The sequence below is a fragment of the Carcharodon carcharias genome, chromosome 6 (assembly GCF_017639515.1).
Source record: "Carcharodon carcharias isolate sCarCar2 chromosome 6, sCarCar2.pri, whole genome shotgun sequence".
NCBI lineage: Eukaryota > Metazoa > Chordata > Chondrichthyes > Lamniformes > Lamnidae > Carcharodon > Carcharodon carcharias.
In genome coordinates this window covers 122,950,119-123,155,836 of record NC_054472.1, presented here as the reverse complement: position 1 = coordinate 123,155,836, position 205,718 = coordinate 122,950,119, and the positions used below count along the sequence as shown (strand labels likewise).

The 205,718-nt window shown below is 41.3% G+C and overlaps 2 protein-coding genes across 5 annotated transcripts; one reads left to right on the top strand and one right to left on the bottom strand.

The window, feature by feature from the left end:
• Window positions 1-20,994: 20,994 nt before the first annotated feature.
• lpin2 (lipin 2) lies at window positions 20,995-122,928 on the top strand. Of its 4 annotated transcripts, XM_041189574.1 has the most exons (21): window positions 20,995-21,144; window positions 53,655-53,843; window positions 61,098-61,130; window positions 62,876-62,971; window positions 76,733-77,040; window positions 79,010-79,117; window positions 81,440-81,563; window positions 82,980-83,343; window positions 85,942-86,041; window positions 86,217-86,404; window positions 88,859-88,952; window positions 90,209-90,278; window positions 91,841-91,930; window positions 92,931-92,995; window positions 96,630-96,774; window positions 101,078-101,226; window positions 107,185-107,271; window positions 110,112-110,264; window positions 112,004-112,118; window positions 113,398-113,501; window positions 121,158-122,928. In XM_041189574.1, the coding sequence occupies exons 2-21, from the start codon at window positions 53,664-53,666 to the stop codon at window positions 121,300-121,302; spliced, it is 2,718 nt and encodes a 905-aa protein (XP_041045508.1). In that variant the 5' UTR covers window positions 20,995-21,144; window positions 53,655-53,663; the 3' UTR covers window positions 121,303-122,928. The 4 variants fall into 4 exon arrangements, with proteins under 4 accessions (XP_041045508.1, XP_041045509.1, XP_041045510.1 ...); XM_041189575.1 differs by lacking the exon at window positions 61,098-61,130; XM_041189576.1 differs by lacking the exons at window positions 20,995-21,144; window positions 53,655-53,843 and adding an exon at window positions 58,832-58,913.
• Window positions 122,929-127,319: 4,391 nt separating this feature from the next.
• Window positions 127,320-198,206, bottom strand: LOC121279018 (EMILIN-2-like). The gene is made up of 8 exons (XM_041189768.1): window positions 197,611-198,206; window positions 197,001-197,126; window positions 189,855-190,021; window positions 170,285-172,225; window positions 150,590-150,790; window positions 138,121-138,156; window positions 133,196-133,327; window positions 127,320-130,682 (listed from the first exon to the last, which is right to left on the bottom strand). Exons 1-8 carry the CDS (start codon window positions 197,778-197,780, stop codon window positions 130,351-130,353), a joined length of 3,105 nt encoding a protein of 1,034 aa, XP_041045702.1. The 5' UTR covers window positions 197,781-198,206; the 3' UTR covers window positions 127,320-130,350.
• Window positions 198,207-205,718: the final 7,512 nt, after the last annotated feature.

The following is a 205,718-nucleotide window of genomic DNA, read 5'->3' as shown; positions in this document are numbered from 1 at the left end:
GTTTCTTTTAACAAATGCAAATTTACGCTTTACCTCCTACCCTCCTGATGTTTACCTAATTAACATTTCAAAACTACTATACAACAAAGCACCCAGACTAGCTGGCTTTAATCCAATTAAGATACATACAGACACACACATGGACACAGACCACATTAGAACGCTACTTTAAAAAATAACTTCCAATAACATTATTATATCTTCTTGACACTGCAATACTCCAGTTGAAGCCGAACAAATGCTTTGTACAAGTTGAACATACACCTTCTTCCTTTTGAACTCTATGCTCTGACTGATAAAGCCCAAGGTGCCCTATGTTTATTAACCACTCTCTCAACCTGCCCTGCCACCTTCAATGGTTTATGCATTTATACACTGAGGTCCCTCTGCTCCTGCAGCCCATTTAGATTTGTACCCTTAATTTTACATTGTCCGTCTGCATCCTTCCTACCAAAGTGAATCACTTCACACTTCTTTGCATTAAATTTCATCTTCCACTTGTCTGCTCACTATCTGCCTAACTCTTCTTGACTGTCTGGTGGTCAACTCTCTCCCTGCATACTCCTGAGCTGAGGGGTGATCACATTTATAAACATGCTACCCAGAAAGCTCTCAACCTCAGATGTGCCACAGTGATGCCAACTGCTGCTTAATCTCCGAAACCCAGAGTTTGAGCTGCTGCAGCTGATGACACTCCTTGCACATATGGTTATTCAGGATTAGGAAATCTCCTGGAGTTCCCAAAGGGAACAAGATGTGCACTACAGGGGTCAGAGCTGCCCTGCCATTCTGCCATCTATTAGATAATAAAACTTGCCATTTGAAAATATAAAGGCTCGCTGGCTACTCACTTCTCTTCTTTTGCTATCATTTAAATATAGGGGGATTTATTGAAATGCTTTACTTGACCCTTCTAAAGAAAAAATAAATTTCCCAGCCACTTAGACTAACTTCTTGACTTTGGAGAAAGGGAAACAAAGCTACAGTGCTCACTAGCCAACCAACCCATGGCCTTCCTGTAATATCAGTTTGATTTTTTTTTCTCTCTCACTTAAGTGATCCTGACCTACTTCACACTCCTCCCAGGCTGCTTCACAATGATCCCGACCTGCTTCACCATTTTCCCACACTACTTCACAGTGATCCTAATCTGCCGCACACTCCTCCTGGTCTGCTTCACAATGATCCTGACCTGCTGCACACTGACCTGTTGCTCCCAATCATTGAATGTCATGGGGAGGTGGTTAGGCTCTCTTGTTGGAAACTGCTATTGCCTGGCACTTGTGTGATGTGAATGTTATTTGCTACTTATCAGCCGAAGCCTGGATGTTGTCCAGGTTTTACTGCATGCAGGCATGGACTGCCTCAGTATCTAAGAAGTTGCAAATGGTATTGAACATTGTGCAATGGAGGCAAGGTCATTGAAGAAGGAGCTGAAGATGGTTGGGCCTAGGGCACTACCCCAAGGAATTTTTGCAGCAAAGTTTGAGAGATATCAAGGACAGCGTTGCTACTGTGTTTACCTACAATAAGTAGCTGTAAGGACGCTTCAAAACTAACTGGTTGGACTTAACTATGGAAGTTGTTGCTGTGTGTCAATCACTGATCTGTATGTTTTATTGCCATTTTTAGCCTGTTGATTTTGTGACGTTTCAAGGATGTGAAAAGTCTATATAAATGTTGGTTCTTTCTTTCAGAAAACATCCAGTTCATGCTAAGACAAACTGCATTACTTTTGAGACTAATTTCTCATTGTTCACTTGTCCAAATGGTTTGGGAAATTTCCTGTTTGGAGATGGAATCAATTCATTTAACTGGTAGCATGTTAATTTTAACACTGTAGTAAATTATACAGATTCTGTTAGGAGACAGAAAATAAAATACAACAAAATAATTAGGCTGACAGTGGGGAGAGGTAATTTTAACATTTGCCACCAGGTGAAAAATCAGTGATTTATGAATCAGTCCATTTAACACTCAGCCTAATTTAAGCCCAGACCAATTTACCCCAGACCATCTGTACCCACCCCAATTTGCTGTTTCATTAAAATCAATGGAGAAGATGATTAGCTGGGCTGTCAAACAAGCAACTTGTCTGCCACCATTTCACTATGCTCTGAGCTTTAACCAGTTCAAGGAACTGGCTGGTTCAGTTAGATAATATTTTTCAATGTACCTTGTGAATAAGAAGTCTGAATAAGCATTCTACTCAATCACTCCTCATAGGTCACTGGCCGGTTTTTGTAATAGGAGTATTGTTTACAATGGGCTTCTGCAGGGCTCAGTAATATGACCCTTGTTTTTTGTGGTCTATATCAATGAAATAGCCTTAAATGGAAGGACATGAATTGAAAGTTTGCAGGTGATACAAAAGTTGGTTATGTGGCTGACGGTCAGGAACATAGAGTAATGGTTTAATGTTACGTTAATGAGACCATGATGATATTAATGATGTAATTGTGACATCAGGAATCAGATGACCAAGAGGTTCCAAGAGAGCTAGGCAAAGAATAGCCTGTGTCTTGAAAAAACATGCTCATACCCTGAGATCTTTGTAAGTAGATCTTAATAAATTGTTTCAAGTTAAACTATACCAATTATCTCAAGTCTGTCATAAGGAAGTGGGAGAAAAGCCTCATCAAGGTATGGCAAGACAAGAAGACATGGTAACAGTAAAACCTCACCAAAGCTTGATGACAATGTGAAACATGGTGATGGCACTGGAGGCCACAGTCTAAAGAAACCAAGGCCGCAGACCAGTAACCCACAACGGACAAATGGTGAACAGGTCGACTTCACAGCGACAAAGATCAAAACCAAAAATTACCGCGGTGAGGGAACAGTGAGGCACGGACAATATCAACAGCTACTGAACAGCCACTACCCCTTCCAGAGTCTTTCCAACACATCAAGTGTCTGCAGCAATTCAATGATGGGAGCTCTGGAAGGGATATTTTGAAAGGTGGTGAATGGCTTCGGACTTACAAGGGGAAACTCAGAAATACCTGTACACTCTTACTTCAATGGGGGCGATAGCTGATGAATTCCTGGCATGACAAGGTGTCGAGGAGACGTTGGCATCGCATGCCGAGGTTATGGGGGCCTTCAATAAGTACTTCAGTCCTAAGAGGAATTTAATTATAGAAAGAGCAAAATTCAACTAGAGGAGCCAAAGGCTAGGTGAATCTATTGATTCCTTCATTAATGAGTGGCTAGTACATGCTGTTACGGAGTCTTAAAACACAAAATTGATTCAAGACCACATTGTGGTTGGCATGCTCAATGATACACTGTCTGATCTGATACAGTCCAAAGAGGATTTGACCTTAGGGAAGGCCGTAAAGATCACGAGGCAGGCGGAGTTGCAACTCCAGAATTGGGGTGTAATTCGGGGAAGCATCCAGCTAGTACGCAGAGCCAAGGTCAGGAGTCCCACTCACTGAAAAGCCCTCAAAAAATCCCAACAAACCATCGAAGAGGCAGGGAGAACTTTTCCACCTATGCTGAAATGCTCCAGATACGTCACCAACAGAAAACACTGCCGTGAAGACTGCCCAGCAGGGAGGAACCAAATTCTCTCTCTGTGGCAATACCAGTCATTTTAAGCAGTTTTGCAAATCTAAAACATCTTTCAAGGGAAGAAAGCTAGAACATTTTCACAACCATTTTAAGGTCCACGGAATAGGCGATACAACTTTCCAACCTGATGATTTCTTAGGAAAAATCAAAGAAGCCAATAAAAAGTTTTGGTCTGTGGAGTGGGAAGTCCAAGGATACAGAATAGAATTTAAAATGGACACTAGGGCAGAAGTCTCTGTCTAGTCGGATAGATCGGACTGGTTTCAGAGCTAGAGTAGAGAAGTAAAAATCCTACCTTCTGACTTAAAGCTAAAGGCTTGGAGGCACAGTTCTCCAAGTGGAGAGTCAGTTCACCACAACACTTGGGCATGAACAAAAATAAATTAATGAAATCCTTTATATCTTTTTAAAATTTATTCATGGGACATGGGTGCCACTGGCTATGCTAGCATTTATTGTCCATCCATAATTGCCCTTAAAAAGTGGCAGTGAACTGCCTTCTTGAACCACTGCAATCCATGTGGTGTAGGTACACGCACAGTGCTGTTAGGGAGGGAGTTCTAGGATTTTGATTATCTTACAGAACCAACCAATTTCTCTGCTTAGCAGGTCAGTATGTTTAGGGCTTGGTCTTACACAGAAACTCAACAAGATATCAGTAGAGGACAGCAAAGTAATACTTAAGGTGTAATTTCCCAAGTTAGTTAGATCCCGACAGTCTTCAAAACAGCAGCAGCACTTGAAGTTCATTCATTATGCAGTGAGTCACTCTTTATTGTAGAAACACCATCCACTGAATCACAGGAAGAGACTGCAGATCTCTCAATTCTTTTTGCAGATGGGCTAGAAGACAAGGAAATAGAGGCACAGAAAAAGACAGTGACCATCCACTAGAGGAGTTTCTAGATCTTGGTTGGCTCTTTCCTGACAAAGTTCATCAGAATGAAGTCCTTGTAGAAGATGATCCATTGGAAGAAGAAATCCTAGATCTTGCTAGATTCTTTGACTCCACAGCGAAGGCAGCTGAAATCTCTAAGATAAAAACAAACTACTGATGCTGGAAATCTGAAATAAAAGCAGAAAATGCTGGAAAAACTCAGCAGGTTTGACAGCATCTGAGAGAGAAACAGAGTTAACATTTCGAGTCCGTTTCTCTTCGAAGAAGAGTCATACGGACTCATAACGTTAAATTTGTTTCTCTCTCCACAGATGCTGTCAGACCTGCTGAGTGTTCCCAGCATTTTCTGTTTTTATTTCAGCTGAAATCTCGGTTGTATTTATTGATGAGTCTCAGCTATTCATTGAAGGTGATCCTGAAGAGCTGAATTTGTCTACTTATCCTACTGAACCCAACAATGAGGGGCATCAACAATTGCTGGCCGATCACAGTACGCTAACCGGGGAGAAAGAAATGCTTAATTCCAAGTTGGATCAAACCACAGAGCTTATTAAGCTGCAGCCCACACTTGAATCTCATCAGCAAGTCCTGCTTACACTCAAATCATCTTTCAGTGAAGAAGCCAAGGCCCAAACTACAGAGCTTCCACAGCTGAGGAGTCCTGTACATGAATTTCATCTAGATCCTGGTCTGGAGATTTATTCCATTGTTGAAGATGGTGTACTCCTACCTTCTTATTCTGACACTGTCATCTCATTGCTTGTAGTGGAGTAGCCTCACACTGAAACTAGCATGGAAATAATGCCTACAGAAATTGCAAAATCTACCATAAGAGTAGTCAGGAAGCCATCTTTTCTTCAGAGTGTTCTTCATTCTTCTTATCTTCCAGACTTATGCAAATAAGACCATAAGACCTAGGAGCAGAAATTAGGCCATTCGGCCCATCAAGTCTGCTCCACCATTTAATCATGGCTGATAAGTTTCTCAAACCCATTCTCCTGCCTTCTCCCCATAACCTTTGGTCCCCTTACCAATCAAGAACCTATCTATCTTGGTCTTAAATACACTCAATGACCTGGCCTCCACAGCCTTCTGTGGCAATGAATTCCATTGATTCACCACTCTCTGGCTAAAGAAGATTCTCCTCATCTCTGTTCTAAAAGGTCTTCCCTTTACTCTGAGGCTGTGCCCTCAGGTCCTAGTCTCTCTTACTAATGGAAACATCTTCCCCACATCCACTCTATCTAGGCCTTTCAGTATTCTGTAAGTTTCAATCAGGTCCCCCCTCATCCTTCTAAACTCCATCGAGTATAGACCCAGAGTCCTCAAACGTTCCTCATATGTTAAGCCTTTCATTCCTGGGATCATTCTTGTGAACCTCCTATGGACCTTCTGCAGGGCCAGCACATCCTTCCTGAGATACGGGGCCCAAAATTGCTCACAATATTCTAAATGTGGTCTGACCAGAGCCTTATAAAGCCTCAGCAGCACATCCCTGCTTTTATATTCTAGTCCTCTTGAAATAAATGCCAACATTGCATTTGCCTTCCTAACTACCGACTTAACCTGCAAGTTAACCTGAAGAGAATCCTGGACTAGGAATTCCAAGTCCCTTTGCACTCCAGATTTCTGAATTCTCTCCCCATTTAGAAAATAGTCAATGCCTCTATTCTTCCTACCAAAGTGCATGACCTCACACTTCCCCACATTGTATTCCATCTGCCACTTATTTGCCCATTCTCCTAACCTGTCCAAATCCTTCTGCAGCCTCCCCGCCTCCTCAATACTACCTGTCCCTCCACCTATCTTTGTAAAATCTGCAAACTTAGCCAGGATGCCCTCAGTTCCTTCATCTAGATCATTAATGTATAAAGTGAAAAGTTATGGTCCCAACACGGACCCCTGCGAAACTCCACTATCACTGGCCGCCATCCTGAGAAGGACCCCCTTATCCCCACTCTCTGCCTCCTGCCAGGCGGCCAATCTTCTATCCATGCTAGTACCTTGCCTCTAACACCATGGGCTCTTATCTTACTGAGCAGTCTCCTGTGCGCCACCTTGTCAAAGTTCTGGAAGTCCAAGTAGATAACATCCATTGGCTCTCCTTTGTCTAACCTGCTCGTTACCTCCTCAAAGAATTCTAACAGATTTATCAGGCATGACCTCCCCTTGATGAAGACATGTTGACTTTGCCCTATTTTACCATGCACTTCCAAGTATTCTGAAATCTCATCCTTAATAATGGACTCTAAAATCCTACCAACGACCGAGATCAGGCTAATCAGCCTGTAATTTCCCGTCTTTTGCCTCACTCCCTTCTTAAACAGGGGGGTTACATTAACGATTTTCCAGTCCTCTGGGACCCTCCCTGACTCGAGTAATTCCTGAAAGATCACCACTAATGCCTAAATCTCAGGTCTTGAATACTTCTTTCATCGTCAATGCAACATTAAATGTTACAGCTGTGAAATTCTTCACTGAAGTTGAAAATGCTTTATATTTCCAGGCTTATCCCCAGTGTGTAAAGTGGAAGCAGAAGATTGCAGAAAGAAAGTCAGTTTATTCTTTTCCTATTCAAGATGTTGCAATCATCCTTGTGCTGAAGTTTTCTCTCTTGAATCAGCTTTTCATTGAATGGATTTCACAACCTTCACAGTCAATTCATCATATTGGTCACAGTCCAGTTACTAGCAGTCATTGGGAGCTGTTATCCCACTCCACCAATGTGTTTGCTTTCTAGGGAGAAGACAAGGAGACACATATGTCCACAATGTCCTCCAAGAGCTGAGAACAATGTTGGAGATTGAATACTTGGGTGACAGTGACTTGGTATGGGTGGAAAGGGTGGTAGGACTTGGATAGAAACTGTAAACAGTACAGGAGGTTTAGAGACATTGGGAAATGTAATGTAAATAGTTTAACAAAAGAACGTAACAGTTGAAATTATACATTTAGGTCTGAATTACAATTTTAGGTCTCAAGCTACAGTTCTATGCCTTTAATTGTTTTAGCCTTTTAACTTCAAGTGCCTTAAAGAGAAACAGTCACTTCCTTTTAAAGTATGTAACAGACCTATACATTACAGAACCTAAATACAGAATTGAAGTAATCAGTTTTGTAGTTCTGTAGTTCTTGTGACTTTTATTTCTTATGAACATGTATTGAATATCACAAAATCACACAGTGCAGAAGAGGCCCTTCGGCCCATCGAGTCTGCACCAACACGTGAGAAACACCTAATCTACCTACTTAATTCCATTTACCAGCACTTAGCCCATAGCCTTGAATGTTATGACATGCCAAGTGCTCATCCAGGTACTTTTTAAAGGATGTGAGGCAACCCACCTCCACCACCCTCCCAGGCAGCGCATTCCAGACTGACACCACCCTCTGGGTAAAAAAAGTTTTTCCTCACATCCCCCTAAACCTCCTGCCCCTCACCTTGAACTTATGTCCCCTCATGACTGACCCTTCAACTAAGGGGAACAGCTGCTCCCTATCCACCCTGTCCATGCCCCTCAATCTTGTACACCTCGATCAGGTCGCCCCTCAGTCTTCTCTGATCCAACAAAAACAACCCAAGTCTATCCAGCCTCTTTTCATAACTTAAATGTTTCATCCCAGGCAACATCCTGGTAAATCTCCTCTGCACCCCCTCCAGTGCAATCACATCCTTCCTATAATGTGGTGACCAGAAGTGCACACAGTACTCCAGCTATGGCCTCACCAAGATTCTATACAACTCCAACATGATCTCCCTACTTTTGTAATGGTTGAATATGTCATTCTGTAATCTGTATCTTGCTACCTCATAACACGCCAATCATCTCTATGCACTGATTTTATATATACTATAGTAACTTTGTAATTGTTGTATTAGTTTAAGATTGTGTACCTCTTGGACTCTTTATGTTTTTAAGTAACTTGCTCTAGGCATCAGCAGTCACTAGGAAATCACATATAGGCGTCTAAACTCTCCAGAATACCTAAGATGTATCAATGGCATTTTGAGATATGGAGACCAAAGTATTAATCATTACAAAGTAACACTACACATTCTCTTAGCTCCAATAAGCAGACACACAAATTAACTGTGGTGCCTCATTATCTTAGTGGAAAACTATAAGCTTAATAAAATAACACAGAAGAAGTGTAATGAGAAGGACACTTCCACAAGTGGCTAACATCTTAGGGAACCAGTCAGGAGTTAATGGGAAGTGATATCAGTAAGGTGACCCTCAACCTTAAGAGACCAACTGGACACTAACCATACACCACTTAACCAATCAAAAACTGATTATACATTGCCTAGACCAATCAAAACTCAGGGATACTACTGACCATGCACAGAGGTAATGGCAACAGAACAAGAGACAGTGCCACAATCAACTGGAAGCTGAGAGCCGGTGTTCCAGAGTGAACAGATTGTTTCCACTGCCTTTACCAGATATTGCATTTTTGTATTTATTGCAATTAACTTAAAAAATTCTGTGATACTTGTGACAACATACTCATACCCATAGTGGTCTGTAGCTAGTTGGAACTGTAGGTTCCTTTTAGATCAGCTCCCGACTCAGTCTAACAATGTAATTGACTTAAGTCTTATAATTAAAGTTAGAGTGAACCCCAGATCTCACATGGGGACCAAATGTAATATTTCCAAGTTTGCTGATGACACAAAACCAGGTGGGAATGTGAGTTGTGAGGCGGATGCAGGGAGGCGCCAAGGGGATGTAGAAAGTGAGTGGGCAAGAACATGGCAGATGAAATATAATGTTAAGTCATCCACTTTGTTAGGTAAAACAGAAACACAAAGTATTTTTAAATGGTGAGAGATTGGAAAGTTTTGATGTCTAGAGAGACCTGGGTGTCCTTGTTCATGAGTCACTGAAAGCTAGCATGCAGGTTCAGCAAGCGATTAGAAAGGCAAATGTTATGTTAGCCTTTATCGCAAGAGGATAAGAGTCCAGGAGTAAAGATGTCTTGCTGCAACTGTACAGAGCCTTGGTGAGACCACACCTGAGGTATTGTGTACAGTTTTGTTCCCATTATCTAAGGAAGGATATGCGGCGAGATTGAGAGACTGGGCCTGTATTCGCTAGGGTTTAGAAGAACGGGTGGCAATCTCATTGAAACATACAAAATTCTTCCAGGGCTTGACAAGGTAGATGCAGGAAGAATGTTTTCCCTGGCTGGATGGTCTGGAACCAAGGACATAGTCACAGAATAAAAAGTAGGCCACTTACAACTAAGATGAAAAGGAATTTTTTCACTCAAGAGGGTAAATCTTTGGAATTCTCTACGCTCTATGCTAGAGGGCTGTGGAGGCTTAGTTATTGAGTATGTTTAAGACAGAGGTTGATAGATTTCTAGATGGTAAAGACATCAAGAGACATGGAGATAGTGCAGGGAAATGGCACTGATGTAGAAGATCAGCCATGATCTAACTGAATGGCGCAGTAGGCTCGAGGGTCTGAATGGTCTACTCCTGCTCCTATTTCCTATGTTCCTAAGAGTATAAAAAACTAGTTAGAGTACTGCGTACAGTTCTGGTCACTGCATTACAGGAAGAATGTGATTACAGTAGAGAGGGTATGGAAGGGATTTGCGAGGATTTTGCCAGGAATAGAGAATTTTAGCTATGAGAAAAGATCAGATATGCTGAGGTTGTTTTCTTTGGAACAAAGGAGGCTGAGGGGAGATTGACTGAGGTGTACAAAATTATAAGGGGATGAGATCAGAAGTTCCCAAACTTTATTTATTGCGCACCCCTTTCTAAATCCACATATAGGTTTAATATGTTAACCCCTTCAATGCCCAAACCTTATACAAAATGTATGAATTATAATACACATATACAACTAAAACAATGCCTTAATAGTATTTTTCACCATCAATATGTTGGATGAAGTTGTTTGTTGTAGCATGGGCGCATAATGTTTGGAGTGATAGTGGGAGTTATAAGCTATTCAGTATATTGGACTCTGAAGCCTAATGGCAATATTTTGTGCATTCTGTAGTTGGTTGAATAATATTTTTGTTAAACCTCTGCTCCCCCCTAACCCCACAACAACATCCAAAGCATTTCTTTAAATTCTTTCAGTTTTTTGAATTGTTGACAATGGACTATGCCTCGGAGCACTTCCTAACTGTCTGCTATCACTGTACACCATGCTGCAGAGACAGATAAAGATGAAAGTGGCAGTCATTCATGCCACTCCCTTACAACAGCTCAAAAGGAGGCCATACACAAATCCACATAGTTTATAGAAAACAAGGAATGCAATAGTTTTAATACAGAACTCTGGAAGACCCCACAGTATCATTCTCTACAGTCTGAAAAGTATCGATTCACCAGCGCACTCTGGTTCCTATTCCTTGGTTGAGAGGTTCCCACACTTGACTTATTGCATCCCCTTTCCCACTCTCCAGCTGCCCATGTACTCCTGTCAGCATACAGGTTTAATATTTTAATCCCTTAATACCCAAGCGTTGTACAAAATATACAAATTATAATCCACACATACAACTCAAACAGCAGTATTAATGTAACGGATGAAGTTGTTTGTTTGAGCACAAGCAAATTCTGTTTGGAATGATAATTGATGGCTTTGAGTTATAAGTTGTTCAGTAAATTAGATTCTGAAGGTTATCAGGATAGATGGGAATGTTGAATTAGAAATACAAACAGCTATGATCTTATTGAATAGCGGAGCAGGCTCAAGGCACCAAATGGCCTACTTCTGCTTCTTTTTTGTATGTTCATGTGAAGTATAATGGCAAATTTTTTATGCACACTGCAGTTAGCTGAACTACAATTTTGTTAACCCTCTGCAACTGCCACTTCTCAGCACCCCCCACCCCCGGCTATCCCTACTATTAAGCTTCTTTTAATTATAGTTTTTCAAAACGTTGTCACAAGTACTCCAGGCTGTGGGGACAGGTAAAGATGAAAATGGCAGCTGTACATGCCAGTCCCTTTGGCTTATAGAATGTTAAAGCATAGAAGGAGTTCATACACAAATCTACATTGTGCATATAAAATGAAGAATCACAATGGCCCCAATGCCAAACCCTTGGAGACCCACAGCATTGTTGTTCTCCCTAGCCAGAAAAGACATCTGTGCACCACCACACTCTAGCTCCAAAACATTAGTCAATTATCTATCCAAGTTACTGCCATCCCTTCAATCACAAGTGCTTCTATTTTCTCTTATGTGGTATGTTATTAATTACTTTATGAAAGTGCAAACCCATGACCACTACCGTCTAGAAGGATAAGGGCAGCAGATAGAAGGGAACACCACCACCAGGAAGTTGCCCTCCAAGTCACTCACCATCCTGACTTGGAAATATATCATCGTTCCCTCACTGTCCCTGGTCAAAATCCTGGAACTACCTCCCTAACAACACTGTGGGTGTACTTACATCATATGGACTGCAGCAGTTCAAGAAGGTAGCTCACCACCACCTTCTCAAGCGCCACTAGGGATGGGCAATAAGTGCTGGCCCAGCCAGTGAAGCCCACATCCCATGAATGGATAAAAAAAAATTCATTAATCCTCACTGTTAATTGATCAAAGAATTTAATGGCACTATTCTGGCTGTCCCTTATTAACCCATGCTTCTCCAAGTACTGATTTCAATCCCTTTCCCAGCCACTCACTCAAACAGAAACAGCTGTATGAATCCACTTATTCTATCTGATACTGAGTTGTGATTTAAATCCCATATCCTAACCACCACCAACATGCCCTATTTCCACCTGTGCAGCATTTTTGCTGCCATTCTGTCATTGAAATCCTTATCCATTCTTTGTCATCTCTAAGCTTGATTATTCCAAAATCCTCCCCAAATACCCACTTGTCAACCATGGCAACCTGTATCCTATTGTGCACCAAGTCCCATCCATCCATCATTGACTTACACTACAAAAACAAAAATACCTGGAAAAACTCAGCAGGTCTGACATCATTGAGTCCAAATGACTCTTCATTAGAACTAAGGAAAAACAGAAAAGAGGTGAAATATAAGCTGGTTTAAGAGGTGGGGGGGGTGGGGGGGGGGGGCGGTGGGACAGGTAGAGCTGGATAGAGGGCCAGTGTTAGGTGGAGATTGCCAAAAGATATCATAGACAAAAAGACAAACAGGTGTTGACGGTGGTGATATTAGCTAAGAGATGTGCTAATGGTGACATTAAGGGTAGAAAGCAGGACGAGCAAGGTACAGATAGCCCTACTGGGGGTGGGGGGAAGGGATCGAAATAGGCTAAAAGGTAATGATAAAACAATGGATGGAAATACATTTAAAAATAATGGAAATAAGTGGGAAAAGAAAAAATACATATAAATTATTGGAAAAAGGGGGATTGGAAAGGGGGTGGGGATGGAGGAGAGAGTTCATAATCTAAAGTTGTTGAACTTAATATTCAGTCCGGAAGGCTGTTAAGTGCCTAGTCGGAAGATGAGGTGCTGTTCCTCCAGTTTGCATTGAGCTTCACTGGAACATTGCAGCAGGCCAAGGACGGACATGTGGGCATGAGAGCAGGTTGGTGTGTTGAAATGGTAAGCAACAGGGTCGTTTGGGTCATGCTTACGGACAAATTGAAGGTGCTCTGCAAAGCGGTCACCCAGTCTGCATTTGGTCTCTCCAATGTAGAGGAAACTGCAATGGGAGCAGCGAATGCAGTAGACTAAATTGAGGGAAGAGCAAGTGAAATGATGCTTCACTTGAAAGGAGTGTTTAGGTCCTTGGACGGTGAGGAGGAGGGAAGTAAAGGGGCAGGTGTTGCACCTTCTGCAGTTGCATGGGAAGGTGCCGTGGGAGGGGGATGAGGTGTAGGGGGTGATGGAGGAGTGGACCAGGGTGTTCCGGAGGGACGATCCCTGCGGAATGCCGCCAGGGGGCGGGGATGAAGGGAAGATGTGTTTGGTGGTGGCATCATACTGGAGTTGGTGGAAATGGTGGAGGATGATCCTTTGAACGTGGAGGCTGGTGGGGTGATAAGTGAGGACAAGGGAGATCCTATCATGGTTCTGGGAGAGAGAGGAAAGCGTGAGAGCAGATGTGTGGGAGATGGGCCGGACACGGTTGAGGGCCCTGTCAACTACGGGTGGAAAACCTCGGTTAAGGAAGAAGGAAGACATTTCAGAGGAACTGTTTTTGAAAGTAGCATCATCAGAACAGATGTGACGGAGGCAAAGGAACTGAGAGAATGGGATGGAGTCCTTACAGAAAGCGGTGTGAGAGGAGCTGTACTCAAGGTAGCTATGGGAGTCGGTAGGCTTGTGATTAATATTGGTGGACAGTCTATCACCAGAACTTGAGACAGAGAGGTCAAGGAATGGAAGGGAAGTGTCAGAGATGAACCATGTGAAAATGATGGAGGGGTGGAAATTGGGAGCAAAATTAATAAATTTTTCCAGATCCAGACGAGAGCATGAAGCAGCACCAAAGCAGTCATCGATGTACCAGAGAAAGAGTTGTGGGAGGGGGCCGGAGTAGGACTGGAACAAGGAATGTTCCACACACCCCATAAAGAGACAGGCATAACTGGGGCCCAAGTGGGTACCCATAGCCACACCTTTTATTTGGAGAAAGTGGGAGGAGTTTAAGGAGAAATTGTTCAGCGAGGGAACAAGTTCAGCCAGATGGAGGAGTGTAGTGGTGGATGGGGATTGTTCGGGCCTCTGTTCAAGGAAGAAGCGGAGACCCCTCAGACCATCCTGGTGGGGGATGGAGGTGTAGAGGGATTGGACGTCCATGGTGAAGAGGAGCCGGTTGGGGCCAGGGAACTGAGAATTTTTGAAATGATGTAGGGTGTCAGAGGAATCACGGATGTAGATGGGAAGAGACTGGACAAGGGGAGAGAGAATGGTATCAGGATAGCAAGAAATGAGTTCCATGGGGCAAGAACAGGCTGACACGATCGGTCTGCCGGGACAGTCCTGTTTGTGGATTTGGGTACGAGGTAGAAGCAGGCTGTACGAGTTTGGGAGACTATGAGGTTGGAAGCTGTGGAAGGAAGATCTCCAGAGCAGATGAGGTCAGAGACAACCCTCGAAACAATGGCTTGCTGTTTAGTGGTGGGGTCATGGTCCAGGGGGAGGTAGGAGGAAGTGTCTGCGAATTGACGCTCAGCCTCTGAGAAGTAGAGGTCAGTGCGCCAGACAATAACAGAACCACCCTTATCAGCAGGTTTGATGACAGTGTCAGAGTTGGACCTGAGAGAACAGAGTGCAGCAAGTTCAGAGAGAGACAGGTTAGAGTGGGTGAGAGGAGCAGAGAAATTGAGACGACTGATGTCACACCAGCGGTTCTCAATGAAAAGATCAAGATCATTGAAGAATCCAGAGGGAGGGGTCCAGGTGGAGGGAGAATATTGGAGGTGGGTAAAAGGATCCATTGAACGGGGAGAGGACTCCTGCCCAAAGAAGTGAGCACGGAGACGAAGGCGGCAGAAGAAGAGTTCATCTCTGACACTTCCCTTCCCTTCCTTGATCTCTCTGTCTCAATTTCTGGTGATAGACTGTCCACCAATATTCATTACAAGCCTACCAACTCCCACAGCTACCTTGACTACAGCTCCTCACACCCTGCTTCCTGTAAGGACTCCATCCCATTCTCTCAGTTCCTTCACCTCCGTTGCATCTGTTCTGATGATGCCATTTTCAAAAACAGTTCCTCTGACATGTCTTCCTTCTTCCTTAACCGAGGTTTTCCACCCACGGTGGTTGACAGGGCCCTCAACCGTGTCCAGCCCACCTCCCGCACATCCGCCCTCACACATTCCTCTCCCTCCCAGAACCATGATAGGATCCCCCTTATCCTCACTTATCACCCCACCAGCCTCCACATTCAAAGGATCATCCTCCGCCATTTCCGCCAACAAATGATGCCACCACCAAACACATCTTCCCTTCACCCCCCCAGCAGCATTCCGCAGGGATCGTTTTCTCCGGGACACATTGGTTCACTCCTCCATCACCCCCTACACCTCAACCCCTTCCCACGGCACCTTCCCATGCAACTGCAGAAGGTGCAACACCTGCCCCTTTATGTCCCCACTCCTCACCGACCAAGGGCCTAAACACTTCTTTCAAGTGAAGTAGCATTTCACTTGCACTTCCCTCAATTTAGTCTACTGCATTCGCTGCTCCCAATGCGGTTTCCTCTACATTGGAGAGACCAAACGCAGACTGGATGACCACTTTGCGGAACACCTTCGGTCTGTCCGCAAGCATGACCCAGACCTCCCTGTCGCTTGTCATTTCAACACACCACCGTGCTCTCATGCCCACATGTCCGTCCTTGGCCTGCTGCAATGTTCCAATGAAGCTCAATGCAAACTGGAGGAACAGCAACTCATCTTCCAACTAGGCACTTAACAGCCTTCCAGACTGAATATTGAGTTCAACAACTTTAGATCATGAACTCTCTCCTCCATCCCCACCCCCTTTCCGATCCCCTTTTCCCGATAATTTATATATATTTTTCTTTTCCCATTTATTTCCATTATTTTTAAATGTATTTCCATCCATTGTTTTTTCTCTAACTTTCAGCCTATTTCGATCCCTTCCCCCCACCCCACCCCCAGTAGGGCTATCTGTACCTTGCTCGTCCTGCTTTCTACCCTTAATGTCACCAATAGCACATCTCTTAGTTAATATCACCACCCTCAATACCTCTTTATCCTTTTGTCTATGACATCTTTTGGCAATCTCCACCTAACACTGGCTGTCTATCTAGCTCTACCTGTCCCCCCCACCCCCCCCCGCCCCACCCCCCCCAAACCCCAACCCCCCCACACCCTCCCCCCCCAACCCCCACACCCCCCATCCCCCCCACACCCCCCACCCTCCTGCCCCCACCCCCCCACCCTCCCCCCCACCCCCCCCACCACACCCCCAACCCCCCCACCCCCTCCCCCCAACCCCCACACCCCCCATCCCCCCACCCCACCCCCCATACCCCACCCCCCAACCCCCCCCAACCCCACCCCAACCCCCACCCCACCCCCCCCACCCCAACCCACCCCCCCCCCCCACCACCCCCACCCCCCCCGCCCACCACCAGCACCCTCCCCAACCCCCAACCCCAACAAACCAGCTTATATTTCACCTCTTCTCTATCTTTCCTTAGTTCTGATGAAGAGTCATTCGGACTCGAAACGTTAACTGTATTCTTCTCCGCAGACGCTGTCAGACCTGCTGAGTTTTTCCAGGTATTTTTGTTTTTGTTTTAGATTTCCAGCATCCTCAGTTTTTTGCTTTTATTGACTTACACTAGTCTGTGTCACAGCATGTTAAAATTTTAACTGCTCATTCTTACCAAATTCCACTATGGCCTTGCTGCACCATATCACAACTGTGCCACCCAAGCCATATTTTCCTTCTGCAGCATCCTTCACTCCTCCAATTCTGATATTTTTAAAATTCAACTCTTTCCTCTTACCTACTAATGGTGGATCTTTTGCTGGCTTTGGCTCTGTTCTCCCTTTAATGTCCTCTGCATGTCCGCCAGTCTTAACTCTTTTACATGGCTTCTCAAAACCCATCCTTTTGCCCAGCATTTTGTTATCCTTTACTAACCTCTCCCTTAATGTCTCAGTCCCGTTCCCTGCTAATTTCCAGTTGTGATATCTCTTGGGAAATTGTTTTTTATGTTAAAGATGCTATATGAATTCAAGCTTTTGTCTGAATCTGATATTCAAGTTATTGTGTTGCATCTGCACATAAATCAATTGAACTTTATTTCATCAAGACAATACCCCTTTAAATATTGGTATCATCATGAACACGTTCATGTAATTGTAAATTATACATTTCGTTAATGAGTGTTAAATGATGTGTAGATTTTCTGATTTGGTGATAGAGAGTTTGATTTTTTAAATATATGAAAGTTCTGTATTTCTTACCTGATCAGTGATGTTTTCAGCAGAATCTCCTGCTCCACATCGTATGGTATCAGGGAGCCACCAGCCTTGCCTGTTCCTCCTGGCTCCTTTGTGCTGATCAGTGTTGGCAGGATTCTGGAAGAGTCAGGCTCCCCTTTCCACAGGGGTGGAAGACACGGTCCTCCTTCCCTGGAGGGGTCAGCCTAAAGACATAGGGGTTTCCTGGATCATGGTGATGTCAGTGGGCTGGACAAGCTGACACTCAAGCTCCCCCAAACCCCTCAGTCCATCGTCAGTTGAGAGTCCTGCAGCCTCAGGAAACTGCCAGCAGTTGGTGTGCTGTCTCATTTCTCCAGGCAACAGGTCAGGTAAGTGCTTGTGATGGTTTCTTTTTCCCAGATGGTGCAATATTCCAGGTAACCTTGTTGGTTCCAAACAGTTTAGAAGAGGACTAGTCCTCCATGGAGAACTCTGACACGCACTAGAAAGCTCAAAGAATGGATTTAGGAGTTGCTGTTGACCTAATGGCACAGGGGCCTGTCCCCCGGGACAAACCCATCAGCCTGTCCCCCGGGACAAACCCATCAGCCTTTCTCTGGCCATGCTGTGTGCCCTTGCATTTGGAAAAATGAACAAGCAAAGCAAATATTTACCAGGGTGTCCTAAAATGTTTCTGTTTACACACGCATACAATAAAAAGTTAATTAATTAAAAGAAAAGGGGAAAGAATGGTTAATCATTTGCATGAGATCTTAAATCCAGCATTAGACAATTTAAATCCACATACCACCCAGAGATGTCTTGTATACACTCAGGGCGTACACGGGGTGTGGGCATCCCTGTGCTAGGCAGTCAGATTGCTACAAAGCTATTTGAATGAGGTCATCTCACAGACTTGGTAAGAATGCCTCTGTTAAAAAAGAGCCTATATAACGCTTTTCACGACCACTGGACATCTCAAAGCACTTTACAGCCAATGGAATACCATGTGAAGTGTGAAATGCAGCAGCTAATTCGTACTCAGCAAAATTCCACAAACAGCAATGCGATAATGATCAGACAATGTGTTTTTTGTGATTTTCATTGAGGGATAAATATTTTAGCCAGGACACTGGGGATAACCCCTGCTCTTCTTCGAAATGGTGCCATGGGATCTTTTACATCCAGCTATGTTTGCTGCCAATGCCATGCATGCACAGTTGTATGTACGGCCACCATCTTTACAGGGGGCAATGTGAAGTAGGATGCATGCGCGGTCATCACTGGCCCTGGAATTGCAAATATTACAATGCCAGTAGCATCAGGTTTGCCATTTTAACAATGTCTTCATTCCACAGCTCACTCCAAACCTCACAGACAAGGCCGGAAAGAGTAAGTGGCAAATGGGACCCACTCCGTCAGAGCATCCTCACTGTCAACCCCCAATTAAAATGACACATCACACTGGTGTCTTTTTAGAAATTTATTAAAAGATGTAATGTTGAAAGAAACGACTGGGGAGAGAAAGAGAAAGCAGGAGAGGCAGAGAAAGGAAAAAGGCCATGAACGGGTGCCCGCCCACCATGGGGCTCAGGAAGCGTGGAATTGCTTGAAATCTCAGACCAGCCATTTAATTAGTTTAGAGGAACAATCCACCTGGTTACATTATGTTTTTTTCTGCTATAAATCATTTTGGGGATACATGGACAATGAATTAAGATTTATTATTAAAAGCTTGAAGACTGCTGAAAAGAAGCTGTCACCGTTCATGAGGGTGAATTTGTGTCTCCTGCAACTGATATCATTGGATCCTGTGCATGTGCTGACAAGGGTGCTGTCTTGCATTGGTGGGAGTTACAGTGTTTACATCCATCTGAGAAGGCAGAGACGTCTCGGTTTAACACCTCATCGGAAAGACAGCACCTCTGAGAGTACAGCACTCCCTCAGGATTGACCGAAGTGTCAATCTTGACTTTTGCGCTTAAGCCCTGGAGAGGGACTTGAATCCAGAGCCCTGTGATTCAGAAGCACCAGGACAACTCTAAATAAACTATTGTAATCAGTACAATGCTATACGAAACAGAGTGCTACATAGAAAAAAATTAACCATACCCTCAGGTTATGCACTAGAGATGGTATTACTGGCCTTCAAGCCAGGAATTGACAGAGAACACTAATAAACAGAAAACACCATATTTCTCAAGGCTCAAAACTGTTGGAAATTATTGAATATTTAAATATTGCACAACAGTAGCCATATAACAGCAGGCAGACATATCTTTAAACCATCTGCTCCAAAATAATAGAAGTTCCAAAACTTTAGCAGTTCCCAAGAGAATCTTCATGGAGCCCTGTGAGCCCTTATCTAGTGGCACAGCAAAAGAGGTAAGCTGCAAGAACACAATAAGTTCTGATGAAAGGTCATCGACCTGAAACATTAACTCTGTTTCTCTCTTCACAGAAGCTGCCTGGCCTGTTGGGTACTTCCAGCTTTTCCTGTTATTATTTATAACACGAGGAACTAATCTGGTTGTTGAAGGAATTGTAGGTATGAACACAGATCGCCAATTAATTAGATTTAAATCCCGAGCAGGATGAGCATTCTAGGTGTAACTCTTAATACAGTGATGGATTCACATACATCCCCTGAGAAAGCAGTCTTGACAGGGGAGTACATTTATGTGGATGCTTACTATCATAGAATTGTTATGATGCAGAAGGAGGCTATCTGGCCCACTGTATCTGTACTGGCTCTCCTGTGGGCGACTCACCCAGAACCATTCCCCAATCTTCTGCCCATCTCCTTCCACATTCTTCCTTAGACTAATTCAATTTTGAATGCTTCAATTTAACCTGCCTCCACCACTCAGGCAGTTTTTTCAAAACCTAGCCACTCGCTGCATAAAAAAGTTTCTCCTCATGTCACTTTTGCTTCTTTTACTAATTAAATCTGTGCCCTCATGCTCAATCCTTTCACGAATGGGAACATTTTCCCCTATCTACTCTGTCCAGACCTCTCATAATTTTGAATACCTCTACAAAATCTCCTCTCAGCCTTCTTTCCTCCAAGGAAAACAGTCCTAACTTCTCCAATCTATCTTCATAACTGAAGTTCCTCTTCCCTGGAACCATTCTTGTGAATCTTTTCTGCACCCTCTCTAATGCCTTCACGTCTTTCCTAAAGTCACAATGCTCTAGTTGAGGCCAAACTAGTAACTTATACAACAAATTCAACATAACCTCCTTGCTATTCCTCCCACCTATCTTATGTATTGTGTTCGTTATTGAGAGGGTGGATAAGGATATGTGGGTTCAACGGTGCCAAGTAACACGCCTCACTCTTGCTGATTTTTAGTTACAGAACTTGTTGACAACAGTTGTGCCGTTTTATATTGGATACTTTTGTTAAGAGAGGAAAAAAATAGACCTTCTCTTGCACACATTGAACGAATCATTCTCGATCCCCATCCTTTTCCTGAAGCTGTGAAAAGTCGAGTACAACACTGTACTCAGCTGGACTGAAAACTGCAGCTGGAAGAGCAGAGACACACTCATCCCTCCCCCGGCCGTCAGGCTGCAGCGAGCGCATTCAGCCAGCCGGGCCCGCGCGCACAAGGAGGTCGAGCGCGGATAGGGCGCGCGCCGAGGGTCACGTGGGCAGACGGAATTGGAAGGCGAACAGGAAACAGAAGGTTCCACAACCAATGCATCATTTTCACTTGCGTTCGAGTGGCAGCTCCGACCCCTGAATAAAGCCAACAAGAGCAGAGAAGTTTTAGCTACCACAGCAAAGGTAAGCCGAATGTTCCCTAAACTCATGCCATTCCCACTGCTGGGCTAAAGGTTCCCATCACTCTCGCTTTTTCGGATCAGCAGCGCCGCTCACCACTTTTTATCTTAATTTTGCTTTGAATTCACTTCACTTTAGCCTTTTCATCGTGTCTTTTTTTAACGAAGGTGTGGGTTGTGTTAGTTGGCTGTCTTTCTTCTCCCTCCCCTCCTTTCCATGAGCTGTTGCCGGGTGCCACCTCACTCATTCAGAATCAGCCTTTCGGATGCATGCACGCACCAGTCTATCTGTAACAGGAGTATTCAGTGAATGTATGTTCGCTGATACTGGTTATTACTTTCTTTTGCCGGTCAGTATTTGTGCGTTATTAAGATGGCACCTACTCGGTGTATGGTTCGGTATTCAAAAAACGCAGTGATGGTTTTATCACATTTAAGTTATGGCTTCAGTTTTCAAATCAACGTTTGTATCTTCATTGGTGCGTTTACGTAGCCTATCTTGATAGTTATATAATTAAGCAGATTTTGTTAAAACATGGCAGTAGTCTTACAGATGACACATGCCTTGATCGTTTTGAATACACTGCGAATATATTTTTTTGATTGAACCAAGCAGTTAAATGGCCGTAAATAGAATATTTGGGGTTGTGATACTTGCAAGTAGGCAGAGAAACGTTTTCTGACTTGATTCCCTTATTGTATAAGCAGTTCGTCCAATTTTAACATTCCTTTTTTTTCGCGTATATATACAAAATTCTCATAATTGACTTTTTCCTACCCTTTATTAAGAAAGAACCATTTGTTAATACTGTATTAGTGACCTCAGTTGGAACCACAACAGGCCATTAGAGTTGATCTTGTGTGCATGTGTGTGTGGCTAGACTGGCTAAGGGGTGGAAGCAGCAGGATTCCGAGTATCGATTGCTATTTAGCAATCCAGGTGGAAGCACTTGTTTACAGATGCTAGGTAGGGCAGCCTCAGTGAAAGCCCACAAGTAGAAAGACTTTCAGTACAGTACTTGCTACCCACCTAAGGCATTTAATATCTGCTTGAGGTAACAGAGACTGTTAGCTTTGCTGTTGGCCATGGAATAATATCAGTATGCCCTGCTGTCTTCAGGAGAGGAGGAAAAAATGTGTTGCTGAGGAGCTCCTTTCAATATTGTATGAGCCAAAACTTACCTTGGGAGTTAGTAAACAAGTATAATTATATTAAGGATTGATGCAAACGGGACTTGGTGTTTTATATGTGAAGGGCCCCCAACACAGCACAAATCAAAAGTGTGAAATATTGTATGAATTGTTGATCTACACCTTATCTGTTTTATTCTGTTCTATAAGTTTGTTTTAATATCATGTGAACTTGCTGTGTTTGCAATTATGAACAGTACTTCAACTGTATAACAAAAGCAGAATTACCTGGAAAAACTCAGCCGGTCTGGCAGCATCGGCGCAGAAGAAAAGAGTTGACGTTTCAAGTCCTCATGACCCTTGCTGCTTTTGTGTGTCACAATGATATGTGCTGCAAACGAAGTAAGTGACTTGGTGAGCAGCTTTACAAAAGGCATCAGGCATTGATTGGGTTGCTGATGTTCTGCAGGTGTTGATAACTGATCAGTTTGATGTGGAGTTTGTTCTTTATTTCTAGTTTTGCATCTTAATTAGGGTTAGTGGCCCTCTAGTGGCCCATGTAAAATTAAGCCTAAAGAATTCCCAGGCAGCTCATCCTGGGACCTTGTTTTTTTTTGGCATTGATTGCAGTCATGCTTCAAGTGATTTCCAACTGGAAAGTTTTTTTTTAAATCTCTTGCCATTGTCTGAAACTGAAATACTATTAGTTTAGCTATTTAGTTGTCAGATCCTGGACATTTGATATTGATGCATAATCATTTTTGCTTCACATGATTACAAAATGTGTGGTATTGCTAGGAAATCTTTTTTTTTTAGGGCATCCACCATTCTCTTGTTTTCTCTCACGTAAAATGTCATGGTGTTTTTGTGGTTAAGGTTATCATCTGTCTAAATAGTGTGTAGACTTCCTCAGTATTTAATGCGGAACATGGAGACAAAGCAGTTACCCTCAGATAAAGCTCTTGGATTGTGTGAACATAGGTGAGTATGTGCAGAGACTTTAGGTGACTAGTTATATTTTGAATTTTCAGGAGAGGAGCAGCCCCTAGACATCCCTTCTAGGGCACGTAATTTCTTGTTTTAAATTTTACTTTTAAAGTACTATTTGATCAATGTGCATACCTCCCTGGGAAAAGAGTGGCGAGTTCATGATGCCCATCATTTTAATACACACATTCCAGGGTAAGAGATATACTGAGTTGCAAATCTCCAGATCTTGCAGGTCGATTTACATGGTTCCCAGGGTTTACTTCATAGAAGCAGAATCTTGCCCTTAGCCTTCAGCTTATTTTTAAGAGCTTGTTGGATTTGTGCATTAATTGATCATTAAATATCACTTGCAATAGAACTCATAATTAGCAGCATAAACACCCTTTGAGACATGGTCACTGTTAAGGAATGCCAAACAAACCCTCCACCCCAGAAAGAGAACAGTTTAAACAGTTAGGCCTTATTCCTGCATGCAATGAAGTCATCTTGAAGATTTAAACTCCCAAACTTTTTAAAATGTTCTCTCTCTCATCTTTCTTTCCTTCTCCAGCTCTGTTTGTGTATCTGATTTGGCATTGAATTCACTCTCCATCTTTTGTGTGTCTTTCTCAATTCTTACATCTTATTGGTTATGGAGATAGACTGTTTGGATCTTAGTGAACACAGACTGATTTCCCCCATTTCCCTCACCATGCATTTATCAGCTCACTTTCAGCAAGTTACATTATTTGAATAGAAACATGCAAGAAAAAGGCTAATGGCATACACTGCGAGGTGTTATGAAAACTAGTTGTGAACTTGGTCCGCATAGCATTTAAACAGGAATATAATTTTTTTTGCTTTGTTGCAGGACCATATAGGAATTGAATATGTGGTCCCTTTTAAAAATACTGAATTCACATCCTCCAAGCACAAATTAGGTTTTTTCTTTACAAGGGTTGATGTTAGAAGTGCTGGCAAGGATGTAGAAAGAAATTAGTTTGGGGAATTGTATGCTGGCTTTGAAATCTGGGAAGTAGTACGTGTAGCTAGCTGAAATTGCTGAAGTTTTCAATACATTCTTAGGTGTTGTTAGATTAAATACATTCAAAATTTGCATTATACTTTTCAAGGCCAGTAATTATTGCCCCTGGATTGTGCCTAAACAGTTTAGGAACAAGAACAGTACTAGCAAATCTGACTCCTTCAAGCTGTATGAATAGACAGTAAAGTTTTCCAAACTTGGATGAATAAGAGCTATGTTCATTGTACCTAGCACTGGATCTTGCCTCGTTTCCTCAGTGGATTAGAGGCAATAAGTAATGTTGCCTATTTCCAGTTTAATGGGACCACCAACCTTGTTTGTAGTGTTGGGCATTTAATCCTTTCCACGCAAACACCCTTTACAGTAGGCATCACTGGATAGCAACCGAGCTTGAATCCTGACTGAATTTCTCTTTCATTGAACAAGATTGTTTGAGATTACCTAAGAAAGCACAGTTCAATTCAGAGGAGTCAAACAGTTATCTTAGTTTACTACATTTGAGAGTAATAAATTGTCAAATGTAGTGCTGCTACAAACGATTATGTTGAATGAGGACAGAATCAGATTTGTCTTTGCTGTTTAGCCTGCCAAATTTCATAAACTGGCAAACAGAGAAAGGACTTCAGGCAAGCTACCAAAATTTGACGAGAACCCATTGAGATATTTTATTGGGTTTGTTTTAAACACATTGCAATTGATATTTAATAATTGTTCACCCACCTATAAATCAGCTCACTTTGACATTACTGTTCACCTCAGTAGCCCTATATTAAATACATTACATGGTGTGGCACAGCTGACCTTGCCAGTAATGCTGCAATATGTCTCAAAAGAGGAAGAATCTTCTAATGTTCCTATTCTGATTGCTGTCTGGTGACTCTTGCTGGAAAATCATTGTGCATTGTGTATAATCATTGAACCTTGAAGATAGAATTGAGCTTGGCTTGACTCAGATTTTAGCCTCTCATTAATGCTTTGAATCTTGCTATTTGAGGCTCAACATTTGAAGGATGGTCATTCGGGATTCTTTTGATACCTTACAAGATGGAAATTCCACTCTGTACCCAAGCACTACTTCTCTAATTAAATTAAGAGACTTAATTGGTTTTTAACTGAAATCTATTTATACTTTCATAATACTAAATTTTGGAAAGACGCATTCCAGTTTGACATTAGAATTTGCCCGTGTTAAATCCTGCCACTTGCTGTCGTTGACATATTTGCATTTTGAAGAAAATTATTTCTGCATTTAGAAATTGGATCCAATTTGACATGTTTGGCTGCTTAATTTTGCAAAAGTTCATCAACTTAAAGGATGTAGAGTTTACAGTTCCACTTATCTCACATCTCAGTTCCAGAGTGGAGAAATATCATTTTTCTATTCAAGACTGCATTATTATTGTATTTTCATGTAATAAGTGACTATACTTAAAAAGCACACATTGGCTCTGAAGTACTTTGGGGCATCCGGAGTTAGTTAAATACACTAGTATATTAAATAAGTTCTATAAAAGCAGATTTTTAAAAATACAAGAGAATTTGCCATCTGTTTACTGCAGACATTTAACTGAAGATTGCAGCACATGCTTAAAATTAGTATTGTGATAATTTTCTTATTTTTTGGAGTGTACTGGCATCCAGTGTATCTCCCAGTTGAAGGCTTGATGTACAGTGTTTACATTTTGAAGTACATATTTTATCATAGTTAACTACCATGCCAACTGTGCATGCCAAGCTTTGTTATCTGGAAAATATGTAGCCAAGTTCTCAAACAGAATAGCACTGAATATTATCCTTTGCTGCTTGCAAAGGTCTTTAGGTTACATGGCTGTATAAAAGATCAGCTTATTCTAGTCAGTGATTAGTTACGAGCAGAGATATATTTTACCTGGAGTTTTTAAGGCTTTCCAGTATGAAATGCTGCACTTTAACGTACCATAAACGAGGCGAAACCTTTACTTGGGAAGTACCATGATCAATAACCTTCAAATGTCATTTATGTACTTTACAAACTGTTAATTACTGATTTAGTTTAATTTAGACTGATCATCAATGGCCAATTGCATGTGCAATTGCCAAAATAGCACAATGAAGTGCAATTAAAAGAATCAAAACAAGAAATGAAATCCACCATAATAGGCTGTATTGTTGTGTTTCCAAATAACTTTTGCGTGTTTTTGTTCATTGTCCAAACAGGTTTTTTGGAGTTAAATTGCACTTTTATAGGATGTGTTTAGATTGTTGGGATAGCAGCCATAATTGAACTCTTAACAAAAACAAAAATTGCTGGAAAAACTCAGGTCTGACAGCATCTGTGGAGAGGATAACAGAGTTAACATTTCGAGTCTGTATGACTCTTCATCAGAACTAAAGAGAAATAGAAATATGGTGAAGTATAAGCTGTTTAAGAGGGGTGGGCCAGTGATAGGTGGAGGCAAAGGAAAGAGTGCCAAAGATGTCATAAACAAAAGGTCAAAGGGGTGTTGACAGTGGTGTATTAGCAAAAGGATGTGCTAATGGTGACATTAAGAGTAGAAAGTAGGACGAGCAAATGACAGATGGCCCAGGGTGGTGGGGAGGGGGGGGAGGGATCAAAATAGGCTAAAAGGTGGAGATAAAACAATGGATGGAAATAAATTTTAAGTATAATAGAAATAGGTGGGAAAAGAAAAAATATATTATTATTAGACAAAAGGGGATCAAAAAGGTTTGAGGATGGAAGAGAGAGTCCATGATCTGAAGTTGTTGAACTCAGTGCCTAATGTCCGGAAGGCTGTACAGTGCCTAATGTCCGGAAGATGAGGTGCTGTTCTTCCCATTTGTGTTGAGCTTCACTGGAACATGGCAGCAGGCCAAGGATGGACATGTGGGCATGAGAGCAGGGTGGTGTGTTGAAATGTCAAGTGACAGGGAGGTCTGGGTCATGCTTGCGGAGAGACTGAAGGTCTTCCGCAAAGCGGTCACTCAGTCTGCGTTTGGTCTCTCCAATGTAGAGGAAACCGTATTGGGAGCAGCGAATGCAGTAGACTAAATTGAGTGAAGTGCTGCTTCATTTGAAAGGAGTGTCTGGGCCCTTGGATGTTGAGGAGGGGGGAAGTAAAGGGGCAGGTGTTGCACCTTCTGCGGTTGCATGGGAAGGTGCTGTGGAAGGGGGTTGAGGTGTAGGGGATGATGGAGGAGTGGACCAGGGTGTCCCAGAGGAACTCTGAACTCTGTTGTATTAACCAATTTTCAATACTCCATCTATGAAACACCAGCATTGATGAAGGACAACCAGCAGAATTTGGCTTGTACTAACAAAGGACCCCAGCTGCTTTGGTCTCTGTCTGCGCGTGCATGATTTCTACTGGATGATTTGCAGATGGGTAATTTTTGGTACTAGAAAAGAGGCTGCAGCCGCCATGCCAGGAGCCACAAAAGCATCCAGTGTGTGGTTGTTTCACATTTTAAAAAAAGTGAAAGTTAATTTAGATTTTTTTATCATCACTTCCATTCTGCCTGCTCCTATAATTTTGGAGCAATCTATAGGTGGCTGGGACTCCATTGTTCTAATTTGCCTTTTAAAACAATTAAAAAATATATTAAACCTCTTGAGATTTAAGTATGTCATTATATCTGGAAATTTGTTGCAATATTTTAACTATTGTCATTTCCTGATTCTTTCGAAGCAATATCAAGAAAAAAAATTGAGGTTTTGATAGGATCAACCATAAGTTTATCTTGAGTTCCTGAGTAAGATGGGGTACCATATGGTTGCAGGATTTTTTTTAAACTACCTTATTTATCAAGAATTAAATTATTACTGCTGATCTGGATCTATTTTTGCTCCTTTTTTAATTTTGAGCTCTTGACAAATATTAAGTACTGCATCACATTGAATCTAAGATTGAAAACTATGACTCAGTCTGGCTCTAGCTCTGCTTCATATTTTATGCCCAGTCTGCAACAGATTTGTGAACTACATAGTTCTTACTGTTTGGTATCAAAGGCATATATAGGAAATAAATGAATGTATTTAAGCTGAAGGTACTCATGGCCATTTTAAAGTGCAATGTTTAACAGAATTTGTATTCTGTAAAGCTTTATAATATATTGAATTGAGACCTAAACTTAAGTGCCTTAACTCATTCTACTTTGGTATTTGTCAGAATTTTATCTGTTTATATGGCATTTCAAAAATATTGTTGTGTGGCTGAAAAAAGAGGCATGTTGTTGAAGTTTTTTTTATCTTGTGCTCATTTGGACAGAAGCATGAATATGAAATCTCAAAGGGTACGTCAACTTATACTGCAAAAAGAACATGTCCATGCATTGCACCTCCTTCAACTAAACAAAAGCTTGATGAACAACCATTCCCTGATTCATTCCCCATGACAGTGCCTTGACCAATCAGAGTCGATCTGCCTGGTTTGAATTTAAACAAAAGTTTGGCAGTTAACTCTTCCCTGGTGCATTCTCATGGCAGCGCCTCTATGAATAAGAGTCCAATTGCCAACCAATCAGCATCTTCTCATGCATTTTAAATAGCTGTCCCCTTTGAAATTTAACATTCTTGCATCTGTCCTAATGAGTGCAAGACAGAGTTTCTAAGACATGTATCTCTCTTTCAGCAATGCACAAGTTCTGTACGATCAAGTGACTATTTAAATACTATTGTGCAGGCTGAGTTGTACATCCTGGGCAGGACCTTGGTTTAAAATACCATTATTTTGCTCCTGGATAAGATAAAGTCAGTTTTGCTTGCCAGCTGTAAGTGACCTGCTATCTAACATGATGGATGACGCAAAAATGGTTTTGCACCAACACAAATAAGATAAAGATAAGTTATTGTTGTTGACATCTTTTGATGATCTGCTTCTATCACTGCTTGTTTGTCCCTACAACCACACCCCCCTCCACTTCTCTCTCTCTCTCTCTCCGCCCCCCCACACACACACCTTAAACCAGCTTATATTTCAACTCTTTCTTGGACTCGAACTCAAGTTCTGTTGAAGGGTCATGAGGACTCGAAACGTCAACTCTTTTCTTCTCCGCCGATGCTGCCAGACCTGCTGAGTTTTTCCAGGTAATTCTGTTTTTGTTTTATATCACAAATAAGATAAAATTGTCTATCCCTTTCCATATCCTATGACCTAGGTGTGACCTTCTACACGTCAAAAGAGGTAACATGAAAAATAATAAGCTTAGAAATTGTTTTCTGTGATCAATAGGCTTTGTGATAATTTTCCATCGTACATCAAGCGCATCTTGTTGCTTTAGGCTGTATATAGGTTTAATAAATTAAAGGCAAAATACTACGGATGGTGGAAATCTGAAACAAAAACGGAATGCTGGAAAAAGTCAGCAGGTCTAGCAGCATCTGTGGAGAGAGGAACAGAGTTAATGTTTCGAGCCTGTATGACCCTTCTTGAATAAATGCCATGTTCCCAGATGACTTTCCCCCATATATCTATACATGGTGCATTTCGTCTGTTAGGCTAAATATGAACTGAGTTCAATAATAGTGCAGAATGCATATCACAATGTTACAATCACTTAATAGAATTAGACCTTTTTACAGAGTATGTACTATGTTTAAGCGATAAAATTAACTTTTGACTTGCTGCCGCTTATTTTAATTGTAATAGCATTACAATCTGCTTTCACTAAAGAATTGTAAGGATACAATATTGCAAGTTCAGTAAAGGCTATATGCATGCAAATGGATTTTATCCTCTGACTCATGTTGCTCATTAAATTGGAGTATATGTCTTAAGACCATAAGATGTAGGAGCAGAAGTAGGCCATTCAGTCCATTGAGTTTGCTCTCCCATTCAATGAAATCATGGCTGATCTGATAATCCTCACCTCCACTTTACGACCCAGCCTCTACAGCCCTCTGGCAGTAAAGAATTCCATAGATTGACTCCCCTCAGAGAGAAGAAATTCCTCTTAATCTCTGTTTTAAATGGGTGTGCCCCCTTACTCTCTGATTATGCCCTCTGGTCCTAGACTCTCCCATGGAAAGCAACCTCTCAGCATTCACCCTATCACGCCCCCTAAGGATCTTGTGTTTCAATAAGGTCACCTCTCATTCTTCTAAACTCCAATGAGTACAGGCCCACCCTACTGGGCCTCTCCTCATAAGAAAGTCCCTTCATACCCGGGATCAACCAAGTGAATCTTCTCTGGACTGCCTCCAATGCCAGTATATCTTTCCTCAGATAAGGGAACCGAAATTGTTCACAGTATTCTAGTTGTGGTCTAACAAGTGCCTTGTATAGTTTTAGCAAGACTTCCCAATTTTTATATTCCATTCCCTTTTGAAATAAAGGCCAACATTCCATTTGCACTCCCTATTACTTGTTGAACTTGTATGTTAGCTTTTTGTGATTCATGCTCAAGACTCCCAAATCCCTCCATGCTGCAGCCTTCTGTAGTGTTTCTCCATTTAACTAACACCCTGTTCCTCTCTTTCTGCCAAAATGGATAACCTCACATTTTCACACATTATATTCCATCTGCCAAGTTTTTGCTCACTCACTTACCCTGTCTATACTCCTCTAGACTCCTTGTCATCATCACTTGCCTTCCCACCTATTTTTGTGTCATCGGCAAACTTGGCGATAGCATATTCACTTCCCTCATACAAGTCATTAATATACGTTGTAAATAATTGAGGCCCCAGCACTGATCCCTGTGGATCCACCAGTTACAGGTTGCCACCCTGAAAATGCTCCATTTATCCCAACCTTGTCTTCTATTAGTTAGCCAATCCACTATTCATGCTAAAATACTAACCCCCCGCCCCATCCCACTCCCCAAACACCATGGGCTCTTATGTTATTAAGTGACCTTGTGTGGTACCTTATTGAACACCTTTTCGAAATCCAAATATATTACATCTACTGGTTCCCCTTTATCTACCCTGCTTGTTAACCTCCTCAAAGAATTCTCAAATTTGTCAGGCATGACTTCCCCTTCATGAAGCATTATTGCCTCTGCTTGATTAAATTACGTATTTCTAAATGCTCTGCTATTACATCCTTTATAATAGACTCGAACATTTTCCCAATAACACGTTAAGCTAACGGGCCTATAGTTACCCGTTTTTAGCCCCCTTTTTTTTGAATAAGGGTGTTACATTTGCTGTTCTCCAATCCCCTGGGACTCTTCCAGAATCTAAGGATTCTTGGAAGGTTACTACCAGTGCATCCATTATCTCTGTAGCTACTCCCTTTAATATCCTAGGATGCAACCCATTAGGTCCAGGGGACTTATTGGCCTTTAGCCCCATTAGTTACCCTAGTGATAGTTATTTTATTTATTTCCTCCCCTTTTTTTGTCCCTTGATTATTTAGTATTTTTGGAATGCTATTAGTATCTTCTGCCATGATGCAAAGTATTTATTCAACTCGTCTGCCATTTCCTGGTTCCCCCTTATTATTTCCCCAGCCTTATCCTATAAGGGGCCTATGTTCACTTTGGCCTCTTTCTTTTTATGTATTTAAAGAAGCTCTTAATGTCCTGTTTGATATTATTTGCTAGTTTACCCTCAAAGCTTATTTTCTCCCTCCTTTTATTCTTTTTTGGTCATGTTTTGTTGATTTTTAAAACTTTCCCAATTCTCTGGCTTACCACTGATCTTTGCCACGTTGCTTGTTTTTTCTTTCAACATGATACTGTCCTTAACTTCCTTGGTTAACGATGGTTGGTTTATCCTCTTCCTAGGACCCTGCTTCCTCACCGGGGTATATCTTTGTTGAGAGTCATGAGCTATTTTATTAAATGTGTGCTATTGTTCATCAACAGCCTTTTCTGATAAACTCCCCTCCCAGAACACTCCGGCCAACTCTGCCCTCATTCCATTGTAATTACCTTTACTTAGCACAGTTGTTTCCAACTTGTTTCTCACTCCCTATCTGAATGCTAAATTCTACCATATTGTGGTCATTGTTTCCTAGGGGATCTTTTACTCTGAGATCACTTATTAAATCTGGCTCATCATACATTACCAGATCCAAAATAGCCTGATTCCTGGTTGGATCCACAACATATTGTTCTAAGAAACTGTCCCGAATATACCCTATGAATTCTTGCTTGTGTTTACCTCTGCCAATTTGATTTTCCCAATCTACGTGAAGATTTAAGTCACCTGTGATTAATGTACTGCCTTTTTACATGCCCTCATTATCTCCTGATTTATTCTGTCCTACAGTATAGCTACTGTCAGGGCCCTATAGACTAGCCCCACCAGTGTCGTCTTCCCCTTGTTATCTCTTATCTCCGCCCAAGTGGATCCTACATCTTCCAAGATCCTTCCTTGCTATCGTACTTATTCCATCTCGTAATAACAAAGCTACCCCACCACCCTTTGGTCTTGCCTGTCCTTTTGAAAAGTCACATACCCCTGAGTATTTAGTTCCCAGCTTTGATCTCCTTGTAACCATATCTCTCTATTGTCTATAAGATCATACCCTTTAACCTCTATTTGTGCCGTTAATTCATTTATTTTGTTCCGAATGCTACGTGCATTAAGTAAAGGGCTATTAATTTTACTGTAACCTGATTCTGGTTGCTGCCTCTCCTGCCTCAAATTGTCTTTTTCCTTATGACTGTCCATTTGTCTTTTTTTCATTTTTCTGTTGCTCCTCGCCCCCACCCCCAACCCACACCTGCCACCAACCCTTCCCTTTCATATGGTAGATAATGTGACCAAGAAGGGGGTTGAGTAATGCAGGCCACATTTTTCAATGATGGCTGCATTGTAGGCCCTTCGAAGGGTCATACGGACTCAAAACGTCAACTATATTCCTCTCCGCAGATGCTGTCAGACCTGCTGAGTTTTTCCAGGTATTTTTGTTTTTGTTCTAGATTTCCAGCATCCGTAGTATTTTGCTTTTATCTTATCGAATTAATGATGGTGGGGAGAAGCAGGAAAAAAGTTTGTGAATATTTAGCAAGATGGGTGAAGACACAATTGATTAAAACCAGGGCTAGTTTTTTCCCCTACTTTTCCTGAACAAAAGAAAAATTGCCATCTGTCGTGACCCATGCTTCTCAAGTTTATGTGCATGAGTGAACCTACTGTAGACAATAAAGGAATGGAGATGGATTAAGTACGTTCTTGAAACCACTGGTTTTTAAAAAAAGTGTTAACTTTGCTTTAGGATTTCTGTAGTTCTAAGTTACCTACACAGAAGTACAAAGTGAAGTTGAGGTACGAGTAGAAGCTAGATCTCTCAGAAGCCTCATCTGTAACTCCTTTACCCTCCCCTTGCCTTTTAAAAGGTCCATGTGAATGAGCAGTAGTTTCTGGTTTAATGTATTTTTCCCAAGCCATTTTTGGCTTGTACTTATACAATCAAGTTTAAAATGCGAAATGACAGTTGTGTAAGTGATTCAGAAAAAACTATGATGTCTAACTCTCACTGCTTTTGAATAATAATGAAATGATGTTGACTTGGGTATGATTAAGCTTATATATCTCTCACGTGATCCATTTTCGTACAGTTGGCAACCAGTGAATTAGGAGTGGTCACTGTTTTTGCAGGAAAACATGACGTCTATTTTTTTGTGCACCAAAGACTTGAATGTATTGAAGAATGACTGCCCAATGCACTGGGGGAACTTCCTTTTTTAAATCATGTCTTGGATCTTCTACATTCACTTGAACAGGCAACTGATTCCTCTATTTAATACTCATTCAAAAAAACAGTGGCCTGTGTTTTACTTTGATGACAGCGAAACTGTCAACATTCACTGTTATTGCTCCAGTGAAACTGACAGCAACTTTGGGCGTCCCCACCTGTGCAAAATAACATGGAAACTCCAAAGTTTCTGTACTCCAGAGGGTGTGGTGCTGAGGAACCCAGAGTACAATTCTGAAGCAACCAGTGAATTGGTGAAAACTTCCTCTTTAATGCTGTTAGTTTTGCTAGAAAGACATTTGAAAAACTTATAGGTTTTGTTGAATGAGGTGTAACTGAATTTAAGTGTAGTAAGTTTAAAATTACTTCTAAGTGTCCTCACTGGCCCTGAAAAGCTGATTTATACTTGTAGAATGTTTAGTTTCTCCATTATAAATTATTTTAAAGGTCTGAAATTTTACAAATTTTATTCATCCTTATTTTGGTTTTTATCTTAATCCAATCCTTTATTTTGATATCTGCAAATATAAAATAACACTAAAGAGATGCATTGATTTAATTTCCTAGTTTGCTGTCTGTGAGCATACTTGTGTGTGGCCACTTGCCTTGCTTGCAGACTGGGTGCCTGGAGATAACCTTGACATGGTCCCAGATTTAAACTGCCATTGGGAAAGGGGATCCCTGTGCCACAGAGCTCACTTTCAGCACCTCTGAAGTCACAGGCCAGCACCACTCACTGCAAAACCCAATCCAACAACTCCAATAATGTAGCACTCCCTCAGTAAAGTTCCAGCTAGAACAGGTGCCCGAGTATGGCAGCAGAGCTTGAGCTAATATTTCTGACTCTAAGATTGGTGAACCAAATTGATACTCATTCATTTAGTTAAGCCTGTCCAATCCAACCTTGGTCTTAATTTTTCTTGGCAGATACTTTCCAACAGTGATTATGCTGCATGGAGTATTAAACTGTGAATTGTTTACTTCATTTTAAGAATGTGTGTACTAATGCTTCAGACAACTTTTCTTTGATACTATTTCCTTTTTTTTCTTAATCTCTCTTTTTCCAATCAATGTTTAAAAAAAAACTTTACTACGGTTTTCTAAATTCTTCATAAGATTCTGTGACAAAGTAAGGCTTTCTAACGGCATGGAAGCAGGTCATTCAGCCTGTCAAGTCCGTGCGGCTTTCTGCAAGAGCAACTTAACATCAACAATGGTTCCTTAGTGGCATTTGTTTTACTGCTTTGTAAAAAACATGTGACTTAATCTAATTATTAATGAGTTCTTGTAAATTTTTGTGACTTAATCTAATTATTAATGAGCTCTTGTCAATTTCCTACGTCAGAAGTATATTCTTGCTAATGAAAATATGTTTGTTATTATCAATTCAAAGCCTGAGCAGCCTTTGACCATAAAGCTTTATCTTTCTGATGAGAGGTTGGGACAGATTTGCAGTTTCTATTGGTTAGTGAACTCCTGTTTTACTTTTCAAGCTGGCAACTAAACAAAAATTGATCAGTCAATGTACTTTGTAATAGCGCGTCTGGTAAACTTCGATTCCTTGAATGTTGGCTGTTTTCCTGTGAGCACTGACTATTGGAAAACATTTAAAATAAACTAGGGTTTTGAAGTTTTATGGAGGGGAAATACTCTTTTTTAAAATGTATTCATACAAAGAGGATTTTGATTCTTCAGGAGAAATTAGCAGTGAAAGTGAAGATAACAGCTTTGGAAAATCCTGGCTCTGGGTGAGTTTGTGAAGCTTGTGTAACTACTAAACAGTGTTTAGTGGGGAAGGGGGGAGGATCTGTGACCTTTTTTCTTTCATAACTTAATGTCCTTGCTGTTTGGTTTATTTTTAAAAGCTCGGGAAGTCTTTGTGGCATACATTGGAGTATAGAATGACACAATGTACATGAGCACAGCCTGAGAATTTTAAAATAGCTATATTATGATATACATTGGTGCAGTTACGTAACACAGGAAATAGACCGTTCAGTTCCTCAAGCCAGTTCTGCCTTAAATCAGATCATGGTTGATCAGTACCTCCACCCTATTTTCCTGTGTTTACTCCATGTCCCTTGATGCTCTTTTTCAACAGAATCTGAATTCCAGTCTTGTAAGTTTTATTTGACCTAGTATCCTTTCAGGGAAAGAGTTGTACATCTTACTAGGATTGGCATGAAAAAGTGCTTCCTGATCTGATTTTAGGATTATGCTCCTTCTGCATTCTTTCTCCTGTATTTACTCTATCTATTTCCTTTATCATTTTTGAACACCTGCAATTAGCTCACTCCTCAGCCATCTAAACTTGGGAATTTATTCCAAATTTGTGTCCAACAGTCATATTTTAACCTTTAAATCCCTGATGTAATTCTGGTAAACCTCTTCTGTACCACCTTTCCTCTTCTAAACCAACTTCGATGTTCAAAACTGAATGTAGTACTCCAGATGGGGTAAAAGACTCTGTACAACTGAAGAATTACTCCCACCACCATCCCCTCCTGACATACCTTTTGCCTTTGTGATTACTTTTTGTAGCTGTGCGCTAGTTTCTAGCAATTTGTGTACATGTATATTTAAATCCCTTTGTTCTTCCACAGTTTCTTACCTCTTACCATTAAGAAAATATTCTAATTTGTCTTGGATCTGAAATGCACTGGTTTAGCCATTCCTTGCTAGATCTGACTGGACCACAAAGCCCTTCTACATTGCACTCCTCTATCCTACCAGAGTTTGGCAGATGCACTTGATCTGTCTATCCCTTTTTGGAACTTTATGCTTCCACCTACTGAAGCATTCGCAGAAAAGAGATAATTATTTGGAAACCATAATTACAGTATCATTCTATTGAATTAATCTCTTAACTGATAATCATAGACATTTTGATTAAAGGAAGCCAAAAACCACGTTTTTATGAATTGGAATATGCCTTACTTAGAATTTCACAGATATTGGTTCACACTCATCATTTCTGTTCTGAAATCAGTTTGCTAGTATTTGCAGCTATGTATTGGGTTATTGACACAATAACTATCGACTTGGAAGATACTGTGCAATAAGCAAAGACGATCATCACTATTGAACAATAGTGAACCATGATCATGAAGGTTTCAGGTGTTGTGGGATGAGGGTGGTAAGTTGGGGCCAATTGAGACCGTATTCAATACAAGATTTTATAAGTGCAAGTGACAGCCATTTTACCTAATTTTTATACCCAAGGATTTTATTGAATATCATTTGCATGAATATTAGCATTTTGGGCGTTGCTGCACAGCTATTTTTCTGATTAAATCACAGAACAAGAAAGGAATGAATGGATTTCTGTCTTTTGAGACAGGGGCTGTTTTTATTTATAACGCAGCTGCTGCTTTATCTGATCTACTAGTGGTATCTCAGTAGCTAGTAATGTTGGTTTTCTGGAACTCTTAAGGCCAGGAAAGCTGGGGTCACCTACCCTGTATTTTAGCTGGACTGTTATTTCCTCATGGTTGCCAGCAGCAATAAATTGTCATTCGTCTGGATCAGTTGGTAATATCCACTGTGCAGGCAGAAAACAGGAATAAATCAAGCAGATATGGTGGTCGGCTGGTTTAGCTATTCATTGCCATGTCTGGCTGGAACACACCAAAGCACTGCTCTCATTTACTATTTACCACTTACTATTCCAGGATCATCCTGGAATGCAAAAATAACCCCCCACTTCTTTTCCCCCACTGCGCTCTGCCCCACTGTCTTCTCCACCCTTGCTTCAAGCAAGAAGTGAAGGAGTTCTCGAGCTTTCTGAGATTATATTGTCCAATCAGCTGCTTCTGCCACTTTTCTCCCTTTCCCTAACCCAAGCCACACTTCCTTTAAGACTTCCCTGACCCTAATCCTGAAGTGACAGATTTTCTTGGATCTCCCGTCATGCTTGTTCAGAGCTCCTCTTGCCCATGATGCTTGTTTCTTGCACCCTTGACCCCTATTTTCATTGAACAGCTGACTACCCAATTTCCCTACCTGGCTTCCATGTTAGAACATAAAAAAGAACATGAAAAAATAGCAAGAGCAGACCAGCCTTCGATATGATCATAGGTAATCTGTCTCAACCCCACCTCCCTGCCCTGTCCCCATATCCTGTCATTCTGAGAGACCAAAAAATCTCCCCCAGCCTTGAATATCCTCTGATGGAGCATCCACATCCCTTTTAGAGTGGAAAATTCCGAAGATTCGCAACACTGAAGAAATTTCTTTTTATCTGAGCCCGAAATGATTACACTCCTTATCCTGAAGCTGCCCCCTGCACAACCCCCCCCCCCCCCTCCCCCAAACTAACTGCAGTGTTGTAGATTCCCCAGCCTTTTGTGATGAACCAGCCTCTGAATCCTTCAACTGTATTTGAATAAACACAAAGCTCTAACTTCACAGGATGTGGTTATTTAAGTTTCATAAATTACTGTGGCTTGCTATAAAGCTTACACTCTTTAAAGGACATTTTTCATTCAGATATACATAAATGTTATGTGGTTTGCAACAAATTAATTTTAGCTAGCTTTTAATTGAATGCAAATAGCCATGATTTTCCATTCTTGGGTCTTGCATGACAAACTGGCTTATTGCATCTTAAACCACTTCAATGTTTGTGTAAGATGCTTCCTCCTTTTCTTCAAAAAAAAAAATACCATGTGCAAAAGATTTGCCTTTTGCTTTGGAATATTTGATTTTTTTTTATTATTTGGAAACTTCTCACTATGTACAGGGGCAGCAGTAGTTTACTTAAAACTTGTGTTTGTTCCTACGTGAAGTGCTACAACCATCTAGAGTGTATGGAATTTGACCTGTCTGACTTTCTTATGAACTACTTTTTATAAAGGTGCACTTTTAATATAAGTCTCGTGAGACCAATGTATTCCTATATTTCCACTGCTAAATCTGGCCCCATTATTCTTGTAGCAAGCTCTCAGATCCACAAAATAACCTGGGAGCTGGATTTGGTGTACTTGTTGGGAGCTAGCTCAGAAACAATTGGGATTAAACAGAACTATTTATAAAAGCAACTAAAATTTATTTGTTGTTGTATGTAAGCAATTTTTTTTAGCTCTGCAGTGTCCTTTTGTTTTTTAACCCTCTTTCTCGCCCTGCCCTGGCCACCCAAGAAGTTAAATAACCTCAGATAAGCTGCTGACACTCATTATGTTGGCTGAAATATGAGGTGGTCATTTGAATAAGGTTGGTATTAGGAATCCAAGGAGTCTTATTGCAACAAGTTGTTGATGCCTTCAGGGAGGCAGTAAAACTCAGCAGAAAAAGTATACATTTTAAAGCACTTGTTTTGGGTTTTAAATGTTAGCAGTAATTTTTCTGTTCTGTAACCCTTTTCATAGGAAAACCAGCTCGCCAGTTTTTAATCTGTGTTCCAATGTGCACTTTGTGTATTGGCGACTTTGTTAATGGCTGATTTGCTTTAATGTATGATCTCTGAATCTCCCAGTGATTGGTTTTGGAAGTTGTTTTTCTTTAAAGTACATTCACCTGGCATTGAACTTTACTTGTGAAGAGGCTGAATGTTTTTTCCCTGGCCCCTCTAATTTGTGTTATCTTGGGTGTGCCTGGTTCATTGAGACTTTTTCAGAATATTTGTTACAAGGTCTGTTGCCTTCCATACAGGTTCCCAAAGTCAGGCTTTTGTACATAGTGTGATTTTCTGATCTACTTATTAATTGACTGACCTCAACAAAACTAAATAACAATTTCAGTTGAGCAGACTGTTAAAGTAGAAAATATGCAATTACATATATACATGCTTTACTTACAAACTAAAACCTACAATGTTACATAGAAAAATATTAAAGATAATGGAATTTGTGAGAGTTACAAATTGTAATAAAACTGATTAGATGGGAGGAAATGGATGGCAGGAGTTATAGGCAACATGAGTCAAGGTTCGCAATGTGTCCTCGAGGCCTGAAATTAATGCCTGCCATGGGCAGATTGTCTTATGAGAAAAGGCTGGTCAGGCTAAGCTTGTATCTGGCAGCATCGGCGGAGAAGAAAAGAGTTGACGTTTCTTTTCTTTTCTTTTTCTTCTCTTCTCCGCTGATGCTGCCAGACCTGTTGAGTTTTTCCAGGTAATTCTGTTTTTGTTTTGGATTTCCAGCATCCGCAGTTTTTTTGTTTTTAAGCTTGTATCTGTCTTAGTTCAGAAGAGTAAGAAGCAACTTGATTGAAACACGCACAATCATGAGGGGTCTTGACAGGGTTAATATGGGAAGGATGCTTCCTCTTGTGGGAGAATCTAAACTCGAGGGTCACTGTTTTAAAATAAGGGGTCACCCATTTAGGACAGAGATAAGGAAAAATTTATTCTCGGGGTTGAGACTTTTGGAATTCTCTTCCTCAAAAGGTTTGCACAGAGTCCTTGAATATCCTTAAGGACTCTTGAGCCAAGGAGGGGTGAACGGTTATTGGGGGTAGGCAGGAATGAGAGAGAATCTGATCAGCCATGATCTTATTGAATGGCAGAGCACACTTGAGGGGTTGAGTGGCCTACTCCTAATTTGTATGTACTTATGTTCACTCTATACATTAATGCTTTCAATGTAGGGCTAGACGGTTGTCCAAATTTACAGACAATTTGCACACATTAGAAGGGAGAGTTAATTTTTAACTTGTGTGGGACCAGTGGGATAATTAGAGGATCTTGGCTGTGTAAGCATTGGGATGGAGCTTTCAAGGTGGGAGTGCTGGAATGGTAATGGAGGGATTGGCTGTAGTTTTGGAAAGTTTGAGTTGAAATGAATAACGCACATTAAAGCCATCTATAGTCCCAAATAGGTGAATATTAACCAAATAAGCATAAATGCATAGATTATATTGTATTCACTTCCATTGTCCCTTTTTAATTGTATTATCAGAATCCACATGATTCATCTACTTTGCATTGTACTATTGAGAGAGAAAATCCTCTATCTGAAACATTCTTTTAAACTTTGGAACTGTTTTTTTAAACTTTAGTCAACTTAGTCATTCCAAGTCGCATGCCAAGTCACACACCATCCTGGCTTGGAACTATATCTCTGTTTTTTCAGTCACTGGATGAAAATCCTGGAACTCCCTCCCTAACAGCACAATGGATGTACCCGCACCAGATAGACCGCAGCAGTTCAAGGAGGCAACTCACCACCACCTTCTCGAGGACAATTAAAGATGAGCCAGCAGCGCCCTCATCCCTATCACGGTTATTGCGAGAAAATTTTCACACTTCCCTAAAGAGTGTAAAAATAAAACTCAAAATCCATAACAAAGTATCTTTTATTTTGCCAGGAGAATTGCAACTAAATAAGAATCCTTCACGGTAAAGCCTAAAATGTATTAATATAAAGGTTACATGTAATAAACCAAAGCTCATTGTGTTCATAAAATTCACCTCCTGCTCTTTCAGCCCTATTCCTACCAAAATTCTGACCGCCCCACTTCCTTGTTTGGTCCTCCATGTTGACTGATATTGCAAAGGGTTTCCTCCTTCAAATCTGTCGTTCTCTCACCTTCCCCAAAAAACCACCTGTGTCTTTGCAATCTTCTGCCCCATCACTAACCTCCCTTTAGGTTTTTGAATGTATTGTTGCCTGCCAAATCTGCATCCATCTTGCCTAGAACTCCAGTTTCCCACCAAGCCACAGCACTGAAATGGCCCTTTTTTTGAAGTCAAAAATGACACTCTGACTGTGATTATGGTTAAACTATCCCTCCTCATCCATCTGCATCTGTTTGCAGCCTGACATGGTTAACGACGCCATCCTCCTTCAAAGCCTCTGCTCTGCAGTGACTTCTCTTCTTTGTACCACGTCAATACCTTAAGAGTCTCCCTCCTATTTCTCATCTGTGTGCTGGCACTCATCTGTAAAAGGATGTTGGATTCTACATGTACGCTGAATATACCCAACTCTACACTCTCCATTACCTTTCCCAACTCCTACACATTTTCTGGTTTGTGATGCCATTGTCTGACACCAGTACTGGACAAGCTGTGGTTTCCTCCAGCTAAATGTTGGGAAGGCTGAAACCATTGACTTCAGGTCTATCCATAAACTAGATTCTCGAGCTCCCTACTCCATCCCTTTCTTTGGCCACTGATTCAAAAATTAAATTCAGAAGTTTGCAACCTTAGTGTCGTATTTGATCTTGAAATCAACTTCTGACCCAATATCTACTTCACCACCAAGGCCACCGACTTCCACCTCGATAACATCTCCTATCTTAGCTTATCTGCTGCTGAAGCTCTCACCCATGTCTCTAGACTCAAATATTCTAAAGCTCTCCTGGACGGTCTCCCATCTGTCATCCTCCATAAACTTGAGTTAATCTAAAATGGCTTCTCGAATTCTAACTTGCACCAAGTCCTGTTCAACCATGTGCTCACCCTGTTCTCACTGACCTATGTTTTACCCCAGTCCAGCATTGCCTCAGTTTTAAAACACTCATCCTTGTTTTCAAATACTTATCCTTATCTTTAGCTTCCTCTGGCCCTGTAACACTCAAGATCCTCCAATTCTAGCCTCTTTGGCATCCAACAATATTCATTGCTCCAAAATTGGCAACTATGCCTTCAGCAACCTGGGGCTTAATCTCTGAAGTTCTCTCCCTAAGACTACCTCCTTTCAACACACGGCTTAAAACTTGCCTCTTTGGCTTGTCTTAATATCTCGTACATACAAACAAACCTACGAACTAGGAGTGGGCCACTTGGCCCTTCAAGCCTGCTCCATCATTCGATAAAATCATGCCTGCTCTGATTGTAACCTCCCACCTACCCCCGATAAACATTCACCCCCTTGTTAAGCAAGAATCTATTTAACCCTGCCTTCAAAAATATTCAATGACCCTGCTTCCACTGCCTTTTGAGGGAAAGAATTCCAAAGACACACGACCCTCAGAGAAAATTTCTCCTCATCCCTGTCTTAAATGAGTGACCCATTATTTTTAAACAGTGAACCCTAGTTCTAGATTCTCCCACAGGAGGAAACATCCTCTCCACATCCACCCTGTCAAGTCCCCTCAGGAACTTATGTTTAATCAAGTCACCTCTTACTCTTCTAATCTCCAGTGGATACAAGCCTAATCTGTTCAACCTTCCCTTATAAGACAACCCATCCATTCCTGCTATTAGCCTAGTAAACATGCTCTGAACTGCTAACACCTTTACATCTTTCCTTTAAATAAGGAGACCAATACTGTGCACGGTACTCCAGATGTGGCCTCACCAATGTCCTGTAAACTGAAGCATAACCTCTTTACATTTGTATTCAATTCCCCTTGCAATAAATGATAACATTCTATTAGCTTTCCTAATTGCTTGCTGTACCTGCATACCAACCTTTAGTGATTCATGCACAAGGGCACCCATAGCTCTCTGAATATCAGAGCTCTGCAATCTTTCACCATTTAGATAATATGCTTCTCTTTTATTCTTCCTGCCAAAATGGACAATTTCACATTTGCCCACATTATATTCCATTTGTCTGGTCTTTTCCCACTCACTTAACCTATCTATATCACTTTGTCGGCTGCTCACAACTTTCTTTCCTACCTATCTTTGTGTCGTCAGCAAATTTAGCACAAACACCTTCAGTCTCTCATCCAAGTCATTTATATAAATTATAAGAAGTTGAGGCCCCAGCACCGATTCCTGTGGCACACCACTCATCACATATACTCCTGCAAATCAGAAAAAGACCCATTTATGGCTACCCTCTGTTTCCTATTAGCTAGCTAATCTTCTATCCATGCCAAAAATTACCACGTACATCATGAGCTTTTATTTTCTGTAAAACCTTTGATGTGGCACTTTATCAAATGCCTTCTGGAAATCCAACTATAGTACATCTGCCAGTTCCCCTTTTTCCACAGCACATGTGACTCCTTTAAAGAACTCCAATAAGTTGGTTAAGTTTTTCTAAGTGTCCTGCTTTAACATCTTTATCACTTTCCTTATGACGGATGTTAGGCAAACTGGCTTGAAGCTTCCTGCTTTGTCTGTCTCCCATTTTGAATAATGGAGTTACATTTGCTATTTTCCAATCTATTGGAGCCTTCCCCCGAATCTAGGGAATTTTGGAAAATTAAAACCAACGCATCAACTATTTCACTAGCCACTACTTCCAAGACCCTAGGATGGAGTCCATTCGGACCTGGAGATTTGTCAGCCCTAAGCTTCCATACCACTTCCCTGATCGTAATTTTCCCGAGTTCTTCCCTCCATTCCATTTCCTGATTAATGGCTTTTTCTGGGATGTTATTCATATCCTCTGTAGTGAAGACCAATGCAAAATACCTGTTCAATTCATCTGCTGTCTCCTTCCTTTCCATTGTTAATTCCCCAGACTTTATATAAGTCTTTATTTTCTAGCTAGCTTTTTCTCCTACTCTAAATTTTCCCCCTTATTAATCTTTTTGTCATTACTTGCTGTTCTTTATATTCTGCCCAATCTCCTGACCTGCCACCTATCTTTGCGCAATGATATGCTTTCTAAGTTGGATGCTGTCTTTAACTGTTATAGTTAACCACCAGTGGTGGGTTCTCCCCTTAGAAGTTTTCTTATTGGAATGTATCTATTCTGTGTATTCTGTAATATTTCCTTTAAAAATCTGCCTAAATATCTCTATGCACCTATCCCTTAACCTCATTTGCCAGTTCACTTTAGCTAGCTCTGTTTTCATGGCCTCGTAATTGCCCTTATTTAAGTTTAAAATTGCTAGCCCTGGGCCCAATTCTCTCCCTCAAATTGAATGTAAAATTCAATAATATGATCGCTGCTACCTAAGGTGGCTTGTGTCAAATTTTGTTTAGTAATGCTCCTCTGTAAAATCTTGGGCTGTTTTGGTATGATAAAGATGCAATATAAATGCAGGTTGTTATTGACATTTTGTTAAAACATGCATAAGGCTTATATCTTCCTTGGTAAAGCATTTGACATGACCTATACCCAGTACAGGTCTAAATGTTTAAAGTAAAATTATCTCTACCAGCAAAAGCTGTTTTGTATTTGGCTGTTCAAACTGGTAGCTGCAGTAAGAGTTCCAGCCAGCACTACATTACTGCCTGATACCTCACCTATCTCGGGTTCAGATTCTCCTGATCAAAAGAAAGCTCTTGAACCTACTAGCATTCGTCTGGGCAGCTCTGCTGATAGTTTAATTTTGCATATGGTGTGAGATGGCCTCAATCAGGTGTCCTCACTTTGGGAAGATGGTAACAAAGTCCTGTCAGTGTGGGACTGGGTGATCTTAAATTGTGGGGCCAGTGGGAGAATTAGTGGATCCTCAATGTGGAAGTTTTGGGAAGAATGCTCTGAGTTGGGAACCAATGATGTGGCCTGAAAATGTAGAAGTAGTCGAGGGGTGTGACAGTAATGGGATGGAAATTTCAGTTGGGGCTGTGCTGGGAGGTTAGCGCAGGTTAATTGATGTAGTTTTAGGATATTGGGAGAAAGAAGGTGGTCCTGTGGGATCATGAGGGTGTGGGAGAATTGGGACTGACAGATGGATTTATCAGTTATGGCACCATGGGTTGAAGAAAGTCATAGAATCGGACAGTGCAGAAGGAGAAATAAAAACTCAGGTCTGGCAACATCTGTGGAGGGAGAAAAAGTTAACTTTGAGTTCAATATGACTGTTCTATGGAACAGAAGGAGACCTTTTTTCTAAGAACATAAATAGGAGCTGGAGTAGGTCATTTTGCCTTCCAAGCATGCATTGCCATTTGATAAGATCAAGGCTGATCATCTACCTCAACTCCACCTTAGTGAACAATTCCCACATTCCTTAATTCCCTTAGTATCCAAAAATCTATCTCTAAATATATTGAATAAACTCAACTACTAAGAATCGACAGTTCTAGGGTAGAGTGTTCCAAAGATACTCGACCCTTTGAGTGCAGTAATTTCTTTTCATCTCTGTCCTAAATGGTCGACCCCTTATTCTGAGATTCTGACCTGTATTCTAGATTCCCCGGCCAGTGGAAACATTTTCTCAGCATCTACCCTTGCAGCCCCTTTTAAATAATAAAAACAAATTGATAGAAAAACTCAGCAGGTCTTGCTGCAACTGTGGAGAGAGAAACCGAGTTAATGTTTTGAGTCCAGTATGACTACACTTTGGAACTCAAGCATCTGCAGTATTTCGCTTTTATTTTAACCTCAATTGAGAACACTACTCCAGTTCAGATCTAACCAGCAATTTATAAAATGCTTAGCATATACTCCTTTCTGCCTCTATTTATAAAGTCATGGGCCATGTGTGTTTCTTTTAACAGCCTTATTAACTTACACAAACCTTTGAAGGTAGTGGAATGTGTGATTCTGGGGTATGTCTGTTCTAGTTTCCTCTTTATAAATGAAATGCACAATTTTATTGCCTCAGCTCATTCTTCTCAAAATTCATCACTTCTTTACGTTAAGTTTAAATCTGTCAAGTGCCTATCTGTTTCACCATGCCTTTGTAGTCTGAAATCTGCTCTTGTCACCACTGTATTTATTAAGTGAAGTCCTGGGGTTCTGGAGCACAGGAGAAATGGAGGATTGAATATCAGAAGATGAAGCTGTCCCTTTGAATTAAATTTCTAAACTGCCATTTTTTAAAACTATAATATCCAAATTGAATTTAAAAAAACATACTGAAGCAGTAAAACAAGTTTCTAGCTTTAAACTGTCAACAACTAAAGAGTAAGAAGTAAACTATTTTGGCTGTTGGAACCTGATATAGGTGGGGGGGGCGGGGGGGCATAAGATTGGATGGAAGGAAGTTGATGTGCTCTTCTGAATATTATTTAAATTTCTTAGATCACTCACTCCATGGCCATGCTGCTCCTGATTTCTAACCTCCTCCAATCCTGCAGCCCCAGGATCTCTCTGGCCCCTTGTGTACCTTCCACTCCATTCGCCTATCATTATTATCACATACCTTCAAACATTTAGGCCTTGAGTTTTGGAATTCCCTCCCAGCACTCCTCTACCCATTGTTCCTCTAAAAAACCTGCCTCTTTGACTAATCATTTAGTTATTTGCCTGAATATCTCCTCCTTTATCTTGGTCTGATTAAACTGTTTGATCATGCTCCCGTGATGTTTTAAAATGTTAAAGGTGCCATATAAATGCAAGTTGTTGACTTTCTTCAAATTGGCATTGAATGAAATGGGGCTTTTTAAGTGAGGAAAGTATTGTTGTCCATCCTAAACCAGTCTACATGCACCTCCTGATCAAAGTTCACTGGATACTAATAAAGTGCAGGAACCTAGAAGTGCATTTCTTCTCCTTTGGCTCAGGTTTGTTTGAGACTTATCATGGTACCTCATGTTTGATCTGACTTACATCAACTAACTTCTAAAAGAGTAGGGACAAACCTGGAACCTTTCTATTGCTCAGTATCACACTGGGCATGGGTAAAAGCAGGGATGGCAGTAGATGTCTCTGTCTCTCCCTTACTTCAGTTTCTAATACAACCTGATTTGCCATGAATTAAATTTTCCAGCTCATACTTCCAGCTTGAATAACCATTGCACAATTTTTCAATCTGACCGATTTAAGGAGATAGTTTCTTGCTATGTTAATGCAGGTTCCAGATCCCCAGTAGAGGGCGCTGCATTAAAAAGACATTCTAACCACCGTAAGTGCCAATCAAAATCCCATGCAAGGCCTGTAGGCAAGTGTGATGAACCACTGGTGCCATTTGTTTACTTGTCACTGAGGTCAAAGTCCAGCCCAATGCCCTGCTGGTTTCAGCTTTCAGTTTTCATTTATGCAATTTCAAAGACAACAAAAAACAAAACACCGTTGTTAATGAACCTTGATAATTTAAACATAAAACATTTAAAATTGAACTCTTCAGTTGTATCCTTGGTTAGCGCTATTGCCACACAGCTCCAGGGACTCAGGTTCAATTCTGAGTGGAGTTTGTACATTCTCCCCACGTCTGTGTGGGTTTCCTCCCACCAAATGTAGCGACCTGCTGGGGGGGGGGGGGGGGGGGGGGGGGGGGGGGGGGGGGGGGGGGGGGGGGGGGGGGGGGGTGTGTGTGTGTGTGTGTGTGTGTGTGTGTGTGTGTGTGTGTGTGTGTGTGTGTGTGTGTGTGTGTGTGTGTGTGTGTGTGTGTGTGTGTGTGTGTGTGTGTGTGTGTGTGTGTGTGTGTGTGTGTGTGTGTGTGTGTGTGTGTGTGTGTGTGTGTGTGTGTGTGTGTGTGTGTGTGTGTGTGTCTTATGTGTGTGTGTGTCTTATGTGTGTGTGTGTGTGTGTGTGTCTTATGTGTGTGTGTGTGTGTGTGTGTGTGTGTGTTATCCTTTACAACTTCCTGTCATTCCCTGTACTTACAACAGCACCAATTCAAGTTGCTAAATGCTTTCACGAATACGAAAATGAAACTAAACACCAATGATACACCAATGTTAATCCCCATTTGTTTGTACTTTGGTTTTGCTTCAACAAACTGCTGTCATTTACCCATGCTACTCCCAATGGCATAGCTTGACTTAACCAGCTGGAAGATATTTAATGTTAGCATGAATGAGCTCTGAACTCCCTCCCTTTCTGACTTTTATGGTCAAATTGTGTTCTTTGTGTATGGAGTTTAGTGGCAGCATGAAAATTTCCAAAAGGTGATCTGAAGTTTAATAATGAAGTACTTAATACCATTGCTACCTTGCTATTGTTCCAGAATTCTTCCATCTATGAAAGATGGTGTGCATGAAGCAAGCAAATCCATTTCAGATGAGCTATCTTCGTATGTCGCACCATTGCTAATGGCTGGAGAGGTCAATCCTTGAAAGGTGTGTCCTGCCACAAGTGCCACACATGACACTACCAAGTGTTGTTGTGGATTGTTCTCAACATTGGCATCTGTAGCCACTGGTCATCGTGATATTGCATGCCAGTCCACAGGAGGTGTTGCCACTTTCCTCTGTCATCAGCTAGTGACTCCAAGATGTGATGATCAATGCCTAAGGCCTTCATATTGCACTTGCAAGTGGAGCTGTTGGTGTACTACTGAGCTCCTGACTCCAGCTACCTCACCAGACAAAGCCCTTGGCTATGCTACCATATTCCATCCCACCAACATGCCATAGCGAATGAAGCCTCCTCTTGAGTTCTAATAAAATTGGGAGGACTACCACATTTCATGATTTTGTCTTGCAAGGATTTACCCACAATGTGCTGCAGACAGATGGAAATTGTTGAGCTGCTTTTGATAGCTGTAAATCATTGGTGGATCACAATCATACAGCAAGGTGCTGAAAACAGGGTTTATAAACCATCAGCTTGGCATCGAAGCATTTAAAACTGTAACAATCTCAATTATAGTGTTCCACAGATTCTGTTCATATACATTATTGGGGGTAGGTGGGATGCAGATGTCAGGTTACTACCAGTTCAGCCATGATCTTGTTAAAATGTGGAGCAGGCTTGCGGGGGCTGAATGGCCTACTCCTGAATGGCCTGTTCGTATAATTTCTATTTTAATTCAAAATACATGCAAAATATTTGTCCTAATCTGTGATCCCCACAGATTTTCTCATGTAAGGTAGTTTAATTTGCTGACAAGTTTAATTTCTTGTCGTGTGCACAATTATACGTGTGTATAATGTCATTTTTGATTTGCAGAGTAAGGAGTATTTACACCATCTAATAGTTGCTTGGTTAAGCAGCTTATTTCTAACAATGCAAATGCTACAATCAAGCCGTTTCCATTGAACTGAAAGCTGCAATTAATTTTTCTTGTGATTTCTAAAGCTTCAGCTTGTTCAAATTTCTTAGTGTTTACCTGCCTTCTCAAGTCACAGTGCCCCATTCTCCTGATGTCATCAGACTGTGCCCTGCATATAATAATGGCATAAACTGTCTGATTTGAAATATTTGATTTGTCTTTTTGTGTTGAGATGTGAATAAGATAGGAGGCCTATTGACTAAAATTACAGGGATACAAAATGTTGTACAGCTGAGAATTTATCACCCCCTTGAACAAAAGTAAGCAGAGTCAGGCTATTATGCTAGACAACTGACCCATTACTTTAGATTAAACAGGGTATTAATGAGTATTGCTGGGGAAAAAAAAAGACATTTCTTGTCCAAGCTTTTTGTCTCATACTCTTCAGGACAATTCACAAGAAAATGCCAATGTCAGGGGAAACATATTTATGCTGTATGAGAAGAGTGCGCTGATTCGTTGGCAAGTGAACTCTGGTAGAGGTGCTGCCATCGAGAATACACCAGTTGCTTGTGACTGACAGTTAACAGCCAAGCATTGTTTGAAACTTAAACTAGGGAGCATGACTCCAGTCAAGGCATTGCCCTAGAGAATGAACCAGCGAATGGCTGGAACTTTTTTTTTTAGCTGAAACAGGTGTAATGTGTATGTATTTTCTTTCTGTCATAGCTTCCAATACACGCAAATGCACCACACTGAGAGCCCAACAGGCAATTTTAAATTGGTTGTCAGCAGAATTGAGTTGACAAGTGGAAGTGTGTTCCCTTGTTAAGATTTGAGACTTTTTTGCTCTTTCTGAAGACTTTTTAAAAGTGATGAATTTATCTAAATATTTTACAATTGTACTCTTATGTAATGAATTTCTCATAGGAAAATCGACAGCATATATGGTTTACTAATGACACTCGTATTGAGAAATTTGGGGGTTTTCTTGCAGCAAAACAGAAACTTCTAATGACAGAATCCCTGTGACTTCAGAATTTGCTACTGTAAGCATTCCATTTGAAAGAACTGCTGAGGAGGAGCATTAGCTGGATGATTAATTCCACTTTTACAATTCAAAATACTCAATCTAGGGGGAAGGAGAACTGGTGTCTCACTAGTTTCCTCCTTAAATATGTGTACCTGACATGCTAGTACAGCAGGAAGTAGAGTTCTCCAAAAATACAACTGTCATCGTGCAGCAAAGATGGGTCTATGAACCACAACTCGATTGTGGCTTTTTCAGTACGTTTATGTCTGCACTCGGAGCACAACACTAACTTTTCTTTCATTAGTATCTGCTATTATCAAAGCTTGAATGAGGTTAAGAGGTTACTTTAAGTGATAAATTAACTAGGTAAGAGTTGTGCTTTGTCCATGCACACTAATAAAATGAGCAACTGTGAAACATTTCTTTTAATATTGGCATCCTCTGCCATTTTGGATTCCACAATATAACACATGATTTGAAGAAGAGTTCTAGTAATGTGATTTTCCACTGCCATTCCTTCCACTCAGAAGTTAACTGAGGGAAAGCAGATTCGGAAACTATGAAATAGTGAACTGTTACTGCTGCAATTTTACCAGGTGTTTAAATAAGCCACTGCTTCCTTTACTAAATCAGAAGATAACTGAGAACCGGCATCATGTACTCCCCTGCTCCCTTGCAAAAAAAAAATTAAGCGAGCTTTAAAAGTCTCCTCTCTTCACCTTGGATTGTTTGTTTGATTCAGATTGATGTATAGAAGGAGGGTCAGAAAGGTGAACTTGGATGTTTTAAAAATGTACAAAAGACTTGGCAATCAGGGTGATGTTAGGATGTCAGTTTGAGCATGTAAGATATCAATGTTTTATTGTTTGTCAGAATGCTAAGGCTCTATTTATTGCCCATTGCTAGTTGAACTGACAAGTTCAATAGTGCTCTGCTGTCTTGAATTGCTGCAGTTGTACTGATGGTTCTCTCGCTATTCTGTAACTTCCATCAATTTTTTCCCTCTTAATAAAGTGCAGGATCCACTGCAGTAGTCTAGACCATGTTCAATTGGTGTCTGAGTTGGATAACCAGAATTTAGGAGCAAGAAGGGATTTAACAGCATTGGATTTGAACTGGATTTTGCTAGGATGGGTGATGTGCTCCTGAACTTCAACAGAGCAGGGATAGGGAGTGAATCTTAATTGTGGCAGACTGCAGAGAGCAGGTGCTGAGGGTTTATAGTATTGTGGAAGGCCCCGACAGTATGGATTGGGATTGCAGGATTTTCGAGATTGGTCCTAGAGTTTGCCTATAACCTGAATTAGTCCTGTGGTTTCTAGCATTGGGGAATGAAACCCTTAGATTTAGTGGTAAAGGGTACAGCATTCTGAGAGTTGTCACCCTAGAGATTGGCAGCATTGGGGTTACGTGATTTGGTTTGTAAACACTGGGCGGTAAGCACCTGGTGAGAGTTTCAGCGTTCTGACATCTAGGCAGAATCCTGGAATTTGGCAGCTTTGTCAGCTCAGACGTTACTCTGAGAGTTGGATGGGGGGAGGTGGGGTCAGTGTCTGCTGCAAACACGTGCACCTGCCTTGTTGAAAAGTTGAAGTTATCCCCATGCAAGTAAGTGCAGAAATGGCCTGTTGAGATGCATTCTAGGTATTTCTAAGGTTGGACTTGCTTGCAAACAATATTACAAAAAGAACCTTTGAGCAAATTGAGCATAGATTGAATTGCTGAAAGCCAATTTAGGTGGGTTTGATATGAAAACTGTTCTTAAATATTGTGCTTTGCATTAGCAAGGAATAAAATCAAGATTAAAAACAAAAATGTTGCACTAAGTTTTTAATATTTATATTAGGGCCAAGCACCTCAGTTTATAGATTGTGTTATGAGGATGTATTTTTATTTGAGAAAAACATACAACTTCTAGTGCTCTTTCATTCCTGGCTGGATTTTGATAAACTGTAATCTTAAGACAATGGGGCACTGCTGGCCAACCATTATACACAACTTGCAATATATCCAACTGGGATCTAAAGGGAACAGGCACTGAAGTACCCCTCAGGAGTGTGAAAGACCCCATCCCCTGTTGGTGCACGCTGTCACATACACCCCCCCCCCCCACCAAAATCAATTATCTCTCTCTCGGAAGCATTGTGCATGGAGATGGCAGAGTAACTGTTCAGGGAATGTGTGTGACGTATGAATGAGGGTTGCGATTTACCTAGTTTTGTTAAATTTGAGGAGTAGGGTCAATCAACGTATCTTGTTTTCTGAGTTTAAAATCAAAGAACGTATGTGATTAATTCTTTAGAGGGCACGTGCCCTGATTGTATGCTTTCAGATTATAAAGAATTAAAGTGGGAGTCCCGTAGTTTTGGCACAAACACAGCCTTGCTAAATTCACAACTAAACCCTGTTATATCCAGACCTGGAGTGGTAAATTAGGGTGTTAATTTTTAGCCGCCCTCATGTGATTGTAACAACTGACAGGGTTGGTGTTGAATTTTCCATTTTGCCCTGTTCACTGACTTAACACTGAAAGCCTGCTAGCTTCTTTTTGAAAGTTGTTTTAAAAACTGTAGTGATGCACAAATTATTTCGTACTTTCTGCACAAAGGTTAAACAGTTTTGTTTACTTCCAGGTTTTCAATCGTTTGTAGACTAGATGAAGGTGATTGTAATCTCATTACTACCGTTTACTCCTGAGTGTGCTTTGTTTACTTGTACTGTTATAACATATACAAGTTTTGATATCCAATCAAGTTCACAACCTCAATATATCACCATTAATCAAATCACAGGTCTCATTGCGTTTTATCTAATTTTGAAACATCACAGCTGTTTACTGGAAAAGGGCCGAGTTGAAGGTTTCATTGATAAATGTTAAGTTTAAATAAAAACCCTTGTAAAATGCACACCTTCAGATCTGACATGTAGATGATGTGCTCAGGGTTTAGTATTGAAATGGGCAAAATTATGCACGGTGCAAAAAATGTTTAATTGAACAGAACGTTCATACGATTTTTTTTGTTTTTTATTCCCAGTCCCAAACCATGAACTATGTTGGACAGTTACTGGTAACAGTCAAGGAATTGTACAAGGGATTAAATCCTGCAACACTCTCTGGATGCATTGATGTGATTGTGGTCCAACAGCAGGATGGCACCTACCAGTGCTCACCATTCCATGTTCGATTTGGAAAGCTCGGGGTACTTCGGTCAAAGGAAAATGTGGTAAGTTCCAATCGTGAGTAGAAATGTGTGTTGAAGGCAAAGGCTGAATGAACTTTAGTTGAGCCAATGTATCTTGAACTTGTCATACTTTATTCAGTGTTCCATAACTGCGTAATGCAGTGTTAATCTTAGAGTAAAATTCCATTTTGGAATTGTAGCTCCCATTATGTGTGATATGTTGTTGGCTTTTTATATTGTTAGTTACATATTCACATATATTTTTCAGAAGCTGAAAAGTTCCAAGGCTTTCCCATCGTTGTGTTGAAGATAGAGGAAGTTAGGCTTAAAAAAAACCTGAAAAGGGGATTCAAAACTAAATGTGAAAAATTTGAGTTATCAAAATTTTCTAATGTTATTTGTAGAACTAGGACTAAGATCTGACTTTTGCTCTGTCATCAGTAAATTAAAAGGTTCTAAAAAAAATTCAGGGATGAGAAATATCCATCTGGCCCATCCCTCTAGTACATTGTCCCTTCCATCACCATATCTAATCTATATTTTGTGCTGCCATTACCTTTGCTCCTGTTTTTGGAATAACCTAATATACAGCAGCAGAAAAAGAGTAAAACTACACTGGCTGGGCAAAAAGTCCTTCCTCTTGAATCTCCAGCTCCACCATCTCTGATTCTTGTCCCTGACTGTGCTTTCTTGTGTGCAGTGCAGAATTAGCTGCCTTGTGTTAAATCAGAATTAGCTGTCCACCTTTCCTTTTTCTGAGCTTGGGTCTGTGCCCTCATGAAGTTTAGTACTAAGTCATACATACTAGGTCAGTCCAATATTCGAACCCTGGTTAGCTGATCTTGGCCATGGAAGTAGAAAGGGCATTGCAGCCAGCACAGGAGGAGGAAAAATGACCAATGTTCCTGCTCCTGAGCTCTAATTCATTGAGCAGTTGGATGCCGTAAGCATGTAAACATTTTGATTTATTATATTAAAGGCACTGTCTAAATACTTGTCCAGAAATCAACTAAAAGTCAAGAACTAACCTGGCTGATGGACTGATTTTTCCAGAATTTGGAAACCAATTTTGGTGTAGTTTAGAATAAAAAGTTAAAAGAGAATAGGGAATGAATTGAAGGAAAGAAATGCAGCGGCAAACCGCAGTACAATGTTTTAAATGTCCCATTCCAAGATAGAGGTTGCTTGGCATTGCATTAACAATTATGTTTTTTCTTAATTAGCATCCATAGCTTTCCACATGAGTCTTAATGGGGAGTTAATGTACAAATCCAGCAAATTCTTTAAAAAAAATTATAATGAAGAGTTTATGCACAAATAACATTCACCCTTCCAAGAATGTAATAAACTATCAACCAGTTGCAAAATAATTTGTAATTTGGTGTCGCATAATGAATAAACATTGACTGTCCAAAGATTTGGCAAAGTTAATATGAACAACTTTTCCAGATTGTAATAACAAAATATGTTGCACTAAAATGACCAAAAGCTAAATGTGTTATCCCTATTTAAAATCTTAAAGCTGTACATGACCTGGCAAATTATGACTTATATAATTATTTTATACAAATGTTAACTGCTGTAAGTTTATCTTTCCATCATTCAGTATTAATTTGAGTGAAGTGAACTGATGATTTTGGGAAATTTATCAGCTTCTCAGTAAAGGAGTCATTTCCTTCCTGTCCCTAAATACTATCGACTTTAGACTTAATAACATTTGATAGACACTTTAAATGGGCATTTATGAAATTGTTTGAAAAATTAATCTTTCACTCCCAGCATGGGGAGTAGTTGTACATTACTGAGTTTGAGGCAATATCCCTTGGGAGTGATATGACCCCAGTTGTAAATGTAGTGCAATATTTGGTTTATCGTATGACTCCACCATTGCTTAAAAGTCTGATGACGACTGTGAAACCATTGCTGATTGTCATAAAAACCCATCTGGTTCACTAATGTCCTTTTAGAGAAGGAAATCTGCAGTCCTTTCCTGGTCTGGCCTACATGTGACTCCAGACCCACAGCAATGTGATTGACTCTTTTAAAGAAATATTAAAAAATTCTCTCTAAACAAGGACAATTAGGGATGGACAATAAATGTTGGACTAACCAGTGATGCCCACGTCCCATGAATGCATAAAAAATATATATTTTCAAAGGTTGAAAAGGTGTGATATTCTCCTTTTTTCCCCAAGGCAGCCCAGGGACCTGTTTGGCTGCTGAATACAAACTACTTTTGTGCCAACATTGGATACGGTTGTTATCTCTACACGTGTAGTATAAGATTTATTTTCACTTATCTATCATGTTTATTAAATAGCGCCTTTAGAGTAAAAAGAACACTCCATATCCTCCTCTCCACCAAATACTATTTGTCCACCATCATGAATATAAAAGTCCAAGTGATACTAAAGCACAAGTGTCACACCATTAACCAAGTAAAAATTGGGGATCGGAATGGATTAGTGACTGGTACTTCAACTCTGTTGCCTGGTATCCAAACCCAGTCCAGAAAGATGAATGAAAGGACATAAGAAATCGAAGCAGAAGTAGATCAGAAGACTCCTCGAGCCTTCCCAACCATTAAGCATGATTGTGGTTGATCTTCTGCCTCAAACCCATTTTCCTGTCTGTTAAGAATAAAATGCGCTTGAGGATTCTTGATGTCATTTCTAATGGGCGTATATCAACAGTGGGTTGGTAGCCTTCCTCAGAGAGGGCAAAGGACAGATACAGTGAAAAATGAGCATTTTACACTGGAGCAGTAAGTTGGGCCCAGGGCATAATGAAAACCATGCTACTCTGACCTGGGAATGCTTGATGCTGATATTGAGTATCGGAAAAAGAAATTGTTCATTCCCTGATGCCAAGGCCTTTACCCTAATGAGCACAATATTCACATTAATGTTTTGAAAAATAGATGTCTTAAGTAAATATGCCATTCATTACTGCCAAAGATCTGTCTCCTGCCTCAACGTTGACAAACTCCAAAGAAATGGCCATTTTCTGAGATTTCTGCTGATCTTCCACCAAAGTTACTCATGTTGCATTGGTTGCATCTCTCAGTCCGTTCGAGAATGCCGATGATTTTGAGAACCCTGTAACTGAAATGAAGTCAGTTCCGAGATATGTCATTACACACATGATGTATAATTCAGCACATGACTATGGGGAAATGGCTTTGTGTCTCAATGTGTAGGAAATGTGAATCAGTACTTTAAGGGGTAAATATTTTTGTTCTTCCACCTGTTATAATTACATACATAATCAATTCCTTGCATCATCAAAATGATCATAAAGCAACTATCTTTGTTTTATCATTAAGTTACATTAGTACAAATAAGCTGACTACTTAACTGAGTTGAACCATTTAGTGGTGTTCTTTTAAAAAAAAGTTGCAAGAACTGTTAAGAATGAAATATTGCAGCTAAGGTTACAAACGAAAGAAATAAACAAAACACTTGCAATATAATTTATGCTGTGGGCATCACTCACCTATTTTCCCTGTTCATGTTTCATCCACAATTATTGGTATGTGTGTAAAATAATTAATGCACCAAATGTTTGCCATGTTGGCCTGAGATTTTGGAGTAAGCAAAAAGTAGCACTTTCTGTTGAACACGTATGACTAAAATTCAACAATAATTGTTTCTATCATGATTAGCACTTTGAAAACGTATTAAGTTAATCACATTTATAAACCTTCCCTTGTATCTTTGATTTATGATTATGGTACTCTGCAAAGTCTGCGGTGAATCAATTTCCTTGCAATGCCAGTTTGATAATGTGTGATTCAGAATATTGAAAGTTGCAAATGACCTAGGGTGAGAGTCTGAGCTATTTCCGTCAGTGTTCATTTAAAAAAAAATTCATTTACTGAATGTGGGCATCGCTGACTAGGCCAACATTTATTGCCCATCCCTAATTGCCCTTGAGAAGGTGGTGGTGAGCTGCTTTCTTGAACCGCTGCAGCCCCTGTGGTGTAGGTACACCAAAAATGGAAACCAAGAGCAAACTTGCTTGGGAAATATATGTCCAAATACAAATGAGATATATTGTCAATTCCAGGACAAATCCAGTTAAAAGTACCAAAAACCAAAATAATAAAGCTTATGTGCTTGAATGTGTTTTGTTCTGAAACTTTGCAGACCTGTAAAGATCCATATATTTTTGACTTGATCAAATTTTATGGGCGTGGTGGGGTTAGAAAATTAGTTATTAATTACTGATAAGTTTCTGCTTGCTATTTGTGATAAAGTACATATATATTGTGACTATAATTTAACAATTCCAATACTGGAGCAGTCCATGCCAGCAGAATCTGAATAGCCTCCAAGCTTGGGAGACAAATAGCAGATATAAAAACCATCTTTCCGACCTTCAATAGCACCACCACTGTGGAGCCTTCCGTAATCATCCTGGGGTTCACAATTGATGGGAAATATATCAACAATGCAATCAGAGAATCAAGGCAAAGTGGCTCACCAACTGTTTCCTAAGTACCTCCTCCATCTACAAAGATCAGATTAGGAGTGTGATGGAGTTCATCAGTCATCCAGATGGATGCAGCAGCTCCAAAATTCAAGTAGTATGGCGTGACCTAGAACAGAACATTAGTTTGCCACCTCATAACAAAGTTCCAGCCCCTCCACAGCTAATGTATTGTGGCTGCAGTATATACACAATGTACTGTAGTAACTCACCATGCTTATTAAACACTGCCAACCCTGCAACCTCTTCCATCAGAAGGACAAGCGCAGCAGCAACATGGGGAACAAAGTCACTTCTTGTTTCCCTTCCAAGTCATGCACCATCCTAACTTTGATGTATGTCACTGTTCCTTCAGATTCTTGGAATTTCCTACCCAGTCAGAGAAAAGGTCACCATCTTGGGTATGGATAAGAAAAACATGACTTTGCAAGCATCCATATTGAAAACATTTTTAAAACCACATGCATTGTGTTGCATACATTAGCAATAGGATGACTAGGATGCTTAACCATGAGCCCTTTTTCCATTGCAGGGGGAGGGAGAGGGAGGAGTTGTGATGGCTTCAACCTGCACTTGTTGCATGATCCATGATTAAGCTGCATTGTTAAACCAAAATGACAGGTACAGCTGGTGTCAGTGAATTTAGAGTTCAATCTAAGCTCAATATAGCAACTGAACCATCCATGCTAGCTGTTCTCGACCTGTGCTGAGTAAGCTCAATTGAGTCAGAACCTCAAAGTGTTAACCTTGGCCTTCGTTTTTTGAATCAGGAAGCAGAAAATTGAACAAGTTCCTGTGTTGCTGTCTAGCTCCTTTGTACTTTACTACATATATGTATGGAGCTTGAGTAGAAATAGGATCTTGAATCTAATTCTTTGCTATGATCCATTACCAAGGCACAAAAAGGAGTATTATTGTTGTGAAGTCCTAAAGGATGCTTGATTCTTGCATGTTGTGGCTTTGAACCCACAAGTGCTCAATGCTTTAAACATGTTTGTACATTTAGACCATAAGACATAGGAGCAGAAGTAGGCCATTTGGCCCAGCAAGTCTGCTTACAATTCAATGAAATCATGGCTGTCCTGATAATTCTCAATACCACTTCCCTGCCTTTTCCCCATAACCTTCAATTCCCTTACTGATTAAAAATCTGTCTATGTAAGCCTTGAATATGCTTAACGACCTGGACCCTACAGCCCTCTGCAGTAAAGAATTCCACAGATTCCCTACCCACAGAAGAAATTCCTTCTCATCTGTCTTAAATGGGTGACTCCTTAATCTGAGATTATGCCCTCTGGTCCTAGATTCTCCCACAAGGGGAAACAACCTCTCAGCATCTACCCTGTCAAGCCCCCTAAGAATCTTATGTTTCAATAAGGTTGCCTCTCATTCTTCTAAACTCGAATGAGTACAAGCCTAACCTACTCAACCTCTCCTGATAAGAAAACTGCTCCATACCCAGGATCAGCCTAGCAAACCTTCTCTGGACTGCTTCCAACGCCAGTATATCTCCCGTTAGATAAGAGGACTAAAATTGTTCACAGCATTCTAGGTGTGCCTGACTAGTGACTTGTATAGTTTTGCTAACTTCCCTATTTTTATACTCCATTCCCTTTGAAATAAAGGCCAGCATTCCAGTTGCTTTCCCAGTTACCTGCTGAATTTATGTGCTAGCTTTTTGTGATTCATGCACAAGGACTCCCAAATCCCCCTCTGCTGCATTGATAGTACATTCACTTCCCTCATATAAGTCATTAATGTATATTGTAAATAATTGTGGCCCCAGCACTGATCCCTGTGGCTCTCCAATAGTTACAAGTTGCCATCTTGAAAATGCCCCCTTATCCTAACTCTGTCTTCTATTAGTTAGCCAATCCTCTAACCATGCTAATATACTACCCCAACACCATAGACTATTATCTTAAGTAGACTTATGTGCGATACCTTATTGAATGCCTTTTGGAATATATTATATCTATTGGTTCCCCTTTATCTATCCTGCTTGTTACTTCTTCAAAGATTTCTAATAAATTTGTCAGGCATGATTTCCCCTTCATGAAGCCATGCTGACTGCTTGATTATACTATGTATTTCTAAATGCTCTACTATTGCATCCTTTATAATAGACTCTTAACATCTGTCACTGGGAAAATGTTAAGTTATCTGGCTTTTTGTTACCTGTTTTTTTTTTTGTCTCCCTTTTTGAATAAGGGCGTTACAATGGCAGTTTTCCAATCCTCTGGGACTTTTCCAGAATCTAAGGATTCTTGGAAGATTGCTACCAGTACATCCACTATCTCTGCAGCTACTTCCTTTAAGATCCTAAGATGCAACCCATCAGGCCCAGGGGACTAATCGTCCTTTAGCTCCATTAGTTTCCCTAGTACTTTTTCTCTAGTGATAGTTATTGTATTTATTTCCTCCCCACCCTTTCTCCCCTTGATTGTTTAGTATTTTTGGAACACTATTGGTGTCTTCTACTGTGAAGACTGATGCAAAGCATTTATTCAACTCCTTTGCCATTTCCTCATTCCCCATTATTATTTCTGCTTCCTCATTCTCTAAGGGGCCTAGGTTCACTTTGGGACCTCTTCCTTTTTATATATTTAAAGAAGTTCTTACTGTCTATTTTTATATTAGTCATTTACCCTCAAAGTTTATTTTTGGTCATATTTTGTTAGTTTTTAAAACTTTCCCAGTTCTTTGGCTTACCATTAATTTTTGCCACATTGTATGTTTTTTCTTTCAATTTGATACTGTCCTTAACTTCCTTGATTAACCATGGTTGGTTTATCCCCTTCCTAGGATCCTCCTTCCTCACTGGGACATATCTTTGTTGTGAGTCATGAATTATTTTCTTAAATATCAGCCATTGTTCATTAACCTTCTTTTCTGCTAAACTCCCTTTCCCAGTCCACTCCAGCCAACTCTGCCCTCATTCTATTGTAATTATCCTTATTTAAGTTTAGCACAGTTGTTTCTGACCCAAGTTTCTTACATTCAAATTGAATGCTAAATTCTACCATGTTATGGTCACTGCTTCCTAGGGGATCTTTTACTCTGCGATCATTTATTAAACCTGCCTCATTACACATTACCAGATCCAAAATGGCCTGATCCCTGGTTGGATCGACAACACATTGTTCTAGGAAACTGTCCCAAATACACTCTACATATTCTTGCTTGTGTCCACCTCTGCCAATTTGATTTTCCCAAACTACATGAAGGTCAAAGTCACCCATGATTAATGTACTGTCTTTTTACATGCCTTCATTATCTCCTGATTTATTCTCTGTCCTTCAGAGAATGTTTGGGAGCCTATAGTCTACACCCACCAGTGTCGTCGTCTTCCCCTTGTTATTCCCTAGCTCCACTCATGGATTCTACCTCTTCTGATCCAAGATCATTTCTTGCTATCATACTTATCCCATTTGTACTAACAAAGCTACCCCACCACCCTTTCCTTCCTGTTTGTCCCTTCGAAAAGTCACATACCCCTGAATATTTTATTCCCAGCTTCGATCTCCTTGTTTCCATGTCTCCATAATGGCTATAAGATCATACCCAAATACCTCTGTGCCATTAATTCATTTATCTGTTCCGAATACTATATGCATTTAAGTGAAGAGCCATTAATTTTGCCTTTTTATCATTTTTTCCACCTTGACCCTATTTGCTGCTGCTTTTTTAATGTTTGTACACTCTGCCCCTACCTGTCACCCTCTGGGTATCGTTACCTAAATAGCTGCCCTGGACTGCTGCCATATCTTTTTTGCTTTGTAAGCCTATGTATCCTGAACCACCCACCAGGTGCGCGCACACACACACACACACACACTCACACTCACACTCACACTCACACACACACCTCTGTTTCTGCCCCTTCTCAAACATGCGGATGGCAAGGATCCTACTAAGGAAACTAGGATATCAGTCGGATTATTCCAGTGCACTTATGGTCATTCTTGTATGGTTTGCCCTCTGAACCTGATGTCCCCAAAAACTCTGCCTGTGTTTGTGATCGCACCAAGACCTGTTCACTCATCCCTTCTGTTTGCAGACCTAGATTGGCTATGAGTCAAGCTGCGCCTCATTGTTTTTTTTTATTCTTAGCCTAGTTTTCAAGTCCCTCCATAGCCCTTCCCCTCATTTCTGTAACCTCCAGCCCTACACCCCTCCCAGATATATATGCTCATCTTGTCTCTTGGGCATCCTGCATTTTAATTGCTCCACCATTGGTGACCATGTCTGGCGACCTAGGTCCTAAGCTCTGGAATCCCCTCCCTAAATCTCTCTGGCTCTCTACCTCTTCCCTTTTTGAGGCACTCCTGAAAATCTAACTCTTTGACCAAACTTTTGGTGTGGCTCTGTCAAATGCTGCTTTATAACACTCCTGTGAAGCATCTTGGAACATTTTGTTATGTTAAAGGTGCTATATAAATAAAAGTTGTTCTGACTGTAATGTGTTTTTTTTGTATGTATGTTTTGGCATAATGGTTGAAGAGTTGTAAAAGTCGTAGAGGACTTTTTTTGACTTTTTAAAAGGGGTGTTGAATTTATTTAGTGCTATTTTGGGATTGTAGATTGACATCGAGATTAATGGCGATCCAGTGGATCTGCACATGAAGTTGGGAGATAATGGAGAAGCTTTCTTTGTACAAGAAACAGAACAAGAAAATGTATGTATCAATTTTTAACTTCATTTGTAAATGTTTAATGCAAATACGTCGTGGTGTGCTTTTGCTTTATCACAATTGACTAAGAAAGTTATTTGCTCATTTATCTTAGTTTTTAACTTAAATGTAGACCGTGCCCCTCATGACTGGCAAGGTTGTATTTACAGCATACTATCTAAATGAAATCCAATTAAAATCAGCTTGGTCAGATATAGGGATTAATTTACTGCTTTATTTGCTGCAGTATTTTAATTATGCAGTGAAGGGAAGAAGCATAAGTGAAACCACCAGCTTAACAAATATTGAAAGGGATGGGGAGGTGAACGAAGAGGATTTGATTGTGATCGCATACACAGTCATTACAAAATGTTATAGTGTGAGTGTTTTATCAGAAAGGAAACAGATTTGGGTGTTTAGTAATAAATGAGACATTCTAAATAATTACTTCAGTTACCATTGTTTTTGACTTTGTTAAATATTTTTATTCTAGAGCTGAAAAACTTTTTAATGTACAATTCCATTCACTTTGGTAAAAATGGACAGATGGAGAATTCACTGGGAATCCAGAGGAAGGTGGGGGTTTTTCCCATAACTTTCAAGGATGTGAAATTCTTGGGCTGCTGCTCCATCACCAAGAGTGAAATTCTTGGCCTTTTGCAACTGTAGATGCCCATCACTATCCCAGGTTAGGCAGTCACCATCACTGACACATCTCAGGTGCGCGCATGGCATCTGTAGCAGCACCCAGCAGGGTCCTGGAATGTTGGAGCAGCTCCATGCTCTTTCAGTACGCACGAGGAAGCCTGGGAATGACCTCCCAGAAACTGAGCTGGGTAAGTTTTAAGCTCAAGGAGTTATCCACCTATTTCTGCAAGGTGTTCAATGCCCCCTGATTTCCTTTCCCCTAAGGCTTTTTAAAAGTCCATAATGAAACTTAGGTTGTGAATAGGTCAAATGCACTGCCTCAAAGCAACAGAGGCCATAAATGTTATCTTTTTCAGTGCAAGATAAAAGAAAACACAAGGATTTTATTTTATTTTTTAATAAAGGCTGCTGATTCTGCTACAAAAATTAGGTAGGCTGAATAAGTTTCTTCCCTCTGTCAGATGGTATCAGACCTGCTGAGTTTTTCCAGCAATTTTTGTTTCAAGTTTCTCCCTTCCCGAAGTATGGTACGATTTCTGAAGATTGAGGTTTATGTGGGTGCAAGAGAGAGATTAGGGAAGAACCTTAATAAAATAAGCAAACACTATGGGGCTTGTTTTATGATTGTGATATGTTGGACACTGCTGTGTATTTGTGTTGAGTTGAAATTTGTTCTAAGGTGAGGATGGCAGGGGTTGCAATCTTAACTTCTAGGATGTCTAAGGGTATAGCCATACTGTAACTCTGTTAGCAAAGTGAAGCAGTTTTGCTTAAATCTGATGCTGCTAATCCAGCATATGCGCACCTTGAATCCAGAGTCAGGGTATAGAAGGAAGAGAAATTAGATTCCTGAGAAGAGGTGGTCCTGCACCACTATCTCTGAGAATTTGAGTGTTGAAACCCAATTTATAGAGCATATGTCCAACTCCATTTTGGAGGTAATTTCACCACTGAGCCTTTAGAAAGGTGTTTGTCACATACGAATAAGAAGCAGGAGTAGGCCATTCAGCCCCTCGAGTCTGCTCTGCCACCTAATAAGATGATGGCTCATCCGATAGTAACCTCAAATCAGCATGCTGCCTATCTCCCCCCCCCCCACCCCCGGCCAGCTTACCAAGAATCTACCTGCCTTGAAAATATTCAGGGACCCTGCTTCCACTGCCTTTTCAGGAAGTGTTCCAAAGACCCACAACCCTGTCAAGACCTCTCAGGATCTTATGTTTCGATCAAGTCACCTCTTCCTCTTTTAAACTCCATTGGATACAAGCCTAGTCTGTCCAACCTTTCCCCCTAAGAAAATGCACCCATTACAGGTATTAGCCTGATAAATCATCTCTGAACTGCTTTCAATGCATTTATTTCCTTCCTTAATAAGGTGACCAATACTGTACACAGTATTCCAAATGTGGTCTCACTAGTGCTGTGTATAACTGAAGCATAATTCCTCTACTTTTGTATTTAACTCCCCTTGCAATAAATGATAACATTCTATTAGCTTTCCTAATTACTTGATGTACTTGCATACTAACCTTTTGTGATTCATGCACTTGGACACCCAGATCTCTCTCCACCTCAGAGCTCTGCAATCTCTCACCATTTAGATAATATGCTTCTCTTTTATTCTTCCTGCCAAAATGAACAATTTCACACTTCCCACATTGTACCCCATTTACTAGATCCTTGCCCACTCGCTTAACATATCTATATATCTTTTGTAGTTTCCTTATGTCCTCTTCACAACTTAATTTCCTATCTATCTTTGTGTCATCAGCAAATTTAGCAACCATCCCTTCAATCCCTTCATCCAAGTTGTTTATATAAATTGCAAACAGTTGAGGTCCCAGCTCTGATCCCTGTAACACACCACTTCTTACATTCTGCCAATCAGAAAAAGACCCATTTATGCCTACTCTCTGCTTCCTGTTAGCCAGCCAATCTTCTATCCATGCCATAATGTTATCTCCCCATACCATAAGCTTTTATTTTCCACAATAACCTTTGATGTGGCACTTTATCAAATGCCTTCTGGAAATCTAAGTACAGTACACCGACCAGTTCCCCTTTATCCACACCACATATTACTTCTCAAAGAACTCCAATAAGTTGGTTAAACATGATTTCCCTTTTACAAAACCATGTTGATTCTGCCTGATGACCTCGAGTTTATCCATGTGCCCTGCTATAACTACTTTAATAGCTTTTAACATTTTCCCTAAAGCAGTTGTTAAGCTAACTGGCCTGTAGTTTCCTGCTTTCTGTCTCTCTTTTTGAATAATGGAGTTACATTTGCTATCATCCATTCTAATGGGACCTTCCCTGAATTTAGGGAGTTTTGAAAAATTAAAACCAATGCATCAACTATCTCACTGGACACTCCTTTTCAGACCCTAGGATGAAGTCCATTAGGATCCAGGCTCTTGTCCACCCGCAGCTCCAACAATTTACTCAGTACCATTTCTTCTCTGGTGACTGTAATTATCCTGACTTCCTTCCCCACATCTATTCCCTGGTTTATAGCTGCTTCTGGGATGTTACTTGTATCTTCCTATAGTGAAAACTGATGCAATTAATATTGTAATGATATTACATTTAGTCACCAGTTTTCAAAGGAGGACAGCTGCCATTGAGTAATTTAACCAAAGCTGTCACTTGGTGTTTAAAGTGTATTGAAGTCAATGCTGTAAGCTCTACTTTTGACAACAGTGGTACAGCAATGTGGTCCACATTTTTGTGTAAATAATTGTAAAAATAATGAATATTTGAGATTAATTTCTTCCTGTGCTGCATTAAGTTTCAGGATTTTTTAAATTGCTGTTCAGACCTAGCCATAAACAATTAGAGGTTTGAGAATTAGTTTTCTGTTTCTTTGGTTTTCCCTATACCATTGTGCATGTTGTTTTTGTATTTATTTCTAGTAGATGGTCATATTAACTATGCCACATTCCATGGTAATGACCATTGACTGGGTAATGAAGGCTGGGATTGTTTCATCTCTACATATCTTAGGAATTCTATATAATAAAGCATGCAGAAATTTGAAAAGCATTGCTGCAAGAATTGCTTGACCTTTTTTCTGAACTTCCTTTTCTAATTTATTTTTGATGCCAAAAGAGGTTGCAAAGGCACATGGTAGTGAGACTGCCATCAAAATTACATTCTCAAGTATACACAGGAAAAAAGTTCATTTCTGTTCACATTTCTGTTTAATCTGTGTATTTAGCAAGCCCTGCAAGTTTTGATGCATCGGGGCAATTATCACATCATGTGAATAGAAGGCAGGCTGTTACGCGTTAAATGGGGAATGTATTAGGCAACCTATCCACAATCAGCAGTTTTCTGCCTGGACCCAAAGTGAACCCCTCTCTCTCGCGCTCTCTCTCTTGCGCGCCCGCTCTCTCTCTCTCTCTCTCTTGCGCGCGCGCTCTCTCACTATCCTGTTTTCCCAAGTATATTTAGTGATCAAGCATGATAACACTTGTTGTAGTCTAGTTGACTATGATAAGATCTATAGATAAAACTGCATACTTTTCCTCTCATCTTCCTCCAAAACACTTTTTTGAAGGGGGAGGTGGGAAAGAAACTGGGATTTAGTTACTGAAAATATATATTTTTGGTTTTGTGGCCAAGAGTAAGGCCTAGTATCCTTTGAAGATAGAGCAATACTGCCAAGTGTCCAGGCAATGTAAAAGATCACAGGTTTTTTTATGCAGTTCCATTTTCTTAGCATCAAAAAAAATAACCATTACCTTACGTAAGGTCCAATTATACCTATTCATTTTTGTTTAAAAGTGGAATACTGGTGCTACTTGATCAGGAGAAATTTCACCCATTGACTAATTTGAGAAGGAGATGGTGGGAGGAAGAGATGAAAGCTTTGTTGAGCTAAAGTAAAAATAGTTGAGTTCCTTATGTTAGGAAACTAGTCTGCTAAGATTGCACTTGTACCTGGTTCCCTGGGGCACATCAATTCTTCGCTTTGTCTAAGAAATTGGATTTTAAAAAGCAACTCTTTGTTAGTTTTTTTTATTTTTATATAGATATCCAGTGCTGTTTAAAGAAAGTTCTAAGGCAGGAGGTAATACTTCGACCGAAAGTATTTGCTTCCTTTTGAGAACATATGTTTTAAGCAGCAGCCAAGACATGTGGTTTTAATTACAAGTTTTGAATAGTCCTTTGTGAGAAAGCATTCTCACCATCCTCTTGATATCACCAGCAGCTGGCTTCTATGGCTCCCTTCATTTTGTTTTTAATGTCCTTTTATTATGATTTCGGGCCCAACAGAAAAGTTTTTTCTCCTAGAAAAGTATGAACTGAAGCAAGCTCTGTTCGCTAAAAATTAATGTGCTTCGGGCGAACAATAACCTTGTTTGTTTCGGGATCATATATAGAAATTGTGTAGGGGTTTTCACTATCTGCTCCACCACTCTAGGAAATTGCTAATTTTGTTTACATCGAGACGTTTTTGAACTGAGCAAACTTAGTCATTCACAGAAATAAGCAATGACAGCTGGTTCAAAGCAGTTTTCAATTGATAAAAGGTGTTCTCTTTGCAATTGTTTCAAATAAATTAACTAATATCTCTTGGGAAGTTATCCATGCTAATGAATTTTTATCAAAATTATGTAGAAATCATACTAGAGTCTCTCTTAACCTGATCAATGTGGCAAAGTTTTGCACCACGTTTTGGGAGCTATGTAAATAGCAGCTTATTGTTGCTGAATCCATCTCTGAATAGCAATACAATAGGATTCAGCAAAGTGGAAGTAGCTCGGTACTATATGTCAGTATTAATGTGATTTTGTGCAACTCGAAAAATAAGTTTCATTTTTGTTTTCAAGTATTTTTGTGAATCCAAATGACATTCACAACTCAGCTTAACCATCATCCTATCTATGAAAGGAGCTATATGTCTAACTAAAAATCAGACCTTCAGTTAGTTAGAGCTGGATTTTCCCAACCCCACGAAGATGGTCGGAGACTGGAGGAATGAGGAACTAGGAAGGTGCTGCATGTAATGCCTCCCTGACTCATTCCCCTCGCAGGAAGTTTCTGAGGGGTGAACCAGGAAACTGGGCTAGCTCCCCATGTGATGGAGCCAGGCAGCCAATTAAGTTGAGGATCTCGAGGGAAATTTTGCTGCCTCATCAGCATTTTGCCATGTATGAAGGCCACCGTCTCAATGTTGAGGTGCCCTAGGAGTCTCCGATTTGCCTCGGCAGCACCCACCTCAGTCCTCCTTCCAGTGCCCTTAATAGGGAGGCCGTCTTAATTAGGAAACCCCCTCAGGGAAGATTGTGTTGGTGGATGTGCTTCCAGCAAGTGCTGGCTTGGCCCTGCTGTCAGGGTCCATTGTAAAATCCAACCCTTAGTGTCTGAGCAATCTTTTAGCTAAAAGTTATGGATAATTTTAAACATTAGCTCAGTTTAACTGCTTCAGCTTAACATTGCTGGGATAATTATTATGGAATCTAGTCTTTGGACAGCTACAGGGAAGCAAAGCAGTCTGGCACCTAACCACATTCTCCCCCCACCCCGCAAACACCCCTCCCAACATGTTTTCCGGGGCAGGCTCCTGCCTGATTCTGCTGGTTGTAGGATCCCATTAGAAATTTTCAGCCACAAATATGTGGAATGAGTGTACACAGCTGAGGCAGCAACCTCTAAAGGTAAGGGGCATCCCTCATGTTTCAGGTGATAACGGAGCTTAACCAGTGGTTTTTATAATAAAGTGGTGGTTGTAGGATAGCTCAAAAAATCTTGGAGAATTATTGTGGGATACGGACAAGGACTGTGAGCCTTTGTCATCTTGTGCTAAATCTCTTGTGGGAGGGATTTTTTTTAAAAGCCCAACCCTGATCCAGACCTCACTGCTGGGTGGATCAGGAACTGAATGATTTCCTGAGCTCTGACAACTGACATGGCACCCGTTTGATGCCCATAACTCACCAGTGGAATTCATGTGCTAGATTTGGGCAGGCAGCACAGCCATTCCGCTTGCTTGAGGCAGAAATCCAAGTTCCCCCAGCTGCTTTTGGCAAGAGACACTTAGGTAGTCTCTTGTACTTGAATAGCTGTTTGGTGTGTACATTACATTCTACAGAAGCGACATAATGGTTGTCATCATGAACCTGCCTTCCATTATCCCTGCTGACCTAAAGTTGGTAAGTGCAGATTTATACAGGTGGATGAAGGAATTCATGTACATTAATTAAGCACTCCAGTTTCCTACTGACCTTGATGGATATAATCTTGCTGGTCTGAGTGGGGCAGTATTTAATGCATATCAGTTGAGCATAGAAAGCTATTACTTTCATGGGATAGCTCATTATAGAAACATAGGGCAGAATTTTGCCGGCGGCGTGCGGGGGCAGGCCTGACATGCCAATGCGTGATGACGTTTGGCGTGAGTCCCGATGTCACCGCACACCATCGCAATATTTCGGAAGGCGGGCGCACTGAGTTCCAAGGCACACCCGCCATTAATTAATGAGCCAGTTAAGGTCCATGAGGCAGTAACTGACTGATTTTTGCAGCCTATACGATTTTCAGTGCGTTGTACAGGTGCAATGGGCAGGCCACATTTTTAAAAACCTCATCCGCTGGCGGGATAAAAGGGGTGAGTGGGCTCGCTGATGTGAGTTGTTAGTACTTTTTAAACTTAGTGTTGCTTCTGTGAACAGGACAACTTCAATTCTCTTCAAAGCTGCTTGGACAGAAAAAACGGGCTTCAGTTCAGGACTCTGGAGGAATCCTAACACTTGGCAGGTTTCAGACAGCCTTCCCTTACCCTGGGAATTGTGCTCTCCACTCCTCCTGAGGAGGAAGAGAGGGCCAGAAGGAGGAGGCCAGGAGTCCATATTCAGCCTCCAAGAAGAGCCACCTTTAGGAGTACAGGCACAAGGGGCACAGGGCCAGCAGGAAGTCCAAGGTGGAAGGGGCTGCAGAAGATGCCACTCTCCTGCTGCCAGGGTTTACAGGTGGCGATGCAGCTACTTCAGTGCCGAAGGAGGCTCCGTATCTCAAGGCAGACAGAGACCTCCATCTGCCAGATGATCAGCCCTGAGATCAGCTCCAACTATGTGAGTGGACACCCCTTGCCAGTGGCTCTGAAGGTCACAGTGGCCCTCAACTTCTATGCCTCTGGCTCTTTCCAGGTGTCCGTGGGTGATCTTTGTGGAGTCTCCCAGTCAACTGTCCATATTTGCGTCAAGCTGGTGACTGATGCGCTGTTCAGCGTGTTGACTTTCATTCGCCACCATATGGACAAGACCAGTCAGGCAGAGTGAGCAGAGGCTTTGCAGCGATTTCTGTGTTCCCTCACATCCAGGGTACAATTGACTGCACACACGTGACCACAAAGATGCCAGCAGGTGAGCCGGGAGCCTTTGTCAACAGGAAGGGATTCCACTCCATGAACGTGCAGATAGTGTGTGACCATAGGATGCAGATTCTGCAAGTCTGTGCAAAGTACCATGACCCCTACACCCTGAGACACTTCCAGGTACGGAGGCTCTTCAGTGCTCCAGCCCGGCTGGATGGATGGCTGCTGGGTGTCGAGGGCTATCCCCTCATGACGCCTCTCCGCCGTCCAAGAACAGAGGTCGTGCAGCTCCAATAGGAGCCATGCCTCCACGAGGGCAGTGGTAGAGAGAATCATCAGTCTTCTCAAGATACGCTTCCGGTGCCTGGACCATTCAGGGGGCGCACTGCAATACCCCCCCCAGATGGTGTGTCATGTATAGTAGTTGCATGCTGCGCTCTCCACAATTTGGTGCTGGAAAGGGGTGATGTAGTAGAGGAGGAAGATGTGGATGCAGATGACCTGGCTTCAGACGATGAGTACAGTAGTGAGTCCGAAGACGAGAACGCTGAGGGGATAGGCGCTGACCCGAGCAACCTCCAGGGAAGCAGGGATACCCAGGAGGCTTTGATCCAATGCTCCTTCAGCTAGCCTACCAAAGATGAACTACCAACACATGCCAGGGCTGCAGGTTCCATACTCAGTACCCGAGAACAACATTTTCCTGGGTAGGAACATCAACCATGTGCCATTTCAATAAAGCTCAATGGCAAACAAGCCACTCATAACATCATGGGTTCCCCTTCACCTGCAGAAGTAATGAAGCACCCAGAGGCTTGTTGGGAGCCACAACATTTAATGATTGCATACTTGCATACAGAAATGAAAGTCCATTAAAAGGTGTTGAACAGCACCCCTACTGAAAAACAACTGAAATGGGGGTCAAAAGAAAACCACCAGTGATGAGCCCGTGGCGTGTCTAAGGTAATTTACGTTTGTGTGCGGGTGCTTTGCCTAGGTGCTTGCCCCTCACTGGCACCTGCATTTGAGACAGCCTGCTCTTCTTGCTGTCCTGTTGACCTTGATGACCTTGGCGGGCGTCCTTTGGCCTGTGGAACCTGTGCTGGCCCCAACTGGGTGGGAGTGGCCAGTGGCCTGGCTGGCATGTCACCTCAGCCTCATCAGATGCCACGGTCACTGGCAGAGGAGCGGAGGAGCTGCTGCCCTCATCCGGAGTGCCCTGAGAGGAACCCGCAGAGACAACAGGCAGCTCGTGTGCCAACGTGAGGTCGCTTCGGACCTCCCTGCTCACCATTGATGGGTGGGCTCCTAGCTGGGATACTGGGTGATTAATCCATCTCCCACACTGACCACTTGAGGTCAATGTCGCTGTGAGGGCTTGCAGGTATCCTGGATGAACCTCTCCGAGAGTCACCACTCTCTCCATGGAGGAGGGCATTGCGCTCAGCCGTCATTGCATTGCTCATCCTCCGCATGGCCTCCTCCATCACGGAGCCTATGACACGCATTTCCTCATGTATTTCCGCCAGATCCTCCCGCACACTCTGGACATCCAGCATCTGTTGCCTGAGGGATGACTCCAGAGGCACATCATCAGCCACCGATTTGAGCATGTTCCTGGTCCCCTGCAGTCCTCTGACTACTGGTGCCTTGGGCACGCTCTGCCTCAGCCTGCACCTCAAGCGAATGTGAAGTGCCCTCACTGCTGTGCACCAAGGCACTAGACAACAGAATTATCTCCCCTGAAGTGCTGGTGCCTGCCTGGCACTGAAGGTGTGATGTTGATGCATTTATATTTTCTGGGCCCTCTGGTCAACAGCGGTCCATCTGCCTCCTGAGTCCAGGCATGCTCTGGTGAGGCTGAAAGGAAGAACAAGGGCACTTGATTAGTAAAAGTCTGTTAATGTGCATGCCTGGCACCCGGATCAGGATGCGCTCCTCCTTCCATTATCAATGAGCAACCCATGTTGGAAGCTGAAATCAATATACAGTCAACAGTGGAATGTTTGCACTGGCAGACATTGTGACCCTTGTTCACAGCTCTCTTACTTCCCAGTGGCTCCCCACCTCACTGTGGCCGGTTGATGCATGGCGCCTCTCCAGCTCGAGAGCCTCCTACTATCGGGTCATGAGAAAGTGGGGCTCTGCATTGCGTGCTGTCTTCTCCTAAAAGGAGAGAGGAACATTTTAATTAGTCCACCCTGTACCTGCATTGCCATTGCAGCCTTGCCACCCCAACCTGAGTGAAACATTGCAGGGCTCATCCAATTCATGACCCTGGAACTGCCATACACTCATTCCAAGCAGCCAGGGCTTTACCTCTTTGCCCAGTTGCTGCCTCCATCACATTTGCCACTCGTCTTTTTAGTTGGTAGTGCTCGTGGGTTTAGATTACAAGGGCAGCAAATAGATGGGTACACCGCCACCTGGAAGTCCACCTCCAAGTCACTCAGTATCCTGACTTTGAAATGTTTCGGCGCTCCACCACTGTCGCTAGGTCAAAATCCTGGAGCTCGCCCCCAAACACTATTGTGGGCATACCTGCACCACATGCAGCGGATACAGAAGGTGGCTCAGCACCACTCTCTCTCGGGCAACTAGGGATGGGAATAATTGCTGGCCCACCCAGCGAAGGCCACATCCCGCAAATGAATGAATGCAAAAACAAAATTCAGTTGGCTGGGGGTGGGGTCAGGAGGGGCCTAACTGCTGTGCTAAGTAACCCATGCCAACACGGTACTCACCCTTCCCGATTGCAAGAGGTCATTGCTCCCAGGTGCGTCTCACCACATCATGAGAGCTGATCCTTGCTGCCACCGCCTCCCAGGCACGTTTTGTTATGTGAGGGTGCATCCTCCCCCTCCCGCCCCTTGGCACAAGGATGTCGCGGCATGCTGCCACCTCCTGAGGAAGGCATTGAGGCACCCATCCAAATTCTTAGAGCACAATGCCCTGTCGACCTGCCCTCCTGCCTGGCCTGGCCTGCCCTCCAAGAGCGCTGTCGGACATACTCCTGTGCGACATCATAGGCATCTGTTGGAAGGCTGCCTGCGCCATTTTTGAATAGGGAGTCATCGGACTCCCACCATCGCCCACCTCTTCCCTCTGTTCTCAGCCCTGATTCATGCTGGGCAGGCCTTAACTGGCCTGCCTGTGTAAATGGCGGCGCAGAGCCAATCACAGGTAGTACCTATGCCTGCTTTGACCAGCCCACCATAAGTAAAATCCTGACCATAATAGGAGCAGGAGTAGGCCCTTAGACTCTGCTCCGCCATTCAATGTGATCATGGCTGATCCTCTATCTCAATGCTATATTCTTATTGATGCCCTTAATATCCAAAATATTATCAATTTCTTTCTTGAATATACTCAGTGACCCGACCTCCACAGCTTTCTGCTGTAGAGAATTCCACAGATTGACCACCCTCTGAATGAAGAAATCTTTCCTCATCTCAGCCCTAAATGGCCTGTACTGTATCCTGAGATGGTGGCCCCTGGTTCTAGACTCCCCAGCCAGACAAACATTCTCCCTGCATTTAGTCTGTCTAGCCCTGTTAAAATTTTATGTTTCAATCAGATCTCCTCTCATTCTTCTAAACTCGCGTGAATACAGGCTCAGTCGAACCAATCTCTCCTCATACAACAGTCCTGCCAGCCCCGGTACCAGCCTAGTGAACCTTCGCTGCACTCCCTCTATGGCAAGTATATCCTTTCGGAGGTAGGGGGACCAAAACTGCATGCAGTACTCCAGGTGTGGTCTCACCAAGCCCTTGTATAACTGCAGTAAGACACCCCTACTTCTGAACTCAACATACCATTTGTCTTCCTAATTGCTTGCTGCACCTGCCAGTTTACTTTCATTGACTGGTGGATAAGGACACCCAGATCCCTTTGTAGATCCACATTTCCCAATATATCACCATTTAAATAATACTCTCCCTTTCTGTTTTTCACACCAAACAAACTTCATTTATCCACATTATACTGCATCTGCCATGTGTTTGCCCACACATACAACTTGTCTAAATTGCCCTGAAGCCTCCTTGCATCTCTCACAACCCCGCCCCGTTTTGTGTCGTCAGCAAACTTGGAAATATTGCATTTGGTTTCCTCGTTCACGTTGTTTATATCTGTTGTGAATAGCTGGGCCCAAGCGCTGATCCCTGCGGTACACCAATAGTCACCGCCTGCCATCCGGAAAAAGACCCATTTATTCCCACTCGCTGTTTCTGGTCTGTCAACCAATTCTCAATCCATGCCAGTATATTACCCCTGACCCCATGTGCTTTAATTTTGCCCACTAGCCTCTTATGTGGGACCTTATCAAAAAGCTTCTTTAAATCCAAATACACAACATCTTTAGGTTCTCCCTTATCTATTCTACTATTTACATCCTCAAAATAAACACCAGTAGGTTAGTTGAGCATGATCTGCCTTTCAAAAACTCATGCTGACTTTGTCTAATCCCGTTAATGCTTTCCAAGTGTTCTGCTACCACTTCTTTTATAATAAACGCTAGCATTTTCCCACTATTGATTGGCCAAAAGGCCTGTAATTTTTTTTTTCTCTGCGTCCTTTTTTAAATAGTGGGGTTACATTTGCCACCCTCCAATCTGTAGGAACTGCTCCAGAGTCTGTAGAATTTTGGAAGATGACCACTATTGATTCCAATATTTCCAGGGCCACTTCCTTCAGCACTCTGAGGTGTAGATTATCAGGTCCTGGGGATTTTTCAGCCTTTAACCCCATTAATTTCTCTAGCAATTTTTTTTTTAAACTAATACTGAATTTCTTCATTTCTTCCCTCTCACTAGAGCCTTGGTTCCCTAACGTTTCTGGGAAATTATTTGTGTCCTCTTTTGTGAAGACAGAACCAAAATGTGTGTTCAATTCTTCTGTCATTTTGTTCCCCATTGTAATTTCCCCTGTTTCTGACTGTAAGGGACCTACAATTGTCTTTGCTAATCATTTTCTCTTCACGTATTTATAGAAGCTTTTACAGTCTGTTTTTATGTTCCCTGCAACTTTACTCTCATACTCTATTTTTGCCTTCTTGATCAATCTTTTTGTCCACTTTGGCTGAATTCTAAGCTGCTCCCAATCCTCAGGATTGCTGCTTTTTCTGGCAATTTTATATGTCTCCACTTTGGATCTAATAATATCCCTAATTTCTTTTGCAATCCATGGTTGAGCCACCTTTCCTGTTTATTTTTGTGCCAGACAGGAATGAATAATTGTTGTAATCCACGCATACGTTCCTTTTAAATATTATCCATTGCCTACCCACTGTCAACCCTTTTACTAAGGTTCCCCAATTCACCATTGCCAACTCACACCTCATACCCTTGTAGTTCCCTTTATTTAGGTTCAGAACCCTAGTTTCGGATTCAACATCTTCACTCTCCATCTTAATGGACAATTGTATCATTTTATGGGTCACTTTTCCCCGAGATTGTTAATTAATCCTTTCTCATTGCACGGCCTAAAACTAAGCCTGAGGCTATAGGGTAATTGATGTGGTAATTGTTTGTTGCACCGGTGCTGTAAGAGGTATTCTTCAGATGTTGTGTTTAGACTCTTTATTTCTATGGGCTTGATGCTTTTTTAATAAGATGATGCAGAACAAATAGCCTTCAGTTTATAATGGAAATGGTTCTATATTTTGAAGTACAACATGTAAACTGCAAAAGAATTTCTTAAACTGGATGTGGTAAATTATTTTTTTCATTTTAAATACTTGCAATTTTTTTATGTATGTAATTTATTCTCTAAAAGCTTTGCCATTTTTTTATAACTAGGAGAAAGTTCCTCCTCACCTGGCTACCTCGCCCATCCCTACAGAAGAAGGGCTGTTCTTCAAGGATATACAGTTGAGCTTGGGCAAATCTCGAGCCGACCCAGGAATGGAACAAGACTTGGAGAATACAGTTCAGAGCACAACTCCAGAGACCTTGGTCTGCACCAGTTCAGTGAAGAAGAAAAAACGGAGGAAGAAGAAATTTAAACCAGATGGCAAAAAGGAAGACCGAGGTCCATCAGCTGGCAGTGAAGAAATATTTGAAATGGATATTAGTTCTGATGAAGACAAACCAATGCATTCTCCCAGGTTAAAAACAAACTTATCTCACAGTTTGTAACTCTTAGAATTCATTCTACTCTTGATTGTGCTATTCTTGATTCAAAAACAGTTAAGTAAGTTTTAAAAAAAAAATAAGCAAAGTATACCTTGAGGCTAGTCTTGGTGTCTCAGGAAATAAATACTGATTCATTGTAATACTAGAGTTCTCCTGTAGAAGTATTTAAATGTCAATGAATTCACTAATATCTGCAAGTTGAACCTTATTCCTGATGAAAGTGTCTTTTGTGGAATTGCATAAGCTTTAGAGCTAGCAATTAACATACTTGTAATAATCTGCTTACTAAGTATTACCCTATATTATTACTTCAGATTGGTGGTTATTGAATACCAGAGAATTCTCATTATAGTCACCACTATGTATTTATAATTCAATAGAAATGTTCAGTATACATCATCCACTAAAATGATGTGGAACAAAACACATGTAAGAAAAATTTGTAAGCTTTTTTTTTGTAAGAATAGATTTGACTATAAACACTTTCTAGTTTGTAAAAACAGAAGATCGCTGGTTAATGACCAGGAAGTTCAATTTTCTTGAGCCATTCATAATGTATTGAGCCAGAGTTTGTCAATAAGATAGCTCTGTGCACCATTCAGACACCAATGTTAATGCACAAATTAGTCAGCAACATGTAGTCAGGTTGAGACCCTGTAAATTGCAAATCACCACTAGTTTTTGGTTGATTTACATCTTCTCTTCCCCCTGGTTTTAATGAAATTATTAAATTTGCAGACCCGATGCAACTTTTCTGTGGGTAATTAATATAAGTACCTTTTTACAACTTTACTTATAACGAGTACCAAACAACCCCCTCACCCAGAAAGTAGCAATTAACTGTTAAATCTCAGTCCTTCAGTTTGTGAATTGTTTTAGGAGACTTTAAAAATGTAATTTTTGGAAGGAAGTCAGGAAGGTACTTTGATAGGTGCCTGATATCTGTACAATTCATTGATTAGTTGGGATAGCACAGTTGTTTCCGAGTTCAGGAAGGTAAAATTATCCAATGACCTTTTCCTCATCTTTTTCCAGTGAGTTCTGGTGGAAAGTGAACAGTTGCAGCAGTTGACCAACCTTAGCTATGATGGTCTGCATGATATAATAGCATTCCATACTTACTGTAGACTCTCACTGGGCCACCAGTGAGGGCAAGCTGCTCGTAGCCACAATATCCTAGCTCTGCATAAGGCACTGCCTTCTGGAGCGCTGGGAATTGGGTATTGCTGTTTCACTTCATTTAAAGCATTTGTTTGTATATTGTCTATTTCAAGCAATTCAATTTATATGCAAACTTTTATTTATTGAAGTAACAATGGTGTAACCGGACCACTTGTGTATGATGCCTGTTTAATCTACCCAATCATAAGGAATTTCAGAATTGTTATTTTCATTCCTTGTTTGTGCCTATTTATTTGGCAGCTAATTATTTCTGGATCACTTGTCATTTCATTTATTTGCTTTGTGCCAGAGATTTCATTTGCGTTTTCATTAAGCACAACTTGCATGGAACATTGTGCAAGTGTTTGTTTCTCACCTCCAACTTCATTTCCTTGTTGCTTGAGAGAGAAAACGCATAATGTGAATGTTGATAAATGTCTGAGGAAGGGGATTACCTTTTTGTCCCTCGGACTTTGGTTTGACTCCAACTCTGATTACAATATTATCTTTCAAAATTCAATACAAAATTGTTGTCCTCCCAATTGTGTTTCTGGGCCTTCCAAAGTTTAAATGTGGCTTTTCAGCACAGTGTCTAAATTTCCAAAATCCCCTAGTGTTACTGAAAGCAATCATCATGGAAGTCCAGTGGTTTAGAAAAACTTGAAACACTTGGCAAATATTTTCTATCTATTACATAGTTGTCACTTTAAAGGTTATGTTGATGAATAATGTTATAAGGATGAATAAAAAGCATATTCCATTATTATTTTCCTAATGCAGGGGGTTGGCATGCACCTCTTCAAAGGGCAGTGATTTGAAAGAATCTCCAACCTTTGCACATAAGGATGATTATCCATATTCTGATGGTGACTGCTCTCTAATTGGATGGTACGTGATACAATCTTAAATCAAAGCGCATTGTAACTTTCTCCACTGTCCTACAAAATATACCTTTTAATAAAACATATAATTCATTAATCTGGCAGACTCTCAAATTGCAGACAATTTCCCTTGTGATGTGTAACCTGCTGGTATGAATAAAACTAAAATTATATCTCAATCATACTGTCCAGTAATTAACAATTTAGGCATCATGGCTTACCTGAAAACGTGAAATACTAATACATCTGCACCAATAAGTATATGATATGTTATACATCTCTCAAATGTCTGCAGTGATTTTGAGGTTTGATTGAAATCACACTGCTCACATAGGTTTCTTTGTAGAAGGATTATAATTCTTAACACACAGAGCCAGCTTAATAGCTAGGTGCACCAGAAAATCCTAGTATAACAAGCATTTGTTCATGTCGAAATACAACAGGTTGAGGATCACTTCTCACTATTCATGTGTCTTAAGTCAATTAGCTTAGAAATGTTCAGCATCTTGTATTCACTAAATGTTCATTCATGTTGAATCCTTTGACCACCTCTGGTTTCTAAATAGAATTAGCATTTGACAAAGTCCTGATGGCATTGTAGGAAATCGCTGTGTTTTCAACAGCGGCAATTCTTTTGTGCCAAACTCCGTTTGTGAAACTATTGTATAGATTTGTCATAGTTGTATGATGCTGTGACCTTTATATTGTGGAGTATCTAAAATACACTTGACGCAGAGTGGACTGTAGGTAGATTCAAGCAGCAGTTTTTAAATTTAGTACAAGTGTGCACATGAGAAGTGCCCTTATAGAATGCCACAAAAAGCAATTTGAAGTTACTCAGCTTCTATTGGTTATATACACCATCTTTGGGATAACTCATCATTAACTCACAATGTTCTTATCTTGTACATCTAAACATGTTACCTTTTAATAAAACATAATTTATTGACCTGATAGACTCTCAAATTGCAGACAATTTCCCTTCTGATGTGTAACCTGCTGGTATGAATAAAACTAAAATTATATCTCCATCATACTGTCCAATAATTAGCAATTTAAGCATCATGGCTTACCTGAAAACGTGAAATAATACAAATGCACCAATAATTATAAATGAGTTTACAACGCGAAATGACCTGTTCATCACCCTTGCAGTTACAGAAGAATTTGTAAAACAATCACGGAAGGACCTGACCTTTTGCACAAATTATGTCCACAGTTCATTCAAAGCATAAACTTTGCTTACTTATCCTGATATTTTGCTGCTGTGCCAAACAATCTGCATATCTTAGCTTGAGCCTGAAGTTAAGCCATTCAGTCAATTTAGGCTAGTTATCAACTTCCTGGCCTGGCCAGAAGGTCATATTCATTCAAGTTTATTTTTATTGCAAACACTTCTAAAACTTATATCCACAACTTGGCCAAGCCTGGGTGAACCCATGATGCATCCTGATATACTGCTTCATTTACTTCCAAAAATGGACCTGATAATTTTGAGCAAAGCACACTTTTTTTGTTTTTGCCTAGAAAGTTTTGAACTACTGCTGAATAAATATTTTGGCAGTTTTGCAAGTGGAGTTCCCTTTTAACTAAGTGGAATGATATGCATCTTGTACAACACTGAGCCAAATAGATCAGGAAATTTTCAGCTTTGATCCTTGATCTGTGATAAGTTGACAGACTCATTCAGAATAGCAGTAGATCCCTGTAATTGACTAGGTTTTCTACCTCTAATTGCTATTCAGGAAGTTCACGTATGGATGTTGGTCAGCAGCAGCAGTCTGCATTCAAATGCAATTAACTATTCACTACTTCTGAGCTGCTACTGGGATTTGATGCCTTTTTTGTACTCATTTCTGCTGAAGAATTCTATCTCTGTTATTTGGCTAAGGAGGGTAAGAGTAAGCTTGCAGCTCTTGCTTCTAATTGCTGCCACTACAATAATGTGTGGGTAGGATGCCTTGTGTAAACTAGGGCGTGAAAAAATGACCTCTTGGGCAAGACCACAGAAAGCTGACCGTGCATGTAAAATTACCTCTGCGTAAGTCATTTTCTTTAGAAGGAAAATAAAAGGGAAAATGTTACTTCAAATTTTTATTTTGGGCCATGACTGCAGAGAATCCCTTTTTTTTTTGTGCATGGTCATGTTGAAGAAAACATATATTACTAACTTGCTCCAAGGCTCTCCAGTGTCAGTGTTTTAGATTCTGGGTAAAATAACTACAGTATAAGACACTTAGAACTGTTAATGACAGATATGTTTGTTTGTTCCGAAGTATGATGTTTTCCATTGAAAATGCAGTGTTTTCCCTTTTTTACTTTCATTTAGCATGTCCATTTCCCAGCCATTTTCTCCTAAAAGTGACTCTGAATTAATGGTGAAACCATCTGATATGCTGATGTCTGAGCCTCACATGCAGTGGTCGTGGGGAGAATTTCCAGAATCAACAAGGGTAATTAATGAATTTAATTGAACTCTGAGTTACATTTCCTACTAGAGCTACACTATTTTGACATTATTAGAATAAATATTGTGAAATAAAACTACAGATTGTTAGCATTTTTATTGAGATATTGCCTTAAAAATATAAATGCACTTTCTGACATGAAAACATTTTTAAACAGCATATTGAAGCTCTTAGAGGTGGGGGGTTGCGGTAGAGGGGATAAAATATCACTTGCCTAGAAAACTGGATGATTTTATGGTTTTCAAAAGTATGCTGGTTTAGAATTGATTGCCATGAAGGTTGTGATTATTTTAATAGTTTAAGCCCTTTTTCAAGTTAATCTGAAGATATTGGAATCTTGAACTGATGGTGTTATCTACATTGACTGCAGCAAAGATTACAATTAAGATCGGAGTGTTAGATTACTGCAAAGGCGCAAGGGAAATCATTTTCACAACCATTCCTAGTGTGGTATACTATTCCATACAAGGTGAAGGAATAACTGAATGATTGGAGAGATGGTATAATAGGGAAAAGGATTTATATTCCTGGAACACCAGACAAATTCTGTTAATGTACCCTGCAAAAATTGTATGTTCATCACCTGAGCAGTGTTGAGATCAATGTCCTTGCTCGGTAAGCAACTACTGCTTATGGAGAAGAATTAAACTAGGGATGAGGAGAAACGAAAATGAGTGCCTTTTTTGCGTATTGTGTTTTGAATACAGAAGCCAAGAATTAATGATGAATTTGTACAAGTAAATCTTGAGGTAACTGTTAACTTTGAAGCGGAGCTAAGTAAGCTATCGCTGAGAGAAAAGTTAGGAGAGATTTCTTTACGTAGATGAATTGCTTTGCCACAGGATGTGGTTGAGACAGCCGACTGCTTTTTTTCAGGGGCTAGTTAAACAAATATTTTGCTTGATTGCCAGTGTATAAATGGTATAAGAATAGTGTCTCTTGGTGATGCATACTAGCACACTATTTGCTTTCCCAATAACCTTGCAGCATTAGTTTTAGGCATTGAGTAAGTAATGCATTAATCCCCCAGGTTCTTCTCACACTCAGCATTATTCAAGACAATCCTGCGTGGTGCACTATCTTACATTTATCTGTGAAAGACGTGAGCTATTCCACATTATATCCAGATCTGTCTATTATTTTCATTTAAGTTTCTTACACCCCATTATCTCTGCATCATCTGCAAACTTTAGTTTTCCCCACCACCTGACCACCCAATGTGTCTTATTTGGAGCATTGCTGGTGAAGTTTTGCCATTGGTTCATAATAATACACATCTCACTTTCCATTCACTGAAGAGGTTTGCAAATGCTTAATTCGTGCTTTTGTAAGTCAATGAAAGTGAAACTGTTTCTTTAACATACAAGTGGAATTACAGGATGTTTGATTTGAACTTTACAGGTTAATAAAAGGGAGAGGCTGGAACAGCTAGAAACCTTGAGTATTACACCATCTGAAAACACTTACTTCAGGGTTATCCTCAGTCCTGATGTTATGGATGTGGATGTCAACGCTGGGGAAATCACAACTCATACAGTATTGAAACCTGAGGCTAGAGCGCTTGGGAACTTTAGCCAGACAGTTGCTAACAGCGAAAATGCATCACCTGAAGAAATTCCCATTGACACATTTTCACAATCCCCACATTCAGAGAGTATCCCAGAAACTGGAGTCTCTGTAGTGTCTCAGATGGACAGCGCCCCTACAGTCCCTGAAACAGAGACTCCAGCTATTACAAAATTAGATTCACCATCAAAGAAAAAAGGTAATGGCTTTGCATTGTGCTCCGGCTACTTATTTTGTTTATGTAAAAGGGTATGAATATGTGATTAATTCACCTGTATAATACTGATTTTTATTGCTTATCAATCCAAAAGAAATTGATTCTTTCAAAAGCCCAAAACTGTAGTTAAGTTGATTTCCTTCCGATCGCTGCTGAAATTCTGAGATATCAATAGAAAAGCAAAGATATTCAACTTAAATAATGATTATTTATCTAGTGGTATGAACCTCTGCTTTCTGGTGCTATACATGCCTTGAGGCATCATGGGCTGGATTTTGCTGAGATTCTGGACCGGGAACAGAGCAGGATGTTCACATTCTGCCTGGAGGCGGCCAATTAAGCAGTCACCCCTTGGAGTCCCATCCGATTAAGGACAACAGGCAGAATAGTGATTCTGGAGACCAATGAAAGGATTTAAAGGCACACTACCAGTATCTTGGCTTGCCTTTGGGAGGCCACTTCCAGGCAACAGCTGGGCTTTGGTCATTGCGGGGACCCTGCTTGCTCTACCCAGTTCTAAAGTGCATGGCTTTTATTGACGCTAAGGCCGAGATTCTCCCGGTGACCAGCGCCATCGGACTAGCAGAGACCCATGGCCTCCACCTCGGAACTTGCCTGTTTCTACAGCACTGTCATCCTGCACGACGATGAGGTCACTGTGACTGAGGACAAAATCAATGCCCTGATCGAGACAGCTGGTGTAAATATTGAGGCTTTCATGCCTAGTTTGTTTGCCAAGGCATTGGCTAATATTGCAATCAATAGTCTGATCTGCAATGTTGGTGCTGGCAGTAGTGCCCCACCTGCTGCAGCAGCTGCTTCCACTGCTGCCCCTGTTGCTGCTGAAAAGGAAAAGAAACAGGAGGAGACTGATGATGACATGGTCTCCTTGATTAAATGTACCATGTAATATGATTTTTACAATTAGAAATGTTAAAATTAAATATTAGAAAAAAATCAACTGGAGACTTAATAAAGCCACTTTTTTCAATTTTAATTCGTTCATGGAATGTGGACATGGCTGACTAGACCAGCATTTATTGCCCATCCCTAATTGCCCTTGTTCATAGAACATTTTAAGAGCCAGCCTCATTGCTGTAGGTCTGGAGTCACATGGCCAGACCAAGTAAGGACGGCAGATCTCCTTCCCTAAAGCGACTGAGCCAGATGGGTTTTTATGACAATTAGCAATGCTTTCATGGTCATCATTAGACTTTGAATTCCAGATTTTTTAAATTGAATTCCGCCTGCCATGGTGGAATTCGAATCCCCAGAGCATTACCCTGGGTCTCTGGAATACCAATCCAATGACAATACCACTATGCAACCACCTCTCTAGCTTAATTTGTACCTGCTGCTGCTGGGTGGGTAGCTGGTGTCAGTCAGACCTTGCTTCTTACAAGATCATCCGTAAGAGAGATCGGGTCAGGGAACTACCCCTGATGAGATTTCCTCCCTCATACCTGTCCCCGCAGAATTGAGAAGATTCAGCCCAATGTGTCTGTGCCCACTTGACTGTCTTGTGTGCTTTTAAAATGTGATGAATAATTGTGGGATCTGTTTCAAAGCGTAATGTTTTAATGTCCATGGCAGTGTGCCGGATTCTATCTGCACTATAGCCAATATTTAGTTTAGTTTCAGTCAAGTTGGACAGACTATTAATAAACAAATAACATGTTCACTCCTCTTTGCATGTCAGAAACCAAAGATGCTCATCATATACAAGATCTGATCCCTAAGCTTTCAAAACTCTTAGGCCTGCGCGCAGATTTTTTTTGCAGTGGTTAAAAAGGCATACAATATCCTGAACTTCATGAATAGAGGCTTAAGAGTACAAAAGCAAGAAAGTTAATGATGAGCCTTTTATAAAACATTGGTTTGACCTCTACAGGAGTATTGTGCCCATTTATAGGCACCAGAATGTAGAAAGGTTGTGAAGGCTTTAGAGAGGGTGTAGAAAAGATTTACGCGAATAGCTCCAGAGATGAGTTTCAGTTATGTGGATAGACTGGAGAATCTGGTGCTCTTTTCTCTTTAGAGAAGAGATTGAGAGGAAATTTGAAAGCGGTGTTCGTACTTGAGGAGCCTAGACAGAGTAGCTAGAGTGAAACTGTCCCCATTGGCAGAATGGTCGAGAACAAGAGGACACCAATTTAATGTGATTAACAAAAGGGCTAAAGATGACATGAGGAAAAACATCTCTGCGCATTGAGTGGTTAGGTTCTGGAATGCAAAGCCTGAGCATCTGGTGGAAACAGGTACAATCATGGCTTTCAAAAAGGAATTAAATAAGCACCTGAAGGGAAAAAATAGTTTATGGGAATACACAAAGGACTGGGAAGTGGAACTAGCTAAATTGCTCCTGTTAAGAACCTGCATGGACTCATAGGGGTGAGTGGCCTTCTGTAACAATGCTGTGATTCAGTTCTTCTTAATGTGGGGTGTGTGTGGGTATATTTGCTTCCCTTGTACCAGGAAAGTAAATCTTGGGAAGGAATTAGGATTTTTACATAATTTAAGAGTGTGGAATGCTGTTGGATTTAACACTTTTGTGGTTTATTATGAAATAAACTTATGTAGGTCTCCAGAAACGAAGTCAGCATCAGGGACCTGAAGACATTTATTTGGATGATCTGTCTGTTTTGGAACCTGAAGTTGCTGCTCGCTATTTTCCCAAAAGGTACTACATTGTCTCCACCTGTGTGTAAAGATTTCCTTGATGAACTGATTTTGGAATCCTAAGATAAGCAAAAATCCAGGATGTTAAGCTCACAATGATGCATGGCCAAGTTGTGTATAGCCCTCTTCAGTAATGCAGTCTGAGCACTGAAAACTGTCTCTTTTTTCCTCTACAGTGAGTTTGACAGCAATTCCAAACGATGGATTGAATCTGACACACGCTCTGGTTCTCAGTCACCACAGTCGGTGGGAAGTGCAGCAATGGATAGTGGGACAGAATGCCTCTCTGATTCGGCAGCTGACCTGCCAGACCTAATGTTCTCACTTTGTGGGGGTCTCAGTGAAAATACTGAGATTTCCAAAGGTAAGGCAAAAGATGGAAACTGAAGGCTTAGAAAAATTATGGAAGACTTCATAGAAAAGTGTGATTTACATTTTCACTCATTGCTAAATTTTAAGAAAAGAAAAGTTGTCCTTTGTTACCATGATTAATAATGAGTCTGCAGCACAGAAACAAACCGTTGGGCCCACTGGCAAAATACTGGTGTTTTTGTTCCACAAGTTCTCTTCCACCTCCCCCCCACCCCCACCGCACCCCTCTCCTCTTCATCTCACCCTGTCAACCTTCATTCTATTCTTGTGTCCTTCATGTGTTTATCTAACTTCCCCATAGATGAAGCTGTCACCAACCTCCAGCATCATATTGTCAATGCAGCATCAAATTGTCATTTTCAAAGGCCAATTGACATCCATTTTCCCGGGCCACCAACATTTTTCCAGTGGCAGAGCAGACCCCTTGCTGCCTCGCAAGGGTGCAGCCTTCCCAGGGGCTTTGCTGAGGAGGTGGCGGCAAAGGGCACCCCGTGGCCCCACTGCCTGTGCTGAAGAGATTATCCCTCTGATTGTCAGGAACTGCCATGAGCAGCCACCTCCGTTAGCATGCAGACCTGCTGAGGTTACGGAGCTTCCAGCCTGCTGGTTGGCAGCAGGGAGAGGCAACTTGCAGTCCTTAATTGGACCACATGCCCAGCAGTGGCCTCTTAATTCACTGCTGCCAGGAAGATTACTGCAAAGGTTCTGCTACCCACCTGCATGGTCTTGGGGACCCATGTTGGGCCCTGATGTCATGACTTATTGCATGCCAGAAAAATCCAGGCCCATATCTTAAAATATTTCCTGTTAATGAATGGCAGCCTTTCTTATGTGATTGTTGGCACCATAGTGGCCAACTCTGTGTTAAGCATTGCCTGGTGTGGCTCAGGGGCCCCATTTTGGAATGGCAATCTCTGTTGCATTTGCTGTAGAGGAAGACAGTGGGCTGAGAAGGTGCAGGATTCACTGAGCTATCTTCTCTGCCAGCTGAGCTTTTCGTTCCTGCTTGCCCCTTCCACTGCCCTTCCAAACAGTCAGCATCCAGAGGTCACAGCCATCAACAACTGTCTCCCAGTTATCAGTGTCAATCTCTGCCATCTTCATAACTTTCTTGCAGGTGTCCTTGTAGTGGTGTATAATTGTCCATGAGGTCTTGACCCAATGGTCAGTTCATCATTCATAAGGTCTTTGGATGGGTGATGGCTGTATACCCAACAAACGTGGCTGAGCCAGCACAGACCTCATTGGCTTGTATGCTGATAGAATTAGCATGCTCCAGGACATCGAGTTGGTGATCTTGGCTCCAGATGACCAAGATGTGTCTGAGACAGCAAAGATGAAAACTGTTCAGCCTTTTCCCCTGCCTAGCATATTTGTCCAAGTCTCACCACTGTAGAGGAGTGAGCTGAAGACTCAGGCTTCGTGGACTCAGTTTGGAGATCTGCCTGATTGCTGTTGCCCCGCACTGTCTTGCTCAGCTTGAACATAACAGACGCAGCTTTTACGATGTATATGTTGATTTCAGCATCAAGTGACAAATTGTTGGTGATTGTGGAGCCTGTGAAATGTGAAGCGCTCAACAGCCTCCAGCATCACATTGTCAATGCCAATAGAAATCGACATGACAACATCCTGGACCATGACGTTTGTCTTTCTGATGCTGATGGTCAAACCAAACTTTTCACAACCACATTGTAGTAATTGCTGGTTAAACTAACATTGATTTGGTTTTTTTCTCCACTTTTAATATGGGAGTGATAATGGATCAATAGTCTAAAACTGCCACTCTCCTGCCTTCACTCCATAGCCCTGCCGATTCTTCCTTTTCAAATAACAATCCAATTCCCTCTTGAATGCCTCAATTGAAGCTGTCACCATCACACACTCAGGCAGTGCATTCCAGATCCTAACAACTCGCTGCATGAAAAAGTTTTTCCTCATGTCACCGCTGCTTTTGCTAATTATTTTAAATCTGTACCCTCTCATCTTGAACCTTCCACCAAGGGGGACGGTTTTGCCATTGTAGCCAGAGCCCTCAACCTTTTGTGCTCTGAATCCTTGGAAAGCCATGTTTCCAGTTTCAGCATCTTCATTGTGGGAAAGCCTTCGATGAAGACTCGGTACTTCTCCCATCTGAGGGCGAAGGCCAGAAAAAAAAATTAAGGGGAAACTTTCACTGAGTCCTCCCCAAACAGCTTATAAAGATCAGCTGAGGCTTGGGATCAGGTTTTGTTTTGTCCAGAGAAACATGAACAAGAAAGTAACTTGGATGAAAATAGGATTCATCTGCTCCTCTTCAAAAGGGAGAGCAGGAGGAGGTAAATCGTTTGTTTATCGGTTAACACATTTAAAATAGACCCCTAACTTATTGGTAGGTAATGTCAAAAGGGACAAAGATCATTCAAGCATCAAAATGTGTTAAATGGTATTTTGCATTCTTTTGCAGAGAAATTCTTGCAGCATGTTGTTACATATCATAAATTTGCAGAAAATCCTGGGATTATTGATGATCCTAACCTTGTTCTAAGAATTAATAACAGGTAGGGTATTTAGTAATATGGTCTTGTTCTCTTCGTTATTGAGTTTGTGTGAAGGGAATTTGTATTTTAGCTGAAACAATGCTTATTTTAGAGCACAGTTAGATATGTTGCTGTCTCTTTTCAATTTAGTATACTCCTAACAAAACATGAACCCTCCACTCTTCTCCAATCTTAAATCATTATGTAACATTAAATGCAGACATTTCATTTTATTGAGTAGCAAGCTACAATTTGTGATCAACTGAACTTTTTATTTTCAAATCTAGCAGTTTCTGATATCTTGTATGGTTGCAAGCTTTTAGTGACAACATATGTCAATTTGCTTACCACTGCATTGAAACAATAAGTAAAAGCACTTGTAAATTGCTCGCACAACTGCAGAGCGAGCATAATTCTTGGGGCCCTAGACGCTAAGAACATTTAGGAGCTGCCAGATTAGATAACACACATGTAAAATGGGTGAAGAAATGGGGCCATGGAATGTTTATACATTGCGTAGGCAATGTAATGTTGCATTGAAAACAAAACATTTCAGTGTATTATATGGAATCAAAACAGATCGAACAATTGTATGCAGTTTTTTGAGTTATAGTGAACTTCATATGGGGCGCATGCCCAATCTGTGTTAATCCACCCCTGAATGGCTGTGGATAGATTCAACATCAATTGTGGCACTGAGGGCACAGAATTCAGAAACATTCAAGTGGTAGACCCTGTTTTGTTAGGTTACCTGAACAGGAGCAGTGATAAGAGTCACTAAATTGTCTCTGTGTTCCAGGGCTATGGCGAAGCCATGCGCCCTAATCCATCCAATCTGCAGTAAGTTTCATTTATTCCTAGAATTAATTGATTCTTTCCAACAGGGAAGATTTTGTAATCTCTTTGGAGTAGAACATGAACGATTCTATTGCTGGTGTATTATGGGGAAAGATGAGGATTAAATCAACTGAAAGTGGTGAGGAACCAGGAGTATGGAGTATTTAAGCATTGAAGCAAATGGACTTTGTTTCCCGGTTATGTGTATGTCTCTGTTCTGAAATTCTGTGAATGCCATGAGGTGTACTCCTGAGATGCAACTTATTTCTTTAATATAATATTTTGATCAGTGAAAGACCCTTTCAGCTTTATGTCCAGTATTCTTGCTATAGCCAAAATTATGATCATCTTTTCAATCCCGCATGTTTCTTTTATACTGAAGGAATATTGTTTAAGCTTTCTTATTTTCTCTGGAGTTATTTAAGTATCTAATTTTACAGATACTATAACTGGACGTTAGCTGCTCCCATGATTCTCAGCATGCAGGCTTTCCAAAAGTGTCTACCCAAGGTAAAAAAAAAAAAGCTGACTTGCAGCACTCACTTTTAAGATTACTTAATTAAGATTCAATTTGTTGCAAATAAAATTGGAATCTAATTATAATTGACAGTGCAATGTTTGAGCAATCACCTATCTGTATTACGACCAGAAGTTGTATCTTTTAAAATCTATTATGTTGTTTGCACCAATGTAAAATCTCTCTCTCTTCTCCCCCCCGCCCCAAAGATTTTCAGGAATCACAAAGAGACTATCATAATGCCAGATTTTCTTTGTCAATCCATTTACAACTATGTGCACAAAGATGACAGTTCCCTTGTGGATGCTAGGTGACCCTAAAAAAAAAAAGTTACAGCCAGATGTTGGTTGGTGAAGATTAGCTAAATTCACAGTAAGTTGCAAGGCAGAAAGATGCCACTTGGCCCCATCATACCTGCACTGGCCCACAGAGCTATCCATTTAATCTTATTTCCCTGCTGTTTCCCCCTACCATTTTTTAACTAAATATTTATCCACTTCCCTTTTAAAATATATTATGGATTCTGTTTGCAGCAGCCTTTCTGGAAGGGTATCCCATGTTCTTGCAACTCTCTAGGCTTTTAAAATAAATCAGTTTGGTGAACATATATTTATGCCCTCTGATTATCTGTTCATCAAACATTGTAAATTGGGATCAGCTATTTTCATTATCAAAACCCCTCTTCAGGTAACATCTGAGAGAGATAATGGACATACAGCAAATGGCCTATTGAGGTGGATTGCCTTCATTCGGTGCACCTGTGCTGATGGCTGTGAAGGCCAATCCTTGAGAGGCAGGTTCTGCCACAAGTGGCACATCTGAAACTGCCAAGTGATGTTGTGAGTTGATGTTTTCAGTGTTGGCGCCTGTTGCTGCGCTGCTGTAGCCACTGGTCGTCATGCCAGCCCACAGGAAGTGTCATCGCTGCTAACTCCCAGTTGTGATAGTCGATGTTTAGGGCCTTCATGTTTAGGGCTTTCAAACATGCTTGAAGCAGAGCCATGGGCACCCACTGGTCATCTGACTCCTAACCTCCCCATACAGAAAATAGATATAGATGGGATAAACAGTGCCCATTGGCTTTCAACCCTTCCACCAGACGACACTAATTTAAAGTGAGTGTTTAAAAAATCAAAGGCAACATGAGGAAAACTTTTCTATAGTGAGTGGCTAACATCTGGAATGCACCACCAGAAAGTTTAGCTGAGGCTGATTCAATTGTGGCTTCCAGAATGGAAATGAATAATTATTCAAAAGAGAAGACTTGCAGGGTCTCGGAAGGGAGTGGAACTACAAAGAGCTGACACAAGTACGATGGGCCAAATGGCTGCTTCCTGTGCTGTAACCATTCTATGATTCTATAATTTCAATTATAGAATGCAAATAACTTCAGCTGTAAATGAAGTATGCAATCTCTAGATGTGAGGAAACTGGAAAATATGGTAATAGTTGAACAAGCCTATGAATGGGGAATGTTGTTTTTGTTTAACTCTATAATGCATGTAATAGATTTGTTTTTGTTTTTTTTTAAAACACACACATTCTGTACCTGTAGGCAACAATTGATGACTGGGTAAAAGTGAAGATGCCAAAGAAGTCTGGCAGGTGGTGGTTCTGGCGCAAGAAGGACAGTGTTGTTAAACAGGTATTAGTATTGCCAATTTGTCTCCTAATGGATAGAAAGGAATAAAGTTGAGTTTCTAATTGATTCAGGTGTTTTTCCATAACTACTCTTAGTGGTTACATGGTGTCTAATTGCTCAGTTAAGAAAGTGCTTAATAGATGTGAAGCCATCTCTTTTTCAGCATTTTGAGTGCTAGATTCAAAGTGGCAAGATATTTTTCTCCCTCATTTCCAAATATTAACATTTACCCATTCAGTGTTTTCCCTAAGTAATCTCAAACATTTAGTACTCAAATATGCATTAAAAATATTTTATCACTTGTAATGGGGATGTTCTATAAAAGTTATTCTTAGACTTTGGTAATGATGTTTAGCATAGTTATTCATGTCAAGCCCTGAACTTGAGGGCACCCGTTATTTCCACTATGGCTCCACAAGATGAATTAAATTTACAGTTGGTAATGATCGTATTAGTAACTATGTTTTTAAAAGTTATAAGCTGACAATGATAGAAAATTGGTAGAAAATTCTTGCCGGGTTGACAGAACGGTTGGGATTTCTCCTGCACTACAGAATGTTGGAAAATTTAGATAGTAAGGCCTGCTCCTGCCTGACTGATCAATCAGGATTTCACTCCTTGCCAGGCTGCTGCCGTCACTTCTTCCACACCTACTAAATGCAAACTGCCAACCGCAGAGCTTGGGGCACTGGTGAATTTCCCTGGTGTCCAGCACCCTAGCCATCATTTCTTGGGGCCAACACGTGAAAACTAGCAGTAGGTCTCCCAGTGGTGACAGTAAATTCCCAAATGAATGAAAAAGCACTTTTTGGCAGCTTTCACTCCTGCCAAATGTGGGCAGTAGGGGAAGAAGATTTTGAATCCTCTTTCTTGAGTAGATTAAATTGTTGACTAAATTGTGTACTCTCTGTGGATTGTTAAATTGAAGACATGGACAGCAATTTCTCATTCTATGGTTCCCTGTGATCGCCTCTATAATAATGGCTTCTATGTGTATTCGCAGCCTGAAACAAAACAAGAGAAATTGAATGAAGAAAACAAACCTGATCAAAACTCGGTCACCAGCAGGTAAATATTACTTTGCCACAACTTCTAATGAAGTTCATGGGATGTGGGCATTGCTGGCTAGGCCTGCATTCATTGCCCATCCCTAATTTAAGAGTCAACTACATTACTGTGGGTCTGGAGCCTATAGACCAGACCAAGTACGGACAGCAGATTTCCTTCCCTAAAGGGTTTTTACAACAATCGGCAATGGTTTCATGGTCGTCATTGGACTTTGAATGCCAGATTTTTTTTATTGAATTCAAATTTTACCATCTGCCGTGGTGGGATTCGAACCCTGGAGCATCCCCACAGCATTACCTTGGGTCTTTGGAGTACTAATCAGTGACAATACCACTATGCCACTTCCTCCCCAAATTAGACTGCATTGCATTGAAGAGCCTCTTATATTTCGGCATCCTTGTTTGTGGAGGAATTTTAATTTTTCCTTACCAGAAACTATATGGGGGAGAATTCTGCTGCTATTCCTCAATGTCCATAGGTTGAGAGTAACCCATGGCCACTTCCAAAAGGAACGCATGTATTGATGTTGTGGAGGGTGAGAGGAAGGAATGTACTAATGTGGGAATGGAGTCTGCACCCCCACTCCATTTTTATCTTGCTTTTATCATTATCCACACATCACAGTCAGAAAACGTTCAGAATATATACTTGATTTTACTCCCTGCTCCGCCCTGCAGCCATAATCACTCCCATACCTAATTTAGTATTGAACTAATATTCAAACTGGTATTTTCTGGCTCAGGCTTAGGCCAGATTTTAACTCACTCATAACACGTTAACCTGCATAGTTTAAAATAAGGTCCTGTATTTCTCATTAAGAATTCTTTAAGTAATGTCATAGTCAAAGACACACTCGGAAAAAGTGATCATAATGCAATTGAATTCCATTGTAAGTTTGAAAGTGACATACTCCAGTCTTAAACTTAAATAAAACCAATTACATAGGTACGAGTGGAGAGTTGGCTATTGGGTCAATAGACCCAAAAGGTGTAACAGTGAATAAACAGTCGGAAACCTTTGAAAGAAACCGTTCAAAATGTTCAACAAAAATGCATTCCATTTTTTAAAAAAAATTGAAGCTCTAAGAAAAATCCATCTATAACTTATTAAGGAAGCTAACAATGATATTAGATTAAGATAATAGGTTCATGATGTTGCAAAGTATAGTAGTAAGCCTGAGGATTGGGAATGTTTTAGAAACCAGAAAGGGTGACAAAAATGTTTGAGAGAAAAGAAAATGGGTGAGAGTAAACTAGTCAGGAATATTAAGACCGATTTAAGAGCTTTTACAAGTATATAAAAAGGCAGAGTCACTAAAATAAATGTTGATCCCACAGAGGCAGGAACAGGAGAAATTATGGGGAATGAGGAAATGGCAGACATATTGAAATACTTTGGGTGCCTCTTTACAGTAAACATATAAATTATCCAACATAATCAAGAAGCTAAGGAGAGTGAGGAACTTAAAACCATTAATATCACCAGAGAAAAGGTATAGGTGAAATGTAAAGGACTAAAATCTGACAGATCTCCAGGACCTGATGGCCTACACCCTAGAATTCAAAAAGAGGTAAAGTTTTGGTTGTGCTGACTTTAAGTGAAACAACTTTAAGTGAATCATGGGTTCCCATAGGAATCAATGTTAAAGCCAGAGTTTGGTTTTCCTGGCCAGAAATGTATGAAGGAACCTATGTACAAGTTGAAAGACTGTACTGCACATATGCAGCACTGTGCATTCCTAGCTGGAATAATTAGCAAAATAAATTACCTGAATATAACAAATATTATATACATTCAAATTAGGTAACACTTAATCACCCAAACAAGTGCAAGAAGCCAGTGGGTTTTGAGTGTTTTTGGTGGGGGTGGGGGAACAAGAAGCCTGAAACTAGATTAGTTTCTGCAATGAGAGAAAGAGTTGTGCTATGTTGAGAGATGGTGTAGGCCTAATTCACCCAATCTAAAGTTTAGAAGAATGAGAAGTGATCTCGTTTGAAATACTAAAAGATTCTGAAGGAACCTGATAGAGTAGACACAGAGGTCATTTCCCTGGGCTGGGGAATCTAGATTATGGGGGCACAGTCTCAGAATAAGTGGGCTGATCATTTAGGAATTAAATGAGGGGGAATTTCTTCACACAAAAGGTTGTGATCTTTGGAATTCTCTACCCCAGAGTGTGGTGAATGCCCCATCATTGAATATTTTTAAGGCTGAAGTAGATAGATTTTTGGTGTCTCAGGGAGTCTCTCTCATGGAGAGTGGGCAGGGAAGTGAAATTGAGGCCAAAGACCAAAACATGATCTTATTGAATGACCAAGCAGACTTGAGGCCATAAGGTCTACCCTTGCTAAAATGTTCTTAATCTGGTTAAGGAGTATTGCTTGTTCTATTCACCCAAGTCCCCTGTGGAGGACACATTTCTGTTTTGCATTTCTAATAACCACAAATTCCAGCGGAAAAGTCCATAAATCTGTGGACAAGCTTAGTGAACAGTTTTTTTTTTTTTATTCATTCATGGGATGTGGGCTTTGCTGCCTGGGCCAGCATTTATTGCATATCTCTAGTTGCCCTTTAGAAGGTGGTGGTGAGCTGCTGCAATGAACCACTGCAGTCCATGTGTTGTAGGTACTCCCACAGTGCTGTTAGGAAGGGAGTTCCAGGATTTTGACCCAGCAACAGTGAAGGAATGGTGATATATTTCCAAGCCGGAATGATGAGTGGCTTGGAGGGGAACTTCCTGTTGATGATGATCCCATCTAACTGCTGCCCTTGTCCTTCTAGATGGTAGTGGTCATGGGCTTGGAAGGTGCTACCTAAGGACTCTTGGTGAATACCTGCAGTGCGTCTTGTAGATAACACCAGGCAGTGTACACTATGTGTCGGTGGTGGTGAGAGTGAATGTTTGTGGATGTGGTGCCAATCAAGCAGGCTGCTTTGTCCTGGGTGGTGTCAAGCTTCTTGAGTGTTGTGGGAGCTGCACTCATCCAGGCAAATGGATAGTGTTCTATCACACTCCTGACTTGTGCCTTGTAGATGGTGGACAGGCTATGGGGAGTCAGGAGGTGAGTTACTTGTTGCAGGATTCCCAGCCTTTGACCTGCCCTTTAGCCATATTTATATGGCTAGCCCAGTTCAGTTTCTGGTCAATGGTAGCCCCCAGGATTTGGGGGATTCAGTGATGGTAATGCCATTGAACGTCAAGGGGCGATGGTTAGGTTCTCACTTGTTGGAGTCTCTCTTGTTGGAGATGGTCATTGCCCGGCACTTATGTGGCGTGAATGTTACTTGCCACTTGTCAGCCCAAACCCGGATATTGTCCAGGTCTTGCTGCGTTTGGACATGGATTGCTAAAGCTATTTATTCAGCATATCTACTGTCTGTACCAGTAATTTTAAATTGTATTCAATTTTCTGTGTAATTTTATGAATTGAATTGAAAAAATTATTTCTATTTGTTCACATCAGTAAATATGTAATATTCACATGAGATCTCTGACTTCACTAGACGTCAGCTGTGGAACTACTAATGTGAATTATAATATGGGATGCTTTTTATGAAGCTTATAAATTCATGCTTGCTGTTTGCCACCATCTCTCTGAATGTGTTTTTACCATTTTATCAACATTTTGATTAGATCCAAAGAAGGGGATTCCTCCACTGATGAAGACTCGACTAACTTTAATGAACCAATAGCAAGTGATCCAAAATTCTCAGAGAACCTACATCAGGGATGTTCCATCTCTTATAAGAAGTCTCTGAGATTATCCTCAGATCAAATTGTAAGCATTTTTCTCATATGATTTTCCTGTTTTAATAATTAGAAGTGTCTAGATTCACTTCTACAATGCCTATACACACTGGTGTTGGAAAATCAGAACTATGTTGATCTTTTTTTTAATTCTGTGCCGAGAACCTGACTTTAGAAGGGATGGATTGATTGATTAGTTGCTGTTCCGAGACATTTGTGCTTGTGCATATACTGAATTGCACTAACAATTGCCATATATGCTTAAAGTTATTGAAATGCATTGCTGTTTACTTTCTGAAACATAGCCTGCTAAATCCTTGTTAGCGGCAGGGTAGTGGTTTTGTCACTGCACAGGTAATCCAGAGATCCAGTGTAATTCTTTAGGGACCTGGGTTCAAGTTCCACCTTGGCAGATGGTGGAATTTTAATTCCAGATTTTTATTGAATTCAAAGTCTAATTGTGACCCTGAAACAATTGTTGTAAAAGCCCATCTGGTTAACTAATGTCTTTTAGGGAAGGATATCTGCCAACTTCACCTAGACTGGCCTATGTGTGACTCCAGATCCACAGTTATGTAGTTGACTCTTAAAAGTCCTCTGAAATGGCCTAGCAAGCCACTCAGTTGTATCAAACCACTACAAAGCCTAAAAGGAATGAAACTGGACAGAGTACCTGGCATCGACCTAGGTACTGGAAACGCCAATGGCAAACTCTGCCCTGTCGACCCTGCAAAGTCCTCTTTACTAACATCTAGGGGCTAGTGCCAAAATTGGGAGAGTTGCCTCAGATTAGTCAAACAACAGCCTAACATAGTCATACTCATGGAATCATACCTTACAAATAACGTCCCAGACACCACCATCACCATCCCTGGTTATGTCCTGTCCCATCGGCAGGACAGACCCAACGGGGATGGCGGCACAGTGGTAAACAGTTAGGAGGAAGTTGCCCTGGGAGTCCTCAGCGTCGACTCTGGCCCCCATGAAGTCTCATGGCATCAGGTCAAACATGGGCAGGGAAACCCCCTGCTGATTACCACATACCACCTCCTGCCCTTAGCTGATGAATCAGTACTCCTCCATGTTGAACACTACTTGGAGGAAGCACTGAGAGTGGCAAGGGTGCAGAATGTATTGGGGGCTTCAAGGTCCATTACAGAGAGTGGCTCAGTAACACCACCACAGACTGAGCTGGCCAAGTCCTAAAGGACATAGCTGCTAGATGTAGCTGGGTCTGTGGCAGCTAGTGAGGTAACCAGCAAGAGGGAAAAACATACTTGCATCTGCAGCAGGCGAGGAGGTCATCTGTCCATGCCAGTGTCGGTAGGAGTGATCACCGCACAATCCTTGTGAAGAAGCCCTCCATGATTCACATTGAGGATACCCTCTTTTGTGCAGTGTGGCACTACCACTGTGCTAAATGGGATAAATTTCAAACTAATCTAGCAGCTTGAGACTGGGCGTCCATGAGGCACTGTGGGCCATCAGCAGAATTGTACTCGACCACAATCTGTAACCTCGGCCCGGCATATCCCCCACTCCATCGTTATCACCAAGCCAGGGGATCAACCCTGGTTCAATGAAGAGTGTAGGGGGACATGTCAGGAGCAGCACCTGGCATACCTAAAAATGAGCTGTAAACCTGGTGAATCTACAGAACAGGACTACTTAAATGCCAAACAGCATTAGCAGCAAGTGATAGACATAGCTAAGTTATTCCACAACCAATGGATCACATCCAAGCTCTGCAGCCCTGCCACAATAGTCATGAATGGTGATGGACAATTAAACAACTCACTGGAGGAGGAGGCTCCACAAATATCCCCATCCTCAATGATGGAGGAGCCCAGCACATCAGTGCAAAAGAGAAGGCTGAAGCATTCGCAGTAACATTCAGCCAGAATTGCCGAGTAGATGATCCATCTCTGTCTGCTTCTAAGTCCCCCAGCATCAGAGATGCCAGTCTTCAACCAAGAAACCTGATGCCTTCCAGGACAAAGCAGTCCACTTGCTTGGTACCCCTTCCACAAGCATTCACTTTCTCCACCACCACTGAATAGCGGCAGCAATGTGTACCATCAACAGGTTGCACTGCAGAAACTCACTAAGGCTCCTTAGGCAGCACCTGCCAAATCTATGGCAGCTACCATCTAGAAGGGCAAGGGCAGCAGATACATGTGAACACCACCATCTGGAAGTTACCCTCCAAAGCACTCACCATCCTGACTTGGAACTATATTGCCGTTTTTCACTGTCTCTGGATCAAAATCCTGGACTCCTTCCTTCATAGCACTGTATGTACACCACATGGACTGCAGCAGTTCAAGAAGGCAATTAGGGATGGCAATAAATGCTGGCCTAGCCAGTGATGCCCACATCCCGTTAACAATTTTTTTTTAATAATAGACCAACGTATGAAATGTACAGACAATAGAATTTACTTTCCTGGAGCTTTTCTACCAAAGTTCATGCAAACATAGGTGTTTTCCATTGAGGTTGGAATAAGCACTCCTCTTAAATAGACCACCATTTTCCAACCCTTTCTCAATACGGGGTGATGCCAGTGGGCTGCTAATGTACCCTTTTTTTAAGGGTAGACTGAGCAATTATAGGCCAGTCAACCTAATCTCTGGTGTGCAAGTTATTGGAAAATAAAATTCTCAAGGATAGTATAAATCGTTATTTAGAAAGGCAAAGATGAATTGAGGAAAGTCAGCAGTGATTTGTCAAGAGAAGATCATGTCCAACTAATTTGTGTGAATTTTTTTTGAGGTGGTAAAAAAAGAGGGTCGATGAGTTAACACAATTAATGTAATCTACATGAATTTTATATAAGGCTTTTGACAAGGTAGGTTCCACATGACCGACTAGTCAGATAAGTAAAAGCCCATGAGTTTCAAAAGTTGGATACCAAATTGACCCATGGCAGAAAGCAAAGTTCAATGGTCGATATGTTTTTTTTTGTGCCCAGAAGGCTGTTTCTGCTGGGGTTCCACAGGGCTTAATACTAGATCCTTTGCTTTTTGTGATGTGTATTGATGGTTTAGAGTTAAACATTGGGGGTATAATTAATAAGCTTGCAAATGTTACAAAAATTAGCGCTGTGGTTAGTAATGAAGAAGTATGTAAACTGCAGGAAAATATCAGTGGACTAGTCAGGCCAACAGAGAAGTGGCAAATGGAATACCTTTTGGAAAAGTGTGTGGTAACTCAGTTGGGAAGACAAGAGAATGCATAATAAATGAAGTGTGGAGGAGCAGAGGAATGTTAGATTATATGTCTACAGACCCCTGAAGGTAGCAGGATAGGTTTGATAAGGTGGTTAAGAATCCATATGGGATACTTTATTAGCCGAAGCATAGAACATAAGAGTAGGATGGTTATTCTAAAACTGTATAAAGCCCAAGTTTTATTACAGCTAGAAAATTGTGTACAGCTCTGGTCACCACTTATTGGGAAGGGTGTGATCATACTAGACAGGGTACAGAGACGATTTACAAATAATGTTGCTTGGAGTGGAGAATTTTAGCTGTGAGGGATGAACGAGCTGGGGTCATTTTCTTTGGAACAGAGGAGATGGAGCAGAGATTTAATTGAGGTGTAGGAAACTGAAAGCTTAGGTAGAATGGATAGAAAGGATCTATTTTTACCTTAGGTCAATAAAAAGGGGAAATAGATTTAAAATAATTGGTAATAGGCGTTGAAAAGAACATTTTTGACTCGGGGATAGTAGGGGTCTGGAAAGGGTGGGAGAAGCATAAAACCTCATTGGATTTAACAAACCACTTGGATTATACTGGTAACCTACAGAGCTACAGCCCAAGGACTCCAAAGTGGAATTGGGCTGGATAGCTTTTTTCAGCCAGTACAGACGTGATGGGCTGAATAGTCACTACCTGTGATGATTCTGTTCTGGCTCAATTTGTTCATTATCAAGTTTTGCCTAGTGTTGAACTGGCCAATGCAGAGAAGGAAAGCTACATGTTTGCTATCCAATCTGAGTTGAGATGGCAATAGATAGCAATTGGCCCCTGCATTCTGGGCGAGGGATGAATAAAAAATCAACTTAGAATCCTGATTCCTATCCTGTAATCTTTGTTGATATGGACATTAATCATAGGGCACCTTTTGAGACTGTTACTGACAAATATGCTGGCACCTGAATAGTCATTTGGCAGTACTGGAGTGTGGTTGCTACCAGTGGAAGTCCTGCTCCAGCATTAACTGGTGTCTTCAGGGACAATGAAAAGTTGAGATGTTGAACTAAAAATAACTGGAGTGTGGTATTTGTGCAGAACAGTTTTTTAAATTTTTATTGTCTGTGTATTCCCCAGGCAAGCCTTAAATTGCAAGAGGGGCCAAATGATGTGGTATTTAGTATAACGACTCAGTATCAAGGCACCTGCCGCTGTGAAGGAACCATATACCTCTGGAACTGGAATGATAAAGTCGTCATATCTGATATTGATGGAACCATAACCAAGTAGGTTTTGTACCTGGAAGTACTTATATTCTAACAGCATTAGTTTTCATTAGATGCATATGTGAAAGACTGCTTGTTGTGATGACTCACGGGGGATAGTGCGCTGTAATATCAAGCCCCACTGTTCCCCAAGCTGCAACAAATGTAGAAAGTTTAACCAAAACACCAGATTGACCTAATTCTATCGAACTGTTTAATGTGGGTTAACAGAATATGAGCACCAGGCTTATAAACTTAATAAGTAAATAACCATTTATTGAACAAATTGTCTTTAATTAGTGGCAAAAGAAAGAAATATGAACTGCTAGCTTCTAACTCAATAACTTAAACTCTACCCCTTCTTAAACCCCTGTGTACACAAACATGGATTTTAAGGGCGAAATAAAACAGTTCAGTAGTACCAATCCGGAGTACGGGATTAGATGGTTTGATTTTGGTTGATGTCTTCCCAAGTTCCTTGCAGTTTGTTGTTAGTGACATGAGATGGGCTTCCAGCATTTTCAGTCCACAGTTCACTGGTTGAAAACTTGCTTTTCAATGTCTCTACTAGTCTCTTGACAGGGGTTTTCAGAGAAAGCAGGTTACAGAGATATGAGGTACAGCCAGCTAGCTATTACGGCAGAATTGCTGGAATCTTCCAAACATAGGGTTTCAGGTCTTCCCTCTTTGCACGCTAGGAGCTGTTCTGCCAGCATTGTTACCACATAAAACCCTGGTCACCTGGTCAGGAGCCAATTAAAATGCTGTCATTGGGCAGTTCCCCCTAGTCCAGAACTCCTTTCTGGCACCATCCTTTTCTCTTGTGGCACCCTATGTTCCAGGATAGCAACATCGTAGATATTCCTCATCCTGATCCAGTGAACATGTCTTTCATCTGCAACCATGGTCGTTTTTTTAAAGCCACAGCCCAAAAGAAAAAAAAAATAGGTTATTTACAGTATGTAGGATAATAAATTGGTTTAAAAAAACCTTTATATGCAAAGTTCTATATGAACCTTGTAATTTATGCAGGATTTTCCCCTTTTTATGTATGATGTAGTTTTATTCATAATGTAACAGGTTGCTTAATATTAATTAAGAAAAATGTATGGAGCTGCCAATCCAGAATTTTGTCCAATATGTCTTCTCCGTAAACTTCATGGAGAATAAAATGTATGTGTTATATATTATACTTTTTCTCACCAGGATATGCATACGTTTCTGAATTCATGAATTTTCATGTCACCATGCTATTGACAAACTCAAATTTATTTGCCAGTTTCCTGCACTACTTCCTCTTGCTAATTTGCTTATTGAACTGTACTTTCCATTTATATAGCCTGACTCTGCTCTGTAGTGTTGATTAACCCCACCCCTTTGAACTTCATATGATCCAGTTTTCCTCTTGTTCTGCCTCATTCTTTTTTCAGTATCCATGCACCTAGAATTATTCTATAACGACATTGAACAGCTTCTCATGGTGAAGTTTTTAAGTGTCCATTCAACAGAACGAGGATTTTCAAAAGGTCATCTGCTTTATTGCTCTGTTCCCTTTTCCATTACTGCCTGTATCTGTTCTGAGTGTGTGTGCAGTGTTGTTGAATTTTCCTTCATTCCTGCTCGTTTCTTTGGCACTGTGGGGCTGCTGCAAATCTGTAGGTCTTCGAACCTGTGCTAGTGCTAGGATTGTTCTGGCAGGAACATCTACCAATCACTCCGCAGGACTCTCAGGGTCATGAGGAGATTCCTTGCTTTTTAGTAATTCATCTGGGTGGCCACCATGGATACATCTCTAGCATCTGACAAATCAGTGGAGGTGGAATATCTAGTATGGACCACAACTGGTCTCTTATCAACAAACTGCCAATCTCATCAGCCTTGTTTATCAAACCAAGACATCCAGGAGTACCTTGCATCGTGTGGCCAGTATTCCACTAGTCATTTAATGCATTGTCTGGTTGGTGAATCACAAACCAAGGCCTTTAACCTGGGTATTTTTTCCTTAACTACACCTCTACGTGGATGACTCTGTGGTGGATTAAGGTTCTTCCCCAAACATGTCATTCCTTGCTGTGAGAGTGTGCTGAAAGCCCCATGAATGTTTTCAGCTCCTGTAATTATCTATCATTCTTCAGGTTAAATCTATTCCAAATGTTGACTGTGACAGTTGAGGGAGTTAGAATAGACTGATGGTGCCCTTGCTCTCCAGTACGTTTTTGTTCTCCCAAATCGTGTCTCAACAACATGCTTGAAATAAATCATATCCTATCACACTAAGATAAAAGCAAAAAACTGCGGATGCTGGAAATCCAAAACAAAAACAAAAATACCTGGGAAAACTCAGCAGGTCTGGCAGCATCTGTGGAGAGGAATACAGCTAATGTTTTGAGTCAGCATGACTCTTCAACAGAACTAAGGAAAAATAGAAAAGGGGTGAAATATAAGCTGGTTTAAGGGGGGGGGTGGGACAAGAAGAGCTGGATAGAGGACCAGTGATAGGTGGAGATAACCTAACGATGTCACAGACAAAAGGACAAAGAGGTGTTGAAGGTGGTGATATTATGTAAAGGAATGTGCTAATTAAGGGTTGCACTTCCCTCAACTTAGTCGACTGCATTCGTTGCTCCAAATGCGGTTTCCTCTACATTGGAGAGACCAAACGCAGACTGGGTGACCGCTTTGCAGAACACCTTCGGTCAGTCCACAAGCATTACCCAGACTTCCCTGTCGCTTGTCATTTCCACACTCCACCCTGCTTTCATGCCCACATGTCCGTCCTTGGTCTGCTGCATTGTTCCAGTGAAGCTCAACGCAAACTGGAGGAACAGCACCTCATCTTCCGACTAGGCACTTTACAGCCTTCCGGACTGAATATTGAGTTCAACAACTTTAGATCTTGAACTCCCTCCTCCATCCCTACCCCCTTTCCGATTTTCTCACTCTTTTTTGTTTTTTCCAATAATTTATATAGATTTTTCTTTTCCCACCTATTTCCATTATTTTTAAATGTATTTCCATCCATTGTTTTATCTCTACCTTTTAGCCTTTTTCGATTCTTTCACCCCACCCCACCCCCACTAGGGTTATCTGTACCTTGCTCGTCTTGCTTTCTACCCTTAATTAGCACATGCCTTTAGATAATATCACCATCTTCAACATCTCTTTGCTTTTGGTTATCTCCACCTATCACTGGCCCTCTATCCAACTCTTCTTGTCCCACCAAACCCCCCACCCCCGCTTAAACCAGCTTATATTTCACCCCTTTTCTATTTTTCCTTAGTTCTGTTGAAGAGTCATGTGGACTTGAAACGTTAACTGTGTTCCTCTCCACAGATGCTGCCAGACCTGAGTTTTTCCAGGTATTTTTGTTTTTGTTTCCTATCCTATCACAGTTCACTAACATGCAGTACTAACCTGTAATGCCAGCAAGGTGCAAAGTAGCATACGTCAAACAGGAATAACATTTGAGTAGTTAATTGCGCTCAACTTTTGTTTGTTAAAACCTACATTAACGTCAAAACAATGTTTTCTCCAGAAAATGGAAGAGACTTGTGCAGATAAGAGTGCACTGATGAATATTTCTGTTTGGGATGATGTGAGGTGGTTAGAGTTCAGGGAATTCTGGGTACACAAGCTTTTCTTTTCTCCTGTAATGTTCAGTGCTCCTGCATTTCAGATCCTATGACTGTTCTTTAAATTGCATGATTTACTAAGTGGCAATCCTGCTCTCTGCCAGATGGCTAAGACACCTTCCTGGCAAAGACAGTTTTTCTGAAAAGCAGGTAAACCACATCACTCCCTCAAATCATATGTGAATTATTTAGATAATTTTCCTTTGATTCAGTGATGATCCATTTTCACCTGCCATACCCCAGATATTCCTACGAGCCATTGCTCTACCAGGCAAGGTATTAGTGCAAAGGTTACTCTGTGGTTCTAAATGTTTAAGCCCCAGCTATATCATTGTTTTGCCAAAGTGCATCTTCAGCTTCATGAACTAAGTATGATGCCTCCAATTGAAGAGAAACTGTGCACTCCATAACTGGATAAACAGATACTATGCAGGTAGGTGTAGATTTCTTAATAACCTGACTTACAAGCTAAGAAATCTACAGAAATCCAAGAAATCTTGTCCGGCCCATCTCCTGCGCATCCGCCCTCACGCCTTCTCCTCCCTCCCAGAAACATGATAGGGTCCCCCTTGTCCTCACTTATCACCCCACCAGCCTCCGCATTCAAAGGATCATCCTCCGCCATTTCCGCCAACTCCAGCATGATGCCACCACCAAACACATCTTCCCTTCACCCCCCTTATCGGCATTCCGTAGGGATCGCTCCCTCCGGGACACCCTGATCCATTCCTCCATCACCCCCTACTCCTCAACCCCCTCCTATGGCACCACCCCATGCCCACGCAAAAGATGCAATACCTGCCCCTTCACTTCCTCTCTCCTCACCGTCCAAGGGCCCAAACACTCCTTTCAAGTGAAGCAGCATTTCACTTGCATTTCCCCCAACTTAGTCTACTGCATTCGTTGCTCCCAATGTGGTCTCCTCTACATTGGAGAGACCAAACGTAAACTGGGCGACCGCTTTGCAGAACACCTGCGGTCTGTCCGCAAGAATGACCCAAACCTCCCTGTCGCTTGCCATTTTAACACTCCACCCTGCTCTCTTGCCTACATGTCTGTCCTTGGCTTGCTGCATTGTTCCAGTGAAGCCCAATGCAAACTGGAGGAACAACACCTCATCTTCCGACTAGGCACTTTACAGCCTTCCGGACTGAATATTGAATTCAACAACTTTAGGTCTTGAGCTCCCTCCCCCATCCCCACCCCCTTTCTGCTTCCCCCTTCCTTTTTTTTCCCAATAAATTATATAGATTTTTCTTTTCCCACCGATTTCCATTATTTTTAAATATTTTAAAATCTTTTATGCTCTCCCCACCCCCACTAGAGCTATACCTTGAGTGCCCTACCATCCATTCTTAATTAGCACATTCGTTTAGATAATATCACCAACTTTAACACCTATGTGTTCTTTTGTTCTATTGTTGGTGGCATCTTTTGATGATCTGCTTCTATCACTGCTTGTTTGTCCCTACAACCACACCAACCCCCTCCACTTCTCTCTCTCTCTCTCTCTCTCTCTTCTCCCCACCCCCCCCTCCGCCCCCACACACACACACACACACACACACACACACACACACACACACACACACACACATACCTTAAACCAGCTTATATTTCAACTCTTTCTTGGACTCGAACTCAAGTTCTGTCGAAGGGTCATGAGGACTCGAAACGTCAACTCTTTTCTTCTCCGCCGATGCTGCCAGACCTGCTGAGTTTTTCCAGGTAATTCTGTTTTTGTTTAAGAAATCTACACTCGCCAAGTAATGTGTTTCAGGCACTGGTATCCCAAGTTGGAGTTTTCTACTCCTCCGTGCAATGGGTGTCAACAGCATGGTGGAAGGATCTGCGTAAGGTAGTCTGTGTTGTGCCATCTCCATATATAGCTTCCCATCATCAGCACTTAATTAGGAATTTTGACAGACCTGAGGCTGACTCCTCCTCCAACATCTTTAGTGACAGGTCTTTCCTCCCTCTCTGCAGTTGCTTCTCCTTTGTCCCCACAAATTTTCCTCAGCCAGATCCTGGATCTCATATGTGATCCAGATGAAATGCTTTCATTGGACTCATAGGAGTTAATTGCATAGAAAAACATAGGTGTATCAATCAATCAATAACATTGATGAATTGCTTACCTTGACATTTTTTGATATCTTAACTGTTTAGTGTGTTACTGCTGCCTAACAGTTTGCATCGTACCTCCTCATTAATATTACTTTTAGTTTTATTTGTGATGGGCCTATTTAAAACAGTGTGTAATAATACACTAATCAACTTACAACTTTAGAGCTTAAGCTGGGTTTTAGATACATTATGATAATGTTTATTTATTTTTTTTTTGTAGGTCTGATGCCTTAGGGCAGATCCTTCCTCAGCTGGGCAAGGACTGGACCCACCCTGGGATCGCCAAACTCTATCATAAGATTCATGAGTATGTCTGGCAATCACATTTAAGAAAAAGTAACGTTGCTAAGAGGTTGTAAAAGGGTTCAATTGATTTTTAATTTTTCTCCCACCTTTGCAAGTTACCTCCCCAAGGTAGTGTCTCCTTACTGTGATATGGTTCCATGACACTGGATACCCTCAAATGCTCTGCCCAAATGGTCTTTCTTTATTTGAGTTTTGACTGTTTATCCACTTTGAAAGCCACGGCTGAGCCTGATCTTGCCTGGTATCCAGAAATGCGAACTTCCAGAAGGGGTGCTGGACAAGAATCAAAACGGGAAGGTTGGCAGACTTTACTCTCTGCACACATGCTTAAATAAATTGCAGCATTGACCCTGGACTGAATTTCTAGATACTGTGATTCCACTATTCGCTGGATATACTATTTGAGTGATTCAGGGGTATTTAATAGGTAATGGAAAGTAATGGCATTTCTGGTTCTTGACATTCCTGAGAGCTATGGTGATATCTCTAACATATACCAAATCATGAAGTTTCTATATTTTAAATACATATTTTGAGATATGGCTGGTTGCTTTAAATTTTGTTTACTGCAACAGATGACTGAATGGAAATTTGTCACCAGATAATGTCAAGAGCCCCTTGGCATTATTCATGTGCAAATATGTTCTGATTGCAAAACAAGTAGAAACCACTTGCATTATTTTGGCAAGCCCTTGACCTTATTATTTCCAATGTGCAAATAGCTTTGCCTGATATCTGGTTGAGGTTCAGGAGACCATAGCATTATTAATTTGATTTTGCTGGACTGTTGAGGACAATTTTGATTTTTTTTTCTATGCCTCGTTGCTTTGAAGAGTTTGAGTTGCACCTCTGGAAGCTGGCATAGCAACATTAAACCTATGGAGGAAAGTTGGCTTTTTATGACTAGCTATTGGAGAAGCACCTGATAGCATGGAGCAGTGCAAGTGGAAAGAGAGGTAGCAGAGCAGTGTTATCAGCATACCTATGGAAGGTGACCCCATGTCAGTGGATGATGTCTCCATGGGACAGCAAATTGAGGAGAGAGCCAAGGATAATTTCTTGGGGAAACTCTGGAGGAAATTGATGAGCAGAAGAAGCATTGCTGGAGATTCTCTGGCTAGGGTCAGACAGGAATGAGTGAAACTGAGCGTCTCCCAATCTGGACAATGGAGGAAACACATTGGAATAAGATGGTGTTGACCATGTCAAAGGCTATAAACAGGACATGGTATTATAATGCAACATAATCACAGTCGCAGAGAATGAGATGACCATTTTCATTCGAGCCACTGTTTCCTCCTTTGTAACATCATCCGACTCCACAACTGCCTCAGCTCACCCTCATGCCTGTTTTATCTCCAGACTTGTCGATTTCAATGTAATCCTGAATGGCCTTCCACATAATACGCTCTAAACTTGGGGTCATCCATAACTCTGCCCATACCCTTACTCATACCCAGGTCAGTGCAGTCGTCACCCCTGTGCTCGCTGACTTATATTGGCTCACCATCAAGTAATGTCTTGATTTTAAAATTATCATCCTTGTTTTCAAATTCCACCATTGCCTCTCCCTATATTTATCATCTCTTCCAACCCTACAACCCTAATTTGTGTTCCTTCAATTCAGACTTATTGAGCATCCACAGTTTTAATGGCTTCACCATTGGCAGTCATGTCTTCAGCTGCCATGACCCTAGGCTCTGGAATTCCCTCCCTAAACCTCTGTCTCTTCCCTCCTTTTAGGAACTCCTTAAAACCTATGTCATTGGTAATCTGTCCTAATATCTCCTTATGTGGTTGTCAAATTTGTTTAATAACTGTACTGTGAATGCCCTTGGAACATTTTATTACATTAAAGGTGCTATATAAATAATAATAAGTCATGAGAAAGCTTCTGCAGTTCCAAGAACTATCCACTTCAGTGTCAGCAGTGTCTATCGAAAAGAATTAGACCCAAATCCATTTGTCAGTTGATTGAAAACAAATTTGTCTCCAGACTACTTGTGAAAGAAAACAAGTTATTTTTCTGATTCAGTGAACATCCAGTCAGATTTTTCAAAACAGAACATGTTTGCATAAGTTTTTTTAATTATTTAGATATTAAACATTAAAACAATGGATTGTTTCTCTTATTGCATGGCATTTACATTTCTAATCACAAATCTGTATTTAAAAAAATTTACGAAGATTTGTCAAAATGAATTTTAGGCACATTTTAACATTAGATTGGTTCGCTAAAAAAAAAAATCAGAATTTACCAGAGTCACAATGTTAACATTTTAATTCTCTATAACAAACCTGACGTTTCTATTATAGTAACACATTATTGGCAGTGTGTGAGATTTTTTTTTTCCGGAGGGAAGTTCTGGATTTTCCAGAAGGGAGCAAAAATAATTTTTCAAATAGCTTTTCCAAAAATCAGTATCTACAAATTGTGTATTGTATAAAGAGGCTTGAGAGTAAATTGACTGGCCGTCCTCTAAATTAGGAGATGAGATTTATGCAAGGTACTGTTTGCCTTATCCCACAATGCCATCGCCCCCTCACCCTTGCCAGTGCTTTTGGATTTTCTTCCTGCCTTTCCAGAAGATGCTAAGACCTGTAAATCCAGTAACATGACGGCTAAAGCAGTTAGAAAAAGCCAAAACTCGGTTTCGTCCAGAGATCACTTGAGGATAAAATGTGTAAACAGCAAAATATATTGTTATATTAAATAATAAATAACCTTTGCTGCACAGAACTAATTGAGAAGTTAAGATGGTTTAAACATAACCCAAGACTATTGCATATTAATTATACATCATATAGTGATGTTTATTGTTCTTTGCTGTTTGTTTAAAGGAATGGTTATAAATTTCTCTACTGTTCAGCACGTGCCATTGGTATGGCAAACATGACAAGAGGCTATTTGCACTGGGTGAACGATAAAGGAACAATCCTTCCTAGAGGACCCTTACTGCTAGCTCCTAGCAGCCTTTTTTCAGCTTTTCATAGGTACGTGACAGGATCTTAAGTAAGGAAATATTTTTACAGAAAAGATTATTTCACTAACTGTTTTAAAGCACAGCCTTTTGATGCTGGTTAGAATGCTGTCACTGAGACATGGGCTAAATTTTGCTAATTGCTAGCAAGTCCCACTGCCAGAGTTGAAGGTGGTTGGCGACTCTACTTTGGCAAGATGGCAGGTCCAGCATGGCATGTTTCTGTTGGCGGCCAATTAACAGGCCATGGCGCCAAATCTGTCCAATTAGGTAACCAGGTTAAGAGCTACCAGCCCAATTAGAGGACCAGCAGCTCAGCTGCCTCATTTGTAACACCACAGATGCAGGGTACTTCACTGGCCAGGTGCCCAGGAAGACAGTTGAGGTAGGTTGCAGGATGCTGGAGCCAGGCCCCAAAGGGCTCTTCTATGGCCATGGAGTATCCGTAAAGGAGGCCCCTACCCCATTCCACCTCTAGAGCCCACTGGGATGCCACCAATACTTGGTGGGCTCATCCAACATGGGTAAAATACCCATGGAGGTAAAAACGGCCTTTATGTGGTTCAGTTGGCCTTCCGGCGAACATCCAGACCACCAGCTTTCCTTCCACTGGCAATATGGCATGGTGATGGGAAGACATTCTGCCTTACTGAAACTTTCCTCAGCATTTTGCCAGCCCTCTGCCTCCCAACCGATCCCCAAAGTGCCCAGAAAATTTTGGGGGTTTGTTCAAGTGTCTTACATGCCCGGAGACCCATTGCTATAAGGCTTTAAACCAAGCTACTAAAAAATTTGGTTAAGGTGTTGTCCAATATTGAGTATTCTCTGTAAACATACCCCACCTCTCAAGTTCAGAAAGCTTTGTTGTTTTAGGATTTAGCGCCCCGGTTGTTATGCAGGTTTTCACTGAAGTTTAACCAGATAAAAGAATGCAACCTTGCAACACAGGATATTGGAAGTTCTCTGTTCAGCTGGTTCTACCTACTGAGGCATTGATTTTCAGAGTGGCCTCGGCTAAATGGGAAGAATCCTGGCTCCCCTCTGCCAGGCAGGTCAGATATCAACAGTGTCCTGGAATACCAAGTTACTGTTGTTTGGTTAGTTGGATTACTGATTCTGCCACAGCAGTTTTGCATTTCTGATCCAGGGCATAATCACTTGTGGAGCTACCCTGACCCCAACAGTACCTCTGAGGATAATCACTAGATGGTGTCTAATTTTGTTCTATATAATGCTACTACAAAGCACGTTTGTGGAATGTTTGATTATGTTTAAGACTACGTGCACCATTGCTGTACATCCACAACCTTTTAAAAGTAAAGTTGTTATTGCATTTGTTTAGAATGCAGGGGTGTTGCATTTATTTGTGGTAGGTTTGAATTAACTTTACAAAGTTTAAAAAGCAAAATTTCCAATATCTGTCATGGGTAGCTGGAATTTGATCCTGCTAAAGGTAGGATTCCAGAGCATAATCGTGGCCAAACTTTTGAGGAGCAGGTCTTTTTCATGTGTATGGGCAAATGACACTTGGCAAGACCACCCTACCACTTTGTTTATGCTGTTAACAATGACAAAAATAAGGAAGTGCTACATTGAGGCTAGGAAAGATTGCTGGTGGAAACTGTACAATGCGAAATCTTTTAGTAACATGTACATATTTTAAAGATGCATTGCTGAATAGTCAATATACTGTTTTACCTGAAATATTATGTAGTCACGTTTTTGTCTGACATCGTACCTGTCATGTTGCAGGGAAGTAATAGAGAAGAAACCAGAAAAGTTTAAAATTGAATGTTTGAATGACATCAAAAATTTATTTACTGTTTACAACCAGCCTTTCTACGCTGCTTTTGGGAACCGGTCTAATGTAAGTAGCTGGTCAACCTGACTATTTCATACCTTTCACTCTAGAGACTGAATGTCATGTTATGGTCAGGAGGGTTGTTGATTTTAAACAGCTGTGATTTCTCCTCTCTCAACCTGTCCATAAACAGAAAGATGTTTTGAGTTGCTTCCTCCTTTATAAGTGGTGGTGTGTTTCCCAACCCTTCAGTTTCGGTGTGATCCAATTTCTATTAATAACCCCACAGCAAACTCATGATAGGATTAACTCAAGGGTTAGTTTATTTAGCACACACTTAAATGTAAGAGAAATGTATCAACCTTTGTACCTCACTCATACAATAAAAGAGGGATAGAGAAAGAAATATTTACAGGACAAAGACTACAAAGAAAATAACTATTGTCTAATGTGTGTCCAGAGTCCAGAATCAATGTTAAATGGTGTATTCCTTCAGAGGCTGGCAGGCTGAAAACTGACACTGGATAATTCACTTTTCCAGTAGAGTTGACTTCCATGATGAGATAGGCACACAGAGATGAATTGGTCTGTAGGCAATGGTTCAGAAGTTCCAGTAGAAAGAGTGTAGATGGGGCCAGGTGTTCAAACCTGGACATAGCCCCTTTTCTGTGCTGCTGTTTGATAGAAAGATGGTAGACTGAGCTTTTCAGCTCCACAGGGCAATATTACAGGTTCCACCAGCTAAGTGGGGGGGGGGCATGTCGCATGACTTCCACCTCTCCACTTTGGCATTGACAAAGGGTGTATATCTCTTTTTGTTTGTTAATGTTCCAACCGTTAAGCATTTGAAAAGAAAGTCGCAGGCTCAGCCCTAACAGACTAGTAGGCTCCATTTGGCCAAGCTGGACTCTGAAATATAGTTGGCCTTGGTATAGTTCCCTCAGAATTTGGCCTCTGCAGCCCACAGTGGTGCTTAGCATCTCTTCAGAGATGAAGAGGCATGAGTTTCTGTGAAACTGCCAAATAACCCCTTTTGTTCGCGGTTGCAGACAGACATAGCTTCAGCCTTTTAAAAAAAGTCATTGTCCGGCTTTAAAATTTTAGAAATCTCCATGAGGATATATGTTTTATAAAAATATAGTGAGGTATTAGCCCAGTTAGTTGCCAAACAGTTGTATTTTAACTGCTTCAAAAATATGTAAAATTATTTAAAAAAATAAAAATATGGGTTTTTGCCCTTTAGTCTTATAATTAACAGTGCTTAGTAATTTTAAACATCAGAGTACCAAGCACTGTACAGAGTGTGAGATTTAATGCCTTTTTTTGACTTTAATTTCTTTTTCAGGATGTTTGTGCCTACCAGCAAGTAGGAGTTCCGGATTACAGAATTTTTACAGTAAATCCAAAAGGTGAACTGATACAGGAGCAAACCAAGGGCAATAAATCTTCGTGAGTATTCTGATTATCCTGAGACACTCAAAATACCAAAGGCCATTTTTGATCTAAGCACAGAAATTGGAATTTAAAAGCAAACTGTAGCGTTGTTGTAAACTTTGAAAAACAATGTGATGCCGATTTTTAAAAGGTTCCTTATATTTAGCATTAAAATAATAATTGGGACCAACTCTTGCTGATGTAACTCTTTTATATAGGGAAGGACGTGTGTGTATATTATTTGCTCCTCGCAGTAATAACTCGCATGTCCATTCTACATTTTGCTTAATCCAACCAGGGATCAGGCTATTTTGGATCTGATAATGTGTAATGAGGCAGATTTAATAAATGATATCAGAGTAAAGGGTCCCCTAGGAAACAGTGACCATAAAGTGGTGGAATTTAGCATTCAGTTTGAGTGTGAGAAACTTGGGGCAGAAGCAACTGTGCTAAACTTAAATAAGGGTAATTACAATAGAATGAGGCAGAGTTGGCTGATGTGGACTAGGAAAGCAGTTTAGCAGAAAAGATGGTTGATGAACAATGGCAGACGTTTAAGAAAATAGATCATGACTCTCAACAAAGATATATGCCAGCGGGGAAGAAGGATTCAAGGAAGGGGATAAACCAACCATCGTTAACTAAGGAAGTTAAGGACAGTATCAAATTGAAAGAAAAAACATAGTGTGGCAAAGATTAGTGGTAAGCCAGAGGATTGGGAAAGTTTTAAAAACCAACAAAAGATGAGCAAAAAAATTGTAGAGGGAGAAAATAAATTTTGCGGGTAAACTCACAAGTAATATAAAAACGGACAGAAAGAGCTTCTTTAAATATATAAAAAGGAAGCGAGAAGACAAAGTGAACATAGGCACCTTATAGAATGAGGCTGGGAAAATAATGGGGAACCAGGAAATGGCAGAGGAGTTGAATAAATACTTTGCTTCAGTCTTCATGGTAGAAGATACTAAGAGCATTCCAAAAATACTAAATAATCAAGGGGCAAAACGGGGTGTGGAAAGAGAAAATAAATACAATAAATATCACGCATGAAAAAGTATTAGAGAAACCAATGGGGCTAAAGGCTAATAAGTCCCCTGGACCTGATGGGTTGTATCCTAGGATATTAAAGGAAGTAGCTACAGAGATAGTGGATGTACTGATAGTAATCTTCCAAGAAACCATAGATTCTGAAAAAGTCCCAGAGGATTGGAGAACGGCCAATGTAACACCCTTATTCAAAAAAGGAGACAAAAAAAATGGGTTGCTATTGACCAGTTAGCTTAACATCTGTCATTGGGAAACTGTTGGAGTCTATTATAAAGGATGTAGTAGCAGAGCATTTAAAAATACATAGTCTAATCAGGCAGAGTCAGCATGGCTTTATGAGGGGACATCAAGCCTAACAAATTTATTAGAATTCTTTGAAGAGCTAACTAGCAGGATAGATAAAGGGGGACTAGTAAACGTATTAAATTTGGATTTCCAAAAGGCATTCGATAGGGTACCACACAAGGCTACTTAAGATAAGAGCCCATGATGTTGGGGGTAGTAGTATATTAACATGGATAGAGGATTGTCTAACTAATAGAAGACAGTTTGGATAAGGGGGGCATTTTTGGGATGGCAACCTGTAACTAGAGGAGTTCCACAGGGATCAATGCGGGGGCCCCAATTATTTACAATATATATTAAGGACTTAGATGAGGGAAGTGAATGTACTATCGCCAAGCTTGCAGATGGCACAAAAATAGGCAGGAAGGCAAGTGATGAGGATGCCGCAAGGAGTCTACAGAAGGATATAGACAGGTTAAGTGAGTGGGCAAAACTTGGCAGATGGAATATAATGTGGGAAAATGAGATGTTATGCATTTTGGCAGGAAGAATAGAGGAGCTGAATATTAGTTAAATGGAGAAAGACTGCAAAAGGCTGCAGCAGAGGGGGATTTGGGAGTCCTTGTGCATGAATCCAAAAAAGCTAATGTACAAGTTCAACAGGTAATAGGGAAGACAAATGGAATGTTGGCCTTTATTTCAAAGGGAATGGAGTATAGAAATAGGGAAGTCTTGTTAAAACAATACAAGGCACTAATTAGACTATACCTAGAATACTGTGAACAGTTTTGGTCCCCTTATCTAAGAAAAGATATACTGGCACTGGAGGCAGTCCAGAGAAGGTTCACTAGGTTGATCCCAGGGATGGAGGGATTTTCTTATGAGGAGAGGTTGATTTGACTGGGCCTGTACTCATTGGAGTTTACAAGAATGAGAGACGACCTTATTGAAACATATAAAATTTTTAGGGGGCTTGACAGGGTAGATGCTGAAAGGTTGTTTCCCCTTATGGGAGAGTCTAGGAATGGCCTACTTGTGCTCCTATGTCTTATGATCTTAAGTTCTAGCTCTTCTGTGTATCCTCCCCCACCAGCCCCCCCAACCAGCCTGTGGAGCTATTTGCTCACATAGAGGGAAAACACTGATATAAACTGAGCCAAATGCCTATTTCAGTGCTAGAATTCTTCTGTACCACACAAAGCCTCGCTTTCTAAAACCACTTAATTACTCCTTTATCCCTCCTAGTTCATTGCAAAAACCAGTAACCCCACCTATAAAATATTTCAATTTTGTATAGATAATAACTGAGGATAACAGTGATCATCGTTATAATATAGTGAATTGGACAGCAACTTGCAGATTCAAATGTGAAAATCTGGAAGTTGCTAACAGATACCCCACTCGTCCACAGCTGTTCTGTAACAGTTCTCTTCAATAGACTTAGCATTGAAATCAATGCAGTGGCATGAAGTTAGTCCTTGCCACTAGTTTCCTATCAAAAATCTCAAACAATTAGGGCTAATGTATTCTGGTGCAAGTGAATGTTTAATAGCTTCATGATTACTACTAAGCAGCCCCTTTGGTTCTGAAAATTTACTTTTATAAGTTTCATTGCTTCAAAAGTTAGCATATGTTGGAAATTAAATTAATAATTCTCCCTCCCTCCCCCCTTTCTTTCCCAGTCTTTATTTTGCTTTCTGCATATGATTTAAATCTAATTTATACTTCCTAGTTTAGACCCTGCATTTCACGGCAAGGATTTTTCAATTTGATCAGTTGAAGAGCCTCACTGTTTCTTACTCTGCTTGTGCACAATGCCAGTGTCCTGTGGAGTGTGTTGTGCTAGATCAGACACCGGATTATGAAACCTTGCAAGCAGTTATCAGCGAGGTGAACAATGAGCCATTTTCCTTTGCTGTTGAATGCAAAGTTTAGGTCAACAATCCACTTACCATAAGCAATGCTACAACAGACCCATTTTTTTTTTTAAAAAAGCATCCTCTGCTTCCCTGCAAAAGGTCACAGAAATTCAGCTAAAAATACACAAAAGGTATAACTATATATAATTTGTAAGTGTAACTGTGAAACAAATTATGTACTTTTGCCTAATTACTTTATCATTGGCTGAACCTTTTACATCCAGTAATTTTACCCATGCTATCTTTTTACATCTTTTCTTTCCTCTTGTGCCCCTGTCTTAAACCTACTTTTCTTAATTTATACATATTTCAAAGTGCACCCTAACTGCTCTCCTGCCCTGCACTCTAACACATTGCTATCCCTCAATACCTGCTTGCCCCACCTATGCCCACAAATTCCCATTGACTAAATACCTTTTACCTAACTATCCAATATTTTTATTCTTCCCTCAGCTGCCTTTTTTCTACCACTTACTACCCACTCTTCTGAACTCATTACATCCCCTATTCCATGACATTACTTCTGGGATGTTCTAAGGGTCGCTAATGGTGCTCTATAATGCTATTCCTGTCTTTCCTACAATGTCATCCTGATAACTCATTATTTCAATCTTCCAAATACTATCCACAGTACTCCCTATTCCCTTTACTACAAACCTGCCCTCCACTTCAGTACTGTACCCAACTGCCTTTATTCTCCCCCAGAATTTTGAATATTGTCACCCCAAATTATTCCATTAAGCTTTTTAAGATTTCTGCCTAAAATCGCTCTTCCAAAGGCCTGCGTCGCTATAATTTCTTCACTTTCTGCTTGAAAAAGGCAGCAGGGATTTGTTCTATTTTATTTTAGGCATCAGTCCAAATTCTAAGTATCCTAATTCTCTCATAGAATCTGTCTTGTGATTCCTCCAATTCTCACCATTCACCACTTTCTCCACCCTTCATTACCTCATTGAACCTCACTCACCTTTTATGACTACTTTCCAAAAAGTCACTTTTGCAACACATTTAATCAGTCCCAAGGCCTGATGAGCCATATAATCGCTCATGTATTGAATCTGTGACCAATACCACAGCAATCCACTTTCCTGTGAATAATGCCACAGATGATCACCTAATAATTAAAACTATGTACCTGCATAATCCTGTCCACCACATTTCAGCACTTCAAATATCTCGCATACTTATAATGTAAATAGTTGACACATTTGGGATAACAAGTAAAGAAATAAAAGCACTACTTGAATTTACATGAAAATGCCCCAGCAACAAGAAAAAAGAGCTACAATGCCTTCAGCCTCCTAATTTGTCTGTGCATGAACTCATTCAGTGTTTACTTAACATCAGTTAGAATTTGTAGTCTTAAGAGGCACATGCCTACATTTCAGCATAGTTAAATGTTGCATTTCAAGCTATAACATGTCTTTACCTGTGAACATGGAATCCTCCAACATTCTGGATGCAGCACCACAGTTATAACATACTGGAGAAATACTGAATGATCATTATTCTGCCATTAACACTCACTCTGGACCCATGTTTTGTTTCTTTACTACAACCATCACTTTTTTGCCTTTTGTTCCATGACATCCTTGTTTCTCCTGCCCCCTCCCTTATCCCAGACCTTCCCTTTTGACCTTCCTGCCCCCTTTCAACAGCATAAAACCCATCACATTTCTACCTCCCTTCTGTTATGAAGAAGAATCATATTTCCTCTACACAGATGCTGCCAGACCTGCTGAGTATTTGGCACTTTGTTTCTTATTTCCGATTTCTGGTATCTGCAGTATTTTGCTTTTATTAAATATTGAATATATTCCTGGTTAAATACGCAGCATATTTATCAAGTAATGTTTTGCTTCAGTTATATATTATACAATTGAACAAGAGCTACATATTCCTGTGTTTGATCAATTTAAGTGTTTATCCAGATTCCACAATATATATTTAGAAATGTGAAAAAGAGGCTAGGGATCCTGCGACGAGTAACTCACTACCTGACCCCCCAAAGCCTGTCCACCATCTACAAGGCACAAGTCAGGGGTGTGATTGAATACTCCCCACTTGCCTGGATCAGTGTAGCTCCCACAGCACTCAAGAAGCTTGACGTTGTCCAGAACAAAGCAGTCCGCTTGATTGGCACCACATCCACAAACATAGTAGCAGCAGTGTGTACCATCTACAAGATGCACTGCAGAAACTCACTAAGACTCCTTAGACAGCACTTTCCAAACTCTCAACCGCTACCATCTGGAAGAACAAGGGCAGCAGATAGATGGGAATACCACCACGTGGAAGTTCCCTCCAAGCTAAACACCATCCTGACTTGGAAATATATCACCATTCCTTCACTGTCGCTGGGTCAAAATCCTGGAACTCCCTCCCTAACAGCACTGTGGGTGTACCTACACCACATGGACTAGAGCGGCTCAAGAAGGCTGCTCACCACCACCTTCTCAAGGGCAATTAGGGGTGAGCAATAAAATGCAAAACCCACATCCTGTGAATGAATGAAAATAAATAAACTGTAGGATTACGATTGACAGCAAAGATGAGATTTATCCAGCACCTATATTGGGACCAAATAGCGAGCATCAGGTTAAGAGGAGCAATCGGGTATGTTTCAAATGAAGAGGATGTGTACTGTGCCAAAATGATTCAAACTGTGCACAGAACAAATATTCAGAGAATTAGATGTACTTTCAGGGGTAAAAATTGGAGGCAAGAGCATAACAAACTTGACGCACGCCAACAACATGGCTACTTGCAGAATCAGAGGCCATACAAAATATAGGTCAAGTAAAAAATAGAAATTTAGAATGTGGACTGAGTATGAACACCAAAGGACAAAAACAATTGTAGTTAGAAGAAACATATTAGAAGAAACGAGTGATAGTTGAAATGGTGTCACTCAGGAACAAGTAATTAAGTTTGTATTTTTAGGACAAATGATAGCAGATTGCAGATGTGGTGCAGAAGTTAGAAGAAGGATAGACTTGGCAGAAGTAAATTTGTGAAGATGAAGGGTGTGTTAACAACAAGAAAATACAAGCTTCTAAACAAGGGGAAAAAACTCAAGATGCTACATTCTATCCATTTAGTCAGAATGGTTACAGATGAGCTACAGTAAAACTGACCTGTAATTGAGGCAATTGCCCCATTTTGCTCGTTATTTGTTGCTGGAATGTCCTTTGTCCCTTTTTTTTGAAGCAAAGAATCGGAGAAGACTGATGAGTCTCCTCGTAATGGTTTGCCAAAATCTTTGATTTTCACACGGTATGCTCCCACAGTCTGGATAGCCCTCACCCCCCTGCCACCCAACCTCCTGCTCCTGTGGTCTGGACAGTCCATTCCTACACACCCCCACCAAAGTTGGTCACCCCGATGGTGCAAGGCAGACGAGCATGGCATGACCTAACAGCAGACCTTCTGGCAGGATTAGCTACAAGCAGTAGCTATAAGGTTCAAGCTTGTGATTGACTTGTGGAATCGTGACTTCATCTCTATGCTATGAGGTGATTGAGAGGGATAGAGTAGAGATGAGATCCTATGTCATGGCTAGGGAGGTCAAATTAGAGGTGGTACTACTTGGTCTGTTCATGTTTCCTAGCAGTTGCTTTCTTAAGGATAGTGGCAGAGGCCTGAGACACGAGAGGTGCCAGTGATTGGCAAGTCTCACAATCAAAAAACATTGTGTGACAGGGAAATTCCCATGATGTCACAGCAGATTGATGCATTGCAAAGCTGATCTGACCTTGGCTTGGGCTAGGAAAGTTAAATATTTAACCATGATTCATGCTTCTAATCAATATGCTGTGATTCTTCTTTAAAAATCTTTCACGGGTGTGGGAGTTGTTGGCTAGGCCAGCATTTTCATTGCTCATCCCTAATTGCCTTGAGACAGTGGTGGCAAGCCAGAAAATGTGTGTGTGTCAAGGTTACTAAGGATAGTTTTCAGCTTGTATCTCCCTTCCCCTCTCTTTCACCATGGTAAAGGTAGCCTGGAAGCTTTCTGTCTTGTTTCTTTGTGAATTAGCAATTGTGTAAGGTAAAGGAGAGAGATGCTTCTACTCATGAAGTTCCAGCCTCTTCTTAAAGAGGCACGAGAGAAAATTAGGGAAGGTAATGGAGTAAAAATACATAAACAACTTGAAGTAAGCATATTAAAAAGAGAAGCATTTTGTTTTTTATTCAAGGTTTAGAGGTAAGGCTTTTAATTCAGTTGACGTTTAACTGAATTCCTATTTATCTCCATTACCTATAACCTGATTCTCATCCATGCGACACTTATATTTTGCTTTCCAACTAAGTGAAACATCATTAATGGCGATGTATTTTTATCAAGTTTTCTATAGAAACATTTAGCTGCTTATTCAAGAAGGATCACCTCCTCTAATTTTAATTCTCTTCCTATTTTTAGGTACATTCGGCTGAGTGAGCTTGTTGAACATGTCTTCCCTTTGCTCAGTCAAGAACAATGTTCAGCTTTCATTTATCCAGAATACAGTCACTTTAACTACTGGCGAGACTCACTGCCAGATATCAGTATGGAAGAACTGAATTAATTATTGCTAGTGATAGAACTCTGTCAAAGATATTGCCAATATTGTTAAAACTTTTTTAAACAGTCTGATTCAGGTATACGTTAGCAAAGCTAATCATTTGTGTTTATTTCATGTACTAATTCTACTATAGAAGCATGACGTTTACACAAGTTGACACAGTTAATGCCAGCAGAATTCTCTCAGGAATATTGCCTTAGTGTTCATTTTACCTATTGGTTGCACCGGAAGGAAAATCAATGAATTTGATCATAATTGTGTCTTTACATAAGACAATTGCACATGTTATCCTTCTACTCTCATCTTTACAGTTACCGTTTAGAGTAACTTTTTAAGGAAACAAATAGTTTAGCTTGGATTAAAGCGTTAACTCAATTGCAAGGGTGTGTCTTTTTTTTTAAATGCCATGAAAATGGGTCAAGAATCTGTTGGTTTTAATGGAGCCTAGAAAAAAAGCCCAGACCCGTTCTGTAGCAATGACCTAATTCATATCTCAACATCTCATACTATTTGATGCTGCTTCACCTGTGGTGGGAATACATGCCAATAGAGAATTTGTTTTTGTTCGTTTAAAAAGTATCAATAAATGCTTCTTTCATTTCTATAAATAGATATATGGTAGTAGGTACCTCTATGGATAGAAGTCCTGCTTGTAACCTGACATTTTATTACAGACTGACAGCTATTGTGTAGTCAGGCTACTCAATAAATTTTTTTGTGTTCAGTGGCCTACTGCCATATATTTTTGTCCATCCTCTCATGTATGCCTTCAGTTGGTAAAATTTTGTACAGTTTTGATCAATCTGTTACAAAAGAGGTACATGAAGGGTTTTACATTCGGGCACTGCGCATTATTACAGCAAGTTCATTCTTTCTATGAAAGATGCGAATTAGTGTGTTATGAGAACACTTATTAAAGTTAATTGCTTATACATTCTATAAACTACTTAAAATGGATGTAATATACTGGTGAGGGAGGAATAGAAATCATGATTTCTTCTAGCAATTGTTAATCACTTTAAACTATTTGTGCTGGAAATATTTTCATATTTTCGAAAGAGGAATTGTGAACTTATGTTTTGTTTTAATCACCCATTCCAATATATAGGATATTTGGATGAACATCTTACAAGTTCTATGGGGCCTTTTTAATTAAAAAAATTAAATCTTAATAAGGACTTGCAGAATGTTCTCAAACTCCTATGCACCTTTTGGATGAGGATAGTACAGTAAATGCATTTTTTTCCACCGTGTAGCTTTAACTGCTTAAGAAATTACTTGATAAGTGATTTTTTTTTCCGTCTGATCATTTTGTATTGTTTTGTTTGACCATGGATTTGCCCAACAGAGAAGAACAAAATTTATTGAAATTTGACTTATTGTCTGTGTGGTCAGTTAGGATAACCACAGCACAGTTGATTTGTCCAGCTTGGATTACAGTGATTGTAAGAAAAATCAGCCAGTGTATCAGTATTCTATGTCAGATTGTGAATCAATCATGCCCTGTATTTAACACAATCTTAAATATAATGTTTGAGTTTGTATGTATGTGTATGCACGCACATACTATATTCTTGCTATGAGATGTTTCATCTTAGAACCATGGAATAAAAATTGACATTAAAAACCTTCATTTGTACTTCTGTGGGTTGGAGTGTTAGAATAGATTTTTTTTTAAATTCTTTCATGGGTGTCACTGGCTAGGCCAGTATTTATTGCCTGTCCATAAATGCCCTTTGAACGAGGGCAATTAAGAGTCAACCATATTGCTGTGGGTCTGGAGTCACATCGTGAGGGTGGCAAGTTTTCTTCCCTAAAGGATACTAGTGAACCTGGTGGGTTTTTATGACAATTGGCAATGGTTTTATGGTCATCATCAGACTTTTAATTCCAGATTTATATTGAATTCAAATTTCACCATCTGCCATGGTGGGGTTTGCACCCAGGTCCCCAGAGCATTACCCTTGGTCTCTGGAGTAATAGTCCAGTGACAATACCGCTATGCCACCACCTCCCCTAGTTGCATGATGGTGGTGGTCATGAGTTTGGAATGTGTTGTCAAAGGAGCCTTGTTGACTTCCTGCAGTGCATAAACTACCTTTTAAGTGATAGAGGTTGAAGGAACCTTGGTGAGTTGCAGCAGTGCATCTTGTAGATGGTGCACACGACTGCCACTGTGTGACGGCGGTGCAGGGAGTGAATGTTGAAAGTGGTGGATAGGGTGCCAATCAAGCAGGCTACTTTGACATGGATGGTGTCAAGCTTCTTGACTGTTTTGGAGCTGCACTTAGGCAAGTGGAGAGTATGCCATTACACTCCTGAGAATTCTGCCTTGTGGCCAAGCTTTGGGGCCATATGACTCTAGACCCACAGCAATGTGGTTGACTCTTAACTGCACTCTGAAAAGGCCTAGCAAGCCACTCAGTTGTATCAAATTGCTACAAAGTCAAAAAGAAATGAAACTGGCAGACCACCTGGCATCAACCTAGACCTCAAGACCCTGCAAAATCTTTCTTACTAACATCTGGGGGCTTATGGGAGAGCTGTCCTACAGATTAGTCAAGCAGCAGTCTGACAGTCATATTCACTGAATCATACCTTACAGATAATGTCCTAGAAATCACCATCTGGCAAGACAGGCCCATCAGTGGTGGTATGAGTGGGAAGGAATTGCCCTGGGCATCCTCAACATTAACTGTGGATCCCATGAAATCTCATAGCATCATGTGAAATATGGGTGAGGAAACCTAATTTATGACCTTCCCACCCCACCCTCAACTGATGAATTAGTACTCGAGTTGAAAACCACCTGGAAGCAGTATGAGGGGCAAGGACATGATGTACTCTGGGTGGGGGCATTTGATGCCAATTACTGAAATTGGCTTGTAGTACCACTAGTGACCAAGCTGACTGAGTCTTGACAGACATTTCTGCCAGACCAGACCTGTGACAGGTGGTGAGGAACCAGCAAGAGGGAAAAAGCTGCTAGACCTTGTCCTCGCCAATCTACTTGTCACGTGTCAGTCCATGACAGTATTGGTAGGAGTGACCAGCACTCAATGCTTGTGGCGATGAAGTCCCACTTTCACACTTGATACCATCCATCATGTTATGTCGTACTAGAACTGTGCTAAATGGGATACATTAGAACAGATCTAGCAGTTCAAAATTGGGCATCAGTAGCAGAACTGTATTCAACCACAATCTATACCTCATGCCATGCATATCCCCCACTCTACCATTACCAAGCTACAGTGAAGAATTCAGGAAAGCATGCAAGGAATGGTACCAAGCAAACGTGAAAGGGATATCAAACTGGAGAAACTACAATACATGCCAGACAATGGAAATAGCATGTTACAGACAGAGCTAAGCAATCCCACAACCATCGGGTCAAAACTCTGCAGTCCTGCCATACCCAGCTATGAGTGGTGATGGTGGACAATTAACTCACTGGAGGAGGAGGCTCCATGAATATCTTCATCCTCAATGATGGGGGAGCGCATCACATCAGTGCAAAATATAGTGCATCATTTGCAAAATCTTCAGCCAGAAGTGCCCAGTTGCATGATCCAACGCTGTTTCCTCCTGAGGTCCCCAGCATCACAGGTGTCAGTCTTCAGTCAATTAATTCACTCCACATGATATCAAGAAATGAATGAAGGCACTGAATACTGCAAAGGATATGGGCCCCGACAACATTCTGGCATTAGTGCTAAAGACTTACGCTCCAGAACTAGCTGCACCAACTAACCAAGCTGTTCCAATTGAGTTACAACACTGCCATCTACCAGACAATGTGAAAATTGTCCAGGTATGTCCTGTCCACAAAAATCATGACAAATTACAACCCTATCAGACTACTCAATCATCAATGAGGTTATGTAAGTTGTTGTTGACTGATATCAAGCAGCATTTACACAGCAGTGATCTGCTCACTGATGCTCTGGGTTCTGCTATTCAGCACATAACTGCCTTGATCCAAATATGGATAAATGAGCTGAACTTGAAGTAAGCTGAGAGTTACTGCCCTTTACTTGAAGGCAGTATTTGATCTAGTTTGACACCAAGGAGCCCGAACAAAATTGACATCGATGGAAGTTGGGGAATGATGGGAGGATCGCTCCACTGGTTGGAGTCATACTGAGCACAAAGGAAGATGGTTGTGGTTGTTGGAGGCCAATCATTTCAGTCCAAGGACATCACTGCAGAAGTTCCACAAGGTAATGTCCTAGGTCCAACCATCAGCTGTTAGTCAATGAGCTTTCCTTCATCGTCAGGTCAGAAGTGGATATGTCATTGATAATTACACCATGTTCAGCACCATTTGTGAATTTTCAGATACTGAAGCAACCTGTGTCCAAATGTACCAAGACCTGGAGAACATCCAGGCTTGGACTGACAAGTGGCAAGTAACATTCATGCCACATAAGTGCCAGGCAATGACCATCTCCAATGAGAGAGAATCTAACCATCTCCCCATGACATTCAATGGCTTTACAATCGCTGAATCCCCCACTATCAACAACCTGGGGATTACCATTGACCAGAAACTGAACTTGACTAATCATATAAATACTGTGCCTATAAGAGCAGGTCAGAGGCTAGGAATTCTGTGATGAGTAACTCACTTCCTGACTCCCCAAAGCCTATCCACCATTTACAAAGCACAAGTCAGAAGTGTAATGGAATATTCTCCACTTGCCTGGGTGAGTGCAGCTCCAACACACTAAAGAACCTCAACACCATCTGAGCTCCTCAGTCACACTGGCAATGTTTAACAGCATTGACCACCAAGGTGCAAATTATTATCTCATGAGATGGAAGGCTGATAAAGATAGCACACTGACAATCGTTGGCCTTTAATGTACAAATAAAATGCACCTTAGTGGCACAAGACAGTGCCTAATCTTGGTCAGAAAATGCAGGCCCATTATGAGCTGGAGGTGCACCACAGTCATATGTTGATCAGTGGTGTGAGAAATTGTACATGCACTGAACATAGTGCAAGCTGAGTGTGCATGTGCAACTGGTCCTGATGCCTAGCCAGTCACCATCAGCAGTTATAGTGAAAGTAAATGCATTCATTGGTGTCAGTCACTCACTTATCCAGTCTAGTTGCATGCTTTTCCTGTTGCAACTGCATGTTGTAGTTTGTCCAGGGCCTGAATAAAGGTATGTTAATGTCGTCATAATACAGTGTTTGGCGTTCATGCCATTCCCAGATATTGTTGTGAGCTAATGTACAAAAGCCTTTAAGAAGGCATATTTTAAACTGTTGTCCATCATTATTCATCACAAGACAGGATGTGATGTGTAATTCCATGACTCTAGACAGAATACAGCAACAGCCCTACAGGTCAGATGTGTCTACATGGCCTCATAGTTGACACTGTATCTATATATTCTTATCTTCAAATAAAGAACCCACATCATTGTTTTACCAATCCTTGTCATATGTTTGGTATGTTTACGTTAAACAGAAGAACCACAGATATCTAGCAAGACAGGAGTATGTCAGTACAGACAAAACACTTAGGAAGATAATATAAATCTTATTTTGTTTCATGGTGAAAACTATATCAAAGTTGATGCCATAAAGGAAAGGTTTAAAGACTTCGGTGGTCCATTATCTTGATGAAGTATAGCTACAAGTCCCACAATTCATGAGGAATTCTACATATCCTCACTCCAGTCATATGAACTGAAAGCATAGCTATAGCAATGCTCTGACCATGATCCTAAAAATCAGTGTTGTATAGTTTACAACTAGCATGTTTTCCAGACATTTTCCAATTAATCACATTAATTGATCACATTAATTATCAGAAAAACATGACCAAAAACTGTGGATGTTGTAATGTTTTATACAGTCTAAGAGCTAAATTTTATTAGAATCATGCACTGAATGACCTACCCAGCAGCATTACTTTGTTCAACTGACATGTTTTGAACTGGTTTGTCAATTGCATAGATTTATCATTCAAAACCATAAAATTTGCATCTCCAGTTAGTGTATCGATGATTCAATTATTTTATTAATAACAATGAAGTATTGCATGTATAAGGTAGGCAGGAAATTAGTAACCATACAAAAATAATTACATGCAGATAACAAATTATAGTTTTCACCAATTGTTTTGTAAAGCTGAATATTTACTTGATTAATAAACAGGTAAGACTTCTTATTCAAGACTATGTTGAGGTGGCTCAGTAATCTAACCTTAATGGTAACCAAGATACTTTCCTCGGGTTCATCTTCCCAGGGGATCAGGTCAGAGACTTATGGTATGAGAGAGTCATCAAAAATAAATTCAGCTTCACTTTAAGTACAATCATTTTCATGTGTATATCTATATGTTCTCAGATTGGCAGTGGGTTTTAAAATACTGTTAAATACTTTTGTGTGAATATTTAGTCGGTTAAAAATAATGTATAACTTTTTAATATTTTTATTTTTTCTAAAGAATCAAAAAGTACTTCATAAAATCTGCATTATTTGCCAATGCATAATTGACTCAATACATATAGGTTAATATATAATTAAAACTAATAAAATTGGATGTGTTTCTTAAATAGTAAGAATTTTGTTATAGGTTAGCTCAAAGTGCTACACATGTTTGTAGCTTTCCATGGGTCCAATGTTTCATCCATGAATTGGATTTTTTCCATTATGAACATCAGTACAGTGTACAGGATTCAAAAACAATATGTTAAAACAGGAGAACTGGTGTTCCAATTCATTTCAAGTCAAATATTTATAGTTACAGTGTTATCTCATGTTCAAATAATCTATACTATTTCCAGCCAAGATTAAACAAAAGCAAAAATCTTTAGAACTGGCTTTTCAGTTATGGTTCCCAACGAGAGTCTGCACTTGAACATTTAATTCATGGTGTTTAGTATGATGGTTAGACTTGAGATATTATATAAGGAATAGAGTTGTATAAGTAAACAAAGGAGTTTTTTTTCAAATTTTAATGAGTATTGTCTCAAATTAGAACTTATTTATTTGTAGTTATCTAAGGACAGTTTAGATGATCACAACATCCACTCCAACTGCAGGGAAATAGCATTGAACTACATTAAATATTTATTGTTCTGAATACAATTTCAAATATAATTTTTTTTTACTAGTTTTTTGTCAACTGAGAGCTTCCCTGATGACTTGTATTAGGACACTGTTTAAATAGACCAATTTACTTAAAGCAGGTTAAGCTAGATATAGAATTTATTTCTATGTGGGAGAGGGACAAATTTTTTCAGGGCATTGATCTATGTTAATTTTCAGTGTATGCAGAACCTCTGTGATTTTAAGTTACATTATTAATATAAATTGCTAACAAAAATATTATACACTATGTAGTAGTACTTGTACATTCGTTCAGAAGTGTTTCACTTGAGGGTGGCTGTGAAATACAGAAAATAAACCCCATGGTAACCCAAAATGCACAGTGGGTTATGGTGTGATCAATTAATTATGGATTATTTTCCATCTTCTACAATCTCCCACCATAGAACTTACTTAATTCGCAAAACCGTAGCAATTTTACTCACTCCATTTCTTTTACAAAAACATAACATTTGTTTTTTTTTTTACAAGCACCATGGTAGCTCCAACTACTTTATTCAGCAAATATTATTTAGTAATTTATAGGAGCCACTTCCAAATTGCTTACATATCATACTTAATATTTTCTACATCTATTTTTAAAACCATAATGATATTAGGTGGAAAACAAAGCCCCTCTCCATCCCTCTACCCTACACTGGCTGCATTAGCTTTTTGGAGAAATATATAAATTCTATTACTCTCATAAGTTTGTGAACGGCGGCCCGCACAATACCATGATGTTTGTAAGAAACCATGAGGGGAGATTTTCTCCATGCTGTGTATCTCAGGATTATAAGTAATATGCTTGATCTTGTGGTTTTGGTATTGTTGCATATGGTACACAAAGGAAATAATCTCTGCTTGTCTGACTTATTGCAAGTAGAAAAGACTAAGGTGGCTGCTTATGCCCTCTGACACTATTTAAAATGTTAAATGCAAACTCATGAAACTGGCAAGAGAAGGGAAGGAAGTACTGAAGGTCTTAATTTATCACTTTCAATTCTTTCCCCTACCTCTAGAATTATGATGCCATTTTTTATATATATATATATGTCTTTCTGATCTACCTTGTGCCAAGAAAGCTGCCACTTATAAAATCCTCAATGGTGGATCAGTAGTATGGTAGAACAAACAGCACAACAAACATACAATTTAGATTACAATTCAAGGGCAGGCATTTCTAAAATATAAGCTGCGATATAGTTAATATTTAAATAATTATACATTTCTCACTGGTGATTTAAATAACCACTCATTTTGAATATTATATACAGTGACAAATGTGAAAATAAATCCTATCTGCTAAATTAAGACCAGACATTCACCTATCGTATGACTGAAAATACTAAAAGAACCACCCAGATTAATAAAAGAAATCAAATAATCAAACTCTGCCACTTCTGTTTATCATCATGCATGTAGATTGCCTTAACTTTATTAAGATTATGGGTATTACATATTAATCTTTCTTTAGACTTCTATTGGAATTAATTGTATAACACTGAATATCCTGTATTATACTGACAATTTATTGGTAAAAGTTGCCAACAAAATAAGTGATAAGTAAGCAATATTTAAACAGTAAAAGTAAGCCTTTCTTTTTGGTTAGTTATAGATCCTGTGATAGGAATTAATAAAACTTTGTGGCCACCGCACACTAAAGAGATTAACTCAATTTCTCGGAAATATATATTTTTAAAAGAACAATATATTTAGACCCAAACCAGTGACATCATAAGTCACATCGAGGCTTATCCATAATTCTAGCTTGGTGGAGTTTATGCTTAACAAAGTTGAATTGGTACTTTATAAAAGATAAGTATTTTCTTTGACAACGAATGCCAGAAATTCAGGAAAATCTACATCCTCTTCACATCTCACCTCCCTCAAGATCAGTGTTTTTTAATCTCCTGATTGCCCAACTTTATTCTAATTGGCTAGCTCTGAGGGGATGTTTCATACAGAAGAGTCCCACTGAAAGTTGAGTACATCTCAACTGTGTCGACCAGTTTACCATCGATCACGATGACACTCACTTCATCTTCAGCTTTCAGATTCAGGATCAGATTGAAGATTCCAACACCTCCACAAGTCTGCCTTCCCAAAATGGGTCTTTGAGATTCCAGCAGTTCTATTCGAAAGCCAGAAGTGTCCATCTGCATGACACTTTGATTAGAGACTGAAAGGATAGCTTCAATATGCTCATTCCTCTGAGGAGCAAGGACTGCAGTGATGAGATACTGTCCCTCAAAAGGAGCTGTAAAGATACCTGAAATAAAGCCAACCAAGAAAGGTAATTAAAGAAGACAATCCATGATCAGAAAGTGGTTCATATTTCTATGAATTTATGACCTTTTAAAATTCACATCAAAATACTGCATCACTGTGAAAACTGCAATGATTGTTTACCCCTACCAAGGCAGTGCATCTTGACTTTATGGCCTGAATCTTCGGCTCAGTGAGCGGAGCCCGCTCACCAAGGCGTAAAAAGCTGAGGGGTGACGTCAAGCGTGCATCCCAACATCACCACACGTCATTTAGACTTTCAGTTCAGCAGGTGCAGAGCCGAGTCAGCTGGCAAAGGCCTATTAAGGACATTTAAAAAGGCAACTAAGCAATTACCTGAGCTTGCCGTTCAACCTTAAGGTTGGCGGGCAGGTGAAGAACCCAGGCGACCGTCGCATTGTCCATGGGGTAGAATTCTCTCCACCGTCGGGGGGATTGTTTGAGGGCGGGGGCAGACCAATCGGCGCCCCAATCGGTTCCGTGTGGCCATTTTATGTGAGCAGGCCAATTAAGACCCATCCAGCGTGACGTGCACCCGGAAGCTCTGTGCGCTCCGTGTGTGGGTGGCGGGGGGTTCCCTGAGCTAGGGCCTGCGCTCTTTGGCCCAACGTTCCATGAAAATTGCGGAGGCCGCCTGGGCTCTTCACCTGCCCGCCAATCTTAAGGTTGGACAGGCAGCTCAGGTAATTGCTTAATTGCTTTTTTTAAATGGCCTTAATAGGACTTTGACAGTTCAGCTGGTGCACAGCTAACTCGGCTGCACGCCTGCCGAACTGAAAGTCTAAATGACATGCAGTGACATCGGGATGCATGCCCAATGTCTCCCCACGTCATTTTATGCCTCGGCGAGCGGGTCCCGCCCCCTCGCCATGCCGAAGATTCAGACCATGGAGCCTCATCCACAGGCGGGATGAGGTTTCATGAATGATTTTAAATTTTCACACAAGTTTTTATTAAAATTAATGCACATGTCCCAGCTCATGTGGCAGTTTCACATGTCATAAAAATTACTTCTCCACTTTATTAACCTTTTAAAACTTAAAACTTATCTCCCTGAGGCACCTCGCACAGCACTTCCGGGTGCAAGTCACACTGGGTGGGCCTTAATTGGCCCGCCACATAAAATAGTGGCATGGACCTGATCGCGGGCGTCGATCAGGTCTGCGTTCGCCTCCGCATAACCCCCACCCGTCCAACAGGGGGAATATTCTACCCTATGTAATAGCGTAAAATGGGTGATGGTGAGTTGGTAGTTTTACATTTCTCCCGGATCTTTCATTGACTTCAAGAAGATAAGAATTAGGAGACATTAAAACAGGCTGCCAACTCACAATCACCTGTTTTGCAGTAAAACAAAAGCAATGTACTGCGGCTGCTAGATATCCAAAATAAAACCATAAAATGCCAGAAACACCAACCTTCCCTTTTGTCCTCTTCTCCAAGTTCCCTCTTTTCCCTCCCTCACTGCTCTCTTAAAAACTATTATATCTCTAACTTGTAGTGTGATGAAAGGTCCCAGAGCTGAAACTTTAACTCTTCTTCTCTCTCCATGGAATCTGCCTGATTTGCTGAGTCATTCCAGCATTTCCTGCTTTTAGATCTGTTTTACACTATCTCACAAAGTCAAGGTCTATCCCAATGTAGCCTCCATCTGCAGCCTGAAATTATATATTGTGCTTTTGTACTGATTTTGTACTTTTTCAATGCATTTATTTGTGCACTATAACATTCATTACTTGCTCCCCACTCCTAAGCAGTTTTCTTCTAGTTCCATGGGTGCTGTCATTCTTCATGTGTGACCCTACAACAGACACGAGAAGGCCCAATTTCTACCTCTAAGTCTTGTCACTAGGGATTATGATTTGATGTGGTGTCACAGCAAATGATAAACATGGTGAATTTCTACATTTACCATATGAAGTAAAATGCACTGCCCAAGTGCTATAATTTTTTATTTAAAAAAAGATACAGGGAGTGAAAATGCTGACTTCTGAGTGTATCTGGGAAATAACATCACTTGCTATACTTAGGGCACTTGAAGTAAGTAAGCCATTGCTTAAAATCCATGTGGTTCAAAGATTATTTTCAAGATTCTAGTATGTTGCTAGTTCCTATATGAAATCTCTCTAAGAGTTTTGCCTCCATTGTATTAATTTTTTAGAGCTGTTGAAATAGTGGATTATCAGCATCAGATATGAAGCAAAGCAAACTTCAAAAAGTATCAGAAAAGTCTTCAAACCCTTGAGATGAACAAGAGAAATGAATTCTAGCAAAATTTGTCTCGTTCCTCGTTAGCGAAGTTCAGAAATATGTGGAGAACAAAAATAAGGCACTTTGCTGAGGTTGTAGCTTTAGAACAACGTAAGAGTGTCATGCAAAACATCTGACCCATGCTAGCCCTTTAAAAATAATTGCTATCTAGTGTGCAAAGCATGAAATTGCCAGTCTCAGCTCTTAATATGAGGACACAGAAAAAATCTCTGAAAGACCTGTTACCTGTATTTGTATTGTAATGGTGTCCATCATTAACTAAAACTTTGTTGAATCGGATTATCCCTGCATTGCCAATGAAAGGTTTTTTGGTGAGGCCCACAGAAAAAGAAACATGCTTTCGAGCAGCTTTGTTTTCTGAAAAAGAACAGAGAAATGATTTTGTCAGGCAGCATCACATGTGAACTGAAGAATAATACAGGGAATATAAGCTATAACAAATATTGCACAATTTAAATAACAGAATTTCAGCATACACAGCAACATTCCAGTCACTAAAAATTGCACCATAAAATCTAGAAAAATGCTGTATCAAATCATTGCAGTTAATGTTTGGCCTAATGTACTTTATCATCTTTGTATTTTGAATATCTCATTTTATGTAAAAGCAATTAGACCATGAAAGTGACTGCAGAACATGGTTATTAATGCCTAGCGAACAAAATGGGACTATCCAGGGGTTTGTGAATGCAACTCTATAACCATGCACAGCTTCAAGCATAGAGCTGTGTCCACTAAGGCATGTAACAATGACTTTGAATGAACTGGAAAGAGAGTTGACAAGGCACCAGGACCGGATGAGATGCACCCAAGGATATTGAAGGAAGTAACCGTGGAAATTGCAGGGGCATTGGCCACAATCTTTGAGTCTAGACTGAGGGGAGGTGCCAGACGACTGGAGAATTGCAAACATTACGCCCTTGTTCAAAAAAGGTTGTAAAGATAAGCCCAGCAATTACAGACCAGTCAGTTTAACTTCACTGGTGGGGAAGCTTCTAGAAATAATTATTCCGAATAGAATTAGTAGTCATGTGGAAAAATATGGGTTGATTAGCAAAAGCCAGCATGGATTTCTAAAGGGGAAATCGTTAGCTAACTTGCTGGAGTTTCTTGAATAGGTAACAGGGAAGATTGATGCGGGTAATGCTGTTGATGTGGTGTACATGGACTTTCAAAAGGCATTCGAGGCAGTGACACACAACAGACTTGTGAGAAAAGTTATAGCTCATGGAATAAAAGGGACAGTAACAATGTGGATACAAAATTGGCTGACTAATAGGAAACAGAGGGTAATGGTCAATGGATATTTTTCAGGCTGGAGGCAGGTTTGTAGTGGAGTTCCCCAGGGGTCGGTATTGGGACCCTTGCTTTTCCTGATATATATTAATGATCCAGATCTCGGTGTGCAGCGGATAGTTTCAAGGTTTGCGGATGGCAGGAAACTTGGAAGCATTATAAACAGTGAGGAGGACAGTATAAAACTCCAAAAGGACATAGAGAAGTTGGTGGAGTGAGCAGATAGGTGACAGATGAAGTTCAATGTGGAGAAGTGTGAGGTGATTCATTTTAGTAGGAAGAACATGGAGAGGCAGCATAAAATAAGGGGTATAATTCTTAAGGGTGTGCAGGAGCAGAGGGACCTGGGTGTATTTGTGCATAGATCATTGAAGCTGCCAGGACAGGTGGAGAGAGCAGTTAATAAGGCATACAGTATTCTAGGCTTTATTTATAGGGGCATAGAGTACAAGAGCAGGGAGGTTATGCTGAGTTTATATAAGACACTAATTAGACCTCAGTTGGAGTTTTGTGTAAAGTTCTGGGTGCCACACTATAGGAAGGATGTGAACACATTGGACAGAGTGCAGAAGAGGTTTACAAGAAGGGTCCAGGGATGAGAAACTTGAGTTATAATGATAGATTGGAGAAGTTGGGACTGATCTCCTTGGAAAAGAGATGGCTAAGAGGAGATTTGATAGAGGTGTTCAAAATCATGAGGGGACTGGATAGAGCAGATAGGGAGAAAGTTTTCCCGCTTGTGAAAGGATCGAGAACGAGAGGACACAGAAATTTGGATATTGCTTTTACATTCTAGGTTGGTTTAGAGCTAATGAGGTATATGCATCACTGCCAGAATAAATATCTAGGGAATATGATGCAGTGAATAAGGTTCCAGAGGCATACAGACAGAAATTTTGAAATGTGAGAAAGCAGCACAGACAGACTTATATTGAGTTTGAAAGAGTCAAACAAAATAATTTTGACATGTGGATCAGGGCATTAAAAATAGAAAGAACCTATGAAGCCCTTAGAGAAGTAATTCTTTTGGAAGAATTTAAAGATTCACTTCCTTCAGTAGTAAGGGCCCATGTGAAGGAACAAAGAGTTAAACTGCTAGGCAGGCAGCAGAGAGAGCAGATGATTATGAGCTTGTCCATAAATGAAAACCTTTTTTCCAATGCCCTTTTAAATCTGAGAAAGATAGAAAATGGGAAGGCGAGAGGAAGGTAGGCAGTCAAGGAAGAGAAGGAACAGCTGGAGATTCTAAGGAGATTTTACCTCAGACCAGGAAGGAAGGTGCTGAGAGTGGAAGAGATGTAAGAAAGCTTAAATGTTTTCATTGTAATAATATTGGCCATACAAAGTCAATGTGCTGGGGGTTATATGGGAAACCTTTCGGATTAGTAGGGACTACAAATGGTACTGTAAAGTCAAAGGCTTTAGAACAAGACAAGCTGGTAGGATTTGTTCAAGTAGAAAAGCAAGCACAAGTATTAGCCGACGGTGTGAAAATGGATTCACAGCCCATTCATAGGAATATTGAAAGGCAGGTTGCAGACATCTTTAAAGATTTCATCTGTGAAGGAAAAGTCTTTTCATGTGTACAAGGTGGAGCTGGCAAAGATATACAAATTTTATGGGACAAAGAGTCAATCCTTAATGTTATGGGATAGTGATATTTGGTGTTCAGAGGGAATATTGCTAGAAGACAAAGTTCAAAAGCAGCAGAGATGCTACATTCAAAAATTATGAAAGTTAAATGAGCCAGGTGCTACTGACTTCAGAAGGGGAAACCGCCTGTAAAAGAGAAAAGCCTCCAGCCATGCCTGGGACCCGTCAAGAAAACAAGAAAGCATAATATTTTTCTTCTGGTAATAATCCTGGCATATTTTCTGAAGTACTGGAAGTCAGGCTGTAATTGAAGTGACGGCAAGGGTCTAAAGTCAACAATAATAAGCTGTTTTGATATATTAATGAGCCAAAAGGAACTTCAATCAGAGTTTTACATAAAGCAATAACAGGAATAGTTTGAATTGAGTTGCTTTAGTTCAAAGGGGGATGCATGCAAGTTATAAAAAGATGTAAGGAAGTGAGGTAAAGATAGGATAACTTTGTTTTTACAAGTCTAAAAGCTGAAGTAAAGAACGATTTAATCAATTCTGGGAAGAAAGCATTTCTGAAGAGACTGGTTGAAACAATAGAGAGATCAAAGGGAAGGAACACATTTAAGGAAAGATTAAAGCCTATGTGAGAGGGTAGCTGCTTAGATCTCCAAGAAGATAGCAGGGTAGCTGGTCAGAACTCCAAGAAAACAATGTAAAGACCCAGTTGCTGTCAGCCTCAGAGTACACCCCAAGGAAAAAAACACTGTGTGGTAAAATTATTGGAATTCTATAGATTTTAAAATTCATAAGGATAATTGCTGAACAGAAAAGGGGAAGGTTAGCTCTGAATGTAGTTAAGATTTGTGGAAGTATTTTAAAGTACTGTTTAATGTGTGAAGCTATTCAGGTGTTTATTGTGTTCTAGTTGCTTTTTCTTTATTCTTTTAATAAATGTTTACTTCACTATAAAATCATCACAAGTAGTCGGGAACATCATTTCCTGATTTCAAAACCGCTCCTCATACTATACAAATTGCAAAAATCATTTTGGCAGCTGTTTCAAGTTTCCCTCTGGGGTTTGAGCAGCTTGGCATTTACCATCCACTGTGCCATACTGCTATGACATTGTAGATGGCCAACAGTACTGCTTTCCTGATCACTGATAGAGCGTGGATAGTATTTTACCCATCACTGGTCTGTATAGGCTTTCTACCACCATTGAAGAACTTCCAGTGACCAGAGACATTATGATTTATAGCTGTCAGACAACAATGAACAAGTGGCTAAAACAAAAGTGAAATACTGCAGGTGCTGAAAATCTGAGATGAAAACAGGAAATCTCGGAACAAACACTTAGCAGTTTGGGCAGCATTTCTGGAGAGAGATACAGAGTTAATGACTTGAAGTGTTGATTTCCTTTCTCCCTCCATAGATGCTGCCTGATCTGCCAACTATTATTCAAAATTTTCTGTTTCCATTTTATGAACAAATGGCATTTGTAACTGTACTTACCACTTAGTCATGTAAATATCCTAAAGCCCACAACACAAGCAACTGAATTATTACAGAAGCAGTAAGTGCATATGGTCCTATAACCTTTTATACCATAACTTCGCTGCAAAGTGATTTCTGTGCTACCATGATACATTACCCGAGTTGAGGTATGACTTGACTCCAGATCAGAGTGGAGCTGGTGTGTCTTCCGAATGCGGTGCAGTTTCAGCTTTATAAAGCCAGTGGACATTTTAAAAATTTCAGTGGAGTTTATTTGCAGGTATTAAGAATGTGGGCACTACCACAAGCATCCTCAGTACAGTTAGACACTTTATGTGGGCACTTGTGTAGGTTATATTGTGGGCCACCAGCCTCCATCAGCTGGATCCCTCCATTGGCATTGATAAAACTGCCAACCTTACTGCCGTGGAGAATCACAGGGCTATGAAAATTGGGTCTATGACTCTGCTGCAGGAAGAAAATTTCAGCAGTATTAATACAGAGAGCCAGTGCAGACTCATTCCTCTTTCATGATCCAAACAAAGGATACACCAATGTAGAAGCACCTTAACTGCAACCCTACCATGACATTAAAGTCAAATGCATTTAAGAGTCACAGTAAAGTCACAGAGACAGTTGTGGAGAAATAAACCATCACCATTGAGTTTCTCAGTGAACACCTAATATAAAATAGAAGGTGAATATATTTTTAGGTGAGTCTCTAACTTTGAGGATCACAAGTTGTATAATTAATTATCTATGACCTAGGCATACCTGAAGTTCCTGGAGCTCCAAACGTCAAGAAATGCCCTGGGGGAGAAAAGAATTATTTAAATATTTGTGTTTACATAGTTGTTCTTCTTATTAAATAGCCAGTGACATACTGAAGTGAAAGTGAAACTGGTGTATTTTTTTTTTTACAAGGACCCAGATAATGCATTGGCCTGCAACCCCTGAAAATTTGGCCCACCAGGAGTCTTTGGCATTGACGCCAACAGACTTTGCCAGGTCAGTAGGTGGGCTTCTTTCTCTGCTGTCTGAAATCAGGGGCCTGTATTTCTATGGAAGCCGACTGTGGGATGGAGATGATGTCATACTGCCACCCCCCAAGAAAGAGGCTTAAAGTACCTCCAGCCACCCAAATGTCCATTCTTTTAATAGGCAAAAAAATGATGAAGTATGCACACACAATTTCTCAGTATATTCTGGTTGTGGGCACTCAGTTTGGAAATGTAGAAGTGGCCTTATGAAAGCAACATTGGTGTGAACCTTTGCACTAATATTTTTTAAATATAAATACGCCATTGGTATTTGTTCAAAACATTCTGGTGACTTGTAAACCAGCTGGTAAATATCAAAGCCTGAGTCAGCAAAAATCACAAAATGTGCTGGCTACTGAAGGAGTCAAAGAATGTCCACATTTTTAAAAAATGTCATTTATAATGGCTTCAAGTGCAGCAAAGCTTAGTTTTCTTCAAATAATTGTAAACTGTCTCTTTTAAATTGAATCTTGCCACTTCCTCCTTATCAGAGTGTTTCCATTCTAAAACTATTACTTAGTTATTTGCATCCCTTATTTATTGTAACTCAGTTACTTTTAGCCCTGCTTTACAAATTCTAAATCTGAATTATAATAGAATCAACTTTCATTTTTAACACATACCAGACCAGGATTTTTTATGGGCAGGCAAATGTAGAGTTGCACATCCAAATTCTCAATTTGCATTCCTGCCACGTGAAGCTCTGGCTGGGAAAGCAGAGGCAAGTATTTACCATCCTACCCACTCCCCATGCCCTGTCCCCAATACATTTGTTCAGCAAGACAAAGAGCTTGAGAATTATGGAAAGCAAATCTGCATACTTTAAAAAAGTTGATTAGTGCAGTGATTCTTCAATTTTCCTGCTGCCCTGCCTAAGTGGTCCAGGAACCAGTTAGGCAGGGCAAAAAACCCTGCCAACCACCTTCCAATCCCACCCCACCCACTTTGGCTTGCCAACACGAAACTCATCAGGATTAACAGGAACTTATGGAAACTGTAAACATTTTCCTGCTTTTTAGCTGCAAAATGTTATGAATTTATATTTTAATTACATATTATAAGTAAATTATTAATTCATGCCAGAAACAAAAGTATAGACATTTTCATATTGTAAACATTAATACTACAAGAGAACATATTTATTTGAAACATTCTAATGTGTTATAAAAACATCGCCATAGTCTTCTTCTCAGAAACTAATCTTACATCTAGATTAATCAAATCAAATCAGCAATAAGATAAATCTTGCTAATAAAATTACATTGTTATTATAAAAGCAAAATACTGAAGATGCTGGAAATCTGAAATAAGAACAGGAAATGCTGAAAAACACAGCAGGTCTGGCAGCATCTGTGGACAGAGAACAGAGTTAATGTTCTGAGTCTGAATGGCTCTTCTTCAGAACTGACATTGTTATTGCTCATCCTTATGATGACTAGTGTTGCACACACAAGAGCTAGTCCAGTTGTGAAACCTCACATGAGTGATGTGGGGTGAGAGTTTAGGCTAGTTTTCTTACATGGCCTCACCCATGGCGTTGTGTGTCAGTGACCTGCACTTTGGGCCCAAGGACCACCTGGAGGACCCTCACAGACCTCCATTGGTCCCTGGAACAGAGTAAGAGAACCACTGGATTAGAAGACTCCAGTGCTAGTTCTCGAGCCAGACAACAAATAGCAACCTCACCATTTACTCAGACTCACTAACCACACATGGGGCCAAAGCTTCCTCAGAGTGGCAATCAGTGTCAGATTGCCACTCCATGCCCAATTGTTTACGGGAAATTTCTTCTGTGCCTGTCTCACCCAACCTTCTGACTCAGGCCAGGCGAGATCCAGGCAGCGCAGCTGTCTCCGAAGCCCAGTGTCGCAGTCCAGCTGAGTCGGATTGAAGGAGGATACGCCCCCTTTTTTACAGCACTAGCTGCCATAAACCAGGTGAGTTTTAAGATCCCAGGCCAGGAAGAAGGTAAGTGTCCAAGGTAAGTGAATAGGATTTCAGGGATGTGTGGGGGATCAGAGGTCGGCTGGGGGTTGGGGAGTGGTAGGGGATTGGAAATTTGGTGGGGGGTGGTAGTTGGGGGGGGGGTTGCCAGACATTGGGGAATGTGGGCGTGGGGGGTCAGACATTGGGGGGTTTGGGGGAGGAGTTGGGTGTTTGGTCGGGTTGGGTGATGGGGGGCCCATATGGGGGGTCGGGCCTGTAGGGGTGAGGGGGGTGAGGGTCAGGCCAGGGGGGTAAACCCATGAGGAGTCGGGGAATACCGTGTGGGAGGGGGAGGGATAGTCAGAGGGTAGAGGGAGAACCCTGGGGTTGGGGGGGGGGGCGGTGTCAGTGGTGTGAGGGGAGTCCCCTGGGGAGTTGGGGGTGTCAGGGAGTATAGTCCTGTTGGGATGTACTGGTGGGGGCCTTTACAATAGTTACCAAGAAGTTAGAAGAGGGTTTAATTCTTCTAATTTTTTCTGAGTAACTATTTGTGTAACACAGCCGGAACCATCCGAAGTTTGCAATTTGAATTGCATTTTCAGATGGTTCCCAGGTCAGGCCAGTTGCCCAGAGGAAGTGTGCACTTCTGGGAAATTGCTATGCAAACCCTTACCTTTGAAGTTGCGAGAGGGATTCCCCAGCGAATCTTTGGGGTACGCTCCCAAATCCAATGCTGGACAATAGGAAGTGACAGCCCATGACTTCCCAAACCACATTAAGCAAATTTCAGTAATTCTTGGCCAGACCACGAGGGGGAACACTTTAGCACAAAGAAGCAATTTACCTCAGGGACGAGATGTGCAATGCCAATCCTGTCCAGTAAAACTGACATCCTGTCCAAAAGCAACAGAAGCATTGAACCCGGCTGTGAAGTCTACGACTCAGGCCATCATGCCATCAAAACCATGGGAATGAATATGAGCAGGTCCATTGGGTTGAGAAGAGAAAGGCCATTACTACCATTTGTCCGTGTTTTAACTTACCCTTTCTGAAAAGGGTTGAATTACAACATTGTGCCCATCCAAACATCAAGAAAATTTTATGTTAAACTGAAGGAGGGATCATACAAAGTTGGATTCAAAGGAAAAATATATTTTTAATCAGAAAACATCATAATAATAAGAGTGCATCTAAATTCATAAAGCATTCAACAAAAGACCATTCAGCCTTCAAGGATGCACTTCCGAGGGCCCTATCACAAATTCTATTCTATCTCACCCAATTCATCTCCTAGCAATGCTCCTTCCAACTCAAAGATAAAGAAACAAATTTTCAAAATAGAGGAGTAATTCAACCAATTCCTGTTCCAGGCGTAGATCCTACCCCATCAAATGAACTCTGTGCCGTTTACTTTATAATGTTGCAAGGAACATGCACCTAAATACCTGATGTGCACTTCCACGCATGGTGCTCCCAACTGGGAACAGAATTTGGTAAAATACCCTATATTTATCTGTCCCAATGTTTTCCCAGCCTACAACATTACACCATCTTCACTGCCCCTACCTCCTCCTCCTCCACCAACTCCTCATACAGAGATAGTGCTGTGCACAAAATACATTCCACAGGGGATATTTGAACGTCTTGTGAACTGATCCCATATTTATTGTTTTTGTAAGTATTTGTACCATTAGTAATTTGTCATGTCTCACTGTTTCTGTGTACTATTTTACTTATAAATTAAGGAGACTATTAGTTTAATCCTGAATGTAAAGGTCTGATTGTGTAATATTTACCACCTTTTTGGAATAGACTGAAGAACTTTTGCATATGTCATGTTGTTTCTGATACAATATGCTAAACTTAAGGAACTATTACTAGTCCCATGGTCTGCTAAAGCAATCATGACATACAAAATAGGTGCAGAGTTTGGTTCCCAGAATCAGTCTACTTATGCAAGCTACCCTTTTAGCCTTGAATATAACTTAAATCCCCAAACATTCCCCATCAGCCCTTTCTCTATTAAAAGCTACTTCAGGTCCATTAGTCTAACTTCATAGCATTTAAATCATAACGTTCTCTGCTGCATAAATGTTCTTTTGAAGGAAAGGTGCCTAAAACTGTAAATAATATTCCACAAATAATCTGATTATAATTCTATACAAATTCAAATAATTTATTTTAACTTAAATTGCCCAGGGATGCACCTGAGTATTTCAGTCAAACTGTCACTAAAACGGCCTTTGTTACCTCCTGACTCAATTATTCAAATGATCTCCCGGCCAGCTTCCTATTTTCCAGACACATCAGTTCATTCAAACCTCTACTCCCCGTATTCTACTGCATATCAAGATCCCTTTTCTATCAAGCTTGTACTCACTGACCAGTATTGGCTCCTGGGTCCCCCAGTACCTCAAATTTAAAATTCTCATCCTCATGTTTAAGTCCTGTCATGTCCTTGTTCTTCCTTACCATTACATGGCCGGAACATATTACGTTCATCAGGCAGACGCGTGCCCAACCCAAACGAGTGTAAAATGATGCGCGATAATATTGGGTGAGCGTCCCAATGTCATCGCACACTCGCACAATATTTCGGTCAGCGGACACGTGCGGAGGACAATTAGCAGGCCTATTAAGGCCTTTCAGGTACCAATTAAATGAAATTTTTCACCGCCAGTCGAACGTTACAGTTGGCAGGCAGGCAAAAAGACCAACCGGCTTTTGCATTTTTTTAGGAAACCTCATCCACGGGCGGGATGAGGTGTCTAACAGCAATTAAAAATAAAATTAAAAAATTAACATTTCATTAATAACATGTCCCTGCTCATATGACAGAATCACATGAGGGGACATGCTTTTTAACATTTTACAATTCTTTATTTTTAATTCTTAAATCTCTTCATCCCCCTGAGGCAGCTCTATGCCTCAGGGAGCTTTTCCTGTGTGCACTCGCGAACTTGCACGCTCACTCTGCCCCCACTACCACCTCCCCCCCACCCCCAACAGCACAGGCAGCACTGAGCGCTGCAGCACGCGTTTCTCGCTGAGTGAGCCTTAATTGGCCCATCAGCGTGAAATCGCACTCCAATTGCTGGCGGAGGTTGGCTTCCCAATTGCTCCTGCTCACCCCTGCCGAGCCCGCACGATGAGGGCAAAATCCTGGCACATATTTCTCCATATATCCTTTCTCCAGTCTCGGTTTCTGGCTGTGAAATTTCCATTTTATAATTTCCTACATCCTATCATAAAATTGGACTGTGTGCTTGTATGCCTTGGCCAGACTGATTTGCATGTACTCCATATTTTCTGTTCTTAGAAGTGAACCAGAATTGGGTCATGTGTAGAAGATACTACATAAATGTTGTTCTACATAAATGTAATTCTTCTTATTCATCCATTTAGTTTTTAAATACTGCGGCATCAGCTGTGGGTCAGTGGGTAGCAATCTTTCTTCTGAGTTCGAAGGTTGTGGGTTCAAGTTCTGCTCAGAGACTTGAATGTAAAAATCCGTTAAGTTACCACTCCAGTGCAGTACTGAGGGAATATGCTCCTGCCTGGGGTGCCATCTTTCAGATCAGATGTTAAACCAAGCCCCCCACACCCACCAACAACCTGTGCTCTCAGATGGATAGAAAAGCTCCCATGGCACAATTTTGAAGAAGAGCAGGGGGGTTATGTCTGGGTGTCCTGAACAATATTTATCCCTCAATCAGCATCCACAAAAAACCCAGATTATTTAGTCATTATGTTGCTGTTTGTGGGACCTTGCTGTATGCCGTGTGTCCTCTAATACAACAGTGACTACACTTCAAATATACTTAATTGGCTGGAAAATGTTTTAGGTCATTCCAAGGTCATGTAAAGGGCTATACAAATATTAGTCTTTACTTTTGCCAATAAAACATCAGTCTTTTGTGTTTATAGGGAAACAAATGCTGAACTTTAGAAGAAATTATTGGAAAAATAAACTTCCTTCACAGTTATTGGCAATGATTAATAATTAGATCTTGAGCAGATGTAAGACAAAGACAGTAAATACAGCATTCACTCTGTTGGTAGCAATAACTTTTTACCACCTCAACCTACATTTGCAGAATTGTTTGAGTTTATCCTGGATCCAGAAGCCGGGCTGCCAGGAGCACAAGTGGAACTAAGTTCTAATGAAGAGTCATACGGACTCGAAATGATAACTCTGTCTTCCTCTCCACAGATGCTGTCAGACCTGCTGAGTTTTTCCAGCAATTTTTGTTGTCGTTGTTTGTGTTGGAACTAAGTGGTGCTTGTTTCTCCTGAATACAATGGTGTTTTTATATTACATACTTGTTGCCTGAGTCAGTCAGACATACAGCTCATAATTGAATAATTTTGTTTGCAAGAGTGCGGGTAAGTTTGTGTACAAGTGTAAACCTGCGTATGAGCGAGAATAATTATCTGTCTATATGTTTATGTGAACAAATGTAATGTTATATTGTTATATAATTGGAAAAGAGTTAGGAACTACATTGTTATATGCATTTATACATAAGTTATCCAGAAGGCCACAACAGTCACTATTACACTACAGTCACTACTACATTACAGTCTGTGTACCAAACTAACAATATATCATTCTGCAGCACATGATGAGATCTGAGAAATACATTCGATGCCAGCCGCAGCATCTGTGTCTATTTGTGTCTCATGATTATTTCAATCTGCTGGAACCACAAAACATAGCACAGGATTTAATTCCAGAACAGTTTTCATTGGGCAGCTGGAAACACACACTCTGCTCCAGAAACGAGGCCTGGTGTATTTTAACTCCCAGGCCTTACTGAAATCCTTCCTAACTTTTCTGGACATGAAGTCGGTGGCAGACAGTGAAAAATTGCATGGCCTAGACAGTGGGATCGGCTCCCGGGGCAATGCCAGGAGGGTCTGATGATCAGAGGGTAGGGGCCGAGTCTATCTCAAAGGATGCCTCAGCTTTCACTGTGGGGTCAAGTGGAGCAATCTTCTCCTCCTGGCCTTACAAGAAAAGTGAATTTTTTTGTGTCTTTTCTAGTCCCAATTTGTTAGTCTCTGGGGTAGCCTAGCAGGCCTCAATGCCATTTTCCATTTAGGCTAATATGTTAAGACTGCATTTGTACCCCAATTACTACTCTAGATCGGTGTCTTTGCTGCCTGCTCAAGAAAACTGGTGAAAATTACAACTGCCATTCAACTCCCAGCGACTCATACATGGGCAAGTTGTCTGGACAATTTTCACTCCCCATCTGCCCAGTTTCCAACTAAACTTGTTCCCATATTATAATTGGGTATAGACAGATACAAAGGCAGATCTAAGGTAGCCTAATCAGATCACGGTGTTTTGGTGTATTTGCAGATAGAAATAATTATTAGACATAAATTGGGCTATGTTGTTTAAAACATCAGTCAAAAGATTAGTGAGAATTAGAGAAGTGAAGCTTTCATATACAGTGATTCACCTTCTTTCCAGCTATCAAGTACATGTTGTTTTAATTGTACTTCATATTCCACATTGGCAAATATTTCCACTGAGTCACAGTTCAAATTTAGATGACAAGGTTATGACAAATCAGGTACGATGCCAAAAATTCTGGCATGTCTGTTGCAGCAAGCCAAGTTCCACGTGAAGCTTCTTTTGATGTGTTAGTAGATGAATTGTAATGTCAAAGATGTCGCTGTATAGTAAATAGTTTATGGTTTCAATTATATTTGACAAAATTATATTTTACATTATGTTCTTATTACATCTGAAGAAAGGAACAGGAAGAGGACATTCAGCCCCTTAACCCTGTTCCATCATTCAGTTAGATCACAGCAGACTTCTCTCTTAACTCCATCTACCCGGTTTAATTCCGTAACCCTTGATACCCTGACAAAAATCTACCAATCTCAGTTTTGAAATTTTCATTTGGTCTAGCTTCAACAGCTTTTTGGGAGTTCTAATTTTAAAGTTATGTCCTCTTAGATCTGGACTCTCCCACCAAAGGGAATAGTTTCTTTCTATCTAGCCTATAAAACCCTTTAATCATCTTAAACATCTCAGCCAGATCATCTCCAAACCCTTATACTCAAGAGAATAGAAGCCCAATCTACGCAACTTGCCCTGATCATTTTACCCTTCAGCTCCAGGATCAATCTGGTGAATCTGCATTCCATCCCCTCCATGGCCAATCTATCCTCCCTGAGGTGAGGTGCAGTGCCCAGAATGGAATGTCATAGAGCTTTTTTTAATTCATTGGATGTGGGCATCACTACCTAGGCCAGCATTGATTGCCCATCCCTAAGTGCCCCTGTTCAAGGGGCATTGCTCTGGGTCTGGAGTCACATATAGCCCAGACCCAGTAAGGACATTAGTGAACCAGATGGGTTTTTATAACCATTGACAATGGTTTCATGGTCATCATTAGACTTTTAATTCCAGATTTTTATTGAATTCAAATTCCACCACCTGCCATGGTGGGATTTGAACCCGGGTCCCCAAAGCATTACCCTAGGTCTCTGGATTACTAGTCCAGTGACAATACCACTACACCATCACCTCCCACAAATTCTGTGCAGCTGTAACATAACTTCCACACTTTACATTCCATACTTCTTGAGATGAAGGCAACATGCCATTACACTTTTTAATGTTATTAAATAATGCTCCTGTGAAGCACTATTTGGTGTATTTTACTATGATAAAGATGTTGTATAAACTTGCTGTTGATTATTTTTGCATCTGTCCACTAACACTTAGTGATTTCTGAATTTAGACCCTAAGTTTCTCTGCTCCTCCAGTTCCTAGCTTATCTTTCTGTCTATCTATCTTTCTTATGTTCAAAGTGGATGATCTCACACTTTGCCACATAGAACTCCATCTGCCACATTTTTGTTCACACATTTAGTCCCTTTGCAACTTTCTGCTTCCATTCAGGCTATTTACTGTGCCACCTAACTTAGTGTTAGTGGCAAACTTAGATATCCTGCTCTGAAGTCTTTCATGCAAGTGAAAATATATAAAATATAAAATTAAATATAAACATAGTGAAAAGTCTCAGTACAGCTCCTTGGGGAATAACATGAATAATATATCCCTACTCTCTGTCTCCCAACGCCTAACTATTGCCTTGTCTAAATCAATAGGTTGTTTCCAATTCCATCTGCTCTCATTTTCATTAGCCCTTTAATATGTGGAATCTTGCTGAATGCTTTTTGGAGTCCATATAAATCACATCGACTAACACTCCTTTATCTTCCACATTAGTTACCTCCTCAAAAAATTCAACTAGGGTTAGACATAACTTACCCTTTACAAAGCAATGCTGATGCTGGCTTTCTCTGATCAACTCATGTTTGTCCAAATGCTCAGCCATTCTGTCCCTATTAACAGATTCTAAAATTTTCTCCACAATTGATGTCAGACTAATAGGTCTATAATTTCCAAGTTTACTTCTCCTGCCCTTTTTAAATAGTGAAGAGACACTGGCAGTTTTCCAACCCAAGGGAACAATTCTTAACTAGGGAGAGAGTTTTGGAAGATCATGGCTAATGCATCAGAAATTTCCTCACCTACTTCTTTTAATAGCCTGCAGCAGAAATCATCGGGTCCTGGGGATTTGTCAATCTTGAATAATATTAGGTTCTCCATCACCATTTAAAAAAAATTGAACCCAGTTAGTCCCCCCACCTTGATTTATTTTTAGTTTTCCTTGTACCTCTGCTATTTTATCCTGAACCTCAATTGTAAAGACCAATACCAAGTAATTATTTAGTAGGTCTGTCATATCCTGATTTCCAGTTACAACATCACATCAATGTCTGTCATTGAGGGGCTCACGTTTCTCTTCGCCATCCTCTTTCTTTGAATGTAGTTGTAAAATCCTTTAGTTTTATCCTCGCTATCCCTCACAATTTTTTCTTATATTCCCTTTTTCCAGCTCTTACCACTTTCTTTGTATCCCTTTGCTGTTCTTTTTATGTTTCCCATTCCATGGGATCCCTACTGTTCTATGCCTTTGTACGAGCACTTTTTTTCATTTTATACTATCTCTCACTTCCAAAGTTGACCAGAGTTGTTTAATTATATAAGTAGTGCCCTTGCTTTTTAAGGGTATGTCTGATTTTGCACTCTACCAAATACTTATATAATTGAAACCAACTTATTGTGGTCAAATTTTGCCTCATTCCTCCAAAGTCAAACTTACCTAACTTTAAAACCTTGGTTTGTGATTCCATTTTGTCACTTTGAAATCTAAGGTTGAATTCTATCATATTGCAATTACTGTTAGCTAGGTGTTCCCTTTAGCATTAGACTGTCAACTTGTCTAGGCTCATTACCAATATCAGCAAATTGCTCACAACTAGTGGTCTATAACACAGGTTTTAATGAATTTTATTTCAGTTAGATATTTATTTCTTGGTTGCATAAACATGAGACATGACAGGGGCAGCAGTTTCCTCACAGGCTGTATGCTTCCTGATATATTCCAGAAAACTTCAGGTGTTGGTTTTTATATCATTGATCAAACTATTAACATTCAGCACAGAACCCCAGCAGATGGAGCTCTTGCAGTGTGTGAACAAGCAGTTTAGAATAGGAAAGCCACGGGATTAGAAAGGAAGAACAAACTTGCATTTATACTCCGCCGACGCTGCCAGACCTGCTGAGTTTTTCCAGGTAATTCTGTTTTTGTTTTGCATTTATACAGCACCTTTCATGTCCTCACCTGCCATGAAGTGCTTCACAGCCAATCAAGTCCTTTCAAAATGTAATCACTGTTGAGGGAACTACGCCAATCAATTTGGGCTCAGCAAAGTACCACAAACAACAATTAAGTAAACGACCAAATGATGTTGTTAGCAGTGTTGGTTAAGAGAGGAATATTGGCCAAGATAGCCGGTGACCTCTGCTTTTCTTCAAACAGTTTCTGGAAGCTTTTACATCCACCTGGGATGGCAAATCGAGTATCAGCTTAACTTCTCATCTAAAAACCTCCAACACTCCCTCACTGCTAGATTGAACAGTCTAGATTTTGTGCTTAAGTCACTTGAACAGCTTGAACCCAGAACTTCTTAACTCTGAGGTGAGTGCATCTACTGAGGTATGGTTGACATCATTACAACATAGGTGTAGGTAAGAAAGGCCAATCGGTTTAATGAGCCAGAAAACTATGTAATCTCCTATCACTTGTTTGGTTTTCTTACAATGTCATCATGGGACAGTTTTGTGTTCTGTATGCTACTAATGTTACCAATGTGTTAAATTTAGATCTCAATGAGTTAAATTCACAAGACAACAAAGCTAGCACAATTAAACTGGATTTCAGAGGGCCATCTGAGCCAGCAGGCAAGATACAATGAGAGATAGTTTGACATTCCATTGATCATTCACACTAAATGCTGCTGCATCAACTCTCTTTAGTTGAACTCAGCAGAGGTCAAGTGTTAAGTCAGGCTGGTGGATTCTGCTTGGGGGAATAGACTCTGTTTGACTGAACGTTGACACTGGAATCAGGTTTTAAAAAGAAACAGAGAGAACTGTGAAGCTAGCGGTACACTGTCAGAATGGAATGCAAGAAAGAGGAATTAGAAAATTAGCTTTAGGTCAAGCGGCAACCCACTGCAGTGGGGTTACAAAGAGTGTTCATTATTTTTACATTATTATGACAGAGTCTGAAATCACAAAATGTGACAACCCCATCAAACCATTTAACAGCTCATCAAACAATTCCAGAAATGTTACCTTCACCATCCGGAAAATCCATTCCTTATGTTCAGTTAGGAATAGTTTATGTTGTATAGAACCACTTCAGATAGTGCATATTTGACAGCTCTCAGTACTAGTAGAATTAATTCATTTATATTGTGCAATGAGTTTCAGAGCATCAGCAGCACCACAAAAACAGCTCTTACTTAAAAGTGGAGATCACTACTTTAAAATTTCTGGTTACAATCATTTCCAGATGTTGTGGGAAGGTCAGCAGCTAGTACAGTATCTTCGATTGAACCCTTTCCTGAAGTGATACTCTGTAGTGTTGTCCAATTTCTGTATGACACTGAAGTCAGACTTGCTCCAAGTGACAGTTCTATACAATAAAGGCACCATTAAGATGCAAAAAATTTAGAGCTTAACTTCTCAACAGTTTTTTGGGTTCAAAACTTTAAGAATAGCAGTATATCTTACAGTGAACTAGTAAAGCAATGCAAAAAGATCACCCTCTATAATTACAACAATGTTAATGTACTGACAGCATATTACAGTATATTATAATAACTGTACTCACCGGGTACTTCAGTACCTCCATTCGGAGGTGGTGTAATTTGTTGTTCCTTTGTTTCATGAGAACTATTAACATCTGATGTATCCATTGTTCCTGGTGGGCCTGCATAACCTACTTCCCTAATGACACCATAGCTTGTTCCTGTGATAGGTGGAAATCTTGGTAGCTTGGGTGGGCCTGGAGGTCCCGCTTCGCCTTTTTCCACTAATTAAAAGAAACAGAATCTCGAGTTATTTCAGATGTCTCACTTTGGTAAAATTATGGCTCTCGTTGCTTGCATTAGAAATGTTTACTTCCCCATTGGGAAAATTCATTACACAATGTGAAAATGAGCCATACAGACCAGGAAGGTTCAAAGTTTACTTCCTGGTCGGTTCTGAGATAACCAGTCTAATCTGGTGATGACAACAGGATTGGCTATGATGAGCTTCACAGTCAAATAGCCTGATGACAAATCCGAAAAGTGCTTAGCAATGAGGTCTTCCATAGTCCAACAGCCTATACTCAGAATTTCTGAGTTTCATAAGTGAAGAATTTTTCCTTGTGTGGTACCAGAGGGCAGCCAGCACAAATGGACTATACTTGAATCTGTACCATCAGAAAGAGACAATCGGAATTAAAATAACATTAAAAATTGGTTTTGATTTCAGTAGGAGAAATTTTGTCTGAAACTGTAACATTCACACATCTAGAATAGGATGCTTTAAATCAATCAGTGCAGCTTAGTTCATTAAGAATTATACTATTAAGCTTAATTGTCTAGAACAGTTCAATACTTAATAAGTGTGAGTATAATTATGAGAATGGTAATCCCACCAGAAGAAATTTAATGGTGGGAATCCCATTTGGTTGGCTAATTCCCAACAAAATCTCATATTTCATACAAATTCAGGGTGTCTCATTACGCCAAGAAGTGAAAGAAACAAGCAATACTTACAACTATGTGATACAACTATAATGGCTAAAACGATCCCAAGTACTTGATTTAACATTTGTTCCATAATTTTATCTAAGGCAGTGAGTGAATTTTGGATGAAATGTTGATGCAGCTTGTCTCCCAGGAGAAATAAATGGCAGCATAGGGCTCACCATTATATACAAATTCCATTTGTTGCTGTCCTGCTGCCTCCAAAGGAGCAGCTAAACATTATACAGCGAGATGTTAATTGTGCCCCAGCCTTATTTACTTTATAACACTCATTTAAGTTGTAGCTACTGTAGATGCCACAACTCCAGCCCTGTTTTACAGAATAGTGTATATTTTGTCATGGGATGTGAGTATTGTTGACAAGGCCAGCATTTGTTGCCCATCTCTAGTTGCCCTTGAGAAGGTGACCACCTTCTTGAACCGCTGTAGTCCATGTGGTGTAGGTACACCCACAGTGCTGTTAGGAAGGGAGCTCCAGGATTTTGATCCAGTGACAGTGAAGGGACGGTGATATATTTCCAAGTCAGGATGGTGAGTGACTTGGAGGGGAATTTGCAGGTGGAGGTGTTCCCATGTGTCTGCTGCCTTGTCCTTCTATGTGGTAGAGGTCACAGGTTTGGAAGGTGCTGTCGAAGAAGGCTAGGCGAGTTGTTGCAGTGCACCTTGTAGATGATCCACACTGCTGCCACTGTGCGACAGTGAAGGAGGGAGTGAATGTTTAAGAGGATGAATGGGGTGCCGATCAAGAGGGCTAATTTGTCCTGAATGGTGTCAAGCTTCTTGAGTGTTGTTGGAGATGCAGTCATCCAGGCAAGTGGAGAGTATACTAACATAATCCTAACTCGTGCCTTGTAGATGATGGAGAGGCTTTGGGGAGTCAGGAGTTGAGTTACTCTCCACAGAATTCCCAACTTCATTCTTGCAGACATAGTGTTTATATGGCCAAAAGCAAAATGCTATGCTGGAAACGTGAAATAAAAACAGAAAATGCTGGAAAAACTCAGCAGATCTGGCAGCATTTGGGGAGAGAGAAATAGAGTTAATGTTTTGAGTCCGACCGACGCTCTGAAGAAGTCATACAGACTCAAAACATTAACTCTGTTTCTCTCTGCACAGATGCTGCCAGACCTGCTGAGTTTTTCCAGCATTTCCTGTTTCTATTCATATGCCCATTCCAGTTCACTTCTGGTCAATGGTGATCCCCAGGCCTTTAATGGTGGGGATTCAGCAATCATAGTGTTATTGAAGTCAAGGGTAGATGGTCAGGTTCACTCGTGTTGGAGATGGTCATTGCTTGGCACTTGTACAGCACAAATGTTACTTGCCATTCATCTGCCCAAGCCTGAATGTCATACAGTTCTTGCTGCATGTGGACATGGACTGCTTCAGTATCTGAGGAGTTGCGAATAGTATTGTGTATGAATTCCTACAGTTCTTGGCTGGGTTAGCAGGTGAAGTATCATATTAATGAGGGAAATATAGATGCCTGACTCTCTAGGATATGCATGCACCCCACACTAATCAAATAACAAGTAGCGTTAAAGTGCTGCATTAAAAGCTGCAGTGAATTAGAGTTACATATCATTGCAGAAGGAGGCCAAAATGGTGAGTTACTTGTAAGTACAACTGACAGAAAAAGGGGAGGGAGGATGATGTTTGCTGTTTCAGGAGATTCAGTACAACATCACACAAGATTCTAAGCGTGGGAAAAACATCAACTCCAAGCTATTAGATACAGTGGGGGAAGGGTGACCAAACCAATTGGGAGTAATTTAATGTAACTAGCCTAGGGTCAAAAACTAATAAACATTGACGTTGGATCTAACTGGTCATAATCCAGCATATGTCAACAGCCACAGCTGCATTTCCAAATGTATTGTTAGCTTGCAGCAAGTGAATTACTTCAAAGAAACCATATAGATAATATTGTAGTTAAGTTTGGAAGCCACCTAGTTGTGCAAAGCTCCGGAAGCCAAAATCTGCAGACAGACTGTGCCCTTTAGCCTCAACTTAACACAGATTTCTAAACTAGTTTCTTGTTCAAATGCAGTATTCTTACTATGAATAGAGATTTCCCAATGAACAAGCAAAAAGTTGCTTGAATTTTAAATATTCAAATAACACTGCTGGTGTGAGCTGCTATTCAATTTGAGTTTCCAAACTCTCAGAAGAAAAGTCCAAACAGAATTTGGGAATTAAAATAGAAAATTTAACAATACAAGTCGTGTATCCTTTATCATAAATCCGAAAACTGAACACATCCAAGAACCACAATTTTTTTTTTAACCTTTAGTGCGGCAAGTCCCTGACCCAAACCAACACGAACCTGACCAAACGCGTCAGACCTTTCGGGAGGGAAGTCTAGTTGTTTTTCTGCACTGTTTATCTTGCAATTTTTGTGGTGAACATGTCAAAAAAAACATCAGATACACTTTTGGCCAACAATGAGAAAAAGAGAAGGAAGCATAATTCCTTATCAATTGCTAAGAAAGTAGAATTGTTGCAGCAACCTGATTTTTTTTTAATTCATTTATGGAATGTGGGCATTGCTGGTTAGGCCAGCATTTATTACCCATCCTAATTGCTCTTGAGAAGGTGGTGGCGAGCTGCCTTCTTGAACCGCTGCAGTCCCTGTGGTGTAGGTACACCCACAGTGCTGTTAGGAAGGGATTCCAGGATTTTGGCCTGGCGACAGTGAAGGAACGGCAATATATTCCCAAGTCAGGGTGGTGAATGGCTTGGAGGGAAACCTCCAGATGGTGATGTTCCCATCTCTCTGCTACCCTTGTCCTTCTAGATGGTAGTGGTTTTGGGTTTGATAGGTGCTGTCTAAGGAACTTCAGTGAGTTTCTGCAGTGCATCTCGTAGATGGTACACACTGCTGCCACTGTGCGTCGGTGGTGGAGGGAGTGAATGTTTGTGGATGGGGTGCCAATCAAGCGGGCTGCTTTGCCTGGATGGTGTGTTAGGAAATAGAGATAGTTTAAGTGAGTTGTATTTGTAGGTGTTAGGAATGAGTTTCAGTTTTAAATTTGATTTGTATTAATGTATCTCTGTGTTAAAAAAGGTCAAATTGAGTTTTAGTTTCACTTTAAAAGGTGCATGCATTTCTAATGAGAGTTTTACAACTCTAAGCTAAGTTAAACAAACAAGAGTAGAGAAACTGGGCTGTTGCCTAGCAACAGGGGTCCAAAGAGGCAGGTCCCTCCCACAGACACACACAGAAGAAGCTAGAAACAGCAGTTTGATTTGGAAGCTGTTTGAGTTCAGTTGGTTTTGAAAGTAGCTGCCAAGAGAGAGTGGAGCAAAGGGGACAGATAACCAGTACCAATCTAAAGAAAAGACCCCAAGAATCCAGGGGAGTGGAACAGAAGAAAGTCCCAAGCAGATATTCTAGTTAAAGAAAGGACAGGAACCTGGAAAAGGTCCTGTTGAGTGAAGTTAAGAGTGAGGGGCAGAGACGAAGGCTCTAAGCTTCAGATTTAAAAAGACAAAAGCTGCAGAAAGGAGATTTAAAGTGTGAACAGCTTTCAAAAGGCCTGAAGGTCCAAAGAGAAGCTGAAGGTCTGAAACTATTTACTATGGGCATGTGAAGCAGTGGTGTACTATTGACAGCTGAGTCAGTGAGAGAGAGTGCGTTGAAGACAGCTTTAATGCATGTGGTGACCCAGGGGAGAGGTACATCAGAAGGAGAGTTCGAAACCCTGCGAGTGAACCCTTGCAGAAGGCGTCTGAAAGAAAGCCTCGGTTTGTGAGAAGATTCCAAAGTGCGTTCTTGGAGAGTGGAAACCCTCATGTGAAGGACTGAGTTCAGTGAGACTGATTGGCAACAGTGTAACAACTGTGTGGGGGAAGCTGAGGAGAGATCCATAGCATCTGGTTGAGGTGGCATCTGTCACTTGGTTTCAGAGTGTGGTGTGTCTGACCACAGGTCGCCATAGGTTTACATAGACTGTGTACTTACTGTGAACATTACAGTATAAGATAGCTTTTGTAACTTGTGTTATCCTTACAAATCTATATATATCTGTAAAGGTAAGGTTGTGGGTGAAGGAAAATTGTAATACAGTTCATCATTTCTTCTTTAATAAATGTTTTATGCTTTTGTTAAAAGTTCATCAGTTGACTCCGCTGACTCTGTTCAGTAACCACTCTCCACGTAACTAAACAAACAAATAAAGGTCAGGATCTATCAAGCTGGGTTCCATCCTGGGATCCAGCTTGTCCAGTGGTAACCTCAGCTGAGATCATAACAGGCGTCAAGATTCTTGAGTGTTGTGGGAGCTGCGCTCATCTAGGCAAGCGGAGAATACTCCATCCCACTCCTAACTTGTGCCTTGTAGATGGTGGACAGGCTTTGGGAGTCAGGAGGTGAGTTACTCATCGCACAATTCCTCTGACCTGCTCTTGTAGCTCCAGTATTTATATGGCTAGTCCAATTCAGTTTCTGGTCAATGGTAACGCCCAGGATGTTGATAGTGGGGGATTCAGCGATGGTAATGGCATTGAATGTCAAGGGGCGATGATTAGATTCTCTCTTATTGGAGATGGTCATTGCCTGGCATTTGTGTGGTGAGAATGTTACTTGCCACTTGTCAGCCCAAGCTTGGATATTGTCTTGGTCTTCCTGCATTTAGACATGGATTGCTTCAGTATGTGAGGAGTCACGAATAGTGCTGACCATAATGCAACATCAGTGAACATGGTGCATCTGTGAGGCAACTGAGTGAGGAGGATGGGGTGGGTATCACCAGTATATACAATTTAAAGAAGCAGAAAGGCAAATAGTTGAAATTTTATATTGAAAGTGATTCACAAAAGTTAATGAATAATGGGAAAACTGTGCATAGGTCGAAAAATGATGAACATGATCGTGTGTTATGATAGAATGGATTCATCAATGCAGGAGAGAGAGGTTTCTGTTGACTGGCCCATTGACCATGCAGTAAGCCAAGATCTACCAGGAAGAACTGAGGTTTGAAGGTGCATGTGAATACACAACAGGTTGGCTGCAGAAATTCAAGAAGCATCATGGTATCAAGTTTTTTTTGAAGTTTGTGGTGGTAAAGCATCTGCAGACCATGACGCTGCTGAAAAATTTATTGATGAGTTTGCTAAGCTAATTTCAGGCGAAAATCTTTCACCTGAATAAATTTACAATGCTGACGAAACGAACCTGTTCTGGCGGTAGTGAGGAGAGTGCGCCAACAGTTGTTAAGGATGTCCTTGGTTGTGTCAATGCGGCTGGGACACACAAATTGTAAATTGGTTGTAATCAGTAAGAACAAATGTCCCAGGTGTTTTGGGGCATTAGCTGTTCACTATTATGCCAATAAGAGAGCCTGGGTAACCAGGGATATGTTTTCTGATTGGTTTCACAACTACTTTGTACCAGAGGCACCTACGCATTTTTGGGTGACTAGACATGAGGAAAACTAAAATCCTGTTGCTCCTGGACAGTTGTTCAGCAAGCCTCCTGCCAAACCCTTGCTGAAGGACAATGTTTTTGTGTGTTACTATCCCCCCAATGTAACGTCATTAATTCAGCTGATGGACCAAGGCATTCTTTAATCTATGAAATGTAAATATAAAGACTCCTTCTTGCATAGCATGTTTGGTGTTGAGAACAGCGGCCTAGGGGTGGAAGGCTTCCAAAAGGTGTTTACAGTTAAGGACGCCATCTATGCATCTGCTAATGCCTAGTTGATAAAGACACTTTGACCAATGGCTGGCACAACCTTTGGCCCACAACAATGCTCACTGAAGACAATAATATTGACGAAGACTTTGAAGGTTTTCATGTGAACAAGAAAATTATCTGGTAAACCAGCTCTCTGAACATGGATAAGGTATATCAATGGAATGTGCGAATACCCTGGAGGCCAAGGTTATTGAGGAAGTGTTTAACATTGATAACAAGGTTCCCATCATGCATTCTTTGACTGACGGGGAGATTGCAGAAATGGTGTTACGCCAAGATCAACTTGATAAATACAGTGATGACGAGAATGCCATAGTGAATACGGTAGAGAAAGTGCCCATTGATTACATCATTAAGGTATGTGGTGGGTTGATAGATGCACATGAACAATGTATATTTAGAAGTGAGCAATAATGTTAATCTACAATGTAAAAGACAAACTTATGAAACAAAATTCAATGGTGATGAAGCAGATGAAAGAACTATTCAAGAAAGAGTACATTGACACTTTGACCCTCCTCCTACAAGCAGGATCGCAGATGGAAGGGAACTAATTACAGGTTCCCTGTACTTATTATTCAGTGTTACATCTTACTTATCTAGCCATTTTATTTACTTTAGACTATAGCTAGCCTAGGCTTAGGTTATTGTAAAGTAAGTAAGCCAAGTCCTATATGCGGTATCCAAAAACTGAAATCTGAAACACAATCGGTCCAGAGGATTTTGGATAACGGGTACTCGACCTGCACTTAGGTACCTGGTTTTGTATTGAACACTTGTTTGTATTCCAGCAATGGGAAAAACTTTGAGTGCTACGTTTAACCAAATTCCATTATTTTACTTGTTACAAGTGAGAAATTCCTGAATCATTCTATTGGCAGTCAGAAAGTACATTTCACCCAAATTTATGATGATGTTCTATATCTAAAATTTCTCTCTTATTCAACAATATCCAGCTCTAAGGGATGGATTTTACACTGCTGCTGGGATCCACTGTGCAGGGGGATCTGGATGTCCTTGTACATGAATTACAAAAAAATCAATATGCAGGTACAGTAAGTAATTAGGAAGGCAAATGGAATGTTGGCCTTTATTGCAAGAAAGTTGGAGTATAAAGGTAAGAAAGTCTTGATACAGCTGTACAGGGCATTGGTGAGACTGCACCGAGTCCATGTACAGTTTTGATCTCCTTAATTAAGGAGGACATACAGCAGTTCAGAGAAGATTTGCTAGGCTGATTCCTGGGATGAACGATTTGTCTTATAAAGAAAGCTTGAGCAGGTTGGGCCTATACTCATTGGAGTTTAGAAGAACGTGAGGTGATCTTATTGAAACATATAAGAATCTGAGCAGGCTTGACAGGGTAGATACTGGAAGTTGCTTCCTCTCAGGGGGGATCTAGAACTAGGGAGCACAGTTTAAAAACAAGGGGTCTCCCATTTAAGATGGAGTTGAGGATCGAGGAATTTCTTTTCTCAGAGGGTCATTAAATCTTTGGAATTCTCTTCCACAGAGAACAGGGTGAGTTAGACAGATTTTTGATCGATGAGGGAGTTAAAGATTATGGGTGACAGACAGGAAAGTTGAGTTAAGGCCACAATCAGATCAGACATGAACTTATCGAATGGTAGAGCAGGCTCGATGGACCAATTGGCCTACTCCTGCTCCTTTTTGTTAATCTTATGTGCCCATACATATAGCACACACTAATATACATGCATAAAGTGTACATTGCAGGTATACACAAGGTGATCTTCACATGCATATTGTTCATTGTGTACATCAGACATTGCAGGTGTAAACAATGCACAGTGTATGGATAATCAACATCTGACAACATATACGTGCCCTTTGTGATTTACAGATACAAGCAGTATACATAGCCAATGCTTGACGTACACATGTGCAAAGAATGCAGTATAGACAAGCACTGGTGTAGCATACAGTAGATGTGCAGCATGACATGTATATGCACAGGGGGCTAAATTCAATAGTCCCTGAAACCCAGTGCAGGGATCATGGCATGGGATTAAGCTATGCAGACTGATTGCAATGAAGGTAGTGCATCAACTTCAGTCTACTTGCTGTTTCAAATTATTTTAGTGCCAGCCAGTGCTAAGGCTGGAAACTTGAGCAAAAGGTCATTATTGTGAGTGGCTAGCACCAGTTAGCTTGTGCTGCTTAAAGCGAGCTTAAACTTCATAAAGAAGAAGTGCATTGTGCTTAGAGTGGGTGCTGGCAGGCATGTAGGAACTGAAGCTGATCTGGGAAACATTACATAATGGGGCAATATGGCAGAGAGCAGGCTCCAATGTTTTTGGATGCTGCACTGACAGTCTTGAAGGAGGACGTGGAAAGGAGAGATGTTCTGTATCCACAGGAGAGAAGGAGGTCCTTTTGACACATGTTCCAAAAGCAGTGGGAGCAGATAGCCATGGATGTCAATGGCAGGAGTGTAGCCCAAGGGCCAGAAGTGGGGAAGTGCATTGTGAAGCGAGTGCTTGGTGAAGCGAGTGCTTTGTGAACCAAGTGCTTCGTGAATGTGAGTACTTGGTGAACCCAGTGTTTTGTGAACCGAGTGCTTCGTGAAGTGACTGCTTGTGAAATATAGGTTTTGAGATCTAAGTGTTTTGTGAAATTGCTTTGTAAAGTGATCGCTTTGTAAAGTGATCGCTTTGTAAAGTGATCGCTTTGTAAAGTGATCGCTTTGTAAAGTGATCACTTTGTGAAGTGATCGCTTTGTGAAGTGATCGCTTTGTGAAGTGATCGCTTTGTGAACCGAGTGTTTTGTGAACCGAGTGTTTTGTGAACCGAATGTTTTATGAACCGAGTGTTTTGTGAACCGAGCGTGTTGTAAAATGAATGCTTTGTGAAGTGATTGCTTTATGAGCTAAGTGCTTTGTGAAGTGATCGCTTTGTGAAGTCAGCACGTTGTGAAGTCAGCGCATTGTGATGTCAGCGCGTTGTGATGTCAGCCCGTTGTGATGTCAGCGCATTGTGATGTCAGCGCGTTGTGAAGTCAGCGCGTTGTGAAGTCAGCACGTTGTGAAGTCAGCACGTTGTGAAGTCAGCGCTTTGTGAACCGAGCGCTTTGTGAACCGAGCGCTTTGTGAACCGAGCGCTTTGTGAACATAGTTTCTATGTTTCTATTGGGGAGAAAGCAGGAGCAGGCTATTGAGTTGGATGATCAGCCATGATCATAATGAATGGCGGAGCAGGCTTAAAGGGATGAATGGTCTACTCCTGCTCCCTGTTTCTATGTGAAGCGAGAGCTTTGTGATTTGTGAACCCAGCACTTTGTGAACCTAGCGCTCAGTCGAGAATTTGGTGCAAATGGGAATTTAATGCAGAGAGGGAAGGACGTGCCACTCCTTATTCTGATGCTTTTCTTGTGTCTCCAATCTAGGAGAGTGTAATTTGTTATTGATTTCAGCTAACTAGTTACTAATTGAGCTAAGTAATTAAATAAGTAAGGTAAGACAGGACAGAACTGGTAATGTACTGTGACTGCAACATGTGGATATTTAGAGTCGCAATTTGGCTACCCCCAACCGGCCTTGGAGGCATCCACCTCCCCCCATCCCTTCATCCCTGCCTCTGACTGCAGCCGATGGCAAATTGCACAGAATGAATGAGACCTCCACATCTTGCTGGGATCTCAAGATTATGAGAACCTTGCTTTGGGAACAAACCTGCTGCCATGTGGGCTTCACCATAGTGAGGAGAACATAACTGAGCATTGTTCTCGTTCACTTTCCTCATGATTATTAGGGTGACCCTTTAGTTGGCCAATTGTGTTCAACTTGAACTCCACCCAGTCAAAAATACCCTCCTCCCACTTCGATGTATCACAGTTGTACATTGAATGTGTTGCATAGCTGTAACTGGAAAGGTGGTGCTCATAACTTTCCAGGTTCACTCAACTACCTTCTACCCTCCCCCTGTCACCCACCAACTTCTACCCGTCATCACAGATCCACCCAATATTACCTTTACTCTTCCCTCTGTCACCCTTGAACCTTCCCGTTACCATGGACTGTATAACCGCCCACCTTCATATGCCTTGAGCCCACACCCGGTACCATCCCCATGCCCACCTTCACTCTGTCCACTCCTGTTATCCATGCATCCTTTCTTGTCCCCTCCATGACCCACCTGGTGTTACCTTCACTTATTAGACTCACACCCTGAACCTGTCACCTACCGCATCCCACTTCTCTCTCTGACTGTGACCACTCTGTCCTACCACCAGTCGCCCTGAGTTCCCCTAACCGCACCCCCACCCCCCCCCCCACCCCCGGCAACCCCCCAAGACCCCGCTGTCGACTGCACAGACCCTGCCTTCTAATACACTCTCCATCTTCCTCAGACACTTCTCCCCAACCTTCCCCGGACATGCCTTCCCAACTTCCCCCTGTAAACCTGTCTCTCCTATCCAGCCTTGGAGGTAGCTGTGATAGATAGACGCGCCCGGAATGTGACCCCCTTAAAGGTAGGTGAAAGCAGCATCTACATATATCAAGTTCACTGATGAAGTGAAGTTTGCCGGGTGCACATTAGTCATGTAGGGTTTTGAAACAGACCATTCTAATTATCTGCTGGTGGGACAATTAATTTAGAGGGGGGAATGTGATTCCAGCGAGTTGGGCTTTCAATAATAATTCATCAGTTGCAAATGAATGTAAATATGGCTCCCAGCAAAGACCAGCAGGAGAGTCGAGCTGCCTTTAACCCACCATCAAAGTCGGGAGAAAAAAATTCCAAACTAATTCCCAAAGGCGGAAAATTGACTTTCCCCATTACTCCAAATGTTGGCCCCCTGCCCGATTCCCACCGCTAACGGGAGCAGAAAATTCCATCCTTAGAGTGAATAATTTGCCTGTTTTGGATGGCTTTCATTCCAAGTTGCTAAAGTAAGTGGAGGGCTGGAGTTAGTGGTGGGACTTGCCAATATTCCCCAGGTATGGGGGAGGTGCCAGAGGATTGAAGAGTTGCAAATGTTACACCCTTGTTGAAGAAAGAATGTAAGGACAATCCAAGTAACTGCAGGCCAATTAGTTTAACATCAGTGGTGGGTAAGGTTTTAGAAACAATAATCGGGGAAAAAAACAACAGATATTCAGGAGACCCAGCACAGATTTGTAAAAGGTGCTTAGTAGTGCTTGACTAATCTAATTGAATTTTTTGTTGAAGTAGCAAAGAAAGCTGATGAAGGGAATGCAATGGATATAGACTATATGAATTTTAAAAAAGCATTTGACAAAGTACCACATAAAAGGCTGATTAACAAAATTGTGGCTCATGGAATAGGAGGGTCAGTGTCCAATTGAATTAAAAATTGACTTAAGGAAATAAAACAACCAGTCATGCTAAATGGTTATTTTTTCAGAACGGAAGTTGGTTGACAGGGGTGTTCCCCAAGAGTCAGTGTTTTTTTTTGATGTATATAAATGGCTTGGATACTCGAATACAGCGTAAAATATCATAATTTGCCAAAAATACCAAACTTGAGGGAATGGCAAACAGTGGGGACGATAAAAATTGACTGCGACAGAATGCAGATGGGCTAGCAGAATCAGTAGATGGAATTTCATACAGAGAAGTGTGAGGTGATGCATTTTGGCAGAAGGGATATATGGACAGGCAATATAGACTTAATGGCACAGTTCTAAAGAGGTGCAGGGACAGAGGGACCCGGGGCTGCATAGATCATTCAAGGTGGTACGACATATTGAGAGAGTGGTTCGCAAAGCATGTGGGACATTGGGCTTCATAAATAAGAGCATTAAGTACAAAAGCAGGGAAGTAATGCTGAATCTTCATAAAGCTCTGATTAGGCCACAACTAGAGTAGTGCATCCAGTTCTTTTGCCACACTTCAGGAAAGATGTGAGGGTTCTAGAGCATGCAGGGAAGATTTAAAAGAATGTTCCAAAGATGGGGAATCCTTGTTACGACAAAGTTAGATTGGAGAAACTGGCCTTAGAGTAAGAGAATTTGAGGGCAAATTTGATAAAAGTGTACAAGATTAGGTAGATAAAGAAAATCTGATGGCACTTGTACTAGGAGGCACAGTTTTAAGGTTTTGGGCAAGAGATGGGGGGCGGTGGTTGAAATGTGAGAAAAAACATTTTTACGCAGTGCGTGGTAATGATCTGGAACTGACTGCCTACGAGGGTGGTCAAAACAGGGATAATTAATGATTTCAAAAGGAATTGGATGTGCACTTGAAGGAAATAAACTTGCAGGGCTACGGGGATAGAACGGGGGAATGGGACTGACTGATTTGCTCTACAGAGAGCCAGCATGGACTTGATGGCCCAAATGGTCCCCTTCTGTGCTATAAATGACTTGAATTGGACTGTATGACTATTTAGAAGAAGACCAAGGGAATTACCCTTGTGTCCTGGCCAATATTTGTCTCTCAATCAACATTATAAAAAATCTGGTCATTATCTCATTGCTGCTTGTTGAAGTTTGCTGTGTGCGCATTGGCTACGGTGTCTCCTACATTACAATAGTGACTACACTTCAAAAAATACTTCATTAGCTTTAAAATGCTCTAAGGCTTCCGGAGGTCATGAAAAGCATGATAAAAATGCAAGTCTTTCTTTTCTTTTACCTGCACCCATACCCCATCTTCTGAGAACCAGGAGAAAAAAAATCCCAACTCCATATAAGCCACAGGTGAATACAAGTAGTAAACTTAGACCCCAATATTGAAATGAAACAGATAATACTGGAAACATGCAGAAAGTAAATCTTTGGAAAGAAGTGAAAATTAACATTTTGGGGTACGGACCCCTTCAAAACTGAAAAATTAGAGTCAGGCAAGATATTATTATTTTCTTCGTTCCCTTTTCCTGATTGTATTCCAATCTTGTTCTCCCCTTCTTAAATTAAAAATGGGTTGACAAATGACATGTGAACTTGTCTGTCCTTTCCACAGATCCTGAGTCATTTGTTTCTTACATTTCAGCATTTGAGCATTTTGTGTTTTACATGACGATATTGAAACTGCTGATGTGACAGTTTTGAGATGAACCTTCCGTGTGATATGATTTAAATATTAACCTAAAAATTCAATATTGGAGCCCACTATTAGTATCTTAACAGCTGTTGCAAATTGGGTGTGGCTCGTTATAACGTATGCACGTCCTACAACAGAGTTCTGGGAATTGTGGAGTCTACAGTTAACATCCCCTTTCTCTGCTGTAAGTGCAGCGTAGGCAGCTGTGGCTCCAATCTTTTTAAAAGAAAGCTAATCTTACGAAACTTATAAGAAGTATAACAAGGGGTTTTGAGGTAATTGAGATCAGATGTTTGACAGGAGTAACTTGCCCTAGGCTAATGGTATCACAAGTAAAATACAGGCACATTTAAAGAAATGGAAAGCACTGCTGTTAATATTGGGATTGAACATTATCCAAACAACTGTAGCCAAATCCATATTGTTTAAGGGACTATGAAAGGGGTTCTTATGTATTTGCTAATAACTTTATAAAATACTTTTTGATGCTTCACGATTTCTTCCTTTTAGCTTTTCCCTTCTCTCAGGGAGAAGCAACACAAATCACTCTTTGACACATTGAAGATTGGGGGAAGTGCGCTCATGTTGAATGAGATAATTATATTAATGGCTAAAAGTAGCCTTTGCATCATGGGGTGTTCCACTCATAACCTAAAAAGATTTGAAAAGAACTTGATCCATGTTATTCAGGCATCACTAAGACTCTAATGCACAACCATCTGGTTGGGGAGCAGGCATTGTACTGTCTAGGCTACAAAATGGTCATGATTTATTCATTCCAACAGATGTTTGGATGATGTAAGTAATTAATTCCATGCAGTATAATGGCATGAATTTTGTGTTTCACCACTCCCAAAGTTCCCACTGACTTCAGTGCCTAGTTTTACAACAGCACCTGCTATCAACTTTCTTCCAGAGTTCTCCACTGGCGTGTTGTCCTGACTTTTTGGGCACATTTTGTTATAAGACGATTACATTGACACACATTGCCCTGTATTTTTAATTTTATTTAAACATGGCAAAAGAACAAGGGACGACATGTGGATTTTTTTTAACAACAGGTGGTTAGAATTTGGAATGCACTGGCTGACTGTGGTGATCATAAATTCAATTGCAGCTTTCAGAACGAAACTGGATAAATACTTGAGAAAAAATATTGCAAGAAAGAGTGAGAAGTGGGATAAACTGGATTAGTCTTTGGATGAGTCGGCACAGACTCGATAGGCTGAATAGCCTCCCTCTGTGCTTTACCATTATTTGATTCTATGGGCTGGATTTCACGTTTGGCAGAGATTCATATGCCTCCACTGCAAACGTTGGGGCCAAGCCCACTGCTACTCTGATGGCTTTCCCCGCAGCAATTTAATGGCCAGAAGGCTCTTCATTGGCTTAGGGTGAGACTTCTGCCCCCATCTGAGGAGGAAATCTCACCTTTGAGAGTTGCCAGCCAATCAAATGGCTGGCAGCTTTCTGGTCCCAGCAGCATCACAGGCCACTGTTGGGACTGCAGCCAGGCCCCAATGGAGATCACTGCTGAAGTCTGGTAGTTTGGGGGTTAGAGGTATCGCCAAGGCCAGGCTGGGAGGAGGGTTTGAGGGACTAGGGTGTAAGGTTAGGTGGGGAGGGGAAATATTAGTTGGGAGGTGGGGGGGTGCATTAGACCTTAGGGAGAGGGGTGGGAGTCAGGGTGGGGGAGACCTCCACTGGGCCCAGGGGCCCATAAAGGAGATTGCACCCTCTTTGCTTGCCACCAGTCTGTGCACTGAAAGCTGCTGGGCTTCACAATTGGCATGGGCCTCCGCCTTGACACAGAAAATTTGCGTTGTGGGTGGGAAGCGCTCAATTGGTCCAAGGGTGGGTAGGCTGTCCAAAGCTGCCCATGCTGCGTGTAAAATTGCAGCTGGGCTGGGGGTGGGTGGGTAGGTACTGGGAATGTCACCCATGGCATTGCACCCAATTTTACTTCCACTGCCTGCCTGCCAAACCATCCTCAGGGAAGCATAAAATGCAACCCTATGATTCTATGCTGCTGCCATTTTTGGTACTTCAAAGGGGAAACCAGCACCAAAAAATTATTGGGTTGCCATCATAATCTGCTGACTCAATTTTCAAATGAAACTCCTTCCTCACAGGTATTAACTGAGTTCAGAATGAAGCAGAGTTGAGTGTCTGGTTATTGTGTCTTATGATCAGCTGTTAACTTGTCCAACTTATGTGGTAACAGTTAAGTTAAATGCTGCACGCAAACAACAACCATTTTCACCAGAGGATAAATTTTACTTATTTGTGACTCTAAACTACCAATCATCAAAGAACATATTTTACTGACTTTTGTGTCAATTTAGCTATAAATTACCTAATAATGGTACCTTTACCTAGTAATGCCTCTCATCCAGGTAATAAGGGTTTACCTGAATCCATATCAAACTACTCCAGGTGATATAATTTCAGATTTTGAACGCGAGAATGAAAGTAACTTTCGAACAAATGAAAAAGGACAAAGGGGTAAGGGATTCCTGTTTAGCAAACACTGGCTGTTTACACATTCACAATTGTAGGACAATTTAATTTTTTCATAAAATCAGCAACTTTAAAGGTGTAATTTTCCCCTGGCCATTTCCTCCGATTTCCTCCTCTTATCTCCTGAAGACAAAGGCTCACTCTTGGTTCCATAGGTGCCAGCTTTCCTCCATAAGCTATCAAGTAAATCTATTCAGAATATTCCACTGCAGGAGGAAGACTGACTACAATCTTGTGCTCATCTAACATTCGGACACAAACTGTTTTCAGCAGGTATCATTGGATAGTGATCAAAGACAAGAAGCCTATGTAATATCCTCTCACTGGAGCCACTCATGTGCCCAGTCATAAAGTAAAGTAAAATTTGCATTTATATAGCACCTTTCACCACCACTGGACATCCCAAAGCACTTTCCAGCCGATGAAGCATATATTTTTTTGAAGTATAGTCACAGAATGGTTTCATTCACTGCAGATCATGGACAATATAGAGATCTTACAGATTTTTGTCTTAGGCCTCAGGACTGAGTCTGGTCTCTTCAGTTACTGAAGGGTGTAAGAGATTACAGATCGGCAACATAATAAAGTCCATTTCTATCCTCCTTCAACATTTGCACACATACAATTTCAGAGGGGTCACTGCATGATAATTAAGAATACGAATTCTAGCCAATTTTAATAAGCCAAAACTTGATCAGTTGAATGATGGTTGAGTGTTTAAATTCTTAAGCAACAGAACTACAAAGTTCTAATATTTCCAAGCTACAGTAAAGATCTAAAACTAAGGAACATAGACTAACAGTGCATCGATTGAAAAGTTTAGACTAGAAAGCTATTCGGGTCGTGGAAAAAGTTAAAAATAACCAAAATCTAAACAGAAAATTATGAATATTACAAATCCCAAAGTGGCTATGGAAGCATTAAAAACAGATTTCGAGAGGACCGAATTTGAAAACAGACTTTGAGGCATTATTAATTCATGTTTTCAATCAACTAAGCAGCCTAAATTTTCTATTTCAGGAACATTAGCTCCCAGGTGTAATTTGAGCACAAAAATCTTCAGAACCCTCAAGTAACAAAGAAAGCACAGCATAATACATAAACCTAATTATGGGTGGGTATATTATATCATTATTATTGCAGCACTTGTGCTCCTACAGCATCAAATCTACTATCACTGTACACTATAGGACATTTAAAGTTAAAAATCTCCAAAGTATTTCACAGACATGATGCCAATGCTGAAGACAGTAGAAGGGTGGCCAAAAGCTTGGTCCAAGGAGGTTGGTTATGGAGGGGTTTAAAGAAACGATCAATAATTTTAAGTTTGAGGCTTTAGGGGTTCAGGAACCAAAGTAGGCCAGCAAGGATGAGGTATGGGAAAATTAGTCTTGGTGGTGGATTGGATACAGGCAGCAGAGGTTTGGACATATTGGACGGTTGCAGCATTGATTATTGGAAGGCTAACATGGAGAGTCTTAGAGCAATCATTTTGTATTCAACAAGGCAAGATTGAGGGTTTTAGCAGCAAATAGATTGAGGCTACGGTAGAACTGAGCTATGTTACAGAAGCACAAGTGGGTGGTCCTTATGATGGAAAGGATATGAGGTCAGTCAGAAAAGCAACTTGAAAGACTGCAAACCATCTGAATCACCTAAGACAGTGGCAAGGAAAGGGCTAGAGTCAGTGGTGAGGGAATTCAGTTTGTAGCAGAGACCAAAATGATGGCTTTGATCTTTTCAGTGGTTAGCTGGTGGAAGTTAAAAACTGGATGTCAGACAAGCAGTCTGTTGTGGTTTTTGGAGGGCAATCATCTAAGCACCAGGATATCACTGCAGGAGTTCCTCAGGACAGTGTCCTATGGCCAACCATCTTTAGCTGCTTCATTAATGACCTTGCCTCCATCATAAGATCAGAAGTGGGGCTGTACAGACATTAAAAATCAATAGCCTCAATTTTAACTTGGGTGGCAATCAGGAGATGAGGCATTAAACTTCCCTGTTATTGGCAGAAATAGGCGAGGGCAATTTTAATGCCAAGGTCTCAGCTGCATTAGCCCTGTTGTAGTTCTGCCCAAAATCAGTGGTTTGGACATATTCCTAGAGGTTTCATTACTTGACCTTTTGCTTTCAACTGGCCTACATGGTCAAGCAGCCTTTCAAGCTTCGTCCTATACAAAGTCCAGTCGATCCAAAGCCTCAGATCAAACACATTGACTTCCCAAGTCTTAGCGTTGCCTGTTTTTCACCACTGGTTGACTGTTTTAACTAGCATTTCCTTTTAAAACCAGTGGCTCTCTTAAAGCTGACTTGGCATTACCAATAGTGTCAACTAACTGGCAGGCAGTGGCAGAAGATTGGTCAGCAGGAAGCACCCACCAGGGGCCAAAGGAATAGTCCCAAGCGCTCAGGTTGTGAGCAAGGGAAGTGAGAGGAATCCTGGGACAGGGAGGCCTAAACTTCATTTTGGAACTTAAATGAGCTCTCCTACACCTCACAACCCCCAAGAAAAGTCAAAAAAGTAAAAAGACTTCCCTTTTCAGGCCTCTTCTGACTCTGCCTCCTCCTACTATAGGTACACCTGGCAGGAAAGCCACAACCACTTTCCCACTCAAATCCACAGTTAAAATAGTTGTCAGGCCCTGAGAAGATCATTGAAACAAATTTGCATATTTAAAGAAAGACACCACCAGTTTCCTGCAGTATTCCATATTGCCTGCTCATAAGAGCAGGTTAAAATCATAGGCTGTGGAATCGATGTGGGACATTAGCTGCTAAGTCTTATTTTAACTACTCATTTTCTACTGAGCAGCAGCATTATAATTGCACCTAATATCTGCGATACAGGGAGCTACCCTAAGCTTCCTCTAGTAGATAAAGCTCACGGATTTACATCCTCTTTCAGAAATAGCTAAATCTGCACTGTCTGCAGTCCAGCACATGGCTCATGCATTTGTTAGTTTTCATTAACAAAATTAAGAGTTGGCTAGGATGCATTTCTGCCTCTAACATTCCTGTAAAATACAGATACTGGGAGGGTGGTGGTGACTTCTTTCATAAATGACTGTGAAATTAAAAGTACTAGGATCTTGGGAAGCTGAAATAGTGGGAGAATGACATTTTCAGCTTGCAATGTGAATGACACCCAGTAGCACATTAATGAGATTCTATCCTTCCAAAGTTGGGCTGTACCTTGAGAGAACATGTTGAGTGAATTGACAGTAGTGTTTACACATCTGTAATTGGTGTGTTTCTGGTTGGAACAATTGTAAATTAAGTATATCAAATATATCATAAAATATTAAGTACATTGCCTTAAGTGCTATGTTTCCTATAATGCATTAATATCAAAATGTTGCATACACTGATTAACAGTACTGATGATAAGTATTTTCCTAATTAGGTACTTAGTAAATGAGCATGTTGACAAACATCTAATGTAACTCACCATGGACAAAATATTTGGAAGCTCAAATATGTTGGTAAGAAATAGAATATAGTAAAGATTAATGAATCCTACCTGGAATAGGCTTTAGTGGAAGTAAACCTTCTGTTTTACGGATAATTTTAGGAACTTGGCTTGAAAATCGGTGACCGGCACTTTTCAACATAACAATTTCTTTGGAATGTGATTTCACGGTTTCATTTATCTGACGGGCACAGTTCCAAAGACTGCTGACATGTTTGTTCAGACCATCTTTAATTCTCTGCAGACTGCCTGAAATGTCATCTAGTTTACTGCAAACATTCTCAATGTGGGCCACCCTCCTGTCAACATGGGAGACTTCCTTCTGGATCCCCTGAGTACTGTGTTTACATCTACTAATGTCTTTAGCAAGCTGACTTGTTAACTGCTCCAATCGTTCCTTCATTTCAATTAACTGACTACTATTATTGTTCTGGAATTGGGATTCTAGGTTTTTATCTGTTTCTTGAAGTTCGTAAATCTTATCCAGGAGTTCCTGCTGTTTCTTTGTTAAAGTAGACTCAACTGTTAAGAGTGTTTCAATATTCTTTTCCAGACCTTCCCACTGTGCTTGTACAGAGCGCCCAATATTGTTTATGGTGACTTTTAGTGAGATGATTTCTCCTTGTATCACCTCTAAGTCTTCATTTTCTTCCATCTTCTTGAGATCTTCATGAACTGTATCATTCAGAGAATTAAAGAGGATGAAGTTTTGTTCCGTTTTTAATAATAAACCTTTATTGTCACTTTTGCAGGTTTCTAAATCCATTTTGATACCCTGTATCTCCTTGGTAACAGAAGCACAACCAGTCAGGCATACATTTTCTAACTTCTGCAACCTGTTCTCTAAATGGTCCATCCCATTATTGATATGATCATTACTGGAATTCAGATCACTTTGATGTAATGATGCCAGTTCACTGACTATTGCTCCAGTAGAAGTAATGTTACTAATTAGTATAAAATCATTGTTATGTTTAGTTTCTAACAATTGTAGCTTCTTTTTTAGAAGGTCCTTGACACCATCAACCTCAGTTTCAATGAATCCCCTGAGACTATACTCAATGTAAAAACAATGTTCTTCAGCATTCTTCTCTGTTACATTTATTCTAGATTCAATTTCTTCTAACCTCTCACTAAAAATATCTTCAAGATTAAGGGTAGTGAAACGCTTCACTTCATTATCCAATCTGGCATTCAATAGCCTGTTGGCATCGGCAATTCTGTAGACCCTTTGATCCATGTTGTTTAGTTGCTGCCTTAAAGTGCCTATGAGAGCACAGCAGTTGAGATGGCCAGGTGATTTTTGTACAAGAGTTCTGAGGTCATTGATCTCCTCTCTCAGTTCAGTCTCTTTCTCATTGAGCAATTCTTCCACATGTTCATAGTGTGATTCATTTTGTTCACATTGCTCTTTGAGAGACATTAACTTATACTCACAGGAATTTTTCAGATCTGCAAATTTAATGTCAATGCCTACCATTAACTGTTCCCTGAGAGTTTCAAATTTACTATCAATGTAAGACTGATACAAGTCTCCATTGGAAAATGGAGAATAAGTAGAAACAGGTTCTTGAACTGCTTCCATTAGCTTCTTCAACTGTCCATTATGTCCAGTAACCATTCCGTGTAGTTCATCCAGCATAACACTCTTGGTCTTTAATGTGTCCTTAACTTCTGTGAGTTCAGACATCATTTCACCCATTCCAGATTGATAAAATATGTTTCCATTCTCTCGGATGACTGGAACGTGGGGAGTTTCAAAGCCAAGAGCACTGCCAGGTAGTCTCAGGTTGCCCAGTAAAGTTGCAAACATTTTGCTGGTATCTTCCTGGACGCGGTGCCTCAGATTGTCACTCAATCCTGTTACTGAGGCTTGCATTTTTTCCAGGACCTGGTTAAGACGTTGTACCTCATATTCCAATTGTTGAATTTTCTGTCCTTGGGCATCAGTAGAAGACAGTTTATGAACTTGGCTGTCTGTAGATTTGGGTACTAATGAAAAAATACAATAGTCAATATATTATCTACAGAAAGTATGTATTTTTATCTGTACAGTGAAAATGAACTGTCAAATAAAATAGCTGATTTTTAAATATCTAAAAATCAATCAACCATATAACACAAAACCTAATAACATCATTTCTAGTCTACCAATAGGGCAAAAAATAGGGTCAGTTGGCTGGATGGCTGGTTTGTGATGCAAAGTGATACCAACAGCACGGGTTCAATTCCTATATTAGCTGAGGTCATCCATGTCAATGCTTTCTCAAACTCACTTTGCCTGAGGAATCCCTCAGGTTAAACTCGCCGCCAGTTGTCTCTCTCTCTAATGAGAGAGCAGGCCCTTTGGGACTACAATGACTTTCAATTGTTATAATGCAACTGTATGGACAGTAGAGCAAAACAGCCAATCAGAAAAATTCAAGCTGCAATAATAGCTTTACTAAAGTGTTTTAATCTCCAAATAAAATCACCATGCACATTTTAAACACAATTGAATTTCAATGTTACATTTATTCTAGGTTCAATTTCTTCTAAGCTCACTAAAAATATCTTCAAGATTAAGGGTAGTGAAACATTTCATTTTATGATCTAATCTAGCATTCAATAGCCTGTTGGCATTGGCAATTCTGTAGATCCTTTGATCCATGTTGTTTAGCTGCTGTCTTAAAGTGCTTATGGGAGGAAGGCAGTTGGAATGGCCAGGTGATTCTTATAGAAGAGTTCTGAGGTTATTGATCTTTCTCAGTTCAATTTCTTTCTCATTGAGCAATTCTTCCACATGTTCGTAGTATGATTCATTTTGTTCACATTGCTCTTTAAGAGACATTAACTTATACTCATGGGAATTTTTCAGATCTGCAAATTACATGTCAATGCCTACCATTAACTCTTCCCTGAGAGTTTCAAATTTACTATCAATGTAAAACTGATACAAGTCTCCATTGGAAAATAGAGAATAAGTAGAAACAGGTTCTTGAACTGCTTCCCTTAGTTGTCAACTGAGACCCTTTACTTCTATTTCTGTAGTGCTCTGATACTTTATAATGGCTGTGCTCATTTATTGAGAAATATTAAGGAAATCAAATGTGTTTTAATTTGAATCTTAACCATTTGACTACCTACAATTCCCATATGTCTATCTACCCTTGATTAATGCTGTTAATGTTCAAACGGTTACTACTGCCCTTTTTTCAGCAATTGAGCCTTTGTAAGTCAAAAAATATTGACAACAGTGAAGGAATATCGTTAAGAATTAAATTCTAACTGAATTAGACTAATGTATGAAAAGATCCCTACAAGAAATATATATTTTTCAATTTCCTGTTCACAGGCTGTTCCAACAAATGGGGTTTCACATGCAGTCTGTAAAAAATAGCAGCTCGTGTCATAGACTTATAGAATAATTACAGCACATTCAGCCCATTGTGTCAGTGTTGGGTCTCCACTTCTCCCACTCCCACCCCCTTTCCTGTAGCTCTACAATTATTTTCTGTTCAGGTACTTATCCAATTCCCTTTGAAAGCTCCAATTATATCTGCCTCCTCGACACTCTCTGCTAATGCATTCGGATCCTAACCATTAACCGTTGCTGCACTAAAAGGTTTCTCATCATTGATCAAGTTTAAGCTGACTTTTCATGTCCCTCCATTTCACTGATCATTTGTACTCTGTAAAATATGTTCAAAGATTAACAAATGTTAGTGAATCTCCCTGGCTTTGTCCAGGGAAAGTTGGGATGAATCTAGTTTTGCTCAGAGTGTATTGGTGATGATGTAGGTATAGCTATGGGGATCTGCAATTTCTGGAGCATTTAAAACACCATCTCATGATTGAAGTGTGCTGCTGCAGCTATAATTCTGTAGCAGAACAATGATGCCCAAATAAGACAAGTGCAACATTTAACAGATTATAAATTGAGCTTTGATCTTGCATAGTTAATAGTGATGCTCTTACTATTTCTGTCCATAGGCCCTGCGCTGTTCTATCACTAGCTATGTACTCACTAACCTAATATGGGTCAATGAGAGTTATTTTTGATGGGATAATTTGGTTTGGACTCAGTCTGTACATTTTCTGTATGGGACTGCACACTGAGGAGCCTCACACATTCTTTCATGACTAATATGCCTCCAATTATGACCTATTCATTGGCAATAGGGAAAATCTTTGAGTCATTGGAGTAGGTCCCTCAGGAAGGAGCCCAGAAAAAGATTATTTTAGACCATTTACCACAGTTATCCGTAAATAGTCTAAAATTGTGCACTGGGCTATTATATCCATCTTTCAGGCTACCATTTTTATCCAAATATTGCCACTCTTTCAGCTATGGGTGCTGCATCCTGCTTCTAAACCACAACCATCACTGCTTCCCTGTAATACTTGGTAGATCCAAGGAAAATAATGCTCTACTCAAACAGTAACTGTACATTACACAATGCTTGTAATTTCAAGCAATTTTATACACAGACTATGGTAAATAGCTGCTCTTTCAAATGAAGGACTCACTCTTCTCTTTCTATTTGATGTCTGAAATTGGTGTGGATTTTTCTGAAGAGATGCAATGCGTTAAAAGCAGCCCTATGAAGGACTGGGCCTTGGGAGGCTTTGATTTGGCACTTCCTTTTTAACAATGTGGGATTTTATTTAGTTCTGTGTTCTCAAACTGGGGTCTGCAGATCCCCGGGGTTTGTAAAGACTTTCCGTGGTTCCACAGAATAATGTAAACAATATCCATTAATGTGATAGCACAGATGGGGCATATGCTGTTGGCCATCATAGTTACTAGCAATGTCCCTGATGTCAAAAATGCCTCACACAAGGCAGTGAACAATATTCTGCGGGCAGACAGCAGTAGAGGGAAATACCTCTGAAATACTCGGCAGCTGAGGAGAGAGTAAGTGAGGAGTGGAGGGTTACACATGAAACAACACTAGTGTTCTCAACAGGAGCCAGTGAACCTAAAATAAAAGCAAAATACTGTGGATGCTGGAAATCTAAAGCAAAAACAAAAATTGCTGGAACAACTTAGTAGGCCTGACAGCATCTGTGGAGAGAAAGAGTTAACGTTTCGAGTCCGTGTGACTCTTCTTCACAACTAAAGAGAAGTAAAAATGTGGTGAAATATATACTGTTTGGGGGGGTGGGGGGGGGGGGGGGGGTGGGGGGTGGACAGGTGAAGCTGGATAGAAGGCCAGTGATAGGTGGAGGCAAAAGAGAGATTGCAAAAGATGTCATATACAAAAGTTCAAAGGGGTGTTGGTGGTGGCGATACTGGCTAAAGGTGGTGCTAATGGTAACATTAAGAGTAGAAAGCAGGATGAGCAAGTGACAGATGGCCCTAGTGGGGGGTGGGGTGTTGGAAAAAAGGCTAAAAGGTGGGGATAAAACAATGAATGGAAATAAATTTTTTAAAAATAATAAAAATAGCACAGAGTTCAACAACGTCAGATCATGAACTCTTTGCTCCATCCTCACCCTTTTTGATCCCCTTTTTTCAAATATTTATTTGTTAATTTTTATATATATATATTTTTCCCACCTATTTTTATTATTATTTTTAAAATTTATTTCCATTCATTGTTTTATCTCCACCTTTTAGCCTATTTCAACCTTTTTCCAACACCGTCCCCTCCCCCCACCCCACCCCCACCAGCGCCATCTGTCACTTGCTCATCCTGCTTTCTACTCTTAAATGTTACCATTAGCACCTCCGTTAGCCAGTATCACCAACACCAACACCTCTTCGACCTTTTGTTTATGTCATCTTTTGCAATCTCTCCTTTGCCTCCGCCTATCACTGGCCTTCTATCCAGCTTCACCTGTCCCACCCCCCTTAAACAGTTTACATTTCACCACATTTTTACTTCTCTTTAGTTCTGAAGAAAAGTCATACGGACTCGAAGCATTAACTCTGTCTTTCTCTCCACAGATGCTGTCAGACCTGCTGAGTTTTTCCAGCAATTTTTGTTTTTGTGCTACTAAACCTAATGCCACTCCAGGAAGAGAAGGAAGGCATTGTACGATGAAATATTGCACAGGATTTTGCTGAGTCTTTCAGCTGAAGTGAGGATAAGAGTTTTCACATCACCAATCACATTGATGCACACTGTATCAGACAGCCCTGGAAACATTTCATACAAGTCCCTTTAACAGGACACTGGTGACCCTTACATTCATAAGTTTAAATGTACAAGAAATTCATTGTACTATAATTTAGATGGACATCATGATTACTAATGCATTTGAAAAGGGATCCTTAAACAAAGAAGTTTGAAAACCACTGATCTAGTCGATGGAATACAAGAAAGGAAACTAGTGTCAATGTTGTTGAAAGAAATGGTATATTAAATATAGTCAAAATTAATGAAGTGAAATCCAATGACAATAGAACCAAAATCGGTATAGAGATTTTGAATACAGAAAAGGGTCATTTAGCCCATCATGCCTGTGCCAGTGCTGGGTCCTTGTCAACACTGTCTGCTTTCATCATATCTCTCTCTCTTTCCACATAATCCATGTAATTCTCCTTCCAGTCTTTATCCCACAAACATTGTGATGACTCCCCCTCAAAATAATACTATTTAGAAGAGACTGCCTCCCAAAGTGATGAAATGCATCACTTCACACTTATCTGCATTAAATTGTCCATTTCTTTATTTTTTTTCACAGGATGCGGGTGTCGCTGACTAGGCCAACATTTATTGTAGATCTCTAATTGCTCTTGAGGAGTTAAACTGCTACAGTCCATGTGATGTAGGTACACACACAGTGCTGTTATGGAATGAGCTCTAGATTTTGAGCCAGTGGCAGTGAAGGAACGGTGGTATATTTCCAAGTCAAGATGGGGAACTTGCAGGTGGTGGCGTTCCAATGCATCTGCTGCCCTTGTTCTTGGTGGTAGAGGTCACAGCTTTAGAAGGTGCTGTCATTGGAGCATTGGTGAGTTACTGCAGTCTATGCTGCATCTTTGTCTATGGTATACACTGCTGCCACTGTCGGTAGTGGAGGGAGTGAATGTTTCAGGTGGTTTATTGGGTGCCAATCAAGCGGGCTATTTTGTCCTGGATGGTATCAAGCTTCTCAAGTGATTTTGGAGCTGCCCAATCCAGGTAAGTGGGGAGTATTCCATCACACTCCTGACTTGTGCATTGTACATGGTGGACAGGCTTGGGGGAGCCAGGAGTTACCTGCTGCAGAATTCCTAGCATCTGACTTGCTCTTGTAGCCAAAGTATTTATATGACTGGTCCAGTTCAGTTTCTGGTCAATGGTAACCCCCCCAGGATGTTGATAGTGGGGCATTCAGTGATGGTAATGCCATCGAATGTCAAGGGGAGATGGTTAGACTCTTTCCTTTTAGAGATGCTCAAAATCTGGCACTTGTATGGCACAAATGTTACTCGCCACTTATCAGCCCAAGCCTCAATGCTGTCCAGATCTTGCTGCATTTAGACATGGGCTGCATCAGTCTCTGAGGAGCTGCAAATGGTGCTGAACATTGTGCAATCATCAGCGAACATCCCCACTTCTGGTCTTATGGTGGAAGGAAGGTCATTGATGAAACAGCTGAAGATGGTTGGGCCTAGGACACTAGCCTGAGTAACTCCTGGGACTGAGATGAGTGACCTCCAACAACCACAACCATCTTCCTTTGTGCTGGTTATGACTCCAACTAGTGCAGAGTTTACCCTCTGATTCCCATTGACTCCGGTTTTGCTAGGGCTCCTTGATGCAACACTCAGTCAAATGCTGCCTTGATGTCAAGGACAGTCACTCTCATCTCTGTCTAAGTCTTCCTGAGTGCCCGTTACTATCCTGCTCACTACTTACTTAAATGCCAGGTTTTGTATTATCCACAAACTAAAAAATTATACTTCCTATACCGAAGTCTGGGTCATTTATATATAGCAAGTAATGCAATTGTCCTAACACTGATGCATCGGAGACCCCACTGCATATTTCTGCCTCTATTCTCTGCCTCCAATCCCTTAGCTAATGATGTACTCAACTTACCACCATCCTTTTAATGCCATGCACTTCGATTTTCCGAATAAGTCTGATTATTTATCAATTACTGCAGTGGAGTGAGAGATTAACCATGAGATCTAGCCCCAAGGGGTTTGCATAGTACTGTCCTAATGATAAAAATTATATAAATCAAGCCAAAAACAATTTGGAATGACTCAATAACATTTACTAATCATTATACTACAAAACCTCACTTCACAAGATACATCTATCATATGAAGGGCAACTATTTTAAATTGCAATTATGCTGCAATGTACAATTACCTTTTTTTTTAATTCATTCACAGGATGTGGGCTTCGCTGACTGGACCAGCATTTGCTCATCCCTAGTTACCCTTGAGAAGGTGGTGGTGAGCTGCCTTCTTGAACCGCTGCAGTCCATGTCGTGTAGGTACACCCACAGTGCTGTTAGGAAGGGAGTTCCAGGAATTTGACCCAGTGACAGTAAAGGAACGGGGATATATTTCCAAGTCATGATGGTGAGAGACTTGGAGGGGAATTTCCGGGTGGTGGTGTTCCCGTCTATCTGCTGCCCTTGTCTTTCTAGATGGTAGTGGTCATGGGTTTGGAAGGTGCTGTCGAAAGAGCCTTGGTGAATTCCTGCAGTGCATCCTGTAGATGGTACACACTGCTGCTACTGTGCGTCAGTGGTTGAGGGAGTGAATGTTTGTAAATGTGATGCCAATCAAGTGGGCTGCTTTGTCCTGGATGGTGTCAAGCTTGAGTGTTGTGGGAGCTGCACTCATCCAGGTAAGTGGGGAGTATTCCATCACACTCCTGACTTGTGCCTTGTAGATGGTGGACAGGCTCTGGGGAGTCAGGAGGTAAGTTATTTGTTGCATCATTCCTTATCTTTGACCTGCTCTTGTAGCCACAGTATTTATATGGCTGGCCCAGTTCAGTTTCTGGTCAATGGTAACCCCCAGGATGTTGATAGCGGGGGATTCAGTGGGTAATGCCCTTGAACATTAAAGGGCAATAGTTGGATTCTCTCTTGCTGAAGATGGTCATTGCCTGACACTTGTATGGCATGAATGTTACTTGCCACTTGTCAGCCCAAGCCTGGATATTGTCCAAGTCATGCTGCATTGGGACATGGATTGCTTCAGTATCTGAGGAGTCGTGAATGGTGCTGAACATTGTGCAATCATCAACGAACTTCTGACCTTGTGATGGAAGGAAGGTCATTGATGAAGCAGCTGAGGATGGTTGGGCCGAGGACACTACCCTGAGGAACTCCTGCAGTGATGTCCTGGGGCTGAGATGACCGACCTCCAACAACCATAACTATCTTCCTTTGTGCTAGGTATGACCCCAACCAGCGGAGAGTTTTCCCCCTAATTCCCATTGACTCCATTTTTCTAGGGCTCCTTGATGCCACACTTGGTCAAATGCAGCCTTGATGTCAAGGGCAGTCATTCTAACCTCACCTCGGGAGTTCAGCTCTTTTGTCCATGTTTGGACCAAGGCTGTAATGAGGTCAGGAACCGAGTGGCCCTGGTGGAACCCAAACTAGGCATCAGTGAACAGGTTATTGTTAAGCAAGTGGCGCTTGATAGCACTGTTGATGACCCCTTCCATTACTTTACTGATGATTGAAAGTAGACTGATGGGGCAGTAACTGGCCGGGTTGGATTTGTCCTGCTTTTTGTGTTCAGGATATACCTAGGCAATCTTCCACATAGCCGGGTAGATGTCAGTGTTGTAGTTGTACTGGAACAGTTTGACTAGGGGCGCAGCAAGTTCTGGAGCACAAGTCTTCAATACTATTGCCGGAATTTTGTCAGGGCCCATAACCTTTGCAGTATCCAGAGCCGTCAGCCGTTTCTTGGTATCAAGTGGAGTGAATCGAATTGGCTGAAGACTACATCTGTGATGCTGGGGACCTCCAGAGGAGGCCGAGATGGATCATCCACTCGGCACTTCTGGCTGAAGATTATTGCAAATGCTTCAGCCTTATCTTTTGCACTGATGTGCTGGGCCCTTCCATTCTCCTTCTGATTCTTAGTTCTTACAAAATCATTTACCTGAATGCTGTTGCAAGACCCTTTTAGGGCTCCTACATCAGCATGATAATGAGGCCCAAAGACCAAATTCCCAGGCTCCTCGGACCTTCTCATTTGAATGAAGGCTGTTAGCACTCGACGAGTGAGGTACCCAAAAATGTACACAGTCAAATTTCTCGGCAAATGACTTTTAGAACGCTGTTCATTGGTTAAAAAAAATAGAAATAGAAAAAGAAGTTCCAGCAAAGGAAATCAAAAACCCAGGACCATTTGGTCTTCAAAATCCCTGTCACTTCTAAACTTAGGGCGAAATTTTCCATGCTCACTCACATCGGTCCTGTTCAGTGATGTGAGCAGCCAATATGGCGAAAAGGCCAAAAATTGGTTTCACGACATCGTGAAACCAGTTTGCAATCGTCTGCTCTACCCTTCAATGGCGGGCCGCATTTCCCACCATCGGACACTGGGAATCTCATCATAATACATTTGCATATCCTTGTAAGGCCAGCCCCCCCGGAATCATCCCCCATGCTGGATCGTGATTACACGCCAACGTGTTTCACAATAGCATATATAAGGTGTGCACTTGGCGGGCTGCATTTTGAGGGGAACTTGAAGATGAGTACACAGTAACATTAAGCAATGCTCACAAGGGTCGCCTGTTGGATTTCAAGGTTGAGGTGGGGGCACAAGAGCTACCCTGCAGTTGAGATGAGTTAGGGGTGGCAAGGGCTGCCCTGCGGTTGATAGCAGTGTACAAGCATGTGCAGGGTTGGGGGGAGGGAAGTGGCCATGCATTAGGGAAACCTTGTATAAAGTGCTGATTCCTCTGCAGCTGAGACAGTTCAGGTGCAGCCACATTGAAATGCTTGGTGTTGGGCCTCTAGCTTATCTGCCCACTCAAGCAACGCGGAAGCACCAAAGTGCCACCAAGTGCACCTGAGCTTTTCACCCTTCAGGCACAGACTGCAAACTAATGAGCATTTTAGTGGACTGCAGAACAGTTGGACGACTGGCCATGTCGTACAATCCTCTTGTGAAAGCTGGCCATGGAGCAGTCACTGATGGAGGTGCTCACAGCCCCTTGCAACGTCATCATCCCGGTTTGATCCAGTCTCCCACAAGGGTCAAGCTAACAGTGCAGCCTTGCAAGTGTGGGTTAGGAGAATGCCTGTGCCTGAGCTGAAAGCACAGCACGCAGTCCAGTGGGCAAAGCTGCCGCCAATCGGTCGGGTAGAGTGGGGCGGTGGTGGGTGGGGTTTCAGGCAGCTATGCAGCGCACTAAACTCTGGTGAGTTCACTCCAAGTGGAGGCCAGCACGCTCTGGGATACGTTAATGGGCCTTCAGACTTCACAAAGAGAGGTTCTTAGTGCACCCATGCTAACCCATGTGTCCCGCTCTTTCATCCTGGAGGACTACATCAGGAGCATGCAGCCTGGTGACCCTGCTGAATGCCTTGTGGCGTACAGAGAGTGGAGGCAACAGAGAAGAGAGGGAAGCAGGTGCCTGGCTGCGCAGAGGGAGGAGCATCATACTCAGGAAGAAGGGGCGGCTGGGGCTCCTGCACACATGGGGCAGAATTTGGCTCTTGGCGTGTGGAATCGGCAGGGGAGGTTGGGAAGCCGACCGGTACCCGCAATCAGCAGCATACTTCAATTTTACGCAGGTGGGCCAATTAAGGCCCGCCCAGCATAAGACGCGGCTGCGGAGTGAGCGCGAAGGGGCAGGCGGGGACGGGTGCTCAATGTCTACCAGGCCCAATGACAACCCAGCGGCGGATTCAAATATGGCCTCAGCAGCCATTGGAAGGCTGCCAGCGAAGGGTGCGGAAGTTGTGATGGAGAGCGTTGTGGGTGAACACGGCAGGCGGGAGGGCAGGCTGGAGAGGCAGTTGGCCCGATGTTTCTCAGATAAGTGCCTCACTGTCCCTTGGAGGAGGCGGCAGCACGGAGAGAAACCCTTGTCCCCAGGGATGGGAGAAGGGGGGCCTCCCACCTCACCAAAAAGACCTGGGTAGAGGTGGCATCCAGGATCAGCAGCCATGATGTGTTGCAGCGCACACGGGGGCAGTGCCGGAAATGCTTCAACAATCTCCTGTGATCAGGAAGGGTGAGTACCGTGTTGGCACGGGTCACTTTGCAGAACAGTTAAGAGCTGCCCACCAGCCCTAGACCTCAGAGGTGTTAGAGTGTGAGTGGCAATGCCAGTGAGGCAGGAGCTGGTCAAGGGGGTGAGTCCTTGCTGCTTAGACTGAGTGTCTTGCGGCTCCAGTATCACGAATCTGCTGAGCCCTGTGAAGTGCTCCTCAGGTGGGGTTGGCCAGGCTGCAATGGCGCTGCAGGTACAGAGTGGACTAATTAATGCTCCTCTGCCCTTTCAGGGAAACACATCCCATAACAATGCAGAGAGGTCATGTACTGGTGGGGGACCCCCACACCTCCTCATCCTCACACGGTACGAGCAGCAGGCCCTGGAGCTGGAGAGGCACCATGCGCCTAGGTCAAGCGGCCATGGTGAGGGTTGGGGTGCCACAGGGAGGTAAGAGTGCAGTGCACTGAGGTGAGAATGTCGGTAATTGCAACCATTCCACTGTAGTCCCTATATCGATGTGAGACTCGAACCTGGAATCCCCATTGATAATGGAAAGATGAGGGCACCCTGATGCATGCTGATCTCTATCTCATGAGGCTGCCAGGCATGCACAGTAACAGTGTGATGACTTTACCTGATGACATGTCCTTGTTGTTCCTTTTAGGCTCATCACCAGCCCTTCGGGATGAGGAGCCTGAAGGCCCAGCCCTGACCCCCTGAGGACCACACTGATCAGAACACACCTGCGTCACACCCGCTCTCTAAAGCACGCACCAGTGCAGGTACCAGCACCTCAGTGGGCATTAGATCACCGGCTACTATCTCGGTGCACAATGGTAAGGGCACTTCACACTCACTTGAGCTGCAGGTGGAGGCTGAGAGTGCCCCGGGCGCGGTATTTGGAGGATGGCTGGGGACCAGGAACCTGCTCAGTCAATGACTGATGATGGGATTCTGGAGTCGTCCCTGAGGCAGCAGATGCTGGATGTCCAGCAGGGTGTGCGGGAGGATCTGGCGGAGATACATGAGGGAAGGTGTGCCATGGTCTCTGTTGTTGAGGAGTTCTTGCGGAGTGTGAGCAATGCACTGACCCTCATGGCTGAGCGCAATGCCTCCTCCATGGAGAGGGTGGCGACTCTCATGGAGAGGCTCCTTCAGGGGTTCTTGGGGATGCACTCATACCTGCAAGCCCTCACACTGGCATTGACCTCAGGTGGTCCGTGCCGGTGTGGGAGATGGATTGGGCACCCAGTATTCCACTAGGTGCCCGTCCATCAATAGTGAGCAGGGAGGTCCAGAGTGACCTCACGTTGGCGCACAAGCTGCCTGTCGTCTCTGCGGGCTCTTCTCAGGGCACTCTGGATGAGGGCAGCAGCTCCTCCACCCCTCTGCAAGTGACCATAGCATCTAATGAGGTTGCGGTGACTAGGGAGATGCTAGCCATGGCACTGGCCAGTCCCTCCCAGGCACAGGCTCCACGGGCTAGAGGACACCCGCCAAAGTCATCAAGGCTAACAGGATAGCAGAGTGAGCAGGCTGTCTCCAATGCCGGTACGAGCGAGGGGGGAGCATCGAGTCGTAGCACCCACAAGCCAAAACTTAAAGCACCTTAATCACAACATGGCCTGATCACGGATATTTGTTTGCCCCATTTTTCTGTTCAGAGTTTATTGGTGTGATGGATAACACCTGTCAATGTTACTTTGTAGAATGTTTGCCAGGCACCAGTTAATTAAATGTGTTTTTGTGCAACTGGCCTCTGGATGCTTCATTTGTTCTGTAGGTGCAGGGTAAGCCATGATGTTATGATGGACGTGTTTCTCCTTAAACTTTATTAAAATAGCACATAGAAACATAGAAACTAAAAGCAGGAGTAGGCCTTTTGGCCCTTCGAGCCTGCTCTGCCATTCATTATGATCATGGCTGATCATCCAACTTAATAGCCTGCTCCCGCTTTCTCCCCATATCCCTTTGATCCCTTTCGCTCCAAGAGCTATATTTAACTCCTTCTTGAAAACATACAATGTTTTGGTCTCAACTACTTTCTGTGGTAATGAATTCCACAGGCTCACCAATCTCTGGGTGAAGAAATTTCTCCTCATCTCAGTCCTAAATGGTCTACCTCATATCCTCAGGCTGTGAACCCTGGTTCTGGACTCCTCCACCATCGGGAACATCCTTCCTGTATCTACCCTGTCTAGTCCTGTTAGAATTTTATAGGTTTCTATGTGATCCCCCCTCATTCTTCTGAATATCCAGCGAATATAATCCTAATCGACTCAATCTCTCCTCGTTTGTCAGTCCCGCCATCCCAGGAATCACTTGGGTAAACCTTTGCTGCACTCTCTCTATAGCAAGTACATCCTTCCTCAGAGAAGGAGACCAAAACTGCACACAATATTCCAGGTGTGGTCTTACCAAGGCCCTGTACAATTGCAGCAAGACATCCCTATTCTTGTACTCGAATCCTCTGGTAATGAAGGCCAACTTACCATTTGCCTCCTTTACTGTCTGCTGCACCTGCATGCTTACCTTCAGCGACTGGTCTACAAGGACACCCAGGTCTCGTTGCACATTCCCCTCTCTCAATTTATAGCCATTCAGATAATAATCTGCCTTCCTGTTTTTGCTACCAAAATGGATAATCTCACATTTATCCACATTATACTGCATCTGCCATGCATTTGCCCACTCACTCAGCTTGTCCAAATCACACTGAAGCATCTCTGCAACCTCCTCACAACTCACCCTCCCACAGAGCTTTGTGCCATCTGCAAATTTGGAGATATTACATTTAATCCCCTCAGCTAAATCATTAATATATATTGTGAATAACTGGGGTCCCAGCACCGATCCCTGCGGTACCCCACTAGTCACTGCCTGCCATTTGGAAAAAGACCTGTTTATTCCTAGTCTTTGTTTCCTGTCTGCCAACCAGTTTTCTATCCATCTCAATATACCACCCCCAATCCCATGCGCTTTAATTTTACGTGCCAATCTCTTATGTGGGACTTTGTTGAAAGCCTTCTGAAAGTCCAAATAAACACATCCGCTGGCTCCCCCTCATCAACTCTACTAGCTATATCCTTGAAAAACTCCAGTAGATTTGTCAAGCATGATTTCCCTTTTGTAAATACATGCTGACTCGGTCCAATTCTGCCACTGTTTTCCACATGCTTAGCTATTAAATCTTTTATAATGGACTCTAGAATTTTCCCCACTACCGATGTCAGGCTGACTGATCTATAATTCCCTGGTTTCTTTCTGCCTCCTTTTTTAAATGGTGGGGTTACATTAGCTACTCTCCAATCTGTAGGAGCTGTTCCAGAGTCTATAGAATCTCAGAAGGTGACAACCAATGCATCCACTATTTCTAGGGCCACTTCCTTAAGGATTCTGGGATGTGGATTATCAGGCCCTGGGGATTTATCAGCGTTCAATCCCATCAATTTCCCCAACACCATTTCCCTACTAATACTGATTTCTTTTAATTCCTCCCTCTCACTAAACCCTGTGTTCCCCAACATTTCTGGTATGTTATTTGTGTTCTCCTTTGTGAAGACAGAACCAAAGTATGTATTTAGTTGGTTAGCCATTTCTTTGTTCCCCATTATAAATTCCCCTGTTTCTGTCTGTAAGGGACCTACATTTGTCTTCACCAATCTCTTTCTCTTCACATACCTGTAGAAATCTTTACAGTCAGTTTTTATGTTCCCCACAAGCTTACTCTCGTACTCTATTTTCCCCTTCTTAATCAACCCCTTGATGAATTCTAAACTGCTCCCAATCCTCAGGTCTGTTGTTATTTTAGCCAATTTGTATGCCTCTTTCTTGGATCTAATACCATTGCCATTGCCTATCCACCATCATCCCTTTAAGTAATGTTTCCCAATCCATCATAGTCAACTTGCACCTCATACCATTGCAGTTTCCTTTATTAAGATTCAGGACCCTAGTCTCAGAATCAACGACATCACTCTCCATCTTGATGAAGAATTCTATCATATTATGGTTACTCACCCCCAAGGAGGCTCACACAACTAGATTGCCAATTATTCCTTTCTCATTAAACAACACCCATTGGGTGCCAATCAAGCGGGTTACTTTGTCCTGGATGGTGTCAAGCTTCTCAAATGATTTTGGAGCTGCCCAATCCAGGTAAGTGGGGAGTATTCCATCACACTCCTGACTTGTGCCTTGTAGATGGTGGACAGGCTTTGGGGAGCCAAGAATTACCTGCTGCAGAATTCCTAGCATCTGACCTGCTCTTGTAGCCACAGTATTTATAAAACTGGTCCAGTTCAGTTTCTGGTCAATGGTAACCCCCCAGGATGTTGATAGTGGGGCATTCAGTGATGGTAATGCCATCGAATGTCAAGGGGAGATGGCCTGTTCTTAGTTGGTTCCTCAATGTATTAGTCCAGAAAAACATCCCATATACATTCCAGGAATTCCTCCTCTATGGTATTGTTACTAATTTGATTTGCCCAATCTATATGCAGATTAAAGTCACCCATAATTACACATGTTCCTTTATTGCATGCATCTCGAATTTCCTGTTTAATGCCATTCCCAACATCACCACAGTATGGGGGTCTATACACTAACCTTTTTTGCCCCTTAGCGTTTCTCAGCTCTATCCATACAGATTCCACATCATCGGGGCTAATATCTTTCCTCACTATTGCGTTAATTTCCTCTTAAACCAGCAATGCAACTCCACCGCCTTTTCCTTTTTATCTGTCTTTCCTAAATGCTGAATACCCCAGAAGAAACCAATGGATTCTTAAGGGATCTTTTTTTCTGAACTAAAAGTGGATGTTTACAAACCGTAAATAGTATTTCTGCTTTTATGTGTATCGGAACTCAAAATCAGCCAGCTGCAACCAGTTTTGCAAAGCACCTGTAAAAAGTTCAAGCCTGTATGGAAAATTAGTTTTTCAGTTCCCATCCCTGGTCACCCTGCAGCCATGTCTCCGTAATCCTCACTATATCATACCTGTTTACATCTATTTGTGCAGTTAATTCATCCACTTTATTACGAATGCTCCTCATGTTAAGGCACAAAGCCTTAATGCTTGTCTTCTTAACATTACTTGGCCCATTCCCACTATTTTTCACTGAGGCCCTGTTTGATTTATTTGATCTCGGCCCTAGATTTCTCTGCCTATCACTTTTCTCATTCCCCTTTCTGTCTTTTGTCCTTGTCCTTGATTCCCCCTCTGATTCCTTGCATAGGTTCCCAACCCCCTTCCATTTTAGTTTAAACCCTCCCCAACCACTCTAGCAAATACTCCCCCTAGGACATCAGTCCTGGACCTGCTCAGGTGTAACCCTTCCAGTTTGTACTGGTCCCACCTCCCCCAGAACCAGTCCTAATGTCCCAGGAATATGAAACCCTACCCCTCACACCATCTCTTCAGCCATGTATTCATCCAATATATCCTGCTATTTCTACTCTAACTAGCACTTGGCACTGATATTAATCCTGAGATCACTACCTTTGAGGTCCTACTTTTCAACTTACTTCCTAACTTCCTATATTCTGCTTTTAGGATCTCATCCCTATAGCTATTGCATTCCCACACTTTTTATTCCACCCCTTATTATTGCAGCAGAGCCAACTGTGGTGCAAGGAATTTGGCTGTTGTTGCTTTCCCCTGAGATGCCATTCCCCTCAATAGTATCCAAAGCGGTATATCTGTTTTGCAGCTGAGTAGCCACAGGAGATTCCTGCACTGCCTGTCTAGTCCTCTTGTTCTGCCTAGTGGTCACCCATTCCCTTCCTGCCTGTGGACTCTTAGACTGCAGTGTGACCGCCTGTCTATATGTGCTACCCATGATACTCTCTGTCTCACGGATGCTCCACAGTGTCCACCGCTCCAGCTCCGAAACATTGGCTTCCAGGAGCTGCAGCTGGAGACATTTCCTGCACACATGCTGGCCCCGGGCATTGGAAATGTTCCCGGCTTCCCACATAGAGCAGGAAGAGCACACTACAGCTTTGAGCTCTTCTACCATGACTTACTCTTTTAAATTAAATTAAACCTTGTGGAAGATATTTAATATCAAATAGTATCAATTACTCTAGGGTCCTTCTTTCCTGCTCCTCGTTGTTACAGAAAAATGCCCTTATAAATGATGAACCACAAAATAAGACCTTAAAAACTATAAGCGATAAAGGTAGTAAATACTTACCCGACTGTACTCACGGTACTCAAAGGAGCATCTTGTTCCTTCCTCACCAAACTCCCTCAGTCACCAAACTCCAACTTAAGGACTCTACTGCAGCCCAAAGCAGCACTCCAGTGCTGACCATATGAGGAAATTTACCCAGCTGTAAAATGTTCATTTTTATTTACTCTTTTCACAGGATGTGGGAGTCGCTGGCATTTGTTGCTCATCCCTAGTTGCCCTCGAATGAAATGGCTTACAAGGTTTTCAGAGGGCAGTTAAGAGTCAACTACGATACTGTGGGTCTAGAGGCACATGTAGGCATGGCTAGGTAAGGACCGTAGATTTCCTTGCCTAAACAGCATTAGTGAACCAGGTGGGTTTTTGACACTCAAGGATAGTTTTATGGCAGCATTATTGAAATTAGCTTTCAATTCCAGATTTATGAATTAAATACAAGTTCCACCTGCTGCAATAGTACATGTCCCATGGCACGTAAGCACATATTCTCACAGCATCAGCCTGAACCTCTGGATTTCAAGTCCAGTGACATTACCACTGCACCACCATCTCCTCTTCAATTTTAATATCAAGTTCTGCCTTATATTAACCTTACACTACACATTAACCAATCCTACCATAAAGCAAAGAACGTGTAGTTGGAGAAAAGGCAATCAAAAGAGATTTTTTGAAAAATCTATTTCCAGTGCCTGGACAACTAAAGGAAAGGTTGAAATTGAAGCCTCCAGTAAAATATTGGCAGATTATCAGGAATGAGTTAAATTCCTTAATTTTCTACAGCATCCCCTGAGCAAACAGTAATTGTTCTAGATTTCACATTAGCTTTGTTCTTCTGAGATAATTTTTTGCAGTGGACCTTAGTTTAAAAGATGGACATCCTGTTTAATGGCCACAGTTACCACATCAAAAAGAACCAATATATAAACAAAACCAAGATATAAACTAAACAAAACAAGCTACTCATTATGAAGGTAGACACATAACCGTAGGATTCCTTGTATAAAGTAGCTCATTTCCTTTTAATTGTTTAATTATTTATGCAAGTTAAACTACAGCAACCAAGAGATGATTTCAAATAGATAAAGCACATGCCAAGTCCAGATTGCACTGAAAACTGACTGCTTTGGTACATAATGATGGTTTTGATACATTGGTGATCTAGATAAGCTGTGAGGAAGGTTTTATAAAGTGCAATTTTCAAACAATTTATCTATAATTTTGCAAAGATGTCCCTAATTTAGCATGATCTCATTTAGTAATACTATAAAGTAATAATCAGGCACAAATCATAATCTTACCAAGATTCCTTTGTCTGGAGGCAGGAGATGGCAGAGGAAAAGTTGCAGTCTGTCCTGATTGGCCATTCTTGCAATCATCACCCTTAAATCCAGGGCAACACCTCCACTCCAGCTGAGTCACCACCTTATATGCAACTTTATATGTAGGTCGAAACTGTGTGCGATATCTAATTGGAAAAACGCATGAAGAAATAATTCATTAAATATAAGTACAGATATGTATACAGAATCTTAAAGACCCTATTGGGTTCCCATTATCCTAATCTGTTTGCATGAGAAAAAACAAACTTTTCAGGCCTTTTTCAGAACTTTTTCAGAACTCATATTTTAACAAATCTTCATTGATTCCTTTCCATGACTCCAATGTTTTTCCATTGTATTATTCAGCAGTAGCCTAGCCAATGTGTTTTACAAATTTAACATAATTTCCTTCCCTTAAACTTAATGGCTCACGATGAAATCCAGAATATATTTGCCTTTGTTACTGCTCTTCCTATCTTTAATGTATCAACAACCATATGGCCCTCATTCTGTCAAAATTCTTACCATTTAGAGTATAGTCTGGAGTTTACAGCTGTCATAATGACAAAATTGTCAGTGTTCCTTATCATTGCTTCTCTGAAGCTAACAGCAACTGTTGGGGCTAATACATGCACAGTTAACTGTGAAAATGCAGAGGTTTCTGTCAGGAATTCTATGCTTCCCCATTGAGTGCACTGTTGAAGTCTCTGTAGACTGTAATCAGTTAGAAATCACCAAAGTGACAAGAACTTTCACTTTTATGCTATTAGTCTGGTTGCAAAAACTCTTGAAGAAGTTACATCTTGATAAATGAAGTGTAACTGGCTTTTTAACAACTAATTAAGTACATAGTTACTGATGAACAACATCCCTGGCCCTGGAAAAACTAGTTTTATATTTGTGAAATGTTAAATTTCTGCATTATGATAAAAAAATTCAAACATTTTTAAATAATGATGTATTAAGTTAGTTTGATATTTCAGTTTCTACATTAATCCTATGTGCGTGTCCCAATTATTTTTTGACTCTGTGTAAAATTATATTAAAATGTGAAGGATAATCAGCACTTTAAACTTCTTGGCTTGCTGTCTGTGAGAATTCTTTGTTATTTGGCTGCTTACCCAGGTTGATGACATCACTGTTGCTGGACTTCTGGAGGTCCCCTTAGTTGGTGCATTGATTCAAATTAACATTGGGAAAGGTGAAATCCACATCATTGAGACCATTAGATTGTTACGGGCAGCTTTCTTTGAGGTTAGTGTCAAGTGTTGCCATTTTGTCATTGACTTACAAAATTCAGGAATTATCTTCTGCTGCTCTTTTTCCAAAAATATACTACCTCATAGTTCTATGTATTGAGCTGTATCTGCCACCTATGTGCCCATTCAACTAACATCTATACGCTCCTGCATTCTTGCTCACAATTCAACATGCCTCCAAATTAAGTGTCAGCAAACTTTACTAACATTCCTTATTTCCATACCCAAATCATTAACACAATTTGAAAACAAAAATGCATCGCAGTTAAATATTATCTATATCTAAAATATTTATCACATTCCATTAGGTCACATTGGGATCTTCTAAGAAGAATGTTCATGGGTTAGATTTTATATAAAACAAGCATTTATTTCTATGATAACATAATCTAATTCATCCCCAAAAACATTTTTATTGTCTGTCATTTTCCATATTTGTTTTATTTTATTGCCATGTATTGTATACAGATACACACACAAACATTATACAATTTATTTTGTTTTTTTTACTGATCCCAATCTACATAGGATTAAGAAAATAGAGTTTAGTTTTCAGACTAAATCGCATATTGAGGTAACCCCAAAATCTGAACATTAATTGCTGAATTATTTACCTTTCTACTTTAGCCACACTTCATAGAAGCAAAAGCATGCAGTATCAACACATCAGTATGGGTGATTACTGAGTAACAATGAAAAAATAGGAAAGGCATGAAACAAACTGCAGTCTGTTCATTATGTTCCCTTGATTATTTATGCATCACTTTTCAAACACTGCATGTTAGACATATTTGCTTTGATTGTCTGTCTGCTGTAATACTGTTACTCAAAAGGCAGTGGAAGCAGAGTCTTTGAATATTTTTAAAGCAGAGGTAGATAGATTTTTGATAAGCAAGGGGATAAAAGGTTATTGGGGGTAGTTGGCAATGTGGACTTGAGATTACAATCGTGTTAGCCATGATCTTATTGAATTGCAGAGCAAGCTTGAGGGGCCGATGGCTTACTCCTGCTTCTAATTCGTATGTTTGTATATACTGTTCAGGGTCCACAAGATACGCTCAAACAAAATAATGCTATGATGCAAGTCATATAATGTGCACACCACTAAATCACTGTTAGTCTGTACAGTGAGGATGTGGAAAACTTATTCTTCCTGCTATCCCTTACAGTATAAGTGTTCCTTACATCTTTGAGAATCTCTAATCTCATTGATCTAAGAATTTGTTGCCTAGAGTCACAAGTCTCTGAAGCACCATAGTAGGCAAATCTATTTAATGAATGGAACTTTTTAAAGGAGGACTGCTAACTTACATTTCAGCACTCGAGTGGTTAACCATACCTAATCTGCAAGCATTTATATATAATTTCTTAATTATTTCTCTGAAGCTGACGCTTCTTGTAATTAGCTGAAGGCTATGGGGCCACAGAATGATTAAAAGGTATTTCACTTTATAGCAATTCCTTCAGCTGTCCATTCCAACTGGCTTCTTATCAGTTCTAATTACAGAGTTAAACCACAGAAATGCCCTGGAGAATTTGAAAGGATTTCCCTTGGAGAGACTCTCTATCTGATCAAACCTATTCCATTCAGGCAGGAAAGTTTAGCTCAACACAGACATGAAACGTTTGCATCCAATGCATATGGAGCAGAAGGGAATTATTTTAAAGTGGCATTTCTCTCTTTTAGACTGAGTGCATTATTGTCATCCTGCAATTTCTATGTTTTTTAATATTGTATTATGTGTGAAATATTTTAATTATTCATATTCACACTCCTCGAGTGTCAAGATGAGCCAGAAAGGAAAGCTGTGACAGATTACTCATTGTCACCCTGGGAAAGAGGTCAAGATGCAGGTGGGCAGAAACATACAGCTGGAGTCAGCTCATCCTGTTCATGATTTACATAGAGGCCCTACTAAGGTGACACTTACATTGTATATTTTTGTTAGTAATTGAATTACAATGTTAGAGATTTTACTGCTAACACTAATAACTTGTATTTATATACAGCATTTCATGATCTCAGGACCTCCCAAGGTAGTTCACAGCCAATGAAGTACTTTTGAAGTTCATAGGGAATTAAAATGGGAATGAATTAAAAGGGAAAATCATTGACACTTTTATTGTATAAAAGAGTCAAGAAGAATTCAGCAACACAACTCACAAGATTTCAAAGTTGTTGTGAAGTATTTGCAACATGGAGGAATTTTATGATGTTAAACACAACGTTTTCCTGGCAATTTTACAGCAGAGGCAACCACTTTAAAGCATATCATTCCCTTGAAATGTTTTAACAGTACAAATGTTCATTACTTCCAAGGAAAGTTGTGGTTTAAAAAACTAATTACTATAGTCAACATTTTCTTTTCAATCTTCTATCCTCTTGTCCTGAAGTAACTGGTTCCTAGAGACAATGGACACCTTCAGTCCCCAAATACCTGCCCAACTGACAATGCTTCATGCGTGAGTCTGGTTAACGAGTGTTAGCATGCTACAATAATGGACATTTCAGCCAATTCTGGTCCTCTGCTTTCTCAATCTCTACACACTGGCATCTTCCTGCAAGGTTTTCTGCATAGCAATCGGGGGTGGAAATACCGACTAGTTTTCTCCTCACTCACAAAGGTTGCTGAGGCTAACAGTTAAGGCCCCTCATTCTGCCAGGGGGATGGAACACCTTGGGATGGTGGAGGAGACCTTGTGGGCATAGAATCAAAATCCCCTCCAACTGGGAAATTTAAGGAACATAATTTCAAATGCACGGACATGTTTTGACCTCATGATTGGAACTATAAATTTTAAGAAGATAAAACTGCAGTCAGCAGTAAAGGGCTGGGCAGGAAGGAGTTAATTCGGACATTTAGTGAAAACACAGAGACTCATCGAAAGGCTTTGGACATTGATTAACATGATCAAGAAGTCTGATTACCCAATATAATGGTACAATACACTCAAGGAATTATTCACCCACCACTGACTGGAATAGGGTCATTAACTTTGGAGCTAAGTACTGTTACTGTGCTGGAACTGGGCCACCTCAAACAGCAGCGGAATTGCTCATACAATGAGAACTGATAATATTCATCTAACTACATCTTCCATGGAAAACCCTGTATTGTTTCAACCAGCAGGAGCAGATGACATTTGTCTGGGCTTTGCGTGGAATCAACTAAATGGACATTGGAACAACAGGAAATATGCTTTGACTTGTGAGTTAAATTGTTATAAAAGCAGACCAGATCTGAGCATCTGGGCTGCAGTTGGAAGAAGGGTGAAGTTTGGTCACCTTGATTCAGGCCAACAGTCAACACTGGACAAACCATCCAACTTGGAGATTGTAAATGTTTTCAGCCATATTGTGGTCTGAAGGTTTTGGGCTGCAGTCAGACGAAGAGTCCAGTTTGGTCACCTTGACTCAGGCCTACAGCCGACACTGGACAGACCAACCGTGTTGGGGATTATAAGTTTCCGTCAAATCGTAGTGATATTGGTCTGAAGGTTTTGTGAAGGTTTGAGGCAAAAACTTTTGCCGGTACCTTGTAACTTGCTTCAGCCATATCTTGGTGATATTGGTCTGATAGATTTTTTCTCAAGGCTTCAGGATAGGATGTGGTGTTTTACCTGTGTTTTTGTACGTTTTAACTGAGTCGTGGTGACTTTGTGTCGGGTACTGGGAATAGGTTGTTTAAAATTTTGGGTTTTGTACTGTGGTGTTATGGGTGATTCAATAAAGTAAATGTGAATTGTCAGAAGAAACTTGTCTCACCGGTCATTTTGTTCAAGCCATACACTTGCGAATCTGGTGTCATGAACTTGAGTGTGGGGAGGGTCTCTGAGGGAAAAGGGGAACCCCTACAGGAGGTGGGAAGTGGGGGCTCCCAGTCAGGAAAGATGGAGGAGCCCTCCCCAGCCCAAGCATGGTAACCTGCTGGGTTTACACAATATCCCTGGCCTCCTCCCTCTGGCCTCAAAATTGAGGCTGGGTGGGAAGCAGCCTTGAGGGCCTCAGTTGAGATGAAGGAGGGCAAGTGGATTGGTCTAGGCCTCTCTTACACCCCCACCCCTGTAAAATTGCAGACAGGTTGGGGGTGGGTGGGAGGACAGCAGGATGGCCACCTAGGGAGTTAAATAGCGCTCTCCCCAATCGCCTGCAAACTTACAAGCAGGGGGCCCATAAAACTTTGCCCTATGAACTAAGTATGCTCAGATTAAAGAACAAGATTTTTGCAAAGTTTTTGTTTTCAACTCTGAATCTTAAATATTATTAAGGAAGCATTAAAGACAAATTATTTATGTTATTGTTCTAGGAATTTGCCACCAAATCTACACCTATTCTCACCCCAAATTACCAAACAAAAAATCAGTGTTACTGGGGTGGTGATGAGCGGACCAGGGAAAGTATTGATGAATGCACAGGCCTAAAGAATAATTGAGTTCCATCTGGCCAGTCCCAAAATATCAGATAGTGGTTCAGGTGACAACATGAAGAGTTTACATATCGCCACGGTAACTAATCAGTATTTGTAGCCTCAACACAGAAATTGGAGCAACTAATTATTAACGAGAGTCTGATCTTGGGTAAATAGACTCATACTATTAAACGGACTTTGGTGAATGTGGCTGGGTGAAGTCAACTGTGGATATGCTGGTTTTTCCTGTACTTTGGTGTATGTGCAGTATGCATATCCACAGTATTACCGATAGAGCAAGGCATAAATCTGCTGACCTGTGTAAAGTGTCATGATTTAATGCTCTGTGACTATAGTACAACCTTTGAAGGTGTTTTACACCTGATCCTTCAATGGTTTAACTTGTAGGGACGTAAAATTCGTGCATGTTTATATTGCTAAAGCTTTTCTTATCTCAGTGGCATTTCTGTGGGTCTCCATTGCTGCCCCTGAGATAAAAGAGCCAGTCTTAGCAATCTAATTACACGGAATGATACCGAGAAGTCACTCTGCAGACTTCCAAACTGTGAAAGTTGCCAAAATGCTGAAATGAAATGATACTACGCCCTAAAGGTACTGTGACATCCCACAACCAATCAGCATTCAGCACTGGCGCCAAAGGCCGTCTGGAAACTTCTGCTATCAAGCAGGACAGAGTGGGTAGTTTTGGAAGCGTGTGCTCATTTTTAAAAAGGTCCTAAATCAGCTTTGGGAGGAAGTGGAATCTCGGAGAGGGGGTGGGGAGAATCCAAGTCTATGGGATAGCACTGAAATCAACTTGTCGATGATGTCTGCATTTAGAGGAGGAGGCAATGTCTCAAACTCCGCTCGGCGTTTGCATTGAGATAAGCGGATTGGTGTCTGTCTGGCTCCATGATAAAGTGGACGAGTTTAATTTATGGATTAGACCCCTTCGATGTTAGAATTTCCAAACGTGGCCAGACGCACTGGATCTGGGTGTTACCGCATTAATGCTAAGGACACCCCATACTACCAGCTGTATTAATATTTAATTTTTTGATATTTCATTTTGACGTCTAGGAATTTGTAATTCGGAAACAAATGGTTTTGCGGTTTGTAACTTGGTGTTTACACTACAACGTAGCCGAAACTTAGTCCAGCTGTTTAGCCATAAACAAAGCACATCAGTTTATAATAAGTTTATTAGGATGACACACTGTTTATTGTTGGGTTTCTGTAATTCTGTGTAGGATAACACACTGTTTATTGTTGGGTTTCTATAATTCTTAGTTACCTGATAGATTAAAAAGAAAAGGAAGAGCGTGGGAGATCCAGAGCAGAGAAACACTGACTGACCCCTGTGATTTGTCTTATTGCAAAGCGGAATGCTATTGTGATTCCCTTAATTGCCATCAGCCGGAGCTGTAAAAGATGCCCGATCCCAGAGAGATACTTACACCAAGCCAGGGAGGCAGTTGGTCTGACCCCAGGGACACGACTGATATTCCGCATTGATGTAACTTTCTGCACCGTCCAGCACCGAGCAAGTCACATTCTTCTTTACAATATAAGCACACCAGTTCCTGCAGGGTGGGGGAAACAAACCACAGATCAGTACAGGGGATGGGAATCGCCGACAGATACCAGAACTCCCCTGGCCATGGGCAGGTCTACAGCCGCGACAGTAAACCCCTCCCCCGCGCTGAGAACAAGGACAAGGCGCCAGACTTTTCCTACCTGGGAGACAGGGATTTTTTTTTTGAACGAGGATAGAGGTATGATTTGAATTAGGATCCACACGTGTCAATTTTGGATAAACTTTACTAATGGAGCCATCAACTGCTCAAGGTGTGATAGATACAAAATAGGGGACTTACCATCAATTTAAATCAACTGGCACGCCATATTTAATCGCAGGTTTAAAAAAATTCCCACGAGTTTATTTTACTAGCAAAGTCAACATATAAATTGATTCAGAAGATGTTGGTGTAAGTATAGGGAGGGATACTTGTGTTCGTTGCTTGCTGGTAAAGTTTTTCAAAGTGGACTGGCTAAGGGTTGACTTACTTGTTGCGTCCTGTGAGTCTGTTGGCAGCTTGTTGGGGTGAGGATCTGGAGGAATATAGATTGTATCTGGAAGATGGAAGAGTTGCTTGTACATCAGACAGTAGAATGCTGATCAGAATCAAAGACCAGTTCAACAAAATCGCCTCGCTCTTAGCTACTCTTTCGGTCATTGTAGCGGGACAGTTTTTTTTTCAATTTCCACCTTTCTGGGCAGAATTACCGATTGCTTGAACCGGAGCCCTCGGCCAACCTTGTCTTCAGAACTGCAGGAGAGTCCAAGCTTCAACTTGCTGGAGGGAGCAGGCTCGACTGTTCAGGCTTGTAGTGGACTTGCCCTGTGAAGAGATGATGAAGAGACCCCTCCAGCGAGGAGAGTTGCGTTAGACTCGGGCTTTTCCTGTTGCTCTGGGCTGAATCTTTTTACGGAATGACGTTAATCTTTCTGCACTAGAGTTTCAGACACACCACTAGGAACTCTGCTTCTTGTTTAAAAAAAAACTTGGCTTAAGACCCATCCCAATGACTTGATGGGAGGCTGCCTGGTAACCTCACTACATCAGCATAGAGAGTGTATGCTATAAGAAGCTGGAGCAGAGAACTAAACTACAAATAATACACGAGAGACTTAAGACATCAGCTAAAGGGAATGTCAACGGGATGCCAATTCACTCTGTTTCAGATCGCACCACGTCCGTCATGAAAGTAACTTTCCCATAAACCCAGAACTAGTTTGCCAAGAAACATTGTTTGGATCTAGTTCGTTGTAAATTGTAGATAAGAATAGCACATTTGTAATCTTGTTGGAATTGCTCGTTTATTTAGTAATTCAATTTAAGCATGATATTTGAAATATTTTACAGAAACGTGTAACTTCTAAAGTTAACATTAGCAAAAGCAATAAATTAGGGAACAAATTCATGCTGATGTTAGGAATAGTCCAGGAAATCTATTTAAGGAGAAGTGGTTCAACGCATTGACCTGCCAGTTATCCTATCACTTGTGTCAGTGTCGAGCAGTTTCCTATGCTGGTTTGTACAAAACTAAAATACTGCAGAGTCTGGAAATCTGAAATAAAAACAAAACATGGGCAATACTCAACAGGTCAGATTAGATAACACAGGTGGACAGAGAAACAGAGTTAACTTTTCAGATCAATTATCTTTCATTGTAACTGGTGAAAGTATGCTGCAGTGGACCAAATGGCAATCTATGAGTTGCACTTTTATGACCTTGTAAAAATTGCAGCTTATTTACGTGAATTCACACAAGAGTGATATCCTTGTGGGACTCCTACATTTGCATTGCTAAAATTGACTCCCTTATCTTAGAGCGAATGTCTGTCGACCCATAGGATGTCACCATCTAAACTAATGAACTACTCATACAAAAACATTTAATACAAGAAATCACTTCCAGAAGTGGTATGTGCTCCACCACAGCCTTGTGTAAGTGCAGCCAAGTGCAAATATTTTTTTCAAAAAAGACCACCTGGGAACTTTTAAAAATTAATTTTGAATCATTATAATACTAGTGGAGAGCTGACGTTCTCATTGGGCAGAATCGTCCCAGGTTTGCGGTAGCAGGCGGGAAAAAGAATGTTTTATCCACCAGTTGCAATGGCGGCTTTTTAAAAATTCATTCATGGGATGTGGGCTTCGCTGCCTGGGCCAGCATTTATTGCCCATCCCTAATAGGCCTTGAGAAGGTGCTGGTGATCTGCCTCCTTGAACCGCTGCAGTCCATGGGCAGAATTTTCTGCTTTCCGAGTGGGCGGGCCTGACCCAATCTCCGGCGGGCAGGGAGCCGATCCCCGCTGGTGAAGCGGGCCACACTGCCATTTTAAGTGGGCGGGCCAATTAAGGCCCACCCAGCGTGATGCCTGGTGGGAAGCGCTAAGCGCTCCCTGTGCAGGCGGGAGGGGTTCCCCAAATGCGAGAGTGTGCTCTTTCGCGCATGTGCACAGGAAAGAGCGCACATCTCCCTGAGGCAAAGTGCAAATTTCACTAAAACTTTATTAAAATTTTTTAAACCCTACATGAAACCTCATCCCGCCGGTGGATGAGGTTTCATGTTTTTTCTAGTTGCCACAGGGGCTCCTGGCCTGCCCGCCAGCCTTAAGGTTGGACGGGCAGGTCCTTTAATTGTTTTAATGATCCTGTCAATGGCCTCAATTGGCCGATTTCGCTGTGCCCCTGCCTTCATGAAGCTTTAAATGGGGTGGGGTAATGTCGGGTTCATTTTGTGCATTGGCGAGCGGGCCCCACCCCCTGCTTGCCGACGGCAAAATTCAGCCCCATGTGTTGGAGGTACACCCACAGTGCTGTTAGGAAGGGGTTTCCAGAATTTTGACCCAGTGACAGTGAAGGAACGGTGATATATTCCCAAGTCAGGATGGTGAGTGACTTGGAGGGGAACTTCCAGGTGGTGGCGTTCCCATCTGTCTGCTGCCCTTGTCCTTTTAGATGGTAGTGGCCTTGGGTTTGGAAAGTGCTTTCTAAGGAACCTTGGTGAATTCCTGCAGTGTATCTTGTAGATGGTACATATTGGAAGTGGTATTGTCCCTATCCCACCTCATTAATCATGCATTCCTGGGAAATACGTCATTTTGTTGGCGAGTGGGCTTTCATTCGCCCACCACACCGTCACCTCGCCACTTCCTCAGGTTGGGTGCCATATTTAAAGTGCACACACTTCTCAATGCTTCTAGCCCAGGACTGCTGCACAGAAGACGTGGCTCCGAAAGGCAAGAAGACTGCAGTCCCCCGATTCCGTGATGCACCCCTGGGATGCCTTCTGGACACAGTTGGAGCCCGCCGCAATGTCCTCTACCCCTGCTCTGGTTGCAGGAGGCCCATTAGTGTCACCACTCTGGCTTGGGAGGCAATGGCAGAGGTGGTCAGTGCCAGCGTTGCTCACAAGACCTTTGCCATCCGGTGCAGAAAGAGGATGAATGATCTCATCCATGCCACCAGGGTATGGCAACCATCTCATCACTCTAAACTCACACACTCACACGCCCATCACACATTCACTAGCATCTCACTCATCGCCAGCTCAAGGGACATCACCACTCACTCTCACATACATGCTCACATCTCCATCATCTCCTCTGGGGACTGCCTCCTCAGCCCTTACCATCTTGAGGCCACTTGCAGAGATCAACATGTGCCCCCACGCACACCCTGGGATACCCCCATTCCGCAGTAGTTTCCCAGTCCTGCAGCCTCTTCCCATGCCTGAGGCCACTTCTCCCCCTTCCCGAAGCAAGTCATAGCCCTGCAGCCATTGAAAATCAACCCCCACCTTATGGCTGGTCTCATAAGTAGAGATCTACCCGTGAGCCCCCTCAGAGTGATGTGGTGCTGCTTGCGAAGCCTGGCATTGATGACCACGAGTGCTGCCTGAAGCACAGTAGACAAACAAGCCTCAAAGTCCCGAGTAAAGTGAAGCTCACCAACTGCATGTCGCTTATGTATAGTTGTGAAACACGTCGGCGTGGTGCTCAGATGATCCAGCATGGGGGGTTGATTCTGGTCAGCTGGGCTTATAATGATGTGCAGATGTATTACAATGAAGTTCCCAATGTGGTGCAGTGGGAAATGCGGCCCACCATTGACAGACAGAGCAATGTTTGGAAACCAGTTTGATGGCGCCATGAAACTGATTTTGGGCCTTCCGGTCATATTGTCCACTCACACCCAACATGATGCCCGACACCAGTGAGCACGGAAAATTCTGCCCGTTGCCTCTCCCCTTTAACATTTAACTTTAATATCTTAAATGGGATTCAAAAGGTTAAGAATAAACTTCTCACACAACACGACATTATCATTAGACAGAGTGGTGCAGAACCCACCATTACAGCTGAGTGGAATTGTCCTATTCTTACTTATCCAGCAATATCCAGAGAATTTTCTTCAATTACTTCTCTTCCAGCCCTTTTCCATTACATCTGGAGTTCCCCCCACCTCCCCACTCCGTTTCCACACCCCCCCACACCACCCCCTCCAGAATTCACCCTTGTTCTCCCTCCTATTTTTCATCTACAAGCTGTCCCTTGGGACATTATCTGAAAACACAATGTCAGGTATCACATGTATACAGAAGACACCCAGCTCCATATCATCACCAGGTCTGTGTTGTCGGACTGCTTGTCCTATGTTCAACCCTGGATGAGACAAAATTTCCTTCAATTAAACAATGGAAAGATTGAAGCTATTGTCTTTAGCACCCTACAAACTCCATGTTCTACCTGCTATTTTCACATATGTCCCTAGCCACTGGCTCAGGATGAATCAGACTGTTCACAATGCTGACATACTATTTGACCCTGAGCTAAGCTTCTAATCTCTTATCCTCTCCACCTCAAATAATACCATATTGATAATATTGCCCATCTTTGCCCCTGCCTAAGCCCAGTTGCTGCTGACACCCTCATCCATATTTTTGTCACCAGCAGACTTGACTCTTCTAAAGCACTCCTCTGCATAAACTAGAACTCAACCAAAACCCTGCTACCTATAATTCAACTTGCACTAAGTCATCTGTGTTCACAAGCCTACATTGTCTCCCAGCCCCTGAATATCTTGGTTTTAAAATTCTTATCCTGTATTTAAATTGCTCTTTAACTTCAACCCTTCCTACCCCGTAACCACCTTTAGCCCTATAAACACCCAAGAACCCTGTGTTTCTCCAACTCTAACCTCCTGTGCATTTCCCAATTTCTTTGCTCTACAATTGTTGGCAATGCCTTCAGCCATGTAGGCCCCAAACTCTGGAATTCCTTTCTGAAATCTATCTGTCTCTCCGCTTCCTTTAATTAGTTCCTTAAAACATACTTCTTTGACCAAGCTTTGGTCACCTGTTCTAATATGTCCATCTTTGTCTCTTTTTGTTGTGCCTCAGAATGTTTTACTACAGTAAAGGCACAATATAAATATATATTGTTGTTTAACTCAAGTCTGTTGGTCTGACATTTCACTCTTGGGGTCCAAGGCCAGTGTTTGTTCTATAAGGATTAAAAAAGGTGACAAAGGGAAACCAGGGTTTTATAGACCAGTTAGCTTAACATCGCTTGTCAGGAAATGCTGGAATCTATTTTTAAGGATAGATGACTAAACACCTTGAAAATTTTCAGTTTATCAGAGAGAACCAGCATGGATTTGTAAAGGTAGATCATGCCTGATGAATCTAATTGAATTTTTGGAAGAGGTGACTAAAATAGTGGACAGGTGAATGTCTATGGATGTTATTTATATGGATTTCCAGAAGGCATTTGATGAAGTTCCTCATAAAACTGTTCACTACAGTTGAAGCTCATGGAATTGAAGACAAATTATTGAGCTGGTTGGGAAATGGATGAGCAGCGGGAGACAGAGACAGGTATTGAATTGGCAAGGTTAGACAAGTAGTGTACTGCAAGGATCAACGTTGGAGCCTCAATTATTCAACAAATTCATTAGAGACTTGGACGGTGGGATAGAAAACCAAAAATCCAAATCTGTCGATGATACAAAGATAGGTGGTATTGTAAGCAGCGTATATAGAAGTGTAAAATTACAAAGAGATATTGAAAGATTAAGTGAATGGGCAAAACTATGGCAAATGAATTTCAGTGGTGGCAAATGTGAAGTCATTCACTTTGGACCTAAAAAGGCTGGAATCAAAGGACAAATCATTAAAATGTGATGGACAGGTCCAAAAAATCATCCTGAAGGTTAATGAAATGCTGGTCTATGTATCTAGAGGAACAGAATACAAAGAGGTGGGTATCATGCTGCAACTATTCTAAGCTCTAGTTAGACCACAGCCGGAGTATTGTGAGCAGTTTTGGGCACCTCACTTAGGAAGGATATATTGGCCTTGTATGGAGTGGAGAACAAATTTACTAGATTGATACCTTGGCTCCTAAGGGTTAAGCTGCAAGGAGAGATTAAACAAACTAAGATTGTATTCCCTGGAATCTAGAAGGGGTGATTTTATTGAAGTTTTCAAGGTATTAAGGGGAACAGGTAGGGTAGATTGGGAGACCTATTTTCGGTAGCTGGAGAATCTGGAACCAGGGGCCATAGTGCAAAATTTAAAGGTAGACCTTTCAGGAGTGAAATGAGGAAACACGCAAAGGTTGCTAGAAGCTTGGAACTCTCTTCCACAACTGGCAATTGATGGTGGATAAATTATTAATTTTAAAACTGAGATTGATGGATTTTTGTTCACCAAATATACCAAGGGAGATGGGCAAAGGCTGGTATTGGAGTTAGGTTGCAGATTAACTTGGCAAAATTGGTCCAGATCTTCTGGTTTCCGAATTGTCGGAGACTGGACTTAACCCCAAGTTGCACTCCGAGACTCTGCAAAAGGCCTGACAAATGACACTGCGGGAATTGCCCAGGAAGTTTGAACTACTGATGGGCAATTCCCCTGCTCCTCTGCACCCTCTGAGAAAGTCCCTAACTCTGAGTTAGAGTCGGAGAATTCGGACAGGTCCGACTTACTTGCCTGAGTGGTTACCTAGGAAATGATGGACAGAAAAATCCTAGTCTAGCTCCTGGGTAAATAAAATATACAACTGACAACCCCTCTAGCCCCAAAACTCCAACTGACTCCCCGACCCCGCACCCCCCACCTGACTTGATCTGACTAGCCCCGGCCACCTGATTCCCTCTGACCCCTAACAGCCATCTCACCCCCTAACATCCCCCTGACTTCCTCAACCTTAACATCCCTCCCAACCTGACCAGAGTACCCCCTGCTCACTCACACACCCTCCCCACCATACCCAGCTGCCACCCTGCCTAGATTCCACCCTACCCGGCTGCCATCCCACCCATTTTCCACTCAACCTAGCTGCCACCCTCTCCAGATGTCACTCCCTCCAGCTGCCATCCACACACCTGCCACCCTACCCACCTGCCACCCTGCCCAGATGTCACCTTACGCACCTGCCACCCAACCCACCTGCTATCCTTCCTACCTGCAGCTTTTTAAAAATTATTCATTAATGGGATGTGGGCTTCGCGGGCTAGGCCAGCATTTAATGCCCATCCTTAATTGCCCTTGAGAAGGCTGCCTGCTTGAACCGCTGCAATCCATGTGGTGTAGGTACACTCACAGTACTGTTAGGAAGGGAGTTCCATGATTTTGACCCAGCGGCAATGAAGGAATGGCAATATATTTCCAAGTTAGGATAGTGAGTGACTTGGAGGGGAACTTCCAGATGGTGATGTTCCCATCTTTCTGCTGCCCTTGTCCTTTTAGATGGTAGTGGTCATGGGTTTGGAAGGTGCTGCATAAAGAGCCTTGGTGAATTCCTGCAGTGCATCTTGTAGATGGTATACACTGCTGCCACTGTGCATTGGTGAAGGAGGGAGTGATTGTTTGTGGAAGGGGTGCCAATCAAGCGAGCTGCTTTGTCTTGGATGGTGTCAAGTTTCTTGAGTGTTGTGGGAGCTGCTGTCATCCAGGCAAGTGGGGAGTATTTCATCACACTCCTGACTTGTGCCTTGTAGATGGTGACAGACTTTGGGGAGTCAGGAGGTGAATTGCCCATCTGCCACCCTAACCAGTTGCCAACTTACCCACTTACCTCACCCACTCTACCCACAGACACACCTACACATTCGCTCATTCATTCATCCATTTACTCACAATGTCTCAAAGCTTTTCAGTGCGTTAGTGAACACTTACCAGAATATGGCAGAGTGCCGTAAAAAGGGGGCGTGGATTGTCTTCCCCTGGCGATCCAGTTTGATGGACCAAGGTTTGATGGAAGGCTGCTGCACATTTCTGAAGAAGCTGGGATCAGAAGACCTGGCCAGAAATGCGAAGCAGAGTTTTGGCACAGAAAAGTAGGAGCAGAGCAACACTCCAACAGTTATTGCCACTTCTCGGAAGATTCAGGCCATAGTCTCGATGAGCTATTTGTCCAACTCCTGCTTCTCTGTTCCTAGGGTGGGGAATACTTTTATCAGAACCATTTCCACTGTCACTGGATTCTCTCAGGGACACCAAAGCTGAGAAACAAGACCAGCAACAAGAATATACCAGCTCAACATTGAAGGCTTATTTTGGGCAAAATATGAGCTCCTCACAAAAGAACTATCAGACAG

Coding starts and splice junctions, on each gene's coding strand:
- lpin2 (XM_041189574.1), top strand. CDS start 53,664: ATGAACTATGTTGGACAGTTACTGGTAACAGTCAAGGAATTGTACAAG. Junction 91,931..92,930: donor AGGACAGTGTTGTTAAACAG/GTATTAGTATTG, acceptor GTGTATTCGCAG/CCTGAAACAAAACAAGAGAA. Junction 96,775..101,077: donor GATTATCCTCAGATCAAATT/GTAAGCATTTTT, acceptor TGTATTCCCCAG/GCAAGCCTTAAATTGCAAGA.
- LOC121279018 (XM_041189768.1), bottom strand. CDS start 197,780: ATGACCGAAAGAGTAGCTAAGAGCGAGGCGATTTTGTTGAACTGGTCT. Junction 190,022..197,000: donor AACTGCCTCCCTGGCTTGGT/GTAAGTATCTCT, acceptor TTTTCCAATTAG/ATATCGCACACAGTTTCGAC. Junction 150,791..170,284: donor TCCACTAAAGCCTATTCCAG/GTAGGATTCATT, acceptor TCTTTTAATTAG/TGGAAAAAGGCGAAGCGGGA.